General features: G+C 40.6%; 9 protein-coding genes across 26 annotated transcripts; 5 read left to right on the plus strand and 4 right to left on the minus strand.

Moving 5' to 3' along the window:
• The first annotated feature begins 11,048 nt into the window (after positions 1-11,048).
• kmt2cb (lysine (K)-specific methyltransferase 2Cb) lies at positions 11,049-80,197 on the plus strand. 11 transcript variants are annotated; one of them, XM_079349256.1, is made up of 62 exons: positions 11,232-12,095; positions 22,744-22,932; positions 28,780-28,868; positions 31,589-31,736; positions 32,464-32,670; positions 34,078-34,187; positions 34,305-34,414; positions 35,061-35,223; positions 35,366-35,537; positions 36,184-36,298; positions 38,038-38,213; positions 38,399-38,751; positions 42,793-42,870; positions 43,139-43,866; positions 45,276-45,398; positions 48,715-48,831; positions 49,127-49,231; positions 49,696-49,800; positions 49,883-50,064; positions 50,650-50,814; positions 50,932-51,038; positions 51,137-51,208; positions 51,332-51,544; positions 52,157-52,276; positions 52,541-52,666; positions 52,768-52,898; positions 54,444-54,636; positions 56,458-56,550; positions 56,841-56,888; positions 57,975-58,115; positions 58,226-58,258; positions 58,478-58,627; positions 58,715-58,856; positions 58,962-59,197; positions 59,381-59,454; positions 60,225-60,422; positions 60,651-62,618; positions 63,347-63,660; positions 63,780-64,987; positions 65,087-65,353; positions 65,440-65,551; positions 65,650-65,716; positions 65,844-65,904; positions 66,044-66,276; positions 66,796-68,544; positions 68,790-68,981; positions 70,214-70,378; positions 70,488-70,617; positions 70,793-70,940; positions 71,376-71,560; positions 71,716-71,852; positions 72,047-72,329; positions 72,886-73,025; positions 74,877-74,990; positions 75,098-76,214; positions 76,296-76,432; positions 76,532-76,674; positions 76,766-76,940; positions 77,044-77,160; positions 77,248-77,321; positions 78,121-78,229; positions 78,335-80,197. In XM_079349256.1, exons 2-62 carry the CDS (start codon positions 22,745-22,747, stop codon positions 78,425-78,427), a joined length of 14,949 nt encoding a protein of 4,982 aa, XP_079205382.1. In that variant the 5' UTR covers positions 11,232-12,095; position 22,744; the 3' UTR covers positions 78,428-80,197. The 11 variants fall into 11 exon arrangements, with proteins under 11 accessions (XP_079205377.1, XP_079205378.1, XP_079205375.1 ...); XM_079349252.1 differs by lacking the exon at positions 11,232-12,095 and adding an exon at positions 11,109-11,177 and having other exon boundaries at positions 63,780-65,353; XM_079349249.1 differs by having other exon boundaries at positions 11,231-12,095; positions 63,780-65,353.
• Positions 80,198-82,312: 2,115 nt separating this feature from the next.
• LOC306826741 (5'-AMP-activated protein kinase subunit gamma-2-like) lies at positions 82,313-105,117 on the plus strand. Of its 6 annotated transcripts, XM_079348243.1 has the most exons (17): positions 82,316-82,751; positions 83,969-84,028; positions 86,311-86,355; positions 86,461-86,566; positions 94,112-94,335; positions 96,329-96,380; positions 97,346-97,452; positions 98,683-98,764; positions 99,632-99,690; positions 99,795-99,840; positions 99,954-100,008; positions 100,093-100,219; positions 100,428-100,593; positions 100,674-100,711; positions 100,849-100,995; positions 101,111-101,204; positions 103,772-105,117. In XM_079348243.1, exons 1-17 carry the CDS (start codon positions 82,668-82,670, stop codon positions 103,801-103,803), a joined length of 1,524 nt encoding a protein of 507 aa, XP_079204369.1. In that variant the 5' UTR covers positions 82,316-82,667; the 3' UTR covers positions 103,804-105,117. The 6 variants fall into 6 exon arrangements, with proteins under 6 accessions (XP_079204368.1, XP_079204369.1, XP_079204370.1 ...); XM_079348242.1 differs by having other exon boundaries at positions 82,313-82,751; positions 86,311-86,566; XM_079348244.1 differs by lacking the exons at positions 82,316-82,751; positions 83,969-84,028; positions 86,311-86,355; positions 86,461-86,566 and adding an exon at positions 89,802-89,984.
• A 3,972-nt stretch (positions 105,118-109,089) lies between these two features.
• On the minus strand, positions 109,090-132,929 carry bcl2b (BCL2 apoptosis regulator b). The gene is made up of 2 exons (XM_079347544.1): positions 131,745-132,929; positions 109,090-111,013 (listed from the first exon to the last, which is right to left on the minus strand). The coding sequence occupies exons 1-2, from the start codon at positions 132,342-132,344 to the stop codon at positions 110,876-110,878; spliced, it is 738 nt and encodes a 245-aa protein (XP_079203670.1). The 5' UTR covers positions 132,345-132,929; the 3' UTR covers positions 109,090-110,875.
• A 383-nt stretch (positions 132,930-133,312) lies between these two features.
• On the minus strand, positions 133,313-139,785 carry kdsr (3-ketodihydrosphingosine reductase). The gene is made up of 10 exons (XM_079347541.1): positions 139,261-139,785; positions 137,891-137,980; positions 137,732-137,788; positions 137,573-137,638; positions 137,385-137,480; positions 136,704-136,895; positions 136,426-136,509; positions 136,243-136,326; positions 136,025-136,126; positions 133,313-135,940 (listed from the first exon to the last, which is right to left on the minus strand). The coding sequence occupies exons 1-10, from the start codon at positions 139,447-139,449 to the stop codon at positions 135,821-135,823; spliced, it is 1,080 nt and encodes a 359-aa protein (XP_079203667.1). The 5' UTR covers positions 139,450-139,785; the 3' UTR covers positions 133,313-135,820.
• Positions 139,786-140,278: 493 nt separating this feature from the next.
• On the minus strand, positions 140,279-148,121 carry vps4b (vacuolar protein sorting 4 homolog B). 2 transcript variants are annotated; one of them, XM_079347536.1, is made up of 13 exons: positions 147,684-148,121; positions 146,622-146,733; positions 146,359-146,459; positions 144,559-144,670; positions 144,072-144,222; positions 143,894-143,952; positions 143,658-143,777; positions 143,364-143,520; positions 143,115-143,263; positions 142,400-142,481; positions 142,095-142,314; positions 141,844-141,984; positions 140,279-141,756 (listed from the first exon to the last, which is right to left on the minus strand). In XM_079347536.1, exons 1-13 carry the CDS (start codon positions 147,702-147,704, stop codon positions 141,655-141,657), a joined length of 1,527 nt encoding a protein of 508 aa, XP_079203662.1. In that variant the 5' UTR covers positions 147,705-148,121; the 3' UTR covers positions 140,279-141,654. The 2 variants fall into 2 exon arrangements, with proteins under 2 accessions (XP_079203662.1, XP_079203663.1); XM_079347537.1 differs by lacking the exons at positions 146,359-146,459; positions 146,622-146,733; positions 147,684-148,121 and adding an exon at positions 145,579-145,827.
• A 477-nt stretch (positions 148,122-148,598) lies between these two features.
• On the plus strand, positions 148,599-201,759 carry LOC306826316 (laminin subunit alpha-3-like). 2 transcript variants are annotated; one of them, XM_079347520.1, is made up of 77 exons: positions 148,599-149,419; positions 149,932-150,084; positions 161,270-161,387; positions 162,793-162,911; positions 163,012-163,182; positions 163,760-163,860; positions 164,725-164,840; positions 165,582-165,700; positions 166,023-166,113; positions 167,023-167,154; positions 168,875-168,925; positions 169,046-169,093; positions 170,176-170,310; positions 170,857-170,991; positions 171,394-171,528; positions 171,806-171,858; positions 172,238-172,337; positions 173,548-173,600; positions 173,688-173,793; positions 174,191-174,290; positions 174,431-174,587; positions 175,227-175,365; positions 175,594-175,736; positions 175,895-175,998; positions 176,257-176,413; positions 176,653-176,816; positions 176,951-177,059; positions 177,147-177,244; positions 178,702-178,894; positions 179,065-179,191; positions 179,418-179,566; positions 180,055-180,170; positions 180,336-180,547; positions 180,635-180,839; positions 181,457-181,601; positions 181,714-181,854; positions 182,185-182,346; positions 182,933-183,034; positions 183,127-183,210; positions 183,616-183,846; positions 186,252-186,365; positions 186,868-186,986; positions 187,087-187,185; positions 187,313-187,413; positions 187,511-187,552; positions 187,643-187,794; positions 187,899-188,009; positions 188,102-188,213; positions 188,338-188,502; positions 188,613-188,809; positions 188,970-189,086; positions 189,324-189,478; positions 189,669-189,810; positions 190,343-190,442; positions 190,526-190,642; positions 190,758-190,928; positions 191,076-191,227; positions 191,336-191,530; positions 191,619-191,767; positions 191,905-192,058; positions 192,373-192,500; positions 192,602-192,746; positions 193,078-193,173; positions 193,311-193,462; positions 193,543-193,660; positions 193,750-193,887; positions 194,005-194,138; positions 194,239-194,373; positions 194,487-194,607; positions 196,996-197,129; positions 197,623-197,803; positions 197,894-198,052; positions 198,142-198,307; positions 199,227-199,354; positions 199,746-199,839; positions 199,943-200,062; positions 200,463-201,759. In XM_079347520.1, the coding sequence occupies exons 1-77, from the start codon at positions 149,162-149,164 to the stop codon at positions 200,603-200,605; spliced, it is 10,188 nt and encodes a 3,395-aa protein (XP_079203646.1). In that variant the 5' UTR covers positions 148,599-149,161; the 3' UTR covers positions 200,606-201,759. The 2 variants fall into 2 exon arrangements, with proteins under 2 accessions (XP_079203646.1, XP_079203647.1); XM_079347521.1 differs by lacking the exons at positions 196,996-197,129; positions 197,623-197,803; positions 197,894-198,052; ... (3 more) ...; positions 199,943-200,062; positions 200,463-201,759 and adding an exon at positions 194,880-195,248 and having other exon boundaries at positions 148,600-149,419.
• Positions 201,760-205,715: 3,956 nt separating this feature from the next.
• On the plus strand, positions 205,716-214,241 carry LOC306826217 (tetratricopeptide repeat protein 39C-like). Its single transcript, XM_079347404.1, has 14 exons — positions 205,716-206,212; positions 208,674-208,722; positions 209,464-209,592; positions 209,681-209,795; positions 209,926-210,322; positions 210,763-210,931; positions 211,042-211,135; positions 211,215-211,322; positions 211,412-211,521; positions 211,612-211,735; positions 211,820-211,917; positions 212,060-212,164; positions 212,266-212,304; positions 213,473-214,241. The coding sequence occupies exons 1-14, from the start codon at positions 206,058-206,060 to the stop codon at positions 213,560-213,562; spliced, it is 1,782 nt and encodes a 593-aa protein (XP_079203530.1). The 5' UTR covers positions 205,716-206,057; the 3' UTR covers positions 213,563-214,241.
• A 623-nt stretch (positions 214,242-214,864) lies between these two features.
• Positions 214,865-233,350, minus strand: LOC306826411 (oxysterol-binding protein-related protein 1-like). Its single transcript, XM_079347723.1, has 28 exons — positions 233,257-233,350; positions 232,824-232,969; positions 231,893-231,978; positions 231,724-231,798; positions 231,455-231,566; positions 231,289-231,374; positions 230,870-231,014; positions 230,616-230,683; positions 229,995-230,039; positions 229,633-229,706; positions 229,215-229,278; positions 228,990-229,091; positions 228,762-228,887; positions 228,573-228,651; positions 228,120-228,226; positions 222,716-222,884; positions 221,073-221,265; positions 219,386-219,461; positions 218,408-218,542; positions 218,223-218,320; positions 217,899-218,081; positions 217,704-217,811; positions 217,332-217,421; positions 217,014-217,140; positions 216,795-216,911; positions 216,538-216,661; positions 216,360-216,450; positions 214,865-215,965 (listed from the first exon to the last, which is right to left on the minus strand). The coding sequence occupies exons 2-28, from the start codon at positions 232,948-232,950 to the stop codon at positions 215,863-215,865; spliced, it is 2,910 nt and encodes a 969-aa protein (XP_079203849.1). The 5' UTR covers positions 232,951-232,969; positions 233,257-233,350; the 3' UTR covers positions 214,865-215,862.
• Positions 233,351-241,877: 8,527 nt separating this feature from the next.
• On the plus strand, positions 241,878-246,901 carry LOC306826965 (histamine H3 receptor-like). Its single transcript, XM_079348560.1, has 3 exons — positions 241,878-242,200; positions 242,674-242,840; positions 246,000-246,901. Exons 1-3 carry the CDS (start codon positions 241,954-241,956, stop codon positions 246,750-246,752), a joined length of 1,167 nt encoding a protein of 388 aa, XP_079204686.1. The 5' UTR covers positions 241,878-241,953; the 3' UTR covers positions 246,753-246,901.
• Positions 246,902-254,824: the final 7,923 nt, after the last annotated feature.

A 254,824-nucleotide genomic window follows, 5' to 3' on the forward strand; every position in this document is an offset into this window, starting at 1 on the left:
ACACAAACATGAACTTTTCATTAGTAAGGCTTCAAATATCGTACATATTCTATGTTCTATCTTATTTTTAAACACACAATATTAAAATCTTCAATTTTGAATTAATACTGATAAGCCAAATGATTAAATTCAACCTGCAGTTGACATAAAAAAAAAAAATCCAACCCTAACTTCTATTTCTAGTTCTTCTTCAAAACAAAGATGCTCTTTGAAGCAGAACATAAATCTGTAGACTCTACAAATGTCCAACGTCTCATTTTAATCTCTTCGATGATTAAGTTATCCAGAAATCTTACATCAAACTCTCTCCATTGTTGTCATCAAAACGCCTAATGGAACTGATCAATGATTTGAATGAACAATGAAATAATCACTCATCGAGGAAGTCACTGAAGGACTTTTTAGGTGATATAAGGTTGTTTAGAAATTAATCATTATAACCTGAATCAGTTGTCAGGAGGTTCTGTATATGTCTAAGCAGCAGCCTGTTTCCTGCCCTCACTTTACCTGCGCTATTTTGGGCCAAATAAGCATTCTGTTTGGCTAAGGATTAGAGCAGACCTTGATTGTGTTATATCTGAGATTATATTTAACATTTCAAAGAGCCTGTGATCTACCAAACTGCAGGACTCCTTGTTCTGGCCGCTTTTAGACAACAAACAGAGCCTCAGCTGAAGAATCAGAGAAACTCTGTCTCCACTTTATCTCCTCCTGTCAGTGTGTTTCCACTGCCCATTACATAGGTGCCCATATCCTCCTATTGCATCAACATATGAGGTAAATAAGTTGATAAAGTGGAAGTGAAAACAATGGTGAGACAACTTCTTTGACCTAGTTCTCAACACCAAAAAAAGCCTTTGTGGACTTTGTGACTTCTCATCACCTCCCTCATCAAACTTTGAAGTGATCCTTCAGCCAGCTAAGAGAATTCTGGCAATTCCCTAATGGATTTGGACGCCATTTCTTATTCAGCAGTCTCACCTTCAGCCTAGCACCTGAATTTGGGATAGTTTTCACTCATATCATGTTGGTTCACTGCATCTTTCCCCCAGACTGCCAAAGAACCTGTTCCAAAATACATGACAACATGAAAGTCTGCACTGTACTCCTCTTGCTGTTTTTATTATCTTTATTTTAAAGGTTGTGTGTAAAAAAAACAACAACGTGATTTTTCACAGCTCGATTAACGTGAGCATGAATGGATTTATCAGTGATCATAATATTACCTCTTTTCCCAAAACGCATTGATGTTACATTGTCCACTTTAAACAGTGAAATCACTAAACATGTACAACATTTTAAGTTTTCGGGTATCCTGCTAGTTTTTGCTTCAAAAGAACTACAAAAAAAGTGGTGCCAGTTTTGGACTGTGGAGACACTCTGTACGCACATGCAACTGCAACTGATTGGATGCTATTTATGTTTGAAAGCACGTACCATTCACATGAGAATATGAAATCTGCTCTGTGATTCTGAACTAATTAGATAATTATCTTGGATAACAATTTTAACTTAAAAAGAATCTATCACTGAAAGACTTAACATGTGGCAGTCACAAAACAAGATAATAACCTTGATGGTAACAAAGTGGGTTGAAGAACCACTGAAACACAGAATCTAATTGGCTCTTCCAAGGTCTGTAGTCGCCCTCTGGTATTCTGGCACTCTAACCAGGCTATCCCATCTCCTGCCCAAAGTGTGCTGGGATAGGTTCCATAGGCAGATGGATGGACGGATACTGAGATCTTCCTGTCTAACGGTTTTTCCTTTCCACAAAATTCAAAACATTTTTATCTTCTCCAATCTAACCGAATCAGACACCGGGACGGCTGCCTTGCTTACACTTTTGATCTGCACTAAAGGGAAGTCTATCATACAAAAGCCATGTACACCTGCCAGTTAGTTAGAAGCATGCTGGTGGTGAAAGATAAAGACTGACCAAAGACTGATCTATTCTGATCATTTAAAGAACTATTTTTTCTCCGTTCATTTAGACCAGTTATAAATACTTTGGTTGATTTCTGAGCGTGTCCAGAAAAGAAAAGCTGAGGAGAATTATGATGGAAAACACCACCTACCCTTCATCAATGCTCATAGCTGTGTAAACAAACACGATAGCTTGATGTGACAAAGCGGGAGTAGCTGTATTTCTCGTCTAGTATCAGTATCACTCTAGCAAAAAACTGTCAAAGATTTCTCCCTTCAGCTCAAGCTTATTTCCAGGATTCATAAGAAAGTTAAATAAATATATATTGGATGTTAATGGAAAAAGATGTGACATTTTTGGCACCCTGATATTGGAGTAAATGTGATTTGTGCTGTAATGTTATATCCTTTCTCACACAGCTCTGGCAAGAATCCATGCAGTGAATACTGAGGGCTCTCATTGGCATGGGACACTGTAAACACAAATCTGTCCCGTTTTGCTTTGACAGCTTGTCTGTTCAGCTCATTACATTTCTCAGTTTGCTGTTATAATATGCTACATTAAGTGAAATTATTTAAAATTCCTATCGGCAGGGATATTTTTCATGTATTAAAATTGATTAAGTGTCGATCTTGGTGCCTCCTTAAAGCTGTGAATGCTTTTATTTAAGACAAAATATTTTACATCAAATCTCAAATAAAGGAACATTTCCTGATTAGTATATAGAAAACTTTGAAAAGACTACATTTTGTCAAAAACTTCTTTGCACCTCTTTGGCGTTTACGTTTCATTTATGTCTTTGAATAGTTCAGTCATAACAACTGTAAATCATCACAAATCCTTAAAACACCAATTCACAAGCAGTCCCTGTAGCTCTTGCTCTCCTTTAGACAAGAGATCTAAAATCCATTTCTCAGCATATGTTATTAAAATGTTTTGATGTCTCAGGCTTCACAACATAGCGCCTCATGATGGTTGTGCCATAAGAACTTGAAGCAGACACACTGTTTTTCCCTCCTTAAAGCCTTTATGCCATCCTAGGCTAACTGCCTTCTCTTAGTCATTCTCTTATTAAATAATATCTATTGCATTATATCCAAATTCATAAAAAAAATCTTCATCAGATAGCTGACTCCAAAAAAAAAACCAGGATGTCCCCAAACAACCTCCACCTTCACCCATCTTCTCTCCACTGCAATGAGTGACTGAGAAGTCTGTATGTCAGCCTGAGATCTCACCACAAAGCCAACCTCAATCTTCTGTCACTTCACATTCTTTTCACTACTCAATGTGGCTTCAGGAAAAATGATCAGTTCTGGTGTCCCACGGCTCACTACCCTTTTTCCTGGGTCTATATGGGAACTTTAGCCCACTGAATTAATCCCTTCCATTGCTGCAGCAGGCTTGAGAAATTCCATAAAGCATTATCAGAGACAGGCGGCTGATCTAGCAGCAAAGAGTCTGCTTTATGGTGCTGTACAACCGAATAAAATTTTCTGATGTACAGAAGATCACCCTTCAACAAAAGCGTTTCACATGGAAGTTTTTTGTTGCAGTCTTCCACAAGTGAGAAGGATAATTATGATGATGATGATGATGAAGCTTAACATGGGTGTACAACAATGTCACAAACTGTAATGTAAATGTAAGATGAAAAAACAAAAGAAAAACACTGCTGATAGACTTTAATGAGGTGAAATATCCCTGACCGTAGCTAGATGGCCTTTGTTCCTTTTTCCTCAGGTATTAGTCCTGGAGCATAAAACAGAGAAGCATATCCCTGAACTCGTTGCACCACCACCATGGTTCTGCACCATCCTGTACAATGTTCTGGGTGTCTCTCGGGAATTGGAGCACAGCAGGAAATCCAGGATATTAGAGAACTCTTGGAGTGGATACTAGTGTGAGGTGTTAGAGCAGAGCAGAGTGGGATTTAACCTTGGCTTTAATAAGGCCTCTTGGGTGTGCCTATAGAGAAGCCCACTGCCTGGCAGCGCTTTGCTTTTTCCAAACAGAAAGTGCAGAGGGGTTGTATTCATCCTCAGAGGAACGTAACACGGGCACAAAGGGGCATTTTAAATTAGGGGAGAGAAATGTGACAAGCAAAGCTTCAAATCTTTGCTTAAAATTCACCTCTTTGCTCTGGCTTTAGTTGAGCTTGACATTTTAACATTTTATTCATGCTTCTATTTATTGTTTTTATATTGTTTTTTTATGCTTGTACAGCACTTTTGTGAATCAAGGTTGTTTTCAATGTGCTAAAGATTGATTGATGGATTGACAACATAGAGGTGATATGACAGAGAGGGACAGTGAAGGATCCTCGTTTAATAGACGCAATAATCCATTTTTAAAAAACACGTTTTCAATAATCTTTTTTCAATCAATGATTTGCCCAATGTGGAGCAAATCAGGTTGTTATAAGTGGATCAGAGGCTATTTCAGCACGTACTATTTCTGTATCCGCTCCTCTAAATAAACACTGGCTGAGAAAAAGGACAAATCTGTTTTTCATCTCAGCTGATATGGCATCAAAAACTCATTTGATAGCAGCTAAAGTATAGTGCATTGACCTGTCTGCTCTTGTTTGCATTCAACTCTGCACATGTGCAGGTGATTGGGGTTTTTATTCATGCAGAAGTCCACTCAAACACACTTTTAAATCCTCCAACTGAGTGCATGATGGGTGGTCCACATTGAACTCACTGCTTTGCATGTGCTCTGGGTCGTATCGGTGCATTAACATTAGTGGCTGGCTGTGGAGAGCTAACAGCATGGTCATTGGTTTTTTGCACAAAGTGGTGAAGCACATTCGGCTTCCTGTTGGAATCTTTGATGATGCAACCGCTGAGTGCAAATGAAGGTTAGCCAGATCATGCACAGAATAGAATTACTTAATGTGCAAAAGTGTCTTAGCAGTGTTTGTGACAAACGAGTTGTGACAGTTTGATCATGTTGCTAACATATTTTGCTCCTTCATTTCTCTTCATACTTTCGTGAGAGGGAGCTCTCTGTAATGGCCCTTGAGAGATTTATGTAATATACGATAACTGAACGCAATGAGAAGTTTCTGAAACTTAATGTTAACTTCAAGATCAAGTGATTCCTCTTCCTTATTCAGCTTACATTTTCATGTGACTCCAGAATGTTCCATTGAGGGCTGCTCCAATGCTTTTTCTCTCTACACTGAAGAAAAGAGGAAACTGTGTCTTGTCTGCTTGTCTGCTTGTCTGTTTCAAACCTGTTAATTTTGTTTCGTCTGGCTCCTTGGATGTGAACGCCTTGGTTTCAGATATCACACCCCTCACCCCCTCCGTCTCTTTAGCTCCCTCTCCCTTGTTTCCTATCCTCCACACAAGAGTTGCTCTTTGGATATATTCCCCTATGATTATAAATAGATTTTAATTAGCTCCTTCAGCCATGGGCAATTGAATTGTTCATCAAATAGGGACTGCACTCAGAGTCCTTTATACATTATAGCTTATGCAAAAGTCAGAAGAACAGCAAATCCCCTCTTCAATTTAATCATTTCTTTTCTGTAAACGCCGGATTAATCATCCTATATTTTAACAGTTCAAAAATTATTCTGTGGTGCAGTCAATTTAACTTCTTAGGTCAAAAGGACTCAGTTATACGGTTCACCCAACCTAATAACTGAAAGTCTCTCACAATCAGAATGGGTTATAAAGTCATGAAATGCAATTCTCATAGTTATGCAAAATGAAGTGAATGGTGTCCTTGTTCAATGTTTTTTAACATGAAGATCTAAAGGGCCGGGATACTTCTGGAAAAAAACAACAACAACAAAAAAAAAACCCAGCCTTTATGGAACTTTGCTGCCAAAAAAGAAAAATTTATTTTCAGATTTCAGTCTTTTCAGGTTTTCACAGGATTAGAGTGCTGGGTTGTTTGGACTTTTAATGCCTGATTTAGTGTAATAAGTTTGTTGTTTCTTCTAAGAAGAATGCATAGTCTTTTGTATTTTGAATCTTTTTTTTGCAAAGAATTGGCTGTAGGCTCAAAATAATACAAAAATAATTTCAATGTGTCTCCTTAGCAACAAGGCTCCGGTTTACCATTGTTCTTGTAAAATACAAATAAAATTGATGTAGTTAAAGACGTTCACCTTGGAGGTAGCTACTACTCAAATGTTTTGAAGCCAAAGAGGCAAAAACAGAATCTGCACATTTTGATCTCATTTACAGTTTCTAACTTGTTGTTTCAGGTGTTGTGTCAGTGCAAAACTATTGAGACAAGAATGATTACGATCTATCAGCTTGTGTTTCCCACCGCACTTTAAAGTGAATGCAGCTGCCTTAACAACAGCCGCCCTCCGCCTTAACACTGGATTAGATCATCTTCTAGAAGACAGGTACTGTCCTTAGAAAGTTGCAGATTTGTATTATGCATCAAAAACTGAAAAAGGTCTCCAATGTGCAGCATTCCTATGATAGTGTTAACAACAATGGCCTACAGAGATGATTTGATAACAACAAAAAGAGTGATGTAGTCCAGTCTAGACTGATCTGTCAAATATACAGAAAGCAGCGTTGTATCGTCTGGCTGATTTTAACTTAATTTGCTGTGTTAAGGAGATTGTGACATTCTAGAAAGATTCGTTAACTTTATTACATAGTTATCATAAGATTTTGCGATTGACTTTCCCCACCAAAATGAATGCCATTTTGTCATCAGTCTGCTGGTTGAAACATATATCTAGACTTCTTTGATATCTCTTTTCACATCTAAGAGCATCTGATAAACTTACTGATCTTACTTAAGACCTAAAACTTTCAATTCCCACTTCTATCCTCTTAAATCAAAGCTTGTCAAGACCAAAGGCTTGACTACAAGACATGGCTAAAGGAAGAAATAGATTCATTTTCTATTTTTCTCCCTTTCATATAACTTCTTGTCCAGTTTGGCCTGATTAATGTTCCCACACCAAATAAAGTTTGTTTTGTTTCAAAGTTCTTTAATTAGACTCTAATCATGAAAAACAAAACTCTGTTTAAAAGCAAGTTACATAGCACACTAAGTTGTGACTCCCACTTGTCAGAAGAAATGATGATGCAAACATTTTCCATGAAATATTGAAACATTTTATCTCTTTGAAAATAAAGATTAAAACAGATTCCCAGGAACCTTTTGAGGTTGGTATATTCTTTGGGGTTTTCAGAACTCACACAAAATCTAATTTATCATAACACGTTAAAGTATAAAGGATGTTCTGCGTAACTAAGACGAATAAGGATCTGGCTGTGTAGTGAATCAATATGAGCTGAATTCAACAATACCTGTTCTTCTGCAGACAAAGAACCTATTCAGCCTTTGGTTTCATGTTTCTGGTCCTCTCTGTTGAATTAATATGATCCATAAGCTCACCTGGCAGCTGTCTGTCCTGTTTTTCTACAACTGTCTATGGCAGCTGCTTTTTGCCGTGCCCTACGCAGCATCAGCGCTTTGTATCAAAAGGCCTCCTATAAGAATAAAAACCTACAGAGAAACTTTAGAGTGAGATGCTTGTCAGCCTGAAACTGTCATTTGTATTTGTGTTGCTGGAGAAAAATAATGATGGGATGTTTATTGGGACAACAGAATCCTGAAAGTTTGGTTTAAATCACCTTTCATTGCTTTAAGATTGCATTGCACCACCGAACAATGTCCGAGATTGCCTATAATGGAACAGTAATGTGCATGTTTGTCTTATACTCAAACAAGGATAAGAGGGGAAAAAACACCTACGTAAACAGAATGCCTTTATTATGTAGGAACAACGGAGCAGATATCACATATCAAGACTTGGCTCCCATGGCTAGCAAAGTGCAGGTCAAAAGAGCATATTCTTTATCCCAGTCACAGTGTCTCTGTATTCGCTTGAAAATGAGTCCTCAATGCTAATAGCCAGAGGGCATCAATTAAGTTCAACAACCAGAAAAGAGCTCCTTGAGCATTTATCCACTCAGCATGTAATTATATTTTATTTTTCTAAAATCACTGAAAACACACTTCTCAGTTTATAAACCCATAAACCTACACTATAAATGTGGCATATAGATTTATATAAGCTTTTATAAGTGGGCATAGCTTCACACAAACATATGTGCATCAGTAAAGTGTGTGACCATAGCCTTCGACTAGATACCAGCATATCAATCAACTAGTTAACACATTTTTCTTAACTTTTTATAGGGTTCAAAACTGTGCATACGACTACATGACTACATAGCTAAATCCTTAATACGACATCTCATCTCACCACTGATAGTGAAATCTCTCCAACTATAAGGAATATACTTGTGTACAGGATGTCTCTTAAGTGTGGCAATAATAATAATAATACCAGCTTCCTGTTTATCATCACAAGCAGAAGGGGGGTTAGGAATAAGGGATGTCAGACATGCAGAGAAATAGTAAGGCTTAATTTCTCAGATTAAATTGTAATGAGGGCATTGATATGATATTCAGTTTTGTATAGAAGAGTCATACTGCCCTCTGTCTGTAATTTTCCAAAATGGTTCTTCTTTACCAAAACCTAATGGTATTTGTAATAAAACTGTACAACCTTCATGTTTATTCTTGTTATCTCGTTGAAATAATTTATTGATTTAAATCAGTAGAGCTGTTTCACATAACGCTGTTAAGGGTCACATAACACATCATTATATTTTTTTGTATACAACAGACAGAACTGTATTATACAGACCTCTGTACATGTAAACTGTGTCATGAGACACGGAGTACAGTTTTCAATACCCAGACTCAGTTTACATTTGCACAAAGTCAAAGTTATTACAGCAAACATGGTAGTGGGACGTTATTGGTGTTTCACATCCACTAATGCCAAGTTAGCTTGCAACAGTAACAAGCAAACAAATGAAAAAAACAACAACATAAAAATAGGCTTACTGCAATCACTATTCTGGTATACATGTAGAGGTCAACTGTTGTATAGGACAGCTCCCTCGTTTAACTCTAAACCTGACTGAGGCTCAAACAAATATGTTGGGCCATGTTTCCTCTAGCTAGCCATTTATGCTTGTGCCGTTTCTACACATAACACAAGCGCGCTGGTGGCTGCAGGGAGCGTGGCCAAGGTTTGGTTCAGATTTTCCCAATGCGAAAAAATTGTGCTTCCTGCCACTTTTCTGAAACATTTTATACTATTTTTTGTTAAATGTCACCGTCAGTATTGATCATAGTAGAGTATTTACATCGTTTAAAATGGATAGCAACATGTGTTTTTAAGTAACATTTGTATTATTACCACTTTTCCAGTTACAAACGTTGACTTAGGAGACATCTATGACGCTATATAAATAAAGATTGATTGATTGATTGATTGACTTGAAAATGTTTTCATAACAGAAAAGTAAAATTGCACGTAAAAGTAAACTTAATTGAACAGGGATTAAGGTCCAGGAATAAGTATTTATCCTGCAACTAAAATATAAGGTATAGAGATGCATGTTTATTCAAGATCAGGTCACTAGGTCTGTATCAATTTTGCACATGTAGGAACGAGGCCCATAAGAGTAACATAAACACCATTCTAAATGGCAGCTTCATGTGTTTCAAGGTAAAGAGGCTTGATTCAAAGGTAATTAGGTCAATGGTGTCAAGGTAATTAGGCCAATGGTGGTTAGTGGTGTAAACATATACCAGCTCAATGGTGACAATTTAGACTATGACACCTATATGTGATGTCTCCTTCTGACCTTAGGTGACAGCACTGTCTCTAAATGACACTTTTGAACTCACCATTCATGCACGACTCTAATTAATTAGTTTTATATCATCAATGAATGAGATGCATCGATACATTTACAACAGTTACTGTAAATCCTATTTCCATATCATAATAAAAAATAATGTGGAGGAAGTATTTGGTGACTAACAACTGAACCTAAAGTTTCCTGTAAGCAATTAACTTATGAAGACTTTTTTGTGATATATCTCATCTATTCTTACTTGTCCCTTTCTCACATTAAAGGGATTTCAGTATGTTAAGCATTTGTTTTGTTGTTACTGTGATATTTCATGTTTGCAGGTTCCCTTGTGTTGCTGTCGCATGTGTCATAACATGTAATCCATCCTGTGTGTGGGAGACAGGTGACAGATGGGTCACCTGACCAGATAGGAAGTGCCTTTGTAGGGTGCTGTCATGTATCATCTTATTGCAAAGTTTAAACTATTTCTAAGACATTTCATATCATTTGATGCTATAAAATTAATGGCTATTTTACAGACCTCAACTCAGATAAACACTACAGATTAAGTCCCAGAGCACAATTGGGGGGAAAGGAAATCTCCAACAAATTGATGACTGTGAAGGTGAGGCGTTACATTCATGTCGTTTTAGTAAGATCCTCTTGCCCTCTTTATAATCTCCTGCATTTAATATGTTATCGTTGTCTCCAACGAGCTAAATACTACCTTAATAATAAACTGTAAACAAACACTTTGTTTGTCTTATTTTGTATTGGCCAGCAGAGGGCGCTCATAGTCTTGGAAAGAGGTGCCAAGTATACCATTGAAAGAGGAGCTGTTTATTTCCTCTACATTTTTTTTCCTTGTGTGTGTGTGTGTGTGTGTGGGGTGTGTGTGTGTGTGTGTGTGTGTGTGTGTGTGGGGGGGGGGGGGGGGGGGGGGGGGGGGTTAGTCGATAAACTCAGTACTATAAGTGCCCCGAAACATGAAATATACGTCAATACGAGCTTAGTAAACACGAGCTATGTTATATATTATGTGTAGTTGCTGGAAGCCGACCCCTGTGGGCTTTTCCGAAATTTAACCCTTGCATGTACAGTATGTCTGCCAATTTCCAGACTACCTTCTACGAAACAACCAGCGCAATGCCTTCTTCAAGCTGCGTGTTCGTGTTCACGGTCGGGGGGGGGGAAAGCAGCAAAGGGGGACGATGTCCTGAGGCTGTGGGGATGCATCATGCTATCTGGACTAGCGCTGAACCACCACACTCGCGTATTAAACTTAATCCATGTTTACCCCCTCCCCTCTTTAGAGCAGGCTGATGATGACTGCTGGTGTCAGTACAGCTGCTGCTGCTGCTGCTACTGGCGAAGATTTGCATGAACCGAGGCTCCAACGGTTGTCATTCCCGCTCCAGTCCGGACTGGATCCACACTCCATCTTTTGAGGCTCTCCTTAGCCATTATTTTATTTACTAAATGCCCATATCCCTCCGCCGGGTCAGAGAGTATTTTGAAGAAATTATCAAAAGCTAAACGAGGTATTTTTTAATATTTACTCTCAGTGATGTTATACGACGTGTTCCCGACTCACGGTATATCGTTTTATTGAAGGGCCTCATCAATTGGGAACCATATGTGCCGTAATTGTGGTAGGGGGGAGGTGGGTCTATATCATGGGGGAGCCTAGAGGGGCTGTGCTTCGGTGCCACTTATCATTAGATATGGCCACCGTTACAGAGTACACCGAAGCGACATCTTCAACTTAATTTAGTGGTATTTCATGGTATTTTCGCAGCTTTGCCACTGTGTTAGACGGGGTGGTGTTTCGTCAAGCTTGTGTTTGGTTTTTTACATGTTTTTTTGGAGGCAGTTGTTGCTGCGTGGCAGGCTGGCTGTGAGAGTCTCATAACTGGCCGTTTGGTCCCGCAGCTTGTCGATGCTGAGAAAATAGACCCAGATGCCAACCAAGCGGTCGGCATTCAACATTTGAATTGCGCGTTGCTGTCTTCATTTTTTAAAGTTTCATCTACTGAGGCTTTATTTTTGACGCCACCTGGACTTTGGCTTGTTCATGTGTTAATGTTAACATTGTTGGCCGTAGACTTGGGTGGCTAACACCAAGTAGCTATATAAGCCGAACTCGTGCGACGACAGCTGTCATTGGAGAAAGGAAAGTGATCTCCCCCCACCTCTAAATGCGTGTGCCAGTGAACCGGTTTTTTGTTGGATTTACATCACCTGCGTTTCCATCAAATGGGCAAAGCATGGAGTAACATCGCAACGGAGGAATACAATGATGTGCGTGATGCAATTGTGAGAATTGCAGTGTTGCTTCATTGGAGAGAGGCTAGCTAGCTCAATTAGCTCGCTAGCTAGCTGGGTGATAAAAGTGCGACGTTTCATCCTCCAGTTTTTTGGACATGAAGAGGATAATTCGCTATTCATAGGGCTGGAAGGTAAGCCCGCAGTCAAGATGTTAAAGTTGTTTTTTTATGCATGCAGGATTCATTTGCGCTAACATTATCAAGCTCCATTCTGGTGTTTTTTTGGGGGGGTTGTCGCCGCCTTGGCTCTCATGACTCAGACTATTCAACGGAGCAGAGCCTTCTGGAGACTGCTTTATGTGGGCTTTATAATCAGAAATAGAAGGGCTAGGCTGTGTGTTTTTAATGTCTAACACAATGTCCACAATTAAAAACTGCTTCATGACTAAAGCCAGTTTAAAACAAAAAAGCTGAAACCAAAGTCTACGCCATTATAAAGCACATCATTTTCACTTTTTTTTTCAGTAGCATTGTAGTTCTCTTGAACTGTTCCGTTTCAATGAATAGACCGAGCCTTTGTGTTGGGCACAGATGCTCATCATTGCCCTGTTATAAGCTGGCTCACGGATAGTTTGTTTAAGATTGCCCCTCTTTAAGTTTTCCATTATGCCTACACCATCTAATGTAGCATTAACTGCGAGACTACAAAAAGGTTGGATCAGTAAACATCTGGTGTTTGTAGTTTTACCAGCTCGGACCAGCTGAGTTGGCCAACTAACTACGACCATAACCTGTTTGCTATGTGACCCTCTGTTCAAAGTTGGCTTACTGCTGAATGTCTCTCTTTAACGAACCCAGTTGTCTATTTTGACATTTAAATGAGACAAAATAACAAATGTTTGTCATATACTGACTATGCCGAGGCTGCTTGTGTATGTGGTTCGTCAAGGAAAGGCGACAGAGTTCAACACAACAGGCTAGCAATCGTTAGCTGTATGCAACTGCTTTGTGCCCAAGCCTGAGTTAACAAAAGCTAGCGTTAGCATGTCTTCAGTTCAGTGAATGTGATGGTCGTGACTAACCTTTGGTAGTCTCCGGATGGATGCTAACCTTACATGCCCTGATGTTTCATGTTGATTTCATCACATTTAGTTGAGTTTTACCATGTTGTTGATTTGGTCATTATAAGATGATCCTCATACAACTTATTGTTGTCACATTAACACTTACCTGTACAATGTTGAAGACAAACAGCGAAGTCCCTGATTATTACTCAATATCAGGTAAAATGGTCATTTCTGATTAATTGTGTTGACAACACAATTATTGTAATGGATAATAATAATTGTGTATTTTGGTGTTTTTGTTCCACCATCTGTCCACAGAGCCTGCAGGCAAATTATAAATATAAGATAAGTGACTTACTACTAAATGGAAGTGAATGAAGCGTTTCTTGGTACCTAACACCATGCTATATAAAAGAGTGTACTGCTATACTGAAACAGAAAACTAGCACAGTTGAATTTCTAATGAGTGATAAGATTAATTATACCGTACTCTGTTGTGATTGCGTTTTGGTGGAGAAGAACAAGGGGGTCTGTATGGATTTAGCACAGATCGACCTTCAGCTGTACATTTCTTGTTTCTGTCCAGGGGGTCGTGGAAGGGTTCTTATTAAAATTGGCTCACGTGAACATGGGTTTAAACAAACAAGTGATTTGTATCTTTGTTTCACTGATTTTACTTTCATTGAGCTGTTTGTTTAAGATTTTGAGATACATGTATCCCATCATCGAGCTTCCCCCAACTTTGATTTTTTAATTTTTTTATTTATTTTGGGGGGGGGGGGGGTTATTTGATGTCACTGTAGTGTATCCCTGTCTGTTCACCAAACTCAATTAACCTTACAACCTTTGGAAAATTAGAAATTATTGTTTATTTATCTAATGTTTCACTTTTTGTAGTTTTGCAGTATATTTTTCATTTTGCAGTTTTAATCAGGTAATTTATTTTAAAGTCATGATAAGGATGGGTGGAGATAGATTAACTTAGATTAACTCTCTGAAACACAGCCATAACAAAGAGTAGCCTCTAGTAAGCTTATCAAACTGTTTAATTGTGTTTGATAACAGTTATCTGCTCACTGTACAGCAGACACAAACCATCATGGGCATTTAGACATAACTGACCACATGAGGAATAAATCAATGACTCTGTCATCACTTTTAGATCAGTTTGTTTTCCTGTCATTAGCTTGCCTCATACTCAAATGCTTTTTCAACAGCCACTTTGTCTTTGGCGACCATGTCGGTAAACAGCACAGCCGCCAACATCACTGTCTCCACCAGATTTTTAAGTAACTACTGCTGTTTAAAGAGAGTTTGACAGTGTTATTTGTCCGAAGAAAACCCCAACAAAATCTGTGAAGCTTTGGTTGTAAACATGTTTAAATCATGCAACAGTTGAGCTGCAGTGATCAACAAAACACTCGCTGGTCTCCATCTTTTTCCTGCAGCGCAGTGAACGTCTTATAGCACTGCCTTGTTCAGAAGACTTAATGTATTGTTCATGTATACAGGCAAACACCTTTTGACAAGCAACACATGAACAGACAAATCAGTCAGGAACTCAACTCACACAACCACTGGTAGATGCATCAACATTTCATCCAATATAAAACACTCATTTTATGTATGGAAGCTGAACACTGTTAGCATGTAGTCTCAGTTTGTAACAAAAAAAAAATCCCACAAATATAGTTAGATAAGGCTATTCATTTGGTGAGCAACAGAGCTGACCATACAGTAAATATCCATGTAAAACCCAGTCAGACTTAAAGGTGATTTTCTCTTTCTTCTGCTCTTTAAGTGCAGTACTTAAAAGTGAAAAGCAAGGTCACTTCTGAAAACTTGTGCTCAAGTTTTCCAGAGTGAAATCCTGTTTCATCAACGTAATAAAAAAAAATCATTAAAGAATAGCTTTTATTTATTTTTATTCTATATACTTTATTAATGAATTTGTGATTCACATTTGTTATTTTAGTGGTATGCTTCTCACACACACAGGCCTGAATCACACACATGCACAAGCAGCACCTGGGTACATGCATTATTGGAAGCGCCCCTTGAGCTGGAGGGGGTTCGGTGACTTGCTCAAGGGCACATTGGCAGTGATTGAGAAGTGGTCTGCACCTCTCCGGCTACCAGGCCAAATTCCATATTTTGGTCTGCCACTCTCTGTAAAAAGCAATAGGTTTCAGGTAAATTAACAATAAAGAACAACACGGGAAAGTATAATGTTATTCAAATAGGCCTGTAAGGGTTTTTGCATTTGTACCAAACCGCTGTGGTTCAGGTGTCATGGTTCGGTCCATGCAGTCCTATGAGAAATACGTCTGCGTGGAGAAGCAGGCCGTCACACATGGCAGTATTTTTACGCCCAAATCCAGCCATAATCCAGAAGCAGATATAGCAAAACACTCAAAGCAGAAGTGTAATACGTTAGCAACCTGACGTGGAAGTGCCAAAAGACCGCCCGTCTCTTTGAATGAACAATAACTGTCGCCTGGCTTTTTGCAGTGGTACTGGAAGCCCCAAATTCAAAACATTAGAGCGAGAGCCCCCCCCCCCCCCCCAAATAAATAAATAAAATAATAGATCCAATAATGTGCATGCAGACACGTTGGCCATGTTGGGGAAACTGAAGCTGTACTTTAACTAGTTGTGCCACCTTTCTGCATCCCAACCTCCATTTTTTAGAAGCATCCACAATAATTATCCTCGTATTACCTTGAGTCTGGTCGTGAAGCTTATCAGTGAAATGCTCAGGGATCTTAGGTTGGGTAGAGTCAGTTATACATGAACCACTTTGCCACTTTGACACAAACTAAAAATGTTGCGCCCGTCACCATCTCATCGTCAACAACCATACCTGCTTTGTTTTACGTCATTGCTTTCATCCATCCGCATCCATTGCTGCAACACCTGTTTGTCCATTTAACTGGCTAACCAGGAAGCAGAACTGCTGTATGGGGGTCCCATAAAACTGCTAACCTTCTCTGGTCAAAACAAAGACAGACCATTACTGACCGAAACTGAAACTAATAAGGAGGAAATACTGGCAGCTGCATGTCAGAGAAAGCAGCACTTCAAAAAAGCTCCTTAAAGTCTGTTCATATAGTAAGGGCTCTTAATGACTCAACACATGAGATATCTTACATGTTGGACCTTTCAATCAGTTGTGGGGAGAAATTTGGTTGCGCCGCGATTCTGAACATGTCAAGACCTCTTATTGCATATTAGACAGCGTTACCCAGAGGAGCTGATCACCAGAGGAAAACAGGTTTCTCACAACTCATCTCAGCTGTTTTTAAAAAGCCTCTGGATGTGAAAGCAGAGAGGGCCGAGGACTATGAGTCAAACATATTTTTGAGACGGTGCGTGTATATGCAGTAATAGAGGACTGAGACCTCAAGTGTGTATTCAAAGTGCTCAAACCTCATTCCAACATCCCATCATGTTTTCACTTAAGCCAGTCAGTGGTCCTTTACTGGCATACACGAGCTGCTAGTGAACATGAACTACCACTGCAACCTGTTAACTATGTCATTGCACACTTCATAAATGAATATTTATTTTCTCATTTATTTATTTTTATTTTATTTGAAAGTCAATTTATTTAGAAATGCATGGCTTTTGATACATTGCTCCTAAAGGCAGCTTATTTTGTCTGTATTTTATATTTTCAAATCATCAGATGTTATTCGTATCTGAGTGGCTTTTTATTTTGAGTCGTTTTGTTTGGTTTTCCTCTACTTTTTTTGTTGTGTGGATTATTTCATGTTTAAAGGTACAGTATGTAAAATCAGCTAGGTGGCTCTCAATTAAAACAATAGATGCCGTGGAGGCTCATGGGCTATCATGGGAGGGATTCTCTCTGCCATCACCCATTAAAACGAACAAACTACGTGTCAAAGCTATACAGTCGAGCGAAACCGACCTGAGAAAGACAACGTGCACTGATAATGTATCGGAGTATAATTTACATGTTTTTTATCTCAGCAGCAGCACATAAGCTTTCAGTAGCAGCTAGCGTTAGCCTATGCTCCGTATGGACCGAGTAAACAAAAGAACAAAAACGTGACCCGGTCGAATGGTCGGTTCGACTGTTTTTCTAGTCACTCTCACCATTTCTGCAGCTAACTTGACGAAAGCAACGTCATCCAACGGGCTGCTGTAGCCTGTGAACTTCTCCACACAGACAGCGCTGCGTCCTAAACACTTGAGAGAAAGCGCTTCGAAAAGCAGGAGCAGTCCAAGATACACACACGTGAAATAATAAACAGTCTTCTAATATTAAGTGTTGAATATTGTCAAAGTCAAATAGAGAGAAAATGTTATTTTTCTGTATTAAATCAGATGTATGAATTTTTGTTTTTAGTCTGTAATCTTGTGATTCAGGGGGCTCTACTCTCTACACTACTACCTATTTAAAAAACAACAAGCAAATAGATTTTTATAATTATCATTTAATAACATTATTCAATCCTTCACTTAAATCTCTTGATTCAACAAAACATAAGACCTTATTAAACTCACTTCGAAAACCTCTTCTTTCTTTTTCTTTTCTTCAGTCCATTAAAAATATGTTTGGCCGGGGATTTCTTTGAATCTACCCACCACCTTGGCCAGTGTGTCCAAAAGTACATTTTGGACCTTAGTTACACCCCTAGAATCAAAACTGGAAAAATCTCCTGAATGAATCCCTTTACACCAAAGTGATGTATTCTTAAATTCACAATAGTCTTGGAGGAGTAGCTGATATTGAAATACATAAAGAAAGTTTAAAACCATCGCTAGAAGAGACAGAAAATCAATGAATGAGAAACATTTAATGCACATACGCCATACCCACCTAAGACGAGAACATTTGACCTCACAGATGGGTCCCTGTGGACGTGGCCTATTCATTCACCATTTTGCCAATATGATAAAACCTAAGATAATTGCCAGTTATCTCCAGAGTAAGAGGTGTCAAGTTGAAGGATGTAATGTGTAGTATGATAGCTGAGGAGAGTGGCGAAGAAAACAACTGAACCTTTTCAATGTCAAAGAACAACGCTGCTGCTTTTAGCCATTATGTTATACTATGGGATGAGATGTTATAAACTCAGCCTTATAAAGGCAGAAATACACATGAACTATATTGATCATTTGTTGAATTGTTTTTTTTTTGTTTTTTGCACATTCAGATTATAGAGCTGAAGAGCAACAAGTTGATTTTAGTGTAAGGAAATTGAGGGCAAAATGTTTTAATTTTTATGTTTTTCTTTCCCAATCAATGAACAAGAGAATATATGTCTCTGTTTTAAAACAAAAGAGATCTTTACTGAATGATTTTTGGCTGTCATTCAATACTCCTCTAATTATTAGGGTGGTCGAAAACCAGAGATAGAGAAATAGTGAATGACATGCAGGAAAAGAGTCGCTGGCTTTGTCTTAGTTTTAAAGGTGGACTAAGTAACGTTCGTTGCTGCATGTAAACAAAACATTCAAACTGCTGGGCTCATAGCCACCAGAAACACACACTCACTGCACCACTGCAGGACTTAGCATGTATGTTCACTGCTTGTAGCTAGACTGCAAGCTAACTTAGAATACGCCTATTACACCTGTGCTAATGGAAAAGCAGATACTTTAGCAGTTAGCGCGCAAGCTCACAGCAGGTGTTCGCCGCCCGTCCAACAGAAAGCAGTCTGACTCCATAGATGTAAGCCAAGTGAAGGTTCGCCCTGATTTTGGAACAAGCTTTATGAACCATGGGGTTTCGCCGTTTGAATCGTGAAACTTTTCAAACCGAAGTACAGAAAGAAAGAGAAAAAATATTTGATAAACACATGAGACGTCCTGTCCTCCATAACGCCACATGAAGAGACGATGTCCGCTCACAAATGGATTAGCCTTTCAGTCAGCTTTATCAGCTGCTTGTTTCTGCACAAATATGCACTGTATTCATTGTTATCAAATAAACATAACAGTGTAAGTCTATGTATGTAACAAACAGGAAGAACAAGCTTTGTCGTGAAGTAAAGACCCCCAGCCCCGAGAATCATGCTGCCCACCCACGCAAGCAAGCCACTGGTTGACTTAATTCGATTCTTTTTATTAAAGTAGCACACCACAAGCAGACTGCCACTGTTTTTTTTAAATGCAGGATTCTGACCTCATGAGGTAGAAAAGATTTTTAAAAAGTGTCGCTGCCAGTCTGGTCTGTGTCACGATGTAACCCAGCACAGCTTGCTGCTCACAATAAGAGATTTGGATGATGGTGACTGCACTTGCATGCTACTGGTCACATTGGTTTATATGAATCAGCCAACTTTTAGACGAGTTCTGACAATTCGTCACAAATTGATTCTTTAGAAAGTGACTTGTTTTTATTTTAATTCAACAAGACAATTCAAGGTGCTTCACACAAAAAGAAGAAGAAGCTCTCTCACCGTTTAGTGTCCATCTAGTTTTAGTTTGAAGGTCTGACTGATGTCCGTTTGTAAGCTCATGAGTGCTCTCTGAAAAAGGGGCCATTTCTGTTAGTAAAAAAAGAGTTTACATTAATCATTGCTTATCGTTCCTTAGATTAACTTCCTCTCTCCTCGACCCTCTTTACTTGTTTCAGTAATAAGAGCTTCGGAACAATCCTTATCATGGCAGGTCCAGAACTACTTTGGGTTTGACCAACATCGAAGGGAACTCAGACTTGAACCCAGTCCTCCAGCTTTGAGGATAACAGCCCCTGTACTTTGAGGCGCACAAACTATAACCTGGCATCAAGGTTGGGTGAAAAAGGTTGGATGACGATAACAGACCGGCATGGTTAAGCTGAGCAATTCAATTCTGTTGGAAAACAACTCTCTTTCTAAACAGTTTAGATTATTCATAACCTGTTCAGAAGTTTATTCCACCTTAAACACATGGCCACCCATGATCCTTTGCTTCTATCATGAACAAACGCCATCTCTCCATTTCTGTTCATGTAAAGTATAACTAAGGGGCAACATTTCCCTTGTTTACCTTTGTGTGATTGTTGTGGGTTTCTTCTGGTGGGTGGGTTTCAGCAAATAGAAAACCTGGAGTGGCTTGATGTGGAATGACTGCAGACTGTTTCAAGTGAGAAGTGGGAGTGCAGCCCTGTTTAAATAAGGAAGAAGCCCAGGAAGCCTAGTTATAGTGACTGTTGCTCTGCGTACTGTTGGGTACCGGAGACATTTCTTCAAGACATGGACTTTTAGAATGGATAAAGTGTTGATTAAAACAATCAATATATATTTATATAAATATTACTTTTAAATTGCAGACACAAACTGATACATTTTGGTTTATTAAGCCAACGGTTTTTTTTTGAACGGCCTTTGAGCACATAATAAACCTAAGAAGAATCATATCTAGGACAGCAGAGTTATCCCAGAACTGTTAATGTTTCCCTCTGACAAAAGAAGAACTTGTAAAAAAAAAAACAGTGACACAAAAATCCCATTCTGCATGTTTTCCGCTGCAATAAAAACGGCAATGGCATTTGTTATGGCTTCGGCCCGTTCAGAATTACTAACAAAAGGCTGTTTAAATGCAAAGGAGAGACTTGTGTTTGCTCCAGGGTCATTTTTATTTTATTTTTCTCGAGTTGCAGTGATATTTACGTTCACGTGGTGAAGAAGTGCTCAAGTTAGTTGGACGTGTTGCCAGCGACGTCACAGATTCGCACTAAACGTCGGCGCACTACTCTCGTCTTGTCAACATCTCTTTGTCCGTGTGTGCATGCGCCGTTTTAGGCTACAATAGTGCATCTCATTTGGGCTTGCACGTGTAACCGAAAATTTCTTGGTTTACTAAATATACCCAGTAAGATGATCATGAGTGGTACACAGAGGTATCACTTCTTTAGACAAGGTTTTATGGAACTTCCACACGTGCACAGTGAGCCGGATTACAGCCAAAAAACAACTGCTACGGTAACTCTCAAAGGACACATTAATCCAAAAGGCTAGAGGATATGACAAACACAGTCTGATAGATATGCCCCATGTCAGCTGTGACCAGTGTGCTGATGCTTAAAGTACTTTGAGAAAAAAAACAAAAACAACGACAATGTGCAGTGCAAGATGCGGGGCATTAAACTTGCCTATCATAGAAATATAAGAAAGAAGGTTAGTGGTTACCCAAATGCACTTAAAGCGCAAGAAGAAACGGCAGGCGTAATCCCACATCGCTGTGATGATATCAGAGCAGAGATGATCAGGCTGCTAATAATATGGCGACTGTAGATATGCTTCCGTTAAGTTTTGTGAAAGGAGAAGGCTTCAAGTTGGCTCCAACGAACTGGTGATGACTACAGACTAGAGTGTTCTCTACCGAGTCATAGGAGACCATAGATTTAGTTAGCCTGTCGCCAAACCGCTTTTTAAAAAAAACGCAGCCTTGAAATTGTCAAATTGCCCTGCAAATATCTACATTTAATAGACGTGCATATTACACAGGTTTCTATACGGTGCGCTAAATATCAGATTAGGCTACATTCTAATTCTGGCAAAGAATTTGTTTGCAGAATATCGGTACTGAAAAGCGTAAACCCAATCCCGTTTACGTTTCTACAGCCACCCGTGCCCTATTTGGTAGACGGCGTGTCAGCCAGATGACGATAGCCGCTATGTAAATAGCGTCATATGATAGCATCTAACCGCTAACAGCTAACCGCTAATTAATAAATTCAACAAAGGAGAAAAACGCTACATAAACAGAACCAACGCTGGAAGACATCCAGCAGTTCATCCACTTTGTCTTTGGCATGTGACTGTTTATTACAAGAACTCAATCAAGCTTTGTTTCAGAGAAGGCTGTGAGCGGCGAGGAGAAATACACACGTAAACAATCAGCTGTGTGTTACAGTCAATGCTTTAAACATGGCAGAGTTTTGTTTACCGACGTAACACGGGAAGTGACGATTCTTTCAACAATCAACGGACTGCAGGGTTTAGCTCCACCTTTTCGGGTCAGCGCCACATTCGAAAATGCTGACAGATGATTGACTTATCGAGGTCTAGAGATCTATTATTACTGGATGACACATGTAATATTATGAATTTATTTGTTTGTTGTTTGTTTGAAAGTGCAGATAGAAGTAGTGGGCCAACAAAGGGCTTAGACAACATGAACCAAGTGAGTTGCAGTCAAATGATGAAGGGGTGTGTCTGGGCAGGGGCTGTACAGTAAATCAACATAATCAAGCTTGGGAAAACTAAAATGTGAAAACTAAAATGTGTAACAATGTATCTTATTGAACCGAATGCACCATTTAGAGACTTATTCAGTTTTCTTCAAAACCAGTGTGTTAGGGAGCACAAAACCTCCGCTCCGCCGTGCCGCGCCGCCGTGAGTGACACTGAAAAAAATTTGCACCCCCTGTATTTTTTTTTTTGCACCCCCTGTTTTCCCATTTCTGCCTAAATCACTGAAGGAGACGTTTAGCTATTTGGTCGCATCGTTAATTTGACTTAGAAATGGAAATTCACAGCGCTCTATGTCTAGTGAAGTGTAGTGTAGACTTTTCTTTAGAAAGAGCCATACCCTTGTGCACCATTAGTTGTCATTTCATTCATAACGTACAATTTACGACTGCTGTCCTCCAGACACAGCACACCGCAGGAAAAATAGAGACCCATGTAGCTATAAAATAATTCAAAAAATGTCTTTATTCGGTGTGTGAAAACTTAGTAGTTAAAGTAAGCAAACAGTGTAACACCCTTTTTTTTTCAAACTTTTTTTTTTTTCAAACTTTTTTTTTTTTCAAGAATGGCATCAGAGGATAAGACTGTGGAACCCTCTGACCAGGGACCCTCACCGCCCTCCAGCAGTGTAGGGGCCACCTCCACAGGAAGTCCTGCCCACGCAGACAAGCGACCACGTGGCAGGCCGCGTAAGGATGCTGTTGCCATCCTACCCGCAGCAACACCCTCATCCACAGCAAAGAACAGAAAGAAGTAGGTTTTTTTTTTCCAACATTGAGAGTCATCTCACCACATACATACTGCAGTTTAATGGGCTCAGACCAGTTGAATTACATTTAGAAGACCTTGTCATTGAGACGGTATTAACAGTACCAAAGCAGCTTGGTTTCAGGTAAAGCAAGCTTAGACATTTCTCATTAGGCATTGCGCACAGTGTCTAGCTTCTTTGTATTTCCATACCAACATATAATGCAGCTTAGAGCTGCTCTGTAATATATAATGCCCCCACGGTTCCTAACTCTCTCCTTAGTCTGTCCTCTCAATCAATCTTAATACTCTGTTCCCAATGGATCGTTTAATCTGCAAGAATCCAGACGATGCGTTAATGCCACAGTGGAAGTATGACCATGCTGATGATCTGGTCAGGAATCATCCATCTGGAGAAATGCGTTTTTTCTTTATTTGCCGCTCTTTATAAAAAAAAAAATAAAAAAAAAATGTTTGTGAGTGTCGGTGGTCCGAGACCACAATAAGAAAATGATTTAGCTCACTGTGGATATCATTTAGCTTTCACATTTGAAATTCAATTAATTTGAATCTCTGCACCTCCAGATTGCCCAATGTTGAGTTCATGTTGCTTTGGATTGTACTGTGACGACGAGAGCTCAACTGACGGATGTATGAACAACCAAGTCAACACGGTCAAATTGGTCATTGTACGACTTGCCGTACACCGTAAAGGAATGGATAGCTTCTGGCTTTAAACTGCCTATTTTTTTATTTGAATGAACTGAAGTGATACTAAAGAAGAAGAGAAGTGCTTAATCACACACACACACACACACACACACACACACACACACACACACACACACACACACACACACACACACACACACACACACACACGAACACATGACAATAAATTCTTAGTGATATGCTCTGTTGTCCTGTCTCTTACACACTGAAAGCGCATCTTCTCAGCTTTGAATTATCCTCAGATTATTTTGACAGTTTTGACCAACTGGCTTCCTCTTTAGTAGAAATGACGAGTGTGTAAATAATATTAAAATTACCATTTAGAAGTGTTAAAAAAGCCCGTTTGCTCGTGACAAAGCTGGATGTGTCAGAAAACTGCTCTGTAGATCTGGTTGCTGAAAATTACTAGATTTGCCCACGCTCCATCTGCTAGTCGGCCCCTTTTAGAGCAGCCTGATCCAGGTCTGGTTTTCCAGGCAGCACCCTCTTGACTGGAACTACTTACAACAGCATTATTTTTGCCTCTCTCTCTCTCTCTCTCTCTCTCTCTCTCTCTCTCTCCCTCCCTCCCTCCCTCCCTCCCTGTGGGTGGAGTGTGGGGGGATAAGTTGTGCAGGGTATGGGGTTGAATGTTATTCTTAAGTGTTTTTTTTTTTTTTTTTTCTTCAGTGGATTGAGTGGCGGTCTGAATGCAGAAATGTGATGCCTTTAGCGTAGTCGCATGTAATTACAGCTAAACGTCGACGAGCAGTCTATGTAAAGACGTCACTGACACCAGTGAGCGCTTTGTGTGAGCGCGCGTACACCGGGCTGTGGTTTCATAGATGAAAATGTCACACACAACCAGTTTGTGCATTCGGATTTGCCACCCTGAAATCAGAATCACGCTAATGTCATGCGCTGAAACGAGTTTTTCCTCTGCTCATTTAGCGAGGTCAAGGCGGATAGCACTTATTTTACATGCATGTGACCTCTGTGCCGTGCCAATCCCTCGAAGCCCCTTCCCACGAAAGCAGTAGTACAATGAAGTGTTTAACATTTGTGTGACATATGATAATAACACAGTTAATTTTGGATGGATTAGCAAATGGCTCATTTGCATCAAAGATGTATTCATGTACCTGCATATTGATCAGTTGTCATTTTTGATTCTTGTGTTTGTCTGTGCAGATGCTACACAGAACCTAATTGTTGCCGATATTAGAAGTGTGTTTCTAATATCTAATGCTGTTATCAAATGTTGTTGGTTAATCTGGAAAAAGATGCTGCGCCTCATTCAGTATTCATTCAGATTCTGCGATGCACAAACTTCAAGGCCGAGAGCTGAAACTTTGCTCTGCAGCTGCAGTCGGATGTTTCCATGTCCATTGAAAGAGCTCTCTTTAGAAGTTTGGTTATGTTGTGAATACGATGTCTGCGTTTGACTCGAGCTCACAGGTAATGATGTTTAATCCAACATTGCTGGAGGTCTCTTCTGGCCTTCCTTATGTTCCAGCGTGTTCCTTATCTTTACATGGAAGTCATTTAGAGGGAGGGGTCGGTTTGGCATCCAGCCATTTGTGATTTCTCTCTTCAGTGGCACCGAAAATTACCGCCCACCCCTCCATCCGTGCATCTCCTCCCTCACATCCAACCCCCTGAATCCCCCCCCCCTCAGCTGCCCCCGCACCCCTGAGACACGCTCACATTTCGTTCGTGTTTGCTCTCCCCACTTAGCATGCTAACAATTGATGTAGCCGTTTAATTTGTATCCTTGATAATTACTCCATCCACATGGCGCTGCCAAGATTAGTTTAACAGAGGTCCCATTGGAGGATCCCGAGACTGGCAGATCTCTCTATACTGTATGTTAAAGAGGATTGCGTGTGCGCACACATCCTTGTGAGTTAGCACGGGGGCATATAGTCTGAAATGTACGTTTGCTTGATCTGCTGACAGGGCGCATATTGTAATATATGGGGAGGGTTGCAGAGTCGTGTTTTAAAAATTCTGATGACAGTGGAAGAGTTTGGAAAAGGCCGGGATAACAATTGTCGAGCACTCGACTCTCGGGAGGATCTCTGGATAGGATCTGTAATAAAATGCATGTGGGTCACTCTGAAGGACGCATGAGAAGGGGTATCCCAATAAACTTTGAAGGTTTTTTTTTCTTTCATTGTTTCTCAAAGTCTTTTAGATGAGGTATGTCTGCCAGACACAGTTCTGACTTGATGTTTGCAATTTTTCCACCTCAAACTGTTGCTGCACCGTGCTCAGCATTAATGAATGCATTTTCTTTCTCACATGGAAGTAAAATATTTCACCAGGTTTGAAGCTTGCCCTGATTATCTTGTTTGACATTCTGCATCATGCCTGTGGTGTCAGTATGTGGCAGGATGTTTTTTATTATATTATACCTCTTCACAATAACCTCTTGAACAAACCCTATCTACAGTAAAAAGAGTATTCAATGGGTTTTTTTTATTTTTATTTTGAAAAAACTTTATTAATCCCTGAGGGAAATTTGGGTTTACAGTCATCAATCAGTTGCTATTTTTGTTTCTGGACATGCGTCTCACATGTGCACAAACAGAACCTGTGGACATGCGTTAGTGGAGAGATGTTAGAGCGGCGCTACCACACAGAGGTGGTTTGATACTCAAGGGCACTTCGGCAGGAAGTGCCCTGGTAACTATCCAGCTACCACAACAACTTCCGTATTTTTTAGTCTGCATCGGATCTTGAACCGGCGACCCTCTGGTTCCCAAAACAAGTGCCTTCTATTGAACTACTGCAGCCGCAAACTAGCATGAGGACACAGTATTCCATGAAATAATCAAAAAGCATTTATTTAAATAAAGCTTCATTGTGGGCAATGAGGATGAGTCGTGTGTTGTACGAGTGGCTACATGAACTATTTCCACGTGTTGGTGTGAGGTGGGGAATATTTAATAATATAATTTAATCAATATTTTTATTATATAGTAAATATGCTATTTAAGTGTTTTATTGGTGAAGGCAATTGTTGCAGAATGAATGTAGAGTTGCATTGTTAACAATTCATGTTCAAGTTTGATCAGACTGAAATCCCAACAGTTCAGCCTTTTACTGGGTTTGACTTTGATCACAGCGTTAGTCCGTCTGTGGGCTTGACTCCCATCAGACAGAAATAAAAAGACTGAAGTGAGGGGAATAGACTGAGATTGTTTTCTGATTTGACTGAAGAGTCTTTGATTTAGTTTCATTTTGTGGGAAGTTTAAAAAAAAAAAAAAAAAAAAGCTTGTTTGCAGCATATCGCAATTCTCAGCATATCGTAAAATGTTTCAAACCGCAATAATATCGTATCGTGACTCAGGTATCTCAACCTCTCGTGTACATGTACGGAAAAATATTGCATGGTGGTGCAAAGAATCAATGTAAGGCTGTACATTAATGAAACTGGTGATTTACATCCATCTGCTCACCGGGCTTTCTTCCATTCTCTTACCTGCACACATAAACCTCTCTGCTCACAGCAGCTTGACCCACCTCATCTCATTCTGCTTTTTTCGTTCGTTTCAGTCAATGTCGATGTGATCTGCTTGTGTGGAGAAGGAAGCCCGGCACACACGGAAAAAGTTTTAAAAATCGTAAACGATTGAGAAAGTGTTAGGCAGCTCTCATGACGGCAAATAATGAATGAATGAAGATGTTATGGTTTCTTCTAATAGAGTGTGGTGTGCAACTAGATGACCAGTTCAACACTAATGATAGATTCATTCAGCAACAGCCAGAGTCTCGACTCTCAAGACTTGACTGGTTGCGAAGTGAAACACAAAGTTGAAGTAAACAAACATGGCGGACATCTTTTCCTCGTTAGTTTGATTGTGGTACCTTTTACAAGATGTGCATAATAAACATTTATGTTGTCGCCACAAATAAACAAGTTGGCCCTGCTTTTATGACTTCCATCCAACGTTATGCTTTGCGTTTTCTGTTGTCTGTGTTTGCTGACTTTGATCTGAAGGGGGTAATCAAGGCTGAGTCATCTTTTAGTATGTACACTGCTTTATTAATGATAATCCAGATCTACTGAAGGAATTCTTAGTGTTTATTAACCACATCCTTGGTTTTGTCCAAAGCTTCAATAATCACTTTATTGAACATCTCAGCCTCTAATGATTAGGTGAGCCCGATTCGATATTGACATCGGTATTTGGTAGCTGGTATCGGTCTGATATCAGCCAGAAAACGAATATGAGCAGACCATTTAACAGACTTATAAAGTATAATTTGTTTTTATTGGATTTATTTGGGTTATTTTTCAGGTTCTTGTAATTTATTCTTAATTTATTTCATTCAGTTGTAGAATACTGTAGAAATTATGTTGAAAGTTAAAATTTATGTAACTAATTAGTTCATAATAAATCGGTCTGTTTTTTTTTCATACCTACTGTGGTTGACTCCACACTACAAAATAAGTCATAAAAGTATGTATGATTCGTGCTGTTATCAGATACTCAAGGCTGCAATATCTGTATCGTAATATAGGTGAAACAGTTGTGTGGGGAGCTCCTGAGTAATGGTAATTATAAGACCTTAAAGATGAAGTTACAGAACATGACTCATGCTCATTCATGAACAAAGACTTGTTTGTAGCATCTTAAATTACCAACTTATATTATCATACAATTACAGTCTCTACTTAAAATTCAAATAGATCATGTTGGGTTCAGCTCGTTCACCAGTCGTCATCCCTCAAGGGATCGAAAATGCTAAAGGTGTTTGTTCAATGCTAATCTGACTTTGAGCGCACACATTTCAGTTGTGGTGTGTGCGCAGCAGTCATAAAGATGTAACTGCCACACTAGACGTCCAGTCGTTTCACTGCTTTTTTACCTTAATTACCTGAGTATAGCTCTTTGTAATAACCAGCCTCCATCTTTAAACTCCATACCGGTCTATATTGTACCCCCTACCCTCTCTGCTTTACAGTAGCCTGAGTGCCTCCATTAACAGTCAGTGACAGCTGTGACTATATTTAACTAATTCATGGACGTACCACTGCCTCTCCCCCCATCAAGAGGGAAACCCAGGCACTTTTCTTCCTATTCCTCTTTCACTGCCCCCATTCACATGTTTGTTTTCTTTCCTCCCCCTAGGGGTCGCACCAGAGGGAGGGCTGTTGTGGACGAGGAGGACAGCATGGATGGGACTGAGATAACAGAGTCCTCTGGCCCGCAGGACACAGGTGAGCTTTTACACCCCTCCCCCTTTTTTTTTGATACACGTTAGTCCTGTTAGAGTGATATAAAACTTGAACCTGCTCATCAAGGCAGCCGCATGCAGAGAGTGATTGGAAAGGGCATTTTAGTTAAGGTAGAGGAGTCTCCCTCTCCTGGAGAACGGATGGATGAGAGCTTTTTCTTGGCACCCCATGCGTCTTTAGGGCTGTAATTGAAAGGGTTTAGCCTGAGCTGTGAAGCTGCAGTGGGTGTGTATTTTTTTTTTCTTCCTCCCCTTACTGCTTCCATCTCTCCTCCTGCTCTGAGATTGGCATTGAGGTGCAGTGGGAAAGAGCCCAAGGCTAATGCCCTCTAAAAGCTTTTTAAAATCCCATCAGTCTCTCCAGACCCATTTATGTGCTTTTTTTGTGTGTGTACATCACATCACGTGATCCTGCCTTCCATTTTCATACATCTCTGTGCCGCTGTTGGCGGTGCCACAGATATTGGGGAGTGAAATTCTGCCTGTCGCTAGCTTACTTTTATTAAGTCTGAGTTGTGTTACATAAAAAGGCAAATGTACCGAGTTTTTGAATATTCCAAAAATGCAGTTGTTAGGTTATTCCAGCTTCTATTCATTGAAACAACATTGCTTTGATGTGTTATTATAGTTATGTGTCTTTTACCAACCTCAATATCCTTTGAGATGGAACGAGGTCAAAACATGAAACTTTGCATAATAACTGTGTATGATACGCATTAGCTTTGCAAGAAATATGAACCCAATCAGTCAGATGGTCAACATTTGAAAAAGCCACGCCCATCACGCTGTAAGTCAAATTAACTTTAAATATGACACAAGTGGAATCATATTTTAGACTGTCTTCTTTAACTGTAGGTCTAATTGGTACCAACTTTGCTGTTGATGCTCATTGGATGAAGCTTAGTAAATGTGTAATCTTATTTATTTCTGAAGACATTGACCAATAAGCTTTGAGAGGGGTGGAGCTTATCAGAGAAATGGTCATTAACAGTACGTCCACTTATCATAAATCTTGGTATGGATGTTCAGCGTGTGACAGGAAATGGGCCTTAAAGGGCGCTAAAGGGGCGGCGTATTTTAATCCAACCATAGGGGAGAAAAACCCAAACAGAGAGCAGATTTTCACCAAAATTGGTGTACATGCTCCGTGGTTGAGCCTGTCGCTAGGAAAGGGGTTGCAAATTAGCCACGGCTCGAAACCTGTATGCATGGCCTCTGCTCTATTGACTAAATTAAGCAATGTGTACTGCATGTATTCACTCCGAAAACTGTCTGGTGACATCTTTGGCTATTACATACATACATTTTTCTCCAAAATGACTTGAAAATGGCCGACCTCATTTCGCTTGAAGCCTTTGGCTGGATCTTAAAGGCCAAAAACGTGAGGCAATCTGACAGCGGCTGTGTGTCTGAATTGTAACCTGTCATCACGACTATGCACTTTATCTGTAAACTGTTTGTTGCAATTGTTGTTTTTTCTTAACTTATTGTCTGTAAACTGTTTCATTGTGTACTATTTATCATGACGTGAGCTGCTGCCCTCTTGGCCGCGTGAAAGAGATCTTGATCTCAATGGGTTAATTACCTGCTTAAATAAAGGTTAAATAAAATAAAAAAAACATACACACTGAGTTTCAAGGTGGACAAATTACGACTCATTGAGTGAGCAAATGCTGCATGCTTTGTGATGACGAAACTAATGTGTGTGTTTTGTGTTCCTGTCTTTTTTTAAAAGTATTAACCCTTCGCAAAGTAAATGTTGTTGCTGTTTGCAGCTTAAAAACCGCAATTCGTGTATATGTTATTATATATTTTTAAATGAACATGTAGTTGAGTTAGTTAGTTACTAATTTCATGAAAAACAAAAAACCCCGCGCTTGCTCTCTCTGCCTTCAGGTCTTTGTCAGATTAAAGCAATATTAAAAATTTCTATAAATAACCTACTTGAGCATATATGTAACTTGACATTTGAAGTGTGTGGATGTATTGAAAGTTTATAATAAAAGTACAAAGTTTTTATTTATCACCTCTCTCATAGCACAAAAAGGTGCTCTTGGTTATCATGAGGTAATGAGCCTGAATGTGTGCTCGTGCTATTCATTCAGACGACACTGAATCATTGCACTATTAGCCTAATTACATCACTGAAATGTTAATAAAATGTTGCATGGCCCAAAGTCTCAGCAAGAGGTACATTTGGGAGGCGTTTGGTATGATTAGCACGGTGGATCTGGCTTCTTTTTCTCATTTAGATCACAAGCACTCGTAAAAAGCAACTAAATTGGGTTCAGTTGTATTTTAGGCAAAGTCATCTCTATTAGTATGAAACCACACTTCTTCAGACATTTCTGCTGCTTTGATTTTTTATTTTTTTTTTCCCTCTCGCTGCCTTCATTGTAATTGCTATTCTGTACAATAGCATGATGTCCCCAGTGGGTTTACTGTAATCAGTACTTGAGCATATGTTCTCCACATTTTAACATCTATCTCATTAATAACGCCTGTTTTTGACCTGGAGGAAACTCACTAGAATCCAATCAACCTGCCTTCTGATGGGTTGCGTCTGTCTGAAAGTGCATGCTGTTTTTTTTTTTTTAAAGCCCTCTCTATTGAAGAGCAGCCAGGCCAGTGTTGAACTGACTATAATGTAAGTACTCTGGATGGATTCAATGCTGATCTTTGTTTGATTATTTCTCCGATAAGAAACAACTATCCAGCCAGTGGAAACTGAGGAATTGGTGACCGCTGAAGTGCCAGAGCATGAAAAGCCCACTTCTCCTCTGACCCAGAGCCCTCCAGCTGAGAGTTCAGCCGGACCATCTGCCCCAACGAGTAGAGAAGTCAAAAGCAGGTTCGTGACACTGAACTTCCCCTCAACCATTACTGTTTGTGAACCGTGTGTTTTTTGTTTGTTTGTATACGTACAGTATGTGTAGATTTGCAATGCAACTGAACGTTTGTGTCCAGTCATGTGACGTTAGCCTCGCTTGTGTAAATTGAAATGGAGTCGTCAGCTTGTGGCGGCAGAACACTCCTCCCAGGTGCCACTCTGTTAAAGGTTGTAATCAATCTCCTGGCCTGTTTCTGTTATCGATGTTGGTGATGGAGAGGAGACCAGCTGCATCTCCTGGGATCCTATTAACAAGTCCATCTTGTGCTTAAAAGAAGTGATAAATATTTGCCTCACATTATATATCCAAACGTTTACATCTCCTGGCCATTAGTCTCTGACCAATTACACAAGGAGTCCACAGCCCATTCATATCCAGGTATAAATAGTTTGATTCAAAATGTGGTTAAATGGTTGACTCTGTTCTCAATGAATATCTTCTTTATATGTGAGTCAAGGCTAAAGGTTAAGATGTATGTGTGATAGTAGCTCGCCTGGTTCTTATATGTCACATTGTGTGCACCTGCTCCATAAATGTAGGCCTTGTGTGTTTATATGTAAGTTGCTCTACCCAGACAGTCCCAGAAGAAAGAGGCCTTAATTCATGGTGACATCCGTGCTGCTGCATTAAGTCGCAGTAGGTATATATAATTAAACACCCCCTTTCCACCCACTTTCTTTGTTTCAGCGAGCGTCTTTGTGCCTTCTGTTACTGTGGTAGCCGTAGCCTGCTGGGTCAGGGCGAGCTGCGAGCATTCAGCACCACGCCTGAGCTTGAAGCACTCCTCAGCCACAAGGATGGAGGAGGCTCAACAAGCGAAAGCAGTGATGTCGACACAACCACTCAGCCAAAAGTGGCAGGAGAGACCACCTCAGGACAGAGGGAAAAGACGAGGTAAGTGGGCCCGACTGATGCCGTTGTGACAAATAGTAAGAGTCGGTCGGGACGGTGATGAGTCCCTGTAGTTGGGGGAAAAAATGCTGCAAGAATCGAGGATTTCTTCCGATCTTGTTTTTGTCCCTGGCCCCTGTGCAATGATGACTGATGTTGGAGAGGTGTTAATTGTCTTACTTTGGCCATTTGGAATTATTTTTGGGTTAGATTTTTCTTCACCAAACGTATGACAGCAGTTTTTATCCTGAGTGGGATATTCTGTTGAACAAAGATCAAAGTGGTAGTTTTAAAATGGCCACATGTTATACAAATGTATGACCTGGAACACAGGAAAAAGCAGGCACATAAACCCTCCCTCACTAAAAGGCCTCTCCGACTAAACAGGTTGTTGTCATTTAAAGGCTGAATAATTACTTTGCCCTTAGCGGTCAGTGCTTCCTCGGTTCAGGGAGGTGAAAGATGCACACGAGCCCTTTCCTGTGTGTGTGTAATAAGTGTGTTAAAAAATCCACATATTTTCACTCTCTGCCAACAAAGGGACCCTCCTTGGTGTCTTTGAACTGCAGCCTAATTTGTTTTGCCCCTTTGGAACCAATCAGGCATCTCTCTTGGCTCCCCGGTGACGTAATGGGCAGTGGGAGCCGTATGAGTCTGGCCTCATGCCAAGCCAACCAGTAGTCATTGTGTTGCTGCTGTGTGATTGGTCATTTGGTCAATGGGGCTGGTCCTCTGTTTAGCCATATTGGGGGGGCGGGGGGAGGGGGGTTGTATATTGATTTGTCAGAGAGGCAGAGGTAGAGGACGGAGTGGGAAAAGTGAGGAGGTGGGAAAACGTCATTTTAGGGTGATGATAAGTTCAAGCTGCGAACAATAAACTGTCATGGCCGCTCCTGTCATGAGTGTGCCATCATGTTTCCAGACAGCAGTCTCTTGATTTTGGCCGTTTCTTTGTTTACTGGAACTTAGGTCCTTTTTAAATGCTAATGCTCCCTCTCCACATTTTCCGCATGCTATGCAGCTCACTAGTTCAAGCCAGGGACTCAGGGAAACACATCCTTTTCAACAGATTTTATGAGACAGAACAGCCAGCCTCTTGTGCACACACCAAACAAGATGGCCCTCTTCTTCCTCCTCTTCCTCCTCTCCCTCCTCCCCCACATCCTTTTTATTTGCTCTCGAACATTTTTCCCCCCAGCTCATTCTATGTCTTCTTCTCTTGGCTTTTGCTAAAAAAAAAACTACACAGTCCTCTCACTCTGTCTCCACTCTGGATATATCCCTTCGTCGATTCAGACTGTCCGTTTCTCTCTATTGCATCTTCTAGGTGTCCTTTTTTTTCCCTCTCTCTTTCAAAACAAAGACCTCTGCTGACCCGCTTTCTCTGCAAACCTTTTTCCTTTGTTTCAGTGGGTCTGAAAACTGCGAGGAAGAACCAGACCCAACCAGTCGATATTGGGATGAGCTCTCTCATGTTGGCCTTCCACAAGATCTCAATGTCCAGTCTCTCTTTAAGTCAGGTGAGATCCATAGATGGACACATTGAGACCAGTTTGTAACCACTCAAGCCGGAGAGCTGACTTTCAAAAGATGCAAAAGATATTGTTTTTAATCTCACTTTACCCTTTGCGTTTCAGGGCAATGCTGGGCACATCAGAGTTGTGCCTTGTGGTCTGAAGGTGTTTGTGAGGGCGAGGGACAATCTCTGCTTAATGTGGACAGAGCCATTGACTCAGGGAGCACAAAGGTGAGTCATGAGAGAACATCCAAGGACTAATAGGTGTTAACACCATCTTAATGTGTTGGGGCAGCAGGGAAGGACTGCTTCAGTGAGGCACAGCAAAGCTGATGGATCAGACTGGCTGGTAAAGGTCGGCCCCGGCAGCGTGGATCTCTCAGCTGTGAAATGGAAAAGGTCACGCCACTCAACAGGGCTGAGCTCCCACGGCAGCTTAGCTCCTAGTGTTAGCAGTGGCACAGCTCACAGCCCCTTGATTGCATTTGCACCCCATTGGTCCTGTAGCCCATCATCAAGTCTTCCACTTGATCTCCAGAGTGGCTATTAGTGCACACTTACAGAACTAAGAGAAGCGGGGAAAGGAGGAGGTTCTGTCATGAATGTGATCAATAGGGGGCTAAATACAGGAGGCTTAAACATGGGTTTTGATCCTAAGCTGAGAAATCCAATGAATATTTTTTTTACCCAAAGAGGCATTAAAGAATAAATCACTGTCTCAAACATCAGCTGAGTCATTCATTAAAAATGTAACAGACATGTTTTTAGACTTTGATGTGTCTCTGTCGCTGTTAAGGGAATTTATTAATTATCCTTTCAGATGAAGTCATATCAGACATATTTGATGATATCGCTCTATCTCTCTTTCTTTCTGCAGCACTGTGCATACTGTAAGCGCCTTGGAGCATCCATTAAGTGCTGTGCTGAAGGATGTGCTCAACTCTACCATTACCCCTGTGCTGGGGCAGCTGGGACCTTTCAGGATATCAGGAGTCTGACGCTCTTCTGCCCCCAACACTCTGAATTGGCCCTTGACAAATGTAACTTTGCTTAAACTTGATTAACAGTAAATAAAAGCAATAATACATGAGTTAACATTTAACAAATGGATATTTAATCAACTGGAATGTCCTTTTGTTTTCATGACTAAAAGCTCCTTTCCTTTCCCCCTCCTGCCTGCAGTTGTAGATGATGTAAATTGTGCGCTATGTGATAGCCCAGGGGACCTGCTGGACCAGCTCTTCTGCACCAGTTGTGGTCAGCATTACCACGGAATATGCCTGGATATGGCCGTGACCCCTCTAAGGAGGGCAGGATGGCAGTGCCCCGAGTGCAAAATCTGCCAGACGTGCAAGTGAGCCACCCCCCCCCCCCTCCCCTCCCAAAACCACAATAATGTATCTTAGGTCTGAATTTGTTTTTGCTCTCTAGCTTTTCGTTCACTTTTTTTTTATCTTAGTAAATTTCAGTATAGCTACCAGGCCTTGTGCTTACTGTACGTTTGTTTACCGGTGGGGTTTGTGAGGCGCTAACTGCACGTTGAACCCTGAAGCTCAGTCTTGAAACCTCTGACCTTTTTTAGACGGCGCAGAAGCTTAACCAGGCCCGTTTGCCCGTAGCTTTCTGTTTCGAATTTACATAAAAACCGTAATACTGAATACCCTGGCATTTCCTCACAGTACGATGAGAAGGGGTTCTTGGTTTGTTTTCACACAATTCAGTAACATCATGACAAATGGATTCGATATTTGCATTAAGACTGAATTCCACTTCTGTAGAAAAACAAACGGCTTTGTTTACAGTAAGGATTGAACATTCGTCAAAGAATACTTTTTATTCTTTCTACCTGGATTCACAAATCAGACTACAGTTCTCAACTTCAAAGGGGAGAACCCTTAAAAATAAGAAACCTTAACATAAAATCCTTGGTAGCTTTTTGTGTAGTATTCTGCATTATTTTTTGCTGTCTGATTCCTTACAACCTTTTCCCCCGCTTGTAGGAACCCAGGAGAGGACACTAAAATGCTGGTGTGTGACATGTGTGACAAAGGTTACCATACCTTCTGTCTGCAACCTGCTATTGACTCTCTGCCCACCAACGGCTGGAGATGTAAGGTAGGAAAGAAGTAATATGATGGATAGGTTATTTTAAAACAATAAAAGGTTATTCTGGCTTGTCCTCAAAAATGTTTAAAATCTACCTTATGCAGATGATGCTGCCTTTGGTTTCCAAGAATCAGTGTCAAATGATGTATAACATTTGTATCTTCACTCTGGCTTGAATGTCTATCACGCCTGAACATGTGACTTTTGGTGTTTTTTTTTCTCGTTTTTTTTTCTCCCTGTGGTAAAGAAATGACTCACACCCGCCGATCTTTTTCAGCTTCAGTTCAGCCTCAGCGCTGTGAGAGCGTGTGTTGTTAATGTGCGTGCATGTTTATCATACGCATCTCTCGCTGCAGCTTCTCCCCTCATTGCCCGGCAGGCCAAATGGTGTCATGAAAGCGGCTGGTTTGTAGACCTCGGTTCGTTCACCGCAGTTTAGTGGGGCACAGCATCAGAGCCGGCGGGTGCTGCAAGGTCTTCATACTCGGCCTCTCCATCTGACTCAGCACTCGAGAAAACCCACCCACCCACTCGCTCCTCTGGGGCGCCAACCACCAACCCATGTCCCAACTCACACGGTTGTTTGGCTGTGGGTGCAGATGTCGTTCGACCAAAAAAAGAATGAAACCTTGCTCATGTCGGAGTGACTGGAAAAGACCCTATACTACGAAGAGAAGGCAAACTTTAAATGAACAGTTTGGTCTTTCAAAGGGAGCTGAACATCGATATATTCAATTAAATTATTGTCTATAATCCTAAATGTTTTGATCAGCTTAGTAAAGACAAAGTATATTTAAAGAATACCATCAGCATTCATCCTCTGACATCCTGATGAGTTTGCTTCACTTTGAAGTAAAGCATAAACATGCTTTCAGTTAAAGATGTCTTCAAATAAGTTTGTAGCAGTCATTGATGATTATTTCTTTCTCTAATTGTCTTCTAAAGTCTTTAGGTGAACAAACTTTCTACAGCTGTCACTTCTGTACCAGAATCACCGAAAAGCTCAACTCCAAATGCTGCTTTAAAAAATATATATATAAAAAAATAGCAGCAATTAAAAGGCCTGCCTCGGAAATGAAAGCCAAATGAACATGTTTTTAACCCAAAGCAGCTCTGCCTGCTGGTGCACGCTGTCAGTGTGCCTATCTCATCAAAAACACTGGCCGCCATTTATTTGCTTGTGCCACTCTGGCTTCGGCGCTCACAGCACTGTGTTCCACCAAACTGTTCCAGTGCTTTATGAAGAGCAGCGGGACTTCAGTCAGCTCGCAAAGCTGCGCTCCATGTTTGGATTAATAGCAACCTGCTTTGATTTGAAGTGTCGGCCATTTGTAACACTACTTGGCAGTTTGTCGCAGTCAGTAATGCAGCCATGTAGCCAGAACTCGATTCATATGATGCCAGTGTTTTTCTATTTAAAAAAAAAAGTCTTAATTAGATTCAGTGCTCAAACATTTGTTCTGTTTAACATAAATTGAGTGGTGTTTGTAAAGACAGGTGGATGTAAATCATCCTTCTGATAATCAAATTGCCTTGTAAATCAATTTCACAAAGGTCTATAAACACTGATATTATTCATTGTATGTCTGTCTCATGCATTTAGCTTGGGAAACCAAAGACATGCTTGACTGGTGGTCTCGACAGATATCATACCGACCTCCTCTTATTTTCAATGTAAAGCAGAACGCTCGTATTTGAAGTGAATGAGTATCAGCGTTATGTCACTGAGGGACTGCTTTGCTCCTCAGAACTGCCGAGTGTGCATCCAGTGTGGAACACGAAGCAGCAGGCAGTGGCACCACACGAGCCTCCTGTGTGAGAACTGCGTCCAAAACCAGGACCCTTCTCTGTGCTGTCCTACATGTGCCTGCATTCTGGACCCTGAGCATCACAAAGACCTACTCTTCTGCCACACTTGTAAAAGGTAAGGAGCATGTGTTTTTTTTAATCCTAAATACTTCAGAGTTTCTCTTTTTTTTCATTACTGTGACAAACGTGTCTCCTGGTAACCCTAAGGAAACACAACAAGAACCACAGTGATAAATGTCATATTTTAAGGATTTCAAAGCGCTCTAGCAATCCCCTAAAATTCCTCTGCACTTCTTTCAGATGGCTTCACCTGGAGTGCGAGCGTCAGAACTCAGGCCAAGTAGAAATCCACCCTCGAGAGGACTATGTTTGTTCCAACTGCAGGTCTCCTGCTGCAGAGCAGCCGCTACAAGCAGAGGATATGGACACCGGCCCAGAGCTCAGCCCTCAGCCAGCCTCCATGCACACAGACTCTGAGACTGGCCTACAGCTGGCTAAAAAGCACACAGACCTAGAACCTGGCACTCAGCTGCCTCCTGAAATGCACAAGGACCCCAAACCGGAATTACTCGCTGTTCCATTGCACTCAGATCCAGAGCCTGTTCAGGCTACCGTCCAGGAGGAGAAGCTGGCCACGTCAGCCCAGAAGCCTGGTGGGTCTTTGTTTTAAAAGGGTTAGATTATACACAGGGAGTTATCAGCTCTGATCTCTTTCCTCCTGTTATCTTGAAGTCTTTATTTTCCTTTTATACTCAAGTGCCCCTCCAGAGAATCCAATCTGTTTTATCAGCATATTAATCATATCTTCTTATAGCATGAACGAGCCAAGAATGTTACTCTTTTGATTATACAATATCATACGCATGGGGACCAGGTTATAAGATTGAAAATGAAAGAGAATCTTTGTAGTTCCGGGTCCATTCATTCAGCCTCCAGCCATGCATAAGCAGTAGAAAGTTTTGGCCGAGCAACACAAAAAATGAGCTGTAATGTCAGCACTGATGAAGTTTTGAAAGTCGTAGTTGTTGCAGATGAAAGGACTGGGAGTTGTTTGGACTCCGACCAGAGACTAGTGCTCCCTCTTTTATTTGGAGGGTTTTCTGAGGGCTCCCCAATAACCAGATGGTGTCCTACTGGTGGCAGATTAAAGCCACTCCTTTCTCTTTCTAACTTTTGTGTTCAGAAAATTAAAAGTACTTTGTTTCTCCCTGCTGTCTCAAGGGGAGGTAGTGTGTGCTGTCAGTATAAAAAGAAGAGGAAGCTAATACTTCGGAGCAGTTACATGTCACTTCTGTGCAAAGCTTTGTGAAACTACACAAGAGTTTGGGCAGATGGGCTGCCAGTGCTTCATGTATACCAGCTTTACATTTGACATGTGTTTCATCGTTGTTCTCGTCAGATGTGGTGGGAGAGCTTGCTCAGGCACTTTGACGATGTCTGATGTCTTTCATATGGCCGTGTGCCTGCATGCAACAAGCAGGTGTGCAACGCTAAATCAAAGCACGCAGTTTCTGTCACATAGGTGCAAAGTGGGATTCATAATTTCAGTTATGCCCATTAAATTCAAGAAGGACCTCTATTATATATATATATACACATATACATATATATACATATACATATACATATACATACATACATACATACATACATACATACATACATACAAAAATGCTGGTGATAGCATTGCTAAAGTTAGCCACACTCTGCAAACCGGAGTTTATTCGCAGACAATTTAGAACAAAAAGCTCCTGATGTTTTCTGAGGGTTTTTAAAAACTCTAGAAGTCGGTTAGTCGGAATTACAATTTTAATTGAACTGACCAGGAATTAAGTAGCTAAGATCATCTCATGGAAGTTAACTGTTTTATATGCCAGTACAGTACATCAAACAGTCTCTAACTTCTATGAGAGAGGAGCTGTTTCTGCTCTTATAGGCTCTGTCTCAGGACGTACCCATTGCACAGTCACATTCAATTCCCTGTAGTCTCTTAATTTTTGTTCTCGAGATAGATGAGTAAGACCTCGAAGGCGTCTTTGTTTTGGTTGTATTTTAAAACTTGTATATCGTATATCATGTGAACAGCGAAGGCTATCCTGCCACTTTTCAGACAATCCCAGAACGTATCCTTTATGCCTAAAATGTTCTTGGCAACTTAATGGAAACACATCTCATATTTTGTGCAAGCTCTACCAAAACTTTAATGTTTAATGATGCTGCTATCTGCTTGTATGAAGCCCAGGGCTGCATCTCCACTCGGGCCAGCAATAGCTCTGGTGTATCAGTGGAAATAACGGTGAGCTGGGGAAGCTAGTGGTAGCTACACTGCCCACTCTGTCTAGACAGCAGACTCTACTGGCAGGAGAAACTGGATAGGAGCAGCATGATGGTGATGTTATTAGATCCCCTGTTTGCAAACCTGCCTGGGAGCTACGCTGGCTCATTCATGACTGCTCACACAGCTTGCGAGCACTGCTCACTGTACACATGGGCTCTCATTTTCACTAGCTGTTTCCTGCGGTCATCAACTTGTTCTTCATTGGATTCAGCTGGAAATGCAAGGCTTCCCCTTCTGAGGTTTCGAAGACATGTGGGAGCGTACATGTTTTCTGTGTATTGATTTAAGAAAGGATTTAGCAGGTTTATGTTAAGCACCTGAAAATCTAGACATGTTTTTGAATTGTGTCTTCCCACTGGATGGCATTGAAAGGGATTTTAGGTGATTACCTCTTAAATAAGATGAATCATTGTTATCTAATTGTTTTTCTTTGCGTTTTGCCTTTGGGGACCAGGGGTGCAACAAATCCCAGGATTCAGGATGAATCACTTCTGTTCCTTAGCTATCAGACTCTTAAACAGTGTAATTTAACAGCACTACAAATCTGTATCTTAAGGCATCTTTGGATTACATTGCATCCAAATACATTGCCACAATATTGTCAGATTAACGTGAATTCCCTTTAAAGACACTCTCTCCATGAAATCTGATAGTCTGTAATAAGAAGAGCTCCATTATTTACATAACAGTTATCTTTGAAAAAAAAAAAACAGTTTGCTGTACTCTCCAAAAGCATTTTTTCCTCAGAGCTCTGACAATGTTGAACATGCATCATAATGCACTCTGTTCATTTGGCAGATGTTTGTGCTTTCTGTTTCTGCAGCCTGTTGAGCAATGCAGCAAATGAGGAGCATGCATTTAGGGACTGTATCTAAAAATGTGTTTGCTGATAAACAGCCACAAACTACAGTAGGCTGCACTATAACATGTCTAACATGACATTTCTGATTGTTGTTACACAATCAGAAATATATTTTGAAACTCGACTGAAATAAGTGAAGATACTGCATGCATGTTTTGAATTGTATTACTTACATCATTTCTATGCTGCCAGCCGCCTACACTTTTAATATAATTAAAATCATGAACCCGAGCTTTTTAGCACCCACCAGGATTCTCTGGCACTCAGGGTTTAACAGCAGGCTATCTGTGACTCAACTGACAGATGCACTTGGATCCGTTCTGTGACTTCAAGTCAGACCCAAATTTAGTCCTCTGCTGCATTAATGAAAGCCGTGTACTCATCTCACCCGTCACCTCATTCACTGTAGGAGATCTAGGAAGCTGAGGGTTGATATGAATGAGTATGTGTGTTCAGCTTGGTCAATAGTTGAAGGCTTGAGATGGTTGGAGGGCCGTCTCCTAATTGACTTTCTGGCATCGGCACCGGATGAGCACCTGCAAGCTGCACAGTCATGAGCCCAGAGCACACAGACCCTGGGATGTTGGTTGTCATGGTTACTCCCTTCCCTGGCAGTGATGCTTAGCAGGTGCATGTGTGTGTCAGGATCAGTGTGACATGGGAACTTGTGGACTGAGATGGGGGGTGCCTCGTTAAGACTAGGCTATCTGTACGGTCAGAGGCCTTCTGGCAGTGTCGTGGCTCAGTGTGTGGATGCCTGATAGCCAGGAATGACTAGTTCTATTCATAGCAGACTAGTCAAATGCACTGATGTCTTTATTGTAAAAAAAGAGTAGAGTGGGAGACAGTACACAGCTCAGTGGAAAGAGAGAGACACTAGATGGATATTACAAGGTATCTATGATAAAGGTTTTTTTTTTCTTTTGATGCATTTTGACTACTTTTTACTCAAAAGCCACTAATTGTTCATATTAACATGTTTTATTTTACTGATGCTAATATGGACCTGTACAAAATTCTCTTAATTTCTCTCAGATACTTGGTGATCTATAAGTCATGATTTATGTGTTTACTGCCCGTCTTCACCTTGTTCCACTGAAAAGCTCACTGCGGTTTCACTTAAAGCAGAATCTCTATGTGTAGTAAAACATTTATGTCATTTGATTTGATTAATGGGTCAATTGAAAGTATGCAAGCATAATAAGCCCTGTTTTCACCAAGTGGCTCGGGTCAGTTCAGTTTGGTACGGCACCCATTTATTTGCGTTTCCACCATCAAAAGTTGGGAATGGTACCAAAATAAGGGATCGTTACGGTTACGTCTGACTTCACCCTGTTATCAATGAAGGCTACGCTTAGCCTAGCATTCCCCGATGGTCTTCTATCTTGACGCTCTTTGAACCGTATTCAGACTCTTAGCTCTTATTATCAATGTAATACATCAGGATACTTTGTCACTTCAACATTGTTTGATAATGAATCTTCTTTCTTCCAGAAGTCTCTGTGGAAGCTGATGTTGAAATGAAGGTTACTGAATTGTCTGTCATCAACATCCAAACAGAATTCAATCCAGGTTTGTTCGCACGTCATTGTTACGTAATCTGCTTTTTCTGACTTCTGATTGAGTTGTTCGCTGAAGAGCATCATTTGAAAGCCTTGTTTAAGGTTAGAATACTAAAGACCTTTAGCGTGATACCTCCTCTACAATCCCACGGAGTATTTAGATTAATGGATACTGTTGTGAAACTTGAAAACACAGTGATCACGTTATGAATCGTGAAGTATGTACATGATACAAATTGAAATATGTTCTTTTGACCTCGATTTATTTCCTCCTACAGAAACTAAACCAGCAGCCAGAGTTCAACCTACAGAGAGTCCTGAGCCATCGGGGACTTCCAACCAGGAGTCAGATTCTTGTCCAGCTGTGCTCTCTATGGAGGCACTGCAGACACAGGATACCACGTTACATATGAAGCCAGCAAAGACGGAGGCCTGTCCTGAGCAGGGCACGGCCAACCCCTGCACAAAGGATTTCAAGGCCATCATCTCAACCACCAAAGAACCAAGTACTGCATCAGTACCTTTCATGGACCAACCAATGGAGGTCTCAATAGCCCAGCCTTCAAGTATGGATGTAGTCAGGGCTTCTCTCTTGGAAACTGCTCCAAAGGAACCTAACAAGGAGAGGAATGAGGTTATTTTTCACAGGAACCTGTCAGAGACTGTTAAGCCCTCATCCTCTCATACATCTGAGGACATGTACTCTATGCCGGACAGCAAGCCCAATCTCTCGCTTTCCAGCCTGCCTTCAGAGGAGAAACCAATGAAATCATGTGTGGAGAGGTTGGCAGAAATGGTTTCTTCTCCTTGCCGCCTCTCCCCTCTCCCCCGCGGGTCTTCTCCCAGAGAGCAACCTCAGACCCAGACCCAGATCCTACCTTCACTGGGTGACCACAGCAGTCTGATGCCCACCACCACACTCATACCACTCACCCCTAAGATTGGAATGGGAAAGCCAGCCATCACCAAGAGGAAGTTTTCTCCTGGGAGGCCACGAGTCAAACAGGTAGGAACCTTGATACCCTTTCAACAAACAGCCAATAATTTGTTTCATGTCTCGGGCTGCGACAGTGAAACATACCCCTTCAGTGCAGGCTATTGATTTGTTGCTAATCATTTCTGATGCGTGTGTCCTGTGGGGCTCTGCTCGACAAAGGTAGAGCAGAATTTGTCTTTGTAGCTTGTGGTTGGTTGATACAGCTTATACTGTTGGGGGTATTTTTTTTGTGTGTGCAAAATCAAATTTGGTCAAGTTATACCCTGGTACACTGAGCAATCAAAGCAGCCAAACAGAATAAAGACTGATATCTGTCTTCTCTCAGCTCTGTGAGCCCTCGTCACATGATTAGTTAGCAAAACTCAAAATATTATTTCTTCCTTTTTTTTTTTCTTTTTTTTTATGGCTAAACTGCCTTTTCCATAGACCTAACCATATTCCACCTCAGAGACATTTTCATCCATCTCTCTGTCCATTTCATGTCCATGTTACAGCCTTTGTCCATCCTGCTTTCCTATAGAGGAAGACAGTTTATCAAGTCACAATCAACGGTGGTCATTACCATGTCCTTGTCATCTTTATGAATGGACTACAGTAGGACCCTAGTGACTGTGGAAAACGTTTAATGTTCTAATTGATATCCCAGTGTTGTGTTATGTAGACGTATGAATTGCCATAGAAACAATGAATGTAGACTCTCAGATAAATAATGCGAATAACACCCATGGCTATAATCTATTATGAATGATGCTAGTGAGAGAGGACTAATTAAGTTTGCAAAGTGTGTTTCTCCCCAGATATATCCAATCTTTTAAGTAAATATGATATGGCTAAAACATATATATTTTTTTAAACACAAGGCCGGGGGAAATCTATTCTCAACATTTATATGTCGCTCCTCTGCAGCCCTGCATGCTTTTGTCAGACGAGCTTGTGTGCTGCCTTGCTTATGCAATTCACCCCTCTTTTTTTTTTGTCAACATGCCAAACATAAACTGTTGTCATGGCGAGAGATTGCAGAGGCCTCTTTCCTGCTGTATGTACGCTAATGATCTGGCAAATGATGCTACGTGAAATGCAACTAACACAATTGTGCTCTCATTTGCTGTTTCTCGGGAACATTATTAAACTGTTGTGCACGAAAAACACTATGGATTGGCTTAATACTGAATGTGCAGTAATACTTATATCCTGTTTATAGCTTGGCACATCAGATGCTCTCTACTACCAGCTCTCTCTGCATATGTGACTGTGTACTTAGTCGCTCCCTCATGGTTACATCAGAAACTCACCACATCTCTCTAACATCTTTCTTTGTATGTTTTGTTTCTTCGCTGGCTTTATTTTTAAGTTGCTGCATTTTGTCGCCCTCCTCCCTCCATCTCTCTCACTCTCTCACCAACCCCCCTTTACCTTAGGGTGCATGGAGTCCCTATAGCAGTGTGAGCTCCCCCTTGTCCTGGTCGCCAGACCAGCCAGAGGGGTGGGACGTCCCAAAGACCAGGCAGTCCTCCGGCAGTCCCGGCTGGAGCATCAGAGTGGTAAATAAAGTGGCTCAGCAGAGACAGCGGGGCAGCAGCTGCCCTCTGTTAGCCCTCTGTTTACCCCCGTGACGCACACTGCCCCAGTGGTCCCAGTGTCAATGTGATGTATAACGTAGCTTACACCAGCTATTCCCACCGACTTCAGTGAGCTAAACACAAGACCTCATGAAGTGAAATAGAAATATAAACAACATTTGCTGGCTTTGTAGTTTCAAACAAAAATATAGATAAACACATCTTCTAATAAATGAGTTCTTTAGTCCGTCAGGCTCTGCTCAGTTCTGCTCCCTTCTTTTTGCTCTCATGCAAACCAGTTGAGGTACTTTTCTATCGTCGTCTCTGATTTCGAACTAAATGAAAAGTCTGTGGCAGTTGGTTGCCATGGTGATGTCTATTAGTCTCAGTAAAGCTGGTTTGACGGTTAATTTGAATGCTGTGGCGGGGGTCCAGTCCAGGTAGAAGAGCACGGTGCAGTTTGTCTGTCTGCAGGCCCAGTGGAGGGGCTAAGGGCTGTGATTTGGGATCAGTGTCAAATGGAGGAAAATGGGAAGGGATATGGGAGCAGGTGCCGCGCGGTCCATTAGCGCTCGACAGTCGCAATAAGGGGGAAAGCCTACAGCAGGAAATGTGCAAAGGCCACTCTATCCCGACTCCCTAGCTTTCTGGCAGTCTTTTCCATTTACCTTTTAAAATGTCAAGAATGTGACTCATCATTTTCTCCCCAGTATTTCTATTTTAATGATTTGCGTTACTGCCACTGTATCAATGTAAGATTTTATGACAAACAGACCATAGCCTTTTGATCACAACATCTACGGAAAAGATTCAGAGTGATGAAATAATTGATTGTTAAAAGTCAGCAGGTTAGGGGTTTTTTTTCTGTTTGGAAAACGCCACATGCATGAACAATGTGTTGTTACAGTCCAAGATTTAACATTTTAATTACAAAAGTAAACTAAGCATTTCCGTTTCTGACAGTAGTTTTTACTTTCTTTATGTTCTGTGTCTTGGACTTTAAAATGCATTTTTCTCTCTTTGAAAATAAGATGCCATAGATTCTCTTTTACAGTCTTTTCTGTAAAAGAGATAACAGCCTGATTCTGTCTTCTCACTTGAAAGAAGGGATGTAAAGATTAACCGTAAAATCGTGATAAATCAATTAAAAGGTGTAAAGATTCACATCAGTACTATGGTGAGTGTCAGCAGAGCAAGATTTTCAAATTGAGGACTTACCGCCATCTTTTAAATTGAAGGTGTGGAAGTTTTTTGGCTTCTCCGAGACAGAAAAAGTGTGCAAATATTACAAGAAGACAGGGAACTACAGGAATAGCACAACCAACAGGATGCATTATTTAATGGACACCACAATGAGAAGCTCCCCTTGATGAGGGAACAAAAACATTAAAAGGTCAAAGTGCACTGACATGCGGATTAGCAACCCCTAAAGGAATCTTTTTCACTCATCATTTGTCTACAGTCTCATTTTGTCAAATAAACCGTGAGAGAATCGTCTCTTGAATCATTGCATCCCTACATGACAGTCCTTATAATGACCACCAGTATGAGGTGAAACAAAAGTATTTTACTTTTTTATTTAACAAAGTGAAGCAGGCTATAAAGTCACCTTGTCAGCAGTATTTCCTAATAAAACAACGTATTCAACAGTTGAAGCAGAGTGGGAACAAACATGTTAGAAATACGCTACTTTACCCGATTTATACAGGCTAAGAGGAAATGTTGAGGTAATTGGACATTATTCTGCAACTTATTTTAGGGTTTGTTCACATATAACTTTAAGCTACACTTTATCCACACACACACGCACATTAAAGCCCCGTTTCCACACGGCAGTACGGTACGGATTGGTACAGTTTGGTTCGATTAAGCCCGATCCCGTTTGCGTTTCCACAGCCACCCGTGCCCTATTTGGTAGGCGGCGTGTTAGCCCGATGCTGTTAGCCGCTATATAAATGCCGTCATATGATAGCAGCTAACCGCTAACAGCTAACTAATAAATTCAACAAAGGAGAAAACTGGTACACAAACAAAACCAATGCTGAAAGACATCCAGCAGTTCATCTACTCTGTCACTGACATGTGACTCTTTATTACAAAAACTCAATCAAGCTTTGTTTCAGAGAAGGCTGTGTGGAGTGAGGAGAAATACCGACGTAAACAATCGGCTTTGTATGGTTTAAACACGGCGGGGTTTTGTTTGCCGATGTAACACGGGAAGTGACAATTCTTTCAACCTATTAACGGACTGCTGTGTTTAGCTCCACCTTTTCAGGTGGCTCCACATTCTTGGCACCCCAACGGAAGGGTCCCAAAAAGTGGAAAGGTACGGATCGGTTATTTGGGAATCTTTCCCGGGATTAGTCTATGGAAATGCCGTAAAATGCACGCCGTACCGAGAAGAACCGAGCCGGACCGCTCTGTAGAAACGGGGTTCCGTCCCACCTCCTCCCTCATCTCTATCCCAGCTTGGGTGTGATCTTTTGAAAATACTCTCCAGCAGTACTGTTTGTGTAAAGTTGCCTAAATAACACAAGACTTGAAATGTTCCTCGCTGCTCCGTTGTTATCGCTTCAGTAATGACGTTGAGCGGATCGCAGACACAGAGCGTGTGTCAGACACTATACTAGCAGTACATGCATGAGGAGGACAGTGAAACAGGAAGACTGTCCAAATCAAAATGCTTGAAAGGTTAGCAGCTACACCCGGAGCGGCCGCCTCGTTATACACTTTTCAGTCGCCTCCGCTATTCACTGCACACCTGCACCTTGTGTCGAGGAGAGGGAGGGAAAGCGAGCTGCTGCACAACTGATCCAGACTTATGTGGCTCATATTGATGCGACGTTTGCGACCAGCCTGTCCTGTACTCAACTATGCATCCTGTGTGACAAACAGGGCATCGTAAACATGATGGTGAATTTATGCAGGATTTTCTTGCATTAAGTCGAGCCAGACTCGTGGGAATTGAACATTTTGTGGTCGACTCTAGCAGTCCTGAGCCGATATTCAGGCCCTGCACACACACATAATTATATGTATATACATGCAGACCTAGTCATAAGGGGGAAAAGGTACCCTGCAGCAAAGTTTCTCTTTACTCACAAATCTATTCTGAGCAAAATGTGAAATGAAAGAATTAGTGCGTACAAAAGAGAGTCAGGCTTTTGAAAACGAGTGGTGTTCTCGTCCAACAATGACACTAATTAAGACGGGGTGTTTTTTTTTTTTTTTTTTTCATAATTGTGTTGGATTTCTTTCCCAGCATTTTCTGATTGATGTTTTTGTCTCACCTCCACAGGGTCGAGGCTCTGGCTTCCCTGGAAGGAGGAGGCCCAGAGGGGCTGGTCTGTCAGGTAGAGCTGGACGTGGCAGGGCCAGAGGCAAGAATGGGGCGAGTCCCAGCATCAACCCCGGGGTATGTGTCATCAGCTGGATGACAACTAAATATTACACTGTATGCAAAGCACTGGCTTTTTTTGCCTCCAGCTAAGACATGAGTGTCATATTTCAGCACCATTAATGTTAAATATAGAGTTTAAAGACAGCACATATGAGGATCACTTTATCTTTAAGAATAACAGGTCATATTTTCAGATAGTAAATCTCTTTTAATATGGTCCTCCTTGTTGTTGTTATTTTTTCTTTTATGTAACCCTTCTGTTGCTTTTGAATGACTGTGATTTTGTCCCTTTTTTTTTTTTTTTTTGCAGCTCATCACTATAGAATCACCGTACCCAGTCAAGGAGGAAGAGGAGAATGCCATGCACAACACAGTGGTCATATTTTCCAGCAACGACAATTTCACATTAAAACAGGTGTTTGTTTATTTAAATCTTTTTTTTTTTTTTTTCCACCTGTAAATATATTCCCATTCAGGCCAGCACAGAATGAAATCTGTGTTTAGAGACTTGTCTCCCACTGGACATCATTAATTCTTGAGGAGTTACTGCCTGCAGGATACGCAGTCAATTATAGAATGCTGGACCGTATTGAAATTGTATTGTTTCTTGTTTTCAGCCTTCAAAATCATGTTCCTGAACTGAATTAAATTCTGTAAACACGTCAACTGATAGTCACTGATATTCTCAGGGAGTAGAGACAGCAGAGTTGTTTTTTTTTTTTTTAAGGAAAATGTAGAAACACAGTTCTTAATCCTCTTATGCACAGTTGTACTTGATGAAAGAGTGCCACGAATATGGAGCTCTATATTCATGATTTTTAAAATCTGAACTGAACTTGAAAGAGATTGGGTAACTCATGATGTCTCATGTTTTTTCAGGACATGTGCGTGGTGTGTGGGAGTTTTGGCCTCGGTGCAGAAGGCCGTCTTTTGGCTTGTGCTCAGTGCGGCCAGTGCTACCATCCATTCTGTGTCGGAATAAAGGTACCTTCACTCTCAGAGCACACGCCAGAAATAACATCCCGTCTTGTATGTTAGCTAAATGTCTCTTTGTAATTTCCAAAAGATTACCAAGGTGGTGCTGAGTAAAGGCTGGCGATGTCTGGAGTGCACGGTGTGCGAGGCCTGCGGCCAGGCCACGGATCCCGGACGCTTGCTGCTGTGCGACGACTGCGACATCAGCTATCACACCTACTGCCTGGACCCTCCGCTGCAGAATGTGCCCAAGGACAGCTGGAAGTGTAAATGGTGAGTAACTCTTTGATGACCTCAACTAAATATGCTCATGTCAGGCATGCATCAGGGACTGGAAGATGCACAAAACAATACTCGTAATCTGAGTCATGTTGGACAAAGTATCCTTTTAACTACACATAGGCCACTTTGTATAGTGCCTCCAGATCCTGCAGTGCTGAAATATAGCTAAAACACACAAGTGTAAGGAGTGTGTGGTATCTAGCAAAAAAGCAGGAACTCCCTCCCTCCCACACACAATTAAGTCACTGAAGGTATGAAACAGTTGTACATGTTGAACATGGTGTTTTTTTATTCTGAGCAGAAGACAACTAACCAACTTCCACAAAAAAAAGGTCACTTAGTAGTTGTTACTAAAATATCGATACAGATATAATTAAAGAGGAAATCTAAGATAATTTCATGGAGGTTGGGACCTTTTTTCTTTTCTATTGCTGATGATGTTTTAACCTATTGTTACTTTGTAGCTTGTGTAGAAGGGGAAAGCGTTTCCTGTTTGGAGTCATTTTGCTGCCCATTTAATCAGGCTTTTTGAAGTTACCTGGGTAGAATGACCTCTGTCCCCCCTGTCTCCTGCAGGTGTGTGTCCTGTACCCAGTGTGGTGCCACGACTCCAGGCCTAAGGTGCGAGTGGCAGAATAATTACACCCAGTGTGCCCCCTGTGCCAGCCTTGCAACGTGCCCCATCTGCCTGGTGGACTACAGCGAAGGCACCACAATTCTGCAGTGCCGCCAATGTGACAGGTGTGCAGTCTTTCTACACAACCTGTCAGCTCAGGAGAAGCGGTCTCTGTCTTCTTTTTTTTTTGTTTTTCTTCTTTACATAATTGGCTCTATCTAAAGCTTCTCTCCTATCTGCAGATGGTTCCATGCTACTTGTCAGGGCCTCCATTCAGAGGAAGATGTAGAAAAAGCTGCAGACAGCAGCTTCGACTGCACAATGTGCCGAACCTTCAAAACCACTAAAGGTGGGAGCGCAGTTATTTCTCTTAAGTATCTTAATATGTGTGATCCTGCTGTTTCTGCTGTGTTTGAAATTGCTTTTTTGTGCCCTGTTCTGCTGCAGTTGTGACCAAGGCCAGAGACACCATTGAGCCTGTAGTTATGACGCAGATTGTCACAAAGGCGAGAGAAATGGGTAAATTCAGAACTGCAAAATGGATGGATTATGAATACCAACAGAGCGAAAATGTTTCTTTCAATAAGATGGTGACTGACTTGACTTTATACGGTGTATGCTCATATCTTTTGCTCTTTTTAGATTTGTCAAGGACTTACACACAGGATGGAGTTTGCTTGACAGAGTCGGGGCTTTGCCAGCTGCAGAGCTTGTCTGCCACGGCATCACGGCGCAGGAAACAAAAACCCAAGCTGAAGCTGAAGATCATTAACCAGAACAGTGTGGCAGTGCTGCAGGCTCCTGTGGACCCCCACTTAGAGCTCTCTCGTGACGAAGACATGGAGGACAACAGAGGTACTTGTCCTCTTGCACAAGCTCCCTCTTTCACCTGCTGTAGGGCTTTAAAGAAGAGGCTTCCAGTTCAGTCGTGACTTTGATATCAGTGCTGCCTTATTTGTTTGGGTGTAAATCTTTCCCTGCATGACTATAAATGTTTTTCTTTATTTTTTTTTTTACATTTCACAACTGCATAGAGAACATTTACAAAACAAAAGCCAAACACTTGTCGACAAAATACAGACGTTTAAAATTTTAAAACTACTGATAGCTTCTTCTTTGCTGCACGTTGCTCCATAAAATCATTCACAGATCAATTTAAAGAGTAACAGGATACAGGTGATCTCCATAAAATAGTCCTTAGCAGTAGAAGTGAAATGTAATGGCCTCATTGTGTACCTTATTACAGGATGAAATAATCTGAAATTAGTGTCTAAAAAGGAAAAGTCAAACTGGGAAGGATTTTTTTGTTAGTTATGCAACAGCTTCACTTGATTTGCATCAGGCTAATGTCCTTCCAGGGAGGGGAGCTCAGATCAAATTGACCTGTGTGCTGCGTCGAGGGGCCTGGCCGGGGTGTTCTCTGCACCAGGGCTGTCGCTCGTCATCAATGCTCTCTCCTTCTTGCAGAGGCGGAGCTCCTAGATTGTGAGGCGAAGTCTGACTCAAGCCTGGAGCGAGAGCCAGCAGAAGACGACTCCAAAGGGGCGGACGGCGGCAAGAAGAGGAAGAGGAAACCGTACCGGCCGGGTAGGGCACCTGATTGAAGGAGACAGCTCCTCTGATGCGTAAAATGGTGCAGTACATGCCCGACACTGTAGCTGTAGCAAAGCACTGCCATCTCTAGGCCTCTGATGTACTGAGGGCTCTGTCGAGTGTTTATAAGCTGAACGCACAGACAAATTAATAGAGCCTTGAACTCGAACTCAGTATGCCTCAAACCTTTTCAAATATATTCATGAAAATATGCTGAGACTTATTGGCAAATAGATTAACACGTTTTCCTTTTTTAAGGAATTGGTGGGTTTATGGTTCGCCAGAGAAGCCGTCCGGGTCAGGGTCCAGGAAAGGCCAAACGATCTCTCTGTCGAAAGGACTCCTCTGGATCTGTGTCAGAGATCCCCATTGGAAAAGATGAGGGTATGTAAGCCATTAATAAACACACATAAATAAAGTTTATTACATTGACCCCTTATCCGTCAATTTCTTTATCATTCCGTGTCCTTCTTTCTTCCATGTAGGTTGGTCGGAGACTCTGCCTGACACACCGGTGGACGAGGTGCCGCCTGGACCGGAGGTGCCAGAAAAAATAAAGAAACGCTACCGAAAGAAGAAAACAAAACTGGAGGAAGCTTTTCCCACCTACCTCCAGGTGCGTCACCCATGACAGATCACTCAACCAAACTAGCACAAAAGGTGTTATCCATAACAGTAATGCTAATGTTTAATATATGCTGTGAAGCACCTGGTAACCACTCTGGGAGATTTATAACAGTGATTATAACTGTGATCGATATGTTAAAAAACACAACTATTTATTTAAGAATTCTTTGTATTTTTTTTTATTTTTATGTCACTAAATAACCAGATTTTATGATACTCCTTATTTGATTGTTTTTTTTACATTTTGTGTAGTCCACACATAGGCAGGTATTTTCTCAGTTTAAAAAAATAAATCGATAAAATCCGGTCCACAGTCACAAAATGGCAAAACGCATTGTTCAACCGTCACGAGCATGCCGAGTTAAAAACGGTGAAAAAAAGTTTCTCGCATTCCCTCTTCCGTAAACATTTCATTGACACAGTTTTCCTTTTGACGTCTCTGCTCATCAACATAATGGGAGAGTAACTGTGTATGTATGTGTAAGCTTGGGAACAATTCCAGTTAGCAACAATAATTCAGCTCGAGTTTGGCAACGTCTGCCATCGGCCTCATCTCGCATAAACAAAAGGTGAAAGCGTAGCACAGTGACATCAAATGGCGATTAAACTCTGTTTTCCCCGTATACACAGGAAGGAGTTTTCTAAAAAAGGTGCATTTTCAGTGACTGCATTGTCGGGGCTATGAAAGACCAAAACTCACAGAAAATGCTTAGTTTAGAAAAAACCACCTACGTGTGGAATGAATACGTGATTGAAAATGTGTTTTATTGTTATGCAAGCGACCAGTTCATTTTGTCTGGTCTTGTCATGCCAAATCATCATAAAGTGTTCTTTATCTTACCCATGGGAAGGTTTGGAAACCAAAGTACATTGCATTGAAACCACTTTGGGAACTTTGGTGTGCGAGGAGTCTCTTCTGTGAGCTTCTTTAAAAAAAGAAACAGCCTACAGGATGTCACTGTAGAGGATACTCGTCTCTGATCACGCTCCTTTAAATGCTTTCTGTCTGGGTTGTGAATTGACATACAAGAGCATAACCAGAGATGACTTCAAGGTCCCTTGTCTCCAGCTGGTATCTCAGTGTCACCTTCTGTTGGCAAAAACATAGACCTATGATGTGCATTTAGCCGCCCACAGCTGTCAGTGCTGCTCTTTATCTCGTCACAGTAAAGGGATTTTAAGGATGACCTAAAGGTTCAACACAGTGAAGCACATTTCATTAATTATTAAAGTAGCAACACAGTGAGCTTTTAATGTCTCGGTGCAACCGGGAGCTGCAGTTGCATGTCGTTGATGATCGTAGATGACTTGGGGGAAGAAGTGGTTTTGGGAGGCTGGTGCTGAGAAAAGTGAGGTCAGCTGCATTGACAGTTGGTCTCAAAGTTGCTCTGTTTTCACCTCTGTCACGTTTCATGGGACTTCAATGGAAATGATGTAAAGAAAGGTAAGCTGACAGGTCCTGGAAGGGGGAGAAGGGGAAAAAAAAAAAGTGTCATCCCAGAGATTTACAAGTGCTTTGTGTCGTCATCTTCAGGAGGCTTTCTTTGGAAAGGACCTACTGGACAAAAGCAAGCAGAGCAGGCAGCAGGGGGTCGAGTCAGGTTTACTGGAAGAAGGGCAAAGCCAAGTAGAAAGACGGCATCCCAACACCAGCTTCCTGGACCCCTCGTCAGATCCTCTGCTCAGCGCTTCAACGTCAGCGCTCCCAAACCGACACCCACCAGCACGTACGTACATCCAATACTACAGAAGGGTGTAATTATTCATGGATTTAAAGTAATGCCTTTGACTAAGTGCTCCAGATAAGAACTTTCAGAGAAACAATGTAAGTGTAAGAAAGGCCTGATGATCCGGGGTGTCATTCATTTTTATTTTAAAGTCATTGCAATATAGTTAATGTCATGCATTCTCTCAAACATTTCCAAAACAGAACATCAGAACACATGTCAGAACCTCTTTTCCAGCCATTAATCCCAGATAAAGACAGAGTCAAAGGTTCATCTCTGGTCAGTTGGTCACTTAAGCGCCCTTTACAATACTGCTACGTAGAAGCGTTAACTGTCTACACGTCGCACGTCTCACTACTTCTCTCTTGACTGCCCACTAATGCTGTATTTCATGCTCCCCCAAACCGTTTCTCTAAACATTTGTTGCACTTTCACTTCGAACATGCTGATGATGTTGCAGACAACGTGATCAAAATGCTTATCTGTCAATCAAAACCCAAGAAAGAAACGCAGCTTCACTTATTCAGTGTTTTAAAGTGACAGTGATTACACACCAAATGTACCATCTGCACTCACTTCGGTAGATTTCCGCCCCTTTGGCACAGCGAAAGATGTCTGTCAACACGTCACTCACCATCATCTATGATGGGTAAAAAAATGTAAAAACCTAGAATGAGAGATGCATTGGTTGAATATTGATATTAGCTATTATCGACCCTTGTGACAGACATCCTTAAATACATCGATGTCAGTTGAAGTTAATCTGTTTGGTTGCAAAATGTTCATATTTGACAAGCTAGCATACTTAACTGATTCAAAGACAAGGTTTTCTATCAGCAGAAGATGTTTCCTGTTTGATTTCAAATATGAAAGAAATTGTCAGCAGTGTGGGAATCGTTTCCATCTCTGGGAAATATCAGCGACATGCAGTTTCAATGACATGTCCTTGTGATAGTTCAAAAAGGAGGGACTACTAACAACGATTTAAATACATCACATCATTTGAACTGCAAACAAGTAATGAAAAGTCTGTATCAGCAATTGCTTAAATCACAGACTCAGTCGATGAATCTTGACCTCCAACTCTTACTAATACTGTATGTTCTGTGTATAAACTATTTCAATTGCGCTGATTTCTCCTTACTTTGGCAGCAGATACACTGCAGTAGAGTAAAGCTGAGTCATTTCAAATAATGAAAAGTTAATTTATTAAAAGTTAATTTAAAAAAAAGTCAATTTTAGGGGCTTGCTCTAAATGCCTACTACTTTACCACCCAAAGTAAAAATGTTATCTTTTTTTTTTTTTTTTTAGTTTGAAAAGAACTCTTCTGACTTTGACCTTCACAGTTGTTGTTTTTTTGTTTTTGTTTTTTCCCAAATCAAATACCTTTTTCTTTTTTAGCTCTGTTTGTGTTGAACAAAAAGTGGAAACATTCTTTTGAAAGATTTTCTGCAGCAAAGATGGACTGTGGCATTGAGCGTTTTTTTATCGGAGCCGGAATTTGAATTCTCTCTTTTGACTTAAATAAGCCACTCAAAGCTCTGAATATTTCTTCAAAGGGCTGAATGTATGACTCGTTCATCAGTGAATCAATAATCTTCCTAGTTTTTTTTTTTTGTTGTTGTTTTTTTTTTAAGTGTGTTGACGTATCAATATTTGACTCTTTTTGAAGTACTACAAATCACCAAAGGTGGCTTTGAAACAAATGGTTCCAAATCTCATTGTCATGTCCCTCCAACATCCCCATCAGTTATGATTTTGACAGTTTGGTTTTCTCCCTTTTTTTTTGTTTCTTTCTTTTTTTCCCCCTTCATCTACAGAGACGTCTGAGGAACCATTAGTTGATCTATCTGATGTTCTGAACACTGATGCAGACATCTTGGGAATGCTGGGAAAGCCAAGCAGTGACTCTGGTGCGTTTTGTATCTCACAAGCAGTCACAAGTGGCAAAAAGTTTGTAATGGACAGCAAGCTCTGGGTTTACAGAAGCTTGAAAAAAAAAAAAAAAGTGCCCAACTGCAAGTTTATTTTGCTTCTCACCACTTTAGTGATTATGTTTTTTAATATCACATTCTTCAACAATACTTTGAAGTCATCTTTGATTTGAACTTTTTGTTTCTGTTTTGCATTGTCTGGAACGTGTTGTGCTTGTGCTGTCTTCACTGTTTTTTCACTCATTTTATCTGGTTCTGGGTCCTTGTAGGTCTTGATTTTTGCCCCTTCCAGGTTGACAGCTCACCTCCTTCTTTTGGTAAGGGTGCTATGGCCTACTAACCCCTTGCTTTAGTGCATTCTTCCTCTCTAACAGTGTGTGTCTCTGTATGTGCATGTATAAGCTGCTCATACTGAGCTTTTCTCATCTAGTTGAGATGGTTTTAACACTCATTACGTGCTTATCTAACCTATTCCACAGTACTCACTTGAACGCTTACGGTGTGTCTTTGTGAGGCTCTTAGACGTTTTCACACTTTATTCTCTCAAAAAAAAAACAACAACATGTGAGCTATATCTCAGCAGCCTAGTCAAAGATGTTCTCAAGAACTGCCAAGGACATCCAGGTATTGAAGAAATGAGCGTAAAAGAATCAAGTAATTTAAAGAAAATGAGTCCTTGCTGAATGTTGTCTTAGTTCTTAAAGACTCTGAAGGTTATCTGTCACCACTCCTGTGACTATAAAAACACTGCAGCAAAGCTTTTGCCAAAGCTTACTTTGTTTATGTGAAATATCCTATAGGTTGATTATTTAAAGGATTGCATGCAGATTGTTGACTTAAGGGCAAAGTAAATCTTTAGTCTTGTCTTCCAAAAAAAGTATGAACGAATTGGCAAGAAAAGACTTGTTGCAAAAAAAAGAGGCACTGCTAGTTGTGCTGTGAGGAGTATACATTTGATTAAATCTGCCAGAAGTGGGGTCACTTAGTTTCTTTATGGATTCTATCAACACTTCAAAAGGAAGCCTTGAAACTGCCATTCATTTTGAAAGAATAAAAAACATACTGAGTACAAAAGAGTAGCATAAGCAGTATTTGAATACACAGTGTTTGTGTACCTGAACTGAAGGTTAAAATGTCTGTCCATCTCTTAATAGTTCCCAAAACACTCCTCTTGAACTACACAGGAACTCTAAGGAGCTGTAATCGTATACTGTTCTGTTCTGATTGCATTCCACAGGCTGTTAAGACAATACAAGCCGTTCTCACCTCATGTTTATATGATCGTGTTCTTGGTCGGCTATTTTGTTGGTTGCTTCGTGTTTGTTTGTTTGTGTGTGTGTGTGTGTGCGTTCATGTGTGCATGTTATGATTTTGTTTTTGTATGTCCGTGTGTGTTTCCACAGCTGGTCTGGACATTGGGAGCCTGACAGATGGTTCCCCGGTGGCGCCCCAGTCTCAGGCTGGCCGAAGGACGCCTCGAACCCTCCCAGAGGAGCCCCTGGATGGCATTCTCAGCCCAGAGCTGGACAAAATGGTCACTGACGGTTAGTTTCAGGGACTAAACATTCAGACACCAACAGTTATTTGACACTTTATTTGAAACATTTATACAGGATGAAAGTCCTAATAAATGTGTTTTCTCTCACTTTTTCAGAGTCAATTCTCAGCAAACTCTACAAAATTCCAGGTTTGTAGTTTCAACCTTTCTTGCTCAACTAAATAGCTTCATCCATCGGTGTCTGATACTTATAAATATCACGTGTTTCAATTTACTTAGCAATTGAAATACCATAATATATAGAACCGGCATATGAGTTACAACCATAAGAACTGACAAAAGTATTCTTCTCACTAAATCTGGGTCTTGTATGAATATACAGTGTGGTTCTGTTTTACTGTGTTGCAGAGCTGGAGGGCAAAGATGTGGAGGATCTCTTCACAGCAGTTCTGAGCCCCAGCACGAGCCAACCACCTCCCCCTCCTCAGGTGCCTCACACTCAGGGTCCGGGGCACCTCCCTGCCACAGCTGGCACTAGTATGCCTCACCCCAATCCAGGTACATCACATACCATCATTGTCAGAGAACGTTTGACTTTTTTATTTTTGACCTTTGTAAGCTAATAACCTCTGGATTTGTGTGCAGGGAATCCCATGTTTCCAAGAATGCCAATGATTAATGGTATGATGGGACCAAACCAACGCTTCCCCACAAATCCAGGAGCAGGTCCCTGCATCCCAGAAAATTTCTCCCCCCTTAACCGCATGCCTTTCACTGACAATCCAAGGTATGCAATGCCTCTGTTTCTTAAACTGTCCAACATTCAAATGCAAAAACAAAACTGGTAAAACTGAAATGCTTACAGATCAGCTGTTTTCTTTTCTTCTTACAGAGATAGAAAGTTTAATCAGATGCCTCGAGAGGCTGTAGGTCATTGGACCTCACCTGCCCATGTTCCTGGCCCTACACCCCCTGGATCTCTGCCTGAGGGAGAAACTGAAGCCATGTCAAATGCCCAAAGGAGTACGCTCAAGTGGGAAAAAGAGGAGACACTCGGAGAGCTGGCCACTGTAGCGCCTGTCCTATACACCAATGTCAATTTTCCAAATCTTAAAGAAGAATACCCAGGTTGGTAAACAGTTAAAAAAGCTTTTTCCCCTTAGTTCATTTTTAACTGTCATCATTCCTTGTCTTTTATTTTTCACTTTTTCTCTTGATATTTTTTGCTTGTACTTACTTCACTGTGCAAAAATACCTTGCATGCGCCATTAAACTGTTGGCATTACAACCCTTCCCTCATTTTTTCAACAGACTGGTCTACAAGGGTAAAGCAAATTGCAAAACTTTGGAGGAAAGCTAGTTCCCAAGACAGGGCCCCATATGTGGTAAGATAACGAATATTTAACTTCTATTTTTAACACTTTGAAACTGTCAAACGATCTCTACCAGTGTCACTGGTGGATTAGTATGCAGAAGGCTGGGTCTATCGCATCTGTCCTCTTGCCTCTTGCAAGTGCAATTTGAAATTTGGCCATTCACAGATGAACTAATTACCATGGGAAGCCCCGCTCGGTGCTAGAAATCACCATGGTTTAAGTAAATAAGTTAATAAGGAGTAATTATATCTTGCAGAGGCCAGTCTCAAAGACTAGTTTTAATACAATAAACTCTGTTTTAGAGTTTTAGCTTGTTTATTGGTACCATTTCCTATTCATGTTTTTTTTTCCATTTGATATCCAACTAAGTCACAGTCAAGAAACTTTTAGGATACCTGATTCATGGTAACGTGATGATCTCTACCCCATGCTTAATACATAGCATAACAATAACCAGGATGTCACCCTATTAAAACCTAATTACAGACAGTATATTTTGTTTATTGGTCTCATAAGTTCTTTGCCAGACATGCAACAAAAGTTCACAACAAGATGCACTGTTGATTCTGGAGGGTTTTTGACATAAACCAGCCTCGCAATACTAAAGCTCCTCTGCTGAGACAGATTTCAATGTGATACACAACTGTTACGATTGACAATTATTTTGTACAACATTAAGTACAGAAAATAAGAGTGTCTTCATTCTGCAATCGTATGTACATTAATTACTGATGCTTGTTTTGTTCTCTTTTTGCAATTGTGATTGATTTGCTGTTTAGCAAAAGGCAAGAGATAACCGAGCAGCCCTGCGTATCAACAAAGTCCAGATGTCGAATGAGACGGTGAAGAGGCACCATCCACAGCAACAGCCCCCTGAGGTGTTTGATCCCAACATACCACTAGACACAGAACTGCTGTTTAAAGACCCTTTGAAACCAAAAGAGTCAGAGCATGAACAAGAGTGGAAGTTTAGACAGGTAAGAGTGTATGCAATGAAGTCAGGGAATGCAGCGGCAGGTCCACTTAATATTAAGACAGCTAAGAAGTGGTGGTTTAGTAAAGCTCCCTAAACAACTGCACTATCCTCCACATTAACCCTGATGACATTGGTGGTTAGTAGGTCCAGTTTATTTTTGGCATGAGACTGATATACTTTGCACCCCTTTGGATGTCTAACCCCACTTTTCACTGTGCCCTCTCAACAGCAAATGAGGCAGAAGAGCAAACAGCAAGCCAAAATTGAAGCCACTCAGAAACTGGAGCAAGTTAAGAATGAGCAACTTCAGCAACAGCAGCAGCAACAACAAAGCAACAGCCTATCTGATGGCGATGGAAACAACAGTGGCAACCAAAGCCCAGCTTCACAGCCCAGTAATGGCAGCTTGTCTCCAATGCAGCAAATCAATTCAAAAGAGGGCTTTGCAAGGCCTCAGCTTCCAGGGACGCCAACTTCATGTCCTTTAGAGGATGTGTTCTTGCGACCCCCTCCTCCGCCTCCATCTGGTCCATCCTCTCAACCTCAGTCACCACAGGTATTCTCACCAGGCTCCTCTGGTTCAAGACCCTCTTCTCCATGGGACCCATATGCCAAAATGGTTGGGACACCAAGACCCCCAAGTCTTGGGCCAAGTACATGTCGTAGAATGCCTCCAGAATCTGGTAAATCCCCCACCTCCTTGATGGAGCAGCAGGACAGAGGGAGGCCCTCTCCTGCTCATGAATCGTTCGGGTCTCCAACCTCGATGAGTAATGACCCGTACGCAAAACCTCCTGACACGCCACGACCTACTGGAGAAATGGACCCTTTCCTAAAACCCATGGGACCACCCAGGGCCAGTCAGGCAGCTCAGGGAAGGCCACCGATGGGTTCTCCTGGCAGAGATCCATACTCAAGGCCCATGATAAGAAATGAGGCCTATCAGCGCATGGCCCAGAACAGGATGATCTTGTCTGACCCTTACTCGAGGCCTTTATTAGCACCCATCCCAGGAAGTAATGAGTCAGGCTCTGTCCCGTTGTTCAAAACACCAATGCCCCCTTCTCAGGCTCAGGATCCCTTCAACCGACCAGGTCCACATCAGTCTGACAGGTTCATCCAGAATCACCAGAACGACCCCTATGCTCAGCCTCCGCATACGCCGAGACCATCAGGAAACGAGAACTTCACAAGTCCTCCCAGAATGGGCCAGCATCACCCTCAGGTGCACTCGTTTGCGCAGCCAGGACCGATGAACCAAATGTCAAGAAATCCTTATGCTCATGCACCTTCTACTCCAAGGCCGGACCACTTCACATATGACCCTTTTGCCCAGCCTTCTGGTCCCAGCAAGCCAGCTATTGACCCTTTCTCTCAGTCAACAGGCAACCAACGATCTATCATTGAACCAGGCAGTCAACCTCGCCCATTTTTTGAGCCCTATGCACGACCGCCAGGAACGCCACGTCCTCATGACAACTATGGGCAGCCCTCAAATGTTCCTAGTCCATCTTCAGACCCTTACTCGCAGGCTCCTTCAACTCCTCGTCCCAGTGGGATGAATCAGTTCAGTCATCAGTCACACCTTGGACAGAGGATGTCACCTTCCCACTCAGTGGACCCTTATGCTCAACCACCAGGTACTCCAAGGCCCTCTGTAGGAGAGAGGTTCTCAAAGTCACCAGGCAGCCAGAGGGGGCAGATAGAGCTGTTTACAAGTACACCTGGGACTACAAGACCAGGGAGTAGTGACATGTTTTCCCAGCCTGGGGCCCCCAGACCAGTGCTTAATGACCCCTATGCTCAGGCTCCAGGGACCCCAAGGCCAGGTCCTGATGCGCTCAACAGACAAGGTCAAAGGCTTGGACCAATGGGAGCCCAGGATCCTTTCTCCCCTCCTCAAAGCAGGCTTCAAGAGAACTTCCCTCATATGGGCTGCCAAACACCAAAACACTCTGGTGTGTCCGATGATGGATTCACTCAGTCACCCTCCAGAAGACCTAGTCAGACACCCAGCCATGACCCCTTTGAACAAACCTCCATGACTCCTCGTCTGCAATTGACAGAGAAAATGGAAATGAAAGATCAGTCAGGTGTGGGGAATAATGGAACTGTCCCTCAAGACCTACAAATAGCTGGTGCTTCCTCTGACGCTCAGAGTGTTGCACTCGCTGATAGCGAAGAAAGACTCAGACAGGTAAGGGAATATCATTGTTCTATTCTGAGCTCATTTCACTGGTGTTTGACTCATGTCTTGTGTTTATAAAGGATTTTAAAACAATCCAAGTCCCACTTAAAGTTTTGCCATCATTGTTGTTACTTATTATATTCACCAAGTCAACTGTTATTGTTACATCAAAGGGGGACCAGAAACTCAGTTTTAACAATCCAATGGAATGAATGAAAGGAAATAAACTATAAACAACACCTGTAACAACCAATCCTGTTGTCTCAGCAACATTCATATGTTATTTAGATCAAAACAAATCTAAAAGCTGCTCTCAATCAAACACAGACAGGGAAACTCCCCTCCAGCAAACTTCAATTTAATGGATAAGTTCCAATATTTTGCTTACGCTATTTTGTCTTTTTTCTTTTAATAGAACATTGTTTTATTTTTGACGGAACAATGAGATTAAAGTCTTATCTGAATATACATTGCAATTCAAAATGTAAAGGCCAATTATAATCCTGTGAGATTCTCATTTTCTTTAAATTGTGATTGTTTTAGATGTTTCAGACTGTTTCAATTCAGGCATTGATTGAAAATAAAACTTTATGTGAATTTGCCAGTAGTAGTATGAAATGGTGTTTATTGGGAAAAAAAGAACCTGGGATATTAGTTGCTTCACATTAGCTGTGAAGTAGGCCAAAACTAATTGACCGTCTTGCTCTGAAGCTAAAATTTAAATTGTTGTTTTTTAGCGACAACGAATAAGAGAACTAATCCTCAAGCAGCAGCAGCAGCGGAGCGCTATTCGACAGGAGAGGGGCCCTCAGGAGCCTGTTGGCAACATTCTTCCAGGAACACCACGACCCTGGCCCCAAGAGGCCCCTGGACAACCAGGGGAAGTGTTTAACCGGCCTCCTCCCCCTTACCCTGGACAAGTACCCATGAGAGGGCCAATGAGGTTTCCTGGACCTTTTCCAGGAGATCAGCGTGTCCCTTTCCCTAATGAAGGGCAAATCCCCAGGGGTCTACATCCGGGAGACCCTAATTTAAGACATCAGGGGCCAAGGTTTGTGGGGGTTTTGTTTTTTTTACCATGCCTTTAGATTTCAAATATTCTGTTATGAACAATTCAGTGCTACAAAATGGGCTTTTCTCTTTAATTATTAATACATTTGTCCTTTTCAGGTTTGCATTTCCACCTGGGGTTCTAGGACCGCACGGGCCCCAAGAGTTCTTCCCCCGAGGGCACCACCCAATGCAGGATGTCCCTTCTCAAATGAGACGGTCCATGTCAGCTGAAATGGCAAAGAGTATGGGAGGCAACCCTATGGGGATGCCCCAGCACTTTCCACCACGTGGTATGCCTGTGCAGCAACACAACATCATGGGCCAGCCTTTCATTGAATTACGACACAGAGCAGCAGAAAATAGGCCACGTATGCCATTTCCCCCGGGTGCTATGCAAGGAGGCAACATAGATCCCAGCTTTCAGGGTCAGCGGCTACCAAGCTTCGTAGGAGGAACTGATTCCAGGTTTCCTTTAAATCAGGGGCTCAGGATGGTTGACCCCATGGCCGGCCAAACCGGACATTTACATCCATCTTCCAGCATGGACAATCTTCATCAGCAAGTCCAATTGCCAGATAACAACTCGTTCAAACAATCTTCTTTGATGAGATCCATGAGCCAGCCTGCTTCCAGTGACAACCAAAACATTGTAGCATCTATGATGCTATCTGCTGCCCCTGCTGGGCACAATGAGACAGTCTCTGTGGCTGAAGGTGTGGAGGAAAAACTTGATGCGGAGGAATCAGCAGTGAAAGACCTTGAGGATGTGGAGGTGAAAGACTTGGTGGATGCAGATTTGGAGAACCTTAATTTGGATCCAGAAGACGGAAAAGACCTAGATCTGGAGACCAATGACCTTCACCTTGATGACTTCTTAACATCAGGGAAATTCGACATCATTGCCTATACAGACCCTGACCTAGATGACATCAAGAAAGACATGTTTAATGAGGAGCTGGATCTCAGTGATCCTATGGACGACCATAATGACACTGCAGATATCAGCAAAACTTCTAGCACATTAACTGAGGCTTCATCGAGTTCTGCAGCCGTACTGGCAAAGTCAGAGGCCTCAGGTGAGCAGTCGTCTGCTGAAGTCAAGTTGGAAGCCTCTGGGAGTCAGGACTCTGGCTCTTTAGCCCATGGGAAGGAAATAAAACTAGAGGTCAAGGACTGTCAGAACCCCCCTGAGGTCGTAGACCAGCAAACCTCCAACCAGCAGGGAGTTCTGTCTGACTCCACCCCAGTCCTGTCTAGTTTACTCATTAAGCAGCAGCCTGAAGAGCAGTCATTAAATACAATCATGGAATCTGTCAATCCAGGAGGTAACCTCATGCCCCAGCAGAACCAAGTCACAGACACTCAGCATACAGCTGGACTTTCAATGACTCAAACCATACCTGACGCGACCGCTTCTGCTACAGGAGAAGCCTCTATGGCCGACTTTGGGGAAGACCACCAGGTGGGGCTCGCCGCTGGAATCGACCAGAGCAGTCTGACCCAGGCTCAGCAGGCTGCACTGAACCAGGCGTTGAGCCAGCACAGCCTGCAACATCGGCCTCTTCTGCTGGAGGAGCAGCCACTCCTACTCCAAGACCTCCTGGACCAGGAAAGGCAGGAGCAACAACAGCAGAGGCAAATGCAAGCCATGATTCGACAACGCTCCAGCGACTCCTTCTTCCCAAACATTGGTGAATTATTTTGCCCACAGCATCTTTAATTCAGAGTAAAATAAATATTTAGATTCAAAGTAAAAGTGATAATTTGTCCTTTTCAGATTTTGATGCCATCACCGATCCCATAATGAAAGCCAAGATGGTCGCTTTGAAAGGCATCAACAAAGTCATGGTTCAGAACAACATGGGAATGAATCCAATGGTCATGAACAGGTAAGAAGCTAGGATTGCGTGCTAATATAAAGATCTGAGGCCCTGAACCGAGTATGATTCATTGACCAAATGGTTCATGGTGTTTCATAATATTTCAGATTTCCTGCTGTCCCTGTACCGCCTTGTCCTGAAAGCACACCACTTCCACCACAAGTTGTTGGACAGGTAATCACACTATAATTCTGCTTACACTTAAAACAGAATGATTAAATATCCACATTAAAAAAAAAAAAAAAAATCCAAGTTCTGAATATAAATATGTATAATAACATATTGTCAACTTTGCTTTCAGGATGGCAAGTTGACGCAAGTTTCAAGACCCAATCCACCAAACTTTGGACCAGGATTTGTCAGTAAGTTTAAAAAAATGTGCAAGTATCTTACACTTTTTGACTGAAAGTTCTGTTAAGCCTCAGAAATGTTAAGATGTTTGTTTTTCATGCTGTCAAGTTTGCTAACAAAAGAGCTTTTTTTTTTTTCCCGTTCTCTCAGACAATGCTCAGAGGGCTCAGTACGAGGAGTGGCTCCAGGAGACTCAGCAACTACTTCAAATGCAGCAGAAGTTTTTGGAAGAGAAGATCGGAGCTCATAGGAAGTCTAAGAAAGCCCTGTCTGCCAAACAGAGAACAGCTAAGAAGGCGGGGAGAGAGTTCCCTGAGGAGGACGCTGAGCAGCTCAAACATGTCACAGAGCAGCAGGGGGTAGTGCAGAAACAACTGGAGCAGGTAAATGTTGGACCTGTCAAGCTCCACCAATGAATTGCATTTCAGCCCTTCTATTCTCTGTGATTGCCTCGAGCAGAGGCCTTACATTGGTCTAATTAATAGTAGTGTTGTTGTCTTCTTATACTGATACTTTTACCGCAGACGTTACAGTTAGTTTTGATCATTATTATTTGGTCTAAATCTTTTATAGCTACTGATGGTAAAGTATGAGCATTAGAAGATTTACTTGTTTTTATTTTTCAAGCAGACTTTAAAAAAAAAAAAATCCATAAAAAAATCCAGAATTCAAAACACATACTTATGTCAACTGCTGCTTTGACTTTCTTAAAAAGCTGTGTGGAAAGTGAAGAGGATCTTTTTTCCCCATTTTCTGATTGAAACTAAAATGTTTGAAACAAAGATCATTCATTTCCTCCCTACGGTAAACTTGTGTCCTCATAAGTTTCTGTAGAAAATGTGATAAAATTCCTTGCAAGCATCTCACAGTTTCCTTTTTTTTTATCGTTTTTTTTTGTTTAGATCCGCAAGCAGCAGAAGGAGCATGCTGAACTTATAGAGGAGTACCGAGTGAAACAGCAGCAAAACAATTTGACTCCCATACTGCCTGGGATGCACCCAATGGCAGGTCCTGCTGGTATGGTGCCCAGTGGACCTCCAATGGGTCCTAGTGGACCTCCAATGGGTCCTAGTGGACCTCCAATGGGTCCTAGTGGACCTCCAATGGGTCCTAGTGGACCTCCAATGGGTCCTAGTGGACCACCAATGGGCCAACAACCCAGGAATCCCATGATGCAGATGCCACTTCACCCCGGTCAGCCAAATGCACCTCAGTGTTTGCCCAACCCACCACCGGGCTGGCATCCTGGTGCTCCCATGCCCATGGCAGGACAAGGACTTCCACCTATAATGCCCCCACAGGTACCTGTGGCAAATCCAGGTCAACCTCATCAGATGACGATGGGTAACATACCTCAACACCCACAAATGCCTGTAGATCCCCAGGCACAAGCCGTTCCATCAGGTGCTGTCAAACCCATGCAGGGAGGGGGTATGAAGTTTGACGACAACAACCCGTTTAGTGAGGGCTTCCAGGAACGGGAGAGGAGGGAACGACTTCGGGAGCAGCAGGAGAGACAGCGGATTCAGCTGATGCAGGAAGTTGAACGGCAGAGAGCCCTGAAACACCGAATGGAAATGGAGCAGCAAGGGATGATGGGCCAAGATGGGAACATGGCACCTCTCACTCAGATGCCGTTTTTTAACTCGGAGCTGCCACAGGACTTCATGCAGCCCCAAAGGCCACCTCTGCAGCAACAACAACAACAACCCGGGACGATGTTCCCCCAGCACCCGAGCATGCAGCCCAATATGGGCTCAACACCTGGAGCCTTTATGCAAGGAGAAAGGAGGGCCATGATGGGTAATGGAATGATGCCGCGTGAGATGGGGCCTGGTTTTGTGCCTGATAACCTTGCTCTCCAAGCACCTAACTTTCCCCATGGTCATCCCAGACCTCGTCAGTTCAGTGGACCTGGAATGACGCTTCCGATGCCAGGGGAGGGTCCTCCTTTCGGAGTTGATTCAGCCACACCTCTACCGTCTAACTTCCCCGGCTCTGGCCAGTCTCTAATCCAACTCTACTCCAACATCATCCCGGACGAGAAAGGAAAGAAAAAGAGGAACCGCAAAAAGAAGAAAGATGACGATGCAGATTCGGTTAAGACGCCTTCAACTCCGCACTCAGATCTCACGGCCCCCCTCACACCGTGTGTCTCAGATACCTCGTCGACCCCGACCAGAAGCACCCATCTCTTTGGTGACCAGGACTTGTCAAGGTCCCCCTTACTGGGATCTTCCACCCCCAGTCACTCTGAGCTGGAAAGGCAACTTTCTGGAGGTCAGTCTGGACAACATAGTCTCTCCTTAGACTCAGCTCGAGCTCAGGAACACGACAGGATCCTCAACAACATAAAGCTGGAGCAGACGGATGTCAGTGAGTGTCACGGGCCCCGAGAAGGAAACATCGGATCTGGAATAAGCTCTGTGAAGGAGGAGGGTAATAAAGGGAGCATGTCTCCCTTCGCTGCAGGGCAAAGTCCAAATAAGGGGGAGGCAGGCAATGAACTACTAAAACACCTCCTGAAAAACAAGAGCACACCTCCACATGGACTTTCCCAGCAGAGGTCAGAGGAGAGCATGCGCTCGGAGGAGGAGGAGGCCACAGACTGCAAGTCCCTGCTGAGGCAAAGCTCCATGGACAGCAACGGGGTCAGTGTTTTTGTTAGTCAAACAGCTAGAGTGTGGAGGGGGCGATCAACATAGTGACTCATAGACAGGCCTGGTGGTTCAGAAGGGAGGCACGTCACAGTTAAATTGGCATGAGTCATAGCTGTCAGTTTTTAGATGAGTCATAGTTTTGTGTTTAGAAACATCTCAGTCATAGCTAAAATGCTGCGCAAAAGATCTGAGGGTGTTGTGTGCCTTTATTTTCATCATCCTTCGCTTGTCTCCAGGCGTACTCCGATGGCATCCCAGACTTTCCTGGACCTCTGCTCCCCGAGCAGGAGAAGAAGAAAGGCAGGAACAAGAGGGCTCCAAAAGGAGGGGAGAAACCTGCTTCTCGATATAAGAAGAGGAAAAAGGAAGGGGATGACAGGCAGCTGATGCACTCTGGCCCTGACTCTGTAATGACCCAAATCAAACAGGTAAGATTAAATTCAACGCCTTATGACCTTCCCCTACAGACCCTGCTGCTGCTGCATATCAAGACTTTGGGACAAAAGATTTGAGATAAAATCTGCTTGAAATCTGAATCCTTAGCTTAGAATTTCATCGTATTAATCACTGCCACAAAAAAGAATAGTCTCTTGGAGCACAAAGATATTTTTTTCACATATAAGAGGCATATGACTGTATTAATTACTTTTTGATTGACAGTTGTAAACAGGTATAAGGCTCTTTTTTCATCAGGAGAGAAGAGGAGGATTTGCATTTAATGAAGCTTACTGATTTAGACTTTATGAAGTCTGTCTCTTTTCTGAAAAAATCAAAATGATCATGTACTTTAATACGCTGGTCTCTGTCAAGCAGATTAGTAGATTTGCCTGAAAGTCAACCTGCAGGGTTTACATAGTTTCTTTAGGCTGGAGAAGTCTCCATGTTGCATGTTTGCAGCTTCATGCCCACCATAGGGTGATGTTGTCAAGCGATAAGATGTTTAAGTATCCTCCAATTTCCAATCAAAGCTTATGGACAGTTTTTCCATACACGGATAAGATTCTTTTTTTTTTTCCCAGGTAAATTTTTTTTAGGTATTTTACACAAGGTAAACTTGCTGAGGCAGAAGGTTCATGCTTGTATTTTGTGTGGCAAAAAGGAGTTTGATATAAAAAAAAATGCAGTTGTGTAAACAGATCTGTGCTACTCTTGTTGGGTCCTGTGTTTTTGATTGCCAACTTCCTGCCCATTTCAATTTTCCATTTAAGATGTCTTTACTTCCGGTGGTGCCGATAGCGCAGCGGCAGCGCGCGCACCATGTTGCGAGGCTTTGCTCCTCGCGCGGGCAGCCCGGGTTCGCGTCCGGCCTGTGGCCACTTTCCCGCATGTCTCTCCCCACTCTCTCCCTGTTTCCGACTCTATCCACTGTCCTATCAATAAAGGCAAAAAGGCCAAAAATAAACCTTTAAAAAAAAAAAAAAGATGTCTTTACTTCTGATCAAAGAGTTCCAAAATCGATTTTTTTTTTATTACGTTGAAGATGAACAACACAGGGTGATCTGGGTTATAATAAACTGTTTGCAATGTGGTGCTTTATTTTATTTTTGTATTTTTATACATGAATTGTATCATTCTGTGTGGCGGTTTTATAGTGCCCAAACTGTGCTGATTTTTCCTCCTATCCCTCCCCCTCCCCCCATTTTTTTCTCTCCTCCTGCAGCAGCTTTCCCTCCTGCCCCTCATGGAGCCTCTGATTGGAATCAACTTTGCTCATTTCGCTCCCTACGGCAGCGGCCAGCTCAACGGAGAGAACCTCCTGTCTGGTACCTTTGGCAGCGCCACACTTGATGGAGTCTCTGACTACTACTCCCAACTGGCCTACAAGGTAAGCTCTTCTTACCTTACTTTGGAGGGAACTGTGTAAACACAGTGTTGTGCCTCAAGTGTGTCTGTTGCGTGATGTTCTGACATTGCATCTGCTCTGATTCGGACAGCAGAGTAACCTGAGCAATCCACCAACACCGCCTGCATCACTTCCTCCCACCCCACCACCTGTGAACCGACAGAAAATGATCAATGGATTTGCCACAACAGAAGAGCTGGCCAGCAAAGCAGCAGCCATGGGTAGGTGTATTATCGCCTACATTTCCCATGATACTTATTGTTTGATCTCTGTTGAACACCTGAAATAGTGTCTCACATGACCACACTCTTAAAGGTGTCCAGATATGGAGTAATTCCATCTCTACAAGCCACAGAGTGTAAATTATGACTGACATTTTGCTCTTGTTTTATACAGTGTCTAAAGGCCTCGTCCCCAAGCCACTCCATGTCCCATTCAGGACTGAGGAAGATCTATTAGCTCGTGCCATTGCACAGGGACCAAAAACTGTGGATGTCCCTGCGTCCCTCCCCACTCCCCCTCACAACAACCAGGAGGAGCTCAGGTAACGAACGTATAAGAATTATCCGTAGAGACTTGGGTTGGGAACCGAAGGGTTGCCGGTTCAAGTCCCAATGTGGATCAAAATATGCAAGTTGGTAGCTGGAGAGTTGCCAGACCACTTCTTGAGCACTGCCCTTGAGCAAGGCACCAAAACTCTCAGGGCCAGCGGCCATTAATGCATGTCCCCAGGTCCTGCATGCGTGTGATTCAGGCCTGTTTGTGTGAGAATCATGTATCTACAATAACAGAGTGCGAACCATAATAAAGTAAATAAAATGAAAAAATAAATACAAAATTGTAACTGTCTTTTAGGGGGCTATTTGAGTAGCTGTAATGACCGTTTGCGTTGATTTCTCATGTGCATCATGTTACAGTGATCGACTTCAGCTACATGGCTTTGACAGATTTGTCTTTTTTGGCTCCTATTGAATTACAGCAACCGGGGACAGGAGCCATGCAAGGACCGGGACACACCTGATAGCTTCGTTCCTTCCTCGTCTCCTGAGAGCGTGGTTGGCATGGAGATCAGTCGCTACCCAGACCTGTCTCTGGTGAAGGAAGAGCCGCCATCCCCCTGCCTGTCTCCAGTCCTGCCCATGCTTCCTGCACCTGATGGGAAAGGTAAACTCGCACAGCTCCAACATGAAGAACACAACTACAGCATTTAAACAACCAACGATAACCAATTAATAAATTGTCTTTGTGTACGCGCAGCTTTTGAATGCCCAAACAGTGTGGTTCATTTCTTCTAACTTAGCTCTTTTTTTGTTTTATAGGAACAGAAATCAAACTGCAGGACATTAAAACGGAGCCTTCAGCGATGTTCTTTGGCACTCCCTTTGGCCCAATGTCCAATGGTTCCAAACAAGGGCTGGTATCTGTCGCTATCACACTGAGACCCGCTGCAGCAGAGGTAACTATGGCTTACATTTACAGTGATGTCACAGAAATTAAGTATGAATAAAGAAAGGTCTTTGTCTGAATAAATATTGAACGTAAAATAAATAAAAAAGCATGGGGAGCTCGATGGAACCACTCTGAGAAGACGTGGGGTGCACTACGGAAGGTGATTAAACTTTTTTTTTGTATCACTTTTTTGCCCCCAAGAACATCACAGGTGTTGTAGCAGCCATTTCAGACCTACTGTGTGTGAAGATCCCCAGTAGCTATGAGGTCAGCAGCACCCCAGACAGAGGGGCCTTATCCATACTGGGTGGTCCAAGGATGGGCCCCCACGGAATGGAGCCTCGGCCTCACATGATCTTCCGCGGGCAAGGAGACAACGGAGGGCTTCACGGTCGGCCAGGACAGATGATGAGGCCCGTCGGTCTGCAGGGGATGACGCAACAGCAGCAGGCACATCATTTCCGATTCCATCCCAACAGTCCTGGTGAGAGAATGAAATTAGAACAAGAGCATATCAGATCCCCATAAGTACTGTTATATACAGCATGCAGTGTTACTATGTCATGTATAAATTAAGCTTAGCATAACTACGGACTGATAAAAAAAAAAAGAGGAAAAAAGCAATCTTACTTTGCAATTGATTATACTTTACATTTACTGGAGCTATAATCTACATACAGACTTTCAATCTGAGCCTGAGGGCAGCATGTCACTCCTGTGCTGTATTTACTTTTAAAGCACAAGTAATGGCCTCTTGTGTGTTTGTAGGAGAGAAATATTTTGATTAAAACAAGTGGCCCAGTTCGTCAACAAAACCATGACCTGTCCTTGGTCATTGTTGACCTATTTTTAGCCCTGTTCCTATGAATTTTGTTACCTGTGTAATTATTATTATTTTTTTTTTCGAGGCAAAAGGATTTAGTTCTTATCTTAAAGTAAAGCAACACACTACTGCAGGTTAACCTTCGGGGAATACATTGTGAAAGGGATTTTTTACTAAAAAGTTAAAAAAAAAATGTTTTAATCTCATCTTGATTTAGGTGCAGCTTTGGCTCGAGGACTTGACCAGAAGACCACTGCAAGTCCGGGGTGTAAACCTCAATGGTGTTGCCACTGTAAGGTGGTGGTTCTGGGAAATGGAGTGCAGAAATCTATCAAAGATCTCCCTGCCCACATGAAGGTATTAAATAAAGGAGACATGGATGGATGGATGGATAGATGGATAGATAGATAGATAAGTAGATGGGTAGATATTGTGGTTTTACAGCAGCAGGAAATCAATCACACAATGTTAGTAACAAAACAATATAAAATGGAATACAAAGTAGAAAAGCACTAAAAATGTACAACATATAAGAGCTAAGAATAATATATTTAGCATGATTTAACTTAAACATCCCAACTATTCAAAAATGTGAGAAATTACCCACGACATTTGTAAGTCATGTTTAACTGAATGTAGACATACTTTGACAATAATGATAACAATGAGTATGCAGACTGATGAAGTAAACTGGAGTGCAGGGATAATAAACTTGAGCAGAACAGGTTCCAGTCAGAAGAGACAGAGATGATCATGATGACAAGAAGTGAGCTGTTGTACAGTGTTTTGTCTGTTAGTAGGAAAGATTTCCTGTATCTGTCCTTGTGGCAGCGGAGTTGGACCAGTCTGTTAGAGAAGCTGCTCTGCTGACTGTCCAGTAGGTGGTGCAGAGGGTGATCAGGATTATCCATAATGGATACCAGTTTGTTCAGAGTCCTCCTCTCAGTCACCACTACAAAAGAGTCCAGCTTGCAGCCTGTCACAGAGCAGGCCTTCTTATTGAGCTCTTGCAGTCTCTTAATGTCGCCGGCTCCAGCGCTGCTCCCCCAACAAACCACAGCAGAGAAAAGTGCACTGGCTACAGCAGACTGCTAGAAGATCTCCAACATCTTGCTGCACACGTTAAAGGATCTCAGCGTCCTCAGAAAGTAGAGTCTGCTCATCCCCTACTTTAAACAGCCTGAGTGTTGGCCTCCCAGTTCAGCCTGTTGTCCATGTTGACACCCAGGTACTTGTATTCCTCAACCACAGTCACATCCTCTCCCAGGATGCACAGCGGTTGTGGCTCTGTCCTCTTCCTTCTAAAGTCGATCACCGTCCTGCCCACGTTCAGAATCAGCTGATTTGTTATCCACCAGCGTTCTGTCCTCCTCCTCTCGTCCATCACTTAAACACTGCACCACTGCAGACTCATCAGAACATTTCTGCAAATGGCATGACCTGGAGTGGTGCTGAAAGTCAGAGGTGTACAAGGTGAAAAGGAAAGGAGACAGCACAGTCCCCCTGTGGAGCTTCTGTACTGCTCTCTACCATTCCAGACTGAACACTGCCAATACATACTCTCATACATAATCACACACTACATACTCTGATTGCAGCAGGAAGAGAAAAATGTAACGTTGGCAGGCCACATTTTAGCTTTAGCATTTAGTCAAAGTGAGTGCTCAAAGTGTGATTTTTTTGAGTCTAATAATATACAACATACTAGAAATATACTGAAACCAGTTCATAAAATGCTTAACAAGATCAGATTACTTTATCATTGATTTCCCAGTGTGGGCCTAGGTAAGCCTTGACTGTATGCCCAGACCTTACTTTAGAGGATATATTATCTACTTGCAGCTGAAGGAGCCATGCACACACACACACACACACACACACACACACACACACACACACACACACACACACACACACTCACACACACACACACACACACACACACATATTCTGCATATATCCTCTGATTATGTAAATCCTGCCAGCTGGAGTTAAATCCTTTTTTAGATCATTTAGTGGGTTAAACAGCATACCCCATGACTTCAGTCTTCGGAGTATTTTGGTGTTTTAAATATTGTATGTTTTTGATGTTTATTTTATAACTTTTTTTTAATGTCAGTTAAGCTTTAGCAGTTCATAATGGTCAGGATTGAATTTTACTCCTCATCCCCTTTTCAGCCTGTTAAAGCTCTTCATTTTTCTCTTCAGGAATTTGAAGGCCGTTTGAAATCTGAAGAAGAACTGGTGTTCTGCAGTCACAGCTGCTTCCTCTTATACTGCTCCTCGGCGCCTCTGCAATCCAGATCCATCACAGAAACTAAGGTATGAACCACTGAAACACCCAGTGAGAGTAAGCAGGCTAAATTGCATTGTGTCATTGTGGTTTGTTTTTTTTGCCAGACTTCATGGCTCTTGTCTCATCTTTTCAGGAATCCATGTCCCTTCTGCCTACATCAGTGCAAACAGAGAGCCTGTCTAAAACTCAGCACCAGTATAGTAACAACATGTCATCTATGGATGTTCACTGCCTGGCCCAGCTTCAGCCAAAACAGTCTCCCCCCTCTACTCCTCCGATCCCCTTCCCCACAGCAGGCGAGACTTCAAAGACTGAGACCAAGTCAGATGCCATCAAAGTAACAGTGAAGCTGAAGGCCCGGCCGAGGTCACATGACGGCTGGCACCAGGGGAAGAGACAGAAGGGACTGCGCTGGAGGAAGTGGACTGTCCAGGTTGTGGTGCCAAGAGGAAACTCCCAGCTCCCAGATGAGGATAAGATTGACGAGCTCCTTAAGAAGCTCGGGGCCTCCCTGCGGCCGCCGGTGTCTCTCCGGGACTACAGGCGATGCTGTTTCTGCCACCAGTTTGGAGATGGGATCACTGATGGCCCTGCTCGGCTTCTAAATTTAGATCTTGATGTTTGGGTTCACCTTAACTGTGCCCTCTGGTCGACTGAGGTGTATGAGACGCAGGCCGGCGCCCTCATCAACGTTGAGCTTGCACTGCGACGTGGACAAACGGTCCGATGCGCCTTCTGCCAGCAGACTGGAGCCACCAGCGGCTGCCACCGCCTACGATGCACCAATGTCTACCATTTCACCTGTGCTCTGCAAGCCCACTGCACCTTCTTCAAGGACAAGACCATGCTTTGTCACGCCCACAGGCCCCGGGGAACAGCCGGACATGCACTGGAACACGAGCTGCGCTGCTTCGCTGTCTTCAGACGCGTCTACGTCCAAAGAGACGAGGTGCGTCAGATTGCGACTGCTGTGCGACAGCCCGAGTTAGGCTACACCTTTCGAGTCGGCAGTCTGGTGTCGCATGCAATGGGCCAGCTCACCCCTCAACAGATGGCAGACTTCCACTCCTCAACAACCATCTTTCCGGTCGGCTATGAGGCTTGCCGCATTTACTGGAGCATGCGCCATGGCAACCGCCGCTGCCGCTATGTCTGTTCTGTTGAGGAGCAAGATGGCCTGCCGGAGTTCTCCATCAGAGTCATCGAACAGGGCTACCAAGACCTGGTCCTCACTGATACCTCTGCGAAAGGTTTGTCCTTACGGGGCCTTTGTAAAGCTATACCTTTTTCAGAGTGCAGTTTTAAACCTTCATGTGTTCTTCTTTTATCAGGAGTATGGGATAAGGTTCTGGGTCCAGTGGCTGTGAAAAGGAATGAATCTGGAACTCTGAAGCTCTTCCCTGTGTACCTGAAAGGAGAGGACTTGTTTGGACTCACAGTCCCTGCAGTGGCCAAGATCACTGAATCGGTTGGTAGCTCCAAATGTGACTTGCTTCTTTTTGAGATGAGAAAACAGAAGTGCAAACATTACGTGGCCTAATACTTTGTCATCACTCATTCATTCCAGCTCCCAGGAGTGGAGGCCTGTGAACGATACTCCTTCCGTTACGGACGCAACCCTCTGGTGGAATTGCCCCTCGTGTTTAATCCAGCTGGCTGTGCACGAGCCCAGCCAAAAACGAGCTCTCCTTACACCTCACTGGTGATAAGGTAACTTTAAATGATGCAGGCATTCATTATTTCTGTGGCCGTTATAAAAAGAACCACTATAGAGATTTTTTTTTTACGTGTCATTGTAAAGGCCACAACCCCAGGCGGTCTCCAGCAGCAGTGCCAGGTCGAACCAGAATGTGGCCCAAGGAGAAGGTGGCGCCCCCCATAGCAAGCCTCCAGTAGTGCACCCCAGGTCCTCTCAGTACCGCTGGATGAAGAGTGAGTGGAGAGCCAATGTCTATCTTGGACGCTCCCGCATCCAGGTCAGTGTTGAAATACATACCTGATTTATTTTTTCAGTTTTGACAGACTTCGACTGATTCCTGTGAAGTGAATGAAAACCTTGCTTGTGCAATGTATACACAGGGCCTGGGGCTGTTTGCTGCTAGAGACATGGAAAAACAGACTATGGTGATCGAATACAATGGAACCGTCCTCCGAAATGAGGTCGCCTTCAGCAAGGAAAAGCTCTATAGATCACAGGTAAATGTCCGTTTGAAGTTGGAAACTTTAGAGAGCTTGAGTTTTATTGCCAAAACCAACGAGTCATTTCTCCTCTCCCTCTGACAGAACCGAGAGATTTTCATGTTCCGTATCGACAGCGAACATGTTGTCGATGCCACTCTGAGTGGGGGGCTTGCAAGGTAAGATGAGGTCACATGGTTTATTTGTTACACGCTTGTGATCCTTACCTGCTAGTCGTTTTCTTCACATTTTTGTGTTCATTCAATAGTGTGTTCTGTTGCAGTGTTAAATGTTACTATAAATACAAAGTGAGTGTTGGTGATTAGCACGTGTTCTACTTAAGCTGAATGAATGACACTGGCATTTAACATTAAAGTAATGTGCTAATGCAGGTTTGAGTGGCTTTTAACTGCCAACAGCTTGAATCACTTTTAAATGGTTGTTACTTGTTTGTTATTGATGTGTACATGATCAGGTCAATCATCTACAGCCCACTTTGTGGCACAGTGCTTATGTAATCGTTAACATTAGATTTGTCTGGTGGCGCCCAATTTCCTAATGCTAAGCTAATATTGTAGTAGTAGTGTAATAGTGATTTTGTAAATATGACAGAAGTGTAATCATAATTTATTTATTGTCACATTTGTATGAATTAGTTCATTTCTGAGCTTTTTCATTGACTGAAAAATGAAATTGATAGTGTTTTTTGGTTTGTTTTTTTTAAGAAAATTAAAGAACATTTGATATAACTTCACAGGATTAGATTAAGCAGAAGATGATGTGCTCACTGTGTGACGGGAAACCAAGCAGTGCTGTAGTAGGGGCAAATTACAGAAGAATAAAACAACAGCAGTGGACCCGCTTACCTCTGTTTGGTAGTGGAGTGGTCTCTGAAGCAGTTACAGGCACACTTAGTAGGGAGAGGTTGTAATTTTGTTTGAACTACAGTTCCCCTCTACATTTTATATTGTTTTTCAGATACATCAACCACTCTTGTGCCTCGAACTGTGTTGCTGAGGTGGTCACATTTGAACGGGGTTACAAAATCATCATCAGCTGCCTTCGCCGAATCGAAAAAGGAGAGGAGGTGGATGTCTTTTCTTTGTTCAGATTTCTTACCTCTGGTTGCGTGATAAATATTCCGAGGTGCTGCTGTGATCCTCTGAAAAATGTTTCTCTCAATGTCTTCCAGCTGTGTTTCGACTACCAGTTTGACAGCGTGGCGGGTCAACACAAGATCGCTTGCCACTGTGGAGCTCCTGAATGCAGGAAGTGGATAAACTGAAGAGAACAGAAGTGACTCATTTAAATGCATTCCTTGCTATAGTGAGTGTGAAAGCTGTGATCTCTGCAGCGAGAGACGAACCGCATCACACTAAAGTCATTTTAAGAGCAGAAGGCCCGAACCATTGGAGGAGATGAATGAGTTGAAGTGTTGGTTTATTAAGATCATGGAGGAAAACGGGTGGAGGAAGGGAAATATAACACAGTACCAGGATGTGACTTGTGCCATACTATGTGAGAGGCTCAGTTGTATGAGATGCCTCCGTCTGTCTTTACGCGTTTGTGCGTTTGGTGTACATGGGTTGAGGAATCCACCAGCGAATGAGAAAGCACTGTGCGGGGTGCGGCCTTATTGCTTACTAAGGGCAGGCCCTTTTGTTTCATACCGTTAATGTATACCGTATGACTAAATGTAGACATCACTGAATGAGGAATGTACAGCAATGAACACTGCGAAGGGAATATTAACTTGCACTAAAAAAAACAGAAAAGAAACAAAAAAAAAAAACCACACATACACACAAAAAACTTTTAAATACTTGATTCCATGAGTCAGTTTTATCATAGGTCTCTGTCATGTAATTTGTGTGAACTTTGAGAGGTTTTGTATTTATTACTGAGTGAATGAATTTTATTCTCAAAATGATGAGATTGAGTTGAAGAAGGCTAGATTGCTATTGTTTTTAAAGATTGAGGAAGACATGCTGTTACTTTTTGTATAAATGTACATAAAGAAAACTATAGGAATAACCGACCAAATACTACCTTAACCTTCTCGATGTTTGGGTGTTTTTCAAATGTTTCTGTTCCGTTTGTCATTGAAATTTATTTAAGATGGACGTTATTTCAGTTTGAGAGTATATATTATGATTATTCTGTACAGAATTTGTAATATAACCACAATAATTCACAAAGTATTTTTGTTGTATTAAAAGTAAGGTATTGTAGCGTAGTGTTTTGTGACTTACACATACTTTGACCACTCAAAGAATAAATATTTTTGTTGACTAACGTAACGAGCTATCGGTTACAGAATAATGGCAAGAGGATAAAAAAAACCTTCAAATAGAAAGAGATCCGTGTGATCTGTTTGCTGTAATCAGGTTTGGTTTTAAAGAACTGTGAATTAGGTTTTCAAACCCAAAAAACTTTGTAACTTTTTAACATAAATAAGAACACCGACATGTATTTACCTGTATTTGTTTTTACATTGCTTTGAAAATAAGGTGCAACCGTCTAATGGTGTTGAGTTAGACAAAAGTGTGTGACCGAGAGAATTGTATGTTGAATCATTCTTTGGAACTGTAGGTTGTTCTGCTCCTTTGAACAGAAATGGCATTCTCCTTAAATCAGAAATATTTCTTATACTGAAACTTCACAAGTCACATGCTTCGAAGCGCAAGAGCTTTTGCGTGCACAATTTCAAGTCGACTGTGAAATTTTGGAGACAGTCTTAGAACTTGTAATGTATATGGCATGTATTTTTTTAACTTTCCGAAGACTCAATTGTATATATTTTTCTCAATGAATGGTTGTAACAAAATTCTTTCTTGGATATATTTCTTCTCTTGTATGATATTAAATCATCCTGCCAGTGTGTTTGTGCAACATTTTCTTGGTCGTGTAGTCAGATTTTTTTTTTTCTTCCTTTTATCCTTTTTTTTTTCTCTTTTTGTTGAAAATGCCTTTTGAAGTGTACAGAGTATGAGGTTTGGAGTTTGTGGAATTGAATTTAGAAACATTTACAAAAATAAACTATTTTACATGTTAACATATTGTGTATGTCATTTATAGGCATATTCTAGAAAGGTGTTTCTCAAAATATTTTTAGCGTAGGGACACTAAACGCATGTTTTAACCAATTTGAAATATTTTTGGTGACGCTGACAGGATCAAGGGGTGTAACCGGAAAATCTCCTCTAACACATCAAAAGCCAAACGCGCACATTTACCAAAGACTAGGGCCCGATCGATATCAATAATTGGAAGAGAAAATATGTGACTCTGATACTTAATATACCGCAGATATCTTCATTTGGTCAAACTTAAGAGAATACATAGATATGCACATTTCTTGCAGCCACTGCTAATCACATTGATGTGTGTGCCCTTGAATTGTCCCCCGGGGACAAATAACACTTGTTTTTAATATATATATATATATATATATATATTGAATTGAACATCACTGATGTGGCTCCTTACATCATTCACCTGTTTACGTTTATGTACTTACTTTAGATTATGGTTTTTCAAAAGCATGGTCTGTGGGAGGAAAACAGGACGTTCAAACTTCACATAGAAAGTCCCCAGGCTGGATTTTAACCTTGAACCAAATAGTTATGAGGTGGTGATACGAACCACCTCACAAATGTGCCACCTCTTTATGCTTATCTGTCTGGCCATGTATTTTCCTTTCAATGATTACTTACTCTAGAGAAAGTTTAAAGCTATGGAATGAGGGGAAATTATGTTATCCAGTAAAGCACAATATACATACAGTACACAGAGTTATTTAATGCATATTTAATAACGAGTGGACCCTTTTAGAGTGCATGCTTATTTATAGCATCAACATTATAGAATCCTCCATTATTCTCACCTATGAAGCGGTACCTCTGCCTGATATTTAAACTCGGAAATATTGAAAGTTTTAAAAGCAAGTTGTCATATGAGAGCCCAATTTGATCAACTTTTTTTTTTTTTTTTTTACAAAAATAATCATCAAATGCATTACATAAAGAAAAATTGCACAGTAATTCAAAAGCCATTTCTGAAATAAACAGTAATATGAACAATCTGTATCTTAGTTCATCAAATATTTGAAATAGTCCATACAAACCTAATCAACCTTCCTTTCCTCCTATTTTTATGTCATTGAATAACACTGGTTATCACAACGAAGATTCAGTCTACCCTGTGACAACAACAACGACACAACAACAACACAAGCTTTGGTTGCAACAAAAAGGAAACAAAGAATGTAAGTTCATGTGACTTGAAAACCAGCCATAAAAGTAAAATCAATCTGGCATCCTCGATCCACTGCAATGCTGGATGAGGGTCCATTGATTTGCGGATCTATTGATCATCAGCATAGGTTGGAAATGCACCAGCAGGCATATTCTCCTTCAGCCAACGTCTCACCGCCCCTAACCCTATTGTTATTTTTATTTGTATTTATCTAACTTAGTCTGTGAATTGTTTATTACCTACTTCTCTTACCAATTTCCCCTCTGGTGATTACCTTATTGGTAGGCTACATGAGGCACAAGCAGGATTTCAATCCATTAAACTCGTGGGATATCAATCTCCCTTAGGATTGGGATGCCCTTTATTTTTTAACAGTCCAATGTTATTGTTATGAAAATGCAATGGAGTTATTACAGCCAAGTTATTCAGTTTAAAGTCAGCAAAATAGCATTTAATTAAACTTTCAGCATTAGATGAACAATTTAAAGTTAAGTAAGCAGGATTTGATAACTGTGTGTGTAAGTGTGTGTGTGTGTGTGTTAGTCGAAGTTTACTTCTGATCCATCAAAGCAGCTAAAATCTGGGTCATACTGACATCTGTCGGTGAAGCCTTTGTAGGACCATACATGTGACTTTATCTGGTGTTACGTTGAAATTAGCTTCCCCCAAAAGTCTGTTCTCATCGCGGCGCGCCCTTCATTTTTGCCCAGTGCCGTTTAAAGTGAATGGTTCTGGTTTTAGCCATTTCTTAGGCTACATTGTCAACGTTAAAGAAAATGGGGACATTGTGGGAGGAGGAGGAACGTTACAGCCCCGTGCATTGTATTTTGGAAGAAAACAGTGCGTGCTATTATCGCTTCATATTTTCGAATAAATCGTCATCTTGTTTTTGTATTACGTGAACATAAAAACGGTTGTGCATCTCATGTGACCGCAAAGCGACGGACGCAATGCTGAACTCTACTTCCTCTGTGTCTGGGACCGAAACAAGAGCACGGGGATGGACACATTTTCCAGGGGTAACAGACTGCGGCGTAACACCTGTAAACATTGAGCGTTGACATTCATTTGAAGATGCGTGCCGTGCCTCTTTTTTTCACGGCCAAGCCTACTTCCTGGTGGACAGACAGACAGACAGACAGCGCCTCAGTGTTGTCGTAGTGAGCAGACGGGGTAGCTGAAGTGAAGGAGAGAGGGCTGTTTGGCGGTCTGGTCTGCAGTCACTAAAACACCACACTTTTTTTGTTCTTGCTGATTTGACGAACAACATGGGAAGCGCTGTGACGGAGTCCAGCAAGGAGAGCTCCAAGAAAATAACAAAGAAGAGGAGAAGTCTGCGGATTAACATGCCTGTGAGTCGGTGAAGTGTCACTTCATTTGTCTTCATACTGCGACTGTTTCAAAAAAAAAAAAAAAAAAAAGCTGCACTGTTGTTGAACTCTGAAATAGGGACGTGAACTTGTTATCGTTTTTGACGTTGTTGCGCATGATCGATACTCAAGCTTTCCAGCTGTCATATAAAATAAAAAGGATATGCACCTTGTTTATTGGCATTTAACACGTTAAATCATCTCATCTAAATGGGTACTTTTCTACCTTCAATATTCTCCACAGTATTTCCATCAGTACCTCTTTAATGTCATGTCATGGCAGTCATCCCACTGGACGACTTTAAACATCGTTGTTATCGTTTAATATTCAGATTTCTTTCTTTAATGTTGTATCAATAACTGCTTTGTCATTACACTAAACATATCCGTCCAGTTATCATCGACCAGAATTGTTGAAAAATAATGATTAGTGATTAGCCTATTACTGTTTCAAAGTTGCATCCATCAGAATGGAAATGTGACGTCTGGTAAATATTTTTCTGAGACTTGTGAGATCTTTTAAACCTTCGTTTTCATGATCAAACATCATCTGAATAAAGTGAGCACACTTCTGTCACAGCTCATTTGTTTGGGCTTGTGGCATGGATAATAGCCATGATGCAGAATAGCTCACAGGCATGTGTACCTCTCAATAACATACATTAAATACAGCCGAGAGCATTTTTGAATCCAGCTATAGGTTTTATATACAGTTTTATGATTTGTTCCTGTGCAGCTTGTAGATTTGGAAAAATGAAAACTTAAAAAAAATAAAATAAAGCTTCCCTCCTCTACATACTTCTCCAAGCCCAGCCTGGTAGAAACACCAGGTTTGCATGTTTACTTAGTACGTCTGCATATATAAACAAACCTTTCTGCTAAAGCATGCTGCACAGCCTCATCCATCTAAAGGGGGTCAAACCCAACTCTTGGTGTGGAGAGCGTGTTGTGTGTTAGAATTGCTTGCACAAGTTCTCATGGTGGCGAAACATGTTTTTCTTCTTTCTAAGTGGAATGCTTCAAGGCCAACAAAAAGGTTTATACTTTAAAAGAAACGTAGAAGGTCGATTATGTCAGTTACTTAGCTCAATCTGGCCTTGGAGACTTGTAGCGACATGCTGTTTGTTGGTTTGTTTTTCTGCTGTATTTGCTTTAAGTTAAGTTCCTGTTGTTGACTCTTTCTTCTCCTTTGTGTGCAGGACTTTGGTGCGTTTACTTACCCCCAAGTGGAGACGAGTAGCTCAACCAAAAGTGGCACGGTATGAACATGATTTTTTTATGGAATACATTTTTCTTTTCCTTGCCAATTGTTTGTTTTCTTAAGCTTGTTTATTTCTCCCGCACATGATTCATCTTGTCTCTTTGGCTCTTTTCGGTTTGGCTTTGAACACATTTAGATGACGATTTCGGAGAGAAAACCATTACAGGGCCATCTCTTTAATACTGCCAACCCCTCAGAAGCCTACAGTAACATTACGCCCACGGGAGCCGGGCATAGCACGAGGAAACCTCAATAATATTTGTGCATTGTTGATTAGAAACCTGAATTCTCTTGTCTTTTGATAGAGCTGATGTATATCTTATCTTGCCTTGACAAGCTCTTGCACAATGTCATAGTGCGAGTTGTTGCCAAACAAAAAAAAAATGGGTGTGTGCATTTGCTGCCTCAGATTTGCTACAGGATTGGTTTGAACAAAAATGTGTGTATGCAGTAGAGCCACCCTTAAGCAAACAGCATGCTTAACCTTTTTGTTAAGGGGAACAGATTAGATTTTTCACATAGTTGTATTTTCTCTCCCACAGAGCAGCATTGATTCTTATATTGCCTTAATAAAGATCGTCATGCGGCAGTTTTGTTGAGTCTTTATCTGCCAACGGTATTACCAAAACACCCTTGTTACATTTGACTGTTTCTTGTAAACACAACCAGCAAGCTGAGATCACTGCGTATCTAAGTGCTCCACTGTATCAGAGCCCACAAATGGTTAATAGATTCTGTTGTTGGCACATCCAGAGCGGGCAGCAGGCGTAGGTGGGAGGAGGCTCCCGCTGTCTCCAGCTAGATTGGCTGCAGTCTCTCGTGTTTTGTTTTGATGTCTGCACAGCAAATAGCAAAGGATTTCTCAGTCTGTTTTCACGACGCCGACCTTGCATAGACAGACTTAAAAAAAACAGAGAAAAGTTATCGCGAAAAATAATGTCACCAGTGTTTTTAACTCTGTGAATTTCTGATTGTGTGGCGCTGAATCAGATGGCGCTTTAAATGAGAGCGAGGCCATTAACACGATGTGACGTGAACACCCTGTGCTGCATGACATTTCCAGTCAGTTATAAATGCATCTTGTATGGTATTTGATGAAATAGTATTAAAAGATTTTAAATGGATCCTGAATACCAAAGTCCTAACTGAACTGAAAATAGGTGCCTCAAAGTCAAACGTCCAGAGATCAATAATTTTGTTTTCCTTTCACATGTATTGCCTTCCTTTGTTAGATTTGTGCTAGATAATAAGAGGACATTTGAGTTATGGCACTTGGCACATGTTACCACTCTCATGATCCCTTTTTATGAGAGGCAATGAAGTGTAACAAACAACATATGTGGGATAAAGCAGAAGTAACCCTCCAGAAAGTCATTGCAGCAGCTAACATTTCACAATGAATTTCACCTCCCTCTCAGCTGGACCTTTAGTTTGGATCTTGTTATGTGGAGAGTTTTAAACATACTCACATGGTGGCCATTTTTCTCCGACGTCAATGTCAGGGTGGGGAGTTAAAATGCTGTGATTATGTCGGCCTACGAGGTTGTTAGTCGAATAAACTCAACGAAAAAAATAATTATAACAATAGATAATCAAAAGTGGTATTCTATTGAGAAAAGGGACACCTTTAACAGATTGTATAATCCACATGACCATATTTGAAGATAAACATATTTGATCCTTTTAGCTAGCAGACAACAGCTAACGTTAGCATTCAGCCGCTAACTCGCTAATATTGGCATAAAGTTGAAAGTAGCTGATGGCCATTTTTACTATTTTGTGGCGCTAATGAATACAATAGGAAATGTCAATTATGCAGTGTTACACTCTAACCGAACCTAAACAAGCAGTAAGCTGAGAAATGGTTAAATGCATTCATTTGCTGACGTAAACTAAGAGGTTCTCAAATATGTTGTACAGAAAAGTGTAAGTTTCATCTACTGCAGTATTACATTAAAACCCATAATATCAACAAAGTGTAAGCTAAGAAGTGTTGCTACCCCGAGCTGTTGTCTGATGTTTGCTAACAGCTATCTTATATGTTGTGTGCTTTTTTTTTTTTAGTGGATCAGTCTATGATGTTATGGTAATAATGGCCATGACCTTTACTTTATACTACCAGCAAGCTGGAACATGTTTGAACATACCACCTTGAGCAAAGAAAACTGCTACTTGTAAGAATTTGGTGAAGAGCTCAGGTTTTCTCATACCAATATGTGGGTACATGGACAATATAGTATTTTTAAGGTGCATAAATCAACCTCTTTTTCTGTTCCTCAGGGAGAGCGTTGCATCCGTTCAGCCAGTCCCACAAAATCTGTGTCTGTGAGGAGCCCAATCCTCCTGCCCTCGTATCCTCAGTCTGCTCCTGTGCAAATAAAGAGCAGCTCTGGTTCACCCAAAACTATCTTCCCCTATCCCTCACATCAGAGCTCCTCACCAAAATCCCCCCGCCGTCTGAGCTTCAGTGGTATCTTCCGCTCCTCATCCGGCTCCACACCTGGGAGCATCAAACTCTTCTCAAGAACTAAAAGAGGTGAGTCAAATGTATACCGCAGCACTTCATGAATTAATAAATAAATGAAGACTCCACTTCCACGGTGAAAACGGAGAGAGACTGTGTTTTAATCTGTTTTAAAATCGCAATTCCAGAAAGTTTGAAGTATGGCATTGCATCTGAACCGGCAGACCCCTTTTTTTGCAAGAACAGATTTTGGAGGCAAGACGACGATAGAGGAAGTAAGACCCAATAAAAGATATCGCAAAGATTATTTCCTGCTCTTGCAAGGTGAACCCACAAACAGGAACTTGTATCTGATTGAGTTCATCAGTTCAGATATTTTGCAGCCTGAGATGCAACTGACAGAAAAAAAACAAACTTGTTATGCAGCATTTTCTGCATTGCTCACTTTTGATTTTGTTGTCACCATAAAGGAAGTTAGAAGCCTGGATATCCTTGTTGTTATGAAAAAGAAAAGTCTGCAGCTTCTTGATGTCACAATAGGGGGGTTGTGAATATTACCATGAGCCTTGTCAGACAAATTTGGTACACTTGATAGCAGATGGACGCTCATTCATTATCAGTAATCATCTTCCTGATGTCAACAACTTTCTCTTTGAAGGGGTATGGCTGTTTATCATCTGGATCAAATGGGTTCTTTTTTTCTTGCTTCTTTTTTCCTGAATTTAGCTGCAAATTTCAAAGACCTTTTGGAATCAGTTACAAGTCTGGCATCCCGCAAACAGTGGGACTCTCGTCTTCGATCATTCTTTATGTTAAAATTAAAGACATAATGGCAATACTGTTATCCACAAATAAGCGGAAATTTAACAAGACCTTGTTTTGTTCAGAACAGACCTTGGCAGATTTTTATTTCTCATGTCTCCATGTAGTTGGATGGCTGACTATTACATAACCCAAAGCTTGTTTTACACGGAAACAGCTCTGCTGAAAGCAGCATCAAACAGCCCAGGGATGACTCACATGTTTTTGGCTTGTACACACACCCATTCTTCTGTTTTCCGTGCAGAGGGTCAGTCTGGCAGCGGCTGGTGGAACAGTTCTGCCAGAAGCAGACCTCAAAAGTCAGCCTGCTCTGTTTCCTCTGTTATTGATGGTAACCAAAGTAAAACGTACTAAAACACACCGCCTGCTACGCACTTCTCCTGCCAGCTGCCGAAAATTTCTCATGTGGCTGAGACCTTACATCCTCTCCTGGTTCATTTTCAGACTAATGATGTGGCTTTTTAATAACATGTGGCCAATGATGATAGCAACAAGGTATTCATATTGGAATTGATACTGTGGCTGCTTTTCTATTTTTTAGATATTTTTGTAGGCACCCTACTTTCACCACAAGAGTGTGCTGAAGTCATAGACACTACCATATAGTCCTAGTAGTGTCCACATCTAGTTCCCCAGCATAGATTAGATAAGTGAGCTTCAAATGTTATAACCAGTACATTATTATAATAACTATGTTTTAAGTTTAAATAAACTGTTTTTTCAGAGTTGAATGACAGTAAGCAACAAAATATTGACTTATCTACATAAAACTCAAAAGGGGACAATTTTTCCAAAGATGCATTAACATTTTTATTTGCATCAAATATGATCGGAATGCCTCTGAATGGTCGTGTGGTGTAAATATGTGTTTTCCCATCGCCTGCACAATGTCAGTCTCTCACTACTGAAGGCTCCTGCACCACTTTCATACCCTTATCAGGAAGTGACCAGACTCTCAGGAGCTCCACGTACAACCATGCAGAGATTTTTTTTTTTTTCTCCCCCCTCTCTCTCCTTCACTGTCTCTGTTGCTACTGTGAGCTGTATGTTGTCAGTAAATAAAGCAACCAGGCAGATGTGACTCTCTAATTTAATCAAATGCAGCCTTACAAGGGCAGACTGATTTTTATTCGGAAAGGGGAAAGCTAAGCTTGTGAAGAGCTTAAGAAAATACTCCACACAGACACATGGCTGTATTTCAAAATCCTGATGGATCTGTCACCTAGCAACCTTGGACACAAAATGGAGTGAATTTATTTAATATAACGAAAACATTATCACTGTGGGGATCAAAGGATATCTAAGTCAACAGTTTCATCAGTGATACAGCATGTATCTTCTCACACATATTAGCCATTGACCCACTGAGCCGAGTGGAACACTTGCATAACATGTTAATTGAGAGTTGTGCTGGACACTCTGTGGCTAATATGAGCAGCAAATAGTGAGTGGGCCATCTGTTAGGGGAAGAGGAGGCTGCTGGTGTTGAATGGAGGCTTCTGATCAGCTGACAGAACATGGGATGTCCCCCTGCTGTCATCTGACGGGGGGGGGGGCTGGCTTCAGCACTCTTAAATGTCAGGCCCCCAAAAGTAACCGACAACCAGCTTTGCAAATGACAGAGCTGAAGGACTCCCAGGGGAAAATGCTACGCCTTTATAGACGACCATTTATTTAAAGCTGCACTTTAAGAATATGCAGAATCAAACTTAAGGGGTCTTTGTCACGGCTAAGTGTGATTCTAAAAGAGTCAAGACAGAGTGTGATAGATGTGCCTCTGCTGGCCTTTACCGTGTGACGAAGGCGGGCTTGTAAAAGGAGGTTGGGACAATGTGCGGCCTCAGCCAATCGCTGGCGTATCCTTTATAAACTGGCCTCCTTTTACAGGCTGCTGACATGCGCGCTTTATTAAAGAGACGCCACCCACAGCTGCACCTGACAATTTACAGCACTGACCAGGCGTAGAAGGGCTTCCAGTACAAGTTGTTATTTGCGTCACTTGCACGAGGGACAATTCTCAGCTGAAGCTGTGTGGAATTTACAGCTTTCATACCCGCAGTGTTATTAATTGGATGAGCTGACACAGAAACTGGACACTGACTCCTGCTGACTCTGTGCGCTGCTGCCCTAAAGGATTTTCTCTTCTTTTCTTTTTTCTTTTTTTTTTTGCCTGGATATGCAAGCTCAGAAGTTCTGCAGTGTTTTCTCTATTGGCACCTAAGGATCCAAGGATGCTGTAGTTCATGAAACATACAAATAAGTTATTGTTTCCCTGCAGATTTAGCTCCAATAGCATTCACACATATTCTTCATCCGTTAACTGAAGATTAATCTTCTTTACCAAAATCGAGCATCTCTCTCCTAAAAATGGACTGAACTGCTTCAAAAACGTACAACTCTAGAGATCTGTGAACTGCTCGTGGGATATACTTTTCAACGTATTTTTTTCTAAAACTCTCTTTATTATTTCATTTAATTTACTATTTGGGCTCTTTTGAGACATCTCTGTGCCCCTATCTTGAGGTGGATTGTCATGGTCAGATTTAATCTTGAACCCACGACCCACTGCTGTTCATGAAGAGGTTTGGCAGTCTGAGGAGGAGCAAGAAACGGAAGGAGCAAGATGGGCTAGGAGGGAGACATCAGTCCGAGGCGTCATGTCTGTCTGGTAATGTGCCTTCCTCTTCACCTGCAACGTTACTCCTTCATCTTAAAACGTTCCTGCAGTGTGCGCCTGTAAAGTAAACTTGGATCCAGGTCTTCGAATATTTAAGTTAAACAACATACTTTCATCTACAGTGGTTCAGGGATAACATATTTTAAGGTTCCAAAATAATTGTGTTATGTAAATCATGTTGGTAGCCTGTTATGTAAATTATGTTCATACAGCTGGTGCTGGTTATATGGTTGGTCTCCTGTTTCAAGAATGTATGCAGTTCCTCTGCACACAGTGACATGACACAGACTAAAGTGGTACAGCTATGTGTCGGGGCTCATTTGGGGCAAGAGGTTAGCTGTCACTCTGCTATATTTATAGATGTAACTGAATTACTGAACATAGTAAATGATGCTTTATGTTTGATCAATATGTAATTCATTGAAACGAGAGAGAGAGAAGGATGAGAGGAGCAGAGTCCTGTCATAATGATGAACGTTAATATGTGGACGTATATGATTTCATCGTTAAAGTGATTTCATGGTTCAGGCAGAATGCGACGTGGTGACACCTCGGCCTTAAACAAACGTCCTTTCGTCCAGTGTGTGCCACGTTGCTTACAATGTCTGCACCCAGAAGATGACGTGGCTCGTATGTGTCAGTTTTAATTGTGACGACTCATTTAAAATGTGCACTCCTATGTACATTAATGAGGCAAGCCTTACTACAGTGCTGAGCTTAACTGCTTCGTCACGAGAATGCCATGTAGGAGTGTATCGCACAAATAGTTAAAGCTTTTATTTTTACAATTAAGGAATGACATTAACTTTTTCTTATAAATACTTATATCGCTTCAACTGGGCCGCTTTTACCATAGACTGTATAAAAAAGACAAGATGACAAAGCCAGCCAGGACACATTTAAACTGTAGGTTGAAATTCCCAGAAACAATCCGAAAAAGTAAGCAGAACAGCAAACTACACACTTTTTTCACATAATGATGAAGCCTTAATATATTATTAAAGGTAAATTAAGTAATTAGCTAAAGAGACCATGACCTGTAGCAGGCTGTACATGTTTAAATCTCCTGTATAGTCATTTTGGTTTAGAAGTGAGTAAGTATAGACTTTTAGAGCGAGCCATCAAAGGTGGTTTGAGGAACAGCTTCTACACAACAATGCCATCTTTTGGGCGTTGTTGTGTTGTTGTTTTTTTTTTTTTTTCAAGCTCTGCAGCTTGTAGCGTGGCCTACACACATCCACAGTAGTGATTAATAATGTTCCCAGAGAAGGCAGTAGGAGTGCGTCTATTGGGCCTGTTGCTGCCCCCCTACTGCTCTGCCTTCAACCTACGAGGCTCAGGTTGCTCTCAGACACATGTACCCACTCAACTAAAAAAAACACCCAAACAACTTCTTAGGAAGCGCCCACACTAAGAAGATCTGTTTATTGCTGTTATGATGTAGTGCTTCAAATTGCGATTTGAGAAACTCTTGTGATTATCCGCTGCTAGTCTCCTACCCTCTGAGAAGCTCTGCACCTGTTTATCGCTACACAGATTATAATTGTGCAACTTTAATTAGCAATTCGCTAGCCTCGTAGCTATAGTCTTGCTAAGAATATCTGAAATGTGGGATTGGATTTATTTATTTCTGTAGGAATGTAGAGAGATTTAAAAATATATATACTTTATATCACAAAATACTCCTCAGATAAATGGCCTCTTCTGGCATTTAAGTGATATTCTCAGTATCTACTCATTGTTTTTCTTGACGTTAAAATCCTAAATACAAATGGGTTCAAGGTCTTTTCTCTATTTCTTTCATTTTAAGTCCAAAACATTACACCTTCAATTTGTTTTTTCACATGACAAAGGGTGCATTACACCACAAGAAACCTCAAGCTAGGGGCTTTAAAATGAATCCAATATCATTATAAATACCTTTTTTGTTCTGTGAATCAATTTATGAATCTGTTTAACTCATTGCATCTCTTATTCAAATATTAACATGACGGACTGGACTACTAACAGTGAGGCACGTATTTCCTGTTTCCTTGTCGACGTGTGATTGCCCTGCATTAAACCGGGCAGAAGAGAGGGCTCCCAGCCCCGCTGTTATCTCCTCCTGTGGAATTTGCCACAACAGCGCAGCTAAAATAAGAAGGCCACACAGCGGAAGCAGCCTGCGCCAAAAGAGAGCTGCATGCCAACTAAATGTCAAGAGATAGTGTGTAGCACACTTGGACACTGAGTAAAAAGAAATGTCACTCTACAAACGGGGCTTCTTTCTTTGTCTGAGAATTGTCTCCCCACTCTTAACAAAAGAGATACTCCTGATGTGGTGCATTTCAGAGTACTAACTAGCATTTGTCCTTTAGTGGGTCGTGGAATATGAGACATGATAAAAGTCATCTGGAAGTCTCATGGAACCTGGTTGGGTCCAGATCATTCATGTCATTCATTGTTTGGCCTCAGAAGTATGTCAGCAGGTGGACAGGGCCCAAATGAGTGTCACATGTCGCCCTGCGTAAGATTGTGATGCGGGATGAGGATGCATTTGAGGGGCTGCGTCACAGACAGCTGACTGTTACACTGTGGTTTGTTTTTAATTCAGCTGCTAATGTTGTAATCAGCTTAGTTTATTAGGAGGGCCGTTGGAAATTGATTCTGCTTCGTTTTTAAATACTGATCTGATATTTGTGTTTCTTTTTATAGCACTGATGGATGACTCAAAGGATTTTCATGTATAGTGTAATGCAGATAACAATAGCTGTTAGTTCATGGAAACATCATAGATAACTTTGAATGTATTGTTTTATTTGATCCTTAATTAATTTGAGAAAAAGGAAGAGAGAACATTTAAAAAACAATATTTAGAGGTGTTAGATGTAAATATTAAGTCATAATAAATAAATGAAAACCCAGCTCTGCGTTCAGTCTTTTCAGGGTATATTATGACTATATATTATTATCTTTATGCCCCAGTAATTAAATAAAAAGATTTTTAGGTTGAATTTATTTTCTTCTCATTACATTTTGTGTTAAAGCAGTTAAGTATTTACAATTTGAGTATCATCCAGTGGTTTATGTAAAGACATGCAGCCAGTTTGTCACACTAAAAATTGAATGAGGTCCAACCCTCAGAGAAGTAATGGGAGCTCTCTCTGTTTCCCCTCTGAGCGCACACAAGATCCGAGGCCCCTCTCCCTGAGCTAAAGATGTTGCTAATTTAAATAGTAGATGAACATTTAAAAAGCAGATGGATACCCGAGCCACATTGGAGGTTGCACATTCAATCAGTTAGCAAAAGATAAAAAGGCTACGCTCACCCACACAGGTGTCTCAGTTAATTAGACTGGAGGTTGGGCTCAGTTATGCTATCCACCATATATACGGCAGCCATTTTTCTCTGACGTCATACTCAGAGCGCGATGCTAATTTGCTGGTAAAAGGAAGAGAAAAAAAAAAGGATTTTTATTTTTTTTTTTAATTTGCTGGTAAAAGGTGATCATGCTATGTTCCAGGTTTACACATTTTACACGAGCCACCTAAAGAATCTGACTTATTGTTGTCATTTTACAGCTAATAATGGACAACTAAAAAGAAGAAACTTAACTAAATACTGGAAGGACATGGACCCTTATTTTAAGTTAAAAAAAAAAACGTTTAACGTAAAAACGAATAAATTAGCATTCCCTTGCCTCAATTATTTTAGTAAGTGAAGACTTGTGTGTTGAATGTCTCTTTAAGAGCTATCACATGCTGCTAATAGTTCTTTTGATTCATCATTTAATTCCAAGACCAGTTTTATAGCTGTCTTTGTCATGTGGTTTTACCATGTTCAACTCTGTCATTGAACCTGCTGGAGTCTTGACCTTTCATATCTGTGTTGCTTCTTAGTACCCAGGTCTCTTGGATCAGATAGACTGGACATTCCCTCTCTGTTACAGCATGTGACAGCGCAGACAGCACTGATGCTATCTTGCAGCAGTCATGGTTGTGGCACCTCAGTCTTGCCAACTAAGCTTATCATCGCCCTCAATCCGCACTGCGCAGTATTGATTGTCAGAGATAAAAACAAGATATAGGCCTACGGTAAGTTCAGGTATTTAATGTGGATTTTATTTATCTCCCCGTAGCCTCAGGACTCTTCACATCACCCACCACTCCGACCCAGTCGTCCAGCCAGCCTGTATTCACCCAGGAGCCCATGCCCAGCAGGCCCAGCCCTGAACGTCAGGAACCCCACTCTCGATCCCGCTCACTCTCCACGCCTCCAGACACTGGACAGCGCCTCGGCCTTTCTTCTGCTAAACCCCCGATCCCTTCGTCGAGCCCTGTACCATCTAACTCTACCTCACAAGTGAGTCGCACAAAAATGTCCATTTTAAGGCGCCATTTAAAGTGAACAGGAAATAATGTAACTGAGAACACATACAATAGATAAAGATGTGAATTCTTCACCAATGGTAGAATATAAACATACATAAGGTGGAAGGACTGAAGCCTCTAATGATTCTCCAAAGTCAAATAGTTTGTATTGATGGGGTTACTCTGTATTGGCAAATATCATAGTGTGGGTTTTAAAACCTACCGGTATACATCTGGAGGTAAAATGCTGCATCTGTTGCACTCATTCAATATTATTATGAAAAATCTTTTTTTGTTAAACACTGATGAATCCTGCATGAATCACACACTGTTAAAACAGATAACAGACTAACACTTAGTCATGTGCTTCTTGCCTCAGTGTCATAAGTGTTTTCTCTACCCGAGGTGCACAAAAACAAGGCTGATGGAAGTCGCTTTGATTAAGTCTCTGACACTTTAGCATACTGTGTATCAACAGGAGTGTTTGCACCATTTTCTCTTAGCAGCAGCAGCAGATCGTGGTGTACATATTGTCTTACAATTGAGGAAAGCTCTCCAACAGCATGAGAAATTTGACCGAAACAACTCGTCTTGCATTTTGTCAGAGAGGTTTTCATTATTGGTATGATTGAGGGTTCATCACAGTTTTCAAGGAAATGCTTCTTCACTGATTTAATGAATAATTATCTGAAGGGCTGCCTCCACCTGTCAGCTGTGAGTGATTGTGGATTCCATCCAGAGAGGATAAGTCAATACTTCATCACCAGCATTGGTACGGGTGATATTAACACCCAAGGACTCATGATCGTGGTTGAGGAGGGATGAATCAGTGCCTGTCAGCCTCTCAGGCCCACCTTTTACCATTCAGAGGAAGCTAAAGAAAAAAACGCCTGCTGCTACAGTTAGTTTGGCGAAATCCAATTGCAAAGGAAATCACTTTAATGGATTTGTTCATGTCCGCTTTCCTGGAGTTTGCTTTAACACTGAAGCAGGCTATGTTAGTGATGCAGTGGAAGATTTATGGCAGTGCAGGAGCGGGTTTTTTTTTTTTTTTTGGCAAGAGAAGTGCTGTGTCACCATTGCAGGGCGACACTGGGGTCTGCTTAGCATCTCAGAGTAGGTACGCAGTCTTACACTGCTGCAGAGGCTCATTGTGGATCTTCTTGCAAATTGGGGCCAAGGGAAATCGTCAGTCAACGTGCTCAGTCATATAATGAGGATGCAATTATCCTAGCATGACACAGCATATTTGACGATGATACGGAATTGCTGTATGCAAATGAGGAACACGTGCATCTTCTAAAAAGATGTTTAAAAAAACTTTTAAGGAGGTGTTAAGGCATCCCCAGCTTCTCGCTGCTGCTAAGCAACGTCAAGGGATTTCCTAATATGGTGAAGCAGCCAGGTTGCCCTGCATGGAGGGTGTGTCCACAGCGCGTAAAGCTTCCTCATTTTTCTCCACGGCTTTATGTGACTCTTTCCCAGCGGGTGAGTGTGTGTGTGTGTGTGTGTTGTTAGGCAGTTTATATCTCTTTCGATGAAATCAGCTGATTTATTGTGGCGGGATTCATTATCACGCTCCAATGTAGTGAGTGACTGTTTAGGCTACTGCAGAGCGAATGGATCAGGACTGTTCCACTGCAGGTTTGAAGGGGGTGTGTTGTCTAATAATAATGATAATAATGTGGCACATTGAAGCTGCAGCTCGAGAGCACAGGGGTTTCGTCGCGTTCCTTGAGTATATGTAGCGGACCTGCCCGGACGAGCTTCATGTAACCGGTGAAACGCCGGTGGCAAGCGTCGTCTTTCGGCTTTTTTATTTATTTTTTGTAGTTTTTGTTTTGGTGCACTCTGTGTGCTCACAGTCTGCTGGGGCAGCTGGGAAAAGCCTCTTCACCCTCCTCCTGCTGCCTGTGTTGCTCACTCACAGTTTACAGCGAAGTTTTGTCGCGTGTTTTGAAGCGTTGCCTTCTTTTCTCCCGCAGGTCTGCTCTTTATTCGAAGGCATGCTGGAAAAACTTGAGCTAGATGATGATGGTAAGTCAGTGTCCCGTTGCTTTTACTACAGCACATTTAACGCAGTCAGTATCATAATGTAGTGGCGTCTTAAGTCAGGTTGTAATAGAAATTCCGCTTTTTTTTCCTTTTTTCCCCCTTTTTTTTTGGCTCATAGACCAAGCGACTAATGTGAGATTAAACCAACATTTTCTGAGCCTTCAAATGACGCAGTGTCTGCTCACTCAGTGCTGTCCACACTGATGAAGCCATTCATAAACTGTCAACATGTGATACAAAGCACTTTATCTTTATACCCCGGTAATTAAAAAGGAAATAATGGACACTTCCTGAGAGACGCTGCAGAGGTAATATTTTAGTTTTAAAGAGACATTCAACAGGCCTCCTTTTCTTCATTTTAGAGGAAACTCAATCTTTGGAACGATTTGTCATGAAGCACATTAGACAGGCGGAAAATAAGGATTAAAAAAAAAAGATTACTCATCTGATTTTTTTTTTCTTTTGAGAAGTTAATCTCTGATCTGTAAAACAAAGATGTTACAAATGGTCAAGTATCCTCAACTACATTTTATTTGTTCAAGTGCTTGTTAATCTAACTACAATATTAATCAGAGGAATTGAAACATGTTTACATTTGAAGAGACAAGTTAACTTTTACCAGATGATAATGATTTTAAAATGATGTCAGCATACTAATCAGCTAATGTTTTCACTGCCACAATTTGTATAACAGTTGTGTTTGTCCTGTGAAGGACCTTCCTGGAGTTTTTGCTGTCTGTGATTTTCCACTTTTCTCTGCTTGTTGTTGCTTAAAGCAGAGCTTAATTATCAGTGAGATGGAGCAGTAAAGTGGTTGTAAGTGGTTCAGACGCATAATGGTTGTTTAGGCTCGCGAGAGTGTGTTTTGTTTCCAGCCTCTCATTATATATTCCCTGTGAGATTTCTCCCTCCTCTAAAACTATTTTCCAACACTTACGTTCTTACAGCTGCTGAACCTGAGAGTGATATTTACATGCGCTTTATGAAATCCCACAAGTGCTACGACATTGTCCCAACAAGTTCCAAGCTGGTTGTGTTTGACACGGCTCTCCAGGTTAGTACTTTCACCTGACGTTGAACCTCTTGGTATGATAATGAGAACAAAAAAAAAAAAAAAGAATCATTCTAAGTTAATGTTCAATGAAATAAGAAAGTGTATTTGCCTCAGAGCGGTTTCTACGAGAAGATTGGTGAAGTTGTCATAAAGCTGTTAAACTGTAATCCTGGGCAGTTCAAAACTCTTTGATGTGTAGATCTTCAACCAGTCACTCTGCTGAAACTCAGAGTTAAGAGTCCTTATCTAAAGACACAAACTTAAAACCAAGAAAAAACCACCAGGACTAATGGTGATTCACAAAATGCATCAAAAGTGTCTGAGAATGTGCCAGGAACAAACCGCTTCATCAGATAAGGTAAATACAACCAAACATCATTTTGAATTATACATTTAATGGTAAAATATTATATATTGAAATAGAGGGAGAAGAGAGGCAAAGTTTTGGAGCAACTTGTTTGGGAACGAGACGCTGTGTGGCTGCTGACTTGAAAACTATGAAGAGATCATGATGTTCAATATGTAAGATGTTCAATTCTATTCAAGTGGAAGGATTACATCCTCCATCACACAACCGATGAATTAAATATGTGAAGCAGAAACAAACAAACGGATGTGCCCTTAATGGATCTATTAACAGATTCCTCAAAACCTGGGACCCAGTCATGAACGTTGTGTCGTCGGTGTCAGTGAACTGAAATCCACTCTGGTGGTCTCTACTATTGATGCTTAAGAGCCCCCCTTGTTTCTTGTTTGTTTAACGCTGCATGTTTTGATCTGGATGTTGAGTTGGATTGTTTGTCCCTAATTTTGCACAAATTTGAACTCGTCAGTGTCGGGTCGGGCCATCTCAATTCTATTGTTTTACAGGAAGTCAACCAATAAATACTATTCACACCGAGGTTTGATTGCAAACATCCAGACTTTTGTCGGATTCAGGACAGTTTACAAAAGTTGCCTAGATCCCATTTAAGAAAGATTTGTGCTGTTTCATGTGGTGCAAAAGAAGATATGAGTCACATTAAACAAATAAAACAAACGTAAAACCGTTTGGTTTATGACTGAATGTAAAATGAGATGATTGGATCAACAAATATTTACTTTGATTGGTCTACTGCATTTAATAATTGATCATCAGAATGCAGTTTGAAATGATCATCATAACATTGTTTCACATTATTGTAAATGTTCTTATTACATCATTTTGACTGTTCTTAAACTGCCCGCCAGGTTAAGAAAGCTTTCTTTGCCTTGGTTGCCAATGGCGTGAGAGCTGCTCCACTATGGGACACAGAGAAGCAGAGCTTTGTGGGTAAGAATCCTCGCCTATGTCAGAAAATACACTTTACAGTATATTTGACTGCCATTAATATACTTACAAGAATGTGTTTGTGCTGCACAAGTGGAATATTATTTTGACACTGTGTTAGTTTTTATTGTCCAGGTTTGGGGCTGATGTTACTGGTGGTTTAGATCTGAGAATATTGACAGTTACAAATACTTGAAAGTTTTTACAGGAGAGTAAATACAGCTTCCAATCACATTGCATACTCCAGTCAGACGCGTTCTCCAAAGAGAAGACCCTGCGAGAAAGAAAAATGCAACACAAAACACATATATGCCTTTACTCCTTTTCCTTTCTTTACAGAATATAGTCCACCGTTTTAAACAGACATAGGAAAGACTTAAAGCTTTGCCAGTGCACCACTGACAAGTGAACAATGAGAAATCTGTGTGTTAATGTTATGGCTAGTAGCTTGTGACACTATATTGAGCAGAAGTCATTTCAGCTGTCATAAACCATTAAGCACAGCAGTAAATCCTCTGTATTGACTTTAGCGCCGAGAGTCTGGAGAACATATTTTACAATAAAAAAAACAAATCACTGCAGACTGTCTGTTAACAAGACAATGCCATAACCCATAGCTTTGTTAAAGGGGCTTTTGTTTTGCTGATTTTTTTATTATTTTTTTTCCTCTGCATCGACTTTATTGTGACTCAGCCTGTGATGAATAATGAATGCCCAGTCAGTGTGAGGGTACAGCAGAGGGGGGAGTCCGTGATGTGTTGTGTGGACTACGCCCATGAGAGCTATGTTGCACAGAGCCTGTAGCCACTGCACTGTATGTTGGGAAAAGATTCAGTGTTTTTTTTTTTTTAAGACCTGTTTTCTCTGCAGGAATGCTGACAATCACAGATTTCATCATCATACTACACAGATACTATAAGTCACCGATGGTAGGTAATATTAAATTAAATAGTTTGCATGAGATTTGCTGTTGTTTTACAGCTTGAAACCATTTCTCTTTTATTTATTTATTTATTCATTTTTTGTATTGCAGGTGCAAATTTATGAATTAGAGGAACATAAGCTTGAGACGTGGAGAGGTTGGTACCGTGATCAAATTGTCACGTTTTCGTGGTATGCAAAATGTACGATTTAGTTTGTGTTGTGCGAGCGAAACACAGACAAGCTGAATGTTTTATTTCTCGGTACACAGAGGTTTACCTTCAAGCAACATTCAAACCTCTCGTCAACATATCACCTGATGCAAGGTAATGTAATAAATCTTTGTGTTTACACATTGTTCTGTTTGTGAGCATGTTTGATTGAGCTCAGTCATGTTTTATGTGTTTCAGCCTTTTTGATGCCGTTTACACACTCATCAAAAACAAAATTCACCGGCTGCCTGTCATCGACCCGGTCACGGGAAATGCACTTTACATTCTCACACACAAGAGGATCCTTAAGTTCCTCCAGCTTTTTGTGAGTCCAACACAATCACTGTCTCGGCATTTTAATCTGTAGTTTCTGATGGATGATGATCATTAGTTATGGTGGGAAATATGTCTCTATTTCTGTTCTCTGCTGCCCTCTGGTGGTCAATGTGGACACTGATGCAACATGACACAACCTTTAATAAAATAAGCTAAATATGTCCCTGTCTCCGTATATATTTGTTTGTGTCCTCCAGATGTGTGAAATGCCAAAGCCAGCTTTCATGAAGCAGACTCTCGGGGAGCTGGGCATCGGTACATACAAGCACATTGCTTTCATCCACCCGGACACGCCCATCATCAAAGCCCTGAACATCTTTGTGGAGAGACGAGTGTCTGCCCTGCCTGTTGTCGACGAGTCTGGTACGAGCAGTCTACAAATTAAAAGTCAAAATAATGATAATAAATTTACCTACCGACACAGTTCTTTTCTTCTCTTCCAGGCAAAGTTGTGGATATTTACTCCAAGTTTGACGTGATTGTAAGTAATTTTTGGAGAGATAAATATCGTAGGCCAAATTCTACCTGTTCCGTTTTTTATTTGGACATGAAGTAAAATATTATTATTTATTTTATTTTTTTTCTAACCATGTAAGATGTATTTTCTTGTGTGTGTAGAATTTGGCTGCAGAGAAGACGTACAACAACCTGGACATCACAGTGACACAGGCTCTGAAACACCGCTCTCAGTACTTCGAAGGTGTCATGAAGTGCCACAAAATGGAAACGATGGAGACCATTGTGGACAGAATAGTCAAAGCTGAAGTGAGATATGAAGATATTTGTGCATAATAAGATACTAAGAAATGGCAGAGCTGATACGCTCATCTGTGATTGCCTTTTTTTTTTTTTTTTTTTTCTTCCACGTGTTATCGACCAGGTGCATCGGCTGGTGGTGGTGGATGAACGCTCCAGCATCGAAGGCATCGTCTCCCTATCAGACATCCTCCAGGCCTTGGTGCTCAGCCCTGCAGGTATAGATGCTCAGCATCACTAACCCCAACTACCCTTCTGTCCAGGACCCCGAGCTCTCTCCCCACCCCGTCCTCTAACCCTGTCTCGGGTAGGAAAAGCACCAGTTTGACTGTTTGTGGCCTGTCGCTGGCTGTAAGGAGGTTCATCCTGCTGGATGTCTCAGTGCAGCAGTGTGCTGTGAATTCTTGTGTTTGGATCATGAACCTCTCTGCTGCTCGCTCACACCAGTGGAATGGAATAGATGGCATATTTACACAGCTTCCTGTCTTGTATACAGATGGGTATATGAGTTAATTATGTCTGTAATTAATAATAACGTCTTCAAGGCTGGTTGGATGCATATTCACACCGAGCATGATCAGAGTGGATGCTGCAAAATGTTGTTTGTTTACCTCTTCACACTCATTTGTCTGTTGACATGTTTCAGTTTGAACCGAATGCTGGAGAGAAGAAGCGTAACGTGCAGTGTGGTTTGTGAGGAATGAGAATGACTCTTGAAAACGCTCCACGGCTTTGAAGTCTCATAGATGGATATGGACACTGATGTGTGAAAGCAGGCTATGGTGCAGATAGGAAAGCAAAACTCATCAGCATGTACTCGGTACAAGAATGAGACAACATGGATTTAAATTCAAAGGTGGATATGGTGCAGAGCCAAAGAAAAACGTCCACAGGTGCTGACTCAAAAATCAAACTGAAGGTTTAAAAAAAAAGGATCTACACATTATTAAAAGCTCCTGGCAAATGTAATTTCAAACGCAAGTATCAGTCTCCCAGATCTTCTTCAAGCATTATAAATCAAACTCTTAAAGCAAGACTTGACCACACTGTGACTGATTCAAGTGCTGACTGAAGCAACGACATGAGTAGGTAGCAGCAGGTCATATCAGGCTAAAATGAGGTAACATTGGTGTGAAGTTTTTGTTTCCTCCATGCTCCCTAAAGCCGTAGATTAAACTCTGTCCATTACAGAAGGTACTGTAAGAGCCACATGTGTACATTTTGGTCAAGATTATTCAGCCAACTCTGCACTTTGATAACAAGATTTTGTATCTGTTCCATTTTCTGTCTGGGTTTTTTTTTTTTTTTTTTCTGATTTTTATTGTCCATCAACTTTTCAGTGGGCTTTGGCTGTCAGCAGAAAATAGTCCAGAACAGAACACAACAGCCAAATGCAATCCTGGAAGCAATAAAGCTTTTCATGAATGTCTGTTAACAGACATCTGCATATAAGTGCAGCGAACGGTCTTATAAGAAGTCCTCGCTCTGCTCCAACCGGAATCTCAAGCAGCTGCTCAGACTGTTGCACTTAAGACGAGCACGGAAAATGGACCATCCATTTTTATTAAATCCAAATAATAATCTGCGACACATGAAACCCTAAATATGAGCTTTTATACCTTTTTCTCAAGGTAGTTGTAGTTTTTATGGATTGCCATATTTGGGAACATTAGAGTTTCTCCCCTTTTAAAAATTCTGCAAGTATCAGTCTGTTCATGTTCAGGATCCACAAAAGATGGCTTAGTTGTTGTTGTATTTAACGTCCGCTAACTCCTGTGAACGTTCACAACTAAAAGGGCGCTGGTGGCCTAGTGGTTTGTTTCAAATCTAACCTGTGACACCCTCTATCATGTCGTTCTCTGCTCTCTCTCGCCTCGATTTCTGACTCTACCTTCTATCTTTAAATAAGAAAAAGCCCAAAAAGAAACCTTTATTAAAAAAATAAGAAAAGAATGCAGCTTAGTGAAACAAAACATAAAAACCCACCAAAAAGACAGAAATGTTACATTTGAATGAAAACTAAGGCACCACCTGCTCCATAGCAGACACTTAACTGGTTGTAAATTCTGCTCAGTGACAGCATCTTTGGCTTTCAGTAGATGTTGCTGCATTTTGCCAGTAGCAAGTGCTCTTCTTTGATGTGAATGTGTTTGTATTGATACGCTTGGAATCGTATAACAGGTGCTTGCATGATTAAGGGCATTTCAGTTTTGCAGATGGTTTTGCGTTCAGGCTGTAAGTCTGTCAGATCAGTGGAGGAAACCCAACCTACTAAGTCTTCACTTAAAAAGCAATGATTTACATTAAATGTCTATATCATAATTCATTCGGTCGAGAAAAAAAGGGTCTAACCGGGTCTAAAGAAAGTTCCAGCTTTCAAAAAGAATCATTAAATTGTTTTTGAAAACAGGAAGCTCAGTTTGGACAGACGTGTAAGCAGAATGATGCCTGCTGCTGTCTTTTATTGACTGATTTCTGCCGCTTGTCTCCAGCAGGAAATACGATGTTTCTCCATTTAGAAGAGTGAGGGGAGTAGTGCAACATTAAGACCTAAAAACGAAATGAAGATGAAAATGTTTTGGTAGAACATCTGAGTATTTTTCTGTCTAGACGTTGATTGTGGTTAATTGGCCTACATTATGTTTTTTTTGCCCAAGTGAAACACAGTGAAAAAGCAGAGAGGCTAGTTTGTCAAAAAAAGAAATCCTTAAAATAAAACAGCCTTAATATCAGTGCTGTTTCTATACAATGTGTCTCAACTTGTGCTCTTTGTTCTTCTCTGCAGACGCCTGTAAGGAGGACAATCTGCCTGAGTGAGAGGGAGGAAGTCACAGTGGAAGTGGAGATGCGGTGGACGTTAATAAGTCTGAAGGTTGAGGTGGGGAGCGTGAGGCTGAGCAGAGAAGAGCCAGTCTGAAGGTCCAAGAGACGCCTGCAACTGATGCACTATAGAATCTTAGAAACCAAAGAGCTCGACAGCTGAATGAAGTGAAGTTCCTGCACTGAGGATTGATCTGCTGATTTATTCAGTTTTTGTTTTGTTTGAACACTGATCAGATGCACACACACTCAAACACATGTTCTATCGAAACAAAACAGACACACACATGCATACACACACACACACAGAGATGCACATTGGTCCAGCCCACCACAGTTGTTAAAGAGGATAACTCATGATCATTAGGATCATTCAGCTGCCAGCAGTTAGGGTATTTCTATTCACATGTTGTTGACCGTACTGAATGTCATGGCCTCCAGGAGAACCAGTGTTTTCCTTAGTATTTGGTGTAGAAAGGAAATCGATCGCAGAATCTACTTATATTTCTTAGCAAATCTTCATGTCACGATAATAAAAGACTGTTTTATGACTGTTTTCATCAAAAGCTCAGTTTGCAAGTGCCAATATAGAGAGATTGATGCCCGATATTAATTTGTGCCTTTAAAACTGAGTATTAGTGTCCTTTTGACCTTTTATTGTCAGATGAGTATAATCATTTGGATTTTTTTTAAATACTGATAACTTTAGTGCAAATAAAAGTAGAGAACAAATTATATCATCGACTAGGAATTGCAATTTTCAAACCCAATTTTATTTAATTGAAGGTATTCTGTTGTAAAATTACATTTAAAAAAATCAGAAATTGATATGAAAGTAATTCACCCCCTTTAAGAGTGGTTAGTAGTAATAACTTCATCAGGATATATAGATTTTAGTGTTGAAGTTTTTTTTTTTTTTTTTTTTTTTTTTTAACATTTATTTTCTGGGGTTTTTTTGTTCTTTTTTTTTTGACTCACAAATGTGCAAATAAAGGCCGGTTTCTCAGCTGTAGCTCGAACAGAACTCATCTCCATCTTGGACTGTAAATAGGATCGTTTTCAGAATACGTGTCACATAAAGCTTTATTTTTATGAATGTGTCTACATGTTTAAAGAGACTGCAGTTTTAATGTTATTTTTGTAAATATATTATGGCGATATGTCCAGTTCAAAGGGACTTTGTATCGGATCAACATGTACTGTATATGTGCAAGCATGAGAAACTACACTTCAGCAGTATGAATGTTCTGTTTTACTTTTTTTCTATTTTTCTGGCTGCAGAGAAATAAACGGACACTGAATGTACTTGAATACTGTGTTGAAATTTGTATTTACTGTTTATATTTGGTTTTCTGGATTCTGTATTTGAGCTTGACTGAGGAGGATTTTTTTTCTGATAGTACAGCAGTTCTTACCGTTATCATTCACAGCCGCACAGCTCTTTCAGAGGATGTCATAAATCACATAATACTGGGAGTCATAGGATGGCTCAATGGAATCATTTCATTGCAAAGGAAACAGTCATATACAGTATATATATTTTTTCCCCTGTTACCTGAGAAGTACATCATGATGCTCCTACATTTTGAATTATCAAACTCATATTCATATAAATGGAAATAATGACTGATTTATGACTTTGATTGCATACTTAATATTGTTGGTCATCTTTTGATGTTGCCTTGGGTTTAAACCATATCTTAAAATGTAATAGATCTAATAATGATTGCAAAAAATATGATATACAGGATGTAAAGGAAATAGTCTAAAGATAAATGGACATTTTAAGCCAAAATAACATTAATAATTTAGATGACCAGAAAAACAAGTGTTTGCGTGTTTTCGAGCTTGTGAGATGTTTAAAACAACAAACATAAATAAAACTATTTTTGCCTCTCTGCTGTCCATATACACAACAGACAAACCTCTGCAGAATTGCATCACTTTCCTAATTTTTGCATTTTTATTTCATGCTCACTGTCGGAGAAAAAACCCTCCAAAAGCAGTCAATGAAAGGAAAGTGTAGTGGTATATAGATCTGCATTTTTTTTTACTCTTACTTCTGTTGGTAGGAACTCTGCAGACTCTCGGAGTCCTCCCTTGACTTATAATTATCATACTGCATGGGATTTAAGATTTCTTATAACCAAACTCTTTTTTTATTAAACATTCCTAAGAAGAAAATTGCAAAGCACAGAAGGCTGAACAGTCATCATTAGAGCTGTAAGCTGTTGAGCTTTCAGGCCTGGAGCTGTTCTCTTCATGGCACACTGCCCTCAGGATATTTTAGTGCAGGGATTGGCAGACAGAGAAAAGGCTGATTTTTATTTCAGCTGAACGCTGCAGCTGCAGCTGCAGCTGCCGATGGTTGGTCCTCTTAATTTTAGAAGATATTCTCTCTGATATCGGTTGACTTTTCTCATAGTTGCATAAACAATACTTAGAAGCACTTTTCAGACTCAACTTACATGATGTTAAGTCTTGCCGAGCTGTTTGCAGAGCAGCCACAAGGTGACACTGTAGTACATACAACACGTTCAAGCCCTCAACCACAATCAGTTTCTACAGTTGATCTCATTTAAGTGTAATAAGTGAAGACTTTTTTCTCATTGAATATTTACATTCCAATAAGAGATGAAAGAATTTAATGCGCTGCTTTTTTGAAGTCTTTCTAGGAAATTGCTAGAATTCAGCAGGAAGTTTTTAATGCAGCAGAGGTTGCCTCTAAATGAGGCAAAGGTAGCATGATTGGGATCTGATGGACTTCCAAATGAGGCTTGAAACTGGACCAGACTTTACTCCAGACAATCTGCTTTGATCTCCCAATCTCCCCTGTGATACCCGGCGCAGGGAAAGCCTCCCCTACACCTTGTAGCCCTAAAGCAGAAGAGGCAGGAGGGCTTCACCATCCTCGCCCTCCTCCTCTTCTTCTTCTTCCTTTCCTCAATGCCCATCTCTTTTTCTCTCTCTCCCTCACACACACACACACACACATTCAGCACACACACCCACACTGGACTCTCTTTTGAAAGTCTAGGGCTTGATTTAAAATTCCTCTTCAGAGCGTGTCATGCATTTTATATGCATGGCGAGTGGGAGAGAGAGGAGGGATTGCATGGAGGCTCCAGCCCAAATGAACTTCCCCTATGCAGTCGGTCTCCTCAGGGATATATATATATCCAAACACACACACTTTCTTTAGCTCCCCTTCCCTCATTTTCTCTCACCCACTCAACTCTTTCAACATTAGTTTTACTGCATCATGCTTTTCACAAATTACAGCGAGCAGCCCGAGTGCCTCAGCCTTTGAAGACAAGTGTGATCAGAACAGAAGCAGGGGGTGTAAAAGAAAAAAAAAAAACCTGGCCTCGGGGCATTTGGGGTTTTTGGACTCGTGTTTAGCAGCGTACGGAGCAGACGAGGGAGGCTGACAAGTGCAGTGTTTGGGGACAGCTTTGATGTGTGATGGGGTGCGGCTGGCTTTCTGTTTCTTTCCAAGGAGACTGTCACTTTGACTCGAGCAGACTCATATTTACTGTTCATTGCTGTGGATAGATATCAAATAATCCAATAAAAAAAGCAATGTTGATCCACTTCTCTCTACTGTAGCATCTCTTATTCTCTTTCTGTCTTTCTGACACTCTCAGAGAACATGCTGAGAATCGATAGAAAAGCCGACGAAACATGAACCCAGACTGCAGCTGCTTGAGAAATCTGGTTTATTAGGAACAATATGATCCCGCTAGCTTATTGTGGATATAGCAGTAAACAACAGAAACACAATTCACTTTTTTAAGTGCTACAGGATTGTGGTAATGGACATAAAACAGTACAGCAACCATAGTGTCTACATTCATATGCACAGAGAATATAAAATTACAGTATATTGCTGTTAGATTGTTCCTGCCAATCCTTCCTTGTCAAACACACATCACTAAGATACTGAAGTCATTAACAGACATGCATCCCGACATTTTATGCACTTTGTTTTCCTGCTCAAGAGCAATTTCTTGTTGTTTTCTCATAAACTTGACTTATCTTGTCAAGTTGATTTTAGTTTTTCACTTGAGATCTTGACAAATTGTTCTAATTTATTTGGGATAACAAAGATAGTTTTATACCATGTATACCATTATCACAAGCTTGTTTTCTTTTGATGACTGGAAACATTTCAGATCTAGATGACAGCAATAGACTGGTCACTGTGATAAGACAGACAAGGACATGCCATGCTGCCAACTGACCACAAGAAAAACATTTTTTAAGATTTAATTTTTGGCTTTTTAAAAAAAAAAAAAAAAAAAAAGTGGGGGAATGATATTCAGATAAAGGAGCTGCAGGTCAGACATATGGGATGCAACCTAACTGCTAGGCCATCACAACCCCAATGATGCAAGTTAAGCCTATTTCTATGTTTGTTTTGTGCTTTTGCAACTCTGGGGATACAAGATAAATGAGTCTCAAGCAAACAACCAGAAATAACTTGTTATATAATATATAAGGAAAACAGAAAATAAAATGTGTGGATGCAGGTCCGCTTCAAGCATCTGCACGTTGAACAGCCCATCCTGTGGGTTGTTTTCATGACGATAGGTTGGTTTATGGTGATAACTGAGAAAAGGTTTAAGTCTGGCAGGTTGACATTTTACAGATAAGCACTGAGTTATCATTGGCGCACAACGTTGACAGAAGTTAAGCTGATATATTACAGTAACACTAGAAAAAACCTTCACTGAATAGACTCAGTGAGGCAAAGCGACATGAATTCTTGTTCAGCTACTTTTTCTTTTTTGTTTAAAGGAAAGATTAATACAAGTTAACTTTGGTTTCCAGCTCTCTACAACTATACTGTAAATCTGTGGCAGTTTAAGCTGTAATGAAAAGTTAAAAATCAACAGTATAGCAGCCTTAAGCCAATATAAATACGACACATAAATTCACTTTTTAAACATTTTTCTTGTTATTATAGCAGCCAGGAAGAAAATGTAGTTACAGTGTGATTCCTCAGAGAAGGAGAAAAAAAGTGAAGAAAAGTGATTTTTTTTAATTTTTTTAACCAAAGGACTGTTAAAAAAATCTGTTATCTGGTACCTCTCAATAAATATAAAATGCAACTTTTAACCTTTTCACTGTTATTTGTTATCTTCTAGCCTACTTGTTATAAATACCATATGTCTACACACAGTGGATATCTATGTGAGGACCGTATCTTTCATACATGCAACAGAGAAGTTGAAGATTTTTAATGATAGACAGAAAGAAAACCACTTTTTTCAACTTGCTAAGCACTGAGTACAACATAATATCTTGGATTCTTTGAGCTTTACCAAAATTTCTATCTGACTGTAACACAAGACAAACATCGATGAAAAAGGCTGACAGGAGTGATTCAATGAACAGATGCACATGAAGAACAGAGAGGAGGGACATCTCAGGTTCCAGCACGTGGGACACTGGCTTTAGTCCTAAAAATGAAACCCTGCTGTCGTGGTATTCCTCTCAGTCATCTGTGGACAGGCAAGGTCTTCTCAGTCCACGTCAACGCGTGTCTTTGTCAGAGTGGATTCTAGCGTTACAGAGTCGCTGTGAGGCCTGAGGGAAACCATTATAACAACCCTCAGTGAGCCCAAACAATCTGACAGTGAATGGACCAAGTTAAGATTTTAAAAAGCTGCGACAAAAGGTAGAAAATAGAAAAAAAGGACAGTTTTTAGAGTCGCTTCTTGCTAATATGTGAAGCATAAAGTTGCTTTTAACCCTTTAATGGGCAAGTGACTTTTTTTGGTGATTTCCACAAACATTACATACGGCCACCCTTTTGCACCTCAGTAAGGTCGAGAAGCATGTGATCCTCACTCAGCCAATCAGAAGAGATTACCCTACGTCACTGATCCTGCTATTGTGGCATTTGAACCAATTATAGTAACTTCGTCAATGTTTATTTTTCGACATGAAACTACATTTTTTTGAAAAATGTTTTAACAGAAATAAACTTCTATGATGTCCCCCAATAACACGCTGAGATTGAATTTTTGAATTTCAAAGTATTTCAGTGAGTGCCATATAAAGGGTTTAAGGGAGATTTTTGTCGTTATTGTTGCTTCACCTTAAGGAATTAACAATTTAGATGTGTTGCAGGAATCTAAATCCTCCTTAGGATTCAGATAAATCCTTTATTCTACTACTACCCTTCTTTTTTTGTGCTGTGCACCACATTCTTTTGCAATAACTTGACTTTTTTTCACAGCGACAGGCGTCTTCTTCTCTATCACTCCTGGGAAATTGTTCCCCTCTCTCCCACTACTAACAACCTCACAATAGGGGTTTTGCTGCAAAAGTTAAAAAACAAAGACTAAAATAAAAGTCAAGAAGCATTCTGCAAACCTCAGTCTTCCAGTTACTCTTCCTTTACTCATTGAAGTCCGTAAGGGTGCATATATTGGTGCAGTGTGTTCAGAGTTCACTGGAGATGTCTGTAGCAGTAGACACACAACTTGCTGGTTGTAGCGAGCTTTTTCTATTATACATTCTGAGCAGCTGTTCTGTGGAGGAAGTCCTTTGAAGGACGGCTGCAGGGGGGGGGGGTGGGGGGGTTCAACCTGGGTTCCTCACCTTAACAAGCATGGGCCAGGCTGTCATTGTCCCTAATTCTACCGATTATGAAGGCCTCAAAAATAGAGGTCCCACATGAGCTCTGATACATGCAAAGCCTAAGCTAACACTCAACATTCATGCTAAAACTAGTACAGAAGCACGCAGAACAAAAACGTTATCCTCCTTTTCCTTGGTCCTTCGCAGCTCAGTGTGATTTTATCGAGGCTGCCTCTTTCCACAGTTGGGGCCATGCATCTGCCTGCTCCAGTTGTTTTTGATTTGTGTCTGTTTTGACGTGGAGGGGCGATAAAGAGGGAGTTTTTCTAAGAGAGAGGCTTTGAAGAGAGCCAGATTCGGAAGAGTCTGAAGGTTGTCTCTGAGGGGTCAGGGGCATCTTTAAAAGGAGAAACAAGGGGCCAGAGAAGAAGGAGGAGGAGGAATAAAGTCTTTCTGGTAAAAAAAAAAAAAGGTTTGTTCATTTCTGTGTAAGGTATGCTCCAATGGTGAGGCTTGCTGCCCCGAGTGCCGCCAGACCGAAGACTGTCTTAATGGAGGGCCAGGAGCAGCTGAAGACCGAGTCTCTCTGTCTGTCGTACAGCTCCACAAAGGCATCCTGGGAGAGAGACAGGAAGAAAGAGACAAGACACTTTATTGAGCTGTCAAAGAATATGTGTTTACCTTTGTTTGCATTCCTGCCTCAGTTTGTTATCTGAAGGGTGGGAGTCTACAGGAACACAACAAAGAAGATGTGGCTTTGCTTGTCCCTACTTAAGATGTAAATCTTTTTTTTCTTCCTTTTTTTAAAGGCCAGATATAGAACTTGAGTATTTGGTGTTTGATGATGGGATCTGATTACAATAGAAGACAATAATGAATTATATAACATAAGTTAAGTGAGAGGATGAAAAACTTGTTTTTCACTTTCAAATGTAACTTTGGAGGTACACTGTATTACATTTGTAGTCACCTTAGCTCTATAGAGGCATGATTGGATTTTTGCATTAGAAATGTATTGTCGAAAAAACAAAAAGAGGTAATTAAGAGGTGGAACGCAAGCTGTCGTAAGGCCACTAGCATCCTGGCAGTCATCTGGCGACAATTTATTGTATCTTTGATTAATATCTTTTTACAGACATGTGCATGTAAGTGCAGCTAACAATCCATGGACCTCACCTCTCTATTCCATTGTCACTTCTTGGGACATTAAACAAAGACAACACATAGAAAAGGAAGTGTTGGAAATAAGTCTGTAATTCCTAACCACTGCATATACTGGAAGCCTGAAAAGTTGCCCATCACTATCAGAGACATACATTGTCGACTACTAGCTGACTGGTTCCAAGATTGTTCATCAAATAAAGAAAATGGATATAAATATTGTTTTTCCACCTCACAGGAACATACAAACTCTTAGAAAATCCACAGAACACTGGAAGTGTTTCTTCTGAATAATTGTAGGTGTGTAGAAGTTAGTGGCATCTAGCAGTGAGGTTGCATATTTTAATCTGCCGACAATAACTCCACCTTACCCTCCCTTTCAAGGGTATGATGTAGAGGCATGTGGCCTGAAATGTCACATATAAAGAAGAAAGGCAGACACCCTGTTAGGTTTTTCCTTTGAGGGCTACCATAGCAACATGATGGCACATCAAAGAATATCTAATGGAACAAAAACTAAACTGTGCTTTATTTAGGTTATTACACACTTATAAATAAAGTAAAAAACCCTTTAAATTTCATGATTCTGCAAATCGATCCCTTTAAGTCATAGACATAATGCTTTATTTAAATGCTATGAATACCAAAACAAAATCTACTTTGTATTTCAATAAAATTTTCCAGGGCTGAGATCTCAAAATCTGATTACATAAAATGAAAACTTCCGGCATGGCAAAACACCCTTTGGGGTAAGTAAGGAAACATGTTTATTTTTATTTGTGTGAACTGATACTTTACCTTTTAAATCCCTTAGCTTCCACTAAATGTGAGTGGAAATGGAGTGTTGTTGCACCCTCTACAAGCAGACCTGTTTATGTCCATCTGCTCTCACACCTTCCTACGCATAACCTCAGACTCCCTCCATGTAGAGAAACCAAACACATGAAACAAACAGGGGAATCACCAAAAAAATGGAGCTCCTTCACAAGTGCATGTCAACAGATTTTTTTTAGCATTTGAACGAGCCTTGAAGCACTCAGGCATAAATATATTAATGTGACTCGAAGGGTGTCTATGCTGTCTGCTGCAAGTAGGAGTTTTGAAAAGGGGCTGTTAAAAATCCGTATGTAAAATACTGTTGAGCAAATACCACAGCTGGTCTGTGACAAGGAAATACAGACATCTGCTCATAAGCAGTGACAGCAGGAACAGCTGGACAGGAAGTCATGGCGCTAAGCTTCCACACACAAATAGACACAATTAGATTATCTGGAACCAAACTAGAACAGAAGATAGTGTGTATATCTATTCTTTCAGCTAACCACATCAATAGCAGCATTGTTAAGATCTACTTTTGATCCCTTTGAAGCCTCTGTTGCGAACATGACCCAACATGACCCATCTGTGAACAATGGTAAAATGTTCACTTTAATTTACTACCAAATTACCAGTTCCCAAAATAATTTGAATGTATGAATCTGTAGTCATTCTATGTTAATCTGCCTTGATTTAAATCATTTTACCTACAGTAATTATATTGTGTGTGATTCTATCTGGAATATTAAAGTTTAAATCGACCTTGAGGTAGAAGAAGAAAACACTCGGTCCTTAATCTCCTTTCCAAAAGTGTCACATTTTAATATACAGTTTCCTTTTATCAAACAAAGTCCTCAGAGGACTAAAAAAACGAGACAACCATTCTGAAGAGCTGCAGGAGACAAAAGTGTTTCCTGTTTCCCTCTCCTCCTTTTCCGTCCTGTTACATTCCTGAGGCTGGGGGTTAGCCCATGACACAGAGGAGGAAGGATCAGCAGTTTCTTACCACCAGTTTAGGCCCTCTGGTGAGCTCTTAAATCAGCTGGCAATATCTTAAACCACATGGTATTTCCTTTGTTGCAGCTGATTTTTAATAAGCCATGGCTAAAACAAGTCCACAGTCACACTAGCAGCAATCTGAGAATGAACTCATCATTACACACAGCTGCTTTTAGCTGGGCTAAATGCTAATGTAAACTGGCTAACATGCACCACCATAGTTGGGCATGTTAACATGTTTCATCTGTTAATTAGCACTGTATACAAAGTACAAATGATGATGAAGAATGATCGGGATATCATGCTTTATATGAATACACGTCTTTATAATTCATAGCATGGGTATGTGATTGCCTGGACTAAATTTCATAGCATTCATGCAAAGGTTTTTTAAGACAATGCCATTAAAACCAGGAGTTCATGGGGATGCTGAGCAGTAGTAGTTGGTGGATTATTTTACCCATTAAAAACCTCAATGTGAACCAAAGTTTGGGGGCCATTAATCTGCTGCAATTTAATACATTTTACAGGATGAGCGAAAATATTGACCTAGAATATATCATGGCGGTCCATTGTCTTCTGTGACATTTAGTACGTCAACAGAAACTGTCATCTGGTTATGTTGGCAAAATGTTTGATTTAAGCTTATTATAATCTTATTTTAAGAATTTTGAACTATCCCTGTCCTTCAGGTAGGTTATAAACCCTTATCATGGACCCAGGTATTAATTAGAGAACAAGCTTCTCAGTCAGACCTCCAGCTAAGAGGAATGTGTTTGTTGGCAAAAACACATCCTCCATCTTTTTTTCCCACCTACACCAGGAAAATAACAGTGTGCTGAGACAACTTAAACCAGTCACTGTGTACAGCAGCAAGCACATGTGACTGACCACTAGCAAGGATTTCAAAAATGGCAAACTCATGATGCATGTCCTCAATATGTCCCAGACAGTCGGCATAGATTATCATCTATTTAAGTCTGAAACAAAAGCAGGCCAATTACAGTAAGAGGTTTGTAAGAGCGGTGATGGATGTTTAAAAGAATCCCATAAGGGCATGGATGGTAATAACTCCAGAGTGACCCAGGGGAGAGCCAGGAAGTGGATACAGAGGAGGGAGGGAGGGTGTCAGGTGGATATCATGGGACTAAGGCATGCTCCACTTCAGCGCAGGGATTTTTTTCATCCACACATTACAGCAAGCAGTGCTGCACCAACCATGTGAGAATTGAGAAAAACAAACCTTGCTTGCAGACAGTCCTTTCTTCCCTGTCCTCTACCTCTTCCCCTGCAGTATTGACTTTTTTTTATGAAAAAGGAAAATAATAATAAGCAGCTGGCAAAGGAGGACACAGAAGGGAGGAAAGGACAGTTCATCACTTGAACAAAAGACTCTATAATCTTCAAAAACTCATATCATTGCCCGAAGCAAACCACCTGCCACTGACAGCAGGTGTGCATCTGGGAAATAAAGTCCACGCTACAGTTCCCTACAGTATCCATTCTCTGGATCAATGGCTTTTTAAAGGTCACAGCAGCCCTACAGAAACTGAGACTCCAATGGGAAAATGCCTAGCCGGGTTTACACAGTCCCTTTCCTTCGTTTTTAGTGCACACTTGCACACAATGAATCCCTCAGAGAAACATACATAAAGAATAAAGACTGAACAGTGAGGACTTGAGAGGATCCAGCACTCAGCCATGGGGTGGCAACTTTCTGCCCGAGTGTCATGGTTACCTAGGCTGGAAGCTTCACACATGATTTGCTTTTCCCACCAGCGGGAGAGTGACTGTCCTCAACCCCTGAGTTGTTTTTCCACATGATTTAAACCTTTGGTTTTCCCATGGACAAGATGATTTTTTTTTTTGAGTTGTCTTCCCAATGGCCTCACACTATCTTAAGGGCAACAGGAAATACCAAACATTTGCCAGTTCCTTTGGGTATCCCCACACAATTGGTAATGAACGCTCCACTTGTGAGGAAGATAATGAGTCATCTTCTGTGCTTGGCTGGCTACGTTAAAACCCTAAACTGCGCTTTTGCCAAAAACAGAGAGATGATTAGACCGTCATCTCTGTTTTGGGATTTTTTCTGGGTAATTGTGGGCAGACTGAGACTGAGAGAAAGGGATGTGGGTTAAAGTTCAAGTTGTAATTAAAGTGCCTTTTGTGGCTCCCCATCTATATTCACCTCTGAAACGAGCCTCTCCCCACGCTCTGTTTATTTCCTAAACATTCACATAGTAACACACTCTGCTGCTGCCACCACACTTTTGATTTCCTAATGAGCATCTTGCACACTTCTAGGCAGCTAATTAAAGTCAAACAAAACTCTCATTTCCAGAGCCGAGGGGGAGTAATGGGAGCAAGAAAAAAATGTGAGGAAGGCGTTAATGTCGTTTGCAATCAATCTGTTTTCTATGCAAAAGCAGGTGAAAAAAACCCTCTCCAGACACAATAGGTGAGACTTGCGAGAGGACAGTTAAGCTCCTGTCTGGAAGCAAGGTCAGGCTCGATCAAGTCTCTGGAGTGTCATCCATCGACCTGCCCAGCAAAAATGAGATGACGGAGGAGTTTGCAGGCTTTCTCATTATCTAGTGAATTTCAGTGTGTCAGCATTGCCTAACAGCTCTGAGCTGAGGACACTGAGCCCTTCAGTACGCCGGGACAAAAATGAGATCGTGGACACAACAATCTCAGAGGTAATTGAGAAAAACCTGATTAGATATATACAAATCTAGAAAAATTACACAAGTAGCAATCTTAATATGAATCAGATAGCTACAGGGACAGAGCTAGCTTGGCTTGGTTCTAAATTTCCATTATAAACATGCTATTTTTAAGCTTTTAAGTTCATCAGCAAGACAGTGACTGAAATGATACTGGTCCCATTAAAAATGGTAAGTAGACGGCTAAATGTTCGCTTTGCGTTTTATAGCAAACAAAACAAAAATAATAAGCAAGCTTTCAAGGTGCTGATATATGTAGTTCTGTAACTGTTAACAAAGCTAGCTGCTATAGCTGCTATGCTTTCAGTCTTATAGGGCTAAATTAGCTACTTAGCTGCGAGCCAGACTCTTTTTTTTTGGGGGGGGGGCATTTTGTAGATTAAACAAGTCAATTAGGTAAATAGCTAGAATATTAAATATTGAATCTAATTATTGAGAGAGGTGCTAATTCAGTTACTCGTATTTTTAAGTAGACTGAAAGAGCTACAACTGATGCAAAACGTTGAACATCACTGAAAAGCTTACACCTTCAGAGAAAAATATGAATAACAACTTTATAGTTTAAACGACAAGTAGGCCTGGCTTTAGTAGAAACGTCATTGTCATCTTTAAAAATACAAGCTTTAACTGTAGGCCTACTATATTTCACCCATTAAAATAACACAATCTTTGATTGCCAGACAGTGTAGTAACGTTTGAGAAATTTCAGCCAGTCTAATAAAAATAGAACAGAAACAAAGTCCTGACTTGAATCACAAGAAGGAAGAAACCTTTTACATTTTCCTTAGTTTTCATTGAAGACTCCGGTTACTTGTAAATGTACATTCATTGGACTGGATTATGAAGCGAGAAAGAGCTTTGACGGCGGTGGATGCTACCCTAAAGGCTCATAAATATTCAAATGTGTGTCACTGGCAGCATTTGTGTTTACAAAACAACGCACTCTCCCGTGGGAGTGAGCCTGCTGTACTGGAACAAGAAACGTGATCGCCAGTAAATCACCCACACTCCTCATGACACTTGCTGTATTTTTATTGTCTCCATTTCTCATTGTCTGAAGAAGCAGATAAATGAGGACTGTAACTTTAAACAGGAGACTTTGGTTTCTTTGGCGGTGAATAACGCTTTACTTGCTTAAAGAGGCAGGATGAGGAGGATCACTTTAGTTAAACCATCCAATTTGTGCAATTTTTCTCAGAGTACAACTCTTTTTTTTTTAAACAACAAACATTTCTGTTCTATTTATTTAACCTTGACTGAACAGTTATTTGATCCTTGCAGGTCCTTTATTATTGTTGAGCCCATTGATTTTATTGACTAGCTTTGATCCAACATGAAATGAATCACTGGGTGACCTTGCAGCCTCAGAGTGTATGGATGTACTGTTTGCTCTCCTTTCACTTTCCCTTCCTCTGTCTGCACACCTTACTGCAGCTCAGAGTGTATCACTTACAATCTCTCACTTCTGCATGCAGAGCTAAGAGACATCAAAGCAAAGAGAAAGCCACAGAGAGACAATCCTTTTCCTTCACTATAAATCTAAGTCAGTATCTCCCCTTTATTCTTTCACACAATCCAGTGCTCTGATTTTGACCTTGAATTCTATTAAAGTCTGGACAATTAATCCAAAATCCTTCACAGTGGCCCAAAAGTGGCACAATGGCTTCTTCTAATCAACACAATGCAGCTGAAAAAGGGTGTCTCGTCTGGAGAGGTCTGTGTAGAGCCCGACTGGCCATCAGTGGAGGAGGAAACACAGGAAAGACTGTTGTACAGCTATAAATATAACAGGGTTTAATACTGTCTCCTGGTTTAGGGCTACACAATCCAATAAAACAACCCTCTTCTCTTTTTTGATGTTTGGCCCTGTTTTAAAAGGCCACCAATGACGCGCGAGAGCAGAGAGAAAGGAAAAAGGACAGCTGAGTCATCTTGTTGAGGCCGGTGTGTTTGGAGTGCATTAAACCTGGCTTGAGTGGCTTTACAGTCAAGACAGGATGTCTACCACTTGGAAGTCGAGTAGCTCTGCATTTTCTCTCAGAAAACCTTGGATATTACATTCACTGTTCCATTGACATTTCTGTGGCCTCAGAAATCCATGCAAGCACGATGAAGAAAAAACATCCTCTTTTTTCTGAGATTATCATGTGAAACTCCCAACATGATGATGTGATGTTCAATACTGCATACAGAGATTGACATGCATATAAAGAACTGGTTTTGGTATGCATATAAAGAACTGGTTTTGGTATTTAAAACCGATAGAAGCTTTCAGCAGGACATGAGTGTAAGGCCATGTTCTACACTTCACTCTGCAGTTTGGGTTAATGATTTAACAGAAAACGCTCACATTTAAAACAGCTCTAAACAGCTTTAAATCTGCTCTGGATTGCTGTTGACAGGAACTAGTTCAAGAATTGGATATTTTTTAAAAACAAGGGAGCGTGGGATCTTCATAGCCAAGCTGCTTTGCCTGATTGGTCCAGATAGAGACTTCTGATAGAAGCCGTGGGAATCAGCAGATTCCCAAGTGGCCTGTTGCTTGTCCCGTGACAAACAGCCCATGGGGAGAGGCTCACTTCCTGTGACAGGGGCGGCACACTGCCTCAATCCTTAGAAGTCTTATCCACTGACCCGTGCAGACCTTGAGACCACACAACCACAGGCTTGAATGCAGTAGAGCTGAAAATAGACCACCTGACCTGAGCCAGAAACAACTCCAGTATGTATTGTAATGAATGGGATGTGTGGGAACACCATCTGCAGCTTGCTTCATGTGCAGTCTGATTGTTCTGAACTTAAAATGAAGTCATTTTGTTTTCGTTTTTTACTTGAAATGAAGCATTCAGCTATCCCATTGCGTCAATGTGCTTTTGTTTCAAGCCCTCATGTAACAGAATGACACAATGCTGATGTTCAAAGAGCTACTTTCTCAGTCAGCAGCGATTGGGTAAGTAGTGGTAAAAGAGCTCAATAGTTCAGTTCAGCGTTAAGTCACTTCCTGTGCCAGATGCTGGGTGGATGACATCAGCGTCTGGATTTAAGACTATGGCTTCTCTGTGACAGAGCCAAGTATGGTTAAGTCACAGATTCTGTGCGGGTAACTAGGGAAAGTCTAGAGCCAAGCCAAACATGTAGTCATACTAATACTGTGTAGAAAGAGCGGGGGAGCAGCAGCAGAAGAGCCACAGTTGGTTAGACACTGTAACTAAGAGATTTCTGTTTGTTTTGAACCATTAACTGACTCCTAAATCCTGGCTGCAAGTCTGAGAAGAAGTACACTCGAACAAAAGGGCAAGTTTTATAATCAGAAAAAGCAGGAATGTTGTGTTTTCCTTTGATGAACCTGATATTTGATGTTGGCAGTGCCAGACAAATCAAGCAACATATCATCTAATAGAGAATTTAACAAGTCAGCCAAGCAGAAAGTATTAGAACATCAAAGCAAGTCTCCCCTTTCATACATAACACATCTTGTACAGTCAGCGGCTGAGTGAAAGCTTACCAGTTTTGGCAACAAGATATTGGAGCAGTTTACTTGATTGCAGCACAAGGGGGCCAGGTTTCAGGTTCAGCAGTGTTCTCCGTGTTGCCCGTGTAAATGAGAGAGGCCACTGTCTGGGACAGGGCACACTGTGGGTATGGCAGAGCCAATCGAGGAGCTCAGATGTCTGATAATGTCAGAGAAAACAATAGTGCGCTTGTGGTTCAGCTCCCTGAGGAACACCATTGAAGCAGGGAGAAAAGGAGGCACAATGAGGAGTCTAAGTGAAGATATATTGCAAAAGATGGTAGCACTGTACTGAAACACACTGAGGAGTTTTTATGAAGCACACAAAATTTTAAAACTAATGCCTCTATATGACCAACAAAATCAAATTAGACAATCAACTCGACAACTGACGCTTGTTTAAATGCATGTTTCCATCTGGTTGCATTTCCAACAAATCAAAAGCGCCTTTACAGTATTTACATTTTCCATGTCCAAGTGTCACAGTGAGCAGCATGATAAAGAACTAAAACAAAAGAGATACATTCATCTTTATAGAGCATGACCAAGTGACAACCTGCAGTGATGAAAATGAAGCCGATGCTGATGAGAAAAAAAATCCTTTGGTGTCAAATTGAGGTCACAAAAAAGAGGAATCCACATTAAAGCCCCCAAAGCCAATTTTTACAGCTGAAATAAACAGTTCTGCACAAAAAACTAAATCCGTACTATATTTTATTTTTTTAGGCAGAAACTGTGAGCAGAACCAAGCTCATGTTGAATAGCCTTCTGGTGAAACTGTGATTATACCTTTAAAAGAAGCAGTGCCAGAGGATTCTTTGTCTGTGAGTCATTGACAATAACACCAAAAGGACATTAACTTCTAAAATAACAATCTTAAATATAAAATACCTAAATTTGTACTTTCATCAACGTGACTGTATCATGTTGGAAGACAAATGTGGAAAGGAAAGTACGGCTAAAATTGTGAAATGTGTGACCTAACTTCTTCATCCTGCTGGGAAGATGAGGTCATTTAATAAAAGGGGGGAAGGGAAGCAATAATTATTCTTACTGAATTTAACTTCCGGCAAAGAAGTATAAATCCAAAGCCTACGCTGTGTTCTCTCGTCAGCTGTATTAAAAGCAATCTCAAGAGTGAACTCAGACGTCCTCATGCTTTGTCCTCTCCCTGTCTGTCTCCCTTCTCAGGCTGGGAACACTGGGGAAAAGTTCAATGACCTCTCTCAGGCAACCAGCTGATTTTCATCCAGGGGGGAGAGGAATGAGAGGAATGCATTGATGTGCGGAGACAAACAACTGCACTGTGTGAGCCCGAGAGAGGCCAGATATGAGGAAGAATGAATCTTGAGATATCCAAGTAGACTAAAAGGAACATGGTTACTTCACAGACTTCATTATATTATATAATATAATAACTAGATTTCATGTATTTCCATTTCAGAGATAGATTGACATAATTTAAGGCTAATCAAGAGACTTAAATAGCAGCTTGTGTTTTTGGTCCTTCATTTATTCTTTGGTCTAAGTTCAGTGTGACTCACAGAGACCGTGAGGAGAGCCATGTTGGCCTTTTAAAAGGACCTGATTATTTAAACTATGTGGAGTAGGTTGGCTCACTCAAAGCTGTGTGACCTTCCCTGTCTGTATGCAGAGAGAGCAAAGGGAAACAAGCACAAGCTACCTGATGAATGATAATAAGACTGCCATTGTGACGCTGAAGGTCTGGTGTGAAAATGTGCTGAAAGCAAATAAGGCACAGCAGTTTCATAATAGAGGAGGATTTTTTTTTTAGCTTTTTGTTCTGTGGAATTATCCCAGAGAATGTCTTTATTGGTATTCAGTGGGAGAGTGGCCTTGACTTTGTTGTACAATGATTCTAAAAATAAAAAAAACCCCTTAAAGCTCCAGTGAGAAACTTTCACTTGATGACGTCTTTGGTGCTGCTTTCTTCATATCTCTTTGTTGATATTATCCTGCACATGCATAAGTGTTTTTTTCTTTCACTCATATTATCCTGCTACATTTAACATTCAAATGCTACAATTTATTGGGGGTATTTTATTAGTAAAATGTAAAACAACATGGAAATAATCTTAAAGCTGATGGTTTTCAGTATTATAACAATATTTTTCATAACCTGCTAAAAACTCCTCACATAAGCTTTAAATAGAGAATACTACAGGGAAATAATATTCATACTGTAAATTATACATTAAGCTGGAAATGTTTTTCAAAAATGCCCTTTATTTATTTTGTGCTGTCTAATGTCCATGTGGAGGTTTCGTGAGCAAATGCCTTCACTTTTTAAGTCAGCAGATGAATCAGCTGAGAATCAGATGATGGTTGAGTCAGATGACTTTAATAGGCAACTTAATCCAACTTTGCTCTAAACCTCTGCAGAGTGAACTAATCTACTCCTACTCCTCTGACTCCAAACTCTAACAGCGTGAACTCCAATTAAATCAAAACCAGTAGCTCTACTTGCTCCATTTTGCTTTGGTCTTTCAACCCTGGTGGCCTGATCACACTTTGCCAACCATCCATTCTCTTTTATTCCAGCAATTACTGCACTAGTCCCGACCTTGCTGCAGCCCATGTGGCAGTTAGGAGGACCGGACTGCCTCTTTCTCGCCTTTTAAGCCGTCTCGACTTGCTTGGCTTTCAATCTCCTCCTCCTCCTAAACCCTGTTAGCCTCACCTCCTGATCAAAGACACCTTGTAAGGTCCAGTTATTTCAGTATTTTTCAACCCATGCAATGTCCTCCTTGGAATGCAGGAATTTGGACTTACATTAATTCAAATTGAGACACATTGAAGGTCAAGGGGGTCTGAGAGCGTGTCATGATGAAGTTTGGTGTTATCAGAAAATGAGTTTGTGAAGCCAGCTGATTATTTGACACTATGATAATCAAAGGTCAAATATATGTAGATTAAAATGGAGAAAATGCATTACTTATTGGTCTCTCTCTTTTACAGCTTCTTCTCCACTAAGACCCACTGCAATGTAAAAGATAAATGAAGCACTTTATAGGTCATTTTGCAGAGTTAATTGCGTGTTTGGTGGTTAAATTTGCCCACATGAGACTTGTCTAGACATGTCACAATTAACACTCCTTTAAAAAGAAAAAATGACGCCTGACATAACTGATCACAGGCATCATTAAAATTGTGCTCTAATACGATTACATCCAGAAAACATACATGGGAAACAGGAATAACTTCAATGTCAAAAACGCTACATAAAACACCTATAGGGAGAAAAAGAATAAATGTCGGGCGTCTGTTTTCAATCCTCCATGTTTTCTTTGAAGAATCTGTCATTATTTGAAGTTGTAATGACAGCCCTACAACCAATTAAAAGCAGCACACCTTGAGAGCAACCCAGTGAAATTGATCATAACACCATGTTAAAATTGCGTACACCCTGCCGGCAGACTCTCCCTGTCAGAAGTAGCATATAGCCGTAATCCTCTGAAAACAGCAGGGGTTACATTTTTATACAGCCACAAGATGTCGGCTCCCTGACAGAATTTGGTTGTAGATTTTGGGCAGGTGTCAAGATTTCACCTTGGTGAAGAGTTAACACGAAGCACTGATCATTGCCCTGAAACACAATGTAGATGCAGCAATGTACCCTTGGCAGAGCTTGTGACAACAAAAACCGGGGTCCTATCGTTGTCTCTGCACTTCAAACCCAATCAGTCGCCATCAAAGGTGACTGCAAGCAGGGTGGTGCCGGGTGAGCTTTACAAGGGCTGAGAGCTCCCAGTGTTCCGTACGCTACGCCGTCAGCATAAAAGTGCTAAAACATCTTGCCAAGGTCTTTCCAGTGACGCTTTCTCCTGCTGCATGAATGTCAATATATCTCCTCCATATACAACCTGATATTTACGGCCACTGGTTCACTGGGTTAATTGAACCTTTGCTCAGAGATACCGACACAATCTTGACGGAAACACTGGATCAATACAATATAGTCAAAGTCATATCTGGGCAATGGCTGACCTCACTCAGTGTCCACTGGAATAGATCAGATTTCAAGAGCTCTATTTACTCTGCTGGCAAATTCTCTGGCAAACCAGAGAATTATTTACTCCAGACCTCCATGAACAAGGCTGAGAAATCTATTTGCCATTATCTGGCTGTTATCATTTTTTTGGGAGGACATGTACTCAGCATTTCAGAGAAATGCCAATAATGGCATGCTGTTTGTTAATGGCCAATGCTGTGGCTAGTTGCACCAGGAAATCCCAACAGGGATGGTAGTAGTGTGTGTGTGTGTGTGTGTGTCTGTGTTGAGGTTGAATGGCACTAACACACTAACAGGAAGCCAGGCACCCCGGGGCCATCTGCTCCCTGCCATGGCTCACATGTCACCCTGTGACAACACAGCATTATTGATTCACACCACCACATCCGCTTCTGTGTGTACACGCTGTTGTGCCACACTGTGTGTGTTTGCATATAGTGTATCTCCTGTGAGTGTGTACACAGCCATTTTGTGGACAGCAAATAACTGATTTGCACCAGTACATCCGCTTTTGTGTTTGTCTTTTTGTGTGTGCAGATGAACTCTATAAACTATAATGGGTCAACTCGCGCAAATCATGAAAGACATTTTGCAACGCAGACAGTTTCCTGTTAAGTGGTTGGTTTTAACACAGCAACACAGTCAGGTTATTGTTTTGGCTTTATGGTGTGCAATTTTTTGTGTTGTCCTGGTTCCCTCTCACGACTCTTATGAAAGAAAGATGAAAGTATGCGAAATCTAATGTTAATCAAATTTTGGTTAGCGCTAAACAACAGACAATTAAGTGGCAAAATGGTTGAATTAAAGTAGCATTTAGCAACTAAATACACAATGTTTACCTCAGGATTGGTGGAGACCAAAACAGAGCAAAAGGTGTTTGGTAGCTAATGTAAAAATTAAATTTGTCAGGTAGCCCGAAACATGAGTCCACCTGAATGCTTACGTTGCTACTTAGTACCAAAGTTGAGTATATGCTACGTGTTTAATAGCTAATAGGCAATCAGCAATCATTATATGTCAATGTTGCATATACAGCGAGTTTTACCGCTGGGAAAGTGGAAATGAAAATGAAATTTTTTTTAAAATTGATTTTATTGCTGCTTCGTATTTTGCAACAACTTCAACACAACAGAGCCAAATGAAATAAAATGAATAATGTGGCAGGTTCTCTGTCAATTTGACAAATCCGCTAAACATTGGTTTGAAATATTTCCCTGTGAAAAACGTTTGTGGTAAGGTTATGCTATGTATTCAACAGACTCTCTCTTTGTGAACAGGAATGTCATTTCAGAGACACAGCAGTGGCTTCTGTTGCTCAAGAAATTAATTGAGGATATCAAACCTCGATTAAAACCCTTTTGGGGGCTTGTCCCAAAAATATCTACTGTAGCGAGACAATGAGAGGAACCATTTAACCTTGCCCTATATTGATATTCCACACAGCTTACAAGGGTGTGCCCAGTGGCAAAGTCAACTAGCGCCTCAGTAGACTCCTCATTATCTGGCTCCCATCATGACAGGAAAGGTAGAAAACTATTTTATCCACTGTCTCAAGTGGTTCGTTAGGACTCCCCCCCCATGCACATTGGTGTCTGGGTTTGAAATTACAACTCTATGATAGCACCGACGCAAACAACACAGAGATATTTATAAGTGACATGATAATTGGACCACACAGGAGCAGTGATGGCAACACTTCTATATATAGAGGCCCTCTCACATGTCCCTGCATTTTTTAGGAATCGGAAGTGTTATGTTTGAAGTGGGCACTCTTTGGTGGAGAAAGAGGATGAGAGAAAGAAGGGGGAAAAAGAGGAGGTAAGTAAGAGAGCATGTGAGGTTCTACTGGAGGGACATCCATTTAGTGTCCGAGTTTATCCGCTTCATATATTATTCACAAGTGTGTGTTCTGGATGAGAAAGTGGTGCCTTTAAACTGCACAGGCACGTGTCCCTCTTGAAAGTAAAAATAAAAGCAGCAGGTTGGGGTGATTACTGATTGGAAAATTGTCACAAAAACATAACAACATCATAAGGCTTAATTCACTACCACCAGTCTTGTTGGCTCACATGGCCTAAGAGGTGTACTCCAGGACTTTTTACAAAGTAAACAAACAAAAAAAACCACACACACACCAAAAAAAAAAAACACACGGCAGAACACAAACAGCCTGCAGTGTTTCTTGAATGAAGCACAACCAGCTGACATGATCATCTGAAAACAAATTGACAAACACACACCCTTCCGCAGTCAGGCAGGGAAGAAACACCCAGGTTGTCTCCATTATTTATTTACAGTCGCTGTTCCCCAGCAGACATTCCTCCAGCTCTCTTGAGGAAGACCAGAAATACGCATACAGGACAGGGTGGAGTGTCCTTTGGGAGAAGAGAGGTTATAAACACAGGCACAACACTGACAAAGCACCAGAATAATTGTCTAGAAAATGTTACAGATCTGTACTTGTCTACTCATCATATGGTTCTGTTTCTACACAATCTGGGCACATGTCTTGTTCATGAAATGCTCGGCATGTGTGGAATGGTAAACACCACATAGAAAGAAGGAGTGTCATGTCAGGCTGAAAATGCATCAAACTGGATGTCTGACCTTACAGTACAGTCAGAGTCAAAAGGATGACGAAAAATCCTTTGTTGAGTTGAATTGAGCTTTTGAAAGAGAGCGTCTTCTTGATATAAGCCTTTTCTATAATTAACACTGACAGCATGTCTACAGGATAAGAATCGACTTGATTTTATTGTCAGAAAAAAGCACGAAATGCAGCTCAAGTTTTGAATGAAAAGGTGAATTATTCATTGCGTTGGATCCAGCACTACTAAGGCCTATGTTTATTGTGGTATTATGTGAAAAGCCTTAGGCTGACATTTGAAGACTTGCCCTTTTTTTCAAAGACCAAGCCAAGAAAACATGTTTAGCTTTGGTGAAAAGGGTCAAAGATACAAGTAGAATCTGCGTTTTTTTTTCTTTGTGTGAATCCAGTTAACAAAACATGTAGTAGCAGTTGTAACTGGATTCACACAAAAAAAAGTCCATTTGTGACGGCATGCCAGCAAAGCATGTAGTTATGAAGGCATAATAAGAAAAAGTATTTCATTTTCAAAAGATGCAGAAGTCATTTATGTCGTTTATTTAAGGTCACCAAACATTCTTCTTTTGGCAGCGATAATCAGAGCAACTGGCCTAAGTGGTCTCTTTTTAGTCCCTGACTAAAACTGAACATCAAGGGGTAATTAAATCTTCTTTTCCTTCAAATAACAGAAAAGAAGATTTGGAAGAAAGGTCTTTTGTACTTTAAGTCTCTCATAGACACAAAAAGCCGAGACGGGCTCAAGATGTCTCAAGACTTGTTCCTGAAAGAAAGTACTTGTGTTGGGCTGGTTCAGGGAGTTCCAGCCCTGAGCTGCCTGAGTCTATATAGGAAATGTTTCTTAGATTACAGTTGCCAGGCTGATGGGTGTAAACGCTGTGGCAGATGGTGAGCGACTGAGGCCTGCACAGCAAAAGGGGGTACAGTACAGGGGGAAATATTGGCTGCTTCTGGCCACAGTGGGCTCCTTTGTGTTGTACACTCCACATTACAGAGCGTAGTAGTCCATATCAAGAGATCACATTATTATCAAGATGTCAAATAGTTTTGTCTTCTCCAGCAGGAAATGATATTGTTATTTCTGTGTTTGGAAATGGTGGAGGGGAGGGGAAAGCCCTAAATGCTATTTGCATGTGAAATTATCGATTTCCTTGATTGCTGGAAACAAAGCAGAGTTTCTTCTGCACCCTAATTTTGTAAGGCGAGACTGATTAACAACAACAAATCAACAGAAGAAAAAACGAAACAAGTGTGACAGCATGCAAAGCAGCAAAGAGAAGATTTGTGGCTCAGAAGGGATGAATCAATAAAGACTTTACAGAGCTCATTACACTGTAAAAGCATGTGCCCATGTACTGTACATAGTGTTCCTTTCTCTGTCAACAGAGACTTATTTTTGTTGGGAGAACAGTTCAAAGCTGAGGAAAAAATAGCCATGAACCATTCCTGAACGTTGGCTCACTAAGCACTGACTTGTGTTTAACAGACTGAATTTGCACGTACGAGACACAAATTGGATGTAAGTGATATCTCATCGGGATTTCTTCCCTTTGGATGGCTTCATGTGCCTCCTTTGTTGGGGGAGTTTGTTTGGGTTTTTTTCCTCCTCTACTCTGCCGACATGTCACCTATATGGAGATTAATGACTTCCTCGCTGTCCCACATCCACTCAACCTCAACATGGGAGGAGAGGGGCGCCGCCAGATGCTTGCAATACTGTAGCAACATGAAGGTATACAGTACAGGTCCCACCCGTTGTCTAGCAGATTGTGCTCAGGGGAATCCCCACAGGATGGACCAACCCATGCCAAGTTACACTGTCCTTGAACAACACCCTGGTTAGGAATGAAACAGGTAAGCAGGTAAGTGTTAACATTTGCAAATTAACAGTAAAAACAAAGTATGGCTGATTGCAATAGCATATCATTAGTGTTGAATTTGTTTGGTCATAAACTTAAGTATTGGCCATGTTAAAATTATGATGGTCCTGATTCGAAAAAAGAAAAGAAACCACCAAATCAATGGTGCTGAGGAGACTTTACTTGGGGAGTCAACCATGGTGGAACTATCTATATTGAATACATCCATTATCTGTTGAAATACTTCAAAAGCTTTCTCAACTCCAAATCTTAATCTTGAAAAACTGTAAAACTGTCAATGATCTCCTTTGAACTTTTTTTTGTTTTATTGTTTTATAAACCCTGCATGTAAGGTGTCCTTGGGTTTTTTGAAAGGCGCCCTCTAATAAAATGTATTATTATTATTATTATTAAATCTTAAACTGTTCCAAAAGTTGCAAAACTGCATCACTCCATGCCCCCCCTCGCTCAGTCAAATGTCTGAAGTCAAACATGTAATTTCACACGTCAGCCGCCGTCTGCCACTTTGTTCAATCACTTGGTTTCTACTGCACAGACCTGTAAATAAACACAGGTGCAACAGCAAGTGTGGTTGAAGCTGCAGCCTGAACACAAAGATGAGTGCAATTTCTGCCACCTCAAGGGATGAATCTATGCAGATGGAGGATTGTGAGTATCCAGGACAATAAAAAGTACAATGTTTTACATTATGCTTGTGGGAGGTAATCAGTGCACAATGGAATCTATTTCTACCTCGGTCTGTTTTTTTTGCGAAAACAGTCACTGCTTTGTTATTTCTACAGGTCAGATAGTTTGTTTAAAAGTACATGACACACAGGTGATGCCTAGACTCAACAGCAATCAGTGGGTACTCCTATTTTGGGCTGAAATTGTCTGGAAAAACAACAGGAAACAGAGGGTGGCTTATGGAAAGCTGTTTCCACACCACTCTCAAGTCAAGGTGTCGGTGATAGGTTGATTAGCCTTCAACCTTGTTTTTAGAGTAGTTAAAACACAAGAAATCCTCCTGCACACAAACATACAATGGACAGTTTTAGTGACTATCAACATGACCTGAATAAACCCATAATAACTAGTTTATTCAATGTCTTGAAAGATTGTAGGATACCTCACAAAACCAAATATGGATTTTAACCAGATGTTGGATTAATTAGATAAGACCTAAATGACCTCATATAGTCTCATAACGCTAAACCCCAAACAGGATATACACTGTACAAGCCCAATCCTCTCCAGGCATTCACCCTAAAACTGATTGCTTTCCAATTATATCCAAACATAGCGGCCATTGTCTTGGCTGTGCCTTAGATGAGGAGGGATAAGTCACATCCTATGATTTCCCTGGGAATTTGCTTTAACTGGGGGTTCTCTATTAAACAAAAAATCTTCATTGTACTGTATGTTTTTAAAAAAAAACACTTTTTTTTTGAAGACCAATACATCAGTACATGACTGCTAAAAGCCTGTTAATCAGTATTTCTGGGCCTATAAACTTGTACTGTATTTGTCTACTCATGACCTCAGTATCTCTATCTGGCTACAGCCCAGAGATGTGTTAGGAAGTGTCGAAAAAGAAATCTAAAAGGCTTGGAATTTCAGGTATTTCAACAAAATGTACACATTCTCGTATTAGCTATTAGACTTGTGTCCTTTGTCCTTGAAGAGCACCTGATTCCTCCACACTTTTAGACAAAGTTGAGTGCTCATTGCTACCCCCCCTCCCTTCCCATTTTTTCCCTAAAAAAATCCTTGTTGCCGTTTGCACAGCTGTTTAATGAAGTCCTTGCTCAACAGTGTACAGGATTGTCTTCATTACGCCAAGGGTAGCTGCAAATTATGGGGTAACAACCTTCCTGCTGTTTCAATCACTTGCCAAGAGGTCAGAAAAGGAGAAACTGGTTTAACCCCCCCCCCCCCCCCACACACACACACACACACACACAGCACAGACAAAGCCTTGTGTCTGCAGTGGCAGTTACTGAATGTCAGAGAATAGCTAAAACATAAACACACACACACCCATCAGGAAATTCCCCACCTATATGCAATTCAAATGATTTCAACAAAACGTGTCGGTTAGACTCCATTCTCTTTTTGCAGAAAACATTCCTGAGATATAGTCAGAAAAGCCAGTCCAAATCTCTCAGCTATATTCAATTAAATTATAGGCTACATTTTTTGATATTTCCTAAAGTGCTGAAGTTAGAAATCCTCCAAAGTGGAAACATACGCTTTCAAATAATCCTGAATAATCCTCTGGATTAGAACTACCCTTCTTTCTCTTTAGTTGGTGTACAGGAGCAGAGATACAGTCATCTCCACCCATCTAGAAAACACAGTCTATGATGACCTACATTATTGTACAGACTACTGGCACTGGCTCCAGAGACCTCGAGCAGGCATCTCTGCAGCCCAGAATGTGCCAGCTTCAAGGAACATTATTTCAAGAAGTAGACAAAAGAGCCCCAACCTTGATGCATACAGGGCTGCGTGTTAAACACAGTGGCTGCTGATTAGCGCTCTGCGTTCCTGGAGGGCCCTCCCTCTGTTGCTTGCCTTTGATATGTGGCACAACCTGCCACCTCCAGGGGCACGGCAGACTCAAGGGGAATGTTAAATGGTCCTTCCCTTTGAGATGAAATGTTCAATATGAATCATTGATGATACCCGCTAAACCCCAATTCTAATAGCTTCCGGCTGAGATTACCTGGCAATACAAATGTTATGCTCCTATGAAGGGCGCCTCTGCTTAGCCTATTAGAGGCTAATTGTGTTTTAGTAAGGCTGTAAGAAAAGGAGGATGCTGAAAAGCAGAGCTGTTGCAAATATGTGAATGATATTGTAAACTTTTTCCCCCAGATTCAACTTTTCAATTATATTTTCAGCCGTATGTGTGGTGCATGTAAAGGCATGACCATGCCATTCTACATTATTACCTGAAGTTTACCTGTCATATTAATGTGCATAAATTACCCTGATACCTATCTATGCCTAGAGGCCTAAACACATTAATTCAATAGTTTTGTGTTTGCTGACATGTGTCTTGCTTCCTCCATCTTGCTGCAACAATGACCCAGTCTATCAAAACACAGCAGCAGCTGAAGATAAAGCCTGGTAAATGATCCCCTTATCAAAGTTTCCTTAAGTGTAAAGCATTAAATACTGTTTATGACATCTTAATTCCCCCCCGGATTTCTATCAGTGTGTCCCCTCCTCTCCATGTCAGCAACCACTGATCCTCTCCGGTTCGATTGGGGCGGCGCTTATATATAGCGTCGGGAGGTGTGACAAAACAAGCTTTGTGATTGGTCATTATTCTTTAACAGCCATAACAAACATCCAATCGGATCGTCTGAAATGTGAGGCCGTCCACCTCGACAGTTTGCTCTGTCGTGCGTAAAGGGAACATCTAGAGAAATAAATAAAGGTTCAACTGATGCTGAGATTTAGATTGTATATTCTGCTAAATCACTGCAGAATGCATTTGAGGTATTTCTACACATTTGTACTCCATCTGAACGTGCAGATTAAATCTCCTCAACGAGAGCAATGGAGGACTTCTGCCCCGTGGCACACAGCTGCAACGCGCTCAAGCACACTGAATCAGACCTACCCATCCACCGTTATCTTGTATCCAGCTGTTCAGAGGTCCATTCAAATACTCTGTCATCCACTCTGCGATGTTGTCCACCTGCGATCTCATGTCCTGCTTGGACATGCACTCCACGCACACCGTGCCCCCGAACTCGAAAAAGGCGATAATCCGGCCCCAGTTCACCCCGTCCCGAAACAGTTCGTCTATCACCTCGGCGAACCTCCTCTGCGCCGTGGTAGAGGTGAGATAAAGCTGCCGAGACATCTCCGTGAAGTCTGGCTGGTAAAGTCTTTCAAGTTCATCTCCAGCCTCGCGCAGGACTCTGTGGATATCCGCGTAGGCGTCGGACTGGGGGAGCCGTTTGCAGAGGTGGGGGATGCTCTCACGGTCAGGCCCGGAGCTCGCTTCACGGCACCGGCGAACCAAAGTCGGTGGAGGGGCAACTAATGACCCGTTATTAGCAGCATCTTCATCCTGGTCATCCTCAAATCCCCACTCGTAGCCCCGTTTGGAGAGTTTATGACAGATATACTTTTCCACAATGTTGCGATTACACTCGTTCGCCATTCCGGCTTTACTTGGCACTCCGTACAGTGAAGAGATTATCCTAAATATCATGCATTATGATCAAATGTGTGCGCTGTTTAATGCACAGCACAGGCGGAACCAAAACTCGATTTCAGTCCAATCGAAAAAAGTAATCCCACAAATGCTTCGCGAGATGAAGAAAATACTAGATGCAAATGTTGTAAAAGTCCGATAATGTTGTTTCAATCTTCATTTCCCGAATCCTTTTAGGGACATTGGCGACCTTCTCTTTGCATTGATCCAATATGCGGAAGAGGTTGGAGTAGTGTTACTCTATCCCTGACGTGGATATACTGCGAATAAAAAAAAAAAAACTTGAATGAAGGCTGAAGTTGTAGGCTTACACACCGGAAGGGGCTTCAAACGCTGCAGACTGTTTTAACAGCGTTTACGCTCAACCAGGCGCGGGACTGTAAGCCAGACAAGGTCGGACTGAGTCCTCTCCCACGATTGCTCTTCATATCCTCCACCGCCGCCAGTGGGCCGCACTGCTGGTGAGGTATGTGACGTCATTCACGCAAAGTAATTCCTTTGGCTGCGCTCGAAGACTCCCAAGTGCACACAGAGAAGTGCACTAAAAAAATCCTTAAAATTATAATTTAGTGGCTGCATGTTGAGAGAATCAATTTTACAGCGGAAAACATTGAAAACTGTAACAACGCTTGACCAGACACGTACACAGGGAAACCTCTTAATGGGATTTTATGCCATTCCCGAGGAGAACAAGAGCATCACATTCTGGAAAAAGGAGCTGCTTTGACGTGCTCCAGCCACCCCCTTGTGGATGGAGATCCAGAAGGGGGTGGCTGCAGTACAACATTGATGCATTCAGTTTCCCCGTTCAATTATGCGTCCTCTTATTTATTCCATGTTTTCATCTAATAGCAAAATATCTCACATTTCCACAGACAGTCTTAAATCATAGGGAGTAGCGCAAGCATAGAAGCAAAGCAAAGAAAGAAGACAATTCAAGTCACTAAGTAAATGTTTCAGACTAGTTTGTTTTTGTCCACAGGTATTTATTTAGTATATCATGTAAGAAAATAAGACAAAGAAACGTTCCACTTCTCACATTTTCTTTCAATGGCACACAAGGTGAAGGTGTTCAGTTTTTTTTGGCAGAAAATAAAAATCACAAAAAACAAGTTAAAAAGAGTAACTATGACTTTCATGTTCAATACGCGAGAACTTACACATCCGATGAAGACACCTTTAATCAGGGGGAAATAGCGTGACTGTTACAGAACTTATATACCTCGACGTCGTGTTCCTACAAACTGTAAGCATAGGCTTCTTTTGCATAGCTCAAAGATTCAATTTAAAATGTTAGAACAGAACTGCTTTCATATGGGCTACATATTCTATTACCTACTGTACGTGTTGCTACCTCAAGATAAAACAGGACATTTGATTGCAATAAATGCACAATTAGGAAAAGCTCTTGAGTGCAGGAAAGAGTGCCTTTAACCAATATCAAATGAGAACATCTTCAGACGCGAGTCATCCATTCTCACTTTCATATTTTGGATAACAGTAAGGCTTCTTCTTGTCATACAAACACTGTAAAATGACAAAAATACACAAGAAGAACAGCTGGCATTTTACACTCAAAACTTGAAAAGACGAAGAATTAAATGAACTAGTAAACATGTGGATTAAGCCACATTATTCTGTGGACAGGTTTATACCTGTAGCATTAGCTTCATCAGTAGTCACGTCTTAAGGCTGAGAATGGGTCCCCACACGGCTCCACAGCTTAAACAAGCTAACTATGAGATCATCGGAGCAGCAACATTGAAATAAATCTCAAAGAAATGCATTGCATCCACAGAAATTGTCATAACACGTTTTGGCATTCAAATATTGGCGTATTTAAAAATAATCTTCCTCTGTTCTGATTTGTACGCTTTGTAATAAAGTACATTCTCCCCGTTTGTGATGGACCAAAGGAAGACTTGCAAAAGTCAACGACACAGTACTTTTCTACCTCTTAATGAAAAAATACAACAAATACAAGACTTTTCAAGGCTTGAACGACATCAGGAGGGATTCAATAATGTCATGAGGGAGCTACAAAACCCTGACTGTGCACGCCAGGATGACAGCAGGTCACAAGCACGCCAGTCCCTCTTTTTTTTTTGCCTTTATTTAAAACAAATCTCTAGCGCCCCCACCCCCCACTAGACTGACAGGGACTCGAACCAGCGAGCCCTGCCCTGCCCTGCCCTGACTTACACCACCTCGGACAGATTGTGGATCCCACTTGGATCTTGTCTGGGGTGGCTTTAAATGTGCACTTCCACATAAAACTGCATGCAAAACTATACGCTTTCGTTCAAGTATTTAAACTTGGTCAAATTCACAGGTTTGAAATGGAATTACCAGTGTTGTATGATTTCACTCATGTTCCCCCCCCCCCCCCCATCATCATGGCTTCTGACCCATAGTACCTGCTTTTCTTTCTTATTGGAATAAAATGGGATTATGGGGGGGGGGGGGGGGGAAGGATTTTTGTTCCCAAGACTACAAAATTGAATGGCTTTTTTTTCTCCGCAGGCTCAGTCACAGCAGACACAGACACGCAGACACAGTTGTAGCACACAGGGCAACCAGACCTCCTTACCCCAACGGTGCATCTAACATTTTTGAATATCATCTTGTGAAATCACACTTTTCACATTTGAAAACTTTCTCCATCGCTCAGTTATCACTGAAGAGTACAGCTGGATCACATCTTGACTTGGTTAACACACGCAAACGCACGCAACTATAGCGAAACAACCCACATCATCAACAAAACTCATGTTGCAAACACAGAGGCCACTCAGTCAAACAGGAAGGTGCTTTGCCCGCAAAGACTTGTGGTATGAAAAGTTAGAAAGGAAGGGGGCCTTATTCAGTGACATTCTTTTTTCAAGGTGGACTTAGTATTGAACTACATGTAACAATGTGACAAAAGCTGAGTTACCATTCTGGTTTTCAGTTTAGCCCCAGGTGAGAAAGAACTTCGAGCCATATTTGGCACAACCGGTCAGACAGGCTACCTGCTGCTTCTCTTGTCCATGACAAAATCAACAACTATATAAAAACGACAACACTGCACTCTGCATGTAGAGGTACTAGTCATGCCTCTACATAAAAAAAACCCACCCTACTTTTAAAACGACTGTGGGATATTCAGTCTGCCTTCTCTCTCATCTCGTAAGTCTAGAAGCAGGAGGACACATCCACTGAAACGCTCGGAGAAGGAATGTCAAAATAATTATGGAATCTACTGAACATTGAAATCAAAAGGACAAGAAAAGAGTAGACATCTGTCACCGCACCTGTTAGCTTGATACCAGAAATACACTCAAAGTTTTGCCTGTTTTCAGTCTTCGGTTGTGCACTGGTACAGTTGAAGGACAGGGAAGGGAAAGTTTGTGGTAAAAGGGTTAGGGGTGGAGGTGAAGGGGCACTGGACTGTATGTGTGTGTGTGTGTGTGTGTGGCAGGGTAAGGCTGCCGTTACTCTCTCTTGTCAGCTGCTTTCGACTGCTCCCTCTGAATCATGCAGCGGCGCACGATGCTGTCAAAACTTCCAAGGTAGAAGAGGGCGATGGTCCGAAACAAACCCATGGTCACAATCTGACAAAAGGATAAATTGGGCATGAAATAAATGCGGCAATAATGCTGTGGCTGGGTGAACAGTGCGGTGCGTGGGGTTTTCACCTGTTGGAGACCTTCTGTGATGGAGGTGACGGGTGACATTCCACAGGTGAGGGCTGACAGCATGTAACCATCAGGTCCCACAGAGCTGTTGAAGTTCCCCTGCTACAAAAACAAAAAGGAAAGATTTGTAACCTGTTGTACGTCAACTTCCAAAATCATTCTGCTGCTGCTGTTTGCAACTCGACAAAAAGCCCCGTGGCCCACTTTTAGCTTCTTACCACCGCGTCCCGAACAATGATTTTGGCCACTTGCTCTGGTTGGCAAACGCCAGATGTTTCGGAGATTAACTTGGTCTCTAGAGGCTGAGAAGGGAAAAGAATAGGGAAGAGTGGAGCTTTGAATGGGGAGGCTTTATTGTAAGAGGAGTCATATTTTATTTCATGCGTTACCGAGATGTTTACCTTTGCCTTGTTTTCTTCAGCCAATCCTGGAGTGTCAGTATCAGGGGGGTAGGCCACAGTCACATAGATATTGTATGGCTTTATCTGAAGTGAAAGAACACAACGTCCATCCGTATCCTCCGTTAGTAAGAGTAATGTTACAAGGATACATAAGAGCAAAACAGTAGATACCAAAATCATTTCTATGAAATACTCTGTAACAGAGATGTTTTAGCAGTTAGTTTGTCCAGGGTGCAGTAGAAATGTGTTCATGGATTTATTGGAGGATGGAAGCTCACCTCCATCTGCAGCGACTCTGCTAAGCCACGCAGGGCAAACTTGGATGGAGAGTAGGCGGTGTACCCAAACAGGCCGACCTGTCCTGCTTGGGAGGACACAAACATGATGCGGCCCATTCGCCGCTCCTTCATCGTGGTAATGACGGCCCGGGTCGGGTAAACGCTGCCCAGGTAGTTCACTTCCATCAGTTTCTGTTCACAACAAAAAAAAAAACTAAATTCACACATACTGTAATACTATGATTTTGCCCAGTGCAGCGCTAAATTACGGCAGCTACACATCCCCCAAACACAACTCTGACACGGTTTATATGATATACTTATTTCTACTTTTATGAAGTATTACCCAGAAAATAGATTGTCAGTATTTTCTCAATTGTAAAAGGGAAAGAAAGGATCATTTAAATTTTCTTTAATCCCATTTAGTCATTTATAAAATAGAAAAGTACAGCATGTCTAATACAATCTTTTATAAAAAAAAATAAAAATATATATATATATATATATATATATATATATATATATATATATATATATATATATCTCCTCTTCTAATTTTTGCACTTTTAATTACTTAGATGTAAATACCAGACAGGAAAATAATTAATCCAAACTGCACAAGTACTGGACAAAGACTGCCGACTAAACAGTTGTGTCTCACATGGACTTTCAGGTACCTACTTTAAAACGATCCACTTCCATGTCCTCAAACTTTGCAGAAACAGAAGTTCCAGCGCAGTTCACCAACATATCGACTGGTCCCAGCTTCTCTTGGGCCTGCATGGCAGGTAAAAGCCAATTCATTACTTCTGCAACAAATTATTAATGGACTCTCAGATGTTCCACGGTTGCTAAGACGGTAACCTTACCTGTTTTATCACACTTTCCACCTGGCTATAATCACTGGAAACATCCACCGATATGCAGAGAACCACCTGAAGAGAGACACATTTTCATTGCAATTGCATGTATGAATGTAAGTAGCCACAGCAGGAGCCAGAAAAAAAATATCTGAGAGAAACCCATACCTGCTTGTCATTGATGGCAAACTTCTCCACCTCTTTCTTCGCTTGAAGCAATTTTGCCTAAGAGTAAAAGACTTTTTAACACCAAAGAGTGTACAGTTTGCACTGATGTATAGACTATTTCAAAACATGTATGGTTGGTTGATTTTGTTTGATGCTGACCTCATCCCGTGCCACCAAGGTGATGAATGCTCCTTGCTTGTAGCACTCAACTGCAATACTTTTACCAATCCCACTTGAGCCTCCAGTCACCTGGAAAAGCGAAATGGGAAGATAAGCAGTTACCTATCAATATGGAAAAAAGTTGGGCACTTAGAGATACAAGCAAGTCCTGGTGTGGTAATACTAACATCTGCATTATTATAGAGGAGCCCATAGACACATTTGACAGTTTGCGAGATACACCAATACAGCCCAGCACTATATTGTAAAATTAAATTCAAAGTGCTTCATGCAAAACATCAGTTTAAAACATAAAATCAAGCTAGTGCTCAATAATAAAATCATTGATTAACAATGATTTCCCTGCCAGTGATGTAATGTTTAATAGAGCCAGCTTTAGGCTCCTAGACGCTACATTTTCTGGGACAGGCTGTGGATCAAAAGGAAAAGATGCTACGTTTGCAACATCACAACTGCCGTTTGTTTCTTGGCAGTTCTCTCTTTTCTTCTACCATCGCAGAGATTTTAGAGCCTTCTGACGTGCAGGGACCTTATCCTGGAGAGAGTCATGATATCCTCGCAGCCTGGACCCAAAACACATCTGTTTGACCTTGTAACATTCTGCATTACATCCTCATCAAGCTGAGGAGACAAAACATGATTCACCCGCAAAGGGATGGGGGGGGGTGGGGACTTATTACAAGGAGTACTTTTTAATCTAGCATTGATCAGCTTCTTCATCTGGTCAGTGAACTCCAGGTGGGGGAGAGAGAGATGGTGATCTGATCAGGTTGGTGAGGGGGCAAGGGCAGTGAGACTTCACATGTGTTGATGGGGGGGGGGGGGGTCGAAGGTAGGTGGATACCCCTCATCTGTAGGTCTATCCTCAGATGTGATTCTTGATGAGTGTTTTGTCTTTCTTCAAGGCTGCTTTTCTGTTCGTCTCATGTCCTTGGCAGAGAGAACTGATGGTCGAGGCAGTGGAGTAAAACAGGTTAGAGGTGAACAGTTTCACCTTTACATGTCCAGGCAAAAACGACCTGCCTTAAAAAGATGTCAGCGCTTCCAGAAAATGTTAAAATTGCAATTATTACATCGAGCGTGTTCTAAACATCATGGTTGTAAGTTAGACCAGTGTATGACTTGAAGCGAGATGAACAAACATTTTAAGGTCTCGTAATGGGCAGTTGAGCCCGTTTATAGCTTCAAAATTAACAATAAAATCCCTGAAGAACTTGTGACTCACTTTGGCGTTCACGAACTTTTTAACTCTAACTCAGCTAGCTTAAATTCTGCATGAGTGAGCGTTAGAAAACGTTGACAAACCCGTTACAGCTTTACAGTAAAAGTTAGCAGACTGGTGCACTTACCACGACGTGGGCCCCGTTGAGTTTCAGAGGTTTGGGGCTTATAAGAGGCGATATCATGTATAACAACAGCACAAAGGCAACAATAAAGGCAGCAACTACGAGGAGCATGATGAACGGCAGGAGAAGCCACCAGGAATTGATGAAAATCCAATCCGTGATCGTTGAGCTCAACGCTTCTTCAGAGGACATGGGTGAAAAATAGCAATCGTTAGCCTGTTTGCTAACTAGCAGGCCAGCGTCTGGGGTCCGATAACGGCGCTACGAGGCTGGCGGCGGCCCTTAAGAGAGAGATGGGCGAAACACAGAGGGCGGAGGAGGGGCTGAACCGGGGTCTGACAGCGAACCAGAGGCAGGATAAGGGCCAGGTTGCAGTACGGCGGCGGACCTTGGCTCCCCGTGACAAAGCAGTCTGCAGAAACCAAAACAAATCGAACTGTGCACTCTAAACGGACATTAACGGTCACGCATGGTACTTGTAGTTCAGAAGCCTGACGTGTTTCATAGGAACATAACCCTGCTTAAGGCAGCATTAACTGCAACTCCCATAATGCAACACTCTCTCATTCGTCGCATCCGTTTCCAGTATGTTTCAGTAAGCACTTCTTCACCACACCCACAACTGTGATACATGAATGAGCAACCTGAATCTTTTTTTTTTTGTGTGTTAGTGGAATTATGGCACTTGAATTTTTGGATCCGAATTTTAACCTCTTACATTTTACTGCGTATCTGTACGAGTATGTGACAATTAAAAATCTTGAACTAGGTGATTTCAGGACAAATAACATCAGATGCATGGTTTTCAAAGTAAAATAATTCAATGGCGTTTAAATTTTCATTTTTAACATTCAGCGGCTGTTAAAATAAAATAATGCATCTTATTTGCTTTCATACCCTACCGGCCACCTTCAACTTTTAAAGACCGTAAACAATGTTTTAAAAGCTTTATTGACAAACCTTTGCCTCTTAATAAATACCTTTCAAGGCAAATCATGACTTTGCTCCAAAAACAAAAGGCTTTATTATGTAGCTTTAAACTTTTATTTACATCATAAAAATGAAAAAACTGAAAATCTTAGGAGTGGGCGACCTCTCCATGAAGAAAAGGTTCAAAAGTCAGATATATGTATAGACATTTACAGTTAAGTAAAAGATGTTCCCCATCAAAACTCAGTAATGACAGTTTTCAAATATTAAGAGTAGAAGAGTACAGTCGTATACAGTCTCTATAAGAGTACACATGAAATGTGCAAGTATTATACATGTCTTAGGTGTAGTGACATAGTTCTGGATACATAAGCAGTATGATCGATTTAGAAATAGACAAAATAATTTTGCAAACTGAGAAGGCTTTCTTGAAGGCACATAATGCACACTGCCACTCGTGGCTCCTTATAGCTCATGTTTAGAGATGCATTCTTATGTTGTAAAGAATACAAGAAGATCTCTGAACATGAGTCATCAGTGTTCCCACTTTTTTTTTTTTTTTTACAAAATTTGCAATGCGACTGTATCTCAATATGAGGCTATGTTGTTTTTTTTCCTCCCCAATTTCTCATAAGCACAATTAGCAAAGCCTATGGATAGTTACGAAACCTAAATATATAGCAAATGCAAAAGGAAACCATGAGCTGAGTGAAGAGGGAATTCAAAGCTATTGAGTCTTTGTAAAATGATGCTGGTCTTGGTGATCAACCCTTGCAGACGTGTTAAATTCTAATGACCAATGTGTAAACAAATACAACTGTCCTTTAGAAGGAAAGCGGATAAACAAACCACATTTCTACAGGGCTAAATGCAGCTCATCCTGAGTATCTGGCTTGAAACTCTAAATATTCTGCTTCTTGGAAAAAACACATTTCACCTCAATGAAGTCACTCGCCCAGCCCAATATTTTATCACTCCACCAAGAGCAGAATACATTCCAAAATGCTTGTTTTCATATTAAATATATGAGGGGTATTTATTGGTCAAGTAAGATTTTTTTTCTTACTCGCAAGTAAGGACACAAGAGCGAGTCCTGACTAAAATTATCTTGATTTTAATAGCCTCATTCTCATATTGTGTCATGATTTACTGCCACGTTTCCAAAAGTCCCTTGGGTATTCTGAAAATCAATACCTTTGGTACATATGTCAAACTTAATTCCCTATATCATAGTGCTATTTAATAAGGCCAGCTGCAGATGGAAAGTCTTAAAGTCTTTGGAAAATGGTGAAAATCAGATAAAACTAAGTTCTTCACCTTGTGTGGCTATCAGATTGGCAAAACAGAGCAGTAATCTTGCTTACTGTTTAGTGAACCAACAGGCCAAGTGATTGATTACTATTTGACAGAGAGAGAAACATAAAGAGAGACAATCAGAATTCCTTTGCTTTGGACCAATCGTCCCCTCTAACCCTCCTGTCCAAAGTCCTCTGTGAATTTTTTCAGTTTTTCCAGATCTTGCTCATTGACTGTTGGCTTTGTGTTGGCCAGAGACCTCATCATGTCAGACTGTAAAGAGGGAATACAAATGTAATATTAAAGGGAGGACTTGTACATACATCCATTTAAAATAGTGTTTAATATAGTGGTCCTTACCATGCATACTACAGGTTCTAGTAATTTCTCCCCAGGGACCTCCATCCATGTCATTTCAATGGCGTTGGGATCGCCAGGTGAGCAGGGAGTCAAGAGGTCGTCTATGATAGCGTTAGGGTCGGTTCGTGATGGACCCCGTACCTTGTTTGATCAAAAGAATAAGAAGAAAGGAACCACGCAGTTACAAGGCTGCAACACGTTATTTTTTTCACAGAAGTATAATAAAACAACAGTTATTTTAAAAGACGTACCCGTTTGAAGTGGGTTGCTGATTGGACCTTTCGCACAGGCTGCATCAAAGCATCTCTGACAATGATGCTGACATCAGCTCCTGAGTAACCGCACGTCTTCTTTCCCAGAGTGACAAAATCAGAGTCAGAGAGACTGGTGGGTGTGGAGCCCAGGTGGAGCTTGAACATAAAGGAGCGGGCATGCTCCTCAGGCAGTGGGATGTAGATCCTCTTCTCAAATCTAACAAGAGCATGAATGGTGGATTGTGAGCACAATTACATGACAACATAGTTAAAAACATGTATTATCAAGTGGTAACCGTTACCTTCTCCTGATGGCTGAGTCGAGGGTCCACGGGATATTTGTGGCCCCAAGTACAAGAATCCCTTCATTGTCATTTCCCACACCTGCAAAACACATGAAAAAAAATCACTGTAAATAAATGTGACTTCCAGACAACAATTTTCACTTGATATCTACAGATCAGTGGCCAAATGTTACATATATTTTGGATTGAACAGTTGAAGACACTGACTTCAGTTTCCCTTTACTCTTAACGTCACTGTTGGTATTCATACTTAAACGGAGTTGCACTTTGTGACACACCTCAATCAGTGATGTCACAGCAGCTTTTTTTTCTCTCACCTGTCAGAGAGCTTATCTGCTCTGACGCATGTTAATGGGTGTGACCAGTTCGTGCATACTATCTCCACCATGCTAAGGATCTACAACATCTTCAATGAGAATTTAGGAGGCACGTGGAGAATTGTCAGGAATGACTGAATGCAACAGGAAAACATTTCAGCATCAAAGATTTACTTCACATTGAGAAGCTCCACTGTCACTTCCCAATTTTGTTTTGACACTACAGATGAGGGGTAAAAAAGGGGCATTAACGTGCTATCTTAAAGCTGCTACTAGGTTAGCGTGAAACTATTTAACAGTTGGGACAGTTTAAAATATTGTACTGTGAGTATACATTTATTTAAATGTATACATTTATTTAAATGTATCACAATATTCAGTAATCAACGACCTACCTTGCATCTGAACCAGGAATTCTGTCTTAATACGGCGAGCAGCCTCACTCTCGTTCTCACTTCTCGAGCCACACAGGGAGTCGATCTCGTCGATGAAGATGATAGAGGGCTTGTGCTCCCTTGCAAGGCTAAAAAGATTCTTCACCAACCTAGGCAGCAAAAGAAGAAAAGTTTAAAATGAATACCAACATGTGTCAGAATGTTCTTTTATGCTAAACCCAAGTTTTTGAAGCTCTAATTGTGATTTACTTTTCACTCTCTCCCAGCCATTTGGAGACAAGATCAGATGAGGAGATGGAGAAGAAGGTGGAGTTGTTTGCCTCTGTAGCCACAGCTTTAGCCAGATAGGACTTTCCTGTACCGGGAGGTCCAAAGAGCAAGATCCCTCTCCATGGAGTTCTCTTTCCTGTCATTTAAGCAAAGAGGTAAATAAGTCTTTACTTATAAAAACTACTTATAGAAACGACCAATGACTCTTAAACAACTGTTTAATGTACAAAACTGCAGCAACAGTAAGTAACAGAAACAGGAATTTTTTTGTACCTGTGAAAAGGTGGGGGAATTTGATCGGGAGAATAACGGCTTCTTTGAGTGCCTCCTTGGCTCCCTCTAAACCGGCAACGTCGTTCCATTTGATGTTTGGTTTCTCCATGACGATTGCACCTGGAAAACAGGGAAAACTACTTAGGATTCTTAAAAATTACTTACTTAACAAACAAGTTTTTATATTAAAAAAACAGGTCTGCAGAAAATATAATAGCCTCTAAAATATAACAAACCTGAGAGCTGGTTCTGGAACTTCTTTTTCTCTGGATCATCCCCTTCATCGCTTTCATTCCTGGAAGCATAAACACATTATAGTATTCTATTGTTCTATATATTTCAAAAGAACACTGATGTTTTTTTCCTGGTCTGAATGGGAACACATGGACAGATCTGCCCCACCCAAACACACACCCTTTGTCATCAGACTGTGACTCTTTGACAGGCTTCGCGGGAGGAGCTTTCTCTTTCTTCTTTAGATACTCCTTCAACTTCTCTGCTCTGTCCAAGTATTCGACACATTTTGCCCGGATGCTCTGTCTTGCTTTGTCCCCCTGGGCTTCATCTGCCAGAAAAAGTAGAAAAAGGGATCCACAAAAGTAGTTCAGTATAGAGTATTCATTGCCAAGAGAGACATCATTTTCCTCTGCATTTAAACATCAGTCTTATTTGACTGATTTGTTACCTACTTGGTCTTGAAAAAAGGTCACACCTAATGTTTATCAATAACGCGTTTACCTTATTTTATATCACCACTCTAAGGTCACTCCAAATATGGCCCACAACAAACGTGTGAATAAAGACTATTTCTATAAGACTTCTATTCCTGTTGTGACAAATCAAAAGTGATTTTCAGACAGCAGAAACACTCTTATTGCTAATGTTTTGCATTACGACATACATTTCACCACATGGAGAAAGTACTGCACGGCAGCTTGGTACAGGCGCAGAGCCTCCTCATAGTTCTGGGCTTTATCCTCCTGAGCCGCCTTGCTGGCAAGATCAATCGCTTTCTGAAATAATAGACATGCAAAACCATATTACTCGTACTTACACTTGTAGGTTGCAAAACAGGAAAATAGCCAACTAAAAGGGTTACGAACAAACCAATTTCCCTCGGGATCAATAGAGTATCTATCTATGAGGTACTGATCAACACATACAGTGTAAAGTGAAAAAAAAAATCTGAAACATAAGCATAGTTATAGAGGTAATGGCGCTGGTGTGACAGACACTTCAACAGATATGTCAATTACAGGAAAACTTCTGAAATATAGCTATTATCATTATGTTTTTGGATAATATTGATGTCGGTACTTTTGTTCCGACATCATGCTCGACTCAAGCCTTCATCAGTTTTCTTTCACTTCCTTTTAGTTACCAGTGATATAAAACATATCCAGTTAGCTTAAACACAGGTCGTGCCTGTAACACAACCTGCACTAAATGTAATACTCGATGTTTTGTTTTCCTTTTGAAGATGCAGATAGATGTTTATTTTGAAGACGTCAGATCATACCAGTTAGCAGATAGCAACATTAATCCCATTAGCTGCCTTCTTCGTCAATGCGTGCTCATTGTACATGAGTTACCATTTAACTGCATCTATGTGACATTTGTGATAGAAAGAACCAGCTTGTTGTAACACATAGATTGTGGGTCACCGTGTCTCTGTTTTTTTGTACTTTTTGTGGCTGACAGTCACTGTCCAATTCGCGTTAGCTAAGTTAGCTAACAATGCTACTTTAGCAGCTAATTATAGAAACGATGCTGTAACACCGTATACAAAACATTGTTTCACCTAAAATCATTCAACGAAGAAGAACAGAAATGTCGATCGTCAACTTTTGTGAAGTACTCGTGAAATGTATCCTACATTCTCGTCATCTGTCAAAGTATTAACCCGTTTAAGACAACTTACCTGTAAATTATTGTTGGTAGCCATAAGGGCTGGTCACTCGTCCAATAATCGAAAAAGTACAGTGGCACTTTGAGGAAACTACTTTTAAACCAACTGCGTCGAATTTAACCTTAAATTTGACTTTAAGTCCTTCTCTCGATGTTTTCAAGAAGCTTGTTTTCGTTTCTTGGATCGCTCCCGAGTAGACCGAGGACCAAACTTCCGCATTGAGAAGTCGAGTCTTGCGTGTACGGAATGTGATGACGTCAAGACGTAGGCTTGGTACAGTACAGGTTGGGGTAAAAATAATGAACTTCAAATCCTAGAAACCCAAAGAAAAGATCGGTTTTCAATGGACTCTACTCTCTGGTTTTCGACGTTTTACCCTGTTTTTTTAAGTTACGATTTAAAATAAATGGGATAACGTGAAGATATGAACAGAAAAGTTAGCATCACATTTGCCTGCTGGTTGTGTCCATTGTGTTACCTAAATTTGTTTTGCTCTGTTTTCCTTGTTTGTTGTTTACATGGCTTACAAGTTGGTTTCTTGGTTTAGTAGTCATATATAGCCCACACACTACTTTTAGTACAGTCTCTAAAAGCCTTCACATTAAAAACACAGTATGAGAGTATGAATGAACTTTAACATGTTCATTCTGACATTAAGCATTATCATGCACTTAAATTAAGTTTCTAAATATTCAGTCCACTCATGATGTGGCCTATCAGCACTGCCTCAAAGCTATGCTATAATTATTACAAAAATAACAGCAAAATTATAAATTTGATTCTTCAAGCAACCTCTTTCTTCTCTAGGTACTCTTGTAGTTCCTCCACTCGGTCCAGGTATAGTTTGCATTTATCTCTGATCTTCTGGTTGCCATCTTTACCTTGGGGTTCACCTGATGAGAAGACGTGCATTCATGTATTATCATTCTGATTCAATTAAGTCTTCCTTACATTAATGATTGTGTGCATGGAAGCACCTGTGCATGCTGTTAGGGTGACCTGAAATTCAGCATTTACTGTACTTATGTGGTTTAGTGTAGTTTGTAGTCACATACGTTTTACAATATGAAGAAAGTATTTTACAGCGTGTTGGTAGGAGCGTATTGCCTCTTCATAGTTCCCAGCTTCGTCTTCCTGCGAGGCCTTCTGTGCCACTGCAATAGCTTTCTGTAAAAACAAATCTACATCAGCCAATACTAAAAAATATATAAAATGCTTTATTTACTAAGATGTCAGTTTAATATAATACACCCGCTGAAACAATAACTTTGTTGATCACATGAAACTAGAGCCTTGACTGTTAGAAATTATTTCAATTCAGTGATTTAATTGATACTATAGAAAAAAGGCATAATGTAACAATGTCTAAATGGCCCTGCAAGTTTTTATTTAGTGTTGTTAAATAAACATTTGCCAACATTGAGGTTAGAAAAAGTATCTGCTGAATGGACTACATTTATAAAGCCCTGTCGCCTTTAGTATTCTCAGGGTGCTTACATGTCATGATTCGCTTTACACACATCCACATGCATTCACTTACCGAAGTGCAATAAGTAATTGACTGTGTGTGTCAGTGAAAAGCTCCGACGTGATCAAATGATTTATTTATCCTCCTTGCAGCAGAAATGTTGTGTTGCACTTGCCTTACAGCGTACTTCAGTAGCACAAGATTTCTTTAATTAAAACATAGTGACATTGACTGACTGGTATCTTAGGGTTTAGCATACTACTGATAAATATAGCATAAGAAGTTTAAAACCTAGTATGAAGAGGAAATAAATGTTCACAGTTTAACGTTGAGTCTATGGAGTTGAGAAACAGTCATGGAATAAAATGAGCATATGGAAAAAATGACCCAGTGGATGCTGCATTCAAACTGCGAACTGCTTACTTTTATATACTTGACTTAAACACATCAAGTCATTTTGAATAAGCACAAAAACACATTTAGAGAGAGAGAGAGAGAGAGAGAGAGAGCGAGAGAGAGAGAGAGAGACAGACAGTTAGGCTTAATCCCAAGTTTTGTCAAAATTACACAAAACCCACGGCGAGCCTACTAAATGAAACAACACCCCGAGGACCGTCTTACAAAGTGTTAAAAGGAAAGTTGATCTTACCTGTAGATTCGTTGGCTCCATATGGAGTCCTGTTAGAGTTTAAAAATAAACAGTCACACCGTGCTGCCCACCGGTTTCGCTTCGGCTTCTTACTCGTATGTAGGCTATGTCACTGTATAACCACAGCGCACAACAAGTTCCTGTTTGTTAATCACTCCCTCAGATCTGTCACACCGTCTCAGAGAGAGCCTGCCCAGTCCGAGGAATGGTAACGATGCCGAAACCCTCCTGTCAGTGAGTCACGGCGCTTATTTGTTGTTGTACAAGTTACAGACAATGAAAGTGCTGAGCCATTGTTGAAATGGCCGTAAGACTGACAGTATGTAACACTTTTAGAGTCGGTAGACATTGCCAGAAATCACATTCGCGAAACATGACAGAAAAGTGTGGTTTTCCTTGTAACACAATATGGTGGCTTTTTTTATTACATGCAGCAAAGTGACATGTAATAGACGCGACTTTAGTTGAATGCTGAAAATCCCCTCGTTAGATAACCGGGTGTCTGACACATCCACTAGAGGGCGCCACACGACCAATGTAAAAAAAAATAAAGGAACCCGGAACCAAGAGGTCTGGATCTTCAATTGTAAAGCTCGAAGGACCCAGCATAATAATTTCAAATATCAAGTTTGAGTAATATCTAAGATACTACATTTCAAAATACAGCTTTTAAGGCCATAATATTTTAAATGTGCTTATAAAATATACATTTAGCGTATTAAGTTTAATTTATTGTGTCGTGAAAAGTCCCACTTTGCAATCATTTCATGATACATGTGTGTGTAGCCTACTTTAAAATGTATGTTTGTTATTGTACTTGTTTTGCCTAGAGCACCAATTTCCAATAGCATAACCCCCCCCCACACACACACACACAAAAAAAACAACCGTTTAATAGTTTTCACTTCTGCCTATAGCCTAGGTTTGTCTACTTTGTATTTTTTTTTTTAAAGAAAAATGCTGCAAAACCATGAACGTTGTCTTTTGAAATGACTTTTAGAATACTTGGTATTACTTTTAGGAATAACAAAACGTGTTCTATCTCTTTACGCAGGCAATATAATTCAAATGTGGCTGTTATAGCTTTTACTTGAATGCGAGAGATTCCTAAACCCTTTAAAGAAAAATAATTCAGGCGTGCAGCTGGGTGACGCTGTACAAACTGTGATGGGAGACCTTTGGCCCTGCTCAGTGGTGGATTAGCATCGAGCCCAGACCGTCGACAGTCTGACACCTGATAGTTGCGGTGTGGCGCACAGTTTGCTAAGGCAAAGGGGGAATTGGCGTTGTTGGTTTGGAAACATGTGGCGGAAAGAGAACACAGATCAAATCAGAGCTTTGTCACTGACTTCGGCGAACGTGCAGTCCTACTGAAAGTGCCTCGCGCTGCCCATTAGGTGTATTTTTTTTTTATGGAGATCTATAGATGACAAGACCTGCACGCTGCGTGTTGCTCTCAGCATTTACTGGGATCTTTAATGTGGAATATGGCGAGAGAGTGGAGGAGAGCTCATCTCCTCGCTCTACTTTTTACTTTTTCATTAACACTTTTCAGGGGAACAAATGGACAAGAAACCGGTTTTAGTTTGAGTCCTCCGTATTTCAACCTCGCTCTTGGAGCGAGTATCTCTGCCACAGCAACCTGCGGTCAGGATGAGGCTGGGACACCGAGGAATGATTTATACTGTAAACTAGTTGGAGGACCAGCCACCGGAGTCTTTACTCAGAATATACAGGTAAGAAACCTGGTGTGTTTTTTTTTTGCTACATCCTCGAAGGTGAATCACAACATTATGTAGCACTGTATTTGTAAACACGTAGTTGTTTGTACATTATACAATTTACATTTTAGGCTATTACCGGTAAGTATATAACTGTTACATATGTCTGGATATTTAGACCATATCCGAATATGGTCCCTTATAACTCTTTTTCTTTGTATAAGACCTGACAGTTCTGCCCACCATGACAACGTTGAACAACTGCCAGAAACAGTTTTACACCATTGTATTTAAGTTCTGTTCAGGAAATGTCTTTTCAGAAGTGCATTGGCACCCTAAGGAGTTTCACTGAAAGTCCCTCTACTACTGTAAGAACAGCGATTTGTTCTGCACACAAACACCAAGTTTTACTTTTACATCAAGTTAAATATCTGCCGGTGCCTCGCTTTCATTTTCACCTGCATGTAGGTTGCTGACATTATTTGGCTGTGTATGTCTCTTAATACCAACAATTTAACACCCTCCAGGGTCAGTTCTGTGACTACTGCAATGTGCTTGACCCGAGCAAAGCCCATCCTGTGACCAATGCTATCGATGGGACGGAGCGGTGGTGGCAGAGCCCTCCTCTCTCCAGGGGAATGGTTTACAATGAAGTGGATGTCACCTTGGACCTTGGACAGGTGAGATTATCATACCTTAATGTGCCGTGAACAGCTGTTTACCTGCCGCTGCCTGCATTGTGAGTAATGACTGCTGTGTGGTGACAGGAAAATGTTGCACCTGGATGTTGAAGAAGGGAGAGAATGAAAGTGTTTTCTCTCTTCCTTAATGCTTTGTGGGCATCTTTACTGCTGTAAAATGGAACCTTGACCTATTTTTGCTTAGCATATTTTGACTTTTCTTCGGCTGCTGCTACCAAATACCTCTTGTGGATATACAGAACTCTTATAAAAATAGTTGTTTGACAGATGTTGTTTCATTTACAAGTACCCCAAAACGTGTTACATGACATTATTTTCAGTTTGAGCCTCATCACCTCAGCCAACAGTGATCATGTGATCATGTGATTAATGAGCTGCAGTTGGATGCGTGCCAGGAATCAGATTCACGCCCTTTTGGCAGGAGAAAAGGCCTCCATCACGACCCATGTCTCCAACAGGAGTTTGACTCACAGCCCATAAAATTGCACCTCACGGTGAATTATCCACTGTGAGGAAGGAGAGGAATTCTGTCTTGGGATTAGGGATCAGAAGGATGTGAAAGCAGATTCGAGGAGTGCAGGTGGAGGATTGGATCTCTTGAGGAGGGTTTTAACTAGTTTTTTTGAAATGGACTACAAAGAGAGGGAGCAATAAAGGCGCTTCTATTCGCACGTGTTGCATATTTGCCTGCCTGTGGGTGCTGTGTCTGACAATGGGTGGCAGCTTTTCTGCTTCTGCTTTTAGACAGACTGGGCTGAGCAGAGATCCCACACGGCTAAATATAGTCTTGACATAGAGGATGGACACATGCAGGACCTTCAGGGATGTCTGACTTTAATACGTGGTAATGCTCAGTTTATTTGGGAGCGGTGAAAGCAGCATTATTGCATTACGGTGTGCTAAAAGGAGCGTGGCTAGATCTCTGACAATGGCTACCATCCACACAACACTGCTATCCCTCACAACACCCCTGGCTCAACCACACACACACACACACACACACACCTGTCACACACATTTTTCTCTTCACATGCAACCACCATGACTGTAAACAATGCTCACCTGCCTCTATTGCTTTTTAAGCCATATGGTTGTTTTTGTTCTGAAACCTTGTAGCGTTTTCTGTGAAGCAGATTAGCTTTGGTAAAGAACAACTGAGTCCGTGAGGATAAACTACAAAGTAATCAGTTGGCATCTTCAGCGTATCATTTTTATTTACTAGTAAAAGGCAATAAAATAAATAAGAAATCCTCTTTATTTTCCGGCCTTTTGTGTCTTTATTGGAGCGATTGGACAGTGGCTAGAGATGGAAATCAGGGAGAGAGAGAGAGGGGGGATTGTCATGCGGTAAAGGAGCCACAGGTTGGATTCCAACCTGGGACGGCTGCGTTGAGAACTATAGCCTCCATATGGGACGTGCACACTAACCACTGTGCCACCAGCGTTCCAAGAAGATGTCTTTAAAGGAAAGAGGAAAGCCTAACTTAAGAAAAAGTAAGGCTCGACTTGTATGAATATGACTGAATACAATATCGCTTAAAATAAAGGCAGCTACAGTATTTGTGATTTCCTGTCGGTGCCTTCCTTTATTTCTTTTCTCCTTCCTGCAAATGTAAGATCATGAATTATCTAAGACAGGACTAGAGTTGCCTGTTGACTTTTCCATGTGAAGCTTTGATAGCTTTTCAAATCCAGAGGATAAATGATGTGTTCAATGAAATATGAGGGTGAGAAGCCTCTGAATGGGTTTGTGGTTTCTTTCAAGACCTATGCAGGTGGCTTTTCTGTTCTATACAGCACTCAGTTGACGTATTAGAAAATGGTAGACTTGATGTTTATGTTATAATGCTGAGGTTCAAAGAGAGAGGCCTTTTTTTTCTTTTTTTTTGATGGAGTCGTTTCCGTTTTGTCTGAGGATTGTTTAAAACCAGAAAAACTGAGCGGAAGAAGTGTGATTAACTTTTTGCCTCTTTACACGGAGTCCCTGCTCTGCCAACTGAGATACATCATCAGCACCTCGGAACATTACATTTAAAGCGCCAGTAGTGACATTTTGGTTCACTACTTTGGTCCAGACTGATTTATTTTGACTCCTCAGACATTCTTTGTCCACAGGTGATTGAATTCTATTTGTTCTGGAGAACTCCTGCTTACCTTAAGATTCCATAAAGAGACATTTTTGAGTCGTAAACACATGTCATCAGCTAGAGGAGAGACGACCATAAATTGTTAGTATAGACATTTATGTAACCCCGAGGGATGCATTCCAGTGACTTTATTGATCCCCTGATACTCAATCTAGCACCATTATCATGTCAAAAAGTTTACATTTGCAAATACTTTATAGTTTTTGCTGTGTATGTTTATAGCCTTACTATTTGTTTCGACAAACACGTGCATCTCTCCAAGAACTAACACGTCTCGTTGCTTCTATATTATAAATGTGTTGTACACCTCTTCCCACCAAGATATTGGTGACATTTCCGGGAACTTTTGCCCAGTCGTTAAACTATTTTGGGGACACAGTAGGCAAGCCATTGTTCTGGTAAACATCTACACCATGGATCAGAATACCGGTCACTTTTTTTTTTCTTCTTCTTCTGGGGAATGTATTTTAGGAGCCCTGACCACATGTGCTTGTCTGCCTGAGTGAGCCCAGAGTAGAGCATGTGAGTCAAACATAGCGAGGCTTACTGCTGTCTGTCTCCAAACTGATGAGACTGAGCTGCCTTTGGTTGCTCCGTATTAGGCACTGAATCAACATCGGACACAATATTGGTTTAAAATAAGGTCTGATTAGTTGGATGGATTGATGACCAAGGGACTGAAGTGGTATTTTTACTCTAAATTTAAAGCTGGGGATTATTGCTGTTGATGACAGGTGTTTATTGTGTTGTTGATGGATTTTTGGTTTTGTGACTCTAAAAGGACAAATTGCAAAACATAATTGTTGTTTTGGAATGATTTGTAGGATATTTTTGCCCAACAGATTGTAATGTTGGGTTTTTATGCCTTTTATTTTCTCGGAGATGTAAATAAGCACATTTGACAATCTAAACTTGGAGATGGGTCTGCTTCAGATTTAGTGCAGTGTCTCTGGCACGGTGCAAACTTTTGCAATCACCAAGAGACGAAGCTTCCAAGAGCTCAATTTTTAGAGACATTCCCCTGGAACCCTAATCCCCTTTCTGAGGAGTCCACCTCCCACCAAAGTTGGTTTGAATGTTTTATTTGCAGCCGTCGCCCCCTTTTGTGTCCAAACCCTCCTCGGCCGTATTGTGTGACATCCTTTCTGTGCTCTCAGACTCTCACAGAGGTTTGCTTCTTTTTGAAGCCCCTCTGAAAGTGAAATAGCCCTCTCTTTTCACTTAACAAAATGCATGGAAATGAAGAGGTGGTGTAATTTGGTGGTGAGAAAGTACTTCAACAGAAAACACCCACACAAACACACACGTTTAATGCTAAACCCCTCCACTTTCCCTGCCCTTTATCTTGGAACTCAAAACACAACCATGCATGATGCTCGCTTGCGTGCATACATGACCTTGTGCACATGGATTGATTAAACATGGCTGGATTCTTCCAAATTATGCAACCGATTGGTATGCTGTGGCCAAAATAGAAATGTCATGTGATTCAAGTATGCAGCCTAAACAATCTTAGACAACTTATAGGCACATTTGTAGTGTTAAAAACATTCTTGGTTATAAAGATTTAGTCATACAGCATGCTCAGTCAGACCCCGGAGACATGAATGGCCACGTCTCTTCCTACAGTTGTGACGATGGAGCTGATGTAAGTACCTTTCTTTAGCAGGGCTGCCCGAGGCGCCAGATATTTACAACTCCACTCACAGCAACTTCACGCTAGTTAGGCTCATAGCAGCCCGTCGTTTGGACTGAAGTTCATCCTAAATCTGGAGCTTGTGGGGCTTAATGTGGGATCTGTTCACCTTTTCATGGCCCTCCTCACCAGCTCATACATGGAAATGCTAATCAGGGCTCACATGTTTACTGACGCAGACATCGATGCAATGGGTAGCGAGGGCAGGAGTTTTCCCGGCGCCTAATTGACAGGGCTGTTTCATGGAGAGCATCACACCTCTTTGCAGGCTTACTTGTCAAACAGGCAAATATGCAGGTCATTTAAAGAGGTGGAAGGAAGTAATCTACTGAGTCCTACACTTATTGTATAGAAACCCTGAAGTTTATTTTTACTTTAATGTTGTGCTCAAGTCTTGGAGGAGACTTAAAAAAGGAAAACACATGAACTCATATAAACACTCGATAACCCTCAGAAATTAATCCTTACTTTCTAGCCTTTTTCAATTCTTCTTAGGCTTTTATGATAATATGACATTATAAATAGGCAAATATGTGATAAGTGCTGGAAAAAGGGAATTCCTAAGCAGCTGCGCCCCGAGCATGAACAATGTAAAGACTTCTAACAAGTAGGAACCTGCGTGCACTGTGTTTTCCGTTACACCTTCAACTCTCTTGTGACTTTTTTTGCCAACCTTTCTTTGTTACCACATAACTAATTCTGTCATGGAGACAGAGTGAAATACACCGGACTCGCCCTCGCCCCCTTCCCCCCGCCCACCTGTTGCACAAAGACAAACAGTTGTACATTGCATTGTCACAGGGCTGCAGTGTGCCCCGTCTGTCTGGCAGGCCTGAGCTGCCTCGACAGAAGGAGATGCCTCCTCTCCTTTTAAATTGCATTCCTTTGATCTCACATCAGACTCGCAGGAGCACGCTCAGATGGCTTCTATCTGTCAGGACTCTGATCTCACTTTAGATCTTGTCCTCTTGGCTATGTGGGGCTCTTCAGAAGGATTAGGATTTTCAATATTGGCTTCTTTTGTATAGAGTCCCCAGCAGAATAAGATATAATGGAAGCGGACAACACAAAGATGCATTAACACAAACTCGGCTGTACAGTGGCTGCATCCACAAGCACAAAATAAAGCTGAGGACAGACCTCGCTGTCTGTACCGTATACTCACCTGATACAATGCCATTTTGTGTAAAGAATTATCTTGCCCAATCTTCTGTAAGTTCATCTTCATGGCCTGATCATTCTCAGTGAATCTGACCACCAGTCTCTTGACCATCTCTGTCCGGCTGAGCTCCCCAAAATTTTCAAACATTTAATTAGAATTGCCACACAGATGTATTGTCGAAAACAACATGAGCATGTAGTTTGTCACATTATTGCACCAAATTAAAAAAAAAAAAAAAAAAAAAAAATCATGAAGATGACTCAAGCTAAAGCACATCACTGAAGCTAAAAGTTCAAAAGCAAACTCAAGTCACCCCTGAAGAAATGATTAGGAGCATGAGCTCCAGCATGCACCTGTTCATCATGCAAGCTTGTGCATGTGTGTTTGAATTATGCCCCATAAGGGTGCATGCTTGATGTTTCATGGAGTGGGTGCTCAGTAAAGGTAGATGCTAAATAAGGCAGACGTGCAGTTCTGCCCTCATGCAGCTACAGACAATCAGAAGCTCCTCTTCTGATGTAGCTGCTGATTGTGCAGCTGAATTTATCCTTCCTGTATCTGGACGTTTCATGTGACTTTCATTTTTTTTATTTTTTTTTTTATCTGTCATGCATGCAATCTGAAATGTGGCAAATACAATACTCTGATAAGAATCACTTGAGCAAAAGTAACATTTCAGTTCAACTAAAAAAGGACAATATTATCTTTATCTGTGGATGGAGTCATTATATCCTCTATCTATACATCTCATTGTGTCATGGTGGCACACTGCACCTGCTCTCAAGGCAATAAATAACATCATTTCAGTATCAAAGTCATGGATTATGAAATCAAAGACAATACATGTATTAGACCCTTAGCACCTTATCAAGAGGCTGTGAGAAATTCCTAACTAGTCCTTTTACACACACTTCATTTAATCAACACAATGAGATTAGAAATATGGCAGGCACAGAAATGAGAAAAACTGGCAAAGGGTCACGCAATCTGGCCTTTTATGAAATCTTTTTTTTTTCTTCTTCTTCTCTGCAACACGACTCTACAGCTCGATACCATGATGCATGGGCAAGTTAGAGGATAAGTACAGACATCAGCACTGGGTCAGTTCACGCTTAAGAGTGCACATTAATCACTCTCAGGATCGCACATTGTGCATCAGCTGTCAGTGGCCACTACTTTATACAAGTGTGTGTGTGTGTGTGTGTGTGTGTGTGTGACGACAGTAGTGTATTGAAGGTTTTAGTCACCTACAATGCAGAATAAAACCTCTTTTAAACAGATGAGAGTTGAATCTTACTTATTACATTCGCTCTTCCACCACAGCCTCCAGATTCAATAAAAAAAAGGTGGCGTAAGGCTTTCCAAAAGGCTTATCTAAGTGGTCTTTCAAATTTCCCTCCTGGTTTAGTGTGGAAGTCTGTTTCCACCTTTGAGACGTGTTCACTCTTACCTTAACCTTTGCCCACCCACAGCCTAACATTTACCCAGTTACAAAGGTCAATGCAGAGGGAATCACTGATGAGGAAGCAGGATTTGATTACACTATGTTACAGTCAAAATGGGCAGTGAAGAATACAAAAGCAGGATTTATTCATCCTGTATGATGATGCTTTAGTGGACCAGAACTTGTTATTCCACTAATGTAAAGATTCTCAGCTTCAAAAATAATTGGTTTTTTTTCTATTGATGTCAGTTGTGTTCGGCCATGAATAAGGAAATAAGCGGTTTGCTACAGACCCAGACATTTGCTTATATATTAATTCATTTTTTGAAAACATCTTAAAGCTCCACTGAGGAACTTTCAGATTGTGTTGTTTTTGGTGCCCACTGTAGACACAGTTGTTAGTCTTATCTCTTTGCTGATCTTGTCCTGTTCATGTATATGAAGTGTTGTCTGAAGAAAAAAAACCCATCATTCTAGTTACTTTTAAAAGTCAACTATATTGCTTGTTGTGATATTTGATTTGTAAAGTGTTAAACAAAAGCCCTTTGTTCAGTATGATCTTGATTGTTTCGTATGTCACCTACCCTGTGACAGCAGTTAGAGGCATTAAAAATAACAAAATAGAAATATTCATTCTTTAGCTCCCTGTCCTCCCATGAGATGTCGTGGGACTAATTGACTGAAACTCTGGTGAAAGGAAGTTCTCACGTGACGACCCAGGTGTTGTCCTGGATTTTACTGCCCATTGATCTATGTGAGTGGTTGGCTCAGTTGTTGGGGTTATGTAGGTATCGTTGTTGTCACTAAGTCACTGGCTTTCAGAAATGGAGCCTGGGTCTGTTGAAGGTGGCAACTTATAATGGCCATGTGGTAGTTAATGTAACTTCATCTCAAATAGGCAGAGGGGCATAGGGGTTTCTTATTCTTTCATTACGGCACAAGTTTCTTGCGTTGATTTCAAATATGTGTTGCTGATAGTCTTGTTTGCTTGTGTCAGCCATACAGAGACATCAGGGGTAATCACAGCTTGTTTAATAACTAGCTTAAACCGCCTCAGGTACGCTTTAAATAGACCAAGCATCTATGAAGCCAAAGTGCCAAAAATTCCAGTTCCTCAAACTCAGTGACTTGAGGCTGTCTCCAAAAGCCAAAGAGCCTTTTAAGTAATCCTTTATTAGAAATACACGTGTACAGAAAGGGTTTGGGTCTCTATAGCATTATGTTTGTGCTATTAAAACTATAATGGGGTGAAGTTTGATAACTGATCTGTTTTGATTAGTCCAAGAATAGTACATTGTGCATTTGCATGATTGGAGGCATGGCGGAGTTGTACGTTGTAGATGATTGTCTAGACATGAAAATCTTACAGAAAATGTCGATAAAGAAAAGTTCAACACAAACATGAATGTTTGTCCATCGTGAATAATAATAATAATAATAATAATAATAATGGACAAATAAAATTGTCCATTGAAGAAACAGGATAAAGAATACTTGGGTATACTTTGTCCCTATTCTCTTCCTTGAGAGCAACAAACACTCCAACCACAATCGTAAAGGCATAAATGTGCGCTTAAATACGAGGCTGATGGGTCTTTTAGTTGGGGGGGGGGCTTTAGCTGATGACAGACTGAAATACATGTAGACACACTACGCATACACTTGCACACACACAACCAAACACTTGACACCTTCCAGGCTTATGCCTTGCGGAGATAACAACACACACAAACACAACAGTTGGCATGAAAAGGTGGAGGGGTCAACAGATTTAGGAATGTGTCCGTTTGTGTTTTGTCAGAATGAATTCACACGCAAGTGTGTTGAAAGAAAACATTGTAATAGACTACTGTTAAAATGGTGCTTGGTCATGAGAGACCTGGGTGTTTAAATTGTTTTGTTCACTGGGAGGAGATCTGGATACTTTATACTGTGTATATGTGACACTATTATAGGGGGTCAAGGTTAGGAATTTGAGATTGGGTGCGAAGGCAGGAGGGTGGGTGTCAAACAGTTCATACCTGTCACAACTCAAACCCTGACCTTTTTTTTTTTTTTTTTTTTAAACTCCCACCCACCCACAGACTCCTGCACTAAACCTCTTGGCATGACACCCTTGTTTAAAGCCAGAGGCTGCAGATACAGGGAGGGGCAGAGGATGAAGCTGCTCAAGTGTTTTCGCCACAAGCTTGTCAATCTGTTTCATGTCTCTGTACGCCACTGGAATCCTGTGTGGTGTGCTTAGCGTGCCATCACCGTATTTCATACTCTCTGCAAACAACATGAACCGTAGGTGCTGGACGTATTTCAGGAGCATGTGTGTTTACACTGGCAGGAGGTAGTGGGAGATGCAAGCTTGAATTTAAAGGAAGAGGTTTGCCGGGACATATCCTGTCTTCCAATATTTCCCTGATGATCAATCTGTGGATGTTTTTTCTACTTGTATCGACTTCTGTAAAACTCTCTTATCGTATTTTGAGGTTAGGTTTTGTTATTTCTAACCCTAACCTCCCATAAAGATGCTCACGTAGTTTCCCCACTGTTTGGTTCCCTTCCATCTCGGCCTACATAGAAAACATCAGAGAATTAGAATGTCAACACAGATATGTCAAACAGACAGACTCATTTGAAAGTTAGTTTAGGGAATTTATTTTTCACATTTAGGATTGTAACTGATGTCAGGTAAGATGCTGCAAATGGTTTAATACTTCTACTAGAAGTGGAGCCAAATTATTCCCGACTGATAATTCTTGGGCAGTGGGAGAATCCCTTGTAGTCACCGTCTTCGTACGTAGGCACGACAAGTGTTGGAGAAGATTTTCACTGCTGTTGGTCACTGTCAGCGGCAGGTTCCTGAAAGCAGTGGCATGCTCTGCATGGGCATTAGGAGGGAAGGGGAATGTGGCGCTATGTTTGGAATCTGAGATGGGTCTGCATGCCAGCCAGCACGTCTCTTACCATCAACCCCCCCCCCACACCCCACCCCCGGCCACCTCTCCCTTCTCACTCCCCTTTCTCCCTTCCCCTGGCCTCCCCTTAACGTCATGGCAGCCCGTGTGAACTGGACTTCCTCCCGGTCCTCAGCAGAAACAGATTATTGATAGAAGTCTTTTTTTTTTTTAACAGGATGACAGCCCACTTCTTGTTTGCTTGGCGTGCCACATTTGTCTTTTTTCTGCACATCCTGTTGCACGTGGGTGGAAGTGGTCTCTGATTAACTTCAAGACACACCCAGTCACGTTCAGGAAGAAAAGTTTAACCCATTTTACTTTGTAAAAAAAAAAAATTCGCCGACAGCGATTTAAAGGTCGGACACTCAAAAAGGCTTTTCAAAGCATTTTGAACAGCTAATGATTTTTGTTTTGTCTTGTGGATTTAAAAAAAAAAGTTTATAGAGAACAAGTCCAAACAGATCCCTAAGCTGAGCTCTGACCTTTCTCACCATCCATCAGACTAAGAATTACTTGAACCCGAGGCCACAACTCTTCTTGTTTTGGAGTAGATATCCATCAAGCTAAAAGTGGATCCTTGTTGACGCAGTCCATGACTCCACAGCTCGACTTTGCTTGTGTTTTCCTTTGACTTGAGTTTTAGCTTAGCTCTCTGCCTCACTCAGAAGTGATGGCAGACTGACTGTTTCAATTGCCGGCGGGGTTTTTCATCAAGGTGCTGAGGGATGCTAGACGAGTGCAGGCCTGCCTTCAACCCTGTCAAAGGGAAGACGGCCGATAGAGGTGGCTCTCATTTACATAGAACACCGTTTTTTTAAGTTTTATTTATCATAACAATCCTGAGGGAATGTCAGAAGACTTTTTGTAAAAAAAAAAAAAAAAAACGCCTGCAGGATACTGTTTTTGTAACATACCTAATATTTGATTTCAGTTGCATGCCAGCACAGAGAAAAATGATGTCGTAGGCTCATAAAAACACAACAAAGGTGTGGTGGTTGGGTGAAGATGAGGTCTTTTATTGGCTCTGCATGTGTCACGTGCAGGTTGGTGTCCCAGAGTTTAAATTCCAACCAAACCGACTCTATGCCAGGATATAACAAAGAGAGCTTTGACTATCACAAATTACCTTTCCATTGTACATGGTTCAATCAAGCTGAAGTCACCCGCTTTCAGGCCCTGATGAGGATGTTGTTGATCTGCAAAGGAAACATGCTGCACTGAGCATCATGAGCCTGAGAGAGAGAGAGAGAGCTCAGTGTTGGCAGAAACAATCATTGGCATCCTTGTCTGCCGTTGTATGGACAGCATATTCTGATGAAAGCTGAAGATAGAGAGTTCTGAGAACAGACGTGGATGATGTGGGCTTAACTGATATCTTTTACTAACTCGACTGCACCTGCTCCTCTTATATTGACTCCTTGATTCCAGTCAAATGTTGGTGTATTGTATGCATTTGCTGAATGGCCAGTTCGGCCACACACTGTGTGTGTAGCTACAAGAATAGAAACAGGAAGCATTGACCTGGATTCAGTCCAATGGGTAAATTCCCAGTTAAGTCATTTATTCTGTGTAGCATGGATGCTACAATCAAGCTTCTGTTGTGCCCTGGCTCACACAAGAACGTAAATAAGAGTATTGGCAGAGCTGCTGGCCGAGAGCAGATCCTCAATTTAAAGAACAAGTAGAGCACAGGAAACTCCATTATGCTTAATGAGAGCCTTTTGTTCATCCTACTTTTCTTTTGTTTCCTGTTTTTGATTGCAGCTCTTCCATGTGGCGTATGTCCTCATCAAGTTTGCTAATTCCCCTCGTCCTGACCTCTGGGTGTTAGAGCGCTCCGTAGATAACGGGAGGACATTCACACCCTGGCAGTATTTTGCACGTAAGTTTCCATAAGATTTTGCTTTTTGTAGCTTTGATTGTTTATGTAAAAACACACCAAGTGAACACACTGAAAAACATAAAGCCCTCCACCGTCAGTGATTTGTAGGTAAGTCTTGTATGTTTTGAAAGGCAGGTTAGCATTTTGTTTCATTCTTCGGTGCAGTAACACAGCATCATCAGCATCATCATCCAGTATTTTAATCCTGTACAGAATCCTGTTAAACATGGATATGGAGGAATATTATGCCATTGTAAAAAAAAATAATAACTCTTTTTAAATCATAATGATTTTGTTGAAAAATAGAATTCATGAAAGAAAAATGCACAGGTTTTATTAATGATATAAAGATTGTATAAATCAACCATACCAGAGATGTAAAGTACCAGAGCCCTGAGCTGGCACTGCTGAATGGAAAGCAGCCATTATTATTGTCACTCCTGAGTATTTCCTGCTATGACAACTCAAATTGTCTGCTCTGATAAAGAGCCATTGTAAGGATTGATCAAAATGTGCTCACTTGCACAACGTTGTCAACGATGTCATGTTACCTAACAATCTGACGAAAAGCCTGCAAACACAGGTCTCAAATTGCTGAATTGGCAAACCTGATTTATGATGGCTAATATCCAAGAGGCACCTGTGCATACAGGTTGCCATGGAGACACAGCTGTGAATTGTCAGTCTTACAACCTCCTCATTTTACTTGATCCAAGTTCATGTTTGTTCAGGAACATTTAAGTCCTCACTTCTTAAACAATGCTTTTGAAGTCTCCTCTGACTTCTACACACATTCTTGAATTGAATATTTCCTCCTCCTTTGTGCAATATCTTCAATTTTGATATGTCTAAAATTCAGATTATCAATTTAGCAACTTCAAGATTGCTCAGCAGCAAAAAATGTATTGCAACCAGTGTTTTGAGTGGATCAAAATATAAATTGTTGGTCTAAAGATAACCTCCACTTTTTTTAAGTTTTCCCTTCCATGAGCACTGGTGGTTTGTGGGGTTACTAGAAGTGTTCCTGTTGTCTCTCGTTTTTACTTACTTATAGTTTGTGGAATCCAACTTCCTCACTCCCGACAGTTTTATTTTAAATGCAGAAATTTGAGGAGTGATGTGATTATATTTTAAACCCTCCAGTTGGAGACTTCAGGTGGATGCTATGGTGGTGGTAATCAAGAGTGCGGAAATCTTGCAGCTGACGTTTACTGGAAGTTGTAGGAAGGTGTTGTTCGGTGATTATGGACCATGACGCATATCAAGTGTGAAATCGGTTCAGCCTGAGTTATCTGCCTGAAATAGTTTGCAGGCGTTGCCTCACTTCTCTAAAGTAAAAAAATAATGTTCATTGTGGGTCAGAGGTCACAAACGTTTCAATAATTGTTTCATCATTTTGTGGCAGATTCAAAGCGTGAGTGTATTGAAAGGTTTGGAAAGCAGCCCAATGTTCGTGTACTCGATGATGACGACCAGCTCTGCACAACAGAATACTCACGGATAGTACCCTTGGAAAATGGAGAGGTAAGATACTGCATCAAGTTTTTAGACAAATATACAAAAAACACTTTATTGAATCAAAAAACAAAAAAACTAAGAAAAGAAATCAATTGTTGTTGTTTAGATTGTGGTGTCTCTGGTCAACGGTCGGCCAGGGTCCAGAAACTTCACATACTCACCTGTGCTCAGAGACTTCACAAAGGCCACTAACATCCGCCTGCGCTTCCTCCGCACCAGCACCCTGCTGGGCCACCTGATCTCCAAGGCCCAGAGAGATCCCACCGTCACCCGCAGAGTGAGTCACACACTGTACAAACTCACACAAAGGTGTTTAGTTAGTTATATTGCCCAAATGGGAAACATTTGGGCAATATAAATTTCCAACTAAGAAGCTGCCCTCTTCCTTAACACCCTGACCAGCTCACACATTTGTCTTTATGAAGGCCCATTGCCAGATTTCTCTGTCCATTCCTTGTGATAATTCATCTGACACTTAAGTTTGGCTAGATGGTCCGTTATGCATGAGAACAAAATGTTCTTCACATCTGGTTGCCTGTATTCCCTTTCTAACGGTTTAGTATTGGTTTAATATACTGTAAAATAACTTCAGTTACTTCAATGTATTTGCCGTGCTTAGATCAGTGTTATCAGCTGTTTATCTTTGTCTTATCGTTTCATTTATGCACTGATTCGCTCCATAAAAGTTGCCTTTGCTCATCTTTCATAGTCGAAGTTTCTACTTGGCAAAGCTAGACTTTTTTTCTAGTGCGTGCCAATTTATTTTACAGTGATTTTTCTTCCTCCGCAGTTGAATTTAAGCCAACATAACATTTCAAATGTCCTGTTTCTGCTATGTATTTTTCTTTTGACAGTACTACTACAGTATAAAGGACATCAGCATTGGTGGACGCTGTGTCTGTCATGGTCATGCACAAGTGTGTGATGGGGGGCGTGATCAGAACAACCCAAACAGGTTGGTAATATGCCTCATCTTAAGCATGCTGCAGAAAGGTTTTTTGAGCGAATCATTTTTCATCAATCATTTATTACGAGCTGACATGCTTTATTATAGGCGTTTCTTAAGTTGACCTTAAAGTGTATGTTTAACCTTTGAATGTTTCATTTGTTTATTCTTTAACAAGGTGGATAGTCTTTTATCACAAAGACCTCCGTTGTATAAGAATCACACTGAGATGACTTTATGCTGATAACCAGAGAGAAACTACAGAGATAATACCACATATACTGTGCCTCATACACCTCACATGTTGGTACACTGACAGCACCATTGTAAAGACTCACAGATTATTTTAGTTACTCTAAGTACTGACTTTGACAGTGGAAATACAGAAGTTGGTATGATAGCAGGATATGGACAAAGATCTGCTTCAAGATCACTGAACCTTTATTGTTTATCATTGTTTGCTAAAACTTTGTGATTTGAAATGATTGTTATGTACTGCTCCAATAAATATTTTAATATAAGCAAAGGATTCAAGGAATATGAAAATATTATCTTATTTCGGATTATTGTTTTGGTTTACCAGCCTCCTGCTGGACTGTTTTAGTTTTCTTATTGATGCTTTTAACTGTAAGAATATTGTCAGAAGAAATCTCATACAAAAACACAAAGTAAGCACTCACTAGACAAAAAAATCTAAAGGTAGTGCTAGGTTGCCTTAAACTTATAAAAGCTAGCTAGTGATGTTGAGTTAAATTGTCCCCAAGTTGCAATGAAGTTATTTAAGGCCTAATTAAAGAAAAATATGTTGGGTTTTTTTGTAAATAGAAATGTGTGTGTCACCATACTCGGATGTCTAAACTCTTGTCTCTACAGACTCCAGTGTGCGTGTCAACACAACACCTGTGGGGAGTCATGTGACCTCTGCTGCCCCGGCTTCAACCAGAAGCCATGGCGTGCCGCGACGGTTGACAGCCCCAATGAGTGTCAGCGTAAGTGTACATGTTGAGTTGGTTCTTCTCAGTTAGTATACAACACCATAGTGTGCTACTCCCTATTCTGCTGGCTCTTTGAATTATGGCCCCCAGAGTGGACTAAAGTGTCCTCTTGCCTCTGAGATTCAAACCCTGTAGTTGATGCCCTCATATGGTGTTGGAGAGAGCCTTAGTGAAGAGCTGAGAGGGCATTCCTCATATGGTATGCATGATGAACAGCATAGTGCACAGCTAGCTCCAGGATATCTGCATTTCCTCACCTTAGCGAGCTAGCCATGCCCACACTAGCCAACCAGACAGTCCTCCATGCTAGGTTAACGTTGGGCCATCCAGTCTTTCAGCAGAGCCTGTGTCAGCTGGAATCTAATTGCTTTGGACTGTTGACAAAACTTCTCCCTGATGAAACATGAGCTTGAAACAGCCACAAAGCAAAGAGGGAAAAAAATGAAGAAGACTCGTAATCCAATCAGTGCACTCCTGCAGTGGAAACGTACCCTAACCATTAATAAACATTAATGAGATATAGCGGTGGTCCACAGGAAGAGGATGTGCTCTCTTGTTTAGTTTGGATTTTATAGTTTCTCTCATTGCTTCACAACCACAAACCTTTTTGGAGCACTCGTAGATTAAGGTGCTTAAATATAGACTTGGGAGGTGATTTGTTGAGGCATAAAGTATAAATCTGTGTGTGTGTGTGTGTGTGTGTGTGTTTGTGTGTCTCGGGGGTTTCCTCCTCAGCATGCCAGTGTTTCTCCCATTCCTTTGACTGTTATTACGACCCAGAGGTGGAAAAGAGGGGAGCAAGTTTAGACACCTTCGGCAGGTACGATGGAGGAGGAGTGTGCATCAACTGCCAGGTATGACATGCACATCAAGTCTAAACTGATTCCTGTGTCTGAATGTTTGTGTGGTTGCAGGGGAGGCGGAGGGAATAAAAAGAAGAAAGAAAAATTCCATTTTGCCTCTGCATATTTTATTTAGTTGTCTGTAGAGTATTTGATACTGTATGATTAACACTGCAACTTTTGAAAGTGGATTTTGAGGACAAAACAATTTTTACATTAACATGAATTACTCTCATGAGTCCTCATGTGCTCGTCCAATGAAAACTTTCATTTCATTTAAGTTGTTAACTTGTGCTCCAGTTGTTGATGACATAATACTTGTGTTACCCTGAAGCACAACACTGACGGAGTGAACTGTGAGCGATGTGTTGAAGGTTTCTACAGACCTTATGGAGTTCCCCCTGAGTCTCCCACTGGATGCATACGTGAGTTACATTTTTTGCAGTTGTACAGTTGCTCCCTTGATTTTCTGACACACTGACATTCACAATATTTGAATCTTTTTTAATCAGAATTGGTTTCTATTAAAATATGCAGTCAAATGACAAAAAGAAGTAGTGACTGGAAAGTAAAACAGCTACGTTGATAGTGCAATTGTTTTTGAAGGAGCTGTGTGCTACATTGCAAACATTTAGATGTTGATGTCTGTCAAATTTCATAGGTGCAGCCCTAGTTTGGTTTTATAAAATACCGATTATCTCACCATGGAGGAATTTGACCTACAAAGTGTATTACAAACATGTTAAACTAAAATACGATATACAGGCATCAGTGTCTTCTTTGGGACAGACTTAAACGGCACCACTGCTCAAACAGCACTGGTACCAGTGTTTGTATTATTGCCTAACTGGGCTCTCCTCCTGTTTATATTAATTTAATGTTGAAGGGCTGTTCTTCTGTGTATAAATAGCTGACAGTTGTGTTTAGACTTTACAAAGTAGTGGAATTAAGCTGGTTGCCCTTAGAGCATTGAAAGTAAACCATACAATCGACAATCTCAGTTAAGTCAGATCATCAGAGGAAGATGTTCTTTGTGACAAAACAAGAGACAATAAGGTTGACTTATTATTATTATTTGCTTCTCTTCTCATTTTGAGATGATAGATGGTAGGCAGCTTTCTAAAAATAGTATTGGTATGTGATTTGCAGCAAATGTTTTCACACTTCTTTTCTTCTGTGCTGTGTTCTGTATGTGTGTCCATTTCAGTCTAAATCTGCTATCATGTATACATCTTTTGTCACATGTATACCATGTATACATTTTGTCACATGTATTCATCGTTGTATACATCGTTTGTCAATACATTTACTGAAAGAAAAACGTCTCCCCACAGCCTGCAGGTGTGATGAAAGGAATACAGCTGGCTGTGAAATGGGGTCTGGAAGGTGTATCTGCAAGCCACAGTTTGCTGGAGAAAATTGCGATCTGTGTGCTGATGGATACTATTACTACCCTCAGTGTATTCGTAAGTTTTGTATATGTTGTCACAATCTCGATACCCATTTTTTTTCTCAATGTTGAGGATTAATAGATAGGCAGTTTGGAAAGCCATCATTCTGGTCTTGTGGCTTGTATGGGCAGTGTTTAGGGCACAGGAAGGCACAGTTAGCTCCATTTTAATTATTTTAAATCAAAAACAACATAAAAAACCCCCTAACTTATCAAAGTCAAAGCATAGCTACATGTTCTTTATCCTAGAGTTAACAAACTTATCCTCTAAAAATATGCCCTAAATTATGGGCTGAATGCAGACAGATTTATTCACATGCCACACCAAGTGAATACAGACATCACACAAAGAGTTTCCCACCTTTCTTTCATTCCGATCTTTCCTCAGACTCAGGCGTGTTTAGGAACACAGAGATAAGCCACCCAGTTTATCATCTGTCACTTTTCACTTTTTTTGTATTATTTTGTCTGTTTTTGATACAGGCAAGCCTTTTTAAGGCATCTGCTTGACCTTGCTACAACATTAAGCTTCTGTGCTTCTGGAATTTGAATTAAAGTGTAACTGATATTTACTTGTTTTTACAGGGACTGCCATCATTTGTTCTGCCATCATTTAACTTTCAACGTATTATTCTCTTTAGTGAACCTTTGATTAAACATGTAGGTCGTTTTTTTAACCATCATTAACCAACACATCTGTTACAAAATACTCATTTAAAGTTTGAGATTTTATGAGCAATAGATAGATTTATCACTCAAAGATGTTACTAAAACGGGATGTCTTGTCTCTATGCTGTTATCACCAAAGTTCACACATGATGTGTTTTGGAAACATTAGGTCTACTGTAAGTCAATGATTGCTCGAGTAACTGTTTGATACTTTGGGAAATACACATATTTGCTTTCTTGTATCAAGTAAATTGAATGACGTAGTCATGTGTTTGTATGGTAATAACAGGCACATAAAAATAGCTAATAGCCAGTTAGCTTAGCTTTACATAAAGACTGAAAATAAAGGGAACAAGCTGGACTGGCTTAAAGGTAACAAAGGTACAAAAACCCAACTGCTTGTAGGGGCACATCGAAGGGGGGATCTGGTTAACCCTCAACCCCCTTTTAAATCTGATTGGCCACCCACAGGTGCCAACTTTTAACCCTTCACTATGACTGGCTGTCTTCTCAATCAGAAATAGAAATCAGAAGTATTTAATGGGTGTATTGTAGGACCTTTTAGACCTTGAAAAAGTATGCATCCAATATGTACTGTATATGTTGCTATGAAAGTAGTTACAATTGGTGAAAAGAGACATGGTTAAATAAAGGCTATTTATATACTGTAAGTGCACAGACTGCACACACACCGCCACATGAAGTCAGTATCCATGTCGTTGGGCCCTGCAGTCAAGAAAAGGATCGGATACACCCTGTCTACTAGTACCTCTCAAGCTGGCTTATTAACATACTATATTTTACTTTAGTAATAAAACTAGACTTTAAAAGCTTCAATGCTGAGCTGAAACATATTTAGTATAAGAGTGTGTGACAGTGTTCCATTGTCTCATTTGACTTGGCAATAATACAATACGATTAAAATAACATGTTGCCCCAAATTGCATTGTGGTCTGCTGTTTTTTGGGTTGCAAAAGCAATCCCCAGTTGCAATAAATAAAGGTGACACTTGCTGACTGTTTCCAATCAGCTGAGGTCTTAACTCGGTGCCTTTCTTTTGCAATCAGGTTATCCTGTATATGAGACGACCACCAAATCCCCCGCAGGACCTATTGTGGGTAAGATTGAGAGACAAGATTTGGCAGTGTCTTTTAGCACAGTTTAACGTGATTGATGAATCTATCATTTAAAGTGTAAGTGATTCTTTTTAATCTTCTGTTTTCCCTCTCTCCGTGTAGGACCCACCGCCTGCCCGCAGGGTTATTTCGGCCCACCCAGCTGTCAGCGTGAGTGTGATAACTCTAGATATGTTGTGCTACTATAGAAGTGTATACACGGCAATGCTATGCTAAATGCATTCTTTGCTTCTTTCAATTTACGAGTACTGTATCTAAAATTAAGCTGCTGGTACTGTATCCTATTAAAGAGATGTGTTTACAAGGCAGTCCTTGACTTTTTTGTCGCCTGAGTCACATTTACTGAAAAGCATCTCAGGTTGTTAAAAAGGGCTTTAGAGAACCATGTAAGGCACCACTGAGTCTGACATGGTTATATGTTGACAGCATAGGACAGAGGGCAGTGAATAAACATACCTATGACCTTTCGCTTTAGCTGTGTACATTAAATGTTTTTATGCTCTAAGAAACAGACGTTACAGCATGTTTTTGTTTTATTAGAATGATTGAAAAACTTGTCTTAAACACATTTAAACTACATTTTGCTGCTCTGTGACAGCCGATCTCTTGCAATATTGAAGAACTGATGGTCTTATCTGGTGCGTCATTGGGGATTTAGGTTTGAGAGCTCCCCAGCAATCAGATGGGACTTTTCAGTGAGAACGAAGCAGTCTATTTTTAGGTAGAGCAGCCACTGTTCTAAATTCCCTTTTCTGGTTTCCTTCAAGCTGGGAAAGCAATTATAATGAATATGGTGTTTCTATTCAAACAAAAACTTTTAGCCCCAGGCATTTTCAGCCTTAATCACTTGTCAGAGTATGACAGCAAACATTAACTTTTCTTCAGCTTGTCTTTCAACCTGTGAACTGACTCAGGAGGAATTTCATCAGCAGCCTTTAAAAAGCGGCTTGTTGTGTTAGGAGCTGCTTAGGGGCAAGTAAACCATTGGCAGTCTCTGGTGGCTGTCCTGTCCTTGCCCCAAGTCTAGTTGCATACCAATACCAGGCGAGACATGGCAAGATGTGAGCATGGGGGCAGCCGTACCACTGTGTGCCATAATATGAGGAAAGTCCAACTGAAAGAAATACTTGTTGCTTTGGTCCAAAGAAAAAGCTTAGGCTAATTTTAGATAAGGCCTGAATATGTGTTACAAACTTTTGTTGTTGTAATAAACATTTTCTATCTGTCCACAGAGTGTGTATGTGACTACAGAGGGACAGCGTTTGGTGTGTGTGATTCTTGGGGCCGCTGCCTGTGCCGTCAGGGTGTGGAGGGAGAGCGATGTGACCGCTGTCGACCAGGATACCACTCCTTTCCAAACTGTCAGGGTGAGAACGAATCAGTATAACAATGAGCAGACTCTAAAAACACAATGAATGATTATGAAGTATGACTTTTACTTTGAAAGATGTCGAAGGTCCCATATTATGCTTTTTTTCTGGTACGTTCTTAAGTGTGTTTTCCAGGTGTCTTGTGCATGTACATCTAGTACAGTCTGCAGAAACACGGCTTCTCCTACCTCCTCCTGTTAGCATTAGCAATAGCCAGCAAAAATGTTAGCATTTTATATTATCTGCATTTGTACACCAAGTAAACACCAAGCAGGGCATTTTGGGCATATTATAATTCAAGCTTAGTACTTTTGACACTTTAATGTTCTAAAATCAACTGAGAAGCCCTGGACCGAAACCGTCTATTTTATCTAATCATCAGTATTATTATTTATTTTGTTCTTGTGTATTAAAAAGTAAATTAATGTTTTTATGTCAAATTTACAAAGACATCGAGTAAACCTGCCTGCGGTAGAAATAATAACCATAGAAGTCAGTCATAGAGTATTTTATTTTTATATCACTGTTTGCCCCTTCCTGCAGCGTGTCTCTGTGATGGCGCCGGTGTTTCTGACATTGCGTGCACTCCAAGTGGCCAGTGTGTTTGCCTTCCCAACTATGGGGGACAGAAGTGTGACGAATGTGCACCAGGTTACTATGGATACCCAGACTGTGCTGGTGAGTGAGCTTGATCACTGCTGTCTGCCAGTGTCTCTCTATCGCAGATGAACTTACTGTGTGCATGTGCTCTGATGACAAAAACATCGCTGCTGGTTTCATTGGGCATTCTGTGGCCTCTTCTCATGGCTCTGTGGAGCGACCTTCTTGAGCCTCCCACAGAATCCTGTAAAGCCAGTTATTGTCATCCTCTTGGATTTATTTCCAGCATTTCACAGAGAGCTAGAACATGAGATATATAAGGACTACTTCCTTTCAGGGACTCATTTTCCTAAAAAGAGACCACTGGGAAATCAGATTTTGGAGACCGAAACGGTTGTTGAAAAATAATCTAATTGTTGCAATGAAATCACTAGAGGCTAATGTTTTTAGTATTTACTTGAACATGCTTTGTATCCCCAGTGTGCCGATGTTCACAGGAGGGCTCATACGGCAACGCATGCAACCAAGTTTCGGGTCAGTGCCTGTGTCTCCCAGGAGTGGTGGGTCAGCAGTGTGACCGCTGTGCTTCTGGACTCAGGTTCCCCCAGTGCTCAGGTGACTACAACAACAACTATCAAACTCGGTTAAAGTCCTATGTCATTTAAGGACTGGACTGTGCTGCAATTAGGTCAAAAATAATACTTTTTATGAGGCATTGTATTCTGAAAAAAATCTGTTGGGCTCTTTTGTTTGAACATGTACTTTTTTAAATGTGAGGATTTTTCTCTGTTTGATCCCCTTTTATTTAAACTTTTGGTTTCTATTCCTTCAGGGCAAGTTTAATAGTTGACCACTGACTTTAAATTTGACTCTTTTTTTTGTGTGCTTTTAGCCCCCATCAGCTCTTGTAACCTCGCAGGAACTGAGGTTGCTGATCCTCAAACGGTAGGTCGATCTTGTTAGCCTTAGGTCTGTCAAATCCAGTATTTTCTTTTTGTCACAGAAATGGCTTTGAAGCTTTACAAGAGGTCGCACAGCTGTGCTTCTACTACTTCTAAAAACAGATTTTAAAAGGAAGTGTTCTTCTTGTCAAATGTAAATGCAATTAGAATGAAGGAAACAACACTTCCTTCTGATCAGTAATAGAAAAACAAAGTGTTTCTGGAACGTCTGTATGGGCGCTTTTTTTGAACATATTCTTTGCTCCTATCAAGTCATTGAGGAAAAACTGTTTTGACTGATTTTACTGATTGTTAACATTTCTAACATTTCTATAGCAGCTACCCCTTGGAGCAATCCTTACATTCCTGGTCTGTTGTTTCAGGGCTCCTGCCGCTGCAGACCACATGTAGAGGGACCCCAGTGTGACAAGTGTAAACCTCGCTACTGGAAACTGGCTGCAGACAACCCTCGTGGTTGTTTAGGTAAGAGACAAAATCTAAATAGAACAGAAGGTAACATTTACTTTATTTTTCGAACAAAAAGTTGTGTATTCAGTTGATTCCCTGTCAGCAAAAGTGCCCAAGTCCTAATTTGTCTTTTCCTGAACTCTGTTTTTTATAGCATCTTTATGTAGACAAGACAATAGCCTACAAAGCATTACATGGATTAGAAATATAAGATTAATTAATCACATTTACAGTGAGACCCAGGTTAAATAAAATAAAACAAGAACAAAAGCTGGTGAAGAAATGATTTAAAGAAACCTTGCTTCAGCTTGTGTGGGACATGGTGAGGGAGAGAAACATTCAAGTAACCTAACTGGCCGGAGCATGAAATTAAAGCTCAAAGTTCTTTTTTCTGGCTGAGATCCTGGCTGCAGCATCCTGAACTCGCTGTAGTTGTCTTAGTGGAGTATTACTGTCTGGAATACTACTTCTGATCACTGACCCCTGCTGTATTAAATCACCAGCAGCAATCTGACAGGGTACTGATATGGGTCTTGGCCCCTTCTTACCCAGTGGATATGTCAACATACCCCTGTCAACAAGACTGGATCCGCCTTCCTGTCCCTCAGAGAGAGCTGAGGAATAACACATCAATACAGGCAAATTCCTGCTTTGAGTTTGAAGCTACAAGTGAAGCTGTGAGATTTCATGCAGTGATTTTGCAGTAATGAGTGAGTAGTGACTACCCAGTGGGGTATTATAAACACCCTGAGGACTTTTGCTTTGCCCCCTTTAAACAAAAAACCTCCCCCTAATCCCCTGATAATACTTAATAAGAGAATAATAAGGAGACTACTATTAACAAGCCGGTGAGGGAAAAGCTACTGGCTTTGTCCAGATACCTGTCTTATGTTACAGTTCTGCTCTAAAGCTGGAATGTTGTCACAACCTCACTGCCCGAAGACAAATGAAGAAGGGAAAAAAGAGCTTTCAATATCCTAAGAATGCATCAGGTTGACTGTGGCCGGACATTAAGGGGATGTTTTTTTCACTCGGTTGAAAGCAAGCCGTGTCAGTAAATCTCTGAATCTTTGATGTGCATATCTCGGAAGATTGTGAGCTTTTGTTCGTCTCTGTTTCACCCATGAAAGTGACAAAATCCTGTAATCAGACTCTATTCACTGTAGATCCCCCTTTGTATTTTCATAACTTCCCTCCCCCCCTCTGCTCCCGCTCTCATACATAGAGTGTCAGTGTGATCTGAAAGGGACCCTGAGTGGCGTTGGAGAGTGTGAACAGGTGAGTATTTCATTACTTCCTCCATCGACAGACTTGTAATTATTCAGATATTTGTTTCGTATTTTCACAATGATCTATTTTGTGTAGAAAAGTGGACGGTGTCACTGTAAGCCGAATGCGTGTGGACACGCATGTGACTCCTGTAAGGATGGCTACTTCCACCTGCAGAAAAAGAAGTATTTTGGTTGTCAAGGTAAGACATCTTCTAAAGCCAAATCTAATTGTTGGCCATTTTAGTAACGTAGCATTTAAGTTATAGTAGGAGTAAATGTAGGATGCACTTCTGAGCGTTAGCAGACTTAACTCGAATTGTCATAGTTGAAAGACTTCAAACAAACTTCGAAGGAGAGAGGGAGATTTAGTTATTGAATTCAAAATAGGGACAGTGCACTTTCATGAGGATAAACATGTAAATATGCCACATTGTAGACGTGTAGATTGTAGTCCCTTGGCAGGTTGGTGGTACACATAAATGCAAATTGTACATATAACCACAACAACAAGTAATGAGCAAGCAACAACATAAACTGTGCATTAGTTGACAGAGACACGTGTATTTTCTTCTTTGAATGTAATTTTCTCCCTGATAGGTTGTCAGTGTGATGTCGGCGGTGCAGTCGGCATGGCCTGCGATGAGATGTCGGGACAATGTTGGTGTCGGAAGAATGTAGTGGGCCTTAAATGCACCGAGTAAAATCAGAGTTTCTTATATGACACTATGAATTCTTATTTAGACTCATTTATTAAATGTTCTTTTTGCAAATACAAAATCTTTTTTTTGTGACTGTCGAACAAAGTTTGATTTGAAAGAACTACATGTATCTTGTCAGGCCAGCACCTCGCTTCTATTTCCCCACCCTGCACCAACTGAAGTACGAGGTTGAGGATGGCACCACGCCAAATGCCAGACCGGTGCGTTTTGGTTATAACCCCCAAGAGTTCCCAGATTTCAGCTGGAGAGGTTACGCTGTTATGTCTCTTGCACAAGTAAGTAGAGGTGTATACCAAAAACTAGACATTATTTAACATTGATGCAACTATCTCGATAATTCCACTATGTATGGTTAGCCAATGCTTTGGGACCATCTGCCACTTTAATAACCTGATACCTTTCTTTTTCCAGTCTGTTCTGATGCATACATGATTGTTTGGCTTTTACCTCTGTACTGATTTTCCAGCTGAATGCACACAGTTTTCTGTCAAATCAAGTCTGATGTGAAGAGCATCTCTTTAAACTAACGCTATCTCTCTTCAGCCGGAGGTGATCCTAACACTTACCCTTGACTTTCCTGGCCCTTTCCAAATTGTAATTCGCTACTCCAACCCCAAACAAAAGGGGAGAGCACTAGTAAAAGCAAGGATCTTGGTGGTGAAAGAAGCTGGCTTACATTCTTGCTGTGACTGTAAGTGAAGGGCGTGCATTCCTTTTGGCTTTATTTCCCTCTCTTTTTCTCTCTCACCTTTGCTCGCTGTCTATTGATTAACCTGCTCTGTTTGCTCAAGTTCTCTGCCCACTTGTCATGATTTTATTTTTATTTTTTTAACCTTCCTGTTAACATTAAACCCTCATGGTCTACTCTAACTTGTGCCATCTTAGTCAGCTGTGTGTCACTCTCGCCCCTGCAGAGTGAGGTCAGAGTAACCGTGCATGTTGATCCTAAAGATGGGAGGCAGCATTTATACCGTGTGGTTCTGCGGTTCACTAACCCAAGCAGCACCAGTGTGACAGGTAGCATCAAGGCTACCAATAACAGAGAAGCTGCAGGTAAGGCTGCCTCTCAAGTCAAATTAGCTCTTTCATTCCATGCACATGAGATAACATATCATCAAGTTCAACCCATTGTTAAAGAAATATTACAGAGCCATTTTCATTATGTGCATGAGTTTTTTTTTGTTTGTTTTTTTTAATTTTGATGTTCCCCTCAGTTTCTTTCCTTTTCTCTCTGAGTGTAGTGTAGAACATTGATTGACATTTCAGCTTTTTGTTTGGCAGGGTCCGAGCAGAGTAAGGAAGTCATATTCCCTGAGAGTCCTTCCCCGTCCTTCCTCACTGTCCCAGGAGAAGGTTTCGCTGAGCCCTTTGCACTGACCCCTGGCAAATGGATCCTTCACATCAGGGCAGAGGGGGTTCTACTTGTAAGTTTAGAAACATGAAAATGATAAAGAAATGACCATGTGAAAAGTTATGAAAAGGAAGACATGGTGTACTACTAAGCTGTGTTTCTTTTCTTTTTATTTATTATTTGAGAAAAATAGAAAATACTAATGTACACATTGTCATTCTTATTCTTTAGGACTATCTCGTGCTGCTGCCTCAGGATTACTACGAGGCACCTTTACTGCAGGAAAAGATCACTGAGCCTTGCACATACCTTCCCTCTGCAAACAAGGAAACAAAGTAAATCTTTAACATTTCTTTTCAGTACAATGAAATACTTTATTGTCCTCCAGAGGTACATTTGTCATCACAGCCTTGATCTTTAAACTGCAATAACAGCTTAAGTTTTTAGGATCATGCTGGGTCACCTCATTTTCCTCACTGTACAAAACATTAGCAGGCAACGTACAGAGCCTACAATATTCCTTCCATTAAATAAGTCTGAAAAGGATCAATGATGATGCTGGCCCTTAGAATACATCTCTATCTCTGTTGCAGCTGTCTGTTGTATAAACATGTTGCCATGGGCGGCTTCAGCTCCACACTGGGCTCACAGGGAATACTGTCCAGCCGCAGCGGGCGCAGGAGGAGGCAGGCTCGAGTGCGGCGTCCCACTCCAGAACACCCTGAGATGGCCGCTCTCAATGGCAGACAGGTAGGGTAGAAGTTCTGGATGTAGGCCTTCATAAAATATAGTAAACCTTTTTTCTGATTTATTGCTTAATTTCAATGTTACAGTGATTCTCTTTTTAAACTGGAATCAGTTAAACAAAGCTGTAAAAAAAGACCAATGCTTTAAACCTGCATTTGTAAATTTACCAATTGCTTTTGACCTTCGTTTGATTTTCCGTTTATTTAGTTTTATTCAAATGAAATGTAATGACTGCTCTGTAGTCGCAGCTTCAACTGAGTCTACGTGTGCCTCGTCCTGGCCCATATGTCCTCATCCTGGAGTACGCTAGCGAGGTGGACACCGTACAGAATGTCAACATACTCGTCAGTGGGCAGTCGGGAGGCCAGATACCGGCAAGAGCTAATATTTACAGCTGTGCCTACAGGTACGATCTGTGTTTGTTGCCTTTGATTTGACATTTCTTTTACATATTTTTTTTACCGTTTCTTTACAGTTTGTAAAATCGTAATGACCTTGAATATCGTGTTTTTAAGTTGTTGTATGTATAATGCCTTGTAGCTTTTTGTGCCGGAGTGTGGCCGTGGACAGCAACAGTGAGGTGACTGCACTGCAGCTCACGCACAGGACCGAGGTTCTTCTGCAAACTTCCACGACGTCTTTCCTGCTGGTGAGAGAAATGCATCCACAAAAGAGATATGATTGATCGATAAACTAGTCAGAAAAAAGAAACACATTTCTGTCTCTCTGTCTGTAGTATAAAGTGTATGCAGTTCCTGCTGAAGAATTCTCCATGGAGTATGTGGACCCTAAGGTGCTGTGTGTTTCCACTCATGGCCGCTTCACTGAAGACAGGTCAGTCGCTTTAAGATAACCCTGCTGAACGCTGTTAATCACATGGCCACAAAGAAGATTTATCAACACCTAAGAATGTAAGCAGCAATTTAGGGGACGATGCCACAAGACAGAACCTATGTGTGGTGCTGTTGAGTGTAAGAACAAACATCTGTTTTCCAGGCGTGATTGCTGACATTCCTCCTGCTGTGAAAGGTCATTTACCTGAGGTTGAACTCACGTTCAAACTCTCTCTTTGTCTCTGTCACTCTACATTTACTCTCACTGTGAACACCAGGTTGAATGGTAAAGTTACATGTTTGCTTACAGCTGTCGGCTTGAAGTCCTCTCATTTGAGCTACTGTGTAATTAACCAGAAAAGGCCTCCTCAAAAGGAAGCCATGTTATTGTTTTGTATCACTCATCAGAGATGCACTGATTCAAATCAAGCTTAATACAGATACTGATGTTTAAAAGAACAATTAATCCGATTCATATTCCAGTGGGTTTATTGTTTTTCTTTGTTTCTGTGTTTCCAATGTTATTGGGTGTGTTTACATTTTTTAGTAGTCCCTTGTCTTGACAGCATTTTTTTTTTATATTGCTCTTGTCCAGAGATAGGATAAGACTCCCAGACGGATGACATTTTCTTTTTACGTTTGACCATGAAAACAGATGACACTTTGTACAACAAGTAACCTTCTGTGCTCAATAAAAAAACAACAACTCATCTCTAAATCAGACGTTGGGTATACTAGCCTGCCAGGATATTACCGAAGAGACGAAACAGGTGCAAGTCGGTGCATGCCACATTATATGTGAATGTGAAAATGTCTGGTCCTTTATCAGCCAATATATATGTCAACTGATACATTGGTGCATCCCTGATTATTATAAGTACAGTTGCAGATTCTATAAAAACTGAAATCTAAAGAAGAAAAGAATAAGGATTTTTTTTGTTGTGATGTTTTTGTACCAAATGTAGTTTCAAAGTACGGGACAATAAAAGCCAGCCTTTTAGGGTTGAGTATTGGGTGAATTAGGGGGCCTGTTAGGTTGCGCCCCATGTACTGAGGCTGTAGTCCTCAAAGCGCATGGCGCTGCTAGTTCAAGTCCGACCTGTGGCTCCTTTCCTGCATGTCATTCCACACTCTCTACTGATCTCATAATCTATCCACTGACCTATCTCAATAAAGGCAAAGGCCTCAATAGTATATCAGGAGGACATGCAAGGAGGTTTAGTTAAAAAAAAAAAAAAAAGCTTTATTACAAAGTGAGTGTATAGTTAATGTTTAATGTCAGGATTTTTGTACATTGAGCAGACAAGTGTAATGTCAAGATGTTTTAAGATTTAAAGATCAGGTCTGTCCACTGACCCCCCCCCCCTCCCATTCTGACTTGCATGTTTCATCTTATAAAGTACTTCAATCACTAAAAAACTAAAGTTCTGACATTGTGTTGCTCTTTATTTTTTCCAGTCGCTACTGCATTCCAAGTCAGTTCGATAAGCCGACCTCAGCCTTTATTTTGTATGCTGCCCGTGATGGACAGCTTTCTCCTGCGGTTTACCCCCAACGAAGGGAAAACGAGGAGTGGAGATTGAGACGACAGACGGGGACATTCCCTGTCCGTGGACCTCAGAGTGACGGGATACTGCTAAAATACCCACAGGTACAAATAACAACCTTATTGAATATTTAAAGCTTTTCTGGACAAACCCCGGCTTCTATGTGTGAGAGAGATTAACAAAAAAAAAAAGAAACCTACCATAAAATAAATTGTAATTTTCCACATGACTTTTATAGGCTTAAATCTCCTCTGTTTTTTTGTTTTTTTTCCAGACTGAGATCAATTTCACCCCGAAGGTGCCCCTTCCTGGCAGGTATGTGGTCGTGGTCCATTACCACCAGCCTGAACACACCTCCTTCCCTGTGGAAGTGCGAGTGGACGCAGGGCGTGAGTGGAAGGGTGAGTGAGTTCGGGGGAAGAGTTACACTGTCTCATGAAATAGAGACACTCCGGCAGTGACTGGGAAATCCTTCTCAATGAGGGGCCTGATTCTTCCTTAAGAGCAGATTAATTCTCTGCGCTCATGACAAGATGATCAAAGACCCTGGACCTTATTCCCTATATGGCTTTAGAGGAGGGATGGGTAACTGTGAACTCCCTCTTTAACTCTACTCTTCTTTTACAGGCTCGGTAAATGCATCCTTCTGCCCCATGCTCTCTGGCTGCAGGGAGGTCGTGATTGCTGATGGTCTTATTGCCTTTGACTTTGAGCAGAATTCCTGGCGGCAGCCCACAATCTCTGTGAGCGTACCACAGAGAAAGACTCTTACTCTGGTCAGTGGGCTATTTAAGATGTTAATGTTTACAAACCAAACGGTATTGAAAAGATAAAGAGTGAGCTATACAAGCCTCTGTGTAAAGACTGGAGGGCTGTGATTTACCCTGCTGTTGTTCAGGTTGGGTACTTGGCATGCTGAGGTCCTCTCTCCTCACTGTTATGCCATATCTACAACAACAACAATGGATAGACTGTGCTCTACCTGGCAGCCCCACATAGCTTAATAAAGGCTGAGCTTCCATCCTCTCTCACACAGAGGCAGGTTAGACGCTCAGCTTGTTATTCATGGGATTTATTTTCCTTCTTTAGATAAAATCAAGCTGCAAATGTGGCTTTAACACATCAAATCCTCTGTTAATCTGTTTATCACACTCTGCATCTTACTGATAAATGTGTTAAAGAGCAAAACAAACCCAACTGGAAGTTTCTGAAGAGATTTTTTTTTTTTTTTTATCATGTTTTGTGATTTGATTCTTTTGTGTAGGATTATATCTTGCTGGTTCCTGATAGCGGTTACACACCGGATCTCCTGAAGGAGAAGCTGCTCGATAAATCTGAAGAATTCATTCAGCAATGCAGAGGAGAGGGTTTCTTTATTGAGTAGGTGTCAAACATGTTTGTGAAATATTTAGTCTGTATAAACAATTCCCCTCTGAGGCGGTTTTACAGTGATATACATCACTGTTGTAGATTTTGGGAATGGTGCCCTCTAGCTGTGGTAAAGGAGTATGAAACCGTATCTTTTATTTTCCCTTCTCCTTTTAGCCCCAAAACTTCTCCACAGTTCTGTAGAGATTCGGCCCGCTCTCTTGTTGCAGCCTATAATAATGGAGCTCTGCCCTGTAACTGTGACCAGTCTGGCTCCACTGACACCACTTGTGACCCCGTCGGAGGACAGTGTCCCTGCAGGCAGCATGTTATTGGTCGACAGTGCACAAAGTGTGCCACAGGATACTTTGGCTTCCCCTACTGCAGACGTGAGTGATCAGTTACCTATGCTGGTTATAACCTTTTGGGTATAATTATTATTATTTTTTTTTGTCTTAATGACTTCTCTCCTGCAGCATGTGAGTGTGGACGCCGGCTGTGTGATGAGGTCACGGGTCGTTGTATCTGCCCTCCTCAGACAGTCAAACCAGCCTGTGATGTGTGCCAGAGTCAGACTTTCAGCTTTCACCCTCAGCTGGGCTGTGAGGGCTGTGAATGCTCTCCAAACGGCATCAGAGCCAGCGCAGGGCCCGACTGTGACCGCATCACCGGACAGTGCAGGTCAGAGGAACTCTACAAGCTGTTTCCCTATTAAGACTTCAGATCAGCCTTTATTACTAACAGCCACAAATGAAACCTATTTTATGAATGTTGTGCTTGTAAAAACAAGGAATGTAGAAATACTGTATAAAGCCATGTTACTAAAATTCTACCAGACTCAGGGTAACAACAAGCAAATAAAAAAATAACTTGAATAAACAGTTAAAATAGATGCAGAAGAGTTCCATGTAAAACATTCATTTGAATCCACAAAAACTTCTTTTTGTAAACTGTGTGGCTTTAAAATGTAAATAATGTGCGCAATATTTTTGTTTTTTATTTATGTTAGACCTCACTTTATTTATGCTGTAGATTCACAGATGTCTCATTTTATAAAATGTATTAATTCGTATGTTTTATTTCATTCTATGATTTTCAAAAAGGATTTTACTTTTTAAGGATCTTTTCCTTTCACGCAGGAATGTGAGGGGAAAATAAACACACGTACACAACATTTGCAATTAATTTTTATTTCCCCATAAATCTGGATGTTTCAGTTCTGTTTGCGCCTTCATTATGCTGATATCATGCTTTGTTGATGAGCCACATTTGAAAGTGTCTCTGTGTATTTGACTTAGTTGCAAGCCTCGGATTGGGGGCCGTCAGTGTGATCGCTGTGCTGCAGGTTATTATCGCTTTCCTGACTGCTTACCCTGCAACTGTAAGAAAGATGGTGTCACAGCTGACGTGTGCCACCCAGACACAGGGAGGTGTCTCTGCAAGGTGAGTTCAATAAATGCAACCTGCTCCTTAAAAGAACTTCCTCCCACTATTTTGTGTGCATTTATCTTCTCTTGCTCTTATTATCTTTCTGCTGTTGCTGCCATGTTTGTAGAAAAATGTTGCTGGCATCAGGTGTGATAGCTGTCGGGGAGATTCCTTCTTTTTTGACCCCTCCAACCCTTACGGCTGTACCAAATGCTTCTGCTTTGGTGCGAGTGAACGGTGTCAGAGCTCCAGCAAACGCAGGGGGAAGGTGTGTTCGCTGTTCCTGCCTATGCTTGCTTTTGGAAATGTTATGCCTGCAGGGCTCTCTGGCTGATAGCAGTTGTGTGGTGAATTGTCAGACCTAAGATGGCACAAGTTAGAGTAGACCATGAAGCACAAACAGATGTTGTCAGGAAATATTGGCATCTGGATACATTGGTTTTTTTTTAATTCAAATATGTTTTCACATGAATATGTTTGTCATGTGTTTTTCTAAGTCACGAACTCATGGAGTCGATTATTTTAACAATGTGTGTGTGTGTTATATGAAGGCCCTTTATTAGGAGGGATTCTTTAACCCATAATATTCCGTTATCAGTTTGTTGAGATGCAGGGCTGGCGTTTGGAAAAACCCGACCAGGAGGTGGTTCCCACAGTGCTGAACAAGGCCAGTAGCACTGTGGTGGCAGACGTGCAGGAGCTCTCTCCCACAGTTCAAACTCTACACTGGGTGGCACCAGCGGCCTACCTGGGAGACAGGGTCAGTAAATGAAGAGGGAGACGATTATAAGAAGACGAATGTGGAGATTGTTTGTCAAATTTTCACATGGAAAATTTCCGAGTGAAAGTGTAGTGATAGTTGTTTTATAGGAAAATTAAGCAAAAATGTTCAGGAATATAATACATACTGTAGCAATGTTGGATCCTTACTTGTATAGCTTTCACTATTTGTTCACTTTCACCATTTCTGAGATCCGACAGTGTTCACTTATATTAAATGTATTTTTATATAACTCTCTGGAAGTGATCATGACACGTTCTAACTCACCATCATAACCTTTAATGGACTCTGGGGAAAAAGTTCTGTTTAGCTTCTCTTGTCAGACCTTTCAGCTGTTTGAGCACCCAAAGAGGAAAAACCTTTCTTTGCTTTGACTTTTTATTTTATTATAATGTTAAAATGTAACCCAAATATTGATAGAATTCTATAGAATCATAGCTGAATGACATAAATATTGGTCTCAACTTCGATCAATGACATTTTAACGAAGCTCATTTTTGTAATCCACCGTTCCCTGCAGTCTTTCCTCACATGCTGACGAATACATTCTTTACCCTTGTCTCAGGTTTCATCTTATGGCGGTTTCCTTACCTACCAGTCCAAGACTTTTGGGATTCCCAGTGAGGGGATGACTCTCATGGACAGACGACCAGATGTGGTGTTGAATGTGTGTTGTACTACCTGTTTGCACCTCATATATCTATTTTTCAATCAGTGGCAGAATCACAGCTCATTATACTACTCATTATTTCTCTCTAGGGTCAGAATATGACTTTGATCCACATGGCTCCACAAGTCTTACTACCTGACCGGCTGTATCAGGGCAGAGTTCAGCTCTTAGAGGTAAAGTACACACCAGTCCCTTTAAGGCTTTGATTGCTAATCAACCATGCGGTATGAAAGTGTTGGAAGGGGATAAACTGCATACTTTTAAGTATAATTGCATAAGTCTAAAAGCTTTACAAGTTAAAAGGTCATTCAAAGTTGATTCCATGGCAAACCATCCATTAGATATAATTATAAGGTATGAATTACTCTTAGAACTTCTCGTGGTGTTAGAAATCAGAGTATTAAGGATTCATCATCTACAGATCAAAAACGTAAATTATAGGTGTATTCCCTGTATTAAGTGATACTCTTCTCTATTTTATGTTTATTATGAACTCTAATAAATGATATTTTTATGAAAGCCCTATCATACATTATTATTCAGCGCTTGCCACAAAATAAGTTCCCTTGTGTCTGCAGGGAAACTGGCGCCATGCTATCACGAACCGGCCCGTCTCCAGAGAGGAGCTGATGATGGTCCTCGCCGGTCTGGTTGGTCTGAGGATCCGAGCGTTGTATTTTACTCAGAGCCAGAGACTCATCTTAGGGGAAGTTGGCCTGGAGGCGGCGACTCACTCAGGGACTGGTGGTCCCGGAAACACTGTGGAAGATTGTTCCTGCCCCCCTCATTACACCGGAGACTCGTGTGAAGTAAGACGTTTGAAATGATATCCAAATACTGCTTAAAAAAACTCCATCTCAGATGAAAAAAAAACCAGACATGCTTCTATACTAGAAAGTTGCACAGGTGTAGATAAACTACAAAGCTGAGGTAATATAAGGATGCTTTTGTTTAATCTAGGAGGCAGTGGAGATTAGGTGTTCATTAAAAAGACATCTTATTGTGTTTGAGGAGACGAACAAATGCCTCATAGTTTTAGGTTGTCCTGACACGCCTGAGCCAAGGCCCACACCCTTTTTTTTTATACCAAGGAAAAATTCATCATCTGAGGATCCTTGGGTGGAATTTACTGGAAAATACCGGCTGGAGCGCTACACAGCTAAATTTTGTAGCCCCAGGCTGGGATATGATGCACAATCACGCAGACATAATATTAGTGACTATACAGCTATAATCACTGGCATGGCTACAGGAAGTAATCCAAACAAGCCCTGATGTAGTTGCTAAGGAAAAGCTTTACTTTGGATTCTTTTTATCCTGGGAATGGTGCTGACTTGACTTAGTGTGTTTATGCCTTTCAAATCTGATTTGAACACACATGATTGCAGCCATTTTGCCCACAAAAGCTGATTACTAATGTGAACAGAGAAACAGCTGATTGAAAGGTGTTTTTTGTATGCATCGGAGAGCATTTATTAGTGGAAAGAAACAGCAATAACATCCAGCAGCGTTACTGTTTTTCTTATTCCTTTGGGTGCTGTGGATGTGGTTGGTGTGTGTGAGCAATCCTTTTGGTGGGGAGTGTTTAAAGTAAGTTCACTATACGTGCCTGGAAGGTGTATGACATGGCGCCACGCCTTAACACATGAGGTGTGGCAGCTAGCAACATATTGTTACTCATAAAACCTGAGTGTGTTCACCTGAGTGCTCCTGCAGCGTGTGGCGGTGTGACACACCCAGCTGTGTCTGTGTGTGTTTGAGGAGCGTGATTCAGGTGTGAGTTTGTTGTCTGAGGATGTCTGACTTTCCTCTCAGTGGTATGCACTTAAACACAAACGTTTATAAACCAAGAACACACACTTTGCTTCACACACACATGAAGACATTTTACAGCTTGTAAACTATTGAATGTTAAACTGTTTATTTTGAAATGAGACACATATGTATTCCTGTGTGTACCCCATCTGTCTGAATGTCACAATCAGTTTCCTCTGTGTGTTGCAAGTTTGTGTGTGAGTGAGTTCGTGTGTGTGTGTGTGTGTTTGGGCATGTAAACACTTGTGCCCCTGCGTATGCTCATGCTGATCTGGTAGACTGACTCAGGTAGGACATTGGGCGTGTCCTCGGTGTGTGTGTGTGAGAGTGTGTTTAAGAGGCTGAAGCAGGGGAGAGCAAAGCATTATTTCACACAGACTTACGGACAGGAATGTCAGACACGCACATGGATAAACGACGGCGCACGGGGCTTTTATTTCAGAGTCTGCTTTGTTGGACTTTGATTGGACTTTGCTGTGCTGGCCACAGGGCCTTCAGAAGAGGGGAGCGACCCCGCTTTACCAGACACCATGACAGATGGGGTCAAAGGATACAGTTTCCTTTGCTTCAGGATCAGGGAACTCAGAGGATACAGTATCCATCAGTGAATGATCAGGGTACCCAGGAGCTACAATATCCCTCCATGAATGACAATGACGCCAGTTATCAGGTTCAGGTAAAAAGAAAGACAGCGTGTCATGATGTTTAACGTGCCTTTTGCCTGAGCTCAACGTCTTGGGTGTGGATTGCCGGCTGCTATCTCTTAAAGCAAAGGGCAAACTTCAGCGTTCATTGTTTTTGAAACTCATTTCAGGTCGCGCTCCTTTCTGTCTGCTCTACATTCAACACACTAAAACAAGGTGTTACGTTAAGTTGTCATCTTTGAACAGCAGCTTAATCTCAGGAGATGCTTCAATGTTTCAGCAAAATGAAAGCAGAGGTTGATATAATGTTTCTCTGCTGTACAGTTGTGATTGTAATGTTGTGTAATACATCTATAAATGATTGATAATGTGTAGCCCAAGGGCATAAAAAGTTTCATCATTGAGAGGTTTATCAGCGATCTAGCTTCCTTTTTACGTTAATTGTTTTTAAACCTGCTATAGTTAATATACAGTTAATATACTTCATTTTTTACTCTTTGAATAGTTGTAGTTAAAAAAATTCCCAATATCTGCTATATTTGCTGAAAACAAACTGTTGTTCTTTTTTGAATCTTTAAAATGTTTTAAATGTTGCCCAAAAGTTTTTTTTTTCCATAAGTATAAGGTGTTTCTGTTCCAACCCAAGATTCATACTTTTAATTAAATCTCCAGCATGATGAGTGTATCCGACAAATGGCAAGCAGTTATTCCAGGTTGGATTATCATGTCTTTATGTTTGTGTTTTCCTCTGGCAGAGATGTTCCGTTGGATTCTACAGAGACAGCAGTGGACCCTTCCTGGGCCGCTGTGTGCCCTGCGATTGCAATGGTCTGTCTGATGAGTGTGAAGACAAGACAGGGAGGTGTCTGGTAAGAAACAGAACTCATCTCTCAACACTTATCAATCGCTGTCTAACCACAGGATACAATAACAACACTAGCGTTAGCCACAGTTTAGTCAGAGTCTAGACTTCACGTTCAGTGTTAATCTGTGGGCACTTTCACATTAAGATTTCGGAATTCCCATTGAGGGCCCCCCCCATATGCATTATTTTTGCTGATGGGATGATAAACAGTCGCACATTTTATAACCTCAGCTATCTCTTTTGTGTTTTTTGTTACGCAAGACACTCAAGACTGGGCCTGTGTGTGCTATGCCCGCAGACATCCACACCCCGGCAGCTCAAAGCCCAGTTGACAGAGTCAGCTAAACAGACTCTTTTTGTATAGATGCTTGTATTTTGGCTTCAGTATAATTCAAGACTGATTTTCTTCTAGATGCAAGACAAACACCAAACTTGGATTTTCAACATCTTGTTACTTACAATTCACACTTAACAACATCATTTTATGAATGCATTCCTATTTTCAGAACTGTCAGTACAACACAGCTGGGGACCGATGTGAGCGCTGCAAAGACGGTTATTATGGAGATGCAGCTCAGAGGACATGCAAAGTTTGCCCATGCCCATTCAGTGCGGCCACAAACAGGTAGGAGAAAACAATACACAAATCCAAACATCTCGACAATAACTTAATAAATAAACACGTGTGTGAAGAATGAACTCATGATCTGCCTTTTTACGTGTAGTTTTGCAGAAGGTTGCAGAGAGTTGTTGCCGAGAGGTGACCTGCAACCACAAATCGAGTGTATCTGCAGATCGGGCTACACTGGAGAAAGATGTGAGAGGTGAGTGCCTGTGCAGACAGAGCAGTATAAAGGACTGAGCACTTAGATTAAAATTCACAATATATATTACAGGATGTCATTTATAAATTGGTTTTCCTCACTCTGCCTTTCCTTTCTCTCTTCACAGTTGTGCACCTGGTTACTTTGGTGATCCTCTGACGTCAGGAGGAAGATGTCAACCCTGTAAATGCAACGGCAATGGTAACAACTGTGATCCCAGGACTGGAGGTGAGACTGAAGTTCATGAATCCACTTTTACACATTAAGATCTATTTACAAGGACTCTTTTTCATTTCAATTGAATTTTTGTGTATGTTTTTTCCAGTTTGCACGTTGGAACCGGGAGACACAAATGAGAACTGCCAAGGTGAAGGATCAATGTTCTGCTTTGTAATGCAAATGAAACTATAAATTGAATGTAATTCTTTGCTAATTTTCCTGCATTTCTTTCTTTCAGAGTGTGATAATTGTGCCCAGACTTTGCTAAATGATCTGGAGAAGTTGGATGATGAGCTGGGAAGGATCAAGGCTCAGTTGGAGAATGCCAGTGCCAGTGCTCCCGTTAAGGACAGGCTGAAGAAACTGGAAAATGCCGTTGCAGACACCAAGGTAACAGACAATGTGGTGTCACTCACCTCTGTAGCTTTAAAGGTTACCAATTAGCATGCCTATATACAGCATGTAATTCATTTCTCTTTTTACATTTCCTACAGATTCTTGTCAACAAATTCACCTCCACCGTAAATACTGAGAAAACCACAGTCAACCAGCTGGAAGAGGACACCGTGACGCTCTCAGATGACATCAGCTCACTCAAAGAAAAGGTAGGTAGCTTCAGATGAGGATTAGCACTATACATTTTCTCCCAAGAAGGAATTTGAAAGTAACTGTAAATGTGCGTATTTATTTTATTTAGGCAGATAAAAAAGCCAATGATGCTGACAAGGCAGTGACAGACGTCGAGAAAACCCACAAGAGAGCTAAAGATCTGGACTCAGAAATTCAAAACATGCTCAAGAAAATCACAGGTAAAGGGAAACTTGAATTCAGCAACAGTAATGTCTAATTTCAAAGTACTCTTTTTTTTAATCTGCATATATAGACTTTATGAGCCTAATAGTTATTTCACTCTCGGTTCTTGTGTTTTTTCAGGTCTTATGGACCAGCTAAAGGATAACACCAGTGGTGATACAGTGCCTAATGAAAACTTGGCTAAAATGATGGATGAAGCTGAGCGTTTGGTCAACGAAATGAAGAATAGAGACTTCACCCCTCAGAAGACAGCTGCTGAAAAAGAAAGAGACGAGGCCAAGAAATGTATGATACATGTTAACCTAAACTTTGTCGGCAGAAACCTCAAACTAAAACGTAAACAAAAAAGAGCTGTCAGACATTTAGCCATAAACCTTTTCGATTTTATCCTCCAGTGCTGGATTACATAAAGGCGAATGTGAGCAAGCAGTGCGACCAGAACGAGGCTGCAGCAGAGAAGATTCGGAACCTTATGAAGGGTTACGAGGACAAGCTGAAGGACCTCGATAAGGCTCTCAAAGAGGCGTCTGACTTTGTGAAAAAGGCCAACACCCAGAATGGACTCAACGCTCAGACACTCAAAGATACACAGGTAATCTCTCACGAGTCAATTAGTTTGTCAGTAAATGAAGATTTATACTTTAGTTGTTTTTAACATAAAAACCCTGCTATACTTCAGCTTTATAATTATGCAAATTAGGTAATTATGAAAGCAGTTAACTGTACTGAATTGAATTATGTTCTCCCTGCAGAAACGTATTGAAGACTTGAAAAAGGAGCGGAAGACTGTTGAGGATCAAATGAACATCGCAGGAGAGGAGCTGCAGAAAACGGAGGATTTGGTTAAAATGCTGACAGACAGCAAAACGGTAAGATTTATAAACTAAAACCTGCCTAATACATTCTTTGTATTCACACGTGTACATTTACGTACTTTGTGACTGACTGTTAAGATAAATGGCCTAATCTCAGATCTCGAGGGATGTCAGGTTCCAGCGTGCTATCCACTCAGATAATAATCAGCTCCTTGTGCTCTGATGTCACATAAATGGCATTTCCTGTTTTTGATTAACACGCATCCTTTCCCTTGTCCTCCTGCTCTGTAGGAGTATGAACAGCTGGCAGCACAGCTGGATGGTGCCAAGACGGACCTGACAAAGAAAGTGAATGACATTGTCAAAGCTGCAGCTCAGGAGGACATTGTAGAAAAGGCTGAGGATCATGCTAAGAATCTGGACAAGCTGGCAAAGGAACTTGAAGAGTACGTCTTTTGTGCATACAACACAGACTCAGATTGTCATCTTTATCTAAAAACCTATTTTAGCAAAACACTGTATTAGCTTAGATTTCATTGTTTGTGCAGTGATATTCAAGCAGGTTCTGTGTTTGAAGCCATTGAGACTTTTTTAAATGTATTTTTGATTTGTTTTCTCTTTTTATTCGCTTTACAGTGCGATGAAGGAAGCAAGCGAGCGTACTGAAGTGCGAAACGCAAAAGACGCTATTGATGCATACACAAACATCACAGATGCCATTAACGCCGCTGAGGCTGCAGCCAACGAGGCGAAAAGTGCTGCGGATAATGCCTTAAATGTAAGCCAGAGATTTGATTACACGTTGAGTTCCTGTCACACAGGTCCTGGAATGATTTAAATGCAGAAGTATTTCGATCAGGGGTGTCAACAATCCGGCCCGGCCGCAGGATTCATCCGACCCGCGAGACATTTTTGGAAGATTACCTACCACTTTTTCTTAAAATAAATATTTGTAATAAATATTTTCACTTAATTGTAAATAAACAATGTATAACAGCGTAAAATGGTAATATGCTGAAGTGAACTGGATTGAAAAAAATAATTCTTTGCATTACGCTCGGAGATGGCACAGATTTAAGGCTCCTGAAAAGTCAGTGACAGAGTTAGATCACTACAGTAAGGGCACATAGAATAATGGACTGCCAGGCTCATAATGAAAGTCGTTTATATATCCATGTGTTGAATTATAGTGATGTCAGCAAAATTAGTCCCGCCCTCTGTCTCACTGAAGCAATCTGGCCCAAACCCAATATGAGTTTAACACTCCTGATTTAGTTAGAATCTTCACTCAGTAGTTTTTCTCCTTTCAGAATGTTAACAACCAGAGGCTAACAGAGCGAGCTAAAGACCTGAAAGAGACGGGTGATGACCTGCTGCAGAACGCAAAGGACGCAGAAAAGGACCTCAAAGGTACTCAGCGCTACTTTTAATCTTTTAAATTAAAAAAATCACCCAGACGTTCACTTATTTATTCCTTTTTCTTATTTAAAAAGATTCTAAGGATGAGCTCACTGCCCTGAAGAAGCGCCTCAATGATGCTGACAAAAAGAAGGAAGCTCTGAAGAAAAATCTGCTGGATGCTGATAACGAAATAAAAGACATCAGGAGAGGTAGAGCACATGAAGGCGTCGGACTGTCAGATTCATATTTAGTTGATTGTGTCAAAATCTAATGGCAGACTTACTTTTTACCAACTTATCATTATTGTGTCTGTCTGAAAATCAGATGACATTGCTGCCATGATTGATGAAGCCAAGAGGAAAGCAGCTGCAGCCACTGACACAGCCAGCGAAACTATGGACAAACTAAACAATATCAGAAAGGAAATTGGAAAGATCAATATCCCTGCTGGTGGTGGAAACCTCGACAGTGTGTTGAAAGACGTGGAAAAGTCAGGTGAGAGTCACATAAGATAATACTTTCTACTTTGGCTTTTAAATGGATAAATAAGCGTTTTTATTCTATTAAAGTTAGAGATTAAAAGTAAAAATAATTGGCTCTTTTTTACACAACAGTTTTAATCCTCTGTTCTTGTAATTGCAGTGACGGACTTGTTGAACACCATCCCATCTCTGAACGATAAGATCTCAGAGGTGGAGGATCTGAGCTCTCAGTTTTCACCGATTGGCAACATCACTGATAACATCAAGAAGATCAAAGAACTCATTGAACAAGCCCGGGATGCAGCTAACAGAGTGAGTCGCCGGTCTGTTAAGATATTCAAGTCGTAAGCAAGCAACACATTCCACTTTTTTCCTTTAATGCCTCTAATTCCCCCTTTTATGATGATGTGTCCTCTTTAGGTTACAGTTCCGATGACGTTCACTGGGACTGGCTACGTGGAGCTGCGTAAGCCAAAGGACTTAGATGATCTGAAGGCCTACACGGCCCTGTCCCTGTCCCTGCAGAGACCAGAAGGCAGAGGAGACGGGAACCGTAGACGCAGACAGACCACTGACACTGGAGACATGTTTGTGATGTACCTTGGCAGCAGAGATGTAAGTGACCCTAAATGACTTGAATGTTTTGATATGAAGATCAAGTCTGTAATTGTTCTTGGGGCTTAAAAAAAAATGTGTCTTTTAGTCTTCTAAAGATTACATCGGGATGGTTCTGCGAAACAACGTGCTGTATGGAGTCTACAAGCTCAACGGAGTAGAGTATGAGTTGAAATCAATTCCAATCACCAGGTCTGCGGCTGAGACATCCACGTTCGACAGAGTGGACCTACAAAGGTAAACTGACGACCTGTTTATTCAGAGAAAATGCAAATATATGGTCTCAGCTAAGTTTTCAACCCTCTGTAAATATGTAAATCTGTAATGAATGTTGAATGTTGTTCTTGTTTGTTTGTTTTTTCATTTTGATTTAGAATTTACCAGGATGTAAAGTTAACGGCCATCAAAAACGGCGACATATCTGCAGCAGTTGTGAGCAGCCACCAAGGAAATCAGAAACACAACCTCTTGGACCTGAATCCAAGTGATGTTGTTTTCTACATTGGAGGTTATCCCACAGACTTCACTGTAAGCAGCATGACAGGAATACTGTTGTTTCTGTTGTTTTTTTGTTGTCTTTTTCTTCAAAAGCTTATAGCTTTTTATATTTGATTAAATACAATTTCCACAAGTTAAACATCATGACTGAGAGGTACAAACTAAGGAAACAAGAGGTCATTTAGTCTTCTGTAATGGCTCTGGCTCGTAATGTCTGAGAAAGAGACCCTGATACAGAGCAAAATTGATTTGCATTATGGGAAGTTTGGGAGCTTACATGGTTTCTTTAATTTGAACTGGAATGGCTTGTGTTGAATCTTTTTTTTTTTCTTCTTTTTTTTCAGCCGCCATCTTCTCTCAACTCAAACAAATACCAAGGCTGCATTGAGGTCTCCTACCTGAACGAAAAAGCTGTCAGTCTCTATAACTTCCAGTATGCTGAGAATATCAACATTAATCTTCCATGCAAGAGGTACAATGGGTCCTACTGTAACAAGTGTTCAGAGTTACAGATATTTTGCTAATCGCTTCCTTACCTTTTCTATAACATGTTACTTTGCCTGTCCCATCTAGATATGTAGTTCAGACGGGTTCTGAATACTATCAAGGCACCGGATACAGCAAAGGAATCATTGAAAAAGAGCTGCCTTTCTTCAGCTTCGGTTTCACCGTCAATACTCGATTAGAGAATGGTCTGCTCTTATATGTAGAAATTCAGGTAAATAAAAGATCATTTTATCTCTATATCTCTACCTCCAAACCAAGCAATCAAACAGGCACTCAAACACATTATCAACACTATGTGCTTTATTTAATTTTGAATTTCTTTAAAATTTTAATTCGATATTTCTCCAGCATCTTGAAATATTTTTTCTCTATTTTTATTTGTATTTTTATGTACATATTTTGTAAGTATATCTACCCCCAGACCTGTCTTACCTGGCCCATACATTATTCTGTCGTTGTATTTTGTCAGCAGCTCCATTTTGGTTTTGTTTTTTAAGAATTTACTTTCTTTTACTAACTTACTTTTTTCCTTTTCCACATAGGATAAATACTATACTGTGACCATGGAGAAGGGTGTAATTGCTGTACGCAGTAGTTCGCTCACAGTACCAGCTAAACTAAACGTCAAGACATTCCCGGTAAGAATGTTTCTTTTCTGCAAACTAAGGTTGCTCATCGACAGAAAATCATCACTCAACACCATAACGTGTGTATGTATACATCATGAATTCAACCTCAACCTCATCCTCCTCCTCCTTCTCTATCCTGTCTTCAGACAAAGGACACAGAAAACGTCCGCATTTTTCATTCCAAAGAAACATTAATTGTTAAAATAGGAAACCAAGAGATCAAAACCACAGCTCCATTCAGCCACAAAGAAATGAAAGAATTCTACTTTGGTGGAGTGCCACAAGACATAAGAGAACGGTATGTGTCTGTTGATATTGACCTCGCCATGACTGGGTTTGTGAGTTTTTATCCAGAATAACTTTAGTTTCTCCTCACAGACATAACATCACCATACAGCCGCTTAAAGGATGCGTAACGAGTGTGAAGCTGAACACTCGCGATATCGTTGCTGCTGAGCAATATGGCGTCAGCAAAAGATGTTCTGATGATAGCTTGGTGGGTTTTCAACCATTTACAAACACGCACATATGTACCTACCTATGTCCTATTGATTAATGTGCTGTTTTTTTTTTTTCCTTCTCTAGATCACGCGTAAGGCAGAGTTCAGCAAGAGGAGCTCCATGTCAGCTGACCTCACAGGCTTCAGTCTGGCTAATGATGTCATCCTGTCAGTCGGCTTCAAAAGCTCTGAGAATCAGGGTTCTATTCTGCAGGACAAACAGGTCAGTAAGCGTATCCTAAAACATGATGTTTGACTTCAGATTTTTGTTTAGATTGGCTTCTTATAAGACTGCAAGGGGGAGGTTATTTAAATCTTATATTTCTCTCCTGTTTTCTAGGCTAATTCAGGCATCAGTCTTTCTTTGAGGGACGGCTATGTGGTTCTCGTTTTGGGTACCAAGAGCTTGAAATCAAAGTCTAAGTATAACGACAACCAGTGGCATTATTTGACTGTAACCAGAAAAGCAGGAAGGTATGAGAGACACAATGATCTTTTAATGAACAATCTATAAATACTCATTTTGTGGTCTTTCACATACAAAAACGATATATCTTTACGATTTCCCAAACAGTATTACGATGAATATTGACGATGCAGATGATGGTGAAGAGATTACCAGCACTACTACTATACCTAACACAAGTGGCGCCATGATCCTGGGAAAAGACACATTCAAGGGATGCATTGCCAACCTTTACACAAGGAGGTAATAATTTATTATTTCAGGTTGCAAACACTAATATAATGTAATCTTATATTACTCTTTTCTAATTATGTTTGATGAGTGTATCATACCTATTATTATTATTTTTTTTTAAGACAAGAAAGTCTGTACAAAGCTGAGGATTTAAGCTTCTGGAGGTCCTCTGGAGATGTCTTGTTGGATGTTTGCTCTGCTGACAGCCCTGCTCAACTGATGGTGGACCCCAATTCTAGAAAGGTATGTTTATCTAACAAACTCACACTTCATAGTCTATAAAATATATTTTTTTTTTGGATAAGTCCCTGTACTTTTTATTGACTAATAATACAAACTGAAATAATGATTGATGCCACAAACTAGCCGTAAATCTAACCCATCTTTCTCGCTTGTCAACTTTATGAATTTGAACAATGAAACGACTTCATCACTCTTTTGATGAAGGCACATGAATAACAGCGTTTGTCTTATGTTGACTTTGTTTACATTCTATTTTGCTGCCTTGTTTCCAGAGATGAAGAAGAAGGAGGACTAAGACCTGCTGATGCTGACAAGAATCTATAGTATTAATAATATGACTCACCACAATGTTCTGTTGCTTATTCACAAGCTCAATCATCTGCAGTGTACTTGAATAAAACGGTTGCATGGTCATATCCAATAATCATGAGAATTTTTAAATGTGTTGTATCTCTGCCTATTTTATTTGAAAATCAAGTTATTACAAAAATCAACTTGTAAATCAGCTCATGTCTTGTTTCTTTCTTTTTTCCCATGTAACTCAATAATCCACATCCTAACACTCATGCCGGATTAGAAAATGATAGGAATGGTATCATTACTTTTAATGATGATTAAACTTCATATTCAATAATTACAAAGCATCTGAGTTTTTCAACATTTTTATGGTTGATCCTTACAAAGTTATGAGTGAGTGAGATAAGGGCTTTGATAATCCTTATTTTAGGATAGTCAAATACAGCTGTAGGCTAAAATCATGCAGTTTCTATGGTGTACATCCTTTCATAAATATATGTTGAACTTGACTTGAATCATTAGTCCCAAGTCTAGTCAACGTGGAATCCAAGTATTAAAAAGAGTTGGAATTTGACCTACTTGATAATAAATAGATGTACTGAAGGGCTTTAAAGCACAGCTAGTTACATCACTGTTCCTCATGGTGAAATAAGTGAGGCCTGGATTCAGAAGCAATCATGTCCTATGTTGTTTAAAGCATGATTTTATGAAGTCATGAAATCACTATTAGTACTTTGCGGAGTTATATGTATTCGATTGAGAACATGAGACTAAATGACGACATGTCACAACCACAAGCCAACAGCCCCTGATCCTATTCAAGCCCACACATTTTGCTTCTGATTACGAATTCTCAGCCGCTGCATACGTTCATTAATCACCGCAGTCTAGACTAGAAACTTAGGGCAAACATTTTGAAGAAATACTGCTGAGATATCCATTCATCACTCATGTCATTATTGCATCATTAATCATTTTATCTCATCATGTAAGTGGTATTTTATTTTGATGTAATCAGACACTTATCCATCATCTGTGTTTTCCAGTGTAAGGCCAACATGAGCCAATTCAAAAAGATAATGGGACTGAAGGGAAATGAAAATCCAAACTATGTTACAACTGAGCACACGAACAAAAAACAGACAGACCTCAGTGTAACCATAACAAAGCATAATGTTTAAGACAATTGTAAATTATCAATCGATTAATTTACCTCAATTTACTAACAAAATCCATAATGACCCATTTGTCAGCACTGACAGCACGAATGATAAAATGGTTGTAAACTCTATTTCTGGCAAGGAAAACAAAAGGGCTGGAAATCTTTGGGTGTCTGACGATTCGATTTCGATTCTTGGGTTCTGGATTCGATTCAAAATCTAATTTCAATTCAAAATGATTATTGATTCATGGATCCATAAATTCAAAGTCTATTTTTTAATTAGTAGATCAGGATCTACTCCAGTCATCTTGCTGTTTGAATTGACATTTTTACTGACTTAAAGCGCTAGCCTTAGCACTTATCAGGAAGTGACTTTATTAGCTACATGATATAGTTAAATGTTGTTACACAATTTAATTTTAGACATAGTTATAGCTGAGTTTTTACTGATTTGATTGAGCGATTGATGTTTGCTCTTTTTCAGTCTTCTATGATAAAAAAAAGGAAATATAATTAGTTTTGGAAAAGCATGAGCTACAAAGCAATGTTTAAAAAAGTTACATTGGACTTTGGGTAACTGCTGAACTTTTTATATGATTCACCATGTTCTTATATCTGACGTTCTATTTGCGAAAACTTAGGCAATTACATGTTAAAATAGTCATACTATTTTAATACTCATAATACTCATTTACAGATGATGTTAAATCAATGTCACAACACTCTTCACAACTGTGGATAAGTAACAACTCCTCCCCAAATGATTTGTATAGATGTAGTATTTCATATATTCTTTCAGTCTAACCACTTCACACATTTACCTCCCTTCTTTATGTACAGAGTGGAACCCCTGTGGAGTCTCCCTAAACGTCTGTAAGCAAGCGAATATGTCAATGTTAACTTTTTTTTATTTTTTCACGATGTTTTAGGAAGGTGTGATGCAGGTGATCAATGAAAGTCTATCAGAGTGTGCACTACCAGCGCTGGTCCAGCATGCTTATCGCTTGGGTGGCCCGGTTAGCAGCCTGAGCTACAATCTTCCCCTACAAGTCTTGCAGCCCAGGTGAGTTTGCATGTACGCTCACATATTCAGTGTTAGATTCATAAATGTAAAATGTCCTTGGCTTCAGTCTATCACCTCCAAAACAATGCAGTTTTGTCATTTGCCAACTCACTTGTAGCAACACCAGAGGCACTGCTTGTCAACAGGCAAGACAGACAACTGCTTGGGGCTGAAGGCCAGTCAGGGTCCCCCAATGCTGACTAACTAAAAATCAGCAGCAGTAACTCAAATTGTGTGACAAATGTTGCCATGAAAGTGGGAAACCTTCCTAATAGGGCCCCATTTGTATCTCATGTATTATTCCTTTATTACAATTTAACACTGAAGGAAAATACAGAGTCATTGTCTGTCTTGGAGTGAATAAAGAAAGAGGAAGAGTGTCAGAACACTGGCAGATATAACGGTGGTTGGAGGGGCCCCCAATTTTTTTTATTTTTTTTCCAGTAGGGCCTTAACAGACACTAAAGAGGATGTGTTTGTTTTTTCTCTCCAGGCCTCATTTCTCTTTGGATATCAGGACTCGATCTACTGAAGGCCTGCTGTTTTTTGCTGCTACCAGAGGAGGGCGCTCTCACCTTGCTGTCTACATATCAAAAGGCAGGATCAGACTATCGGTTGGCAAACATAAGGAGATCTTCAACAGGGAGAAGTACAATGATGGAAAGTGGCACTCGGTTAGTGGATTAATTAAAACTCAAAATATTTTATTTTTTGAATCAGTATAAAACGTAATATGTTATTATTCTGGGAATTTCTGCCTTCAGGTCATATTCAGTTTGGAAAAGAAGAAGTTTCGGTTGGTAGTGGATGGGATCAGGGCACAGGATGGTCAGTTGACAAATGCTGAGTTGACCTCTATGCAGCAGTTTGCATCACCTGTGTACCTGGGCAGTGCTCCAGAGACCCTTCACAAAGAGCTGAAGGTAAAATGTAAATTTCACACACAATCAAAGCACACATTTTACAGATACGAAACACATACATTTTTGTTTTATTGTTTTCCTAATTTTAGTCCAAGGACCTTCCAAAGCAGAGTGTGTCTGGCTGTATCCGTGGCTTTAAAATGAATGGAGCTCCGATGTTAAACCCCACCACAAATCATGGTGCTGGTCCCTGCTTTGAAGGACAAACACAGAGAGGAGCGTATTTCTCAGGGAAAGGAGCACATGTGGTCGTCAGTGAGTACATCTCTGTCTTTGAAATGTTCAACAAATACTGCAGGACAATTTCTAAGGACCACAAAACAATTTCATTAAGTTCCCCGTTGATGATCAGAAGGGATTACTAACATCACAACGTTTCTCCTCCTAAACAACTTAACACAATGGGTTACAAACAAAATGAAGTCTTAATATAAAAATGCCCTTAGATAGCTGTTGAGAGGCTTATAATGATGGCCCTTGAGCAATTACATATTTATTTCTTACAGTTTATTGTTGTTGTGTTTTGTTTGTTAATGACTTCTTTTGTAGGTCTAATCATTTTCAAATATTTTAAAATAAGTTAACTTCAAGCACACTTCTTTATTTATTACTAAAACCCATTTTTCTTATGCCTATTTTCAGTAAATTAGCAAACAGAAATTATTTAGACCTGGCCCCGGATAAGTGGAAGAAAATGGATGGATGGATGGAAATTTATTGTTGCTCTAAAAAATGGCAGTGCAAAACTATGGGATGTTACAAAGAACACCAGGGGGGAAAATGTTATCTTACTTTGAACTCAAGTAAATATTAGGGTGCTTTAAAATGTGTATACTGGTATGCTTGCATGCTAAATTGCATACATTGGTAAATTCTTAAACTTTACCATGTTCCACTTACCTGATGTGCTACAACTAAAATACTGCCTTGTTGGATGAAAATGTGATCAATTTAACTTAAGAACACGTCTCCTTTCCTTTATAAATTTTACCATATTAGATCGTGATTTGTTGTGAAATTGTTTGCATGTCAGTTCCTTGAAAGACACTATGAGAGAAGAAAGAAAGAGTTGATTAGTTCCTTTCATGGCTGCCTTTTCATTGTTCATCATGTCTAAATATTGACATCTGCAATCAGGCCAGTCATGACATCTGTGTTGTTTTCTGTGTTCCAGATGATTCCTTCGTCGTAGGTTCCAGCTTTGAGCTTCTGTTTAACATTCGTCCACGGATTCCGACTGGACTCCTGCTGCATGTTGGTGATTCTGGTCACTATCTCACTGTGTACATGCTCAGAGGAGAGGTAAGGCATCACAGTAAAGCGCTGTAACAATTCTGCCACATCAGTTTGTCTGTCATTCATATATACCCATAATCAGAGTAAAAATAGTAATCTTTTTAATAGTCAACATAGCCAACTTTGCTTTCTTTTATAGTTTAATATTAGGCTTTCTATATTTAGTGATAGGACAGCTTATAGAGTCAAATTTGCGAAAGAGAAAGTGGGGAATGAAATGTGGGAAAGGTACTGCAGGTAAGATTTGTCCACTGGGCTACCAGAACCTCCAACTTTGCTTCATTTTTTGATTTTTATTTCTGTGACTTAATGGAACAATACTTAAATATAGATTGAAAATATATTGCTATGTAACGTTTATTCCCTTTAAACACGATTGACTGTTTGCCCATTACAGGTAGTGGCTCGAGCCAACAATGGTCATGGGGAATTCATGGTGTCAGTGAGGCCAAAAGCTTCTTTATGTGATGGAATATTTCATAAAATTTCAGGTACATTTTTACAAAAGTTTTACATGACAGATGTCATATAAGATGAAGTAACGCTTCTGTTACAACACAACTATGGTTGTCTTCTGCATCATGTGTCTTCTAGTGATCAAGCGGAAACATGTTGTGCAGCTGCATGTGGACACAATAGACAATTACAAGATTGGTCCTCCATCTTCCACTACAGCTTTGACCAAAGACTTCTTGTATGTGGGTGGCGTTCCTGGTAAGTTTGTAGTCTGTTAATCTGGGGGTCTAATCTACTAAAATTTGTTTCGTTTAACTTTATTGGCAGACACCTCAATCATATTTAAAATGTAATGGAAACCAAGTGATACTGTGGCCATGCTAGACCAAGCTTGTACTATTCAGATGCTTTAATTCTGTTAAATATATACTGAAATTATTTAAAAGTAAGTCGCTTATTCATTCGGGATAGCATGACTGGATTTCTGCACTTTGTGTTTTTCATAAGCTTTGGGAAAAGTTTAACAAAAAAGACTTTGAATTTCTGTAATCATATCATTTATCAGAAAGTGTACGTCAGCAAACAACAAATAATATCAAGTCAATCTGTTAAAAGTAAGCTGTAAAAATGTCCTACATGCGTTACCTTTTTGCTGCAGAGAGGTCAGTGCACCAGACACTTCCTGTCACGTCGTCCTTTGTTGGATGCATCCAGGACATGAGGATCAACAGTGAGCCTGTCTCTTTAGACCGGCTGTCTGGTGCGTTTGGTCCAGTCAACCTCAAAGAGTGTCCCGGCTGAAGGAGTGCATCTCACACCGCATCATCATCATGCAACAAAACCTGGGACCATGTCCAGTGTCAACCATGTGCAATCTATTACCAAGACAGAGATTGTGTTTGTTTGTAAGAAAATAAATGTGTGTGAAGTGAGAAGTGTGTGTGTGTGTGTGTGTGTGTGTGTGTGTGTCTGTGTGTGTGTGTGTCTGAGTCTGTTTGTAAAAAGGTCTGAACAGAAGATTACAGGTTCATAGTATTTTCTGTATTTATTTTGTATCAGTGCAGATTCTATCAGATGTTTTACAGTCAGATGTGTTGGTCCATTAAATTCAAATGCTACTGAATATGCTTGTGTTCGGTCAAGGTTGCAGTGTGAGCAACCCAGCACTTTAAGAAAAACCAATGATGCCTTTGTGATGGTGCTTTCATAGAAATCAACATTTAAAGTTTATTTTTGTTTAAGTTAATACCAGATTTTTTATGTTTACATCCCCGGTGCTTTATTCTGTGACATTTCAGGGGTTGTGTTTCTACTGCATATTAATATCCAAATGCCGGCCTGTTGAATTTTGCAATTAAACTGGTTTAACACCGGCACATCACTTTTTTTTTTGTTTTATTACTGTTCTGAATTCATTTTCCCACTTGCATTCCTTTTTTGCATTAATCATTTCTGTGTAGCTAAGTGTCAGTTGCTACAGAAAATAGCATGTACTAAATTTTGTGGGGTATAAAAAAATCCAAATAGATTACCATTAGTGTAAATCCTGCAATTCACGTTTGGGACCATTAAACAACATCATTATAAAGTTGAATGAAATATCCCTAAAAGGTGAATTGAATTTTCCCCACACAGTGTTTACTTTTCTGGTTTGTACGTGTGGAAACATTGGTAATATGAGAAAAAATATGCATGATGATTGGACATTCTTTTACATGCATTCCTGTCTTGTGACCACTGATTTGTAATCCATTTTGTATTCTGTTGAATTCATGTGCTTTATAAATACTTCTCGGGACCACAAGTAGGTCTTGAAAAATGTATTTAATCTTGTGTTCATGCTGGCAAATTATGGTATGGTTGAGAAATGCATTTTTACAAAAATATAGGGTAACTGTTGAATTATATTCAGCATACAGTATGTATTGAATTTAATTAAAGACCAGAAAAATATACATTTTTCATTTTATATTTTTTTTGTTCATATGAGGACATTTTTATCGACACAAATATTTAACATGAATTAACATTGATTTTTTAAAGATTTTTACAAATTGAACAATGAAGTTGTTGCCTTAAACTTGTGTACTTCTCGTTAGTTTAAAGCTTGCACTATTATCTTAGAAACATATTAAAGTTTAACTCCTCTTTTAAATGAAAATCATATATATATATATATATATATAATTTAGCCAGGCTACTCTTGCATGAAGAGGTTAGACTTTATAGTCCACCACGCCCCCACTAGGGCTGCCTTCAGGTACTTCATGAAATCATGAGTGAAAGTCGTAAGCCGTGCGAACAGGCGCAGCATCAAATTCTGTAAACCTTCGGGTTCTTGCACCACATTGACACACCCGTCGCTATCGGTGGGCCATAGGGGGCCCATATCATATATCATGCATATATCATGCATTTGTCTTGATCTGGATAAAAAATGTCAACCAGTCAAGGGATGATAGTGGCAATAATGATGATACCCCTCTGTTTTTTTTGGGGCGACCTTCGTTGATCCCGCCTGCCTCCCACACCCTCGATGGAGGGCCAGCGGGGAGGTCAGAGGTCACGGCGACTGTAAAGAACTTTTATGTTACTTCAACTTATCACAGTTTACAATAGATACAATATAGATAATAAAGAACTAAATTCAGCATTTTAAAGATTGATAATATCAGTGCAACAAAGAATACAACTTCATTATTCTGTAGACTACACACAACTGCCTAAAATATAATGTGTTTAATGTGATATACAAAATAGGCAATACAAACTTGTAAACGATTGAAATAAAGTTAGTGTTATTTGTAAGGGCAATGTCAACATGAGTAGTAAATAGCTTAGAATATGCTTTAAACTATGTAAAGTGTGCCTATAAATGCAATTTCTTAAATTTTCTCAAATTCTTAAAAATGTTTTAAATAACTGACCCTTACCAAACATTAAAACATCTGAGATGATAGAGACGGACTGGCTTTGTCGCTGTTAATATTGGAACATAAGGGCGAATATCAATAGTTCTTGCAGTAATACTGAAAATGTAGTTATTAAACACACAGATGTAATAAAGAAAGCTATTTTTCATTCTAATATTACATTTTATGTCCTAGAAGTGCACTATGTAGTATGGGGAAGAGGATCTTCTTCTTCATAAATTGATTGATTTTATGACTGAGCAAACAAAACAAACACATTTTCTTCAGAAATTTGGATCAAAACATTTAGTTAAGAAAATGTGTCGTAGATGCATTGTCACTGCGAGCTAAGCTTCATTAGACCTTTAAAAAAAATCCTGGGACCAGATTGTCATGTGGAAGGACTCTGTTTTAGTTCTTTGCTCCTGTGTGAACTGCTCGAGTCTCGACTCCTGTGCCACAAAGTAATGCAGACGTGTTGGAAAAAAAAAGGAGAAATACATATATTTTTATGCATACACAGATTTTTTTTTTGCGTGACCTCTCCTGACCACCCATCACGCCTCTTCCTCTCTTCCTCTCTCGGTTTAGAGGAAAATTCTGAAAAAAACAAAAAAAAAACCCATAAAAAAACCAATACAAATATTTCGTACTTATGTTTTATTTGTTTCGTTTTAAGAGTTTAGATATTATGCCCAGTTGGAAAAGTGTGTATTCACTTGTGCTTGTGAATACACACTTTTCCAACTGGGCATAATATCTAAACTCTTAAAAAGAAACTCGTAAAATAAGTTGTCTGAAAGTGTAAACATTCCTCTTGAATCATTGTGACAAACAGTTGACAAAACACTGAACAAACACTAGATTGAAAGATTGTTTTTAACGGTTAAAAAAAAATTGTTTTTAGAAAGTGCATTTTACTTGTGGGTTTTAACTATGCAAAAATTGAATTTACATTTTTCAAAAATATATAGCTTCAAAGGGTGTTTTAATTTTGTAACAGTGTAACCATTGCTTTCAAAATATTTAATACAAACAAAGATTTAAAGTCATTTAGCTGTTTTTTTTATCTGTGCAAAAATTGTTTAACTTTAAAAAATATATACCTTAAAATGTGTTTGTTTTTTTAACAGTGTAAAAACATGCTTAAAAAATATGTATAAACATTGACAAACATTTTACTTTTTAGTTTTAAAAGTTTCGAGCAAAAAATAAAAATTGCCTTTCCTCTGTCTTCATTTCAAACTCCTGTTTCCATGATTGCCATATGGTAAGCAATGCCAACACCACCATGCTGGGCTTTCCATCCTCCCTTTTCAATCACTTTTTCTGCCATTATTAATTTATGTGAGGCTCAAACAGATACATACATGTGTGAATCAAATCAGTCAGAATAATGTCTCACCAATATGTTTGATGATTCATTACCAATCAAGGAGTGAAGGCCAAGCTTCTAGGCTCTCAACTAATTCGAGAGTCCGGGCCCTCCAATCTTAGATCCTCCGGATCGGCTTTGAATTCGGACCGTAGTGACCACACCCTAATTTCTAATTAACAATGTATATCCCACTAGTTACCTATTACCACCCTTTGTTCCCAATATGATTGACACTGACTGTGTGATATTTACACAAATTCGAGTCTTCCCTGGGAAGTCTCTACGATGTCAATATACACATCAAAAACTTGTCATTTGTGTGTCAATCTGCCACCCTTTAACACATTTCATGAAAAACAACAAATCCTTAACTGTGCTGTAAGGGCCATCGCCCCACTCTGGGTCTGACCGTCACAAATATGCCAGCTTAGATGAAAATCCCCGTCCTCCTTTTACAGTTAATATTCACAGAATCTCTCTTTTTTTAAATAATTTTTTCGGGCTTTTTCTGCCTTTATTATGAGCGAGAGAGAGAGGACGTGGATACGGATATTGGGAGAGAGAAAGAGAGAGAGGGGAATTTTATTTTGATTATCCAATAAAGGAAATTCTTATATCAAAAGGTTTTCTGCTCACATTTTAGTTGGGGGCCCCCTGAATCGTCTGTGGAGAAGTCCGCCAACTCCACTGCACATGGTCCTAACTTCAGACTCGTCATGTCAATCAGACATCACATTGGGGTCACCAGTTGAAAGAATTTTAGGCTGCGTCGTCTTATCTGAAAGGAAGATCGCGACCAAATGAGATCAAGTCAAAAGCTGGTTTATTGCAGGTTGATCACAGGTAATACAAAGAGCCACCCAGCTGAGAGTTTCTCTGCTCGACCCAGGTCAGCAAGAAAGAAAAAGGACTGATAATGGCAAAACAAGAGTTTTAGTTAACATAACATGCATAATTTACCTCAACAGTGTCTTTGTCTCTCTGGATTACTTTGCTTGCTTATTTTGTTTTGTAATGTAGCATTATAGACTGTAAATATTATGTGCAGCATACACCCACAAGGTGTCATTAACATTACAGTATAATAAAATAAAAAAACTCTCCTTTGTCAACCAAAAGAAATTGTTGAGTTAAATTGTTTGCACTTTCTTTATGTGTTGTGACCAGACGATAGCTGCTGAATTCAAAAGCAGAAAAAAGGCGCAAAATAACAGGAAGTGCTCATCAACTATAAACTGGCTAATTCTATTTCATTGGATTCATTAAAAATTCTCTTAATTTAGAATTACATAAACATAAACATTATATTTAATGCAACCAAAATAATCAGATACTATCTTAAACATTTTTGTTTGAAAGTTACTTAAATAATTGCCACAGAATCAAGGACGCATTTATATTGAATACATTTGATCAGATTTATTAAGTTAAATGTACATGACTACAGAATCATTTCAATCAGCTCATATTGCTGTTGGTTATGTTTAACGTGATGTTTGCGTGCTGCGCGGAAAATATGTGTACTGGCTGATAATAATTGTGCCCCCCCCCCCCCCCCCCCCATGCATTTCAAACTATGGCAGCTCGTTTATTGATGTAACGCCCGTCTCTCTTTGATTGGGTAGTCTAAAAAAAGGAAAGTGATATTTCCGATTGCCCTCAAATGCAGCACGTTTCCTGTCTGCGGTCAGGCGGTAGAATACGGAACAGCGCACAACCTCTGGATAAACAACCAGCTTAGACACACAAGTTGTTAGTGCTTAGTCTTTCCAACCTGCTGTTTATATTATTAAATAATGAATTTGACTGCGTCGGCTCAAAACTGCGCCACTGACTGCGACTATCGCCCTTTAAAGTAAACTCTAGATAGAGACACATCGCACTTCCCCTTCTTCTTCTTCTGCTGCGCCTCTCTCCTCCTCCGACCTCTCTTGGTCTCTCTTAGCCGGTTTGGGGTGTCTCAATGGCGGATCAGACAGAAGCAGCAGCAGCAGCCCCTGGGAGCCGGAAAGAGGAGAAGACGGACCGTATCAACGATACGGAGCTGGCACTGAAGGGAATCAATATGCTCCTCAACAACGGATTCAAGGAGAGCGATGAGCTCTTCAGGACGTACAGGTCTGTGAGAGTCTGTTCACGTGGTAGTGATGGACGCTGAGATGAGCTGTGAGGGTGTCTTTTTTTGTTGTTGTTGTGACAGGTGTAACGATCTTTACCTTGGTCAACCAGCACGAGTCAAAGCCAAACCACTGTCTGTGATGCCTTAACAAAGCATAACTACATCCTCGTCACGCTCCTTTGTAGGAGCTTATGATCCGGTCACAAGCAGCAGGAGGAATTTAGTTTGATTACTACGAGTGGGGCGTGGGACTCCGACACGACCAGACAGGATATGCACACTTTTTAAAAATATATATATATATTTTTTTTTAATGCTATCAAACCATAGCCCATTTTGTGAGTGCACTCCCAGTAAGATGTGAGGAAAATGAATCTACACATAAAGTCACAAACTGTGAAGTTTCACGTTACAGTATCACTCTTAATTATTGGCTTTTTCATTTTTTTCATTTTTGTTATTGCATACTGTAGTTGTTGCTCTGCACTTTCTGCAGCCAAATGTTTGAGATATACCTTTTTTTTTTTGCGAGTACTGTGTTTATAAATTGATGTTGTTGTGTTTGTTGATTGTTGGGGTGGAATGAAAATATTCCTAAAGAAGCCAGGCTGAAGAAGTTTGCTGACAGCTGCTCTAGCACAGCAATGTATTGGCCTGTATTCTAACTATTGGCCTACGCTGCATATCAGGATTACTCCATGATAGATAGCTTGTCAGTTATGAATCCATAAGTTGAATAACTGGTTAAAACATTTCTGAAAACAGTAGAAAACAACTGCCCCAGTTTGTTAAAGGGGACATGTTATGACAGTGTTTTTGAACATTTATTTGGGTAACCTGAGTGTCTATTGACCCACAAAATGTGAAATAAATCACCTAGTCCTTTGTTTGTGGTCTGCTTAAGTCTTACCACACAGAGAAAAATGTTCTGTTTCAAATTTTCTCAGCTTGTGACATCACACCAAGTTGGATTGTGGTCAGAAAAATACCCTCCCTCTCCTGATATCTCCACCCATGGACTCTACCTCCATCCTAGAGCAAAACTTTTGCGCAGGTCCGCCACGTTTATTGTTTCTTCTGAGGAGCTATGTCTACCATGAAAACTCAGGGGGTCATTGTATTTAAAGAGACACACACACCAAAACAGAGCGTTCTGAGAGAGTGGTTTCTACAGGGTCACAAACCTCCTCTGCTGCTTGATTCATGTTATATTTTGACCAAAGCTCAGCACAGATGTTTCATTTAGACCAAAGAGGTCTGTTTGAAAAGGTCAAAAAAGGGTATAATATGTCCCCTTTAATATATTTTTGTCAGTCCTAAACCAGCATCTTTTCACTTTAATATGACATATGATACAGTATACATTGATCATCCCTTTCTATGTGTTTTTGTTTGCACATCATTTAATGAACAATCAAATAGTTTGAGATAAATTGTTAAGTGACTTGTATTTATTAACCAACCAGTCGTTGAACTTTCACAATCATCCATGTAAATATGCTAATGTTTCAACAAGGAACCATCCAAGTTAGCCAGTTAGCATTCCTGTCATGCCAGTTGCTGTCAGTGACTTTGAGCAGGTTAGTGTTGAACTTGTCATCTTGGCCGAGCCGGTTTCTTCTCTCACAACCACGCAGTAATATTTATTTGATGTTGGGTCCAGGCTTCTGTTGAACCAAGACGCTCATTTTAAATGGTATTAAATGTGTTAATGTTGAATTCACACATCCTTCATCCAAACCCACATCTGAGGTGATAAGGGCTTCATTGGGTAAATAAACTATCTTTTCTTTGTGAACTCCTCAAACTTTTTAAAGTAGTGTTTCTCAAATTGAACATGGAGGACAAAAGACAGTTTGCTCTTCTAGTTAGAAAGTAGACAGAAACAAGGAGATGTTGTCGCTCTTCAAAGGTTTAGTGCGTCCTGCTCCAGCCACACTGTCTGTCCTGAGACCACGTTCAGCTTCTCTAAACGTCCTTCAACCCTGGTGATGGGGTTGATTATCTTCAGGAAGGTTTCTCTTTCATCATGAATGTTGATGCCACAGAAGGGCAAACCAGTATGTGTCCTGACCCCTGGTGTGCCCTTAAATGTCACCTCCTTCACTAATTGAGTTCAGCTCTAGGTGTCATCGTGCTGTGATCGCATCAGCAATAAAAACAATGAAAGGGAGTGAAGACATATATACATCAACTGGCAATGAGCTTGTGACTGTATTTTATTTCCAAGTTTGCATTTTGTGTTACATCATTCTTTAACCATTAATTCCATATCAATATTAATGTTGCCTCAGAGTGAACTCGCTTCAGTGTGACTGTCATGTCGGGCCTCAACTTCAAAGTCAAAGTCAGTCAGTCCAGCTGTTATTGAATAAAACATGCTTTACAGCCCTGTAGATCTGTCACCTGTGTACAGAGCCTTCCTCTGACAGACACGTCACTTCTCCTCTTGTCTTTCAGGAATCACAGTCCTCTAATGAGTTTCGGGGCCAGTTTTGTGAGTTTCCTGGTAAGTCAAAAGGAGAAACCTGCCCTCTGAATCATGCTACTGTCTGCTTTATCAGCAGTTCAGTGTTCCACTTTAAAACCTATTTCAGTTTCTTAATTAGGTTTGAGGAATTTCCCATGTGCTCAGTGGGAAGAGCAGTTTTTTTTTTCTGTCATTATGTCAACTGACGACATGTCTTTTAGAATTGTCATTAGTTTGCATTGAATATTTTTTTAACACTACATTTTTTTGGATGAGTGAGTGTTTTTTTTTTTTAAGAAGTGGATTTAAACTAATTAGAAAAAGAGCAAAGTGTCAAAAAAAGAGACGTAAACCTCTCAACTCAAAGACCCAAAGCATGTCGGGAGGGCAAAGAATCAGTCAAAAAACATCAGCATCATTTTCATCATTTTTTGGACAATGTAAACAGGATTGTAAAACAAATGATGATAACTAAAGGGCAATAGTCCTAATTCTATATAGTTGTAGATTGATATGACATGAGTAGGAATTGTGAGATCAGCCCTCTGAAGGGAAAAGAAAGCTAAAGATGAATAATTCAGTCACTTCCTGTTAGATTACCGTAATTTGATTAAAAACTTGAAATCACATAAAAAAAAAGTCAAAGCATCATGTCTTAACACACAAAGAGAAACCCCCAAAGAAACTGGGAGATCCTCCACCTTGAGGGAACATTGTCTTTTTCTGACATTGAAAATGATGACTGAATTAATTATCCCGCTACCTTTTTTTGTTATGTAGAACGCCATGATGACGTTTGAGGAGGAGAAAATGCAGTTGGCCTTCGAAGACCTCAAAGCTACAGAGCGACTGTGTGAGAGTGAAAACACAGGCGTCATTGAAACCATTAAAAACAAAATCAAAAGGAGTGTGAGTAACTTTTTACATGATTTAGTTCGGCAACATTGTGTGCTTTTGTCGACATTTGTTCTGAAGTATGAGGTGTTTGTGTGGGCAGATGGACTCTCAGAGGTCAGGGTTGGCTGCAGTGGATCGACTCCAGAGGCAGATCATCATTGCGGACTGCCAGGTTTACTTAGCCGTGCTGTCTTTCATCAAACAAGAGCTGTCGTGTAAGAGAGCCTTAAGTACTCGTTGTTTACCTACGCGTAATGCACATTAATCAGCGGGAATAAAAATATTGAACATAAAGACGTGAAGATCTTTGCATGTTTCGCTGACTTCATCGCTTTCTCCTGACAGCCTACATCAAAGGGGGCTGGATCCTCCGTAAAGCCTGGAAGATGTACAACAAATGTTACAGCGACATAACGCATCTGCAGGAGGGCAGCAGAAGAAGAGCGTCTGAGCAGCCTCCTTCTTCTCTCACATCCTCCTCTGACCCGTCCTCCCACAGCCGCTCCTCCTCCCCCGGGCCAAGCCCGTCTCACAAGCCGGACGGCATCAGCCCCGAGGCTCTGGACCGCCTTAAAGGTTCGGTCAGCTTCGGTTACGGCCTCTTCCACCTCTGCATCTCGATGGTGCCGCCACACCTGCTGAAGATTGTCAACCTGCTGGGTTTCCCCGGCGACCGTCTTCAAGGCCTCTCAGCACTCATGTACGCCAGTGAAAGTAAGGACATGAAGGCCCCCTTAGCTACGTGAGTATGTGAGTGACTACGTCTGTGTTTCTGTATTCTCGCTGTACAAAACAAAACGGTATTTACACAGAGAAGTCATAGTAAAGATTGGCGCTCTGTGGGCTAATCTTTTATAGAAGGACTGAGGAATGATGGTTTTGTACTGAGAGATGAAATGTTGCTGTGTTTCATGCTGCTTTACACCCTGCTGTACCTGATCTATTATTAATAAGATCTTTATACTTTGTTGTACAGCGATCAATATGTCGAACAGACTTCAGGAATTGACAGATTATTGAACAAATATAAACAAGGCAATATACTATTCCTGACCGTAAACATTTATTAAAAAAAAAAAAAAAGGGTTAAAGGGTTGTGCTACAAAGAGTTTCCTGTTTCTAAAATAGTATTTTTTTTTTAAATCTGGCATACTACCTACAGTCTCTGTGTCTCCGTTGCAGCCTGGCCCTCTTGTGGTACCACACGGTAGTGCAGCCCTTCTTTGCTCTGGATGGCGCAGACACACAGGAAGGCCTGATGGAAGCCAAATCCATCCTTCGACAGAGGGAAGCAATCTATCCAAACTCCTCTCTCTTCATGTTTTTCAAAGGGAGAGTCCAACGCCTCGAGGTAAACCTCTGACTAATAAAAAAAAGAAGACCTGGTTACGGTATCCCTACCTTGACTTCTGACTTCGCATAAAAGCCTGTTGCTCACACCACAATGTTTCCCGTTACCAGTGCCAGATCAGCAGTGCCTTGACGTCTTTCCGCGATGCCTTAGAACTGGCCTCTGAACAGAGGGAGATTCAGCACGTGTGTCTATATGAAATAGGTACTCATACCTTTCAGATTTCAAACTTCCTTGCTCAGGACTTGTCTGAATCCTAATATGTGAATGTTAAACGTTTCAGGTTGGTGCAGCATGATTGAGCTGAACTACAGAGAAGCCTACAGGGCCTTTGAGCGCCTGAAGACAGAGTCTCGCTGGTCTCAGTGCTACTACGCCTACTTGACAGGAGGTGGAACAGAACAAATGAATAAGACTTTTCAAGACTCTTCTTCTTACTGCTTTTTAATCCTTACCAATCATTTTGGTTTGTTTTCAAAGTGTGCCAAGGAGCCACGGGTGAACTGGAGGGAGCGGCTTCTGTGTTTAAAGATGTTCAAAAACTTTTCAAGCGCAAGAACAATCAGATCGAGCTGTTTTCCATGAAAAGGGTGAGTACGTGTCCAGCTGATGTTGTGTTGCCAACTATTAGTGCAAAGTCAACATAATTCAGTGAAGTATGTGTCCAAACGTTTGATCAGGCTGAGAAGCTGAGGTGTCCCAGTCTGTCCAAAGAGCTCTGCATCCTATCTGTGATCGAGATTCTTTACCTGTGGAAAGCTCTGCCGAACTGCTCCACTGCCAAGCTGGAGTTAATGACGCAAGGTACTTGACTTTTATTGTTTGAAATCACTTTTAGTGCACGCTGTTTAGTTGTTGTTTCATGAAGTGCATCTTTGAACTTTGTAGTCCTGCAGGGGATTGACGATGCTTCGAGCGCAGGCCTAAAACACCTGCTCCTTGGTGCTATTCACAAATGTCTGCATAAAACCAAAGATGCCATTCAGGTACCCTAACAATGAATTCATTACCTCAGTGTGCTCAAAACATGTGAGGCAAACGCATCGCATCAATTGGTTCAGTTCAACGGCAATAAAGATGTGGTGTTATTCTGATGTTACCGACAATAGCCTCCTCTGTTTGTTTCAGTATTTTCATCTCGCTGCAAGGGATGAAGTGGGCCGTCTCAGCAACTCATATGTTCAGCCCTACTCCTGCTATGAGCTGGGCTGTGTGCTGCTGAACAACCCAGAGGTACATTTCTTTCTTGGTTAAGTGTGACTGAAAGAGAGAGTCCTTTATCTAAGTTGGCTGAGAAGTCACATTGTCAATATATAAATCTGTCTCTTTTTCAGTCTTCAGGGAAGGGCAGGATGCTTATGCTTCAGGCCAAGGTACAGTGACTTTCTCTGTTTGCTTTACACTTTCATTTTGTGCTTTATACTGATGCTTTTGTTCGTGCTTCAATTGCTTCGCCCTGCTGACAGTAGTCGGTAGCAAGTTCTGTCATTTTAACAGACTTCCCATTTGTTTTAATCTAAGCAAATATATATGACACAAAATAATACCTCATCAAAGAGTAACCTATTCTGCTAGTCACACAGCTAAAGTGATTTGGTCTTATCTCTGCCTCTTTATTTTTTTTTTTTTCTCTTCAAAGTTTTTAAACAAGGTGTTGTAGAAGTCTGTAGTTTGTTGTTTGTTTGCGTTCCCTCACGAGCCAACCAAAGGACAGTGTATCCAAAATAGCTTGAGAAAGGGGGACTGATTTTGTAATGCCACAAGCAAAGGTGTGTAGCCATTAAAGTTCATCTGTAGGCTTTGGATGTAGTTTTTAAAATGTCGTCTGAAAAAATAGTCTCCAAACTTCCGCAGAGTTTAGACACAACATCATAACGAGCTGGACGAGGAAAACGGTCCCTGAGGTAGTACGTGTTTAGCTACCCTGACAGCATAACACATCAACCCTAAAAAGAGACCAATCTCAATGACCTTGATGATTCACAAGGACAAACACCCTTGATATCTATTTTCTCCTTTGCAACGATTAAGACCTTCCCTGTTATGTGTCCCCATATTGAGCTTAACATGGATGTTCTCTTCAGGGATTGTCCGGCCTCATTATGAAATCAGAGAGCATAGTTGGCAACATCCCATCCACACTGAGTTAACAGAGTGCTCTAAACCCTTCCCTCAAGTGCGTTTGACACCCTTTATTTTAATAACCTATCTTTAAGGGAGGCAGTTCCAAAAGGCTGAATAGTAAGGTCGTGTCTCCACGTGTGCAGTAAACTGTGGTGCAGCCTCACCCAAACTGAGCTGTGCAGCAGTATTGACTGTGCTAGTGAATGATTGTCAGTTGATGCTGCTTGGGTCTCCCTCTGCCTCTCTTACTGTTAGAGCCAACCCTGCATGCCTGAACATAATGCAGTAGAGATGGGAGCTCAGGAGGAGCGGAGCAGGGGGATCTCTGCTTCTTTAATGTTCAGAGTGCATGGATTGGTCCGACTGTCACAGCAGCAAATCTTGTATTTATTTTGTCTCTTTTCATGGATTTCGCAGGAGGACTACGCTGGCTATGACTTTGAGAACAGGCTCCATGTTCGAATTCATTCAGCTCTCGCCTCCATGAGGGCTGCAGCCCAGCCTTGACATTTTATCTGCACCTCACACAGTCTTTCAAAAAGCCACAACACCAATCAGGGCACTAAAGTTACACTGTTTCATTTCTTTTAATTTATTTTCAGTTTCTGAGCCAAGGCATCTTCTGAGAATGTGTGCAATATGTACTGTAAATGTTCTCCAGGAGGTTCTTTACAAGAGATCCGTCTTGTTTTCTTTGACGGCACTGCACTCTAAATAAGTGAATGGGTCTTCTTATTGTTTACATGGTTCAGTTCAAAACTAGGTGCCAGCTCACTCGGATGAAATCTATAAATGTAAGTTGGAAAGCATCAGTCCCATTGCTTCTACAGAGGGACAATTATACATGTGAAGTAGAAAATGGCACAAATCAGCTTTAACTGAAGAAGCAGCTCGGCTTGTGATGTTAAGAAGCTGATGTTCAGACCATCTCAGTGTTTTTTAAAATATATTTGTAGTAGAGGCTTTGCTTATCCATAAGCGTTACCAGACCTTGATTTGTTTCTCTATGTTTAAGCAGAATTGTTTCAGTGTGAATGTGCACTTGCACAAGTTTTAGTAGTCATGACATCATCTTGTACCACTGTACAGTAGCCAAGAAGCACAGTGCTGCTCCTCGCTATCAACTTGTTTCTTTTCTATTGTTTGTTGAAAGGTACGGTAATAAAATAAATGCTGGAAATGAGAATATCGTTTTATTTACTGCACTTGATGACATTAGGTGCCATGTTTGATAGACCTTCACGATAAAATAAACATACATAACATAGTTTAGTACAAACGGTTTCAGCAGTCAACAAATCCACAGTAGCTACACACACACACACACACACACACGCACGCACACGCACACACCTACACACACACCAGCGTCCAAGGATATCTACTGCAGAAGTTTGTCCTCAGTGGTCGAGATGAAGAAACATGTCCTGTTATACGGCTCAGCCTCAAAAACATTCTTTTCAAACTGTTGACAAAAAGGTCACATTTTCCCTAAGTGAAGAGGATTTATCGCAGGGCAGTTTTGGATAGCACTAGTTTTAGTCGTAAAACGTTGAAATAATCCGCCATTGTGATGGCCGGTTGAAACAACGGTCATAACTATACAACCGGTAGATTTTTATTCCCCCTGAATCAAAGGCTCAAACACAGGTCGGTATATTTTGGTTGTGAATCCAAGAGTTGAGAGGACAGAGACACGTTTGACGATCGTTTGCTTGAATCATAAGTGGGACCTTCGGCAGAGACAACCTATATGAAGTAAGACGTTTAACTCTGTAGCGACAAAATAGTTCACACAGAATGAAGAGGTTTCAGTGAACATTAAGCTTTTATTTAGCAACAATAGAAATTCAGTTAGGATACCAAAAAGTGTGATAACTGAAAAAACCCCAAAACTATCAGCTATTCACACGTAGGGGAAAAAAACGTCAGTGCTTAATTGTGAAAGGAGGTAAGGCTTGCATAGTTATAAGGATATACATGCTGTTATTAGATAGCTAGACTTTAATTAGACCAATAACTGTAGGATTATAAGAAGTTGCACTATACAAATGCAAGACTTAACACACACACACACAAACTATCTAAAGTGCAGAGCAAGGTGCTACTTTATCTACAGTCAGGTAAATGCATGTGCAACACTGTCTTTTACCTGCCCATATCTTTGCAGAGAAACATCAGGCGCAGAACTTAAAATGCATCCATTTCAACACTAGTTATCTGCACATCTACAACATAGGCTCCTAAATCTTCCGTTTTAATCCTACGCACTGCTAGACAGAAGGCAAGCAAAAGTAGAATCAGTGTCAAAATGTAATAAAAGTCAAATGAATGTGCTCAGGATGCATCACACACTAACTGTAGCCTGTCTGGGATTTAATCTAGTATGTCTGCACTCAGGTTAGTTGAAAAATGACCAGAAGGAATCATGGAACATCCAACGAACAAAAAAACAAGGTCACTGTTTCATCCCTCCAGCTAGCTAACATCTATATATTCATATTTCTAAAATACATTCTACTTTTCAATGACATGCCCATACTGCCTATTTAAGATGTCAAGGACCACAATAAGTAAGCTAAGAAAGATTTTGTGCTTTTTATTCACACACATGTATTGGTAGTATAACTAAATGAACCCTTTTGGTTTATTTAGTATCTATTTATCTTATTTCAATCCCACCCTCTGTACCTTACTCCTTTACATTGTTGGAAGCTCTAACCAAAACAACCGAGTACAGTGAATGAAGTGGAAAGGTTGTAAAAGTAGAAATGAATGTCCAAGGTAATAGTTTGTATTTCTTCGTATTAGTAAATTTCAGGCATGTGAGTGTAGTTCCTGTCCCAGTAGCCTTTTGAGTAGAGCCAGTCCTGAGCTTTGTTGTGAGGGTTGGGTCCTTGCTGAAACCACCTGCAGGGTTAAACAAGAAGATGATCACTGAAATACCAAGACTGCACTTTGGGTAAAGATAAAAAAAAAAAAACAGACAAATCAACACACAAACAAAAAGCAAAGCACTCGCTCATATCAAGTACCAAACTTGACACTTGTATCCAATAACACAAGGTTGCAGTAGTGCATTTTGTCCTGAGGGGGGTGGTGTAGTTTAGTGCAGCACTTCACATCAGAGAAAAGAAACACAGGAAAAAGGCAAAGCTTTCAACCAAACCTTGGGCCAAGTGCAGCGTTCCTTCTCAGTTTTATTTAAAGGAACACAAACAAATAAACAAGACAACGGAAAGGCAATTAACAAACATAATTTAAACAGGCCAATTACATTTAATCGTACAAATTAGAGACATACTTTGTTTTCCACTCCTCTGTTGATTTAGTGCGATTTTTTCGAGCCATTCTCTGTTTTTCCTCAAGTCTCTTCTTCTCCGCGCTCGCCAAATCTGTAAAGGCAGGAATAGGAACAAGCTTGCAAACCTCCAGTGACAATAATAAAAGCTAATAAAAGTGACTAAATGGAAAGGTTATACCTATATCTCCGTTCTCCATGGCTCGAATGTCAGGTCGGAGGCGACTGTCTGTAGGGGGGATAACGCCCTCCATGCTCTTCTCGTGCTCATTGAGGTGCATTGCAAATGTTGAAAATGCATAGAACTGCCAGAGAGAAAAAAAACACATCGCCAGAAAAACGTCAGCTGTCACAGAAGGAGAAAAAAACCCACTTGTTATCCTGGTTTTTCATTTTCACATCAACCAACGGTCACACCACCTGCATTTCTTTTCATACCTTGGCTGAGTTTTCTGGTCGAGGCGTTATCTTCCAGAGGAGCTCGCTCCCCGGGATGACCTGGACGGTTTCAGCATCAGGTGGAGGCATCTCTTCTGGCTCCTCATCGACGCTGCTCTAAGTCCACAGTGACGCACGCAGAGACAGATATCCAACAGGTTTTAACAGCGTTAAAAAAAAAATACTCAAGAGGCTTTCCAAAGCAGCAAACTTGAATACCTGTTTGTTGCCCTTTTTGTCATCGGAATTCTTTTTGTCCATCTTTTTGTGGGCTTCAAAGGTCGCGGGGTCGACCGTGTAAAGACACTCAGTCCATTTGCCATATATTGCACAGAGCTTCTTTTTGCTGCAAATATATAAAGCAAAGGGTTAATGAGAAACAGCTTTAGACGCTTTTAATATTTGATACATCATACTATTCATTTAATACCTTTTTATGATCTTGTTCTTTTACATATGACAAATCTACATTTCTCTCAGGCGAGATTAAACACAAGATGAACCAATAAAATCACAGGTAATTAAAAGGAAGAGTACCTTTTATCTAAGATGTAGCCCTCCACTTTATGGAGCTCTTTTCCAAAGAGGCCACAGGGTTTGAAAGTCATGCTGCATCTCTCTCCAGTCCTACCACAGAAACGACAGAACGTTTACCCATTCTCTTTCACTCCCTCTGCTGAGCTAAAGGCTTTCAAACATTAACCATCTTGCTCTTCTGTTCTAATGGCAACCGTCCCAGTTCTGCTTCCCATGATCAATAAGCTGCAAGTAGAACAACGCTCTGCCATGAAGCGCAGAGAGCCAGATGTCCACGCAAACAAATCTTAGTGCATGCTAATTAGCGAGGCGGGCCTCTGTAGGCAAACAGACACACAGAGCAACGCACAAGCGAAAGGACTTTTCTATTACTTGTGATTGATCACTTCCACGCTGCCATACTGCTCAATCCAAAGCTGTCCCGCGATGATATTGTGCACACAACAGGTAGGGTTTGTCCAGGTGTAGGCTTCGTTATATCTGCAGGAACAGAGGGAACACGAGATGCAGTAGCCTCAAAGGGACTCAAATCTAATTTGCAGCGCGGTCTTAAGTCGATGTACTTACTTCGGCAGCTCGAGTGTGATAACTCCTTTAGGCTCAACTTCTATGCTTTTCCCCCAAAACTTAAGTCTGGGGTAGATGGAGCCATGGAAGACAAAATTCTCATTGAGGCCCTCGGCTTGAAAGGCACTTACTGGAGGATGGTGGCTTACTTGCTCGGAAACCCACTTAAATCCCAAATCGTCTCTGGTGGACAGCAAAGATGTTTGGTATGGCAGGAAAGTCCACAAAACAATGTGTCTCCACCAAATGTAAACATGTTTGTATCAAATGTGCAAACAGAAACATTTGTACCATTGAGTCTCTGATGTAAGTCCGAGGTTTTACCTGATGAGCTCGTAGGTCTCCCCCAGCAGTGGGTTGAAGGGTTTCCCAGTCCTATCCCACTGCGACGCCACAGCTGACACAGCAAATGCTGCAACACACTAAACAGCAATGACTTATGATAAACAAACTACAGGCAACTAAAAGAGTGTGTTTTAGTCTGATGAAGTGAACTTGTAAACTCTTACCTTCATCCTCTCCACTGAGTCTGTTGTAGCGTTGGCCTGGTGGATGAGGTAGGTGTGCTCCATGTATTCTGTTAACCGCTGGAGGAAGCTCAGAGGCTCATTAAATATCACAGGCATGGCAATCTTTGACAACTCCTGCAAAAAAAAAAGAAAAAGAAGAATGTAGTCAAACCTGTGAGGAAAGAAGAATGGGCAGTGGATTGTGGGTATATATATATATATATATTCTTTTACTCCTAATTCATATACACAATTCTATAAACCTGTCTTTAATTTAGTCTTTTATGCATGTTTGGGGTTTCATGTGAAAAATATTTACATCTTTATTGAATAGTTCAATGTTGATATATTTCATCTTTCTTTTTGTTTAAGATGTCTTTTTTGGGCTTTGATGTCTTTATTTTAGAGATAGGTCAGACAAACAGGAAGAGAGAGTTGACAAATTGACACATGGATTTGAACCTGATCTTCCTCTGCAGATGCACACAAGGCTACTGGCGCCCCAATCTATAATCTTCAACTGTAAAATCTGAGGTTTAAGGTAAAAACATAGATTTTTGCTGAACACACAAACCTTGATCTAGTTTGTATAAAGAGATGAAGAGAAAGAAATCCGATGTTATTCTAATGAAAAGGCCACATGACTGCACTGGTAAACACACTGTGTGCATGCCCGATGTGTGCCGAGATTTGACTGCATATCTCTGTCGGCCAACTGCACTGCCTTTGCATGAATCATTAGCCGCATTTAATTAGAGAATGAAGCATTAAGAGACATTATAAAATGTAATTAAATCCAGGCTGGTGCAGAGGGAAGACACTGATTCTAATGACACCACTTTAAAAAAACAACAACACAACCTTAAGTATGTGTAGTACAAAAACTAATTTAACACAACGACCTAACTTTTTAAGTTCGGAAACTAAAGCACAAGAAATACATGATCAATCTGTTCGAGGAGTTTCTTCAGCTCTCACCATGCCGATGCATTTTTTCAGGATACTCCATATGCTGACGTCGTTCCTGGAGAACATGGGAGCCGGCAAACATGTCCTGTGAGAAAAACGTAGACAGAAAGAAGGAAAGACACAGTCAACTATAACAGAAAATGATGACATGATGAAAAAGATTTCAATCACTTCCTGTGTCCTCAAAGAGGGGAGAAAAAAAAAGCTTGAACCACCATATTGGAAAAAAAGAAAAGTCATCTGACACCTGTAAGCGAGTGAGTTTTAAGCCGGTCTGGTATAACAGCACGTGTTCTCAAGATACTCTTTTAATTGATTTTATTGCGTCTAAACATGTGCCACTTTTGCTACTGCTTTAAATAAATGATGACTGAACATCTTTTGTCTATCTCTGTTACTCATATGCAGCCGTCTTGCCTTTTCAAGACGGCCTTCCGGAGTCTTCTAACTTTTTACAGGTACGCTGGCTGGAGGCAGATGGTGCTGAACCAACACTGCAAATAAAAGCCATTACTTCAGCTGAATAAACAGAGAGGTAGGGGGATGGGGGTTTACTCCATGTGTAGGATGAACAGAGCACTGATGCGTGGCTGACTGTTTTACTGGCTCAGTTTTTGCTCCGTGAGCTTTGATGCCAAAATTAAACTAATAAATAAAGACGTTTTTTTTGTGTGTGTGTGACTTTTATCAAAACTAAAACATGAAAACTGATCACAGGGTTTCCTTTTTACTTAGTACGGTTGCTCACTGTAAATGTAAACATACTCATGAGATCTCCTGATTTAAGAGTTTGCTCCAGTTTCACTGACAAAGTTCCCTATTTTAGTTAGAAATTTGATCAGAAATGCTTATCTCTGTGGTTTAGTGTTCCCAAGTGAAAACCACCTTTTCGACCAGCATAATAAAAAACATCACTATAACTCACATTTTTAAAGAATGCATTGCTGGGTTTCATAGAAAAAGGAAATAGTGAGAGGAATGTCAAACATTGAATCAAGAATGAAAAAAGAAGCTTCTATGAATGGCGGGAGGTACTTTCAAATACACAGACACCTTATAAATCTTTAATGCACAAGCCAATCTCACACACACACACACACACACACACACACATGCGCGCGCACACGTATGTGCGCAAAGCGAGCCAGTTTCCTTTCCAGCTCCTACACTGAGCCAGCACATGCTGAAGTGCTACATTATTCATGAATGACTTGTGGAATTAAGGCGGAGAGGCCAAGCCACAATGTGTATCCATCAAAATAGAACTAAAAAAAAAAAAAAAAAGACAAAGAGCTACCCTGATTGTTCGCTTGGAGAGTTGAATAAGGAAAAACAAAACGGGCTATTCCCAGTGGAGTGGGTGAAGAAACAAAAACACCTGACTGCAAAAACAGAGCGGAGTGGAAAGATGGTATCCCATTACACAAACTCTTCCATTTACTGACCTATCCTCTTGCTGATTAAGGACCGAAGCCTGTCATTGGACACACATGCTAAAAGACAAATGTAGGCTATTTGTTTTTGAATTTTTATGACATTGATATCTGCAACCAGCTGGGATTTTTCAGCCTTGCAATAAAGACACAGTGGATAGATTTTGTCACCAAGAGCTCTCACGTAAACAACATCACATCGTGTCCAACTCGTCATCTAAGCCAATAAACAAGCATGACATCATAACTGGAGCATGTCCCACCTGTGCTTTTCGACTCCGTTGCACTGGGCTGGTTGGTCGCCATGGTTACCCTCCCCTGACATTCCGGAAGGCCCCCTGAGCGTGCTGGGATGGCGGAGGCTGCTGAAAACGGGGGCGTCTCTCCCCTCGTCCTCTTCACAGGAGAAACTGGTCACAGAAAGGAAGCCGCTCACAGAGAGCTCCGAATCCGACTCTGTGGAAGGACGACAGGGGGCAGAAGCCAGGTCATGCCAAGGATGCCAGGTCCAAAATCACACACAAACACACACACACGCACACAATCATACACAAACATGCAGGTTTGGTTGGCCGGCTCAGAAAGCTGTAGCCCGAACAATACACTGTCTGCAAATAACAGTTGAGCTACACTTCCTCTCCAACCTCCCCCGCCCTGCTGCCAGCCAAACCCCACCTGAGGATTGTGTTCCAATGGGAGGCCGCACAGAGGCTTTATTTCTTCCAACATTGTTTGCTCTGACATCGTCACATACACAAAGCAAGGCGAGAAAATGTGTTCACTGTCCTAAATGCCTGTATATGCTAATTTGAGTTAGGTGTGATATTTGTAAGTACATATACTGTAAACTTGACTGCTGGGTTCAAGCAGCTGCATGGTTGCACTCTTTATATAACAGCTGGCAGAAGACAAAAAACAGCTTTATAAACACCTTCTATGTAAACAAAAACAGGTGTATGAGTTTTACACACCCAGCTCAGCACGTGGAAATCCTTATTTAAACCGAGCAGAGTATGGCGTCTGAGAGTAGAGAGTAGTCTCTGACCAGCGGATAACTCGGGGCTGTCTATGAATAATGCAAAAAATCCTGAAAAAGTGCACAGACACTTGCTGCCGACACCAGTCTACAGTAAATAATCAGCATGATGAGGATTTTGGCGACACACAATGTGAACCTTTCACAGTGTAAAGCATTAAAAAAACGATTTAAGTAAGAGTGTCAGAGTAGTCACTTACCCATTGCCCACTTGAGTAAAAGAGAGAGAGTGTTTAACAATGATGCCATGCAAACTTGTTTGTAATCAATCTGAAAGTAAAGTTCAGAGTGATCACTGTAAAGTAGTTTCACAGTAGACGAGACAGCACTGCTGGATGCAACTGTTCTGAATGAACATGGAAGTACGAGTCACAAATCTCAGAGACGCCCAGTGGAGTTTCCTCGTTAACAAGGTTATGATTAGATTCAGTTTGTCCCCGAGTCCACACAAACAAATCTAAAAAGCGTAAGATCTTCTCTTACTTTTCTTTCAGTGCATTTCTATACTTTTTTTCCCCGCTTTAATACCAGAAACCATCAGCATGGCTTTCGGTTGCGAAGTCAGCATTTTTGGACGAATATGCAATACAAACCAACAGGGAGCCACTACTGGTTATGACATTACCCTGAATTCCTCTAAAAACCACTTCAATTCCAGAATAATATTCCAGATAATATTTAGAATAACTTGAAATGCAATGTTAGCTCAAGCAGAAGAATAAGAGGGAAGAGAGTGCTTCACGTAATTCTTGACATTCAATTTGTCTCATTTACTGAGTAAACACCATATGAAGATGTACCGTTCTGATATGTAACCAGAGTAAAGTTTCACTTCTTGACTGGTGTCCATGTACAGTAGGAGCTGCTGACCTGACACAGCGTCATAGAAGTCATCTTCATTGAGGGCGCTGAGGGTAGACAACCTCCTGCCCTTACACAGGGACTGCTGGAGTTTGATGTTCTCAGTTGCAAACGTCTGCAGAGCCTCTTTGAGGGCTTTATTCTTCTCTTCCTCCTGCTCTAACTTTAGACTCCACACCTGCAGACACACCACCGGACAAGCCACAGACACAGAGAGAAGGTGAACTACTATAGCATTAGAAAGAGAACGATTGTGAATCAACGTGCATCTTTTACAGACAGTACTGCTGGCTGGTTTGTTATCTACTGATGGCTCGAATGATAAGGTATTGATTTGCTTCTTTAAATGCCACAGTATGTGCGTCTTTGTGGTTCTGATGGCAGGTCATTGTTCCAACCCTGCCCGCAGATCTGGTTTCCTCCGGTTGGAACCGAACACGCCAGTCTCCGAGAGCTCAGCAGCTCGGGATTGAGTGTCCACTCGGAGCAACCTGAGCCAGGGCACAGTGGGACAGACCAGATCAGTGTTTCCTATTGTCTCAGGCCGCTGTTGTAGGTCTTTAGCTGACTTGAAAATAGACAAGAAGCTGAACTCAAACGCATAGATGACATCACAAAAGCGGCATAAAATGAGATAATGACATTAAGACTTTTGCAAAACAAAAAGGAACTACAAATAAAGCGGTTCGTAAACTTGCACTGCGGCTATGCTCCGCGGATCATTAAAATGGAACACAGCCAGCACAGTTTATAAAGAGAGTCACCTTGAGGAAGGCCGTGAAGTCGGAGGGAAACAGGAGCTTGTAAATCGCACGGTAAATCTGAGATGGAGAATTGCAGCTGTGTTCTTTTAAAGATAAAAATATATATATATAATCGTCCTCGTCTTCCGTTGTGCCTCCAATATTATCAGCTGTGTGCACAGCCATGCACAAAGAAACATCTGTCCAAACATCTGCTAATATGCTCAAGACCCTTTGCAGTTCATGCCTGTAAATCAGAAATCCTTCCGTCGTCACATGTACAAGCTGAAATTTGACTTGGTGATACAGAAAAGTTGCGCTTCAAACATGAACAAATTATTGTTGAAGTGACAAAATGTGATTCAGGACCACGTGTGACCCTGTTCGTCACGTTGTTGACATCGAGTTTTGATGTCATACGAACAGCTGTGACAAAGACCCCTACAGTGAACGCATCGTTGTTCTAGATGAGAGCCTCATTGGACCTGACCTGCTTGACCCACTGATGGCCGGAGGAGCATAAATGTGGAGAGAACAGATCAGGAGGAGAGTGCACAACCTTGTGGAGTTGTGTGTACATGCACGGTGTCAAACCACTATGAGGACATTCTAACAGTGACTATCCCACAGATTTGTTTCTTTTGATCAGGGCTGTAGTTCCATCCTATTTTTAAACACATATTGATTGATTCAATACCCACAAGTGAATGTGAGCACCCCTGATATAACTCTAAATTTCACTTTTAACCAGAGCGACGTGCATCAGAGAGTAAGTGCACAAGCAAGGATCTAGGAAGCAGGAAACAATGTCAGAATTGGCAAGCAGCTTTTAAGCACAACATCGAAAGCTGTTCGAGAGAGAGTCCTAATCAGCATCCCAAAAGCATTATCATCATCAGAAGAGTCTAGCTGGAGACTTAGGGCCCCGTTGTGAAGGTTGGACCAGATGCCTTTTATTGGCAGAGCATAGAGGATCGGCAGGGAGTGCAGACTGGGATGATAGAGTTAAGATAAAGACGAGTCCATTTTGAGGCTGTTTATAAGCGAACAGCAGAGTTTTAAATGTGGCGTCCATATTTGGCATCAGCACTTTTAAGAATGGTATCAAGAGTCATGCAGACTTCTATAAGAGAATCACTGTTGTGTATACACGATGATTTGTAAATGAAAATATGGTACCTACGGTTATGGACAAGATAACACTTTAACATGGCTGCTGTCACACCCTTCATACGGCTGACGTTCAATCCATACACGACAAACACAAAAAGAAGTCTCTCTGGTATTCCCTTTACCGTTCAGATCTGTCCTATCATAAACAATCATAAAAACACAAGAACCTTTAAATTCCAAGTAAGAAATTCTTAAAACTGTTCAAACTGAATGCTTTTTATTTGTTTTGGTGCCGTTCCTATTTATCAGTTTGCCAACTATAACCACTGATGGGCTTCCAATCATCACATAGTGATGCTGGAAAAATGTGCGTCCCGCAAAAAGGTTTGTCTTTTCAAGGCCCAGACAAATGTTTGGTGTAGAGCCTTGAGCTCACTGTATAGGAGCCTATGTTAACCCTCCCTGTCCCAGGCACTTGGCTTAAGAGCCCATCTAGGGACAGAACACTTTTGTTGTGTAACTAACTATCCCAGCCAGCTCTTCCACTCTCGCTGCATCCTCTTGTCTGAGCAGAAAACGGCGCTATTTTAAGCTCTGCTGAGGCTGTGTGCTGAAGGGTTGCTCAAGCCTGAGAGGGATGCTTCTCCTTGGCCAATACCCCAAAGGAGAGCTTTCTACTTAGTTCTAAAACCTGCTTTCTCTGCTGAAGGGAAAACAAATCTCAGCCGCAGATTTATAACCTCTATATAGTACACTGGAATAAAAGGGGCTGTATATCAAGCTGTACATCATGTGTGATTGATGGGAAGAAGCTAAACATTATTTAGGCTGAGGGAGACCTAAGAACTGATGCTCCAGAGACAAACTAGTAGAACAGGCAATACCAAACAAACTACTTTGGTTTATAGTTAAGATCTAAAATATGAACGTCTTTCTTTTATACTTCGATACAAGCGGCTTCCTTACAGCCCACGGATATCCAAAAGAATGAATGACTGTAGAGCAACACATATAATGCAGCTTCTCTTGCCTATAATGCAACACAAACTGACAGATTGGCTTATCTGCTTGTCACCACTAAGTGGTTTCCTGCCATTAGTCTCCATTTAGTCTCATTTTCTGACAGGTGTGGAAGCCACTGCCTGAGAATCACCAAGGAGTGACTGTGACGTGTGTCTGAGAGTTACTGTCACAAAGTTACTGTCGCCCCGTCTGCCTTTCACTCATTATGATCTATCAGCACGTATATCACCTAACGTATAACATGCTAACACCACGTATAGCAGTCATCAGCAACTCGTGCTGTTCTTTGTGTGTGCTGGATAATGAGGCACGCTGCCTGGCACGGTTAAGTTGTGCAGCAGCTGCTGAAATGGGTCACACACACACTCTGCTGAAGGGTTACACTTTAATTGTTGCATCACGCTTCTCAATCTTACACTCGTCAAGACATCGGAGGCCATTCTAAACAGCGCGTGTGACAATTCTACATTATGATAAACAGAAAGGAAAACAAATGTTTGTGTCACAGCATCTGTGGCAGCACAATGGGCATGTAAGATTAGAGTTAATGCTAGCTAATAGAGCCAGTCTCAGCAGTGTAGGAAATATAATCCAGTTAGTAGATGTAGCAGCAGCAGCTTAGCATGAGACCAGTAGACATTATATGCCTCGTAAGCCCTTTTCCTTCTTAAAACACTATCTGGTTATTATAAATTAATTCACCGTCCATTGTTCTGACGTTTGTTGTGTGACGACTTCTTGGCCAGGACTCCTTTGGAAAAGAGATTTTTTTTATTTTTTTTTTTATCTCAATGGGAATATTCCTGGTAAAATAAAGGTTAACTAAAAAATAAAATAAAATAAATAAAGGACACTGCAGTGAACGTGTTCTTCCTCCTCTGTGATAATAGAGCCAGCTTCTTCTCTGTGACAGGACAGCAGCTGTTGGCAGTTCATTCTCTGGTAACGTGGTTTGGCAGGGCACAACGCACTGTGTAAACATGCTGCATGTTGCCATTGTTACGCAATCATATATCTGGCCGACACCTAGAGCGGAGTGCTCCAAAAGCTGATGTGAAATGATTCCAGCTTCCTTCACCTTTTTACACCAAAGCACACAAAGAATGCTGAAAGAGGGGAAAAACTGTAGTTAGGTCAGTCTCAGCATTTTGGTGTAGTAATTTCAATAAAGTGCTGATAAATCTGTAGTAAAATGTTAAAAAAAAAAAAAGAAAAAGAAAAAAAGTAGAAGCATGTTATGATCTCTCCTTTCCCAAAAACAGTACTGAGAAACATTTGAACTGCTGAGATCGTTTTCATTAAACCTTTCTCTATAGTATATCCGTGTCATATACATCCTCACATACATTTAATGTGATGTCATTTATTTTATCCCCCCTCCGTGCTCTAGATTTGACTAAATTAATTACAAGAGGATCCAATTTAAAAGGAAGCAACATGCAGCATGACTTCAAACACGCTCAATCTCACACTCGGTTCACATCATTAAACCCACAAGAATGACCCATGCATATTGATGAAAAGCTTTTGCCCATGCGGATGCTTCAAACCAACAACTCATACACACACACACACACTCACACACACACATCATAATACATTTCTTTGCCAAACTTCAAACACTGTAAGGCAGCTGGGGAAAGCCCAGTGCCAAAAACATCCAGCTGTTTAGAAGATGATCAAATATTAACTGTGAGACACAGGAGCAACTGTTTGGTTTGTACCTGGGCAGATACTCGTCGAGAGTGCGGTCAGCGTCTCCTCTTCCTCCAGTTCTCGGATGCTGTGGCATGTGGAAGTGTGCCTGCGAGTGTGTGTTTTCACTGTGTGAGGCTGAACGCCTGTGTCTCCAGCTGAGCCTGTGAATGTACGCGTGCTTCAGTTCCCTCGCTCAATGCACAGCCTTCGCCTAAAGCAGCTGTGTGTGGATCCAAGTCTACAACTCTGTGTGTGTGTGTGTGTGTGTGTGTGTGTGTGTGTGTGTGTGTGTCGCTGCTGATCTGCAGGCTGAACGCAGACCTAAGCATAAAAGCGGATATAGCCTGTGTCCTTCCTACAGACATTGCCAGTGATTACAGCACTGTTCCATCGCTCCCCCCCCCCTCCTCCCCTCCCCTCCCCTCCCCAAGGAGACAGCCCAGCCACTGGGACAGGTGGACTGGGAAACACACACACTTCAAAAAGGTTTTGTGTGAGAGAGCTCCCTTAAAGGGGGAGGGGCTTGAGTATGTTTTTAATCTATCCATATCATTTTCTGAGCCAATAGGAGCACAGCAAGTGGGTAAAAGCGTAACAGTTAATGAGATGACGATCATGCTCAGTTAGCTGCAGCTAATAGAAACCACAAAAATCTTCATCATATACAAAGAAAAAATAAAAACAATAACAAACACTTATTCTGCATCACTGTAGTTATGTGACAAACATCCCAATACTGCAGCATAAGTGATAAATCTTTACACATTTGATCCTGGCAACTTGATTTGTGTTTCCTTGTTCTTATTCAGGCTTGAGTAAAGGACGTTTTCCCCTACCTCCTCTTGCTTTGAGAGCAGTTCAAGGCACTGCTGAAGAGCTACACACGTTTCACTGGAGAGCTCACTGGTCTCTTTGGCTTTCAGTAAAAGAGGTGCAGCCAATTCTAAGAAAAAAAAAAGAAGAAAAATCATCACAGATGTATTTAAGTCCCTGGTTATTTATAGCAGTGATTTATTGGTCTGTGGCTATTTCTATGCTAAATCAGTTATTAGTTGGACAACAACATGCCAGAAAACAATAAAACAATACAGCAGGAGTTGATATAATAGAGAACCTGAAACATAATTTACCTTCTCTTTTATACATAATTACTATTCAATCAACAGCTATTTGGTTTATCATAATAGTCTGCAACACATTTTCTGTTCATTGAACAATTAATATCCTAATGAGCAACAGTATATAAAAAATAAACTTCATAAATATGCACCCAACACTAAGACTCCTACCACAGTTCTCCATGTTCTTCACCATCGATAGAAATATTGACACTTCACCCTCCAATTTCTGCTGGAAAGTGTTGGCTGCCTGCAAGAACAAAGGGCAAGAGAGACACTTCGAAACTCTGTGAAAAACACTTCTTAACTTCCGTCGGTTAATAATACACCTCACTAAAACGTGTGTGAGCTTAACTTTACCTGGAGGGCATGGGACAGGTTCTTTACTGAACTGCCCCCATCATTAGCTTCGTCGTCTGTAATTGGTTCACAGGTGCTGTGGCGAGTGCTGTAGGATGAATGAGCCTCGAAAGCATCCAGCCATCTCTAGAAAGACACATCAATGATACTTCAAATGCTGTACACTCTTTAAGCCAGATTCAGGCAAGTGGGACACAGTAGGTGCAGAGAAGGTGAATCTCCCCTTACCTTTCTAGCTGCCACTGAATCTGTCGTTGAAGGGACTTTGAAACAGTGAAGAGTGTCATCAAAGCACTTGAGCGTGAAGAAGCAATGGTCCCATGGTTTGACCTGAAATGACATATTGGATTATGTACAATCGAGCTCACTGCACTAGCTCTTAAGATGCTATTCAAACATCTATGATATGAACTGAGCAGGAGGTTTTAATAGCCTCTAACCTCCACCACTTACCATGCAGTAGGATTGAGTTAAAGACTTGCAGCCCTGTTTCCTGACACCAGTCAGGGCATCAGCCCTGGAAAAAAAAAACAACCCAAGAGAACATGACAACTTTTGGAAAAGTCCTCACATAGCAGTATAGATGTTTCTTCTCTTTAGTTGTAATTTTTACTAAATGCCTCATAACCATCTTCAAAGTTGACCATCTCTAACTTACAAAATAGAATATACAACACAATACTTTATTGTACCTCGGGGGAAAGTTGTTGTCATAGCTTTGCACAGTTACACAGGTTTACATATATAATAACTTAGCACAGGAAGAAACATATTAACAACAGGAAGAAACATAGACAATGAATGTTACGAAAACAAATGTATACTATGCTGTTAATCTAAATAAATTGCATACATAAAAAAGTTTTCTCACTGTCTGGGGTACCAGGAGAGAGTTCCATTCTCAATAACCACCCAGTGGGATCGCCATCCCAGAAAGCGTGAACTCTTTCGAACATGTGGTCAAAGACAGATATACCAAAATACACAACATATAAATGCGTTGTGTTTTGGGAGTAAAGCATACCATTTTCTTTATCTTCAATTTTAGTCTTACTGATTTTCATCACAATATGCAATATAAAAGATGTCATTAACATGAACACTTTATGACTTGACATATAAAATCATGTAAAAAGGGAAAAGAATGTGTGGAGAAATATAGAAATATTATATAGAAATATAGAAAAACAAAACATAGCCTCCATATCAAGTGTACACTTCAGCATTTGGTACCTTCCAAAGAAGCCCTTCAGTCTTCTGTACCCCACTGCTCACATCCTTAGCAGGAAAGAAAATAATTTATTTATGTACAGTCACAGCCTTATATACACTGTGGACCAGTTTTTTGTAATGTGAGACCAAAAACACTCAGCACAGTAGTTTTGCACATTTGAGTAGAAAATGATTATTTTTTATAAATTACTTAATATATTAGGGCTTAGTGATTTTTTTCCTCCCTGACTATGCAAAGCTCTGCCGTGAAGCTTTGCCAGGCTACTCAGACATCACAGAAACTTTAAGGACTGCTGACTTGCAAGGCTTTTTCTCCCTCGACACCCGACCTAAAGTGAACGTGCAGATGTGTGAAAAGCAAATGTGCAGAAAATCTGTTGTGTGACCCTCTATCAGAGACAGGTACAGCATGGCAGTCTGTGATAAAGATGCACTAAGTTATTTGCTGATGTAGCGCTTGAAATCATAATGTTTAATATTCGAGAAAAACCGAAGGAACTCATTGTGTTTGAAAGAAAGCCATTCATTCGTTTTTTGGTTTCCAAGCGGGACTCTGGCCCATTTGGTTCAAGCAGCTGCCATTAACAAAAAAAACAAAAAAAGCTACTTTTCTTATCTCACCATTTCTTGATAGGCAGCTAGAATCAACCTCAGTTCATCATTGCGTGCCAGCTCTAATGTGGTCTGCTCTGCAACACAATCGCCCGTATAACCAATCACCATTCAAATAATAATAATTATTAATAATTGATGTTATTCAAACATGAAAGAAAACATTCCTATCTCACTATAATGCTTAAAATATGTGTTCTGCTATAAACATGTTTTAGATTGACTTAATGCACCATCAAAAACTTTACAAGTAGATGTTGTACCATTTTGGTTTTGTAAACTGGGGCTGGCTCCACATTTGAGCAGCTTAATGACGCACTGCTTCTGCCCTCTGTAGGCTGCACAGTGCAAAGGTGTGTTCCCCACCGAGTCTCTGCAGTGAATATCTGGAGCTTCTTTTCCACTGAGCTGAAGAACAGAAGACAGTTTTAAACAGCAGAAAAAAAAATATTTAAAGTTTCTTTTCTTTTTTTCTTTTTCTTTTTTAACATACTACACTTACACTTAGCACATCTACATTTCTAAAGTAGCTACTGTAAATCAGTAACACATACCATGAAGAATTATAACCACAGATTTTCAAGGCCAAAATCTGAACGTATAGCTGTAGTGTTAACATTTGTGTAGATGCTGCCCCAAGTGTCTTATTTTCTGGCAGTGTTAAGATAGTTGAGGCTCTGACCAGCTTAGACAGAGTAGAGATGTCACCCTCCCTTGCTGCTTCCAGAAGTTTCTCCTGCTGCCGCCTTGTCTCCCTTCTCTCTGAAGCTGCATGAGCCAAGAACAAAGACTGTAGTGATGAGAAGCCAGCAGCCATTAAAAAAATTATTCGCCCCGTCCTTTCATACCCTCCAGCATTGTAATGATTTCATCATCCTCTGTGACATCCTTCGGGATCTGAGCTGTTCCATTGATTATGTTTGAACAGGCATCATACCGCAGCAGCAACAGGACAATTTCCTAAAGGGTCAAAAATATTTCTTTTTAACCTTAAATTTTTATTTTGACTGTGTTTTTAACTGACATTAGGCTGCTTAAGATAACCTAAAATCCTGTACACAAGTGTACAAACAGACTCTCTTATAATACACAAGTTGGTAGGGGAGGAATTATTTACCTTTCTTCCAGTGAAGGCTGCCTTGTGCAGAGGTGTATCACCCATGTTATTCTGTAAATTTGCATCAGCACCCGCCTGCAGAAGGTGTTCCCAAGATTGAAAATCACTGGCTGCAACAAATATTACACATAATATACATAATAATATGAATATCATCTGCAGCTCTCACCTTGAGTAGCTCCTCCACAACATCCCTGTGTCCAAAGTAGCAGGCCAGATGGAGGGCGGTCCATCCTGAACTGGCCTTAGATTTTGCTACAGTGAGAGAAAGGAACAATAAAAACATTACTCAGCTCCCTTAAAATATGCTTTAATTCACAACACTGCCTCTGAACCCCTTAAGGGATTTGTTCAACTCAGCTCTGAACAGATAAACAGAAGCCAGAAGGTCGACCTCTAGGGGGCAGTGTTGCATTCTAAAACGAGGTACTCTCTTTGCACAATCAGTTTTTTTTCTTTTAGGACTAGAAAGGAGTGGAACAAGCCAAACCATTTGCTTTTTTCCCCATTGAAATGAAAAATTGTATCCTCAAAAAATCGACCATGTGTTGCATTCATCATGAATGATACTTGTTTTGGTATCCTTTGTCATGACTTCTTACTGTACATAGACAAGACCCTTTTTGGGTATGTGCGCATGGGTCTTTATGTGTACATTTTGTTGTATGCTCTTTTGGGTGTGCAGGGTGGCTTGGGAGGAGGATAGGTATTAGGTTAGAAAATGTGGCTGTGATGTTATCTGGTTTTATTAGCTAATATCAACTAAATCTGGTGTTCTGCACCTCCTATTGTACACTGAGATTACTGTGTCCTTTAGAGATTAAACCAAACAATAAACTAAACTAACAGGCGGTGGCAAGCTTTTTCTAGATTTAAAAAACAAACACTCCAATCCGTAATTATATTTGATATATCCATAATATGCCATTCATGTGTACTTGGCCTTCACTTTCAACCATCTAAAATGTTATTGCAGATATCCAGAATAAACATTCTGGATAATTTGAGAAATGTTATGATGGAAAACAAGAATATAATTATGAATAGTAAATGAACCCTTGTACTTAAGCAGCTTGCCATAGTATCTTGTCATCACTTACATCTGCAGTTCACGTTGAGAGAGCTGTTTTGGTCGATTCTTGAGTGAAGGACCCTCTGAATTTGAGGACAATTTCCCTCTTTAGCAAAGAGAAGAAGCTGCTTCTCCAGAGAGTCTGCCTCCATCATTACTTGACAAGCTGTTTCCCTTAGACAAAGAACATTAAAAAAATATCGGAGACAAAAAAAAACTTATTGTTAGAGACAAATAAAGATTGCGAAGAAGAGCTATCAAAGGAAAAGGAGGTCTCCAGGAGAATACTTAAATGTTTAGTAACTCGTACAACGTGCTTTGTGATTCAGTTTGTGAGACTCACGCAGCATGTTTACTTTTACGGATTTTAAACCGTTAAATCTGCATCAAAACACGACGAAAGGGGTACGGGCCATATCATTACTAACATTAGCTTGGGTGACAAGCAACATATAACTTACAGGTTATAACTTTCAACCCACAATGTTCCCTACTTTGACGGACCTTGGTCACTGCACTGCCGACATTTGAGCTTGTCAATCAGCTGACAGCCTGTAGAGGTCGTCACGTGACCAGGCGGGCTTTAAACAGCTGTGTGTGTGTGTGTGTGTGTGTGTGTGTGTGTTTGTGTGCACGGACCTAGCAGCTAACGTTAACCTACATACTGCTTTAGTTTTTACCATACCTAATTGTTCCTCACAAAAATCCCATATTCATAAGCTAAGAAATAACAGTCCATGCCACACAGTTTTTTTCATGCTATTTACAATTGTGTTGATTTTGGGTGTTTTTTTTAGCTTTATCCTCCAACAAAGAAGCCAGTAGCCTGCAGACAGTTGCAACCAGGTGAGTGATAGATGTGCAGAGGTTTACCACTAACAACAACATGGTAAACAAAAACGTTTACCTAACCCAAAATGAAAAACAGAACAATAAACTGATTCGTCAACAACAGCCCTGTAGGATATCTAGATGAAGGTCATTGTAATCATGAGCCCGATGTTCCTCATAAGCCCTTCTTTGACAAGCAGTCTAACACAGAGAAAATGTTGAGTTATTTTTGTCAATGCTGTTGAAGTTTTTTCACACAACTTCTTAACTGCTTATTTGTGTATCCTGTCAAATTATCTCACAGCCTTTGTGGTGCAAAGTGTGTCTCTGACCTAATACTCACCTAAGCCCAGTTCTACTTGTGTACACTAGATGGAAGTGTTTTCTACCAAAGTGATGTCAACGCAGGCAGGAACTGTTTTGTTTCAGACAGGAACAAGGTTTGTGAAATTTTCCTACACAAACCCTCAAAGTCATATTTGAACCTTCTACACTTAATTTGATCTGACCTTTGTTTTGAATGTTGTTTTTTCCCTTATTTGACCTCTACTATTTTTTAAGGAAAGTGACAGCAGACATTTTGAGGCACTGAAGGTCAGCTCTTTGTGCACTACACTTTGAAGGCTCTGTTTCAAGCAATTACGCCCCCTGAGGGATGTCCGTAGCCTATCTGGCTGAGAGGGTCACTTGAGGTCTTGCTGTGAAACACCTGTCAGTGTCAAATATGAACTTCAAATGCATTACTGCGTCACCTGTGAGAAGAGAGATGTGTTTATGGGTGACTTCCACTAACTAACAGGTGTGTCAGTTGAATGACAGTAACAGCTGAATATGTCAGTTGTGAATAAGTAATTTTCAGAACATTACGTCAAATGTGTTTTCCTAAATGATTGAATTACGGTCTTAGCTCGAAGTTGCTAAACTCATGGTTTGCATTCTAAATAATAACTGCTGAATGCAATGGCAAAAGAAATGGGTAACAAGACAAGCCGCTTATTAAAGTGGACTTGACAGTTTTGCAGTTGCAGTTTTCATTTTCTATGTCACTTCTAGGCATCCTTTTAATTTGTTAATATTAATATAACTAATTCTGCCAAAATGATGCAGATTATTAGAGACAACATTTGCTCATTCTTTACCTGCCTGGTTACACACTGTGGGCAGCTTCACACTTGAGAAAGAAAAGGCAACTTCACAACTGCCGTTCATTGTCTGCCTGCGTGTTCATGTCTGGCTTTTGCCTATCGTTGTTAAGATGCTCTCCCAGCATTAATGCTGTTGGATTGAGAAATGTATCTTGGTAAAGGCTGCCTTTTCATGTTTCTATAGTGGAGCTAGTTATCATTATTTTTTGTATCAATGATCTTATTGCAATTGCAGCACTGCTCCCTAGAGTGACTCGACACCTGAATAAAAGCTTTATCATATTTCTACACACTCAATACATCTTTTCACTTTTGTCCTTAAAAAGCAAACAATAACCATTACATTTCAGAACTTGCATCAGTCAGTCATCATCAAGGCATATTTAATTACAGTGGTACGGAAGTAGGAACACAGACATTAATCAAAGCATATTCATCAAATCAGGTCTGGTGAGGGAAAGAAGCGCACTGGGCTAGTTCTTGCTAATTAGCATGGCAATTATTGTAAGCTGTCACAGTTCTTAAGCAACAGGGTGGAATGTGTGTGCTCCAGAGCGTAATCCCTCACAAATTACAAGATAATGGAGGCAAAGAGAGGCCACTGCTTCAAAAGGAAACCAGGAGATAGAATCCCCAGCAGGGACATTTAAGGGACAGGCAGGGAAAGAGAGAGAGAGAGCAAGAAAGAGAAAGGTATAGGGAAGACAAGGACAGTGTGTATTCCCTTCACACAGAGCAGTCTGAATAGGATGGGCTTCTTTGACTGCTTATGACATAAATGAAATAAGTCTGATGAATTCTCTTCTTTCACCACATTTTACTTTATTATTTCCAGATGTACAGGTATGAGCTCAGTGCATGTATCAACTACAGTAATAACCACAGATTAAAAGTCCATCTCAGACTCAGATTTCTCTACCCATTGTGCAAAACAAGTTCAAGGCATATTCTAACATTCATCTGTTATTTGAGATTTCTAGGAAATACTGTCAGTTGAATTCCTTTCAAGAACCAAGAATGATGTTTTTGGGGCTCTAACCAGAGCCTAGGTCATCAAGGAAGATGCAGAGACCCTTCCTTTTTTTTGGCAGAAAGAACAGGGCGTGAGGTTGTTCTAACCTGGTTTCCCTTAAAAATTAGACAAACACGTAAGAAAAAATAGATTTGGCTGAAAACCCAATGAGCACCCAAGAACAACAAGTGTTTAAGTAAGAGAGGAGGGGCCCACCTTGCATGTTGTGTTTACGAACCGCACATAAGAAATCAAATTCATCATGCCTTTAAGCAAGCATGGCCAATACAAGTAGCATGGCTATCAAGACGTCTTTTGCAGCAAACATGTTTTAAAAATGAATATTCCCTGTCCATGGCATTGCTTCCCATGTCAATGCTGGGACACAAGCTGCAGATGTAATTGAGCATTGATCATTTACTAAAATACAAATATCTCGTAACTACAAATGAAGCAGTCTCTGTCACTTAGAGTGAGGGAGATGTGGCGGCAGTAACTCAGTCCGTAGGGACTTGGGTTGGGTCGCCAGTTTAAGTCTCGGTGTAGAGCATAATATGGAAGTTGTTCTGGTAAAGCTGGGGAGGTTTCTTTGATTGTGGTCTGTGTTTAAGAAGCATGTCTGTAAAATAAGAGTGCAAACCAGAATTGTATTTAAAAAAAAAAGAAGAAAGATGAAAGAAAAGCCCAGACCAGTCTAGAGGAGAGGTCTACAAAGGTACATGGAGAGACAACAACTGTGTGGGTTGACTTTTTGGTTCTGTATTTTGAGTCATTGTGTCGTTCTGTTGTTTTTAAATGGAAAAATACCACTACCATCTTTTACATTGTTTCTGCTTCTGAATGAGCACAAGTGAATCATCTGGTTTCATATTCTGATAGGGTTACTGTCACAGCTCATATACTTGGTAAAACATAACACAAACACATGTAATATAAAAATAATTGCCTTGATATTGGCCTGATACAGCATGATATGACACTATGGGAGGATGGAAAATTTGTGTACCTTTAGAAACAGTTGAAGGAAAGAACTTTTTAAAGTTTTATTAATATATCACGTTACCTTAAATTTATCCAAAAGCAAATAGAGGAAGTCCCCCCCCCCCCCCCCCCCCCAAAAAAAAAAAAGGTTGAAAGAAAAATAAAGGTACAGTATTGGGAATAAAAACATTAATATTTATAAAGAGCTACACAAATATGTTATAGAACAGTTTCTGTGAAATGAATTTATAATAATCCAGCTGCCTTTACTTTGAGATGATGAAAACCTCAAAATGTGTCAACAACACTTAAAGCCTGAACATGGTGCATTATGTTCATTCAATATTAAAGGTTTGTTATTGGTAGCAGGGTGTGTTTGATAATGATTTACTAAGTGACTGGTGATATGAGTGTTGGTGTACAGTGATGCACGGATCAGACAGCTTTGAGCATTTGAAACTGAGATGAAAAAATGTAACCAGTGGTGATGAGGCACACCCACAGCATTTCAATGAGCCTGTGTGGATGTGGAGCTGCAGGGAAATGCCAGCACCCTTCATCTCACAGGCAGCCCTGCCAAACAGACTGAGAGCCTGTGAAGCTTCCGAAGATGAGTTCAGCTTTCTTATTAATGATTGGCTTTTATTTTGTGAACTGTGACAGCTCCCATGTGATGTGAAGAATGACAATATTACAAAAGATTACATTAATATCAAACTGCCATTTTCCTTTCAAATAGCTGAAGACTTCATGCTCAACCATTTATTTAGAGTTCTTATCTTATTCTATTCTTCATTTCTGCATCACTTGTTTATTGTCATTTTCATTAATCCTACAAAGCAGTGTTTTATTCTTCATAAATTGATTACTGTTTAACTGAGTTAGATCCTATGTTGAATGTTTTATGTATGTAAAAAAACTGCTGCATGTCTCTTTGTGACATTGGAAGCCAAAGACAGTTGGAAATGTGTTAACCTACAACACCTGCAACACCCCCAACAGGAAGGAGCCATGTCACGGCAACATCTGCACAATAAGACTGAGTATCTTCACAAAAAAATGAATAAAGATAATGCCTTTGTTTACGCTTTTGTTGGCTGAATGTGTGGATATCACTTGACAATTCGGTCAAATGGCAAAATGGTCAAAGACAAAAAATGTGGGAAAACAAACAAATTCAAGACTGTGCTATGTTGTTATAGCAACAGTTGCATATGTGAGGCATTTGTGCTGCTCCTGGTAGATGTGCAGGGTTACATTTGAAGATTTATTGGTTGAATCTGGACTTCCACATTTCACACTGACATAGTCAAATCAATAGTGTGTGTCTGGCTCCCTCATTTCCAGTATTTAAATCAGAAGTGTGACCTGCTTTTCCATTTATTTAAAGTCAAAGTCGACTTTGCTTCAAGATTTTGTCTTTGTACACATGCTCTTTATGTTTTGCTTCCACATGAGCCCCCTGAATACTAAGAATTCAGTTCTGTTACTTTGTAAACAATTACCTGAGCGATTCTAAGTATGAAGTAGTAGCTTTAATTAATTAATTTATTTTTCATATTTTGGGGAAATGTCACTTTATGCTCTCTATAACAAGGACCGACATTTAAAAAAAGGTGTTCAGTTATATTTTGGAATTATTTCCTCTAATTGTAAATGAATGTCAGGACTGGACTGGACGGTTATCTTGTGTTTATGTTTATAATGTTCAGTAAATCTTGTTTTGCTCATCTGTAAAACCCTTAATATTTACAGCCTATGTTAAAACCCCAACATATAATGTTAGACAAGCTAACTTCTACAGTAGGTATTCATTCGTGTATGCCCAGCTGTTGATCAAAAAGGTCCAAATACAATTTTCTCCTAGGAGTTATTTTACTGCACATGTTCTTGGAAGGTCTTTTAAACCTCCACTCATGTTTGAAGGGAGAAATTGTTAATGCACTGTGCATGTTATTTTAATTTTAGCTGTGATTACTATGGATAGGCACACTGTAACAGTATGATAGCTTTAGCACTCCAGCCCAGCACACAAATACAAACACTTGAGTAGTAGAGTAATGGAGAGCCACAGCAGGGCTCGGTATAATCGGCAACACTAGAGCCTGTTTGTACCCTCTGTGGCTCTGCTTTGTTTCTGAGTGCTCTCCATTTCCAGATGACTCGCTCCACTTGCACCTGCCAAATTAATTGCTTCCCTGACAACCTTTTCCTTGCATTCTGTTTAATATGTATTCAACGGTTTACCATATTTTACACATGCATGGTATAATGATACTTAAATACATGGAGCAGTTGAGATGCTGCTTCTATTAATCCACCCTGTGTTGACAATACCTCTTAAAGCATTCCCTTTGAAGCCAGGATTTAATAATGATGTAGAGACTCCTGCATGATCTTTACATTATGTGTGACACTTAATAAGTTGTTGAAAACAGAGTAGCAACAACCTGTAATTGTAATTGGTTGGCCACAATGTTTTTGTCTTGAGTATAACAGTAATTCCGCTTGGATGGTATTTTTCTCATGTGATGTCATTTTTTTGTTTATTATTTGAATTTTCAAGATTTGTACCTCAGGTGTATTACATAACTTCTGTCCTGCCTGAATTTACCTGACTTTTTACCTTCCACTTTCACCTAAGAATTCACGGAAAAAAAGATGTTGTTTTTATCCTTGACCTTGTTGAAGGAGAGCAGTTAATTAACTGTATTTAATATTTAGTACAGTTACACCTACTGTATGTAGCTGAATGGAGCTTGTTCTACTTGTTTGTTTTCCTCAAGATCACAAGTTAAATATTTTAAAATGAGATTACTAATGTTTTCTGGATACTAAGCTTACTGTTTAAATTGATATGGTTTTCAAACTAGCGATCATATGATAATGGTTTTTAAACTCAGAATGACTGTTGTCTTTTGACCAGCACTCAACATCTCTATCATGACTGTTGGGGATGATTCATGACTGAACAGTGATACAAATACAGATTGCTTATTGATCAGTTTGACTGAATCAATTGCTCCATTGTCAAGACACCGTCTATGCATGCTGGCATGCATGATACTTTGTATAAAATATGAAAATCAGCTGCCTCTGCTCTCTTTGAATAACAGGTTGATCAGCTTGTGATCTGGAGAAAAAGCTTCATTTCACAAGATCAAAAACCCCACAGATTAGCAAGTTGTGATCTCAACATAACTGCAAGAACAAGTAGGTTCACTGTTAAAATTGAAATTGTATTTAATCAGCTCTTACCAATCACTGATGTAATAAAGTTGTAGCATTTGTAGAACAACTTTGTATTTTGATTTCCTGTCAGCCATTAGGTTGAATGCATCTCATATTCTCATATGTTTTGGTCATTCTCACAACTGCATTTCTCATTTCCAAAGACTGATGAATTGGGGATATAAGTTACAACGTGGGATGTCAGACATTTAAGACAGGTTTCAAATACTTTTCTGTGGAGCTGATTTGGGAAGAAATTTCACTGAAATATCGCATATACAGTATATAACAACACTGGTAAGGAATCTGCACGTTTGTCCTTATTCTGTTTCCTGTGTTGCTTATGTGATGTGACTGATTTATGTGCATGATGTGTTTCCATTTGTAAGAAAATTGTAGTAATTCATGCTGGGCGCCTTCAGTCACTCATAGGCTACTGTTCTGGAGTGTTTGTCATTTCTCCGGGGCCACAGATGTGAGACTGACAGGACTGTGACAGAATGCAAAAAAAAAAAGGTCTATGGCTCTCTCTGCTTTGTTCCCGATGGATGGTATACACAAACAAGCCGGATTTTCTTTTTAATTATAACAAAAAATTAAAATGAAAAAATAAAAAAAACAAGTCTGTTTTATTTACCCATACCACTATAAATGATTATTGGGACCACCTTGAAAACAAGGTGATACACATCAAGCAGCTTAGCCATTTCAAATTAAACAATAGATGACCGGCAGTTCACAGGGGTGTAATTTTTGGGGTTTTGTTGTTAAGTGTTGAACTTTGACCTCCTATCTCTGCTGTCCACATTTGTATATGACATGCAGATTCATGCCTATCAAATCATGTGCATGGCTTCTGAAAGACTGTAGCCTATATAAGCCTATTAATCACATAAACATTCTATGAATGGACATCAACATGGTGAGATATTGACTCAACCAAGGCCTGCACCATTGATTACAAAACTATTTTGAATAATGAAACTGAATCAAGGCAAAAATAATCAACATGGATGCAAGACAAATTATTGAAGTTCAATAATATCAAGCCTATTAATAAGTGCCAATACCCTATTGATGATGGGGGCTCTTAGTTAGGTTTTCCCATTGAACAAACTGTTGAACATGTTCTTACTTTGCTGGCTTTCAGAGAGCCTTGATATGAGCTCACTCTTTGATATAACTTCAGTCAGTTAAAAAAGCCTAATTTTCTGTGGCTTCTACTTTTTGAATCTTACTGTATTGCCAATCACTCTATTATATAACATAAGATAATCCTTTATTGATCCTAGATGATCTAGAACAGCATGCGAGTACAAATGAAATAAGAATGTATACAATAAAAATAAAGGTATACTGTTTTTACAACTATTAACTATTTAGTAAACTAAACACCAATCTTAACTATACACTCAACACTGTACAGGAAATCTAGTTAAGTTAAAGTGACCAGTTATGAGATAAAGTAAATATAGAGTTGAAGTAAGGTGACAAGCAATATAAAAATAAGCATCTACAAGTAGTATGACAAGAGTGATAGATCAATTTATTGTCTATATGAAATGATTCAGGGAACTGATAAAATCGGTTTTAAAGACTGGTTATTATTTAGACAGTGGAACCTTGTTCAAGTCGGAAAAACACATAAGTGTTGTTGAAGAAACGATCGCAACACGGTAAGGCTCCACTATGCTTTACTCTAATGTGCCAGTGATCGAGCGTCCATGAAGCTTGATGTGGATGTGGTCGTGGGGCGCTCTCTCGTGGATTTCTGTCGACATTGTATTCTCTAAAATCAGAAAAGCGGAGCAAGGTCTGTCAGAACACATATGGGGGGTGTTGGATGTTGTGTGTGCTCGGCTGGTACCTGTTGCTGCTTCATCATTCTCAGTGCAAGTCTTTTTTATTTTGCTTATCAGAATTATTATTTACAGATTCGTCCACCTCACATCAGGACCATGTCGAAAGCGGAAAGTGACTCCAACTACAGTCGGCTGTATTTTGAAAACCCCAAATCCAGAATCCAGAGCAGCTTCATGTCTTCTGGACCCATGTTTGTCGTTTTGATGGTGATGATGGTGACTTTGGTTGTTCTGATAGTTTTGGGGAACGCACTGGTCATTTTAGCCTTTAAAGTAGACAAGAGTTTGAGAAAACAGTGCAATTACTACTTCCTCAATTTGGCGATATCCGATTTTCTTGTAGGTAAGTAACCTTCATCTATAAGACTTTGTAGATTATGAAGTGTTGTGCAATCAATGAATGCATTGTTGTAAACATAACGTAATATTACATTTTACGCCTCCCTTATTAAGTATTACTCTTGACATCTTAATTTTTCTAAGTTAAGAATATTTGACATATTTAGCCATTAAAGCAACTGCATGAAAATGTAAGCTTAATCTTATAACATACTTTAAGATAGATCCAAGAAAAATCTGGACCTTTCAAGTGTTTCCTGTGCTAAATCTTTATCAACCATATATAACCAAAAAAACCTCTCCTTTGAAAACACACAATCTCTAAATGCTTGCATATACTTGCAATTACAACATGTGTTATGGACAAATATTGAAAGATTAACTGAAGATAATCACAATATGAGGCCTTAAAAGTGACTTTACATTTAAATATCCTGTTCCTAGTGTGTGATGCCATTTTCATAACTGTTTGTGTAGGGGCCTTCTGCATTCCAGTCTACATCCCATATATCCTTACGGGCAGGTGGACACTGGGTCGAGGATTGTGTAAACTGTGGCTAGTTATGGACTACCTGCTTTGTTCTGCCTCTGTCTTTAACATTGTTCTAATCAGCTATGACCGCTTCCTGTCAGTCACCAGAGCAGTGAGTCCAATTTCCTGTTACTTTCCATCTGTGGTGCACGTTTGCATTCATCATTTCTAAAAGGCAATCACATCCCTCTGACGTTGCACTGTGTGGGAAGATGAAATGCTGTTAATGTATACAATAGTTGGTTTCAACCCAGAACTCTGATTGGTCGAGAGGCATTCCATGAGTGCTGGTTTTACTCTGCCTAAGCCAAGCGTTCTGAATATTGTAAGTTTATGGTTCTGCAGGCAGAGTTTTTCATGATTGATCTATTTTATAGGACTCTAATTGAACATTCTAAATGAAATGGTAACCATGGACACAAAGTAGCAAGAGTGGAGGAAAATGTTTGGGTTGCTTGGCAACTGTCAACTTTCCGCTAGGATGTAGAAGTAGTCTTGTTGAATTGGTCAAGAACATTGTTGTGGTAGCAGTATCATACTCAAGGTCGAGATCTACAGAAAACATCAGCAATGCTGTTATTATCATGGGCTCTGGGCATCATGCCTACCACTCCGGTGATATTGCTTTTTCCCAATATTGTTTTGCTGTGTTACTGGTTGCAATTTATATTAAAGCAGGCAATCTATTATACAATTTTAGCTAGAAGGCTTTAGAATTTCCGCTTTTCATATTATGTTTATTTGCTGATCAACGTGAAAGCAATTAAATGGTAATAATTTGTTAGAATCATTAATGATGTCATTATCAGTTATACAGTTTATAGACATTTTACCTTGGATAACAGCATTTGTCCTTCCCACAATGGAGCATGAGATCAGAGGAAAATGGACACTATGTGGATAAAGTGAACATAGCATTTAATTGAATCCATGATGTTAAAAGCTGAAGAGCCGTTCCACTAGTAGTCATACTCAAGTCCACTGCTTGTGCTCTGTGGCTAATTTCTGACTGGTGAGCCTCTGTGGTCATTGGTAGGGACAGTGCCTCCTCTTCCTCCCAAAAGTGCCCATCTGTAGAGGTTAATACTTCCTGACCCATTCAGGCCCAGTGCCACCCCTAATTATAGCCTATTCTCAATGACAGAGACAGAAAAAAGTCACATTTTTGTGACTTTGGGGTAGACTGAGCGTCAGAAAATACTCAGAAATCATCAACACATGGTGCTCAATTTTTTTTTACATCTCAACAGATTAAAGAGTTTTAATCTATGACAAATCCATGTTAAATTAAACATTTTTAAATGGCATCAGAGTTCCTTGCCAAATTTACACATTGAACTTATGGGCCTCATTTTATTCTCATTATATTTATTTTTTAACTGAATGGAAGTTCATGCAAACTGGTTACTCCTCTTTACTCTTCTTGCAATCGCACAGCCTAAGTAATGTGGATTTTCTATTTTCTGCCTGTCTTGGCACGAATATAGCAGTTATAATCTCAAAAGCCTCTTCAGATGTTGGGTCCATTGAACCTTTTGATGGGTATTTTCTGTGTATTAGCCTGCTGACTGTATCCTACACACTTGTGTGTCAACTCAAAGGTGGGATGAGGCTTGGCATGGTAGACAAAGAGTTCTGTTTCCTTTCACAAGCAAACACTTAACATCAGAGCAAAGAATGCAAATAACACCAGAGAGACAGAGAGCCTCTTCTTTAATTAGCTAGCTTTGATCCTCCTCTGTGCCATCGTCCTTCCAACCTGAAGAGATCAATCACAGCCCAAACAGGCCACCACAGCCAAAAAGGCTTTTTCCTGAAAGCATTTCTCTATTGAAATACAAAGGATAGACAACAGCAACAGTACAAAGTTATTCCTTTAAAAGAAAGATGGAGTCACATCAGATGTATGTAACTGACATGTCAGCACATTCATGGCTGAAAATAGTGACATAACTCATTGTTATGTTACAAACGAGTAGATTAAAGGCGTTACTCTTTTTTTTTTTAATTGAATACTGAATTTGACTCTCAGTGTAAATTCACTTCCTTTTTGAAAGCTGCACAAGTACATTAAACAGGGGGCAAAAAATACAGAGTTATATGAATTGAACATAAATTGGAACAGTCTTTGACTACTGCAGAAGAACTTGAAATCAACAGTTCATGTCGTTCTCAAGCAAAACTGTCGTATACAGTTTTTGATTATCTACCTGTCAAAGATTTATTTTTTATTTTCTACAGAACATTGTTTGAAGCTGGATGTTGATTACATGTTGGGCTCCTCATTGTCCCTAGGTTTGAGGGTTTTCACAAAATAATTTTGTAGATTGGTTGGCTTTAATCTATGTCCTAAAGCTGGCCCTACAGCTTTATTGAACCAATGTGCTGTGATCAATGTGAGGATAGCAGAGTTGTTTAAGCAGTAAAAGTGCTTAGGTGCTCTACAACAGTGTTATTCTGAAAGAACTTCTCTACGTTACTACTCTACACTTTCTATATGTTGAATGCAAGTTAGATTTTTTACCTTTCTAAATGTAGTTTATAGCTTATTTTCTTTAGAGAACAACAGTTTACATGTTACGAGTTCCATGTTACATGTTTAATCAATGAATCAATCAAAGTTTATTTCTATAGCACATTTAAAACAACCTTGGTTGACCAAAGTGCTGTACACGCAGAAATCACACAATAAAAAACAATATAAATACAATAAATAGGAGAATGAAATAAAAAGATGTCAAAATGTAACTGTGTTGAAGTATGTCAATAGAAAGTACTCAACTCAACTCAACTCAACTCAACTTTATTTATAAAGCGCTTTAAACAGCCATGGCTGTGACAAAGTGCTGTACATCCATGAAGAGCACAAACATAAAACATAAGTAAAACACTAACAGGGTTAAAACAATAAAAACAATAAAACACTAAAACAAGAACAGAGTCTCATGCTCAATTTCAAGAGTGCATGATAAAAAAACATTTTTTTTAGGAGAAAGAAAAACACTGAGAGACTCTGCCTTAAAAAAGCCTTAACCTTTGATTTTATGCATATTTTTCAAGAATTTCGTTTTTATTTAAGCAGAAATTCTCACTGCGGTTAAATAAACTGCAGGCCTTTATAGCTAAACAGATAAAATATGGCTTTTTTTCCCCACTAAAGATGTTTCTACCGTAATGGCTGGATTCAGCAATTGCACATAAAATGGCATGACCCCCCTCTTGTATTATTACACTAAGTATATTTTCTGACTTATGCTTTTATTTACTGCAGGTGAGTTACCGTGCGAGGCAGAGCATGACTCATAGAGCCATAATCAAGATGATTGCTGTCTGGCTGCTGGCCTTTGTCCTGTACGGCCCAGCCATCATATTCTGGGAGCTGGCGGTGGGCAGGAGCCGCGTGCCAAAGGACGAGTGCTTCGCGGAGTTCTATTACTCTTGGTACTTCCTGCTGAGTGCCTCCATGCTGGAGTTTTTCTCTCCTTTCATCTCTGTGGCTTTCTTCTACCTCAGCATTTACCTCAGCATACGCAGGAGGAGGCTCAACAGCAGGGAGGCGCAGCTCCAACTTCAGCTGAGCGAACCAGCAGCAGCCCAGGGTGAAGGTGTCCCCCTGTCCCACAACATGGGGTTTGGGGTGAAACTGGCTGTAAGAGGCTCCATTCACTCTCAGACCTCCTCTCCTAGTGCGGGTAAACTCGATCCCTCCACCAGCAGGGCAGCCCAGCCCAGCCGTCTGTCCAGGGATAAGAAAATTGCTAAGTCCCTGGCTGTCATAGTGAGTGTGTTTGCCATCTGCTGGGCACCGTACACCCTACTGATGATCATCCGTGCTGCCTGCAGAGGGCGGTGCATCCAGCATCACTGGTACGAGGTCACCTTCTGGCTCCTGTGGCTAAACTCTGCCATTAACCCATTCCTGTACCCACTTTGTCACAGCAGCTTCCGAAGGGCCTTTAGCAAGATCCTGTGCCCGAAGCGGCGTACAACTCCTGCAACATCTTTGTTTCGTCCTGGACAGTGAGGGCGGGATGGATGAGGAATGTTCACAATGTTCAAAACTATGGATTAAAAGAATTAAAAATGTAAAGCGTAATTTCACGGTTTTAGTGCTCAGCTGCTTAACTGTATACTGCAGCTTGCTTTGAAGACCATGTTAAATAGTGTTTAGTAGTACTTGTAGTAATTGTCAATCAGGCCAACCCTTTACAACTGAAGTATGTATTTAACAAACATCATAAGCATAATATGCGTGACTTATAATATTCAATGTATAAGAGATGATAATGTATTCATTATTAGAATAAATATTATTAGGATTTTATAACCTATAAGATCAGGATGAGTTTAGGAGAGCTGTACTGTTTGGTAGGCGGGAAAAAAGTTAAACAGATCTTCCAAATGTATCATGTTTAGTACCATATGGATGAAATAAGGAGATCTGCCAGCTATGTACTGTATCTGTAAGTAATGTTTAAAAATGGATTGTACTTCCATCGTCCAATTGTGGGTTATGTGGGTTGTGTGATCTAAAAAAAATTAAATGTAACGAGACTGTATAACTGTCTGGTATGAGATCCATACAGGCAGGAAGGAAATTAATCATTTGTGTTGTCCTGTTTTTCATGTGCTGCGTCTCGTATTTAGAACAAAAAAACAGAGACAATTTCCTTCCTCTACTCTTAAAATGTTTTCTACTATCAGTGTTCTTAAAGCACAATGATGGAATAGATGGACAGAAACCAAGCAGTCAACCACACATGTTCATAAATATAATTTTAAACGTTACAATACAAAACACAAGTCAACTGTCATGTTTAATTTGACTGTTATAACACTAATGATTGTAACATTTTTATAGCTTCTGTTTTGCTCGAGGTAAGAGAGACCTGTTATATGTTTACCAAATATTGCCAAAACACAATAATTGTACTTTGGTCAATGGGTGTAAGTATAGAAATGAACCACTAGATGTCACCATTTACCTTCACAGCCTCCTCTGTGTGCACTGAGCATTAACACATCCCAGACTCATTCTCCATGGTTTTCCATGTTTTTCGTAGTAGTTTTTACACAGCTGTCAGAGTTTGAATCATTAATTATATTATATTAAAAATGATACCATACCTTTTTACCTCATGACTCTAACATATCATGACTCTAACATATCGATGTTATCTTACAGAATTGATCCATGTCATTCATTAGAGCTCTTGATACATTAACATCCATGCAGTGAGTCATTTTATCGCGAGGTCGGGTCAATTGTTGTTGAATACTTGAATAGTTTGGGAACTCTATTTCTTATGATTTATCAATGTTTTAAAGTGCTGTTATGCTCTCAGTATATTGAGGTAGCTGTTTGTGTCATAAAATATATTAGAGTCATTATCTAAATGTTCTTTAGCCCCAGAAGAAAGTTATGATGTGATTTAAGAAACAAACAAAACATTGTGTTTAATCTAAGTAAATAAAATGAATTTTTAAAATAAACACATTTCTGTTACTGACTGAGGATCTTTATTCTTAATAAAACAGGGTATTGTTCTCAGTGTATTGGTTTGATAGATTAAATGACTTCTTTCCGATGTAGCCTTATTAAGCCTGTAATTACAATGTTGTGTTACATAGAGGGGGTAACATTTGCAGGTGCCTGGGTCTCACGGGGGACCTACATTGCTCAAATTGTTGCTGTTGCCTGTGTGCACATCTGGGCCCCTGGTCAGGTGCTGGAATAAGGGCACAGCTGCAGGGAAACAGGCCTGCAGGCTCCTCCTTCTCACTCCCTCCCTGCCCATGGTGTGTTGGTGGTGGTGGGGGAGGACGACAAAAAAACAGGACAGACCAGAGGGATGCAGACACATTTCCCTAGGGGCGACAGAACTGCATTTATCAGCAGAATTGCAGGCCTGCATTTAGTCTCTGAGTGTCTAAATGCGACAGCACGAGTCGTGTCAATGTGAGGAGCACTCACACTATGTGCAGTTACATCAGGAGATCTATATTGATATTGGTTTTGATGATAGATTGAAATGTCATGGCATGTGTGCCAAACTGATCGGCTAACAGACTGATGCCAGCTGAGACAAATGTGGGAGAAGCAGCCCTATGAAAAATAAATTATAATGAAGTGTTCATGCCTAAGCAGACAGCGTGAATTCACTTTTCCCAATGAAAAAGAGAAATTTGTTTAGATACTGACACATTTATCTCATTATGTTGAGATAAAAATCTCTTTTTCTTTTGACAATGGGTACAGTTCAATTCTTTTTTCTGAGATCTCTACTTATTTTCTCATTATTTCAGGGGACAACAAAGCTGTTTGTTACCATTATCAGATTTCTTTCTTTTCTTTCTTGATATAACAAAGCTTGCTATATCTCGAGATAATGGATTATTTTTCTGGTAATCCAGAAAACAAAACAATTGACTAGTTACTGTGATAGGCCAGACCATGACTTGTCATGGATGCCATCCTCCATATTAATGAGTGAAGTCTTTTTCTATATTAGTTTTTTCATTTTGAAATATGAAATAAATAAGAGGAGATGGAAGGACAACAACCAGACACTACTCAGCATCACTGAAGGGAATGGAGTAACTAAAACGTATGGATGCAGGTCCACTTAGGGCCTCGGAACATTTACACAAAGATGTGTGTCCTTTAAAACAGTGTGTTAATGGAGAGGTTTATATTTCTGCGACCCCAATCACTGTATCTAAAAGCTGTGACCCCAAGTGGACTGCACCTGTGCCCCCAAAGTTTATAGAGCTCCATTAGCAGAGACTCAGTCTGCGATCAGAAAAGCCCATGAGAGTATCTAAATAGTTAAACTTTCACAGGATCCTTTTAGCATTTTGTTCAGGATGACTGAATGCTGAAATCATTTTTTTTTTCAAACTAGGTAACACCTCTGATCTGCCAGAATAAAAATGAGGGATGTGTAAAGATTTTTTTATATGACAAAAAAAATGGAAGACAAACATTTTTTAACAACAAAACCATTACAAACCATCACACTTGTTTTTCAGAGATAAGGTAGAATGTAAAAGTGAACTGTCAGACAACACCAAACCACTTTAGTCTGCACATACAGGTGAAAAGTGTGACCTCTTTTGAAGTTGTAGCATCACTTAGTGTACATTTTCTCCTTGCGTAGGCTGTTCACTTTCTCAGCTTACTGCATGTAAACCCCAGTTAATATTTCATGAGGGACAGACTCCAAAAGAAAAAAAAAAAGTATTTCTGCTTGATTTTTTGCCTTTTCCGTTCTTCCGTTTTTCCCTCCGCTTTTTTCTCCTGCAGTGTACTTCCTGACTAGAGATTAAATAATTCCATTGGAATCCTCTTAGGATGGGTTCCCAGCACTTGGCAATTAAACAATTACATTTAATCAGCATGGGGCGACGCTTCAAGTCACCCTCATTTCAGACGTTGATTAAAAGCAATTCTGCAGTGGTTATTGCTGTCGACTTTGGAAACTGTGGTTCACTTAGGTTTACTGCGTCTGTGGGGTCAGGTTGGATAGCAATATGGCAGGTTCAGTGGTGGTCGGGAGCCCGTGATGAGTGAAAGAGTAATGACAGAACTCATGGCAGACCTCATATTGTCCCTAAAGTCACAGCCACTTAGATTACTTGGAGACATTTTGACCCTACATCAAAGAAAATGGAGTGAACAATAGAAAGGAGTAGGACATTAAGTTGTGCATGTGGGAGTCCAGATCCAGTGTAAGTGTTAACATTTTTTACATTATTTGACTGTGTCCATATTTAATTGGTAGAAAGGCAAGATGCCATAACACGAGGATCTCTTTTCTTCACAAAATGAAACATAACCTTTATGTTGAACCTCCTGGTCTGCAGGTTTACTAATACATTATCAAAGGGAATCGGACAAAATGTACCACTTTTAAAACAGTAATATAAACATGCTCACACTGCTGAAGGCTAGCTCACGAATGTTTCCTTGCTAGAAGTTTCCATTCCCTTCATATGTATCATATTGTGTTTTTCTATCAAGCAGTATCGTTAGCTTTGATGTGGTCGAATGCTATATTCAATGTTGTCTTGCAGTAGCGAATGAGTTATCAAACGTTTTAACTTGAAATACACTAATCAAACTATTCTTCTGTTATCAATTGTCTTTTTAGTTGCAGATAAATCAAGAAGCTGTCAAATGAAAGAATCAGTCAGATATATGTTTACAAGACTTGCAAACATGTTCGTATTCAAGTTTCGCATCATGAGCGGGATTGTACAAGAAAAATGGAAACACGTGTGATAAGTGTGAAAATTGTCAGACTTAAAATGAGGTAGGACGAATACCAGATACATTGTTTTAAGTTTAAGAAAAGTTGCATTAAACAAAGACTCCGTTTATATCTACAAGTTGTATGATGCTGTGCAAGTGTCTTGAATAAAATGCACCTTGACACATGTAGTTTCATCATGCAATGCAATAACATCTCCCTCTGCGATGGCAAATATACAGCAAGAGGGCACGTGGGAGGAGGCTTTTGTTTTATTCCACATTACACCTGAATGAAAGAGCGCTTCGTGGCACGTTGCTGCAGCGGACTGTATGGGTTTGCTTGTGCAACACAGATGAGTTGCGATGGATTCCCGGCCCCCTCTTGTGAAACCCAGGTGCCCCTGTTTCATAAGGCCCCCCACTGGCTCTCCAGGCCTCTTAATTAGCAGATTCTGTCAGCTGACACCCAGGTCTTCAAGCAACCTTCATTGGCCTCTGCTGCAGAAGAAATTTGAGATTTTTAGCTTTCATAAAAGATGGGCAGGTTTGGTAAGGGGCATCAGGGTTTTTCCAACTTTGAATTGGTTTCTAAATCACTAAAGAATAAAAAATTCTTTAATCCTTCTCGGTTTTAATAAAGGTGGCCATCTGCAGAAACAGGCCATGGTTTTCAGACTCTCCTGCAGACACAGTGAAACAAGAAATTGATGATTTTTATATGATGAAGTCAAATATAGATAAAAGATTTCACAGGACCGGGTGTGATGCCTCTTTCCTCGCGCAGTGTATCAGCAGCACTGTAACAATAGTCTCTTCTAATGACATTCCCCCAGTAACTTCTTGCCTCTTGCAGTCTCAGGGGAGAAGCGCTACAAAAAGTGATAATTACATGAAATATACATAGAGAATAAAGGGAGCATGTTTACATAACCAGACCCATAAATATCTGACGGAGAAGACATTGTTCTCCGACTCCTTTTAAGCTGATCTCCCAGGGATGCCATTTTAATGACATGATGGTTTAAAGAGATGCTGCTCCATCTCGTTCCATATTTAATTAACTTTTGCTTTTCTGACGCAGAGGAAAAACAGAATAAAGAAGGCGTGATAGAGACAAACACACGCGATAGATAACTGGGAGACAATAACAAATAGCTGGGAGAACAGAGAGGGAGGCAGGGGGAACATGAGTGGAGACCTTGTCATGCTTTTGTGAGCTGTTTACAATACAAGGAATACAAAAGGGGCGGGGGGAAGGGTGGGGGGGCGCTTTTAAAATTTTACAAAAAGGATGGATAGTATATAGAAATGGAAAAAAGCAGAAAGTAAGAAACAGTCAGAATAAGGGCCTTCTCCCGAGGGGCTCCATTATGGAGCATTCTTTAGTTCATCATCAATAAAAAGAAAATAAACCTGAAACTGACTAAATGTATTTAACTGACGTACCAGATCCCTGAAAATGAATACAGTTAACATAACCAAAATAAAATCAAACAACCTTTTTTTTTTTTTTTTTTTCTTTGGCCTCATTCGACACATTTTTTTGCAACACATCTCAGTGTTTCTCTGCAACATGTTCATTAAATAAACACACGGCAGATGTCAGTGCGCAGAGATTGTTTCACATCCCAGCTACATTTCACATGCAGAGATTTCTGCTCTGTTGAAAAGCCGGATAAAGACATCGAATGTATCAAATCTCTGTTGTTTTAAGGCAGTTCTTGGGCTATGTGCACATTGGTGGAATTACCTCATCCGAAGTTGGTTTGTATCTTAGCTAGGTGAACATAATTAAATATAATATAATGTTCACACCCAACACCCAACCACAGCATTCAAAGAAAACTCAATCATTTAAACACTGAATTCTTGATGTGGGACATTCAAGCGACTCAGCCCTGAATTTGGTCAGGTCCTCGTCTCTCTTAGGCAGTGTGTTTTCCATTTTTTTTTCTGTCAGCTGTATAGGCTGTACACTGCATTATTGATACTTTCTTTCCCTCTTCCCTCCTCTTGTTAGACTCTTCCCTTGTCCTCATATCATCATCACATCACGGGCCACACTGCCTGTGGAGCCTGAAGACTTGCAGCGAATTTGACCCCACCTGGTCTATTTTTTATTGCTTGCTGTTTAATACATTTTTGAAAATCCTCCCCTGTCCCATCCATGAAAAAAGACAGGGAAAAAAACAGAAAAAAAAGAAAAAAAAAAGAATCTTGTGTCTATTTCAAGTGTTTGTCTTGGTGAGGCAGAGGGAGAGATGACTGGAGGGGGAGACTCACCTTCAGCTCTCCCAGTTCAGGAGACAGGGGGGATCATTAGGAGGGGCTGCAGAGGAGTATTTGCCTGGATGTGTGTGTGTGTGTGTAGGTGTGTGTGTGTGTAGGTGTGTGTGTGTGTGTGTGTGTGTGTGTGTGTGAAAGAAAGAGTTTTGTGATAGACTGGTGACTCGTCCAGGGTATAACCAGCTTTTTTCCCAGTGTGTGCTCAGATCAAATCCTGTCTGATTCTGAACAACATACAGTTAAAAAATGGATAAAGGGATGAAAGATATTTTTTCCTATATACCTCCTTGCAAAAGTAATCATTCCTTTTTAACTTTTCCGTGTTATCGTGTTGCAACTGTCAAGTAAGATGAATTTTAAAGTTTGATGTAATTGAACAATACAAAATTGCTCATGACTTTCAACTGCCAATACTGTGTTCTTCAACATGTATTTACTCATGAAATAAGAGAATCTTTAAATGAGTTGCTGTAAACCTTCAAACTTAAATCATTTAAATTCAACATTGTTACAGTTTGTTACTTTATGTGAATAAAGTCCTAATAGGTGGAATATTTGTGCAACGCACACTAAATAAACCTCTACATTTATGTTTATCAATAGTGATTTTTTTTCCTTTAGTGGTTTGAAGTGTAAGATCAGGGTGGCAATTCTATCAAAAATGATATTCACAGCTCCGGTCAAAAAATGAATATCTGAATACCCTGAAGGAAAGATCTTTAATACAACTTTAATTTACTGTAATAAGGGTACGTGAAGTGAAATCTTTTACAAAGTTATTGTCATTACTCCAATTAGATTTTAAAGACATGCAAATAATATTAAAAACAACAACACAGGCTACACATAAAACACAACAGCAAAGGCCCTTGTGCTTGATCTACAAACTTTGTATCTGAGCTACACACTGATGCTGAGGCGTCCATTTTGCTGACACAGTTGTGAAGTGAAAAGATGGCTCTCTGGATGTGGAGTGCCCGTGTGAGAGATTGGGTTACCCCAGACAGTCCCAGCGGATCTCCCGGCCAAATGGATCTGGATCTCACGCTTGGGCGCACATATTGAATGCCATAAGAGGTCTCTGAGGTCTCCTTCAGGAGGAGGAATGCACAGCCTAACAATGTGGAGTTTTCACCAAACTACATTTTTGCACCAAAGAAGAGTTATAGCAAGGACACAGAAACACAAGGGATGGAGCGCTGAATGCATACTTACATTTGTGCCAGGTTTGTTCATACTGGAGGAAATGGCACATTTTCAGCAACATACTGAACAGGTTCAGAAGGATCTCATCATTCTTTAATAAAGTCTCAACACAGACTGCCACCTTCCCTCCTGAGGATGTGGGTATTAGCCTGTCAAATGAAAAAATACAAAAGGCCATTTCACACACATCCTGGACAAGAACAAAGGCGTTTCAGCAACTCCCAAACATCTGGCCTGGCCGCCCAGTTTCACAGAGCCCTGGCCAGGCTCTTAGCAGAATGAGTGCCACTCGCAGTGAGGTTATGTTCAGGCGATGACACCACAGAGGATCAGCTGGGCTAAGTTATCTC

This window comes from Symphodus melops (genome assembly GCF_947650265.1).
Source record: "Symphodus melops genome assembly, chromosome: 7".
In the NCBI taxonomy this organism is placed as follows: Eukaryota; Metazoa; Chordata; class Actinopteri; order Labriformes; family Labridae; genus Symphodus; species Symphodus melops.

Coding starts and splice junctions, on each gene's coding strand:
- kmt2cb (XM_079349252.1), top strand. CDS start 22,745: ATGGCATCAGAGGATAAGACTGTGGAACCCTCTGACCAGGGACCCTCA. Junction 22,933..28,779: donor ACAGCAAAGAACAGAAAGAA/GTAGGTTTTTTT, acceptor TCCTCCCCCTAG/GGGTCGCACCAGAGGGAGGG. Junction 65,552..65,649: donor AATCCAATGGTCATGAACAG/GTAAGAAGCTAG, acceptor ATAATATTTCAG/ATTTCCTGCTGTCCCTGTAC.
- LOC306826741 (XM_079348242.1), top strand. CDS start 82,668: ATGGGAAGCGCTGTGACGGAGTCCAGCAAGGAGAGCTCCAAGAAAATA. Junction 84,029..86,310: donor GCTCAACCAAAAGTGGCACG/GTATGAACATGA, acceptor TCTGTTCCTCAG/GGAGAGCGTTGCATCCGTTC. Junction 100,594..100,673: donor GCCTGTTGTCGACGAGTCTG/GTACGAGCAGTC, acceptor CTTCTCTTCCAG/GCAAAGTTGTGGATATTTAC.
- bcl2b (XM_079347544.1), bottom strand. CDS start 132,344: ATGATATTTAGGATAATCTCTTCACTGTACGGAGTGCCAAGTAAAGCC. Junction 111,014..131,744: donor TACAAGATAACGGTGGATGG/GTAGGTCTGATT, acceptor TCTCTCTCCCAG/GATGCCTTTGTGGAGCTGTA.
- kdsr (XM_079347541.1), bottom strand. CDS start 139,449: ATGTCCTCTGAAGAAGCGTTGAGCTCAACGATCACGGATTGGATTTTC. Junction 137,981..139,260: donor TCAACGGGGCCCACGTCGTG/GTAAGTGCACCA, acceptor TCGCTTTTCCAG/GTGACTGGAGGCTCAAGTGG. Junction 135,941..136,024: donor TCACAGAAGGTCTCCAACAG/GTGAAAACCCCA, acceptor TCCTTTTGTCAG/ATTGTGACCATGGGTTTGTT.
- vps4b (XM_079347536.1), bottom strand. CDS start 147,704: ATGGAGCCAACGAATCTACAG. Junction 144,223..144,558: donor CTTTCTCCATGTGGTGAAAT/GTATGTCGTAAT, acceptor TTTTTCTGGCAG/ATGAAGCCCAGGGGGACAAA. Junction 142,482..143,114: donor ATTCCTGGTTCAGATGCAAG/GTAGGTCGTTGA, acceptor TGTGTTTTGCAG/GTGTGGGAAATGACAATGAA.
- LOC306826316 (XM_079347520.1), top strand. CDS start 149,162: ATGTGGAATATGGCGAGAGAGTGGAGGAGAGCTCATCTCCTCGCTCTA. Junction 168,926..169,045: donor CCCCGCAGGACCTATTGTGG/GTAAGATTGAGA, acceptor CTCTCCGTGTAG/GACCCACCGCCTGCCCGCAG. Junction 198,053..198,141: donor CCCTTCACAAAGAGCTGAAG/GTAAAATGTAAA, acceptor TCCTAATTTTAG/TCCAAGGACCTTCCAAAGCA.
- LOC306826217 (XM_079347404.1), top strand. CDS start 206,058: ATGGCGGATCAGACAGAAGCAGCAGCAGCAGCCCCTGGGAGCCGGAAA. Junction 211,736..211,819: donor GCTGGAGTTAATGACGCAAG/GTACTTGACTTT, acceptor TGAACTTTGTAG/TCCTGCAGGGGATTGACGAT. Junction 212,305..213,472: donor TGCTTATGCTTCAGGCCAAG/GTACAGTGACTT, acceptor TGGATTTCGCAG/GAGGACTACGCTGGCTATGA.
- LOC306826411 (XM_079347723.1), bottom strand. CDS start 232,950: ATGATGGAGGCAGACTCTCTGGAGAAGCAGCTTCTTCTCTTTGCTAAA. Junction 231,799..231,892: donor TTGTGGAGGAGCTACTCAAG/GTGAGAGCTGCA, acceptor CACCTTCTGCAG/GCGGGTGCTGATGCAAATTT. Junction 230,040..230,615: donor TAGCTGCCTATCAAGAAATG/GTGAGATAAGAA, acceptor TTTCCTGCTAAG/GATGTGAGCAGTGGGGTACA.
- LOC306826965 (XM_079348560.1), top strand. CDS start 241,954: ATGTCGAAAGCGGAAAGTGACTCCAACTACAGTCGGCTGTATTTTGAA. Junction 242,201..242,673: donor GATATCCGATTTTCTTGTAG/GTAAGTAACCTT, acceptor CTGTTTGTGTAG/GGGCCTTCTGCATTCCAGTC. Junction 242,841..245,999: donor TCCTGTCAGTCACCAGAGCA/GTGAGTCCAATT, acceptor TATTTACTGCAG/GTGAGTTACCGTGCGAGGCA.